The 229,177-nt window shown below is 43.9% G+C and overlaps 7 protein-coding genes and 1 long non-coding RNA gene across 23 annotated transcripts; 5 read left to right on the top strand and 3 right to left on the bottom strand.

The window, feature by feature from the left end:
- Window positions 1-4,770: 4,770 nt before the first annotated feature.
- On the bottom strand, window positions 4,771-100,537 carry LOC120830349 (transmembrane protein 132C). Its single transcript, XM_040194921.2, has 9 exons — window positions 99,773-100,537; window positions 81,647-82,535; window positions 52,294-52,440; window positions 32,092-32,278; window positions 19,565-19,708; window positions 14,712-14,920; window positions 10,220-10,493; window positions 8,420-8,611; window positions 4,771-6,303 (listed from the first exon to the last, which is right to left on the bottom strand). Exons 1-9 carry the CDS (start codon window positions 99,816-99,818, stop codon window positions 5,134-5,136), a joined length of 3,258 nt encoding a protein of 1,085 aa, XP_040050855.2. The 5' UTR covers window positions 99,819-100,537; the 3' UTR covers window positions 4,771-5,133.
- Window positions 100,538-108,143: 7,606 nt separating this feature from the next.
- Window positions 108,144-111,314, bottom strand: LOC120831082 (uncharacterized). The gene is made up of 2 exons (XR_005713996.2): window positions 108,343-111,314; window positions 108,144-108,238 (listed from the first exon to the last, which is right to left on the bottom strand). It is a non-coding gene; the product is annotated as an uncharacterized LOC120831082 (long non-coding RNA).
- A 4,170-nt stretch (window positions 111,315-115,484) lies between these two features.
- asb6 (ankyrin repeat and SOCS box containing 6) lies at window positions 115,485-120,631 on the top strand. Of its 2 annotated transcripts, none has more exons than XM_040196385.2 (7): window positions 115,485-115,937; window positions 116,594-116,746; window positions 116,953-117,125; window positions 118,160-118,266; window positions 118,373-118,481; window positions 118,570-118,656; window positions 119,476-120,631. In XM_040196385.2, the coding sequence occupies exons 2-7, from the start codon at window positions 116,631-116,633 to the stop codon at window positions 120,195-120,197; spliced, it is 1,314 nt and encodes a 437-aa protein (XP_040052319.2). In that variant the 5' UTR covers window positions 115,485-115,937; window positions 116,594-116,630; the 3' UTR covers window positions 120,198-120,631. The 2 variants fall into 2 exon arrangements, with proteins under 2 accessions (XP_040052319.2, XP_040052320.2); XM_040196386.2 differs by having other exon boundaries at window positions 115,818-116,014.
- A 21,567-nt stretch (window positions 120,632-142,198) lies between these two features.
- LOC120830831 (immediate early response gene 5-like protein) lies at window positions 142,199-143,680 on the top strand. Its single transcript, XM_040195759.2, has one exon. It carries the CDS (start codon window positions 142,340-142,342, stop codon window positions 143,216-143,218), a length of 879 nt encoding a protein of 292 aa, XP_040051693.2. The 5' UTR covers window positions 142,199-142,339; the 3' UTR covers window positions 143,219-143,680.
- A 320-nt stretch (window positions 143,681-144,000) lies between these two features.
- LOC120830830 (carnitine O-acetyltransferase) lies at window positions 144,001-149,776 on the top strand. The gene is made up of 14 exons (XM_040195757.2): window positions 144,001-144,269; window positions 145,383-145,652; window positions 145,787-145,905; window positions 146,398-146,451; window positions 146,540-146,705; window positions 146,817-146,991; window positions 147,147-147,325; window positions 147,419-147,519; window positions 147,596-147,715; window positions 147,807-147,929; window positions 148,400-148,535; window positions 148,615-148,677; window positions 148,765-148,902; window positions 148,996-149,776. Exons 1-14 carry the CDS (start codon window positions 144,243-144,245, stop codon window positions 149,209-149,211), a joined length of 1,887 nt encoding a protein of 628 aa, XP_040051691.1. The 5' UTR covers window positions 144,001-144,242; the 3' UTR covers window positions 149,212-149,776.
- Window positions 148,685-158,449, bottom strand: adamts13 (ADAM metallopeptidase with thrombospondin type 1 motif, 13). Its single transcript, XM_040195756.2, has 29 exons — window positions 158,263-158,449; window positions 157,900-157,954; window positions 157,653-157,786; window positions 157,228-157,311; window positions 156,917-157,041; window positions 156,682-156,828; window positions 156,185-156,319; window positions 155,856-156,006; window positions 155,650-155,754; window positions 155,398-155,549; window positions 155,246-155,309; window positions 154,918-155,044; window positions 154,676-154,824; window positions 154,447-154,567; window positions 154,246-154,326; window positions 153,977-154,158; window positions 153,643-153,799; window positions 153,080-153,209; window positions 152,816-152,995; window positions 152,532-152,730; window positions 152,350-152,452; window positions 152,144-152,273; window positions 151,806-151,985; window positions 151,512-151,716; window positions 150,806-151,067; window positions 150,591-150,734; window positions 150,315-150,494; window positions 149,981-150,156; window positions 148,685-149,886 (listed from the first exon to the last, which is right to left on the bottom strand). The coding sequence occupies exons 1-29, from the start codon at window positions 158,338-158,340 to the stop codon at window positions 149,731-149,733; spliced, it is 4,092 nt and encodes a 1,363-aa protein (XP_040051690.2). The 5' UTR covers window positions 158,341-158,449; the 3' UTR covers window positions 148,685-149,730.
- Window positions 158,450-162,069: 3,620 nt separating this feature from the next.
- On the top strand, window positions 162,070-176,176 carry ncs1b (neuronal calcium sensor 1b). Of its 15 annotated transcripts, none has more exons than XM_078086890.1 (11): window positions 162,070-162,386; window positions 163,193-163,403; window positions 163,956-164,067; window positions 164,973-165,107; window positions 167,799-167,823; window positions 171,131-171,269; window positions 173,114-173,192; window positions 173,443-173,531; window positions 173,616-173,693; window positions 174,408-174,515; window positions 174,982-176,176. In XM_078086890.1, exons 4-10 carry the CDS (start codon window positions 165,044-165,046, stop codon window positions 174,504-174,506), a joined length of 573 nt encoding a protein of 190 aa, XP_077943016.1. In that variant the 5' UTR covers window positions 162,070-162,386; window positions 163,193-163,403; window positions 163,956-164,067; window positions 164,973-165,043; the 3' UTR covers window positions 174,507-174,515; window positions 174,982-176,176. The 15 variants fall into 15 exon arrangements, with proteins under 15 accessions (XP_077943016.1, XP_077943018.1, XP_077943017.1 ...); XM_078086892.1 differs by having other exon boundaries at window positions 163,805-164,067; XM_078086891.1 differs by lacking the exon at window positions 162,070-162,386 and adding an exon at window positions 163,805-163,868 and having other exon boundaries at window positions 163,130-163,403.
- An 869-nt stretch (window positions 176,177-177,045) lies between these two features.
- Window positions 177,046-216,960, top strand: hmcn2 (hemicentin 2). Its single transcript, XM_040195063.2, has 81 exons — window positions 177,046-177,602; window positions 179,181-179,251; window positions 179,717-179,875; window positions 180,285-180,407; window positions 183,669-183,840; window positions 183,934-184,040; window positions 184,132-184,252; window positions 184,334-184,597; window positions 184,715-184,859; window positions 185,243-185,364; window positions 185,601-185,873; window positions 186,286-186,427; window positions 186,725-186,852; window positions 187,371-187,484; window positions 187,578-187,736; window positions 187,826-188,020; window positions 188,928-189,023; window positions 189,138-189,265; window positions 189,358-189,502; window positions 189,973-190,085; window positions 191,244-191,403; window positions 191,574-191,733; window positions 193,909-194,036; window positions 194,180-194,431; window positions 195,215-195,298; window positions 196,965-197,156; window positions 197,254-197,384; window positions 197,547-197,691; window positions 197,973-198,099; window positions 198,194-198,351; window positions 198,548-198,826; window positions 198,912-199,054; window positions 199,460-199,610; window positions 199,754-199,969; window positions 200,188-200,301; window positions 200,408-200,595; window positions 200,690-200,786; window positions 200,948-201,109; window positions 201,238-201,351; window positions 201,550-201,746; window positions 202,077-202,158; window positions 202,239-202,370; window positions 202,454-202,597; window positions 202,692-202,851; window positions 203,346-203,470; window positions 203,559-203,742; window positions 203,837-203,934; window positions 204,030-204,308; window positions 204,394-204,584; window positions 204,908-204,989; window positions 205,459-205,595; window positions 205,685-205,826; window positions 205,921-206,065; window positions 206,205-206,332; window positions 206,453-206,609; window positions 206,696-206,817; window positions 206,916-207,080; window positions 207,194-207,301; window positions 207,409-207,543; window positions 207,697-207,831; window positions 207,960-208,229; window positions 208,311-208,501; window positions 208,591-208,804; window positions 208,906-209,040; window positions 209,285-209,475; window positions 210,073-210,154; window positions 210,471-210,641; window positions 211,042-211,194; window positions 211,547-211,684; window positions 211,993-212,114; window positions 212,219-212,459; window positions 212,574-212,633; window positions 212,714-212,833; window positions 212,934-213,068; window positions 213,289-213,408; window positions 213,606-213,731; window positions 214,284-214,412; window positions 214,519-214,812; window positions 214,900-215,019; window positions 215,100-215,226; window positions 215,312-216,960. The coding sequence occupies exons 1-81, from the start codon at window positions 177,344-177,346 to the stop codon at window positions 215,688-215,690; spliced, it is 12,603 nt and encodes a 4,200-aa protein (XP_040050997.2). The 5' UTR covers window positions 177,046-177,343; the 3' UTR covers window positions 215,691-216,960.
- The last annotated feature ends 12,217 nt before the right edge of the window (window positions 216,961-229,177 follow it).

Genomic DNA, 229,177 nt, shown 5'->3' with positions numbered 1-229,177 from the left:
GAGGCGCGGAGAGAGGGCTGTTTCCCGTTTAATTTGGTCAGAGAGCCCACATCGCCTCGGCCGAGCAGACAGCTTGATGTCGGCAACCAGCACGATGCCTGCGGGTCGTCATTCCAGCGCGGCGGCTTGTTTCTCACGTTGAGAGGAATTTTTTGACACGTCAAAGTGTTTATGGGGGCAGCGTTGCGAGGAAGTAACAATGAGATGTGGGGTTTTGGAGCTGACCTCCAAATATCTTAAGATGATTTATTGGTCAGGATTTAAGCAAACAAACAGCATTTATTATGCTACCTGCTGCAGTTTCTCTTGTTTCCAGGATTTTCCTGGGCGCCGAGGTAATGCCTCAGAGATGCTGGAGTGAGATGTCTTTAAGGTTTACGTGTATTATCTAAAGTGGTAATAATAAATGAAGACGATGAGGGGGAAATTGTGTTTTTAGTGGCTTTTAATTCTCCAGATATCTGGTTTGTTGAAATGTATCAACATACTTTGTGATATTAAAAAAAATTAACTGACGTGTCCCGTAAAATGGTCTTAAGAATTGCAAAAGAAGCAAGCTGGTGTGTGTGTGTGTGTATTGGCGTGCTACTTACGTGACCTTTTTGAGGGCTCGTGGCAGTATAACATAATCTACCAAATACTAAGCGGATTCTAATTGCATTACTGCGCCTTACCTGTGTAATGAGCAACCAGCAGATGCTGCAGAAGATTAGGAAGTATCATCGCATGTTCATTAAGATAAGCTAATGCAGGCACAATGTTTAAGAAGAAGGACCGGGCGGACGAATCGGCCATCTTTAAGCACTAATCATCCGCATTTACACAGGCCTAATCATCTTATCCGAGCTCTCTTTGTTTGGCGTCATCCTGCGGCTTTCTGCACGATATTCCAAATGGGAAAGTCTCGGGCACGAGGACAGTCGTTTAACTCGGGGAAAACGAGCGACGAGGGAGAGAAAAGCGCTTTCTCGCAATCTCGTGTACCAGGAAGCGCGTTGGACTTGTCACCTGAAAGGCTGCGCCGAGCACGCCGCCGGTTTAAGGGTGTTCATTGAGACGGATTATCTGTGAAATAAGCAACCGTAAAATGCGTTTAACAGCGTACATCTATCTGGATTTACGACATCGACCTCGGTTATTATGTGCAGGTCCAGTGGTTCGGAGCGTCCCATTCCTACAGAATGGGGCTTGACTCCCATGAATAAAAGGACACGTATCAAGATCTATTTCCCCCCCAGCCACAATGAGGAGCATCATTTGAGTTTGCCGTATCTGCGTTGCCCTCTTGCCCTTCTGCGGTTTACCTGGCGGATGGTGAAATGGCCCGACCTGCGTCAGGGTGCCGCCTGATGGGTCGCTCCTCCTGGGTGGATGTATCTAAATGACATGGTTGGATGCTCGCCCCATGCTGCGGCCGCAGGGCCTCGCTTGCTGCTGCTGCTCTTATTTATTGCCTTTTTCTTGCGGCTACAGATTCAGGGCTCATACTGTCACGTAGTGCACATGCCTTTACTGTTTGTGTTCACATCACATTGTAAGAATCAAAAGCTGGTTGATGGATCATCATCTGAGAGTTTATATATAGGTTCAATTGAGATAAGATATTGCTGGTGGTATTCTATGTTTTTTCTTTACAAACAAATCTGAAACCATCAAAAGCAACACAAGGGGCTTATTCATCTGCTATAAACTTCCAGTCATGTCTAAAAACTATTAAAACAACATGTGACACTGAAGTGAAGTTTTTCTTTATTATGATGAACATTAACATCGTCTCGGTTTTATAAATCCGGAGCACAAAATATGTATCCGTCTAAAGCTAAAAATAGTCCCCAACAGCTGCTTTATTATCTCCTGTATGAGCCCAGCTGTTTAAATGACATTACAGTTGTTTTTCATTAATTCTGTTGATTTAGATCTTAATCTGCCACTGACGGCCCTAAAGCATCGAGCGACAAACCAGCCAACGACAAACATACCGTAGGGTTTTTAATCTTTTTGTGCCCTTTGTTGAGAGAACTAAAGAAAGCTACAAAATGAGTATCAACCTTTTCTTGAAAAGTTCTAATCAAGCTTTTGGTCGGGTGTGAGGTGAGGAGACCAGGCAGTGATTGAAGAGCATTTACAAGGTAAGTGAGACAAGTTTCTGTGTACTTGTGTGTGTGTGTGTGTGGTGGTCTTCCCCCTGTGGTGCACCGGTCAGGTGGGAGATGGTGTGTTTACATAAACACAGATTGGGCACCGGGGTGTTGTTTGCGTACGCTGTTGTCTTTGGTTCCCTACGGCTCCGTCTGTGAAAAACATCGGTCAGACAGGAAGGTCGAGATGACCTCGCCGTTCCTCTGTCACTGCTTGTCTGCGCGCGTTTAGTCGCTGCGAAAAATACTACCAAGCGATTGCAAAAAAAAAAAAAATAATAATATTCACAGCAAGCAACATGAATCAAGCCGCGAATAATCATTTGGAAATTGCAAATAGAGACCTGGCACATTAGGACCACGGGGAGCACTGCGAACCATTAGTGTGAGTTTGTTGGTCTCACATCATCAATTTAATTAAAAATCCATTTAAGACGGAGGCCCGGGGAAGGCTTTTCTTCTCCTCTCAAGGAAGTCAAGACATCAAGGCCAGCTCAGATGAGTCGGAGTCACCAGGCTCGGAGAACGGAGGCGAGCGAAAAATTGTTACGCCGCCTTGTGCCGCATCTCAGCAGGTTGTGAACACAAAGTCTTCAGCCGGAGCCCCGGAGGTTGGAGGCGGTCGGTCTTTAATGGGCTGCGCTGCTCTTCTCCCACCTGAAGACGCCGAAGCCACCGACGACGGTCAAGGACAGAGAGTCGCAGTTTTTTTTTGTTGTTTTTTGGTTTTTTTTTTTTTAATTACACGGGGCCCTCCATCAATCATGGCCCTTGTGGCTGACAGTTAAATCCCTCCTAGACCTGCACCGGCTCGCCCTTCACAGTCCACCAGGCTGAGCAACGCGGACTCGCTTCAGTCCCCTGCAGTCCCCCGCAGGGCCGCAGGAGCATCACGCAGCAAAAACAGACAACAGGACAGCAGAAACGTCTGTGTGTGTGTGTCTGTGTGTGTTTCACCTCAACTAAACTCAGTATATGAAATGGTATCACCATTTATTATATTAGTTTGCTAAACAGGAAGCTCACTTAGCAAACAGTTGTGTAAAAGGTAACAAATGTGTCGATCCTCAAGAGGATCGGTAGTCAACACACTTGAATTACGCATTTGGCTTGCAGTTTATGTCAAATGGTTCTCTGAGAATTCTTTTGCTCTTCGGTGTTTATACAGTTTGAATGAAACATGTTGCAGAGAATGAATTAGTGAGCTTTGGAAGTGTAGCAGAGCAGAGCCATGCAAGCTGTTCCTCCTTGTTTCCAGTCTTCGTGCTCATCTCAGCTAGAGGGAATTTCCTGCTCCACATTTAACTCAAATAGAAGAGGAAGGTTCACATCTTTAACAAAAAGAAAATGGTAAAAATGAGCACATTTCCCGTTACTCCCCCAGCTATTTACTTACCTTTCATTGCTTGTTTTAAATAAATAGGTTTCATGTCGTGGGAAGTCAGTTGTGCGGCATGCGGTGGATCGATAGCAGCTTCACGGAAGAAGAAAAGAGAATAGTTCGACCGGCTGCTTAAACAAATTAAATAAAAGTAGAAAAGCCACTGAACTTTCTTAACAGGTGTCTGGAGGCGCTGCATGCAGTGCTGACATAACTCACCTAATCTAAACGACATCCCATAATTACACTCAAGGTAGTGCTGGCATTTCCATGACTATCTCACCTCGCTTCTCTCAGGCAGACCGCTGATTAACAATCCGACCCAAACCGCAGCAACAGTTAACATAATGTGAACATTTCCCTGCTTGATGGAAAATAATAACAAAAAAAATGCAATCAGCCAACAGCAGTGTGCCGATAATAACATTCACTGAGCAAAATGCAATTTTTCAGTCGACTGCCCTTGTTTAGGAGTTTTTTTGGGGGAAATGATTATTATTTGACCAATTATCTAAATACTTGAATATCCATTTCCTACATTGCATGTAATTATCCCTCTTCCTCTCACCACTGTACCTGAGAGATGGAGAGCACATTTCATCCCAGTTTGTCCTTCAGCGAGCTACAGGACTGAGGTTAACGGGACCTTAATTGGTATTTTACTCAACGGCCACTTTGCTTTAAACTTGGGGGGGGAGTGGGGCACCGGTCCACACACATTTAGTCTCTGGCTGTCGTGTTAGGGTACCGACTGAGCATGAATGGGTGCTGCCTTCCTCCACCGACCAGCATTATAGAGGTATAGAGGAGCAGATTGTTTTGTGGCTTGTGGGTAAATTCTACTTATAAAGCTCTGCGGATGCAAAGAATGAAGGTGTAATTGGCTGCTCTTCCTCAACAACATTCCTCAGCTGACCTTAGGGCTCGAGAGTTGATAAGGCCTAATGATGCTGCGGTCAATAAAAGCTGATACACGCTTTTGACATCGTTGTGTATTTCTTAAATGTTATGAAAAATACAATATACAGAGCAACAATACAATGCTGTGGAGACTGTTCTATATATATAAATTGTATATATATATATTTTGTTTTCTGCCACGTTAAGGAAGATGATCAAGAACCAGAGAGCAATGCCTTTTTTTTTTTCTTCTTTACCATCGACATGCAGACATTTCCGGTTGCTTGCTTTGGTCTCTCCAGAACTCTTCCACACACTATCCATCTGGCGTGAGAAATTAATATCCAAATGTTACAAAACTTCCAAAACCATTTAATGTGCACTCACATTCTTAACATCTATCTAGACATGTTACTGGTTGTTTTAAAATCTACATGTTTAATTATTACATAGTCCTGGGATTATTCTAATCTAAACCCTGTAATAATCAAATGAAGATAAAAAGGTAATCATTTGATAAACAAACGAAGAAAAAAAAGAACCACCTGACTTACTAATTCATTGTCATTTTCTTCATTAGTGATTATCAGTCACTTGTGGAACAATCTTCTAATATTAAACGACCCTTTGGCAGTTTGCGGGTCCGGTTCCTGTTCAGACCCACTTTCCTCTGAAAGGCATAAGGGTGAGTTCGTTACAAGTGCACACTGTACATTATGCCACCTCATTTAAAGCGCTCTCATTTAACCTTTCCATGTAATTGCGCAATTCCTTTGAGTCTCCAAGCACGGCGTCTTGGCAAACCCACTTGATGTCCTGGCCGCGGTTCCCGGTCAGCGTGTTAACGGCGGCGTAGCTGCTGTCCGAGGGGATGGTGGTGAACGTGGTGAACTTGACTCGCTTCCTCTTGGTGGTGGGCGATTCTCCTTTGCCGTCCTTGGCGACGCACCCGGTGTCGGCGCCGCGGTGCACTTGGCCCTGCACGTTCTTCTGGGCCGAGCTGCCGTTCAGCAAGTGGCTGCCCTCCTCCAGGCCGCCGCTCGAGTCCATCATGGAGGTCTGCTCCTCCTGCTGGGGCGACAGGCTGACCTGGCTCTCCAGCAGCTCGGCCTCGTTCCCCAGCCACACCCAATCGTGGGCGTGGTTCATGTTCTCCTGGCCCTCGATCGAGAGCTCCTTGTGCCGGTACTTCAGCGTGTATGAAATGCAGTTGATGAGAAAGACCAGGATGGCGAGGCAAAAGACCCCCAGCAGGGCGTACATCCCGATCTCCAGGTCCGTGAGCCCGCGAGCGGTCTGAATGAGGTCGTCGTCCATGTTGCGGCCGCGGGGAAGGTCCACTTGCGCAGGGAAGTCGGCGAAGTCAATCGGCATTTTCTGCCCACCGTCATCCGAAAGTTTACCCCCATTGGGTCTGCGCATTATTGCGCTTCTGGCGGTGGTGGCTCTCCTCAACACCCCGTCCTCCATTTCGGAGACGGAGCTGCCGTAGTAGTGAGCGTCGGGGCCGGTTCGGTCCTGGGACGGCGAGAGCCGGCCTCTGTTCTCGAGGTCGTCTCCATCGGGGCCGTAGTCGCTGCTCCCTCCCCTTGAGGTGTCACCGTGCCCGAACCTCACCCGGACGTTGCAGTTCCCCGCCGCCAGGATGCTGCGGCGCTTGAACTTCTGGCAGACCTCGCAAACTGTCATTTCGACCCTGACGAGCAGGCCTTGGCCCTCCGCTTCCGTCACGATGACAGGCCACTTCCACGAGGGGTTCTGCTGCACCGTCACTATCTCCTCATCTAGGGAGGTGGCCGTCAGGACAAAGAAGTCGGCATCGTACAGGTCTAGAGGAGCCACGGAGCCGTCGCTGAACTGCAGCCAGGCGCTGATCAAGGCTTCCTGTGAGACAAAACAACGACGTGCAAAGAGAGAGAAAACAGTCAGCGGCACAGACGACGCGTGGTGCCTGGACTATTATGTGAGATACACTAGAACACATCAGATTCCTTTCAATGCAGTGCTGCTGCGTGTTGCCCATTGACTTCTACTGTACCGCTTGCATGTAGTCCTCCTTATACTTGCTATAAACATGGAGTGTTTTACATTGTAAGACCAACGCAAGCTCACCAATCTGCACGGTTCCGATATCTCAGTGGCTATTCTCTCTGAACTACAGTGGGGGGGTGCAGATTAACGATAGGCAGAGATCAAACAGTAACATTAAACGGGTGAGGATTTGCCACGCTCAGGCCCTCTGCTGCTGCAATTTCACAATTTGCCTTTTAATGTTGGCAAAGGACAAATCCCCTAAGGCGCAAAAGTAGATCCCCACGGTGGTCTGTCAACGCTCCCTAATTACGGACACCGGGGGACTTACAGTGCAGCGCTGCCTGCTTATCTTCACAGTTTGCGCCTGGAGATAAGGGAGATAAATGGCCTTCCCATCCTTCGTTGCTCGGAGGACGAGGAAGGGAAGGGGAGTGTAAAAGAGCAGGCCAGGGTACTTGTGAGAGGGCTTGAAGGGCAGATCAAAGAGGCCACAATAAGAGCCGCCGGGGAAAATGAGAGAGGGGAGCGAAATATGAAAGTTTTGGCCGCGAGTCGCATTTTGGTACAGAAGCTGTGGTGTAACTTTTGCATGGTCTGAGATTAATCTCCCGTTTCTATTAGCTGCTCAAGGGAACACATTCTGTCACACCCTGGCTTTCAGGCCTTGAGTTAAGAGGGTTAGGGACAGTGTAGAATAGACAAATAGACACTTGTTAACGAGAACATGCACTCTCGCAGCTTTCCTTGATTGTAAAATTGCTCGTTCAAGGACCGTGGTACTGTGAAATGGAACAAGGAAGTAAGGCTTTTGTTTTGAAAAGCACAGTGACCAAGGCTGTGGGATGCACATTTGTAGGGCTTCTGTAGATATAGAGTCAATAACATGAATGCTGGGAGATAATAACTACTCGTGTAAAACCAATTGATCTTTTTTAATCGGACCTGGCTGGATTGTGTTTGCAAATAATTAATAGTTCAGTTTTAAATTAGGCTTTGTAATCAACCAAGGTGGCTAAGAGCGACAAGCAAAAGATCAATTCACCGTTACTTTGTTTCAAACTTCACACCAGGTCTCTTAATTAATTTGATTATCGATTATTTTCTCCCAAATTAATCAACTCCAAAAAAATTGGAAAAATGCAGTGATGAGGTGATGATATATTAGGCCAAAATACCAAAACCTAGAGATTCAGTTTACTATCAGGTACAACAAAGAAAATAAGTTTGCTTCATTAACGTGAGGATCTTATTAAGGCCGAGGTCTTCAACAGGGGGTCCGCGACCCCCAAGGGGTCTGCGAAGGTATTGCAGGGGGGTCGCGAAATTTTCGATTGATAAGACAATTTATTTAAACCATTTTTTTCCCCACAAATGTAAATGTCTTCAGAATCAGAATCAGAATTTTATTTATGGTCTTTAAATACACATTAACATGAATCCAACATAATTGCTCAAAATCTCAAAAAGATTTTCCGCCTTTGTTTGCGTGAGAAGCGTTTGGTGTGATTTGATTTTGCACGATTCCCTCTCACTGCTCACTTGGCCGTGATGTGCAAATCAACATTCCTCCCACTGTCCCGTGCGATCTGCCTGCCAATCACTCCAGGTGCTGTTCTCCACTAAAGCCCCGCTTCCCACCGCTCTCTGCGCGGCTGTCGCGTCACTCGCCGGTTTGTCAGCGTGCCAGTTTGACTCTTCTGTCGTTTGGTTTGTTTGTCCGCCCGCCTGCTTTGCAAAGCCGCATCCTCCGCCTGGCCCCCTTCCCTGCCAGAGAACTTACCCGCCGTGTCCGTTTCGTAGAGCCGACCAGCTCCGAATTCACTTTGTCGAGCTTTTTGCCCCCTCACCATAACCAGCCTCCCTCTGGCCCTCTTGCTAATAAAGAGACTTGTTTTTCACCCACCGAGCCCGTTCCGGTTTCTGCATTTGGGTTCAGCCTCGCTATCAGTGACCCCGGAATTCTGACCTGTTTGGGGCTCTGCAGGATCTCCTGTGTGGTTGTGGTGGCCAGGATGGCTCTGTTGCTTCCCGCACTGAGCTGAAGGCTCAGAGAAAGGCCCGTCACCAGCTGGACCCCCAGCTCTGTGATGGTCACTTTGTCATCCACCACAGTGATGGTCTTCTCTGCCAAGATGGAGTCCGACAGAGGAGACAACACCTGGGGAGGTAGAAGAGAAGAAGCAGGGAATGTTTGACTGTGACATTAAAAACAACTCAAAAGGAAAACATGAATGATTTGATTTTATTCCGTTCCCTCAAATACGTGATTGCAAATGACCTGCGACGTTCTGGTAGGATCCATTACAGCTTTACAACTACAATATTGAATCAACCTATTGTATGCCGCGTGGTAATTTCCTGCTCTAAACACCGAGGTCTGAGGCGATCTTTCCCAGGAGAAATCAGCAGCGACAGCAACTGTAGCTGCACATGAAGAAAGAGCACTTAGAGAAACTTCATCAACAGAAACTCAAAGCTGAAATAAGTCAACACTGGACGCGTTGCTTGACTGACAGGAGATTCCTGGCAAGTGGAATGCAAAAACATCCCACCAATAAGCACCTGGCAGAGAAGATGTCCCAGACATGAAAAAAGCAGATTACCACGAGTTACATGTGATTTAAGAATCTGTCTTTCCAAGTGTTTCATCTCACATAACAAGCCTGCAAACCCATGCACACAACATGTGAAACCTACTTTGAACAAATATTATCTCTTTACTCCGGCTCTGTAGATCAAACAACAACAACAACTGGACTTGGCTGCCATCCAACCACCACGCCTCCTGCAGGTAAGAATCCATTCGCTTTGATTAATACTGGTAATTTGGAGGAAAGGCTCCCATTAACCTCCGTCCAGAGACAGGAAGAATTTACGATGGATGCCGCGTGTGCTACGCGCGCCTCCTTTGTGAACACAAATATGGCGTGACTTTAGAAGTCTTGGTTTGAGCGTTGATATATTTTTTTCTACGCCGATGTCTGATAGACAGATGAGTCCTGGATTCCGGGGAGCAAAGCCCACTCGCGGAGATGCCACGAGGAGGCCGATAATCATCCGGTTGGCCCGATGAGCGTGACAACCCGGAAGGGCCGGAGGAGCCGCTCGCTGCGGAGAGCCGGCAGGAGCCTGACAGGCTGCGACACCCCAGCAAAAGGAGGTCCTGGTCGGCGACGCTGGCAGCGAACGATTGTCCCTGGAATGTCCGGCATTATATTCCAACGTGCGTTTGTGCTCACAGAACACAAATACACCCTCATCATTTATATGTGCAGTACGGAGGAGTTTTACAGTCCTAACATCATAACTGTACCAAATTTGCATTATAAGAATAATTCCAGCATGGCATTCTATAATCACCAAGTAAGACCTTTGCCAAACTCATTGAGAGCCTACAGTGGCCTCTGCATTGCCTTTTATATCATCAGATTTAGGGAGGGACAAATCTGTGGAAGGAGGACAAGTGGCTTCACCTTCTTTGCGACAGGATGTGATTTTGGGAAGCACTGGCGCAAGTAGAGCATTACAATAGCTAGCGCTCCCTCTAGCATTAACATGCCACAGACGTGAGGCCAAGGTTAACCTGATCTTCTTATTAAGGCCTAAACTATTTAAAACACTCTGCTAGTCAGGTTTAATTCAATTCTAATTGTCATCGTGTTGCACATCATTTCCATTATTATCATGTTATACTCACCAAAGTGTGCTTGGAAAAACTACGGCAAGTACGCTAGGTATGAAACTATAAAGCTAAAACATGGCCCACCTGGATTGTCGTCATCCCCGTGTCCAGTCCCACCAGTATCCTCCGGTCCAGCAGCTTTGCAATCTTCGGGTCCTCTACTTTCAGGAAGTCCCACACCAGCTCCGTGATGTCCAGCTGCCAATCAGTGCCCAGCATGAAGCTGGTTTGGCCTCGGGGGTCAGCTGACTCGGCTACAAAATGCGTTAGGACCCTGACCATGGCATGTTGGTACTGAAGAGTGCAGCTTCGCCCTCTTCTGTCTTCATCATCCTCATCCTCGCTGTCCCGTGTGGACCTTAGAAAATAGAATAGAAAAACAACAAATGGATGTGCAACTTTTTTAGCAATGTTGTTTGTTGACCCCACGTTTGCATGGACTGAAACTTCAGTAATTATTGGATGGATTGCCATGATATTTGGGACATCAGACATTTATAAATCAAAATGACATTCATCCTGACTTTTCATCCAGATGTCAGGTCAAAATATTGATTTGTCTTACAACTGCATAACAAATCACATCCTCATCTGGCTCAGCTGGACTTTGTTTTGAACATCCAGTCTGCTAATATGTCAAACATGGAAAGATTCAACCTGCAACACATTCGTATGAACGCATTATTTTTTTGAGCATATTAGTATTTAGAGCAACTTGCAGAGACTCTTACTCCATATAACCGACTCACCTCCAATCAAAAGGTATATCACATTAAATAAGTTGCACTTTTACAAAGGTGCAATCTAAAGTAGTTGTAGCACATGTGTATAGTGTATTTGGTAAATAAATACTAGAGAAAACCAAGCGAAGGTGAAGTAACGATCGGTCCTGGTTGATGATTTTTCTCCTTCTTTCTAACTATTGTGTAAAAGCACCTGGTCCGGGTTGTGAATGTGCTCACGCCTCCTTATGCATTGCTTAATTACTCATTACTTAATCGTTGCTCACCAGAAAATTTGCTTTGAGTGCGACAATCTGGGTTTAGATGGTTAGAATTCAGCTGTAATATCATTACAAATTTGGAAATCGCTGTTTTTTTTTGTTTGATCAAAACAGATGAAGACCAATGAGATATTGAGAGAACAACAGTTGATCTGAGAGAATTCATTGTATTGTAATTAGTTGGGACACTTTCAAACTGGATATTTGCTTGTTCAACTAGACATAAACTGCCTTCAGACGCACCCACCTTCTGTCACGCACACAAACGCACAAGGTCCATCGAGATAAAGTGGAGGAGAAAATAACTTAATACCTTAAACAGTTTTCCTCGCGATTATCCGCTCTGCTTGTCTTTTTTTTGTTTCAATCCCCTGAGAAATCTGACTGCTGGGGGAATAAAGATGTTAGCTGCACGCTCCAGAGAAAAGCCAGTGAGATTTGGAGTTAAGAGCTTAAAATCCATTTCACATGCAACTGAACGACGGCTATTCACAGAGGAAATGATTGTACTTTGGATATGTGGGATCACCAAGTTAAAACCTTTGGATTAAGTGTTCAACAAGAACACGTCAAAACATCCCGTAGATGTATTTTGGACACACTAATGTTAAGTGACTTACAGTTTTGCCTGTTGTGTTCAAAAACAGTAACAAATCAAAAACCCTGGTTATTTCTAAAAAGTGTCACATCTTATTTACATATAATGTCAAATATTCATGGATGAATGGGCAATAAACTAAATTATAAGAAAGAGTTCAACACTGAAATAGATAATCTGCTAATTGGATGTTGGCAGTGTGGTTTGATGGGATTACATTTAACAGTGACCAAACAACACACATTCATTTATCTCTGTCGTTGTACTGACAATTCCCCTTTATGAATAAGGGTCAAATTCACTGTGATTTTTAGAAGACTTCAGTAAGTGGAAATGAATGGTCAGTCTGAGGCCTTCAGTCTTATTAACAAAGTAGGATGCATGTCTGTGGATCTGTTTGTGGTATCTGATGTTAGTCCTCTGCATAGCATGAACATGTCTCCCAACAGTGTTTTTAATAAATGTCCTCTTTGTCCCTGTTTTAGAAACGCCTGTAACACTAGATTAACACAGCGGATCCGTTGTGTCTAAGCAGCTTTGACACATTTAATGCACATTCGTGGTGGCAAACTCCGCCGCCAATGATTTTGATGTCACGTCCCACACAGAAGTGGAATACTGTGTTAAATATTCAGGGGTTATTTGAGTCTTCCTGGTCTATGATAGTTTTAGTTGTATTAATGTACGGAGTTTCTGGGTGAGTCAAGTAACAAAGGCCCGCCTTCAAATCCACATGCAAACTATAATAACCACCTTCCACATGACATGTAGCACCAACTCAGATTCCTACTCAATATCCCCAATTATGATTCCTGAGTTTGTAACATTCATTTTAGATTGCATTTTTATCTTGTATAATTTCTCTTCTCCTTTAAGAGATTCCTGTTCACGACTGACTATCCAGTCATTTGCATATTATTTGCAGAGCAGAAAAACCTCTGGCAATGATTTTAGTCACTATCTTCCAATTATTCCAAAGGCAGTAATTGAAAGTTTCTCACCGCTGATTGCTTAAATTAAATCCTTTTGAATCATATTGTGTTTTGAGCGTAAACGGAAATTGTTATTTGACATTCACGGACGATGAGTTGACAAATGGCACTGAATCAACGTTTAAACAATGAATTTATAAGAGGGTTTATACACGCACACACACACACACACACACACACACACACACACACACACACACACACAGGTATTAGTCAGATGTCATGGTTTCAGGAGTAAACAAGCAGATAGTCTCTGGTATAAATCTTATATGCCAGTGCCTGGCAGCCATCTCAACATCTAATCTAAGGTCAATCTAATAAAAGGAAAAACTCACACTCGGTGCTGAGAACACCAAGCAAACTGTCTTTCTGCCTCATTTACTTTCAAGCTTAGTTGGGACTTCAGAGGAGATGCTGCATATTCATTTGTGCGTCATGCTTATTTTTGTTGTGCCCCGTGGATTGTCTGTTCCATTTCTTTTGGCATGTCTGGTATTCCTGCAACGTGTCAAAGGTCGCTGTAGCTCCGCTTTATTGTTTTGTTTTTTATTATTGAAATGTTGCAGTCCAGGTTTGTTTTACAGTAGAAAGAGAGCACTCTGAACACAGTTCATGCCAACACAGTTAAAACAAGGTCCCGGCAAGTTCTTTTTAGCACACACATTAAAAACAAGAGGCAAAAGGAATCCCAGCATACACATCTTGAAAGATGCGTAGAAGCAGTGGTGCATATCTGAGTGCTACGCCTCCACTTGGGTTTGCTGTCTGCAAAGGCTTATCTTGTCCCTGTTTTGACAGGGCTTAGGGACAGAAGAGGTGAGCCATACAGCGAGTGCCTGTCAAAACTTGTGTTGACGAGTACATTTAGCTACTATGCAGAGTCTCTATTCGCTCCCTCGCGCGCTGGCTCGGCTGAAAAGAAAAAGTTCCAGCCGTTGCTATTGTCCCTCCCGAGGCCTCGTTCCTGCCTACGGACGCTGGAGCAGTGCTACTTTGCAAGGTCACGCCTGCTTCCCCCCCCCCGATAAACAAAGATGGAGAGGAACAAAGCTCTCTGCTGCCCATCAGCAGTGATGCCCGCATCACCAATGACAACACAACTCAGCTGTCGACGCTGATAAAGGCCTACCAGCCCGCAGCATAAGGGGGGGGAAAAAAGTGAAAAAACATCCTCCACAAGCCCCCTGGAATCAGTCGAATGCTGCATCCTCTGTCACTCAAAATAAGAGGGAAGCAGGTACAATTAAAGCAGCCACACCGGTGCGTGGGATGGCTCCAAGGCCGGGACCGACCACAACACCTTTCAGGAGGTAATTACTGCGGGGAGGCTGATAGCGGCTGCATCAATTGATGGATTTCAACTGTTGCAGAGAAGCACTGCACAGCGGTGTTTGGCAGAGGTGCTGCTGGTGATGAGGTTTGCCGAGCGAGAGGCCCGACCTCAAGGCAACTCTAATAATGTTCTGTTCTGCCGACGACTAAGAGGCAAAAGGTCAGGCCACCTCAAGCCTGTTAAGTAAGTCGTAATGACAAGCTGTATTGCGCAGGTCAGCCATTTTGTTATCAGCCAACGACTGAAGTCAGGGAGGAGACGAGTCACAAGTCTCATCATCATCTTATGCTGCCTTGATTGGAATCTAATGAATCACGTGGATTGAAGGCTGCCTCGACACTCTTTAGGAGGCTCGTGCAGGACTAAGTGCTCCGATTGGGAACGTTTCTGTGATGCCAACAAGACCGTTCAGCAGCGCCATTAGTAGGTAATAAAAGAAAAGAAAGGTATAAATCCCACTTGGATCCATTAACATAAAATGTTTTGCCTTTCCTTTGATGCCGTCTAAGACTAAGTCAAATTGTAGTGCGTGTTAGGCAATATAATCTCATCCTGAATAATCTAGTACATACAATACGATTTCATCACTGTTGCAGATTGGATAAGAGATGCATTGCTCTCTAAGTGACAGAAGCATGCAGAAACTGTACCTCTGACTGGGGGTCAGGATGGGGACCCTCCACCCTCTGATTTGGCTCAGCTCCGTGTCCGATACCTCGATCTGGAGCGGCAGCCGAGGGATCCACACGTTGAGCTCCAGCTGAGCACTCAGGTGTCCGTAGGTGAAGTTCACCGTCATCTTCACCTTGCCCTTCATCTCCTTGCCATTCACAAACACATAGTCGCACCGGTCCGACACCTGCGTGAGAGGAGAGGGAAGGATTGTGGAGTTGAGTTCTTCTGACAGTTGGAGCAGATGACTACACGGGGAATTACACAGTGCAATATGCAGCAAAGGGCGCACTGTAGCGCGGACCCTCTGAGTTGATTATAAGGTTTACACTCCTCACTGATGCGGCATTCCTCCAACTACTTTGAACAAGATGAAAGGTCTTGTGCACCAGGGTGGGGGCAGCTCGGGCATCTTTGAACCTTGGGAAAAACAGGTCGTGGTCGGCTTTTGTTAATATATTTCCGCCTGCAGCTAAAAGAGGAACAAACAGATGGAAACTAGTAAGACGAGAGCACTTGATAGAATAAACAAACTCCATCTGTTTCAGAAATCGCCTTGAACGGGCCAAATTTGTTGCTACAGAAAGACAAAACGCCCTTGTTACGTTGTGCCCCCCCCCCCTATCTCCCCTCCCAAAGCGTCCTGCATTACTTGCACGAGCATTTGAATAATGTCCAGAATCCTCTCTCAAACACACAAAGGCCCACGAGGATCTCAAGACACATATTCACAGAATACAGATACTTTTGTGGGCACTTTATTCATCCCATTGGTCCCATCATATAGGGAGCTACCACGGCTGGGACCTGAAGGAAATAGTTGGTTTAGGGAAATATTTTTGCTTTCTGTTTTCTCAAGTTATTTCTCCACAGGGAGATAAAACCTTACGCAGCCATTAATCATGAAGCCGCGGCTGTTTGTGTGAGTTTCCTCCACGTCACCTTTATAGGGACGCCAGCACAATACTTCCCGTGGTTGGGTTACTGTACATGAAAGCAGATAGTCTAGCATAAAGCCGGTTTATGAAAACACTCCTGCTGATTCCCTTCAATGTAAATAAATGAAGATGATGCAAGTTTTTCAATTATTTGGATGGTAAAAACTCTTTCCTCTCCAATAAGCATACTGCTATGAACTTTATTATTTGATTTAGGAATTTAATCATTCTCCAAATTGTTTAATACAAAAAACCCACATATGTTCCTTTGGAAAGAATGATATTATATGTATATATAATTGGAAAACGATTCATCAGTCTCCACGGACTTTGCACTGTGTCCAGGTGCCTGTCACTTAAAATTTAAAGCAATTTAATTTAAATAAATAATTGCAAGCCCACAACTACATTTTTAGAATCGGTCAGACCTAAGAATTAAGTATTCAAGCATCAGATGGAAGAAGAGTAAAAAAAAGTTATCCTCACACTCAGGATGCCTAGTTTGGGGCTGAAAAAATGTATTTCGTTACGTTATCCAGCAGCCTTTTGACAGTATCCAACTGGTGTTGTAATGGAATGCTGTGGAAACATCAAACTATATGCAGTATCTCTGAAGTTTTGTTGTTTCCACAGACTGAATCTGAGGGCCAGTGTTGCTACAGGACAGCTTTTCATTTCCTGCCTTTCAACCAGCCCACGTAGTGTTAGTTATGTAGCATTCCAACATCTGTGACCTTTATGGCATGGGATATTTGGGAGGATATGGGTTTTTCGCAGCGTTCAAGTCAAAGATGTAACTAAAAGTGCCTCCGTGGCTGCTGGGAGGATATGATTAACTATGTCTAGTGCCTGCCAACAAATTAAATGCACCTTTCAAATAACCAGTAAAAAATGTTAAGGTTATCACAGGATAATAATTCCTAATACCTAAAGGACATTGTCGGGGGAGAATTTGTTGAGCTGCATATTGTGAGTGTCTCATTTCTATAAGAAATATAATTTCTGTTTACCTTTCTGTTTTTTATTAACCATTTTATCATGGTACAAAAAGATTTCCCACCCAACAGCAAGCTCACAAAAGTAGTGCACTAAAGACAATAATCCCTAGAAACCCCAGTGAGAGAAGCTGAAAAGCACGCTGCATGGGCATCCTTTAAGGCTGCAGCCAACCATCAGAGGACTTGTGCTGAGGACCGAAGGATCAGTGGACGGCTGCGCTGTTATAACAGCCAATAAGTAGCACAGAGCACACAGTCGTAGTACTATACTCGTGCACTAATGCAGCGCGGCACTGCAAAGCAACGGGGACTGACAGAGTCGCTTAATGAGGCTTTGAAACATTTCTGCAAGCGCGGCTGCAGTCAATCACGGATCAGATCAGGCTGCGTCGCAGCTTCCAGTGTGAGAGTGCGTTTGATCTGATTAAGATGTCAGAGGAGTCGCTGCTCCTTATCAGGCCTCATTGTTCGTCTCTCTGTGTCTCGCTCTGTCTCTCTCCCTGGACTCAGTCGGCTGATACTGAAGTGCCCTTAACAGCCCGTTTTCGTCTCCAGCTTCTCAAGTTGGGGCTCTGCAAGCTCAGAATCAGCTCAGAATCTGCACAGCAGACAACACCTGACTGGGCTGAATGTCAGTCTCAATGACTACATCTGTTACAGTTGAATCAATGGATAATCAATTAAAAGGATGGAAAATATGTGAAATATGGGACCCGTCCATATTTTTCTTGCCATATTCAGAAAAAGCTGAAAGAAGTCATTTTGCCCTTATTTGTTTTAGGAAAATAATGTGTAATGATTGTGGGAATTACTAGCATAGATGTTTGCTCATGAATGTCTCATGACAGCAAATGAATCTCCTGCTGGCATTTCACAACAATCCAAGCAGACACACGTATGGCAAACATGGCAGCTTTCATCCAGCCATACTGACAAATCTGCACCTTGCTCCAAATCAATATCTTAACACGGATCCCCCCCCCCCGAATTAATCAGCGGCGTCTTGAACCCCTCCTGTGCCGCGGCGGGCCGAGGGCGGCACCGTCTCTTGCGAATTACAAACTCTCCGTCATCCTGATTCACAAAGTATCATGAACGTCCAGGAGGATCCAGCGCCACATTAATCAGACGCATCAGGCAGCTAACGGGAGAATACTTGCAGAGGACATTAAGGCCGTCTCTGGATCTGGCCCAGGAAATTAACAACTCGGCAGACGGATGCAATCCATGACAGATATGAGCGATGGGAGCAGGGAGCATGAAGGTGGGGTGAGTCCGGGGTCTGGTTTGTACACACAGTTGGCTTGACAGAAGTAATTAAGCTGCTCCTCCGGAGAGAAACTACGACGGGGAGGTGTGTACGTATTCCGAGAGCCCCGCTCTGTGGAAGCCTCGGTTATAAGAGCACGAGGAAGAAGAGTTCATGGTCGACAAGCAGACAGAAGATTTGCTCTGGAAATTCACTAACACACAACAAATAACGTAACCGTGGAACGTGTTTGTGCGGTTTTAATAATCTATGTGTGTGTGTGTGTGTGTGAGACCAATTGAAGTACTTTTTTATGCAAAAGCAAACAAAGGAGCCATTGATAATAGCTGATCTTAGTAGTAGTATAATGTCATGTCCTAACTGTATAGTATTCATTGAAAAGTGGAACACCATTGTGTTGTCCCACTGAAACCACACAAACCCACAACCAGGCAACACGCATCGGCCCTGAAGTGAACTGACATAACTACAAATCCAGAAAGCACCAACATGCACAAATTCATTGCAATTCTAAGGGGAGTCGAAGCATCGTGTGTAGTTCACAGTGAGAGTGAACTAACTCCCAGGTTCAAAATGAGAACAAATGCTTCATGTTTGTGTACGTGTTCGCAGGCTGTGATTAGAACTTCCATGCGTGAGACCCGGTGAGAGAACGAATGCTCCGACCAGGAGATGCCAGACGCAGAGCTCAAAAAAACCTCCCTGACAACAATTTCATTTCCCCCCCTGGAACTCACTCAGCCGTCCCTCACTCACGCTACAGAAATGATGGAGTGGAACTAAAATACCCTCCTCTGTTTTACTTTATGATTTTGATTCACTGTTGTCCTCGTGTTTGATTCTCTGCATCGTGTCCATTGTAATTTCGACAGAAGCAGCCCTGCGTGGCCGCGGCGGCGGGGCTGTTTCCACATGCCGAGCAACATCTCAGCCACTTGTAATTGGAGACCGGACACAGACAGATTTGATTCACTTCTCCGTTTTGGTTTGTGTCTTTCTACACGTTATTAAGAAGTCATTGGAATTCTGTTGGAGAGCAACGTCCTTTTTTTGGGGGGGGAGATCAAATGCACTGATAGCGCGGCTCAGCGCTGTGAGGGACTATTTCGCTCTGTTGTGCCTCGTGGCTCAGGTTTGAAAGTTGCTCTAAAAATAAAAAAGACAAAAAAAAACAGTTGAGTAACCCGTAAACAGTCGCTGTATATCAAACACAAACTTTCAAGTTGTTTGTTTATGCTTTCTGGAGGATTTATACAGACCTGCTAAACATAGAAAATCTTGTTATCTGCTGCATTTTTTAGGATTCAGTAAAAATGCAGCGTCTGTCAAACAATCCCTGCGTTGTGTCATTAAATACTCGATGTTGCCGTAAACTGTTTCCACAAACCGCGTTCGCAGGTGTTTCACGACGTTACGTTGTACGTACGTTTCAGAACCGAAGAAATATTTCTTATTGTTAAAATAATAAGGTAAATAAACTTATGTATCAAGCATAAGAATGCCACAACCAGGAAGCTTGCTTTCTCCTGCGCGTTGATATTTATATTATTTCTCAGGGTTCCTGTTTTGCTCAAATTTTGTTTATTTCTAAAAAGTTTATTTCTCCAGCACTTCGTCTTACTGACCTTCACCACATCTTCGTCTGTGGTGCGACACTTGACTGCTTCGGACACATCTGTGACAGATGTGTCCACCCCGATGGTCACCACTTTCACAGGGACGGCCACCGTCTTGCCAGTCAGCACGGCGGTGTTCAGAATCTCTGAATCCTACGGACAGAAAAATAGGCCCAGAGATCAACACAGAAAAACAACAAAAAGAAGTAATTCTCACACGGCTCACTGTGAACCTTTGATCTCTTGGAAATCATTTCTTTACCGCTTTAAAAGTTCAAAACGCGCAGCGTTTTTTGTATTTTCGAGTAGCTACCTTTTGGGTTTCTGAGCTGTCGCTGAAAATTGAAACAAACCAAAACTGTCTCTGGGTTCTATTGCCACTGTGATTGCAATTGTCAAGATGAATACAAAATAATGTCCCTCACTGCCGTGCTCTTTAGTTGATTTAATTGATTAAAAGTAATTAGCATAACATTGTGCTTGGCTGGTCACAAAGATTACTGATCGTGAGAACATTTCGATTTTACTTGATTATCAGCAGGAGGCAAATGAAACGCTTTAAGAATTTAATTCCACCCGAGGAAATTATTCACGCTCGATTACATCCAAAATGCTCAGTCGCCGGCAGTGAGGCAGTGACAGGACGCCGCGGCTCGCTTCCGTTGCAGCTTTCCTTCACGGTGTCACGGATCCACAGAAATTTAAAGGCGCTCTCTGCAATAACTGCGTTTGTCGCCATGACTTTCCTGATTGCCATGGAGACGTCTCAAACGCGGCCTGGTTCGGAATACGTGGTGAATGTTATTCCTACCTCGGGTCACACACACCTGACCTCTATTCTCACAGTGAAAACAGTTGGCCTGAAGCCTTCATGTCCCAGACCACAGGGGGGGCGGACAGACAGGAGAGGACACACCGTGGAATCAGGCTCATAAATGAATGATGAGCGTTAAATTATATTGATGGGGGCTTTTCTGACAGCAATGCAAAGTGCAGGGAACACATAAAACACAAGTGACACTGGGAAACATATGGGAATAGAATGCAAGAACAATACTGCTCTAAAAAGTAAAGTTGAGATTTAAGGGTTTAAAGTGTTGAAGCTTGCTGGAAAACTGCGTATAGGAGATGATTTTGCAAACTGTTCTTTCAGCTTTGTTGTCCATTAGATCCCCTTATTCAAACATCTTAACCACAACAGACTGCATTAATACACTGTGCTCCTACGTAAATAATCATAATAATCTTCATATTTTTTATAAATCCTTTGCTATTCAGTCCTGTGTAAATGATTATTTGCTGGCCGATCCGCAATAAGAGTGACAGATGCTGGAATTTAACCCGCGGGCCGTATTAGAGGTACCTCAGTGGTGTGGACGGCCTTGGTTCTTTAAGTTTGATGGCACGGCTTCATCACTGGGAACATACTGTAAGTCTTAACCCTTCATTACAAAAGCCGTCTTTCACACAGGACCATTGTCTACAGAAGATAATTGTCACCAATTTGTATGAGTTTGGGGGTAAAGTCACATTGGATTGGAGAAATGGCTCTTTGGTTAGACAGATTGATAATGAGCCCGGGTCGCTCAGTAAATAGCTGCCTTGGGGGTCAAGTGGGGAAATGAAATGACTTTCTTAAGCTGATTGTGCAGCGTGGCAAAGAGATGTTTTCATGCTGCTACTGAAATGGTCTCAAACAAAAGCTCAGGTCTGATTTCTTTCTTTCAAAGCTTTGACTTTCCAGAAGGTAATTCCGTGCTTTTCTGTTGAAGAAGAATCATTATTCTTTTAAAAAAATTAAATCTTACTCAGGAGTGATGCCTGTTGAATGAAATGTCTCATTTGTAATATCGATAAATCTGGCAAATGCAGACAGGACCAAACCACAGGGCTCGACTTCCAGTCAGCACATTGTTACCAGGGAAGATAACACGACTTAACTGTGTTTGCAAACACTCTCCCTTGTGTTTGTGAGCGAGAAAAGAGGGATTAGGTTTGGTTGAAAGGAGCCTGGTCGTTTGTAAGCATCAATTACTGAGACCAGTCAGCTTTGGAGTGGAATGACTATTAGTTGAGCCGAGAGATAGCTATGAATCTCAAAAGAAGCACTTCATCTTTAAAATGGCTTTTCATTACAATTTTATAGACTATGACAGTGTTATATAGCAACTCCCCCCCCCCTTCTGACTTTTATTCAATTCCCGTTAAAATCAAGTGTTGCTATAAATGACTTCTGTGTCTGCTGGGATTCCTCAATGATGCACGATGGGGTAAATGTCTGGACCTGGTGGCAGGAGGCTGGTGTTGTATTACAGCAGCAGGACGGGCAGAGCTCGGCTCTCACACAGCGAGACAGCGATGGTCAAACACTCAGATAGGAGACGTGCAGTCGAGTATAAAAAAAGACATTCGCACAGCTGATTTTATAATATGGGTTAATACGAGTTACTTGCATTAGACGATAGATATCAAAATGGGGAAAATCTACAAAATACCTCTCAAACCTATTTATGCAGCTCCTTTATTTTTATGTTGCCCCTTTTTAATGAAATTAACGTGTATAAATGTGTATTTCTCAAGCGTGTGCCTCCAGAAGGAAGGTGGGATTAAATTACCTGGTCTTTTTTTTGTCCAGTATACATTTATTCCAAGAGCAAAAAGGATTAAAAAGTAATCCATTTCAACGTCAGGTATTCAGTATTCAGATGAGGTTCAGCATGAAGTTGAACATTCAAACGGCCATAATGTTGTCATGTCTTTAGTTTCCAAATTATCAAACTATAACAGTCAACACAAAGTTAGTTTTGGGACACCCAAGATTTCTAGGTGCTTTTTTGTCTGAGTCATCTGTGTCGTAGCTCCTATGGCCTCACGCTGGTGTTTTCAGTTTATTCCTTGTGGTTGGGTCTGATGGATAAAAATGGGTCTTAATTGAATGATTTAATTATTCCTGCTGCCTCCTCATCCTTTCCTGCACCTGAGCCCTAACCTGTATCGGATGCGAGGGTGAAAAGAAGAGTTGGGCTGTCATTTACTTATGTCCCCTCACTCTGATTCCTCATTGACAACACATACAGTAACAGTTGTTCTTACGAGCCAATCTATCCCCTTAAGATTGTATTGTATAATCTGTGGGGCGAACTGCCCTTCTGCCTTATCAAGGATCTCTCTCTCTCTGTTAGCATTCAGCACGCCGCTGTGGCTGGTAATGTGTTCTGGGCCGTAATTTCTGCTTGTGTGTCTCGGTTGGATCTAAAAATAAGTGAGATTTATGGTGTCAGCCTGAGTGACACGGGTAGCATGAGAAGTAGCAAAGCTGGTGCCCGTCCTGCTTTGCCATTGGCCTCTGCTTCTAACCCGCGCTAACACATCCGCGCGCTGGCCTCGCCGCCCATGAACAGGCCAGGCACAGCGTAGAGTCGGAGACCTGCATTATTCATGGCATGTTGTGGCTCACCAGATGAACCCAAAATCCAAAGTCGTAAAATCCCCAACTATACCCAATGCGTCTAATTTGATGCTTCTCCCCCCGCATTCAGTTTGTGATCTGTGTGATCCTTCATGTGATTTATTGAGCATTGAAAGGAAGTGTGCCACTCGTCAACTACTCTAAATTACATTTTCACAGATAAACACTTCCATCCCTTGGCAACAAGGCAAGCGTACACGCAGGGAAACTAAACTGGGAGTAGGGGCATAGAGAAGGATATCCTGTAGACACTGAACGCCAGTCAGACAATGTCCTGCAGCTATTAAGCAGAATAAAAGAAGCATGTCCTTTCATCGGCTCCTCTCTCCACATTGTGCAATGCTCAACGTGCCACTTCCTCCCTTCCTTCCTTTCCAGTGGGCGTTTAATTGGCTAGAAACGAGAAACATGGAGGAGAGTGGGAATAAAGGCCTTGGTAGCACCATGCAGAGCGATACATCACTGCATGACAGCGCATTGAAGTGGTGGGATGGTTGTGAAGCCAACACGCTGCCTTTTAATGAGGGTCTCTCTCTTGCGCCCTTCTTCTTCCTTCAGACTCTTTGTTCTTCCAACAATGAGCCACTTCCTCTCCTTCTCCCCCGATTTTACTCTCCTCTTCTTCCCGGCTCACTGATGAAGGCGGCTGCATTACGCGGCGCGCAAAGAGCCCATATGCAACGTGACTGGCAGGGCACGGTCTCGGGCACGTGCCCGTCAGCGATGTGATGGGCTCGTTACTGCCGGCTGGCGCTGGCAGGGAGAAGAATAACTCGATTGGTGCTTTGATAGTGGATTTGCTCCTCAAAGTGTCAGTTTGTGAGGAGGGGTAATGGAGATTATGGAGGGATCATTGGGTCCGGATAAATGGCCGCCTCGGCATGGGGCAGCTTCTGTAGGTCCCTAATTCTGAGGGAAGCCGAATATTGTTCATTTGCACAAAGACTCCACTTTGGTAACGATTTTTCACAGATTTTGTATGTATGTATGTATGTATGTATCAAGTCTCCAGAAAACAACAACTGAATGTTCCAAAAGCTCAATGTTTAAGTTTAAGGGGACTCATGTCTCCCACAGCATCCTTGTTGCTTCCCACATTCTCAGACGACTCTTAAGGAACAAACCTCTTTCTTCAACAACTTAACTTAGTGTAAGTCTATCCGACTGAAATAAAATAATAAAGCCTTCAGGCTTGTGAAAGTCTGATCCCTTTTGATGACCAGGCCACTGTGATAATGAAACAGAACGGTAGGAAAGAGGACACATAAAGACAAAGTAGTCTGCACTGAAAAAGAGCATCTTAGTGGTGTAATGATTTATGTTGTGTTGTTGCCCTGACCCACTTCAAAAGAACCGCTGAGGTTCGAGGAAATCCCTTCGCTTCATGGTTCAGCCTTCTCAGATTTGCGAGAAGATTCACTCAGCGGTTCACGGTATTGATGTTTCAGTCACACAGAAATGCTCTTAACTGTAAATTATTCATGAGTGCACATGATTTACGGATACACTTCGGTTGTGAGCAACTGTCACAATGACAACACGCCTGCAGGACGAATCCCCCCCCCACCCAAAATAATAATTGTACTTTCCTACAACGCAACGAGTCCGCCCAAGAATCCTCCTCGGATATATTTTCAAAAGAAACCCAGCAGGGACCGGACACATCCCCTGGAGGTCCGTGGCCATGAATTGCTCCTCGCGTTGAGAAAAAGGAGCTGGTGAATAAAACAGGAGTGGACGTGGAAGTACAATATTGTACGTTTATGACAAATCCCTTGCAATTACTGTACCTGCAATACATTTAGAATCAGAAGAGCGGCGCGGGTGTCCGTGGATAATTTCAGCGAATATCAGACTCTGCGCCAGCTGTGGGGACTCAGGGGACGGAACTGCTTTGACTGAAGCCTGCCTGGGCGCCATGGCGTTTCAGTGGCGCCCACGGAGGCCGCGCCCGGAGGGAACAGCCCGCGCCAGTCTGATCCATTACAGCCCAATATCTATCACATTGAGCCGATCGATGAAGAGTTCTTCACCAGCTGCCAAACCATGCCTGGGAGAGACGACCTCACGATCTCTGTTCAGACTTCTTCACCCGGCTCTGATCGAGATCCATACTGGCAGCTTAGCTTGGCTTAGCTTGGCTTAGCTGCCCTCTGGACACGGACCTCTTTCAGGAGGCACAAAAGGTCAGCCGCACTGTAGAGTCCATTACTGCAGAGAAACCCGACACGCATTCCTCCCAAACCTCAACGGGCAAAGATTAAAGTGAGAACGACAAGAACTTGGGCACAGGAGAGGGGTGGGGGGGTGGGGGGGTGTTATCAATTATGGAGAGATGTGAGCTATGGACGTGTGCTGACCCTATCACCGCGGGATCGATCCGTCAGTCTGGATCCCGCCCTTCACTTCGGTGCTGCATTTTCTGTCTTGCCTTACAAACTATTTTTCCCTGTGTTGCGGCCACAGAACGGCCTTCAGTGACGGATAGAGGTTCACGGCATTCGATTTGAAAGGTGAGAACACAAGGGCTTCAGCGTAAACGTCTTCACCTTTTCAGTTAGCAAAGCTAAATCCACTTCCACACAAATGCGCGAATCCCTCAATGCATTGTGGGTCGTCGTCTGAGAAGATCAATGCCACAGCAAACCAAAAGATCTGACCTCACTGCTTCCAAACGCAGATGGAAGCAGTGATGGTTAGCTTTCTTAAAACGAACTGACTGTTCTGTTCCAACTATAATGAGCTTTGCAGAAATATATTCTGCAGCATGCAGGGACTGATCATCTAAAGCTCCAATCACATAGCGTATAGGGAGGCTGTGCGGATGCAAAAAAGGGTGTTTCAAAAAGTAACAAACCAATCCCACTCACTGTCAATTACGAAAGCAGTTCGAGATATATTGTCTTCCTGAGTGACATTGGAGGAATTATATTAAACCTCATTATATGTATTCCTTCATATGAAAGTGCCTCCCAGTGTGCAGAAGTGGGATGAAAAGCTACTGAAGTTCACCTTTTCTATTTCTCGCTTGTCACCATACATGCATTTACATCAAAAATCACTGCCACTCATGCTGAGTACCTTTTACACCCTGCGATGACAAAGGTTAAGGAACATGGAAAATGTCAAAGGCATAAAAAGCCAAGCAGCTCGATCGTGTTCTGGAATAAGTGAATATTTTAAACAAAGTTGTCCTTATTAGCACTATTTGGATGACGTCATATGTGCATATTGTAATACGCGTAGATGAAATCCAGCATTCTGATTGAGAGTCACAGGGTGTACTTTAATAAGCCATAATGTGCTGTACCTGTTTACATTGACCTGAGTGTCCCATATGTGCATTGTGCACTCAAAATAACAGATTTTGCGCGACCAGTTGTCATTTAATTTTTCAGCTCGTTTGATGATCGCCGCAAATGACCAGTTTTGGGCAATGCAAGCTTTTGCCACCAATTTAGGACACCTTTTATTTAAAATCTTTTCGCTCCGCTACGAGTCGGGCCTAACAAGCCCCTTGAACTGTAACATTGTTGACGATAAAGTACAGCCTGTCGTACCTTATTACTTAATTATGGCAGCCTCAGAAAGAAGATGCTAATGGGTTGCTCGCTTTGGGATCCATCCATCAGCCCCTTATTGTGACCACATGATTCATGTCATGGGGAAGAAAAGCTATGTTTTATCCTGCAACAGAGACCTCAGCACAAGTGAAACTGAAGTTATTAGATGATGGAAATGAAGTACTTTCAAGCAGTGCGTATGCTCTTTGTTAACAAGAGCTTATATGGCGTTACATACGTCCATTATTTCTGCTAGATTAGCTGGCTCATAAGTGCTTGTGTCTGATTGCGTAACTATGTCTTTGACAAATGGCCCCCAAAATCTCACTTATGTGGCATAGAAGATGTGCATTGCAACAGAGAGAATGGAATCGAAAGGAGCGAAATGAAACATTCATTGGGAGCATCGTGATAAATGACTTTATCATGGGAGAGCAGAAGTGGCCAGAGAAGGCCGGAGTGATGATGTATTGTTTAACGATACATTGGAGCAGAACGTGAATACAAACGGCTGCTTTCATTTCTCCTCATCACCGTGGCCCCTCGGATGCTCGTGTGAGTGAGCACAGTTTGGTGTCTCGGCTGGAACAGGAAGACTGATGAGTCCAGATATGATGTATGCCCTGTCCTCCTGCTCCCTCTCCATCACCGGGCATCCGCAGCAGGGGTAATGATGATGAGGGCAGCCTGGACAGGAGCATATTACTTCACGATGGTAAAAGATAATGGGCCAGCCTCCTACTGTGATGAGGAATATGCTCAGGTATCCAATTCCTGCCGTTGAGATCCATCTCAAGATGACCCTCCAAAAAACCCACAGCTCTTGTGAAACATAGGATGCCAACGCAAGTAGGCGGAAGGCGACCGGGAGGCAATTATTCTACATTGCTAATGCATTAATGTATGTTTGTCTGGAGCAAGCAGACCTATGTAGGGAAAGAGAGGCGGGGAAAATAAAGTAAAAGATTGATACAAAGAAAGGACAAGAGAGGGAAGGCAGTTCTGAGGCGTCTCCTCGCTCCGAACTGACTAAAACCTTTTGAGTTCTTTTCATTTTCTGCTTTTGAAGTAATTGCTGTATTTGCAGAACTCCCGCTTGGCGGTTTGAAATTGGTGACAAAGTGGTTGATGGGTGCTGCGAGGCTTCCCAATGCAGGCGGGTCGGTGGCAACGCGCGGGACGAGCACCTCTTCAAAGGGGAGCGTTTTCCTCCATCAAAACTGTGTTTTCTCAGAGGTGACACCTGTGGCAGAGCCCCTCACTTGGATGGGAAAATGCAATGAAAATACCTTTTTATGGACAGAGGGATTACAGGAAGGGAGCAGTAATTCACAACATGACATAAATGGGCTGGGAAAAGGTCTAAGAAGCCATTAAAGTAATAGGCCATAAATATGATCAAATCCAAAACAAGCTTCCTTGTTTTAATCATCATTACCTGTATTACATTACAACCCGGTTGTGTGACATAGTCAGCTATGGTGCGTCGTTCAGAAAATTACATTCATTTTGGGTTAAAACACAAACAGCAGCTTTGCCATTTCAACAAAATACAGCTAGCTTTTGACAGTAATTTGTGCTAATTGGAGATTGAACTACCTCACAGAGCCAAAACAGAGAGCCGATGTGGCAACAGATGCCTTCAGCATGAAGTCACATGAAAAAAGAGTGGAGAATTCGGTGTTACTACAATGTACCTACAAGTTCAGCTAGACAAGACTAGAAGTTCTATTAAGCAATACTTTATATTAATAACGTTGATTGATTACTAATGCTGTTGATCCACAAAACATAAAGCTCCGGCCTTCAGCCATATTCTACTCATTCCTTTGACCTAGAGATCCAAATTAGGGTCAGGGTGGGGCACAAAGAGGATACGCCGGTGCTTCTGCCAGGTATGTGAGGATTAAAACCAGGCTTGCACGCTGGATTTCCATATGTATAAAGCATACACATCTCATTTTACCAAACCGCCCAGTGTCGCCGACTTCCAGTGAAAGCAGTACTAGCCACGACACACTAAATGATCATTATGAACTTCAATAATGATGATGACTGTAGTAAATTCTCACAGCTGTCAAGCCAGTAGCTTGTGAAACACTCACCAGAGTGGATGGAGCAATGCGCAGGTAGACGTCGCTCGCTCGTTTAACCATTATCTCCAGGCCATATTTAATGGCTGGACAGGTTTAGCACAATCCTGAGACGGCGAAATAAGATTACAAACCCTATATGTGATGCTTAAAGTTTGCCCTAAGTACCAGGTTGATACATTTCAGAAACGTTGCTCACATTACTTACTGTATATCAAGCATTTGCATCTACATCTTTAGTTTAGTATTCCGGTCTTTGTGCAGAAAGCATTTTTTCAATTGGCAAACCGGAGTTTGTTTTCCCGTTTGGTGGAGGCAACGTGGTGATGATGGAGGGTGATGTGTGTGTGTGTGTGTGTGTGTGTGTTTGTGTTTGTGCGTTGACGGCGCTGCTCTTACACTACCTTACTTACCTCTTTCCTATCAGCGAGGAGTGTAGCAGGGGGAAGGGAGAGGAACTTATCTGTGGGCCTTTCATGCCACAGTGATCCCGAGTAATCTAATTCAGCCTTCCTCCTTCTCGCTTGTATGCTTCTCATATTGGTGCATGCAGATTGCAAAAGCCTTATATTCTGTGTGTGTGTGTGTGTGTGTGTGTGTGTGTGTTTTTGCATAGGAGTGAGAAAAAGAGAAAAGGGGACATAGGGACCGGGACAGTGGTAATGAATTGTGAATGTTTCAGTATTTGTGCTGTGTATTAAGTGGGCTGGCTGGAGATCTCTCTGGTAGAAGTGTCACGGGGTGGACGATTGGAGACAATGGATGTTTTATTGATTGTGTATTTGTTGATTCATGGATTGCATATTTTATGTTTTTTGATGTTTTATGACTTATTGATTTATGATTGTTTGCATGTTCGATTTAACGATTTATTGTGTGCTTTGAGTGTTGGTTTGCATTGTATCCTCAATTAACAATCGTCCCCAGTGACAAGTTACGAATTAGTGGCATATGCCCAATGGGGAAAGGCCAGGGGCGGGACTACTTCTTTTTAAACTGACTGGCAGTCAGAGACGTCTGAACCGGTGGACTAAGGACGCGCAGGACTTCGCTCTACTGTGGTGATGAGTTTGGACGGACTATTTTAGCTTCCTTTTATATATTTTAATCATTGTATTAAAATAAATATTCTTTTATTAGTGTTTCCGCCCCTGTCTCCTCTTGGGTCATTGTTTCACTGCTTTCCCCCAAACAAACAAACCTTTTTAATTATTTTGAGTTCCTAGGGCTCTTAGCTTTTACCTAGGTGGCGTTGTTGGCAACACACTTTTTAGTTTTAAAAAACCTCGGCCGCTGACAGAAGCACTCAGAAGAAAAAAAGAAGTAGAAATGAAATGAAATGAAACAGAATTCATTCTTTTCAGTAAAGGTCTGATCATGAAACAGTTTAAAATGTTGGTGTATTCTATGACATCTAAAAAAAAGTTATTTCTCATTTTCAACTCGCATTGACTTTCTAAAATAAGCCTTGCGCTTCCACGGAAACAAGGTAATAAGGTTTAGGCAACAAAACTAAAAATAACTCGGAATAGTGACGGTTACGTACGGCAGTTAGGTGACAAATAAATGAACGTCCACTTCTTGTTTCCCCACACGGCATGAACTACGGTCTCCATCCACCTTCTAACGTGCTCGGTTCGTGGCGTCTATGCTCCCTGGTTCATGATTCAATGGATTACACACAAAATAGATGATTTTTGCGGGATATATAGAAAGTAAGTTCATTTTCACATGGAGAACGACAAAAACTGCACGAGAACAGCCTGTTGTGAAAGCAGCTGCTTCACTGACAGGTCCAGGAATAGCACATCAAGGCCCGGGGAGGGAAAAGTCCAGCATTTTCTCACACGTTCATGTAGCACACGCGCGCACACACACACACACACAATAGTTTTTGTTACTCGGGAAACACTGTTCATCTTCATCTCATGAGAAGCTCCTGCCTAAATTACCATGCCCTTAAATTGATTTAGTCTCGCAAATAACTGTAATATCAGGTTAATTGAGATGAATTTGTCACTGTGAGAAAAAAAGGAACATGATAAATGGCTAGACATTAAAATCCAGTCTTCTGTGTGAAAATGAGCAGATTATGAAAACAGACCGTTCTACGGTTGATTGAGGAGTGCAGGTTAGATTTTTGGCACTCAAAGAATTATTTTTACACAAACAATAGAAGATGAGTTTCCTCCTCTGTCTTGCGAGAAAGAGTCAGTCAATCGAGCAAATATTTTTATTTCAAATAGGATTTTCATTGAGCAGATAACGGCGCATTCTTAATTCGCTTTATGAGCAAAGCCTTTGCGAGATAATCATGCGTATCAACTTTCCAATTTTTTCCTCAGTGGAAGGCGTGGGAGCAGACGATGTATTCTTAGACAACAGCACGCTGCTGATACATCAGTGCCACGGAAAAGGATCCGAGAGAAGGAACTCGAACAATACTGCGGCATTAAACGCATCGCTTCAATTATCCGGAGAATGGATCAGTGGGTGAGGGAGCTCCACGTTCCTCTGAATCCAGGAACAGCCACCCACATGCAGCCATCATCTGCACAGCTACCGGCAATACTTAGAGAGAACAACACTGACACAACAGTTGGGCCCGTATCGTATAGATCACAGGAACTGAAATAGAAACGAAGGCAGATTTTGTTTTGGTAATGAGCGCTGATGTGGCAGCATGTCATTCTCTTAGGCCAACGCAAATTGATGTTGCTCATCTGCTCACGTGAATGCCCTTGATCTAAATCTGAAGCATTGCATTCTGGTTCGGGAAAAACAAAGCTCTCCATGTGAAGTTATAAGGGGGGGGAGTTTGGCTTAATCTACACAACAGAGTACCTGCTGACGGAGGCACGCAGGCTCCAGGTTTACCCGTGGGACAGAGACAGGCTCTGGACCCCATGTGAGGCCTGCTGGGAGCGACAGACGCTCTCCTCCTGCCGTGCTCCTAAACATAAACCCACATTATAGCTCTCTCTTCTCCAACCAAGCTGCAATGATCGGAGTTTGTGTTCCTCTACTCAAAAGCATAATAGTGCTCTGTTGCAAGTAAAAGTCCTGCCATCTGAAGTAAGGTGTAGTAAAGTCCGCAGGCAGAAAGCGTTTGTCGGATTGTCAAGGATGCATTAGCATGTGAAATAGTGTACTTATGAGTTCTGAATGTCTGGTTTCCTTTGATAACAATTGTTCAGGTTTGAGGAGCTGGGCAGGTGTTAGAACCAGCATGCTCCTACAGTAGGACCTTTTGGAATATAAACTCATCACATGTTTTTTTTAAGGTAAATCTTAATCTGAAAAAGTGCAACATTTCCCTCTCGTTTCCCGTTTCCACCCCCGCAAAGCACTAACTGACACGGTTCTTCATTGAAAAGCTGTTGGCATGGAGCTGGAAGTGGCGTGACTCACCATGGCCAGCGGCACGATGCCCGCCAGGTCCTCCTGCGCCAGTTGGATCTCCGTTTCCGCCTCCTGTGTGGCGGTGCGACTGGGAGGGTACTCCACCTGCCAGGCCATCCAGCGGCTGCCCAGCGGCTCGGGGAAGATTTCCATCTTCAGATCTACCTGGAGCACCCTCTGAACTCCTGTGTCATACCTGCCACAGAGCAGGAAACAAAAAGAGCGTCAGAGAACGATCAAACAAACGGACGGTGGGACGGAAAGTCGGAAAAAAATGGGATGCAGACGTGTGTGCGCGCGTTCCACCTACGGTCTGCTTAAATGACGAAAAAACGGTAAGAGCGGATGCATCTGGGGTGGAAATCTGACATTCTAAACACTGAGATGCTTTAAAATGTCAAGTCTCTTTGTGATCGCCTCTCTAGTAAATCCTCTGCTTCATGCAGTAATACCGCAGCGCTTTCGCCCTTATTTTTCTCACACTTTTCCTCATGCAGACTGAATCATCTCATGACTGGTTAAAGAAATGCCCCCCCCTTTACCCCCCTGCCCTCCCGCTAAGGTGTTGATGGTCCGGCTTTTCACCGATGCCCTTGTTTGCCGTAGCGGAGCTTAAATATACGACATACTTTGGCGCGATCTGCGGCACGCCTGAATTAAGTCAGACAAATGGAGAGCGTTGATAATAAAATTTCCCATGGCGCCATAAGTCTCTGGTGCTTAGACTTTAAATATAGCCCGTAGGCACGAAAGGTCAGCTTTACACAGCAGCCGGAGGAGATGGGAAATGGCACGAGATCTGTTAGCCATGTCTTGCGTGTCAAATGGCGGAACTCTGGGCCAATAAATTTCATGCATGGTCTCTGTGGCACAGCGGCACAAAACAGCATCTCGTAATGTCGAACACGGTGTGGGAGGGAGAGACGAAGGATGAATAAATTCACATGGTTCTCGTACGGTTTTGTAGACTAGGTTGCATAAAACATGTAGAAAATTTATTAAAGCATAACGGCCAAAAAAAACTAAGTAAGCCAAACTCAGTAAAGCAAACAAAACGTTGTGAGACAAAGATAATACGTATGACATCTTGGAAAGACAACACAGCAAATGTTTAACTAAATTATGAATAAAAAGGGACTAAAAACAGTAAAACAATAAATAATAGAAGTGTTTCATCAACTGCCCTCGTATTCACAGGTCTGAAACTATTTCCACATCATCCTCATGTTATTCAGTTTTATTCTGAGAGAATGAAAGATTTGTGATGCAGAAGAGCACAACAACCCAAATTTCACGTCCACCAGGAGGTTTTGTATGAATAATTGAGATGACAACCAAATAACTTGTGTCACAATTCATAACCGTGTACAAATCACAGCACCAAGCCACTGAAGGCGTAGTAGGACATCGCGGACTTACATAACCAACGCCGTGGGAAAAGACAGATTCTAATCTGCGACCGGTAACGCCGCGAGATTCATCAGGCAAACGGAGTTAACAGATGATGCGCTGAATATCCGGAAATAAACCTTTGAGAGCTCCGGAGTCAGCGAGCGTCACACAGGACCTGTGTCATCAGCCCGAATGGCCTACTTTCCACAGCACAGGCAGACTTCAGGTCGGGCAAACCGGGTGCACACTTTCAGGCATTCGACGAGACACGCGGGCAAAAGGAGGAAGGAGATTGCACAGAAGGTTTGATTACACCACCAAAAGGAGAGGAGCTAAATCCACATCTTCACAAAGTTAAAAGGCCTCCAGAAAAGACAGAAGTTACTTTTATTAGATTTTTCTTCTTGTTAGAGATGTCAATTATTTCTCCACTCGCGTGCTCCAGCTGGCAGAGCAGCTGCAAACCTTATGCATTTTATGAGTTTTAAAAAAATATTTCTTCATGCAATAAAAATCCCCAGCAAAATTGCCGACATGCCGTTAATTTAGTATCTTTGCGACAGAAATATCTATCTTCAAGCGAGGATCTGTGAAAAGATCACGGCAGTGTAAAAAACGGAGATGAGTGAAGGGAAGAAAATAAAAGTTAATGGAAACTGGAGATCAAGAACGAGAGCGACGTCATGCAAAGAAATGCAAACTATCAACTTTAAAACTAACATTCAGCAGTGTACGGATACGGCGTGCAGCTACGGCTGTAAAAAAAAAGACAAGCTTTATGGTGAAAGTGGTTTATTTATAGCATTCTTTATGACGACTCTTAAACGAAAGCTGCTGCAGGCCGTTTATCTCGCTAGCCTATAAGTTGAAGAGCAGACGGCAAAAACAAGGAACAATAAACAGACATGTTGGTCTCTTAACCTTACGCAGAAAGCGTTCCATCTTTGCTTGTCCACTGTACTCCGCCCCCATTGACATTAATTAATTGCCGGGCTTCATTAATTGAAACCCGACAGAATCCCCTGCGTCCGGGTGAATACAGGCCACATACACCAGCGTGCCATCGTGAGCCGACCTCCCCTCACCAGGTCTCAGGTCTGCTAATTGCACGGCTCACTGGGGGGGGGGGGGGAGCAGTTCGCTCCTCTGTTACTTCCAGCATGGGGTCTAATTCGATTAGCAACAAAGGGCCTGTGGATGTGTGCCACGCAGCTGGTCTCAACCGGATAATTATCCGTGAACTAGCTGTGGTTTGACTAAATCTGGAGGGCCAGACAGACGACCGGAGGGCAGCCAAAGGCAATGGCAGCGGGGGCTCAGTAGATAAGAGGCCCTCGAGTTGGACGCAGCTGGCCCTGCGGCTTCAGAGAGCGAAGTGGAGAGGAGATTGGACTGGACAAGGTGCTGCCTGATGACCGCTGACAATTGACTCACTCAGAATCGCAGAGCGGTGGCTGTGAGGAGGCTGTTTAGGCACATTAAGGGGGCTCATTCATTTTGACGGCAGTAGCGGATCTGTGTGAGATACAGTAGTGAGACATAATGTGTTACTTACTTGTCATGTAAAAGGTAATGCTTTACCAAAATACAAGTGCCACTTGTGATGACTGGAACTCTCACACTACTGTAGCTTTCAAAACATTACAATTAACATTGTTTGCTTTCGTTCACTAAAGGACTGTTGCACACTGTATATCGTCAAATATAGTGGATTTCCCAACAAATCCAAAGTGTAAAGTTGATTAGGCCCTTTTTTAGCATAATGTAGCATGTAAGATAGCAAGAAGGTAAAAGAAAGGTGGATTCAAAAAGTCTAAATGAATAAATAGAAACAAGACAGTTTTTGGAGGAGATTCCTTTTTAGGAGATTTCTCTAGAGAAAGAGCTTCTATTGTCCCGTTTTCAAAATCACTGTGTCACTATGACACTCCTTGTTTAAACTTCCCCTGATGTGACAGGACTGTGTGGCCACTTCCACCCCCAAAGGGGATCAGAGAAAGACACAGAGGCTTTATGGGACGGATAAAGTGAAGTTCTCAGGTCCCTTTCTTTTCATTTTCCAACTCGTACATCTAGTATTCTTGAGATGCATCTTGAATGAATTGTGAATGTTTTATGTATCCGATACATAGAGTAAGATGTAGAGTACCTGCCACAAAGGGCAACAACAAACCTCAGCAGAACGTTCAACGCTGCAGATTCACTGTAACAAGAGAAGTTGAACGGAACCACAATGGCAGATGATGATGCATAATGCAGGCTGCTGGACTCAGAGGAGATGCGGTGCACGGCAGTCTGTGGCTGCTGTGTATGTGTGCGTGAGATTGTGTGGCCGAGGGAGAGGAGGGAAGGGGGGGGAGGGAGGGGCCTCATGCAAACTCCAAACTACTTGTGGAGGGGAAAAAAAATAATCAAATTTGTGGCTTCAGTGGTGCCTGAAAGCAGCACCTTGAAGCTCTGCTGTTCTCATGCTCCGTCACCTGGAACAGCAATAAACCAGTCAGCACAATGGAGCCCGGACACACACACACACACACACACACACACACACACACACACACACACACACAGCTACGCACACACGTACAATATAAAGCTTGCAAAATGGATCTTTGCATGCAAACATTATGGATCTAATTGCTGCAGCCAGTTGAAGTTTACTCTATGTACTACAAACATAATTATATGCAATGTATTGACCATGAAATATGATGGATTAACGGCATCAACATTTGTTTGCATCTTATGGAAAACTTCTGCAAGCAACCAGCACAGTATGTCAAATGCTCAGAAGCAGCACATGAGTTTGTAAATTCAAATGTTTTATGCGGTTGTGTCAACGATTACAACAGCATCAATTACACCATGACCCTCCACTGATAAAAGTAAAAAGTCCCCTTCTTCAGGAGGCTGTATATGATGTATTTAAAGTAGTTATGCTTCCAGTTATCAGTGTTTTTCACCCCACTACCACTTTTCCAACACATCAAAGTTTTTTTCAAACAGCCTATTAAATATTTCTTATTTGGAAGCGCCATGAATCAAAAAGGTATTGGTTTAGTATCGTTATTAAACCTGGAAATGATTCCAGCATGAGGGACGGTCTAGTTTAGATCATCAGTGGTCTTTCCCCGCAGCCTATATTGAGCAAAGTGTTTAAGATGGATCCATACCCATTTTAATGCAAATACACTATACACAAACGCTTGCATTCAGAGGCGGTTTGGTGTTAAAGTTTAATCAAACTGCTGTCATTTGAATGTCATATTGACAAGTTCATGTTTGGCACCGTACACTTTATACAGAGGGATCTTTATCGCTTACATCCTGCAGGAGAATAGAACGAGCACACAGACTGCAATGTGTTACTGCTGCCAGAAGAAGGGAGAAAAAGATGCTTTGAAAATGAGGTTTTCCTTTGCGTGTCCAACATATAGAGAAAATCCATACTGACACTTTTTCAGGCCCTTTAATCAGAAACCCCCTATGAATGTGATTCTTGAACCATGTACTGCAAAAGGTGTCAGTTATTACACTTTGTGATCAGCACATTGAACACCAACAATAAGCACGTGTTTTTCACTCTCATCCGCCTGGACGCATCATTAAAATGATTCAAATGGGAATACGTGTCGTCTATATTGTTGTGTTGCACCCTTTTTATATATCATCACATGACTCCACTCCCTCTTTTTTTAATCTTAAATTGTCTGTATTCTTGTCTGATTTGTCTCCCTTATATCTGGCTTTAACTCTTGTGACCCCCCACATTTAATATATCTCTGCTGCATAAGCGTGAACCTGCGGAGCCACAGAGCCTCACTGACATTCAGCACTATTATTTGAAAGCGTTTCAGCAGGAGTTACACCTTTTCTTCCCCTCCTCCTGTCGCTATCTCTGTTCCTTTCTATTATGGACGTGGCCGAATTGAAAAGGTTGACTTTTCCTTCTACGCGCCCTCTAAACTTTGTAAGCCCCCCCACTTCCCACCCTTTGGCTTCTCTCCTTCCCTTGTCTCCTTTCCTGTACTTGAGTTTAAACGGGAAACGGATATTTGAAATAAAGATACTAATAATATACTTACCATACACCTGACTTTGTACTCCGGCCCAAGTAACATTTTTTTAACATGTTTTATGCTCTCCACACCGTAACTCATTATAATGTAATACAATACAGTGTTTCCCCGAGGTTTACAGTGTGACCCAAGGACTTTGGTTTCCGGTCAGAGCGTCGTCACCTTTCTTAATATATCGGGAACATAAAGATGTCAGAGTTCTGATGTGGTTGCTTGTTAGAAGTGGTCTGGGTATTTATTTTTATTAAAAAATTTTTTTTTAAGTTCTCGCTTCCTATTTATGTATTGTTACTATGCTATTTAAAACATATCTAAACTCACAAATTATGTGTTTCTTCATCAATCCTTCTACCTGACGACCATTCATTTTTATAGTCCATCAAATGTGCTTTATTTATTATTACATCCATATGTTTCTCAATAGAATTTGAATTTTACACTCATGCTGAGACTATTACAGTGATGATGCCTGAGCGCTGGTGCAGAGTAGAAAATAAAATGTAATTATTGCAACAACATTCATATCTTGCAAACTATTTGACATTGAGGCTTGTAATCCGCAGAGCTTAGTAAGTGGCCATTTAATACAGTTCTGTGCGCTGTTCCGGGACCTCGTCAACACTCTGAACTTGAAGGCCGGTATATTATCTTAAGTGGGGCCGCTGCTCTAATAAATGTAGATATAACAAGTTCATTAAGGAGTTGAAGATCCCTTACGCACACTACTTCTCTTTAAATATCCAGTTGCCATGTGTGTGATACGGTTTCACCAACAATATGTGTTTTACTTTGAGCTGCAGCCTCAGCTTCTTTATACTGCCCCTAAAAATGCTTCAGTCACATGGGCCATGTTTTGTCACATTTAGCATAAATAGCTGATAATACCTCTAAACTTTACTTTTCATGCCGGGAAAGGGCTTTGAGATGCATTTCAAAAAAGGTTATTTGGAAACTTCTGTCAGAACTGACAACAAACCAGGTAAAGGCAGTAAAATCCACATTTTTGTTCTACCATTGTACCAGTTTCAGAAAATGGAATCTCCGTTTAGTCTTGGGGCACATTGACCATAATGTTCTTGGTCCGTATCTAGTCGAGGAACAATCATGCATTTTGTGAACCTCTATCCCCTGCACCTTATCAAATCAAGACGGTACGTTCTATAGACGTAATAAAAGCAATGCCTTAATACAGTAAGCTTATAATATAAAAACGTTTTCTACATCACTGCTTTGTTCTTCCCAATAGAGAAGATTTACATTCTGGGAAGTTTAATTCTATTTATCTTATTCTGCAGGAGCTCATAAAAAAGATTCCACTGTTACATTTCAAATAACCTACAGTGCTTGAATTAAAACCCACTTTTAATAGGCGTCAGATTCCCTTTAATTTAATCATTTATTCGTTTCCCCTTTTCTAACGAGCACACAGAGAAAAGGGATGAGTACTATTAATTATACGATGATAATGAACCATGGGCGCAAAGCAAATGCTTCTGGCTTGCGTGTATCAAAGCCGGTTAGTGGATCGTATTTCCGATTAGCTTAACAGCGTTCTGCAGCCTCCATGAGATGAAATATTCAACTCCCACCGTACTCGCTGCTCAAGCTTTCTCCTCAGCCGGTCTCGCAAACTCAAACTGTCACGCATGTGATTGAACGTACATGACAAAAGGCAAACGCCAAATGTCGCCTTAAAAAAGGACACAGCAGAGCTTCTGTGTTGTTTTGATTTATTTCACTCCGTTCATAAACTGTCACTTCATAACAATGTTTTAGTTTTCAGTTTCTAAAAAGAATATATAAGAACACGTTTTAACAGAGCTGTAATAGGCTGCACCAAGAAAGAAGAGACACTGGATCTCCAGACACTGAGAGTAGTTAAAAGTCTATTTGTATTAAGGGGGATAAACAGGGAAAGACGCTCAAGCAAAAAACGGTAGAAGAGCGTAAAGAGAGTAATATTCCATTTGTTTCTTAACTTGCCTCGAGGGACACAGGGCGCAGTCTATGAGTCCGGCCTCAAACTGTGGCATTTCAGTTCCTAGACAACAAAATCCCATCTTGAAGCTAATGAAAATGCTCCATGCAGACAAGCGTCAAAACAAAAGTAAATGCTTTTCTGCAGCGCAACATCCTCAGAGTCCCATCAGCTGAAGTAGGCTCCAAGGTGTAATGGATCCCTAATGACGGCAAGCTTTCATCACCGGTGACCTCAGACCTTTGTGCATCAGACATCGCTTCCCAGTCAGTTCCACTCTATGGCTGTCTCTGTAGCAAAGCTATTTAAGAAGCAATTTGCGATATAATAAATTGCTACTTGTTCCGACAGTTACACTCAATTTTCCCCACATCAAAGCACTCATCTCAGGGCTGGATAACAGGCATTAACCACAGTGAACGGCCAGCAAAGCTGCTGACAACTCAGTCACACACACACACACACTAGGGGGCAGCAGACACTGAGCCCTGGGGCAGTGATGCAAATCCTGGGTGCAGATAAACTCTCCCTCCGCCATCATCCCCTCCACATGCTCCCCCTTGTTGATCTGTGGGTGACATCATGTGACCGTGTGGGCCTGCCCTCGCACCTGCAGGTGCTGTGAAACGGGTAGCGCCTGTCCTCCACGGAAAAGAATCCCTAAAGACCCACAAAACCTGGGGTCCTTTCAGCTCTGCCACCGTTGGCATGGCAACAGAACCCGGGGAGGACACACGACTCATTGACCAGACCACCAGATCAATGGTACTCTATTGCAACCTATGCTTTAGCCCCCTGCTTGTAGGATGTGTAAAGTTAAGCTCTGACTTTGTGAGATACAAAAGCGGGAGGGGAAGGATCAGCTCAATATTACAGCATGTGTTCTGCAAGCAGGTCGGTGGTAAACAAGGACAGCGTGGCCAGGTGTCAAAATTGCAGCGGCAGAGTGGGATCAGTGCTAGCACCTTCTGAAAACCTCGTGCAAAGACTGAAACATCATCACGTAAGTACCGCAGAGACCTTTTTAGTAAATGTCAGACAATAAATGCTAGTAGGCAAACATAAACGCACATGCATACACACTTAAAAATGCACATGGACACTTTCCCAATCACACGCTCACATGCTCACTTAAATTTACAAGTCACACTCCTGCCGCTTGTGTAAAGGGAGCTGCTTTGTTTGTGATAATTACAGTTGAGGAAGTGATGTGGAGGCTGTGTGGGCATGATTGCCTTGTTCCTTACTCTTAATGCAGTGCCAGGGATCAGAAGGGTAAGAGGCAACCAACTTTCCTACTGAGTCCTTATGAGATACATTTTAATTCAGAGACTCCATAAAAACTAAGTGACACCAAAGCACTAGCTATACTTCAACATTAAAAAGCATCTTCTCTCTAGTGTTCAGTTTTAAAAGCATACCTGAGACTAGCTTCCAAATGTGATGAGTTTCAAATATATTGTCTTTCCAAGAATTCTTTCATTTCCGCAGATTATTTATTGCAGATTATGCAAATTATTATATGTGTTATAGCTCTCAAGCTATAAAAGTGCCACGCATTAGAAGTCTGTTGAAAAGCTTATCGCAGCCAATTTGCATTCACTTTGAACAATGTAATAATCTCGCCACCTCATTACTTTGAAAACACAGTAATATATCAGATTCTTTGACTACCTATTTAACGGATCTCATTTTAAAAACGATACTGCAAAAGTATGGACACAAACCTCAATTAAGAGGGTGAATGACTGTAATACAGTCTGCAGATTGGTCTAAACTACTTTAACCGTGCCAGCTCTAGATTCTGAATGTGATGCCCAATTAATCTGTATCAGAAATTTAGAAGCTTTTCATTTAAAAATAAGAAAAAGAGGATTTCATTGATTTTCGAAACTCAAAGCACTATATAAGCACCTCTTCCCAGTACGTGCTCGACTCCCTTTCAGGAGTGCATTAAGGTGTTTAGGCCCCTCTTAATGAACTTAGCGTAAAATTACTACTAGAGCAAAAACACACAGGCACACACACACACACACACACACACACACACACACTTACTCACACAAATATCAGATGTACATTTCCTGACACACCGCATCCACCCTACACACCCATTCCTTTAATCAAACTGCGTATTTGTTGAAATACGGTACGGTAAATAAGGTACACGTAAGACAAATCCTCCAGATGCACATAGTATACACATATCAGCGGGCTTTCTGCGGCAGATTATTCATTGATCAGCAGTTAGGGAGTGTGATGTGAGTGGCTGTCTTGGCAATATCTTGACATTGATCCATAACTGGAAGCACTCGATCATGAAATCTAAAGACTAATTAAAAGACAGAGAGCTTTAATGGCACCAGTCTACATATCCAGCACAGTCATCGTATGCTGCTGGCCATATTGCAGGCAGTGGGGAGATGGAGGACGCTTCTGGAGATCACACTACGAGAGACTAATGACAAGTGTCTGGAAACGTCGGACTGCATCAGCTCCAGCTGCTAGACGAAGATGCTACAGCGGCTTCGCCGTCATCGACAGGCGCGTCAGCTTTGTAAAGCATGCAGATATGCATCGAGCACTGATGGTTAATCAGGAATATGGTCCTGGCATAAATGACAAGGAAGGCGGTGGAGTCATTGCTCAAGTGGGCAGCCTCTGTGGACGTCCTTCCCGCGTGACCTCCGCAAGCCAAAGACGCCTCCCGGTGCCTCACTATCACCTCAGTTTGAAACTCGAATCCGCCCCGCATGCATCGGTCCGTGCGTGAACATACATGTCTCCATGCTGAGTGTGCCTGTGTGCGCGCGCAGGTTCAAGGTGACATGTACAAAGCGCGGCATCTCATCTGGAGGCGGGAGCATGCCTGCTGGTTCTCCTGTGCGGAGGCGCTGAGGGTGCAGCTTCTGACGTCCCGGTGGCCCACTGAGGTGTACGCACCGCCTGATTATATGTCAGGGCTTGTAAGTCCTGCTAAACAGGGGAGAGGAGGGAGCGCCTCATGGTGACATCCTGGGCTTTCCAGCTGGACGTAGTAGCCCGTTAGGCCGGGGGAGCGATAACGGGGGACAGGAAGAGATTGCTTGTCAATGACGCCCCGCTCAAGTGCTGTAGAGGAGACGGGGATGTGACTTGTGCCTTCCCGGTTTGTCTTCTGGTTGATTGAATCTGCTTCTGACTGAAAGCAGAGCTGCCCATTTGTGTTCCAAGTACAGAGTACCACACCGTCAGTTACCTTTTTTTTCTTCCTTGTTCTAATACTGCCTCTACATCGTTCTCAACAGCCCTGGGCCTGTTTTAATAGGCTTATTTAAATATTTCCCCTGTGCAGGTTGGAGAAATGAGAAAGCTTGGTGCCAGACCGGGCATTTCTTTAAGTGGAATAGGCTCCTGTATGAAAGCCAATCATAGTGGAGGCCTAGCTAAGCTGAGGTTAATTGGAGGCAACTGCAGGCCACGTTTTTTTTCTTCCTTTTTCAGTTAGATGAATCTATGGGGAAGGAGCTTATGGGAGAAATCTGACTGGCAAAATGAAGGACCAGTAGAGCTTATCTCACTTTTCTGTGGTCCCTTATCACGAAGATGCATGAGGGAAACATACGATGCAATCCAAACTGAGTGCTTGTTCAATAGATATAATTAGAAGAAAAACTTTGTGGGCGTCAGAATTCGTAGACAATTGCATGTTTACATCTCGCCCCACTTTGCCTCCCTGGCAGAGTGCTACCTGCAGCGAGCACAACTGTGATCCAACCACAGGTATAAACGGTCTGCCGACTCAAGATACTTCTGCACAGGGTACTTCATACATTTAAGAACGGAAACAACGTATTTGTATCACACTGAACCATCACTAAACAATACCAAAAGCTCTCAAGAATGGATTTAAATACAGAGGAGAAGTCTGTTTGATCCAATTGGGTAATTAGCTATATGCCACTATTTACTAATGCTGCTATTGAGCCGCTACCTCCTTCCTGGATTAGCCTTTTGTTGTGCCCCCCTATAATAACGATACTGATTATCACGTTAACGTTTGACGATGTAATTTCCACAAAGCTATTTTTAAATGGATCATCATTTCAAAATATTTGAAACATAGTTTTAACGATCCTCGTGGAGAAGGAACTTTAGGTGTATTGTTGCGGTGCCTGTGGTAGTACTGGTGGTTCCAAATACCAGTACTGGTATTGTACTGAGTACTGTATATACATGTTCATATACGCGTTTGTATTGTATGCGGTGACTGTTTACCCTGTCATTATGTTACTGATTATCAAAATACCGCCGCCCCCCCCCCCTTGACGTTCAGGTTCCTCTTGTTTTGGTGTCCTCCCACCCCAAAAACATGTAAAACTAGGGGACACATAAACTTTTGACTTCACGATTTTTAAAAAGCAGTTTACTGTAAGTAACCACTCCAACAAAAAAAAGATAAGCTCTGGTAATGCAACACTCCAAACATTGGTGGCCTCCATCTAATCCTCTGGGGGATTAAGCTCTTAAGAGTGCAGGATATTCTCTCCTAAACCTTTATAAATCTGAAACACAGGGACTCTCTGGGACACATGCAAACCTCAATCTGTCTCTCCACTGCGCTTACATTATCTGCTACAGTACATGATGTCTTCCACAAACTAATGGACAGCATCCAGCCTGGCCTCATTTAAGTCAATCTGAGCTACCACATAATCAAACTCATATCACCGAAAATGGTTTGGGTCACCGCGTGAGGCCTTCGACAACTGTAACCATAGCAACTTTACGGTCACTTGGTGTAGATGCAAACAGTGCAGATCAGACCTTCCCCATTCGGTGTTACATTATCACGATCTTTTTGTTGAACCGGGGAACGAGCAAATAGCACTCGGTGATTCCTTCTGGATTAAAAAGTAGCGTTAAAAAAAAAAAAAAACGCAGCGACACGTCTGGGCTTCACACATAAGCATTGGGTGCACGTTATTGCTGTCATCAAGCAATGACCAACGAAAGAGCGCCACTGGGTGTATATTATGGAGATTCGGGGTGATTTATGATCAAAGGTGTTAGCATTAAGACAGTCAAGTTAATAATCCTCTTTGGCCCAAATTGGCCCATATAATTTCAGTCTTGATTCATGCAGTATTAAATCATAAGGCCTGTGGCTCATTATCAGGACTGCTGTAACTTTAAAACGCTGAGTAAACAAGGGTTATTTAGCAATGGATTTAGAATCGGGTTTAAAAAAAAAGGGATGCAGCTGGTGATAATTTCTGTAGATGAGTATTTTATTATTTATTTGATTAATCGAGTTAAACAAAGCCTTTGTACGTCATTTGCACCGAGGAAATCTAGTAATCAAGTAGTTTGTATCACGGTTCAAGGCTGGGTTAGGACTCAAGAGAAGAGACTCACATTGGAGATTAAGTTCAATAAAAATGGTTCTCTATTGGTCACCAAAAGTAACAATATCAACTCAAAGCGGCTCCAACCGGGAGCAAGCAAATATCTACAAACGGCAAAGTCGCAAGTCATTAAAGAAACAAGCGGGATTGGCACAGGAGACGTGATGTGCACAAGAGGAAGCACAATGACAGTCTTGCAACGCGAGCGGGGAACACGAGGGAGGATATATGAGTGGGTTGATGAGGCAATTGGAGGCATCTGGGTGGACGGTGCAGGTGAGAAGGAGGAGGGCAATCAGGGGAAAGATAGGAGGAGAGGAATGAGACTAACGAGACGTTACAATTTGAGTTTAGTCAACAAACAATCCACTTTACCAATTGGGAAAGAAAGGTCTCAACCATGTCATCATCTTACTGTGACTTTTCCATATAAGCACAAATATCAGAGAAAGAATTGTATTGATATAAAAAGTTCTGAGGCCTTCAGGGCTACACAGCTATCATGGGTTTCATTGCAGTATTGCAGTAATTGTCACAAACTATAAATAATTCCATTATTAAAGGTTCGCTAGACATTGAAATTTAGATAAATTCTAAGCCTCCTGCCAACTCTCACCCGCTATTATAGAGCTGTATGATTTCTTACCCTCTGGGATCCTAACCAGTCACACTGATGACATTTACAAGCTTCCTTGAGAAGAAAAGTCACGTATCTTTACATTCAAATTAATGTACGTTGAATTTAATTATATTAATTTGAACTCCATGCAGATTTGCTTTGATGTAAAACAGGCCACAATGAGGCCGTTTGAAAAAGAAAAGATATTTCAAATATATACATGTCCTCTGAGCCAACCCCATCCTCTTTCCTCTTGGACTGCCTCCCTTGTGTAGTGGCTGTGATGAGTGGACTGTCTGCTGTCCCGCTGCTCGTGTGGTTTGGAGGATTAATGAAGTGGTGGCTCTCAAGGGAGATCCATCTGCACCCAGACAGTCTTAATGAACTACAAAGGCCCAGACATGGCACTTTTATCGAGGCCTCTTCTAGTGGCTTAAAACATGCTGGGGAAGCAGGACTGCTTTTGTTTTGAATGGGCTTGCCATTAATGGTGACAAAGTGAACTTTTCAATCTAACAGAGTGCATTTCAGCCAGTGTTATGTGTACAACACAGAGGAAATTTGTCTCTTTCCATAAGGACTCATTTGGATTTCGGCTAAAATGTCCTCTTGTGAAATAAATCTCTCCACGTTTAAATAATGAAAATATGATTCAAGTTTCAAAATAATTTGCATCTCGATGTGACTGTAAAAGCAACCTTTCAAACCCAGACCGTCATCTCTGATCATGCCAGCTCCTGAATTCTTTTTTAAAAGGTAGACCCGCGCTGTCTTTAATTTTTTAACACACAAATTAATTATTTCTAAGATGGCATTAACACAAAAGTAGTAGTAGTAGTAGCAGCGTCGGAAATACACAAGGGAAAAAGGAAAGATTGCCCCTAAGAAATATAATTTCGCAAAAATGCCCTCAGAATTTCCTCTGAGAGAGAGATAACTAAGTATTAATTATTTTGAAATGATTTAGTTAGCTAGCTAACGTTAGCAAGCTTGTATTAGCTAGTTAACTATCAAGGCTTGCTAGCTAGCTAACGTTAGACAGGGTGCAGTCAGAGATGTCTCCCCTCTCCTCAGCTACTGCCATCTGTGTGAAGCGGCCAGGGATGAGGAATAGCACCTCGGTCAGTTCAAGTATCTCCCGGTCTTCATAAGTGAGGGTTATATGGGCCAGGAGATCCGTAGGCAGATCGGTGCGGCTCGTGCAGTAAAATAGGTGCTGCACAAGACCGTCTTGGTGAAGAGGGAGCAGATCCGGAAGATAAAACTCTCAATTTACCAGACGGATCGGGGTCATGACCGAAAGAACGAGGTTGCGGATACAGGCGGCCAAAGTTTCCTCCGTAGGGTGGTCGGCCTCAGCCTTGGATATGGGGTGAGGAGCTTGAGAATCAGAAGGGAAGGGAGTTGAGGAGCTGAAGGGCGATCGAAAAAGTTAGTCGAGGTAGTTTTGCCTCCTGAGCGCCTCCTAATGGGGGGGTTTCGTGCACGCTCAACTGGTAGGAAACCCTGGGAAAGACCCAGGACAAGCTGGAGTGATCATATCTCCCAGCTGGGTCAGCCGGCTGGGCCTGCTGCCACCTCGACCCGACCCCGAACAAGAGGGTGACAACGGATGGGTAATAGTTAGCCAGGCATGCCAACATTTGCAGCTTACATTACACAAACACCTTGTTTTATCAGTTTATCACCTTTTTTTAATTCAAGCTTCTGGTGCCGATAACAAGTGCCAATATTATATGTGCTAAGATTGGCCAACGACCTGGAGCTGAACAAGCTCAAAACTGTGGAGATGACAGTGGACTTTAGGAAGAGCCCCCCAACACCGCCCCCCCCCCCCACCTCACTATACTCAACAATACTGTGTCTGCTATCGAGATCTTCAGGTTTCTGGGATCCACAATCTCCCAGGACCTGAAGTGGGGCTCCAACATCGACTCTGCAGAGGTTGTACTTCCTGCGCCAGCTCAGAAAGTACAACCTGCCTCAGGAGCGGCTGATTCTGTTCTACTCTGCCATCATCCAGTCTGTTTCCATCACTGTGTGGTTTGGATCGGCCACCAAACAGGACAAAGCCAGACTACAACGGATTGTCAGGTCTCCTGAGAGAACTATTGGTTCCAGCTTGCCCTCCATCCTGGACCTATACACCTCCAGAGTCATGAAACGGGCCGGCAAGATCACTGCAGACCCCTCACACCCTGGACACAAGCTGTTCCAACTCCTCCCCTCTGGTGGGCGCTACAGAACACCGTACGCCAAAACACACCGGGCACAGGAACAGCTTCTTTCCACAGGCCGTCACTCTGATGAACAATTAACAAGACGCCTCTATCTGCACTACTTGCACTACACTATACATTAGACTACTGCCACCTCATATTTTTATTGTACATATCACTAATGTTTATGCTTAGTTTGTGTGTTCTATTTCGTTGTCCTTAATGTCTTTTTTTTTTATATGCTGTTGTTTATTTGATCTATGTATGACAGGGCAACGTGTAACCGGAGACAAACTCCATGTATGTGATCTGATTTGGCAATACACGACTTACTGTGTGACCAAATCTATCTTTTCATTAAAATGTTGCATGACTATATCCCAGACAGCTAATAACTCAAAATTGCAGGCTCAAAAGATTTCTTTATTTGCAGTTAAAAGAACAAAGAAACAGCTGTTTGCTGGCATGTCCTTCAGGGTGAAATCAGCTCTGTTATTTTCAGTCAAAAGCGCAACCTATCTGCAAACTGTAGCTTGATGAAAAACTGTCACCTCAGTATTGCTTTTATTTGGCTGGAGGCCGTCAGTCAGGAAAAGTGTTATGGTTTGCATCACAATAGGAAGATTCCCCCGTCTGTGGCGCTACAAAACAGATTTGAAGTATGACGCCACTCTGGAAATAATGTTTTGTTTGATGAATTTTTCAAAAATCCCTATTGCTTAATGAAAACTAACAAAAATGTAATCTATGTTTAGCTGTAATGCAGATGTAAATTTTAAACCTTCTTGTCACTAAGAAGGGGCGGCACGGTGGCGTGGTGGTTAGCACTGTCGCCTCACAGCAAGAAGGTCCTGGGTTCGATTCTGCCCAGTGGCCTTTCTGTGTGGAGTCTGCATGTTCTCCCCGTGTCTGCGTGGGTTCTCTCCGGGTTCTCCGGCTTCCTCCCACAGTCCAAAGACATGCTCTGGGGATCAGGTTAATTGGGGACTTTAAATTGCCCGTAGTTGTGTGAATGTGAGTGTGAATGGGTGTGTGTCTCTGTGTTGCCCTGCGATTGGCTGGCGACCAATCCAGGGTGTACCCTGTCTATCGCCCGAAGTTGGCTGGGATGGACTCCAGCCCCCCCGCGACCCTGTGTGCAGGATAAGCGGTTTGACAATGGATGGATGGATGGATGTCACTAAGAAGAAATAGGGCATCCGTTAGATTGTCATTTTTTTAAATGGGTGTTCACAGCCAGTAAGGCGTGGTTAGAGCATCAAATTCTTGGCTCAGCTGGCCAAGATGAGCAGCTTTGAGCGACTGAGTGAACCTGAAAATAAAGTACACCTGACCTATCAGTGTTGCCCTGCTCTCATGCTTGCAGTGGGGTCCAGCTCCCATCATGGCACACAAACACATGCTTCAATTAACTATCCCATACGAACCATTTAGCGACACTTGAGTCCATTCCAAAATCCAAGGTGCACTTTCATTGCCAATAATCGTTTTGAGCTCTGATTACAATTTTGAGTCAAAGTGTGTGTATCATTTGGTGCTTTTGGCTCGCTGTCACGTACTGCAGGGTAAAAGGAAAACTGGAAAATTATGAGAGCAGATGATTTCATACCGTTGCTTGACTTTGACCGTGCAGCAGAAGAGCAAACACTTTCAGACTTTTCAAAAGTGCAACTATCTTGCGAGTTCTGTAAACACATTTTTGACTGACAGTAATCTAGTAAGTCATTAAGTCTGCTCTACATATGCACAAGTTTGTTTTTAAGGATGAGGACTTTTCTTTAAAGGTGTGAATAGAGTGAAAGCCTTTCTGATTCATGTAGAATTATGGTGTTAAAAAAAAACACCAACAGGGGCCACAATTGTTTGACCTACAGCATTCACACACCTCATCAGTGCACCGAGGAAGGAGCAGAAAAGAAGAAAGCTGGCTGAGTGACAGCCCAAAATATGAGATAGCCTAATGTCTAATCCCCTTTTTAGAAGAGCTTCATTGAAATGACTGTGAGCGGGGAGGACAAGTCAAAAGAAAAATTGGAGCATTGCGTATTGTATAACCATCACAAGGCGTCCTGGGTCTTCTCTGTGAAGTGACTTTGACAGCTTTGGGGATTAAGGAGCAGTCCATCGTGCATGGCCCAAACAGCAGGGATTAGACTAAATATGCTCACTCTTGTCTCTGGCTCCTTCACTTAGTGAATCAATAAAGGATGATTTTTTTCCACGGTAATGGAGCGCATCTGTGTGTGTCCTGAGGCCAGGCAGGGAGAAAAACACCTGCAGAAAGGGGGGGCGGGAATGGCTTCTGAGGCAAGGAGGAGGCAGCTGATAAGTTCCCCCGCTTACTGCTGCGCGCAGTTTGCTTAAAAGCTCCTTTTCAATGTATGTTGTTGTGAGATGCTGCAGCTCCACTTACACACCGAGGTAAAATACATTACCTCCTCGGGAGAGGCCAAGAGTCAGACTCTGCTAGACATCTCACATGTTTGTGCTGGTATGTACATGGAGAAATCATATGGCAATAACAAATCCGATAACGATGCCAAAATGTATCATTTTTACAATGGAAGACCCCGTCGCTCGCCCATCTCTTCCCAAGCGCATAGCTCGCAGGGAGTGTAAAAATGCAAAAGGTCCAATGTTTGGTTTGTTCATTCTGAGCTTCTGGCGGTGCAGCATAGCTGAGTCCTTGAAGGGGACACACTCCCTGTGTAGATATGAAGGGCTGATTTTAAAGTAATTAAACACAACATTCCTTGTTTCAGGTGATGTTATTACATTTCTGTCAATAGATCCCCCTAAAACCTTAAAAATTGTCCGTTTTATGAGAGGATAGATATGGATCTATGTATGTATCTCTTGATGGATCTTGATGGGTCCACTATGTAGTATTATCATGGATTAACAACTGGTTATGAATATAAATTTGGATTTGTTGATTGGATATATTAGCTTAATATTGATCCGGGATAGAGATCAACTTCATTTTTCAGGAGGCATTCCACCTGCCTGAACCAGTGTATAATTGCCCAGAACTAATGGGAAAACTATGTTAAGCCCTGGCTAAGGCAAATAAGAGAAATATAGATGACCAATTTTGGATTCCTATATATTTTCTGCTAGCTATTACCTTTTGTGTTCATCAGTTGTCAAAATTAACTGACCGCCAGTGGAGGCAGACGTTCTGAGAAGTAAAACTATTAATCCAATGAAAAAAGCATACGACACAAATGAGCTGGTCTGATAATGCTATCTATAGTTGCTATATGAGGAGTCTATTGAAAAACAACGCAGTCCAAAGGCATGCACATGTATCTTTGTTTAACCTGCAGCATGCAATGCAGTTACACTATAATAATTTGGAGAAGAGATCCATTAATAGCACCATTAACAAATCGCTGGACCAACTGATTCAAATTACACACAGTATGTTTCATGGACCACTCTACACATAAATAACTCCTGCACAACTTTAATTAGAAAGTTGCCCCAATTTTCTTAAGGGAGTGGTTTAGAATTTGTTAAGTGGAACAGAAGCTAAAGAGAAAATAATTGGAGCTTTACCCAAACCCAAATCTGCCTCTAATCCATAAAATGACACCTGTCACTAGAAAGTTAGATCTATGTGAACTGCTTCCTGATCCGAGGGGGAAAAACCATGAAAACACACAAGCAGCACTTAATCAACACAGCAACCTTTTTGCCTGGTTCTGACATCCCCTGATCATCCCTATCCAAAACAACTTTGGGGATATGGGCAGCGAAGAAAATGAATCAAAAATAAAAAATGAAAATAAAAGAGGGAGGGAGGAATGGGAAGAGGATGTAGAGCGAGAAAGAGTGAGGGAGGGAAAAGTGGATAGCGCGATGGTCGGTTAACCGTTTCCTCCCCGCTGTGGTCTCATCAGACAAATCCCGCGTTTTTATGCCAAGTCAAGTCATTTCAGTAGAGGGAACATCACTTAGACACGCATCACTCTTCCTGTATATTTCTTGCAAAGTGTGGAGCATCTGGAAAAGCAATTTCTAAGAAAAATTTAAATGTTTTAGGTGACTGAACTGCTCCTTAGTCTAAGTGATGCAACTTAATGTGTGAGTATCATAGGAGCGAGAGGAGGAAAAAGTGTAGCGGCGCTATTCGTTCAAGCAATCACCAGATTACACTATAAAGTCAATTTCTTTCCCCAAAATTCTCTTTTCTTTAAATTCTGCAGAGATTGGTTGAGTCTTTCAGCTCATCATTGTGCCCAAGTGTTAAATGTCGCTGGTCCCTTGAGTTGTTTGCAGCAGCTGATTGTGACATGGAAGCTCTGCTAAACTCATTTTTGCTAGTTTCCAAGCACAAAATTGCACGTTGCAGTTTGCTCATTAGAAAATGTTGCTAGCTTGTCAAATTAATAACAATAATTTACTTTGTACACTCACAATAAAAATCTTTCTGTGGTCCAAGATATTTTGTTGTTCACATGAATAAAAAAATATAAACTCCTGGTGTACTTTTGGGGTGTTCCTTTAACAGCGATGCCATTTATGTGCTCACCTTTGCTGATCGTAGCCGGACTCCTTCCTGCGGCAGTGCAGAGTCACCACTCGGTGGCCTTCGCTCCTCACGTCCTGACTAACTATCCACTGGGTGGGATTGCTGGGACGAGCCCCAAGAAACGTCAGTCCTTCTTTTAATTTCACTCTGTGGAGAAAGAAAACGAATTTGTTAATGAAGATATTAGGCTGAAAGATTCTACTAAAGAATACGCTTATATCAGTAAGTCATTGATGAATCCAGCTGATCCTTAGATAGCAGCTGCGTCCAGATAGATATTTTTTTCCAGCCATTGTTCTGCCTAGCGATACATTCTCCAGATGGTTCACTGCATTGCATTGTCTGGTCTTCAAAAGACGCCCCAGCTGTTATCTTCTTTTGATCACTCCGCGTGCGCCTTTCTAGCATGTACGCCATCTCATGGGTTCCACATCAAACACCTGCTATTTTATTGAGAATACGTCATGAACACTTTGGGAAATGTTGTTGTACATCTGTATTAAAATCTATTTATTTGCTTAAATTAGCTTATTAGAAATGATCAGACACTTTGGGATCTGCTTCCCATTGGGAATGTGCTTTTTTTTGCCATAACATGAGGGTGCTGTTTAAGTGTGATGTCACAATCCCATTATGTAACTCCTCTTCCTCCCATATCTGCCTTTGTAATGGATTCACCCTCTTGCAATCTGGAAAAAGACATTATGAAAAGGTTTCCTCGACTGTGGCAGAATTACAGCATCAATGTCCTTGGCTCAGTCCTCTACAAAAATGGGAAAATATCCATTAGATAAAAAAAAACGAAATTAAAATCTCCTACAGATGAAACCCACTTTGTAAAGTATATCCACCAAGAATAATCTGGGTGAAAGTGTTGACAAAAACATTGATTCAGACTAATGTTCCATAACATGTGAACAGACTGACTGAGGGTGACAGCAAAGTCTCAGGGTTGAAGGGAAGACTAAATCATAAGAGAAGGCCCAATCCCTTTCCCTATCCAATCCATACCAGGCTGGCTGATGAGACCAAAGATTGGACTTTGCTTTCATCTTGAATTTGTTGCTCCACTTTACGGGGCACTTTGCGATTGCATTTCTATGTACCAGTGAACGTATCGGCCCTCTCCAGTCATCTTCTTCTCTTTGATGTGATATCATGTCGTGATGAGGGTTGTATGCGAAGTGACAACGTGTAATATGACAGGAAGAATGAAGATAAACACAACATCGAAGGGTCAATCTGAATGTGTTTGTGTAACTGCGGATGCAGTCTTTCAAATAAGATTTGATACGGTATTTGCCAGCTGCTTTCCTCTCTGTTGTGTGTCTATGAATGAAAGGCTACATTTACAGATTTTGCCACATCGGATATTTGATCTTAAGGTTACGTTACACCACTTTCTGAGCAGCGGAGAGGACCCCATGTGGTCTTTGCTTTCACTCATTGACCTAATAACACCAATATATATTGGGTTCATGGATGAAAGCAAAACTCGAATCATTCATCATCACTCAGCAGTGAAGCGTGAAGGTGGTGAAAGAGGGGGAATGTGTGGTGGGCAGCAGAATATGTGTGCAGGAAGTGATCGCACAGGTGTGATTACTTTGGTTTTATGCACCTGACCCGACTGACTGAGGGCGATAGCTGCTAAATATTGCTTTATTCACAGTGAAACTTCTCATTATCGTTGTGTACTGATGAGTAGGGCTGCACCGACTCATTGATTTATATCTGTACACTTATATTTATTAAATTATCAGTTATTTTTTTAACCATATTTTTATCATATATTTATATTATATAACTTTCTTCTTATTTCATTATTTTCTCTTGAAAACAAAAAACAATCAGCAAGATCATATACCTTATTTGTCAGAGGCCTGATCAGAACATCATGGACCTCAAATACAAAAGGACGCATACTTCTTGCTTTGACACATGAAATAATTTATTAATGTCAAAGCGACCCTTTGCCTGAACTGGAGAATCTTTTTTTTCTACTGAAGCACTAGACTGAAAATGGTTTTGACATGCTTTTATTTTATCTTTGGAGTAATATGCAGTGAAGACATTCGCTGGCAAATGTACTTTTTGCACCAGTGTGGGGGAAGGGAAATAATTAAAACAATATATGGACAGAAGCAAGCGACAGTAGCAGCAGTCTGACACGTTTCATTTTATCAAGATGACCAACGGTGGATGTGTCCTTGCCATTACAACGTATGAGGAGAAATTACCTTTACCATAATGGTGATGAAGAAACATTTAGAAAAATGTATCTAACTCAAACACACACAAATTACTGAAAAACAATTAATAAAAATGGTTATAAAATAATAATAAAATCTATAACTGAAAATACAAAGAAATAATCCCCAATTATCACAGTATTTGCTGAAATACTCTATACGGGGTCCCTAAACTAAAAAAATCTGAAAAAAAATCTGAAAATTACCTGAACTTCGTTGACTCACACTCAAATAGATTGATGAAAAGTGGCTACACTAAAAAGTGACTTTTAACACTCCATCCTAACCACCCCCTCAACTACTGAACTACACATAATACCTTCCACTGTCAGTCTCAGGGTGTATTTCTGTCCCACTGAAGCTCCTCTGTTCACGCCACAGTGAGAGGAAGTGCTGAGAAGGAACTTACTGGCAGTAAAAACAACTGCAGCCCAAAGAGCTCGTGCACAGTTCCACTCGGTTCCCAATGGGGGCAGCGGGGTCTTGTACCTGGTTTCTTCACACTCCAGTGATCACGATGTCTATCATTGGTTCCCAGAATGTGTTAAACACAGCTGAGTCTCAGAGGGTAGCCGTCATTACTCCACAGACCATATTCCAGCTTATTGAGTAGGCGTTAAGACTAAGTGTCTTTTATTGACTTAATGGTCAAATAGGCCTTGTAACCAGCCAGCAGTCTCCTGAAGGTTAAATACATTCATCCAATGGGCCTAATAAACTCCTGTTGTATCCTCCGTCAGGGAATATAGGACTTCAAATAGGTCAGCTCTTTAAAATAAAGCAATCCTGATGTTTCCCACAGGAAACATCAGGATTGGAGCGAATGAATATTGGACCCTGTAGGATGTTTGGGGAGAACTTTGCACTGTGACAGCAAAATAAAGAAGCAAGATCTTTGAACTTGTCAACAAATGCAACAACGAATTGTGAATTGTAAGAATTATTCCAGTTTGTTATAAAACTGTGGCATGAGATGCTGCTCAGCACAGTGGATATACAGTATAATAAATGCAACACTTGGAATGTTTTTTTCGCATAATAAGTACTTGTCATTTCTCAACTAAAAGCACATTTTGTTGATCATAAGTCTGCAGCACTTTTACTTAAAATGTGATTTTGAGGATTTTTCTTCTTTTTTTTTTTAAAGGCATTTAGCTACTTTGAACTAAATGCCGACACGAACATGCTCACAATTCAACATGTTCACAATGACAATGACAATATTATTAGTATTCATTGGCACCCTAGTAAGTCTGAGAGAAAATGAGATATGCAGGTGCAATCAGAGACCACATAGAAGCCAAATTCAGATTACCACACCATTTGGTGTCATTATAACCCTTTGTTGGATAATAAGTGAAGAAAATCATGCCGCACTGCATATTCTATCTTCTTATTTTTTTCTCTCTCAACCTTGTTTTTCTACCCTGCAGCCCATCTACCAGCACACCCCCATTGTGTGCTCGGACTCCTCAGGGGCTCCCTTGATAAATAGTGATGAGATAAGTGAGAGCTTCTCCTCAGCGGGGCAGTGAAAGGAATAAACATTTCCAGACAAATCCAATACGGTCACTGGCAAGACAACAATGGGTGTCCCCAACCGGCGTCTGTGTCCCGCCACCCTGGCTGCACTCCAGTTGCCTCTGTGGTCGGCTTTTCCAACTGACTCTTGTGGGTTGCTCCACGCTCACATGCACCACAGGGTTCGGTGACCTAATCTGACCACGTCTGTCCCGTCACTCCCCTGTGGACCGTGAGCATCAACGGGCCCCTAAATCCCAGCGTGGAAAGCACAGCTCAAGACTCATCGTCACGGACCGTAACTAGTGAGCAGAGGCAGGAAACAAACACGCACACCGAAAAATAATAATAACTAAATACATCAAGGCAGACGCCCACACTCGTATTCCACATCGAAACTGACTTATTTTATTCCTGCAATGTACATTAAGACATTGAAACTTTTGAAAAGGTGAGGAAAAAGGACAAAAAAAATGTCAATGCTTTTTTTACTGTTTTCATGTCTGTGTGTGCAGGTGGTCCTGAGTTAATGGATTGTGTAGTTATTCATAGTTTAAACCAAAAAAGCAGTTAAGACAGTATTGAGCTCGGGTGTGTGTCTGCTTGCTTATTTGCGAAGTTGATAACAACGTTAGCTGGCGGGAGTGAAATTCTAATAACGCTTTAATAGAATAACAACAGATTGATCTAAATACAAGGCATTGATATAACACAATGTCCCTTTATGAAAACTGACACAAGCAAGAGGAGAGACGATGCGTTCACTGTCTTTTGGCCATCAGCATTGTAAGATAAACATATTTTACCCAGTCTATCAGCATCACATAAACCATTTATCTTCGCGTTAATTATTCATTTTCTCTTTCTATTCATGGTACAGGATGTACACACAAGTGATACAAAATCCTCTGGAAACAATATCTTTTATGTGCAGATATTTTGTAAATACACAAAATATACAGTAAGGCAAATACGTGCCTTTTGCTGCGGTTGCAGTCATTTCCCCCACAGACACATTTTATTGGCTTTTCTTTTCTGAATCACACTGCAAAGATTACTGAGGTATCCATTGTTATGCCGAATGGCCATAAAAGACAGAGGAAACATATTTTGTGCGCAGATCTGTTTGCCAATCATCTGTGTAGACATGGTGCGAGCAACCAGAGGGGAACATTGAAAATCTCATCTGAAGAATTGACATGATTGCTATCATGGAGCGCAGATTTGTGGCGTTGCCACCGAATGTGTCCACCTAATTGGATTTTCAAGACATTCAAGAGCACAGTGAGAGGAAGAGAAAACAATAAACGCAGGACGGGGCCAAGGGGTAATAGAAACAGTCAATAATACTCTTAATAAAAATAATTTAAGACCTATGGAATATTTGCACTTCAACTGATATGTTCTTCAATCAATCAAGCCAGACTCTTATTTTACAAAAGGAATGTTGTATTAATGCAACAGGAATCATTGCAGTTAGCTAGTGTGAGGGCCTGTGGAATAGTTCCTGTGGCCTGTGGATCGCCGCGCCATCTAATAATAGGGTTAAAGTATTTTTTGAGCGGAGCTGATTTAGATGAGCAGGTAGGCCTACTGGGGATCAACAAAGGCTGCTTATCTCCACTCTTTCCTGCATTGGGGCAGCCGGGCACACAGTCCGCAGATGAACGTGGGTTTGTGTGTCAGTGTATTTAAACACACAGGATCATTTTGAGCACAAAAGCAAATGTTCTCAAAAATTGCACAAGCCGGGCACAGGGAAATCTGCTGGTACACACACACACACACACACACAAAAACAAGTATACAACTACCAATATGTGGATTGATGTACTCACGCATGTATGGCTTGCACATGTATTTACGTTCACCCTCAAACAAATGCTGAAACTCATAGGAGCAGCCCTCTGTTAAGCTGTGACAAAAAGATAATGTCACCATGTTGCCGTTGGCAACAGAGATTAGCCAGCACACTTGTTTTTCCTTCTGTTTTTCATTTCATTTCCAGTTTTGAGAAAATGGGGGAAATAAATGGTTGCATGCCCGGAGGAAATGGTTCGTAAATGGGGAACTACATTCAATGCTTTGGCTCTGCTGCTTACACATTGATGTCCGAAGCCAAAGTTTCAAAATGGATGAACCATATTGTTTAAAACTAGTGGCCTTCTGCCTATCAGTGCTGAGTGGAAGGTGGTAGCAATCTAAAAAAGTTTGTCTCGTCCAAACATGTCACAGAGTCATCTCAGTGTTTTCAGAGCTACCGCTCAATCGGTTTCCATCGTTAACTTATGACAAGAAACGTGCATGCATGTTCAGCATTTTGCACAATCCTATTGCTCTCTTCTGGCTTCCAATTGGAAGTTGTCTGAACTACATCAGCAAACTGGTACTCAGCAATGATGTTAATAAGAGTTGTAATTATTCCATTTCGACGCAGTGAAAATTGTTCCACACTAGAAATGAGCAGGAAACTGAGTGGTAAAATGATATATTTAAATAGTTAAGGAAAGAATTGATGGCTACCACGCTGTGTTAGCCCTGTTAAGTTAAGTCAAGTTAAGAGTTCCCTGTGCGCCCACCCAGTCCTCCCCTACCCAACACAGCCCCCCCCCCACCCCCCCGCCCTGATATCATCAGTGTGTCAGCACGGTCTCCGTTTGTCAGGTGTTGTCTTATTAAACTCTCCTCAACATGCCCGGGTTATTCACAACAGCCAAGAGCTTCCTGTCGTCTTTCACACATCCACTCGGGCCCCACGTCTCCCCTTAACGCGGGAGTTGGTAGAAGAGGAGCTTTGTGTTGTGGCAACTGACAGCGCTTCAGCAGCACGAGGACTTAGCCCGCGAACAGAGAACTAATGCCGCCACGCGCGTGCCGGGAATCCCTGATACACGCTCGCTCCCGTCTGCTCATTTACCCCCTTTAACATGAATGGAAAGCCACGCGTTTGCACACTCACGCTTACGCTCATGCACGTGAGGCACTTCCCGCGGCGACGAGCGGGTTCACGCACAACACGCTATGAGGTAATGAAGAGCCTGCAGCAGTACACTGCTCCCGGCAGACTTACTCTAATGCTGACAAAATAGTTTTTAATTGGTGAAAGAGAATAAATCAATGCAAACCGTGTTTCCAATCGGAGGTGAAAGAGGGCAAAACGTGAACGCGGAGGAACAGAGGCTGGTGCGGGCGGCCTTTGTTCATCGTCAGACGATGGTAAAAAATGAAAAATGTAATCGCACAATTGTTCCTGCAGTCCTCTCTGAATCCTTATAAACTGGTGTTGCATGTGATTGCAGTAGACTCGGGATCTGAGCAGACTGCAGGCTCCGATCTCCTTCCGCACTGTGTGTCAGTAGCTCGATAAGTGGCGAAGAATCCTCAGAGAGGCGAAGGGGCCTCTGGGCGTCCGGCGTCCCGACCCCCCCCCCTCCCTCCCTCGCCCGCAGTTGCTTTGATGAAAATTAGCTGTCAGTGTGTGGCACTCCTCTGATCGACACACCTTCATCCCTAGCTCACTGACCTTTACAGAGGGAGCAGAGGAAGGGCGGCCGTCCACCTCGCGCAGGGAGATCAACACACCCGGAGATAAAACAATAACAATCTCAGGCGCTCAATGAGTTGACGCAGCGAAGGGTCTGACTCCTCGCAGAAAGACCGGACTGCAGCCGAGTGGGCGTGAGGAGTACGGGTAGGGATTTTGGGATTGTGAATGTGGCGCATGGGAGTGCAAGAGAGTGTTTGAGTGTGAGTTCCAATAAGAAAAAGCAGTGAGTGGGAACATCAAATTGGCTTCAGGGAGATAAAAGCCCAAAAGGGAGACGGACGGACCCGTCCTTTATCCCGAAGACCAATCAAATTACACTCAACAAAGAGATTGTAATCTCCAGTGTGTCACCGTCTTGTTACCAAATGTCCGCAACATGAGAATTGCACCCTTTTCTCTTCAGTTACTCCGAAGGGCTTGAAATGCCTTAAAATATACAATTTGCAGGCCTGCCAGGTAAAATCCGTTAAAGCCAGCCAGTAACGTCAATTGAATTAGGACTGCTCCGTATAAAGCACGGATTCCCTGTGCCTTCCGCTGAGTGGCTCTGCTGGCACCTTGTTTGCGACCACAAGGAAAATGGGATTAGAAGGAGACACCGGCGGCTAATGTAATGACACAACTTTTCTAATCATGCAAAACCGCAGAGAGCCGCTAACGGATTAATATCGTACGGAGGGAAAGCGGTGCAGTTTATTAAAGGCTCAATTAGTAGCTGGAAAAATTTCTGAAAATATGTCATTCAACTGTTACTTGTTTAGGAAGTGAATTAAGTGAATATTATGAGGCTTGTTTGTATCTTCTGTACTTTTCCAACTGATTATTAGTTCATGATGTACTGTATAACAGCCCCATGGCACCTGTTCACCCTCGACTGCATCGTCATCAAAACTATTCACATCTGCAGATCGATGTTGTTTGTCTGTTTATGTTGTGATAAACTAGTAGTAGTTTCCTCCCTTATTTTCATTGGTTGTATTGCGCTTGATAGAAGAGTTTTCGGCCTAATGGAGCAAAACGCAGACACCCCTTTCAATCGTTTTGTTCTCTCTGCCATGATGTGTATCTCACGCTGTACTGAGCCGCAGTCGGTATGTGTGTGTGTGTGTGTGTGTGTGTGTGTGTGTGTGTGTCAGAGTACGGCCAGACCTGTAAAAAGACAGAGAGAGTGGAGGTTTGAGGCGGTGCTTGTTTCCGCAGCGATCTCCCTCCGTCACTTGTAAAGTACCGATAGCACCACCAATAACTCCAGATGTTATCGATCCTGCGGCTATTTAGTATTGTCTTCCCGGTGGCGGTGCAGCCTTGGGTATCGGGGAGCATCCCTATTAATGAAAGCCATGACTGACTGACAGAAAGTGGTTATTGTGGGCTGTAAATCCAAAACCGAAGCTATAAGACACCCACATTGTGGAGCAGTGGGAAACTGCGTTGTGCGATTATTATCGGTGGATTCGTCAATGCGAGTGACCACTTACACCAATTACTGACATTCATTTCTTCACTATCACGGAGATGGTGCTGTTGTCATGATGTGAATGTGTAAATTTTAAACTATAGAGTCAAGAAGGGTCTTATCAAAGTAATGATCATCAATTCCAGCTACTCACTTGGGGGAAAGTATCTTTTACTTACGGGCCAAAAAGACCAAAATCATGTTATCTTTGTTTGTTTTAGGACAGATTTAAGCCTTCTGCAGTAAACACAAACTTGATGTAATGTACTTACAACTTAATACTCGTGTAATACTGTCCTTTGTGGGCCATCAGAAAGACTGAGAAGTCACTGATTAGATGCCAGATGTGTATAAAATACTTTCACAGTCGCAATGATCCAATAACGAGGAGTTAATGGGGTTTCTGGTGTATGGCTCTGACTTTGCGGGTATCTCAAGCCAGATGCCATGAGGAAAAATGAGCACTGTCCCGTTCTCTCCAACAGGGCTGCCTCAAACGAGCAGTATGTCATTTTAATCGCGCTGGTCCTCATGGAGGACGATTCTTCACCATCGCCATCATTTAAGCACAGTGTGCTGACCGCTGTTATGACTCAAAAATATTCTGAAAAGTTATTCATCACCCCAGCTGATGCTGCCCTTGGCCTGTGCACTTGACAATACATGACTCAGCAGTGATTGACAGGTGACACAGCCTGTAACAGGCCAGGTGACACTGTATTGAAGTGGGCAGTGGCCGTCGTGTCCTTGTCCTGCACAATATGTGTGGTCAGAGAACTGAGGGGAGCTGATAGTCTCGCCTGTCAGAGCAGCACCCCTGGAGCTCGGGCACAAGGCTTTTTCTGATCCCACCAGGGACGAGTGTCCTTCAGGGTTCTCACTCTAACATACACACACAAAAACACAACATCTGATAATGCAGAAAACTACATTTGGACACACTCTGTTTTGAGTGTAAACTGTATGTGCATAACAATCTGACTTTTATATCCAAATCAGTTTTTTTTTATATACATGCTTCAACTTAGTTTTTACCAGCTGAAGCATGACGATGCAGATCTTGTAAATGCAGCGGATAGAAATGTAATCACAGCTACCAAGTTTGCAAATATTTCAATAAAAAAAGGAAAAAAAATTCTGGCCTCAAGCTTAGATCATAAAAGCTTTTTTTATAGGCCTACAAGATAATTCCACCATGAAGGAGACAACAGCAGCTGAATCATTAACTTTACAAACACAAAATTCTTTTTTTTTAAAGTCAGATTAAGATTGTTGTATCGATGTATCCAACTCTTGCATGGATTTCTCGACACGTATCAGCGTTACTGATCACTACAATATGCTTCACCAATAATTTTATGTATTTACTGATAAAACCATAATGCACCATGTGCATGCACAACATGATAGAGGACAGAGAGAGGTGGACCTAAACAATCCCATCAACATACCAACGCATAAACAAACAAACACGAGATATCCAGCGCCAAAGACACCAAACTCATCTGGCATTGTTATTACAGACGTCTCCTCTCAGCAGCCTACAGCACATCTCAGGGAATCGCTCTGACCTCTTCATCCGTCTCATGCCAAACCGCATGTAGCAGGAGCCGTTAATGCTGAACAGTGACAGTCGGCAATGCCTTTTACTGCGTGGGTGTCATGTTTTATGTGGATTAAGGATGTGCATTAACTGATGCTTATTTCACGGCTGGTTATTCCATTGACAGGAGTGTGATATTTAAGAGGCTGATTTATGATTATCTGTCTGTGATTACTCAGTGTCACGATGGGGCTGAGGATGTGAAGGATGAAGGACAGGAAAGTAACGGGACGAATGCTGTTTCTCTGATTGCTATTCATTCACTCTTAATTGTTCACTATTGAGCCAAAACTATTGTACACAACACCCACAAAGACACACACATTTGAACACACAGTCCTTTCACTCACTGCTAAGTGCACATTTGCGGTATGCTTCATTTAATCTTAGTTAAAGCTGTTTGCTCAGCATACACAGTGAGTTAATGAGCCTGCAGCAATTAATGCCACTCGTATACAAAGTGCCGATGTTGTTGCCGCTGAGTTGTCTTTAATGAAATTTCTTAAAGTGGAAACCTCAAACTGAGGAAAGTAAGAGAAGTGTTGTTAGAGCTTGTGTGTACTTATTTACAGTGGAAATGGCTGCAAATAACATTGTTCATGACAGTGAGGGAAAGGCCACAGAAGAACAGATGCGATCAGTACATTTGCAACGACCAAACACTTCACTGTTTACTGGACGTCGAATAAATTCTGCGAATCCACATTACAAACTGTGCAGTTACAAGCGAGCAATTTGTCCTTGTATGATAAGGAGGAAAGATAGGCCAGGATAATAATTCCCATTGCCACACAGTGTGACATGAATACACCATCAACCATTTACCAGACACTCACTTTGTTTGAATTTTATTTCAGGTTTAAACCGGGGCTTGAAATCACCTCCTCACAACGTTGAGGACAGGATATCTTAAGCTATCTCTGCGATCTGTGCCCCGAGGAAACAGCCCAGCTCAGAGCTTTACTTGAGCTGCCACAAGCTTAAGATACCTACGTCCTATGTAAAAACATTCAGTCAATATTGGGTTGTCGTCCTCCAGTCCGTTGCACTGAGAGGAGTGCTGCAGTTTGTGCAAAATATATTGTGGCATTCTACCAAGGCTCCGGAGGATGGATATAGCTGACACTCGCGTCCTCTGCTGTGCGTCACACAGTAAATTGCCGACAGAAGAGGAAAGCTGAATCCTGTGAAATTTGCATTTCAACAGCTTCAGTACACAAAAGTGTCAAGAGCCACTGCCATACAAGATGGTACATGGAAAATCAGGAAGAGGTGAGGGAGAGAATATGTGAAGTCTGACTGGCGAGAACCGATGTGCAGTAGATTTGAAATGAGAAAATGCATCAGCCTTTACTGTTTACAACAACAACGTTACACCCACTGTCCCCTCTTTTGTCTCATAAGGGACTAAGAGCACAGTAGAACCACTGGATTGGTACAAGTGGTTTAACGTGTCAACAAACGGTTTTGGAAATAACATTTAAATTGCGAATTTTGCCATTCTGGTTATTTTCCAAAATCCTGTCACTAACATAGTGTAGTGCTTGGAATACGTAGTATAATAAAGTAAGTCCTTTCACTCAAATTAAAAGGGGGAATGTTGCATTCAGGATTTTGAAGGAAGAATGCAATTTTGATTACGCTAATGAATCACCAGACCAATCTAGTCATCAGATCTAACATTATTCAAGTCGACAGGTGATGTTTTACAATGACAACATACAAAAATGGAGCCAGCTTGTCAGGATTTAAAGGTCTGGACGGAGGCTAAGGGTGTACACACAGACAACACCAAATCTGAGCCAATTTGAGCGAAAACAAAGTCAAACCTGATGACACTGGTAAAATCAGGAGATGGGTCTTAATGGAGAAATACAAGAAAAGACGCCACCTTTATTGACTTCCGTCATCTATTGTCTCATTAGTTCCTCTCATCTTTCCTTTCTGCTAGGCCAATCCATGCAGTATAAAATGCTACTGCCCCAACTTAGAGGTGAAGACCATGTTTTTGTAGATGAAAGTACACTTGCAATGCAGACGAAGGATCGATCCTAAGAAGTTTTGGTTTTGGTTAGGAATAAAAGGCTAGAATAAAAGACAAACGATAGCCTCAACGCTTTAAGCATTTAATCATCATATTAGCTTAATAATGGAAAATATTTTAGTTATCTTCTACGAATGTATATATGAAGATATGAGAAATTATGTTTCCAGACCAGCTTTCACATATGGATCCCCACAGTAATAGTTGATTAAATAGATTAATCCATATTTATAATTGCCTTAAAAGACATAATAGTGGGTTAGACCAGTATAGTGTGTTATAACAGCACTGCTTTTATTCATAATAAGAATATTCAATACTGTTCACTTCAAGACTATATATCCACAGACGTTGTGAGCTGTTTCGTGTAGGGATTATTTTCTTACTACCTATGGTTTCTAAGGTTGAAAGACAATAGTTCCTATCAAGTGCTTTGAGCACCACAAGCCAAGTGCCATATACTCCCATTGTGTTTGAAAGACATCTACCGCCATTATTGCCCGAAGTAGGCAACTCAGAACTCAACAATCTATTTTGATGAATAACAATAGCACGCTACAATGGTCAAAAGAAATACCACTAAGAATCAATAACGTTATATACCACGACACCCTCACTCACAAAATAAAACCAGTCGCTGAATGCAACAAAGCAAACTTTCAATCACGCTAGCGTTGGCTAGGACTGAAAATGGAGCACTTTCCACATGAGTATCCACACGTTAAGCTTAGAAGAGAAGATTACAAAATCATAGGTATAGCGAAGTAGATATTTTAATGTGACTGACGTTAAGTTAGCAACATCATCAATAACGTTGGCTAGTTCAACATCAAAACAACAGTGTCTAAAATACACACTTTCTAAAGTGATCTCTCATTACTTTTAGTCTTTAAACTAAAAACAAACATTCATTGAAGACAACATTGTAACAACATTAATCTCGATTAATGAATTTCAAAATGTGCGATTAATTAGTTAATTTTTTTTAATCTATTGACAGCCCTACTATTTGTGGACTCCGTTTGTGAATACATCGCCCTATTTTACTCCCACTTGTGCGATAAACACGAATCTTCAAGGGATGCCTTTTCCAATTAAGGTTTTCAATGTAAGGGTTATTTTGCCTGGAGAGTTCTGATGCTTTGCCTTTGTAAAGGACACCCAGTCAAGAGGTGGTCAAATAAGAAAAATCCATAATCTCTTTTCTTTGCCCTCAAAGTGACATCTGTTTTAAAAGAACTCTAATCTGACTTTATATAAAGGGACTTTCAAAAGCCAATTCACTAGCTTTTGTTGTTTGTGTGTGCGCGCGCGTGTGTGTGTGTGTGTGTGTGTGTGTGTTTTGAACTTTCCCTTGTGTCCTCTGTCTCACAGAGAAAAAGCACAGCCAATGATTATGTAAAAAGGTTCCTCTGAAGACTCCACACTGGAAGAAATAAAAGGCTGATCCGTCCCACTGTATTATGAACACCGCGTTGTCTTTTGTACCGACAGCGAGACCCAATGTTTAAATTACTTACTTAAGCTTCAACACATATAATGATGGTCCCAAAGCAATTTCCATCACATTTGGTATTGCCATTTTGACCTCTTAAAAACATTAATGTATAATGATTAAAGGGAAATTCTTATTAGCTCAAAAGATGATCAAGTTTAGGAACCTCCTCTAACATCCCTTCCGCCTCTCCGTGAATGAGAATAGCAGCGAACCACTGTATGCTCCTATGAAGCCATGCTGGTGCAACCCTTCACCCCTCCTGCCACCCTCCCACCAGTGTGGGACAGCTATCTCCCAGTATCAGCTGGAAAAGTGATGGATGGCAGGTGGAGGGAGAGAGAACAGGGCTCCTCAGAGGCCGTCAGGCTCGCTCCCACCGCCCATTAGTCTTCCATTTAGCCCAGCGTTGGGCCAGCCACCCTGCTCACACACATAGACTTGAATTATCTGGTCAATGATGAATCCCTAACCTTCCTGCTGCAGGATGCACCCGCGGGCTCCTTTCTTTGGGAGAGAAAGGGGCCTCCTCTTTCTCAGTCTTTAGCCACTCAGAGCAACCACTTTGCTCCGCTCCTCCAACCCCCCCCCCCCTGTCAGATGGTGCCTAATGCTACAGGGGGAGCTGTCATATTATCAATGTCTGTCTATGGTGGATATGTGCTGGAGGACACAACTGCTCTCTGCAAAAAGAAAAAGGCAAGCGGAACAAAAGAACAGTTTGGAATTTTCAAATTGTCATGGATGAATTCTTTTTGTTGCTCTGGTGCCAACAGGCTTCTCAAGGAGCCTTTCCTGTGCAACGGCAAACCTTAGGCTCACTGATTATGGCCTGGAGGAATAAGGGAGGGAGAGATCAGAGACGGCCGGCCGAGAATTGATTGTTGGTACCAATCAGCCCCCAGTGCAGACCTAACAAGGCCCAAACCTCTGACATTTGCCCCGTAAAAACTCATGTTGAACACCGACACATTGACATCGAAGACACCGAATGAACATGCAAAGGTTGTGGCCTTTGGAAATGCCAGACAGTGGAGTAACATAACCAAATTCAGAGGTGCATCTAAAATGCCAGAGCTCAGCATCCGAGCGGTCAAATCCCGAGGTGTTGGGTGAGGGAGAGAGGAGCTGAAATATATACAGCTAGTGCATCACAATACAGAACAACAATACTGTTCAATTTGTAGTCAGAGGGCATGTTATCGAGGCATGAGCCAATCATAAACCTCCATCAAATCGGTCATTGAAACAAGGATCCCAAGCCCCTTACTGTACATGCAAGCCAAATATTACATTATCCCACCGCAACTTCCTGGCACACAATCTAATCTTTAAGTCAATTCACTTTCCATATTCCTTTTATGAGAACAGGGTCTCTTCGGTTAATAGCCATTTCCTCCAAAGATTGAAGAAACTGTTCCTCCTCTTCTAGTGGAAAAGATTATTACAGAAGGTAGAGAATGAAATTTTAGTAAGGGAGCTTGCAATTTGATAATGCAGATCTCTGCTCCATTTTCTGCTTGGGGTCGACCAAATGTGGAAATGGTTGATCAATATAGTACAGTTGGCAAAAGAGAAATGGATATACGTGACAAACATATGCATGCATACGGAATTATGTTGACGTTGGAGACCGATGCTATCCGTTAGAACACTATCCACAGGTCTTTTCGCACTATTACTGTCATCTTAAACCAACATTAGCGACTTTGCTTGAAGTATTTGTGCTTTCCCTCCTCACAGGTTTCAGTGGATGGAGGTTCTGTATTGCGAGGTTACTACTTGCAGTATTTGAATAATTTCCTTTCATAGGAATTAAACGTATTGTACATCTTGTACGCTGTTCATTCTGTTTACATGGCATCCATTGCTGTCCCTGAGGTTTCTTCCCTTTCTTTCCCCATCAAAAGTTTTTTCATTTTGTGAGGGTTTCGGGACAGTTATGGGTACGGACTGTAAAGCCCTCTAAAGCTAATTTGTAAGTTGCGATTTTGGGCTATACAATATTAAATGAATTTATTTGAATTTAATTAAACGCAACAGAAAATACGGACCCTTAGACAAAAACAACCTGATAGGAAATATAAAGCCCAGCAGAAAGAAGGGCTTGTGTTTTCAGCTGCATCAACAGCACAGTACAGGGCAGGATGTTCTGTATTACAGTGTATGAGCATGTAAATCCATACTGTGCTGGAACACAAACGTACGTTAAAAGACACATGGTGTTTTCCTCACTCTTAACAATTGAGACACATGACATTTAGAACAGATGCAATAACTACGCTGGGGACGTATGCTGGGTAGTAAAACGATGGGTGCTGCTGGACGAAGGAAGCGAGAGCATCAGTGGGTGGGAAAGTGGGAGCAGCTGACGTCAAAAATGCAGGTGGCATCGTAATTATTGACTGTGCACGTGCGTGGCCTCAGAAAGGTGCAGTATACACAAATACTCGTCCCCTTGTTTTCACCCACACAAATATAATCACAGACTCACAACACGCCCACAAAGGAAAACTCAAATAGATGCAGCTTACATAAAGTAAAACATCCAGGTCTGAAGCTATGTGCTTATATTATTCTGTTATAGTTTTTCTTCCCTGTGGTACGCATCTTTATGTTTACTATGGTAGGATTATTCCCCACTCATCTGGTTTGTACTATTTCTCCCATGCAGGTTGACCTTGTGTCGTCTCATCGGTCGACTCAGTGGTTGATGCTGGTTCCGTCCTGAGAGTTCAGCTCAATGCCAGCATGTTAAATTCAAGAGCTTAGCATTTGATTGTACGTGAGCGCTGCTATTATTAATCCAGAGAAAAGCTGAAACAGAAGGACTTAAAAATGAAATGGATTACAACTCAGCAAAGATGGGTAACATGCAGATTTTCGGTTTGGTTGCTTAACAACACTGAATTGTAAACAAACAATGCTTCAGCAACAATTAGAAGTTCCAAAATCTCTAAAATACAAGTGATTCTTCCCATGTTGTTATTTTCTTTTTCCGTGATGTGTGGCTCACTACGTACTGATCCGGAGTCAGTGTGTGTGTGTCACTGTGCTTTTGGCAGACAGGCTATAGAGACGGCGACGGGGGGATTTGAGACGAGCTGATCTCACTTTGTGAGTTCTAAAGCACCTTCAGCTGAAACGTTGACCCCGGACCGCATCAACACCGAGGTGTTTACTGATTTAGAACCGGTTCCCGTTTAGAGCCAGATTTTAGGGGGGCTTCCTTACACCTAAGTTAAACATTCTTTTTACATTCTTTCTCACCTGTATGTTAAGAATGAAAAGAATATGACAGAATAAAGGGAATAAATGAACGGTCCAGAGGCCCAATGTGGTCCTTTGGATACTCACTGTCGGGAGAACCCCAGAGGCAGCTTTAACTGCTTTGCCAGGTGTTTTAATTTGCATGGACAGTTTTTGTGATGATGTAGCAACCGAGATGTAGTGAAACACCTTTAAAGGTGTTTAGTTGAGATCACAATGAAGGCCATGTTCATGAAAAAGTGTGGTCCGAGCAAAGGGTGCAGGAAGAGGGAGGGTAGGTCAGTTGGGATGGGGTCATTGGTTCCCAAACGTAACGTCCCCGTTCCGATAAGACGTGGCTGGTGTGATTGTAAGTCTCAAGTCTCTGGCATGACATGTGCCAATCAGAAGGTTGGACACACGTTCGCATTGATGTGAATGTTTGACAGGTACTGTTCTTTTACTAAAGTAACATTTCCCATTCAGCACTTTTACTTGTAGTGGAATGGTATTCCTACTTTTACATTAAAAGTCGATATTTAAAAAAATCTATTCCGACACCATTATACCATTTTACTTCTGCCTTTTCTGTTGTATAATCCAGTTTGTTTCAGTCATAAGTCTGTTTTAATGCTGGCCTGATTGATTCTGATTGATTCGTAGGGGAAAGACCATTTTCACCCGAGTCAGAAAGATGAGCTGGTAGCCATTAAAGTTGAGTGATTCCTGCATGCTGTTCAGCATTGTGGGTGCATTGTTTCATGGCCACCGCGTACTACATCTGTACTACATCTGTAGATGCAGACGTTGGTTTTAGTATCGGGCACTTATGCTTGATATGCTTGATACTGGCACTGCACAAAAGCAGGATGGGAAAAGAGAAGAACCTGCCTCGGGTATGGAGGTATAATGGCACTGTGCCTGGAACCATTGACTTGATGCGGTTCTGCTCCGGGGGGGCCGTCATCACTGGGCTCTGTCTGTCTCGGGTGAGCAGAGCTGTTGTTAGCTGTAGGTTTTACTGGCCTGATCCCTGGATGCAGACGGCCAAACTATAGTTGATACACAAGATGGGGATGAACCAAATTATTTCTACATCCAAAGTGGCCACCAACAGACTTTGGACTTGCGCCTGTCGTCAGAATCACATTATGTGCAAAACATCGGATTTGCAAGGCAACCCGTGAGCCAAGAAAAAGGATTGTGAATAGTCAGTTAATTAGTTTTTCTCGGCCCACCTGGTGCTGAGAGTGTAGCGTTTGTACTGATTGGCGTTTTCGGATCGTTACACTATAAATCGGTTCCCGTGGATTGGAAGGGTGTCAAGAATCAGATTCCATTTAAATGTCTGTTATTTCAAATATGGGACGCACATTTTTATCAATTGTAGATTATAGACCAAAGCATATATTACAGTATATAAAAGTGTAATGACAAAGAAGGATCATTTCAAAGCGCTCACAGCATGTTCTCTGTCTGACTTCAAACTCTATAAACTAGAGAGACGGAACCAGATGCCATCTGCGATGTTCAATGGGCACAAATTTCAAGAAACTATTCTTCAATAATTAAACCCTTTTGTTATTTTGGTTGATGTCTGTATTAGAGGGAATGGTCTAAATATTAAATTAGCTGTCAATGAATAGATTTACAGTTTGGGAAAATATGTCCCTTTGTATTCATTAAGATGATATTATTAATACCACACTCATGTGAGAGTGTGGATACGTTCCAACTCTTTGGCAGGAAACCAAATAAGACTATTTAAAAAAAGAGATAAACCAAACTGCCATGTGGTCTACGTGAAGATTAAGCATAAACAGGTAAAGAGGAAGAATGCATCCACATAAAAAATGTCCTGTCTAACAAATTGAATCTCCTAGGCATCTGATGAAAAGCTAATCCTTTATTTCTATTCTTATATCTGCATGTCAGAAGAATGTTGTATTGAAAGAGCCCTTAAGAATCACCACGTTAATAACCAGACTACTTTTTTATTTACTCCCCACAACAGCAACAATGCAGCTAACCAAGATAATCAGCCACTGTCAGTGAACACGTTGCTGCAAGTGCCAGTGGTGATATAATACATCCAGTTGAGGTGCCAATTACACAGTTTTAAAGGCACATTAAAGCCCTTGAAAATAAATAAGGAAACCATTCCATTTTTTTCTTGTTGTGTCTCCAACAAACGGCATTAAGTCATTTTTTTTCTTCTTCTCTACACTGTGAATATGCTGAGCATCATTCAAGGCCGGATGGACGGGACATTAAAAGCGAGTCAAGAAGTCGAGGTCTGAGTCTAGTCTGCGCGTCAAACTTTGCCTGCAGTTACATCATGCAGGTGCAGATGAATTCTCTTTAATGATGAATGGCAATGCTTTCCAATTGAAAACGCTCCATCAACATTTAAATGAGGAATTTGGCAACAACAACTATTAACACAAGCCAGAAAAAATCCATACAATACTTACTCTACATTAAACATGAAGCTGCCCTCTAACAGGCTTTAGCTTAGAGACTGTAATTAATTGCAAGAGAAAAGCTTTGATCATGTTTATGCTTGGAAAGGAACAAACGTAAGTGTAAGTGAAAGACTTGGGACTGAATAAGCTGACCTGCTACTTAGTGCTTAATAACAGAGGGAATTATTGTAATCAAATTCAGTCATTCTTCAAAGGCATGATTACTTTGCATGTAAATGATGAGAGCGGGAACGTATTGAGATCTTTGAAGCTCTGTTCTTATCAGTCGTGTGAGCTTGGCCTCTATTAGCCCTCATACAACATGCTATTAGCGCGTCGATTTTACCCGTAATGGTCGCTTACAAATGTAATCAGTGGATCTAACAGAAAGATAAATAATCTTTATGTAAACTATGGAGGGGTCGGGCGGAGAAGTGCTTGGACGACACTGACACTGCTGCCGAAAGCCAAGATGGAGTTGTTCATCTCTCACCATGAAGGTCATGGAGCGATATTTGTCTATAAATGCTAAACAGGAAATGGGATTTTTTGAACACAACAGCCTTAATTGTATTTTTTACAAAAAATATAAAAATACTAGAGGACAAGGTAACAGGCAACATGGTGCAACTGAAACAGAGAGGATATTACTGGTTATTTATGAGGAAAAGTAAATGTATTGAGCTCAAATGACTCTTTACGTAATATGTTTTTTTGCTGTTTTTGATGATAGTTATTCTTGGCTGATGGCTTCGGCTGTTAAACATGTTCCCTGATGTTGGACCTGTTTGCTCAGTTAGTTTGCTAAGCTTTACATTAGGAGAACACACCCACTACACTATTAGACATATTACTATTATTATATTTAAACATCAACCCTTACATGCACATGTGGAGGAGGAGATTGCTCTCAGAAGGAAACTGTCATATATGTTGGTGAAGTTTGTGTTTGTGTCCCATCTTACGTCTGATTTTGATACTTCCTGTTTTATTGTGGCGTCTAAACCCAATCTCGTTTCAGGTGCCTTGCCCTTCCTCAGGTGTCTCCTGTCGATTGTCTCCCCTGATTCCTAATTGTCTCCACCTGTTCCCTCACCTCCCTCATGGATACTTATTGTCTGCGTCTACCTTTGTCCTCTGCCAGTGTGTCTTGTAGTCGTACATGTCCACACCCGCGTTCGTATTAGTTTGGGAAAAGATCATTGCAATATTGTATCATTAGATATAGGAATAATTGGATTATTGAACTACTGTATTTAGGCAAGGCAAGGCAATTTTATTTGTATAGCGCTTTTCATACACAAGGCAGACTCAAAGTGCTTCACATCATAACATTTCATACAATAAAGTGAAATAAAATGCAGGAATTAAAAAACAATTAAAAACAGCAAATAAAATTATAAATTCAAATCTTATTTAAATTGTTTAATTAAAGGCAGAGGTTAAAAGTGCAATGTAGGTCAAGTTTAGCAGAAGGCGAAGCTGAACATAAAAGTTTTCAGTCTTGTTTTAAACGTGGTCAGAGTTGGGGCAAGTCTTAAATCTTCAGGAAGTTTATTCCAGCTGTTTGTTGCGTAGTAACTAAATGATGCTTTCCCATGATTTGTATTTACTCTGGGAATCACTAACAGATTGGTGTCAGAAGATCTTAGTGATCTTGAGGGCTTATGTGGTGGAAGCATATCAGTGATATACTTTGGCCCTAAACCATGTAGTGATTTATATGTGAGCAGTAGGATTTTGAAATTAATTCTCTGATATACTGGGAGCCAATGTAAGGATTTAAGAATTGGTGTAATGTGCTCACATTTTTTGGTCTTTGTTAGAACTCTAGCAGCAGCGTTCTGAACAAGCTGGAGCTGCCTGACAGTTTTTTTTGGAAGACCTGCAAGGAGACCATTACAATAGTCTAGCCTACTAGTTATAAAGGCATGTACAAGTGAGCTGACATGAGCCCTCTAAGTCGTGCTTCATTTTTGAGGTGGTAGTAGGCCGATTTTGTTACTGATTTGATGTGACTCTCCAAGTGTAAATCTGAATCCATAATAACCCCCAGATTTCTGGCTTTATTTGATGTTTTCAGGGACAGAGAGTGAATAAATAAATCTCTAGCAGTCAACCCTCTCTGCGTCCTTGTCCTCCGACTCCGGCCTGACTGACAGAAACATTCTGGAAACTTTGAGGTGTTCAAACATCATCCAGCAATATCTTAATAAAGCACCTAAAAATAATTATTTATCTTGGTTTTTCATGTATTTAATACTACTTTAAAGGTTTTTGTCTCCCTTATAGAGTTGCAAGTTGTAAAGGTTTATAATTATGTCAAAACTACTGAATGTCATGTCCAACCATACCGTACTAAGAGGTATATTCCTTTTCTGCACAAAAAACGCTTCATGGACATATATGAAAGCTGTTCCTGCATGTGCTGTGTATTCCTCGGCTCCTTCCAGGTGGAGAAAGCGGAGCGAGCCGAGGCGGATGACAGGACCCCCCGTGGAGCTGCGTGGGATCGATGGGGCCTGGATGTGGGAGCTGTGCACCAATCCCCTGCTCTATTACAGTGTTTCCACCTCTCCCTCCACCCGGATTTTGCCAGCGGTGCTTGTTAACAGGACCTCAGTGGCTGGCGAGGCCGCGTGCTCTAGCTGCTTATGGAAATGGGAGAAATTTTAAATAGGCAAGCTCAACATAAGAGACGTTGATGCTTGAGACCCCCCCGTGTTGCTGCCTTAATGAAAACATGAGGGGACTCCTCACTCTGCGAAAACAAAGTAGCTCCTAAAAATCCTGCTGCTGTGCGCTGTTGTTGTTGTTGTTGTTGTTTTTTAAGGAAAGCATATTATTGCATCCAAAACAGTTCAGAAACTCTCTGCTGTGTTATAATAAATGAAGAACTTAGTTGGGAATGCACAAGACATCCGCTGCAAGTTGCCAAATCCCTCACCAACTAAATATAAACAAACTAGCGAGAAATGATTCATTATAACTGGGAGACATCTGACGAGATTTAATGCACGTTTGAAGCCGCTTTCTTAGATACGTTTAGTCGTGACCGTCCATATTTTGTCCCCGAGTGGCTCTTTCCCCCTCACTTTCAAATGGAGATTTTTTTTATTTAGCAAAATGGCTCGTGGCTTCAATGCCTTCCGATAAAAAGACAAGGCATTTTCTTAGTCTTTCATCATGTATTCTCTGCAGAAGCACCCCAGTGGTTGTTGATTCAGACGCCGCTCACAGCCGGCGATGATGGCTTTCAGATGCGATTGCGCTGTGATGAATGGATTCGTGTGTCCAATGAGTTGATCTGTGTGTCGGGATCTTGCGTCTTCTAGGGAACCAGCTTCCATTTATGTTCTCGTTTTCATTGCGAGCAGTTATTCCTTTTATTTCCACAAATTAGTTTACTGAAACCTTCGTCTCGAGCCGTTCCTGGTCAGCTGATCATTCAAACAACAAGCTTTCCGCAAATTGGTGATTTGTAACGAAGTACATTTACTCACGGACTTCAAGTGCAAATTAAAAACAAGGTGCTCATGGCTGACCTCACTTAGCCTATAGGCAATCGTGTTATTGATTTAAAAGAATACATTATTCTGTTTAATGTGCTGTTTAATTAGACTCAAGGAGACAGATCTTTCTGACATATTTAGTACACATAATTAGAGTGTCATGAGAATTACAATTGGCACGTGTAAGCCTCCATAGTGAGAGGGAGGACAGTATGGGGAGTCCGTTCTTCAGCTGAAATGATTAGTTGATTAATACATTAATCATTAATAATTTAGTCAATCATTTTAGTCAATTATCAAGGAAAAATGTGAATGTAACTAAGCAAAAAATTCTTTCTCTCTGAACATTTTGAGACAATTCTTCACTATGTTTTAAAGTGTATAAGGTACCACTGAACTGGGACTGGAGCGTTTAACACTTTTCCTGTCTTCTATCTCTACTTTAGGCGCCTGCCTCTTGCATACATTAGTCTTTGTTGTCCATCAGTACACATAATGGAGCGTAATGGCAGATCACTTGTTCACTGGTGCACTTCCTTGTAAAGACGAGGCAAATTGATTCCATCACAGTCGCTGGTGCCGTACTTTTAGTATTCACGGGGCGGGCATGGCGCAGCGCTCAGACGTGTCAGCAAACCACCAAGAACACTTCTGAACGCACACAAATGCTCCCGCACCACCACAGACCCACATGCACGCACAATGAAACGGCTGCCGGTTTTATTGAAATTTGTTTGCAAACACGTGTTTTGGGAGAATGTTCTGCAAGGGAGGCCAACGATTAAATAAACCACAGCAGCGTGGAGCCAGTTGGCAAACAATCAGCTAAAAGACAACAGTCACGTACGTCTGCACACAACTCGCCTGCATCTGCCGTACATTATGCTTCACACACACAGACACACACAGTGCATTCAAGCATGTTAGCACAGCGTCCACATCCTTTTACTACGAACACAACGTAGATGTAAGTACAACCACAGTTATTAGTTCTGCACTGACTACAACACAGAATTCATTCAGTCATTGAAACCAATTTAATCCTTAATCTTTTTCGTTTTAGAGGCTCAAGGTCCACGCATATTTTTTTTTACTAGATTGAGACCTACATTATTAGAGCGATTGCATGAAGCACCAAAAAGGCTGATTTCTCTGTTGGCTGAAATGTTTAAGATTTTGTCATTATGGGCACAAATTTGGTGATTTTCTATATAGAAGTGCTGCGTGTGTGTTCCTATGCTCTTTTTATCCACACTCGGGTTAGTGGGGCCGTGGTCCCGATCTGGAACAGACAGTTATATCTTCATTCTTCCTGTGGAGAGTTTTAAACCAGTATGTTTTGTATGTCCAGAGTCCGTGTTTGTCAGTAAAAGGGGCGATTTGAGCTCTTTGAAGCAAACATTTACATCCAAAACGAAGAACGGAAAAATGAACAATCAAAGAGCATGATTTTGCTTTTCTAATATAATAGATAATATTTTTTCTTGATGACATCATCACAATGCATGTCACACTTGACATGCACTTCATGCATGACAATTTATAACTTTTCTAACATTAAGTACTTTATTTTAAGATTATCTTTTTAAGATTTCGGTTAAAGGCCTTTTTTTGATATTAAGGAACATTTCTTTAGGATTTGTAATTTAAAATGAATCAAAACTGGTCAATAATCAATTAATTTCAGGAATCAAATCGTAATTTGATTTCAGGTCAGCTGTTGACTACATACAGAAATAAATACAACTATTGGGCCGAACACGGACTAAATCGAGTCATAAGACATATTGTAACGTTCCGGACGTTTGCACGAGGAAGGAAAAGTAATCGAATACCCACTAATCTTCACCACCTACAATGGTTCATTTTCATGCCTCCTTTTTCAAACAAGTTGTCTCAAGGGTGTTGTTCTATATTGAGTTATTCAGGCGATAAGTGTTGCGTTTGTTCTATCAGCCATGGGGATGATTTAAAGTGGCAACGTCCAGCATTCAGAGCACACATTAAGCAGCTATGTCGTAATGTCGACCTGAGCCAGGGAGGAAGTCGCCCCCCCCCCGTGTGTGTTGTTCTACCAGCTTCTTCTTGCTTTGCTGCCATAGTCGGTCGCAAAACAAGGTGCATATGTACTTGCTGTAACACGCAGCCCCCCACCTCCAACCCCAATTGTTTTCAAACGGCCTCCAACAGCCTGTCACCCGCAGTGTGAGTGCTCCCTTACTTCAGCCGAGCAGGGGGAGAGCTTTCAGTCCGGTAAATAATAAACAACAAGGTTATTAATACAATATCCTCAGGAGACCGTGAAATGTTGTGTTACTTAAATCGACTAATCCCCTGTTGAAATAATGCTTGAGCCCGGCCGGGGAGGACAATGCACATGTAATGACCCTCACTGCACAGTGACTCATGCTGCACGGCAGCACTGCACCAAGACAGAAAATAAAGCCGTTTCCTTACTTGCAGGTTTTCTTCATTTTCTTTATAGAACTAGAGACTGCCGGAGGAGAGAAAAAAATCTTTAAAATAATTTTCTTCTCTGCATTTAATTTGCAGAGGAACTTCTATGGAGTGGTAATTATGAATTATCAATAACATAGAACAATCTACATCTTGTGCAGTGGTACCAGAAAACATATTATGGTAATGAGCTTATATATTAGTGCATTTTCAATTTTCATTCCTTTATTCGCCTCCACACCGCCGTGCAAAATGTGCTGGTGTGCAGAAATGTCTTTGAAGGAGTGACTCTTGCTCGTGATGAAACAGCTGTACTGTAGACTACGACGTGATACTGCGTCTCATTCAGCACAACAAAGCAGGGAGATATCAAAGAAGGAACACAGCAAAGGAAGACACTGCTGCCAAGGAGTTAATCCTGTCTAATCCAGCTTTGTTCACAGCAATTTATATTTAATGACATCCTTTGACATTGACAAGACATTTTAATGGCATCATAAGAGGTTATGTATAATAATTCCCTGTACTTTCAATTTTCACAAGATGTTTATTTATTAAAAGGATGTGTAAACTTGTAGACAACATCATAAACTATCTTAATGTAATTAACTGTAACTAAATTATGGTTTTAGTTCAACACTAATAATATACTGCTGATATTGATACAAATTTACAGAAATTTCTACTCCGAAACAAGTAGTAAGAAGTTAGTAAGATCCAAAAGGGTGTTTGCTCAGCAGTTTGCTCATAAAGCTTCCTGAAATCATTTGTGATACAGGAATATATAAATAATGTTGACAATCTGACATGGAAATTGGCTTGGCTTTGTTTAAACACCCATAATATTGTGAGGCGAATTAAAACCAAATGTTTTTGTCAATTTTGAAGAAAATGAGAAGTATGGCTTAAATTTTTGAACTAAACTAAGCATGAACATTTGGTGAACACTGCTGCTTAAGTACCTTTTACTATCAGGGGAATATTTTTGAACATGGTGGTTTCCTCCTCCCTTGACATTGGTGCCATGCTGATGATGATGATTTGTTTGTACCAATTAGTTTTTCTCCAGTAGACAATGGCTTTTCAAGGAAATTATAAAAAAACTCACATATCAGGAGGACTTATGATAGTGACTAAAAGCAGCAACTATTAGTCCCTCTAAAGCCGAGCAAAGTAAACCACAGTAAAATAAGTTTCTGAGTGACAGAGCCATTAACACAGAGGAGGTCGTATCAAATCAGAAGCCATCAAATTAAAAGCAACATGTCAAGACTGAAATACCCCAGTAAGTCACACCATGCTGGGAGTCTACAAAGCAATAAATTGGCCGAATGATTAGCTATTAAAAGTATGTGAAATTAACTTTTATTGCATATCGTCTATCACAGCATGAGCCTTTCAGCATAATGGATAAGACGAAGGTGAAATCTTAATTGGGGAAAGGGAAATAATTATTAAAGGGGTGGAGGGACATTTTACATTTTCTTTTGACTTTACCCTTTTGTGTTGTTTTCCTATGCCCACACTGGTGTGGGCAAAGTGTGACGGACTTTGATTTAATTATTAAATGCATTAAACCGGCACATGCAATAAACACGTAGAACTGAAGTGGCAGAAGGTCTGTTTGACAGATTTTACAGCATCGTAAGCTCATTTCGCATTTAGGGCTACGCGGCCAACAATGAGCTAACACAGAAGTGTGCGGCACAGAGATGATAATGATGTTGTGAATATAGAGATCAAAGTCTTCTCTCTGGTGATTACGTGTCATAACAAATGCACGTACGAGGACAGTCTTATCACCCAGGACCACACAGAGGATTTTCATATCTGCCCGCTCTCAGATGGCCAACCTGTGCCCGCCGCCGTGTGCGGCGCTGCCAAATAAAAGCACCGCAGGCGTCGCCCGTGTGGCCAGCCCGGCCTGCTTATTTCACTGATGAAAGGGGAGTTCCTCCATTTAGAAAATGGAGAAAAACAAAAAAAAAGTTTCCAAAGCCTTATCGGTCCAGAAAAGAACGCATTTGGTAATTCACTGAAACACAAGAAGCAGTCTGGAGAATTTTAACTTGTTCCAACTTCACAGCTCACAGCTTAAATTTTGTGTATTATGTAGACTGTATTTTTTGAGCTTGGTAAATTATATTCATGCTTTAACAACCGTGGGAGGAAAAGGAGTGTGGAGCAGCTTTTTATGAACCATAATCTTCATTTTAAAATGGCCTGTGTGCTTTTTACCTTGAACAAGCAGAAAACCCTCTTATTCAGCAGGCGGCCTGTTTCATTGACACAGGTTGACAAATGGACCATCGTTGCTGCCTCTTGGTAGGGTTTTATTTCTTCCAAAACCGGTGTGATTAATACCGGATTCAGTCATTACACTAATGGACTTGCGTTTTAATTAATTGCATTGCATGTTAATTATCTAAATCATTGTGTCTCAACTGTTCACTGTAATTAGTATCTCCACTCAATCAAGCCATGTCCGAGAGATAATCCTGCTTTTTTACTGTGGCAGGAATTCTTTGTTACCTCATAATATAAAACAACATCCAGATTGCAGTTACTATGAAGATTAACTTTTTTTTACTAAACCCATGAAGCTATTTTGGGGCAGAGACCAACGCATTAATCTGTGCTGAGAAGACGTTTTCCAAATTATCTTTATTGGTCTAACTGGGCTATAATAATAACAGTAAGACAATTCACAAGGACGATTTCATCATCATGTGCTCCATACACATAATGAGGGCCACTTCTGCCGAGAAAATATCAGCATTTTTTTTCCAGACAGTTATTCTCTACACTGTAGAAAAACGGAGACTAAAACTTCCCAGGGGAGCAGCAGATTTTACACTGGAGATATATAATATTGGGAAACGCAACAGAATTAACCTGAACACTAATAACACACAGAATAACATTACGCATTGTAAATGTATTCTTATATTTGTTTGGCCCAAAATCTGCTTTTTGTCAGGTTCATCAGCCGGAAATCAGGACTCACATGCAGATCAGCAGATTCAAGCAAAAATTTAGTCACAAAAGACACACGCAGGGAAACACAGGTTTTTGCACACAAACCAACAAGGAATAAAAAAAACGACAAGGAGACAAGGGACACGCATGGTCTAAATCCACTAGGGAGGTGCAGGTTATTGGAGCAGGAAACGAATCACACATGACGGCCAATCACAGAGGGAGGAGAAAACAAACCAGGGCAGGAAGGGGAGTTTACTCAAATTTGTCAATTATTATATGAAACACGAGAAGCTCAAATGTGCTGACTCTCAACACTCGTTTGGATTTCCAATAGAGCCGATCAGACGGTGGAGTTGCTGTCACCAGCTTGAGTTTGCATTCACGCTGTCAAACCACTTCACGATCAATACTGATTTGATCGAGGGACCACAGTGCGGCAGCACAGGAATTGCTGTTGACCTTGTTTAGCGGGTTGCGTTTATGAGCTGTGATCAAACCGTGATTTAATCTGATTCAGTTTTATGACTTCAGAAAAATGAAGAAACTACAACTAAGTTGTAATTGTGATGAAACACGATATGAGTGATCCACATAGGAGTGATCCATCTGTGATGCCCAGTCTTAGCGTTTGCTGATTTAATATATAAAAAGAGACAGGAAAGAATGAGTGGGCGAAAAATGAGTCAACAGGCACCGACTGCAGAGCCTGAGACGGAGAAAAGTCTGCAGCCAGAGACTTCACAGAAGAAGAGAAAGCAAAGGGCTCCTACCTGAGAGTAAACATCTCCACGGGAGAGTCGGCCGACGCGGTGATGAAGGCAGAGACGGTTTCCCTCTGTCTGACGGGCGCTGCCGGCACCATGACCATAAAGTTGTTGTCGAGCCTGTGCGCGGCGAGGGGCGGCGCGGGGGGATTCTGGTAGAGCCTCACGCCGCCAATCCTGCGCAGCGGCGTGGAGGTGTAGGAGCCGAACAACCCTTCCTGGCTCGAGCGGACAAAGGTGTCCTTCCTGGCCTCCTCCGAGTGGCACTCCCCTGCGTCCGTGGACTGCAGCGTGTAGTAGAGCTCCACCGCCGTGCCCTCGGACGCTTCGAGGTTCCTCTGGCGTCCCGGCACTACGCTGGGCGGGCTGAACCAGCTGGCCAGGGGCTCCAGCTCGGCCACGCACAGCCCCAGCCCGCCCTTGAGCTGGCACGTGCCGCGCACCTCCTGGGTTTCGTGGAAGGCAAACATGTGCACGCAGGGCAGCTTGTCGATGGCGCTGTAGTCGTCCCAGTCCCTGCCTGCGACGTAAAACAGCACCTGGACCCTGGGCTTGGCCAGGTGAATCCTGGTGTCCATGATGAAGGTCTGGACCTTCCAGTTGAAGGTGAAAACAGAAGAGGCGGGAAACGTCCCCGGGCTCTGTAGGAGCTCCAAGGGGACCTGCTGCTCCACGGAGAGAGGCCCGTAGCTGGTGTTCATTGAGGGCAAACTCCTGGCCTGGTAGATAAAGAAGGGCTCAGTCCGGGACATCAGGCTGGAGTTCCTCATGAAGTCCTGGTTGGCTTCCTTCAGGAAGAACGCCAAGTCCGCGTTCAGCACCTGGTAGTTGACAGGCAAGTACGTGGGGAGGGAGGAATATCTCTGCAGTCCCTCTAAGACTCGACAGTCGGCAACTAAAAGACAGAAAAGAACTCAAAATTCAGGGCGGGTTAGCAGAACTGGAGGATAGTGAGTGACAGTCTTTTGAAGCAGTACCAATCTGGTACAACACAACCATAATACGCATAATGTTCTTCTCCAGTAGGTCAAGTGGCCCCGCTTACACACCTTGACCAACACGAATAGTGCTTTTCCGTGATTGGCCAGTGGGAGATGACAGACTCTTATACTATGTTATTGGTCCAACACAATTAGATTATTACAAACAATTGTAATAGCTGTTTAGCAAATCATCTTTATTCCACATAATTGTAAAGCGGATTTGTGCCCTTTTGCCAAGTTTCCTTTCCTATTGCCACTCGTGGAGGAACAGCACAGCCTGCATAGAAAAAAAAGATTTCTAATCACAATAAGAACGTGCTTTGACCTTCCTCTCAAGAGCAATCTGCTCTGTGATTACACTCAGCGTTCCACAATCCTCCTGCTGGCTGCCGGAGGATTTCTTTCCTCTCATCATCTGTGTAAATCAATGTCCTCACAGTTTACAAATCAGACCGGGCTTTGTGATTCATGGTGACCCTCTTGACCTCAGGGCTGCTGTCCCACTGGCAGCACACGGGTGCAGGCCGGCTCTGACCCCTGACCAGCACCCAGGGAGCACCGGTCCTACCTGAGGCACCAGTTAGCTTCTCCAGAGTGAAACGCCCTGATCCTCGTCGGTACACCAGGGAACACACCTTTCTGAACAACTGGGCAATTTGTATTTTTCCTGAACCAGCAGGAGCCTCGTGTTATTTGTGTCCGTGGGTTTTGTGCTGCTGACAAATGAAAAGCTTGATAGTCCCGCAAGAACAGAACAGTCAGGAACAAAGTCGTACTCGGGTCCCTTGGTACTGTGGTAATGTTACTCTCACTCTCACGTAGATGCCAAAATGTCTGAAGTGAAAGAAAAGTGTTCTCCAAGATGCTCTCCATCACTGGACAGCGCACATTACTCTTATATTCAAATGACATGTTTCCCAGCTGACAAAAAGGAATAAAATGTGCTCAGACTTTTGCTTGTACTGAAAACACTGATCCGCTGCAAGGAATAATTAAAAGAATTGTATATTAAGTTGCTGATTTATAAGTGGATCTGTCATTGTATGTTTTACTTATAGATGTTACATTGTGCAGCAGACAGAGGCTGTTGTAATGTATTCATCTGCAGGGACCAAATTATCCATTATTTAGAATATTATGAATACATTACAAATAATGAACCTCTAAAAGAGTGCTCTGTTAATATTTGATGCCAGCAAATAGATCAAATCAAGAACCAGACTAAATAAATGAATCTCTAACTATTTAAAATTACATCTGCTGCAGCTAATGTGTACAATCAAAAAAGTAATTTGAATGCAACCTAAAGAAAAGCAGCAAGGAACATATTGTGTACAAAATAAATCTAAAGTAAGAAAATATGCTGGTGAAAAGGGGAAAATCCATCAATAATAAGGATCTTGATATGTCTGGATTTACGGTGGGGCTAATTATTTATTTTGGACTCTACCACTAACTACTACTAACAAAAAAGGTTTAACTTCAACCATACTTTTTTAATTGGTTCAATCCATGCTTCTGTTTTTATATTCTGTGTATTCCTGTGTACGTGTACGCGCCCCTAAACAATGGCCAGGTAGTTGGGTCTGAAAAACAAAACTGCAAAATAATCCTATTTTCGGACCAACAAAGCCTGGAAATATCCAAACCCAATTGCAGCATAATACAGAATTAGTATGCCTGTGTTAAATATTGGAATAAATTAATCATACAAAGCTTTCAAGATGTATAGTTCCCTTCTTTGTTTTGGGGAGGAGAAATCGAAAAACACATAAACTCTAGCAGTTCTTTGTTTTTGGGGCAGCGGGGGTTTAGCTCAGAGAACTGGACCCCCTGAGAGAATAATGATGTAGCCACTCCTGTTTAATAAAAGCTCTCGTCTCCTGCTGGGGCCCCTATTGGCTGGTTATGACGTCCCTTCGGCCACTTTACTTGGTTTTACTGGACACTGAGCGTCTGTTTGACAAGATTAATTGGACTTTTGGAAAAGAATGCTCAGTGTTTTCTTCCATTTGATACAACTTACTTAGTTAATACCATTCCAAATCCCAGTAACAATAGTTTGATTACTTACAGTTTAGCTTGTCTCCTGTCTTACCAGCAGGGTGAGACAAGGGTTGATGATTCTGCCCTCCGTTGACCCATCACAAAATAAATGACCAAATTACAGTAACTGTGTAAGAAGTAATGATAATAGTTGCTGTTACATTTCAAGAATTATTTGAGGTTTGGCAGTCGTATTTGCTGAAAAATATGGCGACTTGGAGCGATATACTGTAACTATTAGCTGGCAGAGAAATGCTAAGGCAGAGGACAATATACTGAGAAAAATGCATATTTCAGCATACAATTTATAATCCACATGTATAATTAAATCTCCCTATTGTGTGAAATTAAATTGTAAAACATTTTGCTGAGCCGGATAAACTCAAATGTTTGGGGCTCTTTCTTCATTTCCAGTCTTTTAACAAGATGGGTTTTTTTCTTTCTCTCTGCATGGAAAGGCTGTTGAGGATATATTTCCTCATAACACAGCTGCCACGACCAAAATACAGAGGAAGGTTGCAATCGTATCGAGTCTCAGAATCTGCAATCTCTGCCGTCACGGTTGCAGGTTGTGTGTAAGGTTGGTTGTGTACAAGCGTGCAGCGTGTGTGAGGCTCACCCAAAAATGTTACAATTAGTTCCGTCACTTTAAAACATCTGACGCCACTGCTACGCTCAATTTAAGCTCTCCAGTTGCTGATGTTAACAGCCAGAGGTTTTCCTGTCAGACATGGCTGTGTAGAGATGTGCAGGGGAGGGGGGGGGGCAGGTCTCAGGTGAGCGCAAACTAGCCAAGCAGCACTCCTCCTGTACCCAACCTCATACGGGGGCCCACGCATCCTGCCATCGGGGCTCCGCGCTAGGACATGTGGAGCTGGAATGGGACCAGCGGAGCGGAAGAGCAGCCTTCACACCCGCAGGAGTGGAGTAAATGAAAAGCCACAATAAAAAAAGGACACCGGGGAAGGAGAGGCAGCGTTCCCGCTGTCCACGCCTGGCCGTTGTAGTATGGGTGGACACAGAAGATGAAGGTTGCCTGTCCATATGCTCCATCACGCATGTCAGGACAGAGGAGAAAACAAGGCGCAAGGACAGAAGGCTCAATATAACGTAGCAGAAGTAGGTGGTGAGCAACGACGGGCAGAGTGATAGAGAAACGGTCCTGTGATGTCTGGATTCTCTTAAGATGTTCACTTTTGAATGATCACCTTCAGGGGGTCACAGACAATATGATTTTTAAGGGCATTATTGCAAAGCTGCTGTTTGTCGAGGTTTACAATTACAATGCCTTTGACCCGCATCGTGACCCTGAATCATTCTGAGCTTTGTCATGAATGCCAAACAGTACAGTCTTAAACATGAGGGATGACTGAAAGCGCTCTGGTCCCGTTGAATTACCCACATCATATTTCTCTCCATGTTCAATTAATAAGGGCTATTGAATTTGTGACCGTGCGTCAAGAATAATAATTACACTTCTTCCCTTCGAGGATCATTTGCTGATGATTTATGCTTTTCAGTCACCAGAAAATCCCAGAAAGAGGGACTGAAAAAAGAATCAATACATGACATAGTAGGGTTTTACTTCATGCCGGCATCCAAAGGAGAGAAATCATTTGGGCGCAGAGACGCCTGTGGAGTCTGCCAGCTCACAAGTGAGAGTCTGGAGGATCAAGGTAGGGCGACAATACAAAGTTTGGAAATCTTCCGAGGGAGTAGTGAACACAGATGACTCTTCATCTAGGAGATGAGCTGAATCCAATGCACAATGATTTCAGTCAGTTTAAATTAGTGTGCGTGTGTGTGTGTGTACTCGCAGACTACAGAGGGACCTGCTGGGGCTGTTTGTTGCCTCGCCGCTAATGGATGGCCACATTCAAGACACTAAGAGCTAATAAAGAGTAATGGCCGTGTGGCACCACAGGGGAGGAGGACGAGCTATTTTGAGTTCATGAGAGAAAGCATCATCTCGGGGATTAAAGAGTATCGACCGGTGAAGAGTAAACACTGCCATGCCCCGCTGCAAGAGACAACCCCAAATGGCCGCCGCTGTTAGTGGGATGTTCAGTGGAGGATTGGGGGGGGACGTCTTTAAAGGGGATGCTGAGAAGAGCCTCCCAGGTGCTGCGAGGAGGCCTGATACGTCTGGATCCGTGTCACCGCAAGAAGAAACTGCAAACTGGGTGGCGAGAACCCTGAGCATCCTGGGCGTCCTTGGGGCAGAGGACAACGCCTCCTTTGTGCCACCCGGTGCACATGGCTGGAGGGGAAAGGGGGTTGAGAGCTGTTGGCTTGGATGGGGAAAACGTGAGACAAGAACATATCTGTTTGCCAATCAGTATTCACACGGCCCCCTCCGGACTTCTCGAAAAAACATAAACTGAGCTTCCTAAATGAATCTCTTTCCCTCACACGGGCCGTTATTGCAAAGCGATATCGTAAATCAGGTTAAATAACGAGGCATTCGCCGGGCAGGGCTCAGTCGGCCTCTTTGTGAGCGCAGAGGGACAGTTAATGGTGATCGAGCTGTGTTAGCGCAGAGGGGTACAAACACCACCAGGACTTATTGGCCACCAACTGATTTGAGCCGGCTTGGAAATTAAACATTTTAAACGGCAAATAGGATTCTAGGGGCAGATTACCTGAGAATTGATTGCAATCAAATTAAATTCAGATCGGTTACAGTAATTCACTTTTCAATGTTCTCCAACTCAATCATAGCTGCCCTCCTTCAGTGTTATCAACAAGAAATGATGTGAACACTGCAACCAAATAAAATCAATCAGATTGAGCATCTTTTAAAATGCTGCTCAAAAATGAAGCAGTGTGATGTCATAATAACAATAGTTGGGAATCAAGCTATAATATTTCTCTGAAGACACATCATCACAAACTTTTACAAAACCAGCGAAAAACATAACTTCAAAGTTCACAATGAACAATGAAGCCCAAATCTTTGGAGGGTTTGCAGAGGGACCTTGGAATTATAGCTGTAAAATCCCTGAATAACTTAAATCAGTTCATATTGTCGGTACAAATATCTTTTCTTTCCAGCAAGGTGGGAAATGAAAGAGTCCTGTGCCAGAGTGTCTTTGTTTGCTTAAGTACTTTCTGATCCAGCCGTGCTCCTTTACTGGTAAACCTCTGTATAACGCCCACATGGAGGGTGATGCATTCTGCCTGCAGCCCTCCTGACACCGAGTCCCAATAAATGCAGCCGCATTGCGAGACGCTGTGTTAATGAATGTACAGTAGTCTTATCTTTGAGTTCTTAAGAATATTTCCCAAGTTTTACTGCGCCATACAATAGGTGCATCGCTGATGAATTGACAATTATAATAATCAATTATGAATCATAATTGACCCTGATTGGATCATACTTTGCTGTACTATTAGCTTGTAAATGTCTTTATTTTTAAACTTGATAGATTTTCTGAGCAGACTTGGAAGGCGTAGGCGTTACACGTATTCAAGTTTGGTACAAAGATGCTAATGGAGAGAAACAGATGTGGATTCGGGCCAGGTGGTGAAAACAGAGGCAAACATTTCATCTCAAGGAAGAAATGAAGGGTTGTGAATTTAGGATAATTTGCACAGAGCAAGCAGCTGAAAGTACTGGGATATTTGGAAGTTAGAAAACGATTTAAGAGGACGATTTAGGATAAAGGAGTTTGTAGTTGGTTGTGGAGTCTGTCTTTGTCAGCTGTCAGTAAAACCAATGCCTTTTTGGTGTGTGTAGGCTGTGGACTGTTGCTAATGGAAAAATTTCCCCTGTGCGTATGTATGAACCTTTAAAATGAACAAAAGACCATTAATAAACCTTGGCTCCAAAAAGAAAACCAGAAGAAGTTTTTTTTTCACTTGAACAAAGCTGCTGATGTTTACTTGAGTTAAGTCAAACGTCATTGCTTTGAAATGCGACATTAGGACTCCTCTGTCAGCAGCGGCATTGGTGTTTTGACACATTTCATTACCTCTCTATAATTCATTTGCACTACGCCGCTGCATCCATCATCCGTCAGAAGGAACGAGTCCAGATCACACCGCTCCGATCTGCTGTTTACGGCCGCTTGCTTGTGAGACAGCACGTTGGCCGGCAGGAGACGGCAATAGTTCAGCAACATCTGGCATCGCGGGAGTGTGGGATTTTAGTTTAACCCTCGTCATCAGCAGTCGGGTTACTTTTCCCTGAAGTCGATGTCGTCTTGTTTGCTGTACTTTGCTTGCAGCTCACGGGCTGTTTTCTGCACAGATAGAAACACTTAAGGTATCTTACACCTCGGAGTCTATAGGGACTTTTAACCTTCACACATGTACTCATTAAGAAGTATTGTCATTGCGGGTTGTTTTATGCATCAAAACATCCCTCGTTATATACTCTATATTAAGAATTTTCAAATCCATGGAAACATTAAAAAAGGATGTTTTTTCCCCCTCTACACTAGTTTCCATCTATTCAACGCTGTTTCGCTGTCTTTTGAAAAGAGCTTTTTTTTTTTTGCAGCTCCAGATGGTTTGACTTCAAAATCAGATTAGAAACTAACTCCATGAACAAGAACATGTATTTTGGGACAGCGGAAAGAAAGCTATTGAAGCATTTTGAGTGAAATGTTTCTATTTAAGACTTGATCAGATTGCTTTCACACTCATTGACTAAATGTCTTAAAGACATATTTAGCGATGTGACAGAGCACATTTTGTTTAGCCTTTGTCCAGCTGCCGAGGTGTATTATATTCCAATGACTGACAGCAACTCACTCTGAACTTCAAGAAACGAGTCTGTAGGAATCCTAGAAGAGACGATTCCCGTTGCCTGAACTTTAACACACGTGGCCTTTCCATTGTGTCAAAAAAAAAAATAATAGAAAAGGGAACAAAAGCTTATTAAAATTTACTGTTTGAGTTAATCCTCAATGGGCCAAGCCGAAGTACCACAGGTTTCCCTGGCTAACTAATGTCAGTGTGGAAAGCAGAGAAGAGAGAGGGGACACCAATTATTATGAAGCCTCGTGCTCCTGTAAATTCATCTTGGCATATTACATTAATCCTTTTAGCCATCAGACCTCGCTGCAGAATTTTAATGTATTTCACCCCAAAAAATAACATTCACAAGCTCTGTTTTCAATGTTTGGCTTCGGAAAAATATGTCAAAGAAGAAAACCTTTAATGCTGTTGTAGTAGAGACAAAATATAAATATAAATCATTAGTAAAAATGAATTAAAACCCCCAGAAAAACGTTACCATCAAACCCACTGCCAGTGTGGTCGAGAACACTGTGATAAGAGCTAGCTGGCACATCCTAAAGTAAATATGCTAAACATGCTTGCAATAATGTTACCGACGTGTCCCAGATGTCCCTTGAACAACATATAACCGAAAGTCCCAAAATTAGCTTTGGAGAACTGCGACGCACTATTCCTGCAGGTGATAATGAGCTCCGGCCTTTTGGGGTGTCTCCACTCACTTCTCTGACATTACTCTGAGTACCATTAAATACTCCAGTGAGAGTGTTTATCGCCCGTTCCTTATCCACCTCAGACTGCTGCAGAGGAGCTGCGCCGCCTCCATCAGACAGCTGAGGTCCTGGTGCTGCCAGGTGTAAAATATTACTAACTGTATAACTTTGACACAGCGGCCTGTGGTTGGCTGCCTTCGTAAATTAATTCATGCACTAAAAATTGTGCTATAAAAACATCACATTACATTACCAGTGTTGCCAGAAATCTGTATGCCACTCATGCCTAAGACAAGACAGTGATGTCTATGTAAATGTGATACTGAAAGGGCCGTTCATTTTTGAGAAGTGGAAGATTCATCACTATGAGCAACTTCTGCATTTACTAATAGAACATTTGCCACTTACATGCGATAGCATTTTTGGGGCTATTAGCAGTGGTGTAATTTGGTTTCCATTATCCACACTAAATGATTCAGCATTTCAGTTCCATGCACGCGGGGTCCCGAACTTCCTTACTCAGAAACGGACCCAAAAAAAAGTAAGCAGTCCTTTTTCAGAAGACTGACAGTAAGTTATTCTACACTTTATGCTCGAAGGCTGGATCTGTTTTTGAAAGTTGGTCTGAACCACAAAGCGCTAATAAAGGAAAAGTAGAACACAGTTGAAACTGCAGTCAAGGATACAGTGTGTCGGGTGAATCTGTTATGAAAAGCTTTCAAAGAAATGTCACGCATGTATATCCAAAATGTAAAAACCGGTCCATGTTGCTCATATTGGTGGTTTTTCCAGAAAATGGACCATTTTTTATGAGGGGGTTTGTGGCTTTTATTTTGGTCATAAAAGCCATGTAAGAAAATCTTCAACCAAGAGTGAGTGTAAAGACCACGAACTTTCATGGGATGTAATTCTTCTTCTACAGTGAGTCTTTTTCTTACAACATGAAGAGATACACCAAAAATAAGTTCACAAGTTCACTTCCCGGTTCTTTCTGGGAGATTGTGTGCAACTCCTGATCTCTTATGGAATAAATCATTCTCATATACGCTACACTTCCAGGTGTTATGTACTCTACATCCTGCTGTGTGAGAGGATCTGTATTTATGTGTTTGTGTTTCTTAGTGTTTGTCTCAGTATCAAGCTCTTGGTCCCTGTGACGCATCACGGAGTCTCTCATCTGTCCTCATTCGCAGCAGACTGTGTTGTCTCTGAGATCAACCGCCCTCTATCTGCTGGTCAGCTCACTTTACACTTCCAGACATCCTGCCGCAGGTCAGATCCTGAATATTTCTCTGGATGAACAACTCTGGCTTCCATTTCTGGAAAAGCAGAAAAGCGGCTACACGCTTTAGCTGTTTCAAAAAGGTCCTTTCTCCATGCGGTTCCTTTTTCTCTGCTTTTTCCCTTTGCTTGCTTCGAGAATGCAAGGTAGTGTGTTAGTCCCTCTAGACAAGCAATAAGAAATAGACGGAGAAATGCTGTACAGAATTTCTTTTTTTCCAATCAACTGTTTTGTGGTCTTGTGGTTTCTTCACTCTCGAGGGCCAAATTACCCATTCTACCCATGGCATGCGCAATTAACGATGGAACCCTGATTACATCGCTCAATTTCAGCAGCCGCCTTAGTCCCAAAACATCTAATTACCGGGCATTCACGCAACGATCTTCAAGATTCTCTGTGAAAACACAAAACAGCATGACACAAGACAAGCCAACGCAAGCCAACAGGGCGAGCACTTCCCAACTGCTTATTTGCGCTCATCTCTGGCTCCTACAGCGGGATAGTTAGAGGATTCTCTGAGCAAATCATAGAGGTCTCCATCACAATTCTGCACATCCTGCCAAGAGATATCACAGCACCAAAAAGATTCAAATTAGATCTCGATATTAGTTCAGCAACATGGTTCTATGCTACCAAAAGGCTTTTTTTCTTTAATGCTGCAAAGCTTTTAATGGATGCAAATTCCATATTAGCCTTCCTCCACTGGCTGCCAATAATGGCCAGAGTCAATTATGAGATTTTAATCAGCAGCTTCAACAAAGTCAATGATCTGCATCCAGCCAACATTACAGAACTTTAATAATTATTTAGTTAGTTCTTACTCGTGGGTAGCTTTTAGGTGATGCCCCCCATGTACGTAGGTAACAGGTAACTGGCAGGAAAGTTGTCTGTTAAGTCGAATGTGCAATAAATGTATTTGTGTCATAAAAATCAATCATTAGTTTTATAAAACTAAAATGTTAGATTCAAATAAAATGTTGGCCTTCTCAATAGTAGCGACATTTTGTATTTCCCAAATCAATTTAAACTAACATTTTTCGGGGCTAACCCTTCGTGATTATTGTCTCAGTGTGGTTTGACACTTTCCCAAAAAGCGTGAAATTGAAGGCCTCGCGGGTCAGGAGGAGAATCTGCCGCAGCAGATAGCGAAGCCTGTTGCGGCTCGTTCTGAACCGCTCACTGTCAGCGCCGCCGCTGCCTCGCCGCCGCACCACGGGGACAATGACTCGCTATTGCCATGGTATCCACGTTGTGACCGGACAAATCAAATCCTCCTTTATCATCAGCTTACTGCCCTCCGGGGTGAGAGAAACAAAGAAGCATCAACCCTCCAAGCTGCCCCCCCCCAAAAAAAAACAACAGAAGGCTGCTGCGGGACAGCGAGGGGAAAGACGAACGACAGCGTGGAATTGTTGCTGCGCTTTTTATATCCATAAAGTGCGTGAGAGGACTCTTGGGATGGTTGTCTATGGACGCAGTCGCGCTGACTCACTCGAGGGAGTTCATTAAGTCCGAGCAACTCTTGTCTAACTTGTACACTGATTGTACTCTGAGGTGGCCATTACTTTCTCCCTGATTAGATGCTGGTGATTGTGTCAAGACTGATTGGGAACACAGACCCACACTGCCATTCCAATTACAGAGAGTACCATCCAGCCAATGGTCAAAGAGCCTATTTTAGGTCATTTAAATTGAACTGAGTTGTAATGAATGAACAAATGATTGATCTCCTGGCAGTTTATGTTGGGTATTGGCTTTAAAAGTCATATCAGAAAAAATCATTCTTTTACCCCTCTCGGTCTAAATTAAAAGCATATTGATAAATGCTCACGTATAAATACTGAACACACTGAGCGTGTTGTATGTGTTGTATGTGTATATTGCAGTTTCTCATCAAGGATTTATTGTGAACGTTATTTGTACATAAACACAAAACATCAGTGAACATTTTGAATAGATATCCCTTAAATGTGGTTATTAAATCTGAACGCAATCAATATTTTTCTGTTAACAATGGAGCGTGACTATCGCTGAGAGCTCGCTAATGGCAACAAACGGAACCGACTCCGCTTCCCTCGGAACGTTTTCCACTTCATTGTTAATTCAATCTCATCAACTGCATTTGCAATTGAATTGCAGCTGTTTTCAACGTTAAAACCAGTACTTGCAACCTGCGAAGCACGAAAGAGCAGACAAACACAATTAGCAACTGGCTAATCAACACAATGGAGCATTTAGCGGGTAAAGAGCGAGGTATTTCCCCCGGGGGTTTGTGGAGACCAAAACAGTTTAAAAGAGTGTCCTGAAACACGTCTTCAGCTGAATGCTGATGTTGCTCTGTGACTGCTGGAAGTTAGGTTACGGTTTGCCAACGCGGTTAAGGCCCAATCACAAAGAGGCACAGCGCAACATCATCCACCAGCTCAGGTTTAGGTTTACACTCGTTATCCCTGTTTGTACCCTGTAGTACTTTTTTTAAGTCCATACCTTTGTCCTTATATACACATCCAAAAACCTAACATCAGCCATCATGTCGGCCCACACGACTCAGCAGATCTGAGCAATGCAACTGTAACACAACATTAGTGACAAGGCCTAATGCATGTGTGATGTTTATGATTGAAATTCAATTTCACATTAATACAAGGTTTAATTTCAGTAAATATTTTCATTAGTTAACCTGCAGAGGACATACGCACAGTAAAACACTCTCGTAGTAGTTGATTTGAAGGTATTTGTTTGGATGGTAGCTGACATTGTACCAGATTTACATTACCAGTGTTTCTGCTGTGTTGCTCTGTTTATTGGTCATCATTTGTTCCAATAAATGATAACAGAAATGTTAATAATAACTAGCTTTTAGGCACCACTGTTGATATTCATAATTACAAGCCAAGCATGTACTTGATCACTCAGATTATATTTTGAACACAATGGTGGAAAAGCTCAAATATGAATCTGTGACGCCACAGATGGACTGTACAAGAAGCCTGATCGCCTGTTCGTAAAAATGTATATGAAAATCTTGAACATACAAATTCGTAGTGATACATACTAAATAAATACGGACTGCAACTGATGACGTCACCCTATTCAAAGTGAATGGGGACCTGCACCCCGTAAACACACTTCGTGAAGTCTAACGATGTAAAATAAACGTGTTATGATTGCATTTTAACGAGAAATCAATGTTAAATTGTAAGAATCAAATACTAACCCAAACCCCCTCAAAAAATCCAACATGGCAGAGAGACGTTCACTCAAGAATCCAACATGGTCCGCCATGTTGTTCACTGAAGGGGCGGGGTTAACCACCGCCAGTTCGTATTACAAATATGTATGTTCTAGATTTTCGTATACATTTTTACGAACAGGTTTTGGAGATCACGTTGGTACAAGGGACTAAACAAACATCTACATATTCAAAACAAATCGTAGTTTTAAGGCCGATGTTTTGGAATTACTGCATGACTCTCAGTCACAAAGAGGTGCACGGCTCCCGTTTAACACAATCTCAACAATCAATCAGCCACCCGATGAAGAAGTCAATGGGCCTTGACAATATGTGCCTGTCATATCACTGCCTCTAATGCATTAAGCCCTGATGCTTCTGAGAGACAGCCAGGTGCTCCTCTCTCTCAGATGTAGTGACAGCCTATTGTCCTATTGTCCAGCACCCTGCCTGTGACAATTCAGATGGAAAATGCAAAACCAATCGCGTTATAGATGCAAATGCGAGGGAAGCGCGACTTTGCGAAGAAAGAAAAACAGGAAATATGCCTCAATATTTGTTATACAAAATGTGTTTAACAAACTGTGTGATTTTATATGTAATTATAATATCGGATAGTTTTATATTTAAACCGGCAAAAATGTTGATGTTATTGCATTTATTTATATTGTTTACTGTATACTTTAATGCAGAATATATCACATTAATATCTAATATTGTAGAAAGATGTCGTAGAAGTTGTTTATTTGTTCTCTTTCAAAGAAAGCTCCCAGGCTAAAAACATTTTATAAATGTATTGAAGTTATAAAACAATCATCTTATAACTCGTGTTTTTATTCTAATATCCTATGATTAAATAGCTTTCATATTACAATAAACAATGGATATGAATTTTCTCCTTTAATGCAGAGTAAAATATTTTGCTGTTATTAAAAGTAACACCAATATGGACAGTAAAGATACAGGTTACATTGCAGCAATTGCATGTGTGTTTTTTCAGGCATCATATCGCAACACACTGTTAAGCTGTCTGGGCATTTTGCATGGAGGAATTATCCCTTATAGTTTAACGAGTTTTGAGTTTGTATGAGTTTCTGCTAAGCAAACAAAATGAAAACGTAGTGACGTATGTTTATGAACTGAAGCCACTAATGACAAACGTCATACCAGGCTCTCTTAAACTAAGCTGTAGAGTATTAGGGAAACAAAATAACCATTTTAAACACACTCAATTTTCATCAGTATTTAATTCAGCCTCTTAATTCTGCAAAAAACAATCTTATGACCACTGCTAGTGGTCAAGCTATCGGGCTTTGGGAACGGTGCTTTGTTCAGTGAAATAATTGTGTACAGTCATAGTCCCCAGAGGATGAATACGAATGATTGGCTATTCCTCTAGCGCCACACTGAGGTTGACATTTTAGGTTTTAATTTGAATGTCTAGACAACTATTGAATGGATTACAAGGTTGTTTTCTTTGTGCAAACATTGGTGATGCTGAGAAGATGAATCTTCATCACATTTTATGATTTTCAAGGTCCAATGAAACCGATTGTTTGGTACACCGTTTTAAACAGGCATTCATGGTCCCCAGAGGCTCCTGCAGACTTTGTTAGTCCTCTGACCTTTCCTCTAGTCCAATCATCATGTGGAAATTGGGAAATTGGGACTTTGAGTCGACTGCCTTAGCCTTATTCTTACTAACCCATTGCATTAGCATTTCATTCCACTTTATTTTATTACCTGTGCACTGTTGTCTTGTCTGTCTACTGTCGCGCACTAACCGCCAAGACAAATTCCTTGTATGTTTGACATATTTTGGCTAATAAATGTTTCCTGATTCCTGATTCCTGATTCCTCAACACTTTTTTTGTGCACATTATTTGTGGGACCCGGACAATGTTAGAACAATTTTGGCAAACCCGTGTGGGGGTTTCATTGAGGTTGGAGTTTGAGTCTGCCTGCAGACACAAACGGATGTTCTCTAGTGTTTTGCAGCACATCTAGCCGACACAGCGCGACTGAAGCACACAGTCTGGCTGTGAACTCGCTCACAGATTTATGAGGGGGAAGTCCTCTGTTCAGACACAACTTTGCACTGATGAGAGAGAGCGCAGACACTGCAACATGCTGACGCAGTGCTTGTGCTCTCTCCCTCATTAGGGGATAGCTGTGTAAAGCTTTTACACAGATTTTCTCCATTCACCTTCCCTAATTATGAAACCTGATTAAATTGAATGTGAGATCATGGCAGTTATACTGAGCCAATAAACACGAGGCCGAAGTGCTTTGTGGGAATATCGTAGGACATTACACCGATGATAGATGAATTCATGGGGGATAAAAAAAGAAAACTTATTTTACTCCGTGATAGGAAAACTACAATCCTCCCACACACACTTTCAGTATTATAAGCGTAAAGGAACAATACACGAGAATTACTTGAGAGTCCACCCACTCAGTGTGTTTACGGTCATTAGCGAAGGACCTCAATCTGACACGCAAACCAGTGGCGTAAAACATTTGCAGTGGTTGTTAATCACACAGCAGACGAGTCCATACTCTGCTTACGTCCTGCTGCTGCTGTGATTGTCTTTTCTTTTCTCCCTTCCAGAAAAAAACCCACCCGAGCTACGCCAAAATTGGATTTTTTGCCAGGGGAAAAATCTGCCTCTTATTAACCGGGTCCTCCATCATGAATCAAAAAAGCACGCCACAACGTAGTCAAAGCGCAGCTGTAAAACAGCCTTGATAAAAATGACCGACAGGCATTACGTCTGTTCTTTTTTCATGTTCACTGATCCATATTCAAACATCATTACCAAGCTAATGCCAACAAACAAGAAAAAAGGATTCCAGGTTTTATCCAATGCAAGTTCCCTAAAGACAGAGACTCAGTTACAACTTAATATTCATATGCTTCTTATACATATATAACTAATGATCTGTTAAGGGTTTGAGATTAGTGGTTCTCAATGAGATTTTCTGAAATCATTGATTGCTATAAAACACCAAGTCAAGAAAAATACAGAATGAAAATATTCACAACAATGCAATTAATTAGCAATTCAATCCCAATTTGATAGAGTGCAACTAACAAAAGAAACATGCGTGACAGTAAAACAGACATACGTGCATTTTAAGTTGCAGAGCATCAACAGAAACAGTGCATAGACTGTTTCCGGGCTGAGAAAGCATGTTTCACATTTAAACTCATACAGATGACTTTTAGTCTATTGATTTGTGTCGTATTTTCTGTGCCTGCAGTAGGAAACCCTCTCTCTCATTTCTTGGTTCATTCTTGCTCAAGGACATTAGTAAAAGTCTGCCAGGGGCAAGAAAAGAGGAGCTGGATGTGTGCCACAGCGCTGGGGTGCAGGACCACAGCAGTGTGTCTTTCAGGGAAAATTACAGATAAACACTCACCGCTGAGAAAGAACCTAAGAACCTCTGCTGGGTTGGTCAAATGTTTTTGTTCCAAAAAATATAAATAACACTACAGGACAAGCCCAATCCTTTGTCGAGGATGTGGACGCGTGAGGACAGACACAGTGGGGACAAGAGGAGTCACGGTGCTGAGAACTTAAAGTTGTAGACTGAAGCCTATCCTTGCTTTATCCCCTTTTGGATCACGTTAAGCTCAAGGATAAGACGAAGAGAGGGAAGATTGGATATTCCACTCAGGAACCCCAGCGAGGTGTCTCCCTGGAACACACCTATAGCAGGTCTAATGAATAGAGAGGACTTTTTTTTTTCTAAATGAATAAAGTAAGGCCTGTTGTCTGATTTTTGGGGGTTTACATCTTCACTTTATTTCGGTGACATTTTACTCAAGAGATTTCTAGGCATTATGTCCTCTCTCTGGGCTGACAAAATGTGTGCTTTTCCAAACAACGGTCACAATCACAACAGAATACCAGACGGTTTCACTCCCTAATTATGGCTTCATTATGCTGTGTAGAGATTTTTCTTCCATGGATTTGATCCTCTCATTTCCTCTCATTGAGTGTGTTATCAATTACCATCACTATTCACAGTGAGACTATGTGCAGCTTTATGACACACCATTTTCAATTAGGAGGATCCTGTGTATGGTCACTGAGATGGCCTTTTGCACATTGCCAACATCATTACCGTGCACCGTCCAGCGGTGAGTCAGCACACATAATAGATGCACTGTCAAATAAGAGTCGTTCTCTGAGCGGTGAGAAAGAAGCATAAACAAGGTGTACGTGCACAACAGCGTGTGAAATGCAGTTTCACATGCAGAGACGGCTCGTTTTTCTAATTGTATATTGAAATCATGTCTAGGTGTTTCTATTATTTGGACTTTTGATTAGCTCTGGGCTGTTATATGAATTTAAGCAGGTGATTATTCTTGGCCTGCAGGCTTAACAGAAAGGCAGACATCTTGTGTTCGGAATAAGAAATATGTTCATTCATTGCAGTTTATCTTAAGTTGAATATTTTTACACCTGCCAAACTGAAAATATCTGAACATAAAGACACAGTGCTGACAAGTGAATTTTTTGGTTTAAACATTTTCCCACAAGACAGAGAAGGGAATCATTTGCTGGACCACCAATGGCCCCCAGATACATTCTGGCTGTTGAACCGAACCAGGTAGAAGCCGCTTTCCTGGACACATTTAAATGATCAGCGTTTTGGCAAGAAGCCGAAAGAAGTATTCCAAAATATATGTCCACAATACATGGTGATTATCACCGCTTATGTCATGTTGTGATTTGATGTCTCACCATTACAGTGCTCTGATTATTGGCGTTGATGTTATAATAAGCTTCAGTTATACTATTCATGAGATAAATGTTATTTAAGGCCAGAGCTGCTCTGCATATGTTGTGCAGGTGCAGTGGGTTCTCCAAAACACACGTCTGAACCAATATTCTAATTCTTGTCACACAGTATAACTTCACCACGCAAAATAGCACCACGTGGCTGATATATTCAGATATGAATTAGAGCAGATTAACTCACTCAGCTGTGGATCAGGAAGCATTTGTCCCAAATTGCTTGAACTATGTGTTGGCGACAGTTCAACTGAACTTATTCATACACACATACCCTCAGTTGTATCAATGGAACAAAAGGTTAATGTAATGATATTGTGCTTACCTGCAAAAAGTAACACCGCCGACTGGAGTGCAAGGATATGCAACATGTTTCTTTGAGTCTGTAGGCAAATATGAATTCCCCCCAAAAATAGATGGAAGTCGAAATGTCTTAATTAAAGTCCGTCTTGCAGTAGGAATTGAAAAATCCTTTTTTCAGGTAAAAATATCTTATGCCTCATCTGGTCATTTTCAAATGAAAGAAAAGCATAGTGCATGTGACCAATTGAAGCGAAAGCCTCTTCACCTGCGTCTTATCTAGTTGTTTCTTTCCGGAAAAAGAGAAGAAACTTGCGCGCCGCTTTGCATCACTCTTTGAAGCATTTCCAGAAGAGACACTCAGGCGCCCGATGGAATGAACCAGTGTTGCTTTACATCTTCACAACGGTTCTCCGAAAACAGTTTTCTCCCCAAACAGACGAATGGAAAACATCTCACTCCCTTGTCCTCACTTCGTCACTTTGTCTCCGCTTCACCAGCCACTTGGCTGCTCTGCAGTGCGTAAAGCGCGACACTTGGGCATGAACCGAAGCGGTCCCCCACCCCCACCCCCCGTTTCCCTCCGCCGCCCCCCGACACTACGTACGGTATAGTATATAAAAGTAAAGACGTTTAAATTCCCACACAGGTCAGCGTATCCACACCCGGGCCACTCCGGAGCGAAACTCCAGCGGCGCGCAGCAGAGCGCGCGGAGCTCTGGTTCCGGAGCCAAACGTGCCGGCGTCCACTTCTAATTCCACTTTGGCACCCGGTGCTTCAAAATGATGTGCGAAAGTCCGCTTTCAAGCTTTCGATGTTTAAATAGACAGGAAATAGGCGACAGTTTCACTGGAGCTTACGCACCGCAGCCGTCCAATGCGCGTCGAGAGAGAGAGAGAGAAAGACAGAGACAGAGAGAGAGCGAGAGAGAGAGAGAGAGAGCAGAAGGACGCCGAGAGCTGTGACAATAAGTGGCACCGACACACATGGAGAGGCTCGGGGCGCCTCAGCAACGCGCCGTTGTCCGAGGAAGGGGCGGGAATACTCATGCGTATGCGCGCCGTTGACCAATTTAATTCACCGTCAACCCAAAAGGCGTCTCAAGGACAGTTCTACCTCAGATAAGACGTGTTTTAACTCTCTTTTCATAGATATTCTTTCCTGGAGAAATGCCTTTCCCTTCCCCACCTTTACCGCTGCCCTCTGTGCACGAAAAAAAAACAACCCAGAATGACTTCAGAAGTTGTTGTTCGAACATGTCCAGTTGATTGCGTGATTACACCACCCGACATGCACCAGTGACCCCGTGTGGCCTGAACTGAACACTGATACCTGTGAAGCAGGAGGACAGAAAGCAAAGGACCCTGTCGGGCGCTGCAACGATCCAATAAGAAACCACGTGACGCATGCAAATCCCCAGTTTGTCGAGCTGTGGTGTCTTTTCTGTAATTGAGCTCCTCATTGTTCATTTATTTTAACACACATAGTCCTACGAGAGGCCATGAATGACATATTCTCAATCACAGCATGCGTCTCCAATGTCACCACCTGCACTTTAGATGCTCTTTTCATAAGGTAACATCGTGCCCTGAACATGAAATATGGAGCGGTACTGCCGCTGGCAGATGTGTCTCTACGGCCGTATCATCTCTGATGCAGCTTCATACGTTACTTTAAACAGCGATGTGGTCGTTTTTGAACAACTCCAAAACGCGACTGTTGCTTCAGAAGGACAAATGAAATGCAATATGGTTTAGTACTGTCATCTGGTAATTGATTACACCGGGAGCCAGGATTTTAGTTTTCTTGTGGGTAGTCCAGGTGGTCAGAGGGAAAAAACAAATAAAAATCCACGAATGCTAAATACAGAAACATTAGATGAGTCACCCACCAGTCTAATCATTATTTTCATGAGAGTTTGTTGCATAGCTTTGCCTGCCTGCCATGCTGTGATCACTGCAAGCGAGGATCTAACATTCTGTTGCTTTCTACTTTAATAGTGAGAAAGCGGCTCATGCTGTCCTGAGATGTAATTAATGTAAAGTATGATTCCACAATGGAAGATCATGTTTATCAATCCCACACTAAAGGCGACAAATACTAACCTCACCATTTTATTACAAAAATGATGTGTACAATAATACTTAATAAAGAGATATAATACATGTTCTGATTACAGCACAAACACAAATTGTACATACTTTAGTTACATGCAAATAGCTTGCAGCTCCTACTTTAAACTAATCTCACATGTCAGTCCACTTTCTCACAAGCCAAGCTTCAGTACATCGGCAAAAGGCCGGTGAAACAGGAATTAAATCACCCAGATCACTACTTACATTCACAGAAACAGTGTGAATACTACTCCCTTAAGCTCCGGTGAAGATGTTTTTGGAGGTAAGAGCAGGTTTCAAACCCTCTCAAACACTAAATCATAGTTACAGCCCAAGCATCTGTCCTTACTTAAGGCATCCTTTCTAGTTCACTTCGAATTCCATTTGCTCCTGAAGGAGCCGAGCTTTTGCTCCCCCCTAAATCTGTGCAATTTGATCGTGGAAACTATTCCACTCTTGTACAGCTGGAAGAAGCATTAGGAGTGTTGATGTAGAGCAGTCACTTCCCTAGCTGTAATGGTTGAGCTGGCACATCACTCACACAACGGCCGGTCGCTGTCCAAAAGCAGCCCGTCTGTAGTCTGACTCTCCAAGCAATCCCCCTAAAGCCCTCACCACACTGCAGGCCGTTCCACAGATGGAAATCAGAGCGAGCGCCAGGATGGCTCGGGTTACATCGCCTGTGTGGCGTCCAGTCATTAAAAAGAAGTAGCTGAAACCCTGTCAGTCCTGCACATGGTAAGTTCATTTCCTCGGCCTTGCTGTAAAAACTCACCATCCCTTTCCGTCCTGAATATGATGAGTCACATTGTATTAGGAACTCTTTGTCTTTGAAATAGGTAGAGCAGTTCTAAAAGAACTGTAGGTGTCTTGACTTGCGCAACGTTTAGATGCGCCGACCTTTTCTGCAGGCAGGTCGCGCGACTTTGATGTCTGAAGAAAGCGATCAGGTCTTTGATGTCTGAAAAAAGATCTGGAAGCTTACACACCTTGAAACCGGGCCGAAGACGTAAATGTCAGATGCACGCACATGCAACACATTGCATTTCCCCTGTCGGACATCGGGCTTCAGATTTTACCTCGGAATGTTTGCAAGTTTAGTTTCCTGCAAGAGAAACTTCCTGGTAGTCTGGGCTACATCTACATTGTGGTGTGTTCCTATATTAAGAGTAGCATACGGGTAGATAGATACACACTTAAAGGGGGTATTTTTGAACCACCCCACTGCCCCCCCACGACCTTCCGTCCTGTAAGCCCCTGTGGTACATACCATGCTCCCCTCTATGATGAATTGTCCCCTGTGTCTCCTTTTTGGGGTGGTATCCTTCATCTATGACCTTAACCGGCCTCGCTATGTTGTCCTGCAGTCGGATGGTAGACAGCAGACCTTAAATTCATCACCACCTTTCATTGTCCTCTCCCGGCCTATCTGATGTATGGCAGCATTAATAATAACCGCTGCCGAATGCCCGGTCGCCCTCTGTGCCGTTGCCCACTCGCCCGCCCGCGCAGATTACCACTAGCCATTCACAGCCCATTAAAACTGTATTTACTTATCAGCCTCTCCGGGAGCTGTTTTCAAGGCCGATGCCCAGAGGGATGGCAAAGAGTGACCTTCCTATAGTCCGCAGTGCTGTTAGTCACCAGTTTAGTTCCAAATAATTTGCCCTTTGACTCCACCAAAAGCAAAAATGAGCCCTTTTATTTTATTTTTATTTTTTAAGCGTACTGTAAAACATTTAGATTAATAAAAACATACAGCTGTAATATCTGTTTATTGAATATTAAGCTATAAACTTCAGCCAGTTAGCTTATCTAAGCACAAAAACAATTAATCCTCTGTGTCCAAACGCTTGCCCACTAAGTATCGAGTATAAAATGTGGCTTTTTACGGGGGGTTTTATGTGCCACACTAATTGTTGCCTGGGAGCAGAAACTTCCTGCAGTCATGGTGTCAAAAAATAAATGGAATCTAGAGGAGCATACGTAGCAACTAGCTGACTGAGCACTTAGAAGAGACCAAAAAATAGAGATAAAATAAGGATGAATAATTGAACACCTTTCCGCCAGTGGCCCGACACACAGGTCCAAATTAATGCTAATGTTACTGTGCGTCTGCTTGATGTGCAAAGGCAAAAATGTTAGCTGAATCACCTTCAAACCAGATAAGACCTGAGTGTTTTCTGCTGCCTCGGTTTCGCTGTGTGCCCAAAATGAACTTGTTTAACTGGTTTAATATGATTCAATTTATGATTGTTTCAACGCATTTCTCTTCTGAACCACTTAAAAGGTGAATATTTCAATGTAATCAGGGCACAGGGAATTGAATGCATTACTCTGCATCTGTCTCAAAGTATTTTAGCCAGAGCAAAGAGTTTCCTACAGATGTGGCTGACTGCATGTGAGCACACTATATTTGACAGACAGTTGAGCAATCATGATAGCGTGAATGGAATAAGGTTAACTCTCCTCATTCTTCCACAACCAGACGGTTCTTTCTTATCACTTATAATGTGTCATAGTCTACTTTTGGTGTGCTTATGACTTCCACTGACCTTTAAAATAGCTGATTTACTTCCATCCACAATCTTCACTTGGCAATGCACTGCCAGCACAAAAGGATATTAGGACCAGACTTGCTGGTCTGATAATTCCGGGTCTCTGTATGGAACTGAAGGAAACCAAACCACAATGCCCCGCCGCTCGATTATCATTTCTCTGCCTCCACTTTCACCTTCCCAGCTGCTATTCAATCACCTTTCACCTCAGAGTGTGCAGCTTTTTTCAGGCACTGAGCAGTTCTCTGTGTGGTCTCTTTTATTACATCTTAAAAGTACTCCGTATCCATGGTAATTAACTTCTCCTTTTATGCATCAGCCTCCCGGGACAAAGTAGACAGCTTTTGCGAAGCCCGGAATACTTTGTAGCTGTGTAAATCTCCCCAGCGTTGGGACAGCCACCGTGCCTCCAGCCCCGCTGGCAGCGCTGTGTGATAGAAATAGAGAGCATCTCAAAGGGTAACAGGTCTAAATGTTTAATAGATTCTTATTTTACTTGAGGTAATCTGGTGATCAGAGGTTTGGAGGGGTTACATCTATCACCCAGGGAACAAATAAAAGTCTTATTGTGTCCTCCTGCCTCTCACCTCGGGAGGAAATGTGAACCAGATAAATGATAGCCTTGTTTCAAGAGAGGCTCAATCTATTGCCCACGATTTGTGGCCAACAAAGTAATTTCGATGCCGTTCTTTCTATTGATAAATGGGGTCTGAATTTGATAAAGTGCCAATTTACTTGTAAGCGGTAAAGGAATGGAACTGCAGTTATCTTCCCTCTTGCTGTCCCCCCTTTGCCTCCAATCTACCAATCCGGCTCGAAATTAGATATATAAAACATGACAAAGCTACGATTTGCTTAGCACCATTATGCATCAATACCTGTCTATGAAATGTTAGTGACTAAGTACATATTTTGTTGAATTGAATTGAATATTTTCTGTGTACTTTTAAGCTTTAATAAAGGACCAAAAAACCCCACTACCCAGTAGTTTAGCTACTGTTAACTTGAGCATTTCCTCTTTCTACTTCATGGAGAATACAAATGAAACTGGCTTAGAGGATTTTTGAAGACGGTGTTTTAAACCTTTCATTTTGACGACTACAGACAAACGTGACGTTTTGGGAACAGAATTTGACAATTGCTTGTCCCATAGTGATTTTTCTGAACCTCCTCAAGACGCTGCATGAATGCTAAGCCTGAGAACTGGAAGCGGGGGCCCCTGCAGCTGAGGGTTCTCATGGTCGAACACCAGATGTGTGTTTCCACCTACTGTTTTGGTTGTCTGACAAGAAACAGTGTGCTCTTGCGACCACGTGGTGGCAAAGGGACAAATTAACCTCTGAGTGAAAAAAATTGAGATTGTGTGCTTCACCCGTGGAGACCCCGACAGGTGTGTGCACAAAGTCTTAAGCACTCATCACTGGCAGATTTGTTAAAGTAGATTATTCATGAGCACATGGCTCAAAAAATTTAGAGTAAATTGAGCGTGTTTGGACAATAGCAAAAGAGACTTTAGCAACATTTGAGGGATTTTGAGAAGCCTGCCATGTGTTCAGGGAACAATGCTTTATTGATCGGGTGACTGAATGTGAAAATAATAATTTTCTTGGAAGTGACAAAATTAGAATTCATCAAGCCTTGCTTAATCTGTTTCCCACTTCATAGGAGGAGCTCTCAGTATGGCAAACAGATTCTCCCAGGACTTTTTGTTGGCATTTATTCCCAGGTATACATTTACACAGGGGCTTGTGTTTGCCCCCATGCATGTGTAACACTGTGCACTCGTGCATGTGCCACACAAACCACTGATGCAAAACTCAGAGACCCGTGTCGGCCCGTGATGCACTGCTGCCACCTAAAGACTGGGTTTAAATCAACCCCTTTTTGGTCGGCAATAACCCAATGTATTGTACTTCACACAATATAATACAGACGGAACTACAGTAAAATTATTGTGATTATCATGTTATTTATTTGTCATTCAAAGGCATTTTACATAATATAATCTCTGGTTATTATTAGTGACCTAGCATTATTAATACAATGTAGGTGCAGTGTAACCTTCACATAAAGTGCTAACACTATGGTCGCAAAATACCTGAACACAACATTCCGATTTTTCTTTTTAATGAACCTCGCTTTTTAATTAAAGTCAGTTAAAAATGTGCAATTCCACCACCACACGGCATTTAAAATCAGACACACAGATGTGTTAAAATGGATATCTTCTGAAGAGAGGTCTGCTCAACTGCTTTCAAAGAAAGCCATCTGTCATCAAAAAACAGGTGTTTGTTTGTCAGATGCTTTCAGAATAATATATGTAAAGAGTATTTGTCAAAAGAATAGTAATTGAAATGCTGCTGTCTAACTAATGTGCCATATGGAAAAAGCGAAAGAAAATTGTTTGTATTGGTAAAATATCTTGTTGGACACATTTTGTCTATAAGAACATCAAACAAGAATACCGAATGGGAATCAATATCTTGATCTCTGGAAGAAATAGTCATAATAAAAAACATCTGTTATTGTGGTTTGTCAAACATTAACCCACCAAATTCAATGTAAAACCATTACATGCTCAATAGTCAAAACACATCTTAAGTATTCAAAGCTCAATTTCTGGTAAAAAAAAAAATCAATTTCCTTTGTTACATATGTATAATATATATAAACACAGACACCTTCGTATTCCTATATTTTACTTTATTATTTTCGAATGTCCCTTTTCTTTTGCCTATTTGACATTTATAATAGTTACGATATGGTAGTTATCATAATCTAAATATTGTTTTATATGAATATTAATTAATATACTGAATTGTTTGATTAAGATGTCCTTATTACGTTAAACTATTGGAATAAATGCAAAATAATGTGTGTTTGTTCCTATACCCTTCAAAGTTCCCTGATTGAAGATTGAAATTAATGATTTGGAGCCTCCTTTATATACGCTTATTGATTATTTGTTTATAGATTAAATCGTTACCCGTTTATTAATTTCTCTATAAAAAAGTAGCATTTCAACATTTCGTTACTAAATCACAGAAAACATTAAGTCTAATATGACTCTTACAAGTGTCTGATTCAGTTGTGATGATATTAACCAGTTTATGTTTATGGCTGAATCATTTAGTCACCAATTATTTGGTTCATTCATCACATAACTGGCTATATTTGTCCACCAGAGCCCCTGAAACATACCTTTAAAGTTTCATCAAACTAGCCACTACGGGGCGCTAGAAATACAAAATAAAATAGAAACATCAATAATTATCTGGCTAATATTGGCTTTTTGTTCAATCAATACAAAACTTGCAAATTTTTTATAGTTGTTGATTAATCAAGGACAGATTTTCGACACATCCACAAACCTGCTGGAAATCTCCAATGCATCCGTAGAAACGTGTCCCTAAACGTTGAGAAATATCAGTTTGAGTGTTATTAGACACAAGTGTGTGAATGTTCTCTGTGTTTGTTTAAACAGAAGAAGGGCTTGAATCTGATTATTTCTAGGCAATTTAATTTGTGTGTGGTTTTAGTTGTCGGTCTGAAAAATATTCATGTTTTAATCTAAATTTCCCATATAAGCAGCATGTTAATTTACTAATAAAACTTCTTCTTCCACCATTATTCTAGATAAGAGAAAATCTGACATAACATGTTGGATCACAAGCAATCAAACCTCCATGTGTCTTTTGTATACAAACACTCATTAACTTAATATAGTTTTTGTTTAAGTTTATTTAAGTATTTTGGGGCTCCTCCTGAGTGATTCGTCGGGTGGATCCTCAAACACGTCCCGATGAAGTCCTGGTAGTCTGGAGAGAGAAGTGTGAGATCATCTGAAAGTGAAATGAAAGGAGCAGCATGCATCTATTGTAGTGTGTCTATTGTGCGGATCTATGTTAGTGTGTCATCTTACCGTAGAAGCTCTTGAAAAATGCATCTCTCTCGTCAAAACTGCTCACACCAAAGTCGATAAGGCGAACTTGCGGCACATCAGAGCACGTCTCAAACAGGGCGACTACGTGTGCTGCTCTGAATGGAGTCCTGCATGGGGCTCTGGGTGTCTGTCGGTCAACTGCCCGTTGAGAGTGCGTTTGTTGCCGCCTCTTGCTCCTAATCCTTCAAGACGTCCTGGAGAGTGCGAGATGGTTCCTCTGCAGGGGCGCACTGGCTCCAGTGGTACCAGGTATCACCTTTCCCTCTCAGCCTCACTGCATGTGAGGTTCTCTCCTCCACCTGGTATGGTCCGGTACACCGCGGCTCCTCGCACCTGGTCCGCAAAATCTGAAACGAGAGCTCGTAGTTCGTTATAATGAGTTGCATACTCACCTGGCGGAGCTTCCGGGTTGGGCCTGAGCTTCAGGCCAACACTACGTCCAGGGAACTGTCTCCCGGTGGTCAGTTCGTACGGGGTGAAACCTGTACCCTGATTTACTGAGCTTCTAATGGCCATTCTCCTCTAACAACTTTCTCACCGCGTGTCCCGTGTGCTCCACAACATCATGTTTCCTTTTCTCAGTGGTATCTCCACTCACCTCCACCAACAACAGCCTCAATTGGTCATTTATTATTTTCCATCGATACCCCGGCGCTGGCTCCCAGCCGCCGTCCTCCTCTTCTCTCTCGAATTCACCTTCCATTTTACAGCAGTCAACCAGTTCGTATGTATTTAACCCGCGCAGACAGCTATGTTCTGAAAGTTTATACTAACCTTTCAGAGAAAATGTTTGTGTCCACGAGCTTATGTTAGCCTCGCAGAATTAATTTATGCCGAAAGTTTATACTAACCTTCCGGAGTTAATGCGTCTGTGAGTTTATGTTAACCTCTCAGACTAAATTATTATAGCCACAAGTTTATGTTTTAACCTTGTGGTCTGTCTGCCCTGCTTAGAACATACTTCCAAAACGTATTTCTTAAAGTGCATTTCTCAACACATTTCATTTATTTATTTAATCACTCCTCTCTCTCCCTCTCCACACTCAGAAAGCGCGCTGTTTAATTTTACTGTATCCCAGCACCTCTCCAAGGGCTGCATCTATGTCTGAGTAAATCAAACACAGTTTTTAAAGAACTCTAACCTCGGGTCACCGACCCGCAGCCTTTCAGTGGTCCTCAAATCCCCAGGACGCCACACCTATCAGCCCCCTCAGGGTCTGAGGGGGTTGCCAAACCAAAGACCAGGATATTGAGCGCCCTTCGATTCCTTTGATTTATGCCGCATACTCAATCCCTTGATACTCGCAGGTACCCACTAAACAACAGTCATTATTTCTTATTCCAGAAATTAAGTACTGCAGAACTTTTCCCGTACTCTGCGGTGTTCAATCAGTTTCCCATCGATGCTATTTTAGAGAATTGCTCAAGTATCAATTTGGCTCTTACACCACCAATCCACAATGTACTCCTGACTCTAGCTTATTCAATATGCAGAATTAGACGTTTACGTGGGGGCGACTACGTGAGGGCGACTACGTGAGGGCGTCTACGTGAGGGCGTCTACGTGAGGGCGACTACGTAAGGGCGACTACGTCAGGGCGTTTACGTGAGGGCGACTATGTTGGGGCGACTACGTATGGGCGACTAAGTGAGGGCGTTTAAGTGAGGGCGACTACGTTAGGGCGACTACGTGAGGGCGACTACGTGAGAGTGTTTACGTGAGGGCGTTTACGTGAGGGCGACTACGTAAGCGCAGCTATGTGAGACTGTTTACGTGAGGGCGACTACGTGAGGGCAATTACGTGAGGGCGTTTACGCGAGGGCGCTTACGTGAGGGCGACTACGTGAGGGCGACTACGTGAGGGCGTTTACGTGAGGGCGGCTACGTGAGGGTGTTTACGTGAGGGCGTTTACGTGAGGGCGTTTACGTGAGGGCGACTACGTGAGCGCGACTACGTGAGGGCGACTACGTGAGGGTGTTTACGTGAGCGTGACTACGTGAGGGTGTTTACGTGAGGGTGTTTACGTGAGGGTGTTTACGTGAGGGAGGCTACGTGAGCGCAGCTACGTGAGGGTGTTTACGTGAGGGCGTTTACGTGAGGCCGTTTACGTCAGGGCGACTACGTGAAGGCTTTTACGTGAGGGAGGCTACGTGAGCGCGACTACGTGAGGGCGTTTACGTGAAGGCGACTACGTGAGGGCGTTTACGTGAGGGAGGCTACGTGAGGGTGACTACGTGAGGGTGACTACGTGAGCGCGACTACGTGAGGGTGTTTACGTGAGGGCGTTTACGTGAGGGCGTTTACGTGAGGGCGTTTACGTGAGGGCGACTACGTGAGGGCGACTACGTGAGGGCGACTACGTGAGGGCGGCTACGCGAGCGCAGCTACGTGAGGGTGTTTACGTGAGGGCGTTTACGTGAGGGCGACTACGTGAGGCCGACTACGTGAGGGCGACTACGTGAGGGTGACTACGTGAGGGTGACTACGTGAGCGCGACTACGTGAGGGTGTTTACGTGAGGGCGTTTACGTGAGGGCGTTTACGTGAGGGCGTTTACGTGAGGGCGACTACGTGAGGGCGACTACGTGAGGGCGACTACGTGAGGGCGGCTACGCGAGCGCAGCTACGTGAGGGCGTTTACGTGAGGGCGTTTACGTGAGGGCGTTTACGTGAGGGCGACTACGTGAGCGCGACTACGTGAGGGCGACTACGTGAGGGCGACTACGTGAGGGTGACTACGTGAGGGTGTTTACGTGAGCGCGACGACGTGAGGGTGTTTACGTGATGGCGTTTACGTAAGGGCGTTTACGTGAGGGCGTTTACGTGAGGGCGACTACGTGAGGGAATTTACGTGAGGGAATTTAAGTGAGGGCGACTACATGAGGGCGACTACGTGAGGGCGACTACGTGAGGGCGGCTACGCGAGCGCAGCTACGTGAGGGTGTTTACGTGAGGGCGTTAACGTGAGGGCGTTTACGTGAGGGCGACTACGTGAGGCCGACTACGTGAGGCCGACTACGTGAGGGCGACTACGTGAGGGTGACTACGTGAGGGTGTTTACGTGAGCGCAGCTACGTGAGGGCGTTTACGTGAGGGCGTTTACGTGAGGGCGGCTACGTGAGCGCAGCTACGTGAGGGCGTTTACGTGAGCGCGTCTACATGAGGGCGTTTACGTGAGGCCGTTTACGTGAGGGCGTTTACTTGAGGGCGTTTACGTGAGGGCGTTTACGTGAGGGCGTTTACGTGAGGGCGTTTACGTGAGGGCGACTACGTGAGCGCAGCTACGTGAGGGCGACTACGTGAGCGCGACTACGTGAGGGCGTTTACGTGAGGGCGTTTACGTGAGGGCGACTACGTGAGGGTGTTTACCTGAGGGCGGCTACGTGAGCGCAGCTACGTGAGGGCGTTTACGTGAGGGCGACTACGTGAGGGAGGCTACGTGAGCGCGACTACGTGAGGGCGTTTACGTGAGGGCGACTACGTGAGGGCGTTTACGTGAGGGATGCTACGTGAGGGCGACTACGTGAGGGCGTTTACGTGAGGGAGGCTACGTGAGCGCGACTACGTCAGGGCGTTCACGTGAGGGCGACTACGTGAGGGAATTTACGTGAGGGAATTTACGTGAGGGCGACTACGTTAGGGCGACTACGTGAGGGCGACTACGTGAGGGCGACTACGTGAGCGCAGCTACGTGAGGGCGTTTACGTGAGGGCGTTTACGTGAGGGCGGCTATGTTGGGGCGACTACGTATGGGCGACTAAGTGAGGGCGTTTACGTGAGGGCGACTACGTTAGGGCGACTACGTGAGGGCGACTACGTGAGAGTGTTTACGTGAGGGCGTTTACGTGAGGGCGACTACGTAAGCGCAGCTATGTGAGGGTGTTTACGTGAGGGCGACTACGTGAGGGCAATTACGTGAGGGCGTTTACGTGAGGGCGTTTACGTGAGGGCGTTTACGTGAGGGCGACTACGTGAGGGCGACTACGTGAGGGCGTTTACGTGAGGGCGACTACGTGAGGGTGTTTACGTGAGCGTGACTACGTGAGGGTGTTTACGTGAGGGTGTTTACGTGAGGGAGGCTACGTGAGCGCAGCTACGTGAGGGTGTTTACGTGAGGGCGTTTACGTGAGGGCGACTACGTGAAGGCTTTTACGTGAGGGAGGCTACGTGAGCGCGACTACGTGAGCGCGACTACGTGAGCGCGACTACGTGAGGGCGTTTACGTGAGGGCGACTACTTGAGGGCGACTACGTGAGGGCGTTTACGTGAGGGCGTTTACGTGAGGGAGGCTACTTGAGCGCGACTACGTCAGGGCGTTACGTGAGGGCGACTACGTGAGGGCGACTACGTGAAGGCGTTTACATGAGGGCGACTACGTGAGGGCGACTACGTGAGGGCGACTACGTGAGCGCGACTACGTGAGGGCGTTTACGTGAGGGCGACTACGTGAGGGTGTTTACGTGAGGGCGTTTACGTGAGGGCGTTTACGTGAGGGCGTTTACGTGAGGGCGACTACGTGAGCGCAGCTACGTGAGGGTGTTTACGTGAGGGAGGCTACGTGAGCGCGACTACGTGAGGGCGACTACTTGAGGGCGACTACGTGAGGGTGTTTACGTGAGGGCGTTTAAGTGAGGGCGTTTACGTGAGGGCGACTACGTGAGCGCAGCTACGTGAGGGTGTTTACGTGAGGGAGGTTACGTGAGCGTGTTTACGTGAGGGAGGCTACGTGAGCGCAGCTACGTGAGGGTGTTTACGTGAGGGCGTTTACGTGAGGGCGACTACGTGAAGGCTTTTAGGTGAGGGAGGCTACGTGAGCGCGACTACGTGAGGGCGTTTACGTGAGGGCGACTACGTGAGGGCGTTTACGTGAGGGCGTTTACGTGAGGGCGTTTACGTGAGGGAGGCTACGTGAGCGCGACTACGTCAGGGCGTTACGTGAGGGCGACTACGTGAGGGCGACTACGTGAGGGCGACTACGTGAAGGCGTTTACATGAGGGCGACTACGTGAGGGCGACTACGTGAGGGCGACTACGTGAGCGCGACTACGTGAGGGCGTTTACGTGAGGGCGACTACGTGAGGGTGTTTACGTGAGGGCGTTTACGTGAGGGCGTTTACGTGAGGGCGACTACGTGAGCGCAGCTACGTGAGGGTGTTTACGTGAGGGAGGCTACGTGAGCGCGACTACGTGAGGGCGATTACGTGAGGGCGATTACGTGAGGGCGTTTACGTTAGGGCGACTACGTGAGGGTGTTTACGTGAGGGCGTTTACGTGAGGGCGACTACGTGAGCGCAGCTACGTGAGGGTGTTTACGTGAGGGAGGTTACGTGAGCGTGACTACGTGAGGGCGATTACGTGAGGGCGTTTACGTGAGGGCGACTACGTGAGGGCGACTACGTGAGGGCGACTACGTGAGGGCGGCTACGCGAGCGCAGCTACGTGAGGGTGTTTACGTGAGGGCGTTTACGTGAGGGCGTTTACGTGAGGGCGACTACGTGAGCGTGACTACGTGAGGCCGACTACGTGAGGGCGACTACGTGAGGGTGACTACGTGAGGGTGTTTACGTGAGCGCGACTACGTGAGGGTGTTTACGTGATGGCGTTTACGTGATGGCGTTTACGTGAGGGCGTTTACGTGAGGGAGGCTACGTGAGGGCGACTACGTGAGGGCATTTACGTGAGGGAGGCTACGTGAGCGCGACTACGTCAGGGCGTTTACGTGAGGGCGACTACGTGAGGGAATTTACGTGAGGGAATTTACGTGAGGGCGACTACATGAGGGCGTCTACGTGAGGGCGACTACGTGAGGGCGTTTACGTGAGGGCGACTACGTTAGGGCGACTACGTGAGAGCGACTACGTGAGGGCGACTACGTGAGCGCAGCTACGTGAGGGCGTTTACGTGAGGGCGTTTACGTGAGGGCGGCTACGTGAGCGCAGCTACGTGAGGGTGTTTACGTGAGCGTGTCTACATGAGGGCGTTTACGTGAGGGCGTTTACGTGAGGGCGTTTACGTGAGGGCGTTTACGTGAGGGCGTTTACGTGAGGGCGACTACGTGAGCGCAGCTACGTGAGGGCGGCTACGTGAGCGCAGCTACGTGAGGGCGTTTACGTGAGGGCGACTACGTGAGGGAGGCTACGTGAGCGCGACTACGTGAGGGCGACTACGTGAGAGCGACTACGTGAGAGCGACTACGTGAGAGCGTTTACGTGAGAGCGTCTGTGTGCGCAGTTGACTTATCTGAGCTATGGGTGGATCTCGAGCTGCTCCAGCGTGGGACGGTCGTCGGGGTCGACTTGAACAAATCCGGATAAAGTCCTTGCAGGCTGGAGAGAGACAGAAAAGAAACGTGAGAAACATCATCAGAATGTGAAACGAAAGTAGCAGATTTGTGACTTGTGTTTGCGTATGTTTCTAATATTAATCTTACTTTTGGTGATCAATTTGGGCGTTTTCTGCTGCTCCTTCCTCAGTGTGTGAAGTTCGCTGGCTTGAAATTAACTGACTGAATTTGCCACACAGTGTGTTCTTATACTGTGGGGAATGGAACCTGGAACAAGGAAGCTAGAACACGGAACACGGTGAAACGTTCTATCCTGAGGTCACGTCTCTGAAGTCACAGTGAAGTGTTCTACAATATGCAAATGAGCACTTAGAGTAAATGTGTGTGTGCACCCTGTATTTGTATTCACGGACCTGGTCTATTGAATATATTCAAACAGTGCATAAAATACTATGCTATACTTGTTTTGTTATGAACCGTCCATCCTGATCTTGAAGGGAAACACTTTAAACAATAAATAAGAAATGTCTTTTGTCTTTTGGAAGTCAGATATATCTCAATAACTTTTGAATCGTGATTTTAAAAAATCCCCTGACTTTTCCTCAATTACCACCATAAGGTTTCATTTTGTTTGGTTAAATGTCTCAACTGTTGGATGGATTGCCATTTAATTTGGTGTAGATATCCAAAGTAATATTATCCGTCCAAATCCTAGGCGTCCAGCAGAGTCCATTAAAAAATAACCGGTATTTGTGTGTGTATAATATTTGATCAGTATTTTGTATTTAAAATATAGGAAATACTTTTCCATTTACTCACAAATTGGCGCAGCAGAGCATTCAGATTTGGGTTATTTAGTGTACACAAAGCTCTGGTGAACCCCACAAAAAGGAATAACGGTCACAGAATGTTGGTGTCACTAAGTACTTATAATAGTTAGTAGTTAATAGTTACGATATGGTAGTTATATCATATTCTGAATATTGTTTTTTTTATATAAGATAGAATAGTATTCCTGTTGTTGTAATGTGCTAAGAAATATGCCTTGCCTTGCTGATACGTCAGATGCCTGTTTGCTTAATTTATTCGCGGATCCCTTTTTAAGTTCTAATCATGAAACATCTGATTTCATGTGGGAAATGTTAGCGACCGTTAAGGGACAGAGCGTGAAGAGGAACCATCGTTGCCCTTTTTGTGTTTAAGGGGGAATGAAAACACCGTCGGAGTCAAAGACGTCGCGTACAGGAAGCTTCCTGTTTTGAACGATTACAACTGGCGTTAATTATCTGAGTGAGTTTATAACAACATGCCTTCTTAAAATAATTTATCTTCAAACTGTTAACGTTAATCCATAATTTAGGAATCAAGTGAGTGATGCATTTAAGACACTGCCGTCGAATGGAACGTTTTACACTTAACCGCTGAATTAACGTTATGTCGCTAGCGGTAAAATATGACGAATACCTTTTTTCTTATAACATTAAGTTGCCTTGCCAAATATTCATTTACGTTAAATAACGTCAAGTGCAACGTCGCTTGAGCAAATATAAATTCCTTAAAATAATAATATAAAATTATTTGCAGAGTTGCAAAGCGCAGGTTGGCGTGAAGTGTCTTGTAAATTACAGCTTTACTTATTAAGATTATACGAAAGGATCACTTTGTAAGTCATTTAGAAGGAGACGCACCCAGGTTATATCGTGCTGTTTTCATTTCCCCCCAAATGACCTGCCATTTGACACCAGTAATAATCAGTTTATTCCTTCATATTACATAAATAATGTTCTTTAAAAAAGCATTGGCCATGATCGTTTTTGTTGCTGTTGTTCTTGACCTCCCGGACAGGTGCTTTATGTTAATTAGCCTGGCAGGATGAGGTTCAAGTAAGTTGATCTGAAGACAAGTCCTTCATACAAATTGTGTTCTCTCGTTAATTTGTTCTCCAGGTATTGGCTTACAAGAGTTGTTAAGAGTGGAAGAGCCATGCCTTTCCTCCATGGGTTTCGTAGGATCATATACGAGTATCAGCCGCTGGTAGACGCTGTGATGTGTGTTGTTGGACTGGAGGAAGGAGACGACAGTCTCCCCCCCAAGGACCGGTAAAGCAAAGCTACAATGTATTTGAATGTTGTGTACAGACATTTAAATATTTCTATCATTGAGTAATGTAAAAAAAAAAAAAAACCTTTGTTCATTTTGTGATTGTTTAACTTTGTTTAATTGATTTTCCATTTTTAACTGGTATATGTTTTGTTTCAAAAAACAGTTTGAGGCAAACAGAACATCTTTCTCTTCTTGTGTCCAGAGTCCTCAGCCCTGAGGAGGTTTGTGGTTCTCTAGCGGAGCTCCTGGAGCGGGAGTCCCAGTCAGACATGTTTGTGGAAGGCATTAGCTATGCTCTGTTTAAGGTGGCAGAGCGAGGACTGGTAACTGCAGCGGAAATCCTTCTACGCTATGGAGCTGATCTGAATTTTGAGGGTGAGAAATTATTTTTAGGTGCGCTGTAAATACATGACACAAACTTTTAGCAAAAATAATTAACCACCTAAAATGGGAGGAGCCAGCTAGAGAAACCTGTACACTAATATTTGGTATTGTACTCAATCCCACTTGATCTGCAGTGCTTTGCACTCTGCACAAGGAAGCATTTATGTTACAAGGATTTGTTTTCTTCTTTTACCGATCAGACTATTTTAAAACTAAGGTATCTTCTATACCGCTTATCCTTAAGAATGCCGCGGGGAGGCTGGTCCAAGTCAATCCCAGTTAACATGGGGAGATTAACGGGGTCCACCAATTGAATGAGAAAGTGTGTCCACACCTTTTGACTAGCACTGTATATCAAGGACTTGTTTCTGTAGCAGCATGTGTATACTTTCTTATTTAACAAGGCCCAAGCACAACATGGAAGAGACATTAAAATGTCTTCAGATACATTGTAAATTGTCTAGTTGTCTTCTATATACACTTGAGAGAACAAGTCTCCCTTATAGCAAATTGCAACTGAAAGTGTTGCAGCGGTGATGAAAACCTGCCAGTGCTCAGCCAGACTTTTTCCATGGTGACCTCTAGTAGGAGTAAAAATGTCTTTCCCCAGGGACATAATTAGGGAAACCTGGCAGAGGCTGCTTTATTCATCTTTTGCAATTCTCGTATACCTATTTCCAGAAAGTTAACACTGACAAATTGTCCCTTGTACTGTGCAAAAATATTCAGGTGTGTCTTCCTTTTTGAAGTATTTGTCATCCTTTTCCTTTCCTGTATAAGAATAGCTCGTGCCGTTTATCTGACAGAAGCTGAAGTGAGTGGTTACTAGTCACATATTTGACACTCATTATGACCTATACATAGTACAAAGTCCAGATTTGCACAGTTGGCAACAATCAGTCTTCAGAGAAACCTCAGTCCGGTGCGGCTCTGTTGCATGTACAACTGAATTACCTGATTTGTCTGCATTTATGCTCTTCGATAAATAATCATTTTGTTGATGTTAACGCATGTCTACCCTGCAGACCCAGTCTCCTACTACAATCCTCTACATGTGGCAGTTTTGAGGAACAGGCCAAGCATAGTGAGGCTGCTGGTCGAGCACGGAGCAAGTGTGGAAAAGAGAGACCGGGTGAGACATCTGTCAAACTTGGATGCGTGTCTTCTCTTTATTCTTGTGGTCCCTACTCGGTTTTCCTTTGCATTTCATTTAATGAATTATACCTTTGGTTTGGTAGATCCATGAGAGCAGTCCATTGGATCTTGCCAGTGAGGAGTCGGAGAGGCTCACCTGCCTGCTCACCCTGCTGGACTTGGGCGCTGATGTGAATGCGATGGATAAACATGGTAAATATACATTGGCCGGGCTGATTGGTGTTTCTGCTACTGATTTCTTTATTCTGAGAATTGATTGGTTTGCTCTTTGTTTCAACAGGAAAAACTCCTTTGCTCCATGCGTTCGCGAGCAGCGACGGACTCACTGTGCATAACACAGAGAACATCCGGCTTCTACTTCAGCGAGGTACTGGCTGTAAAACCCTTGATCATCACTTTGTCTTCTTGTCCACTGTCAAATACGCTCTCCACCAGGATCAGTGTGAAGCCACTTCATTCTGAAACTTATGTTATCATGCCTGCCAGTATGTATATTGAAAAATATATATTTGGACATGGAGTTTTAAACCCAAGTGAAGAAAAAACATGCAGAATCAAATGTTTTTGATTGTTGAGGCATTTCCAGTTCTCAAGATAAGTCTCCTAAATGCGAACATTAGACTTCATCATACAAAGTCTCTGGCAGTGATATTGTTTAAATATCAGAATAAACTTCAGAGCATCAGGAAGTGTATTGTCATCTGTCAAACAGGTACAAATATTTTATGGGTTTTTTTTGTTTTTTTTAGTTAAACAATGATTTTTACTCATGAGCCTAGTATGCCAGTTAAAGAAGGTCAATAGTGAGAATGGAATATTCTGAGAAGAGCGATGCACTGGCTTCCTGATAATATATATATTTACAATCAAAACGTCATTAACATTTATTATTTGTAGACTTGGAACGTAAGGACCTTCGATTTCTTTCCACCAACTTCATGTAAGTTGCTGAAAGTACCCCTTAAATGTAAGCAGCAAAGGCTCATTTTCAAGCTCTAAATGGTAATAGTATTTTTTGTCAGTCCCATAAAGGACCTAAACAACTGTCAAGCCAGTTATTGAGAAATAGTCTCTGATTTAAATCCCACTATCCAAGCTACGAGTGCTCTCATGTACATGTAACAGTTGTAAATGGTTTCAGGTCAGATCCAAAATGTGGTTCTGAGTGAATCTTTCTTCACCACAGGTGCCGATGTTAATGCCTCTACTGTGGAAGGGGAAACAGTTGAGTCCGCCTTGGTGTTTCTGATTAAGGAGGCCCTGGAAGCCAACACGGAGGATGCTGCTGAGATCGGTAACTTCTGCTTGAAAACCACCGAGCTGCTGCTGGCTCACGGCGTGGACCCCAGCTGCTGTCTGAATGCGGATGGCGAGCCCTCCCTGACACAGACGAGCCTGGAGCACTTCGACCTGCTCTTCCCTCTGGCCGTGCTGTTGATTCAAAGCGGAGCGTCTTTGGTTTGTTCCCATCACGGCGAGTCCTGTTGGTCCGGTTACAGCCTCCTTTTGCGGCGGCTGCAAACAGCGCTGCGGCACTGCTCTGATGGAAGTCGCAGTTCTGAGCTTCTGGAGCAAGCTGAGGCGCTGCTCGACTTGGCGAGGGTAGACGCCCCCATGCTGCACCTGCCTCACAGGCTGGAGCTCCCTGTGCCCGGCCGGGACCCTCACCCTCATGCCCAGGCGCTGGCAGACCTGCACGACCGCGTAGTGCAGTATGAAGCCAGCCCTCCGTCCCTGCGATGCCTTTGCAGGTCATTCATACGGAGCCGCCTACAGCCTTGGCCCCTGGTGGACAGATTCAAAGCCTTGCCCTTACCCGACAGACTGAAAGACTTTATTCTTCCTGAACGTACGTATACCCCGAAATCTGGCTGGGACCGCTTCAAGCCCCAACATAGCCAGCGCTGACAATATAAGCTACTGACTACTAAAATCCAAATGTAAAGACAGAACAGGCTTGTAGTCATCTGTGTGCCATAAATGAACCACGACAAACCATCAAGGCTATTGTTTGATTCTCACTGTTTCTCACTGTTTCTCACTGTTTTCTGTGCCAAAATCACCAGACACATGTGGGAATGTTTACTTGTTTAGTAAACATTTACCTACAGATCGAGGCCACCAGATGGCAGTGTTGCTCTTGCGTCTCAACAGCGCCTCAGATGTCAGGGTCAAAGATTTAGTTATTCACAGCGCAGCCTACTTAAGTGTTTCCGGTGCAGTGGGCTCCATCTATATTTCATCTCCTCGACGTGATGATGGTGGTGTGTTTTGAAATTTGTGTGTTTCCCGTGCCCAATATGAAGGTGGACCAATAAAACGCGCGTCCGTCTCACCGATAATTGTCTAGATGGCCTCATTCTCTCCATGATTTCATGTTGGTCAACATGTTACAGCTCGACACACCGACCAGATAGCGGCAGTGCAGCGCTGAATGTGACTCCGACTCTCTGGCTACTTGTTTATAGGGAAATAATTGTTTCTATATTTACCTCATGTTTGTGTTCATACCAAAGCATCAATTGAGTAAATGCTAACATGAAGAAGCAGGAATGGACCGCTGCAGCGCGGCAGGAAGCACGTAGCTGTTTTGACGCGGTTTCACTGTGACATCGGGGAGCTGCAGTGGCTGCTGGTGTGGAAAGTTTTGCCAAGCATTCTTAATGCTTATGTTTAAATTCAAATGAATTTAGGGACCCGGTTCCCTTTTTCCTTCTTTTTTCTTCTTTTCGCAGTTAATGCACAAAACCTATTCTGCACATCTCACATTTACAAAGACTTAAGTGAACATACTAGGAACTCCATAGAGAACATGCGTGTTTGCGTCCGTGTGTGCGAGAGAGACGAGCAAACTAAATAGGACATTGTGTTACACAACTAACCCCTTCCTGACATTGCTGAAGCTGGAGTGGCTCCAAGGCTTGCAAGCGCTCCAGCTCCTCTTGGTTATCTAGGTCACAGCCTCTGAGGAGAAGAGCAGCAGCAGCAGCCCTGCACGACACACGCTTCACTCTCCTGTCCGTCTCAATCTCTTGACAAAACCTCAACGCTGGCCTTGGTCGAATGAGGGAGAGAGAAAGAGAGAGCAGGAAGGAGCAGGGGGGGGGGGGTTTAGAGGAGGCACAGCAGTGAAGAAGTTAGAGACGTCATGTGTGGAAGTGCTCGTGTAGGACGCGTGGAAATGAAAATGGCAACGTTAGATGAGGTTTATACAATGGACTATGTGGAGGGACATCATCCACCCAGCCAACAAACACAAGAGTGGGGACCGAACGGCCTCCTCCTGTAGAGTCCAATGTCTGCTCGTATACGGTGATGGAATAGAGATAGTGGGGGAGGGCGAAGGCAGTTCCCTCCATCCTGCATTTATTGGAAAACAGTGCGAGTGAAGCTTGGTACTGAAATTAGTTATTGATCCGTTCTCTCCCTGAAGCCCATGGGTCTTTCCCACCACACCTGCTCATTCTCTCACAGCCTTTTCTTTCACTGCAACCCATTGTGTCTTTCAGCCGACTCCTGGAGCTCCCGCACCTCTTTCTGCTGCTGTTGTAGATCTTTTATTTTCTTACTGTCACCTCGTCACACGAAGAAGGCGTTCTCCCAATATGCTTCCGATAATAGTCGACCTAAAGGTTGATGTTTATAAGTGAAATAATGAAGGAGGGCGGCATGCAGCCTACAAAGTAACGCATTTCAATGCTCTGAAGTCAACAAAGTATACACAATTATTCCAAAAGGTTGAAATGAAAGCCTCATGTAACATGCTCGTGGAGGTCACCTCCCAAAGTCCCACCAATCAATTCTTATCATGACTCAAATAACTAATTATTCCCAGCAGATCTTCAGTTCAGAAGTTCAGTCATGCTTGTTAAAACTAACTTGTTTACACAAATAAAATAAAAAGCATTCTTTTTTTTTGCTTTATGTTTTGTTGTGTTTACACATTATGACTTTTTTTAGAATTTAAATCTGAAAGTTTAGGGCTTGGACTTGAGTGAAAAGACTGAACACATTGACCTGGTCCCATTTTTGTATGCTGGTGTTTTGCCTTCTGTATTTGAGCTTCTCTTCAAGTTTTCATTTCTTCAGACTGTTTTCTATGTGAGACAACCAAGTAAAGGTTGTTCATTTTCAATCAAAATCCTTGGTCTTAGTCCCTGACAGCATCATCACCTCCAGCTGTACCGACTATGAAAGCTTCACAGACAAATGAACAAAACAACACCACACAAGGACGTTTCAAACCACGTCCAGAACTAGTTTTATGCATATATTATCCATCAGACACAAGGCTACTACTGCTAAGCAGCTATGAGCATGAGACCTGCAGAGTAAATCCATTTGTTTTTCTTTATTTCATTCACTTGATTTAAAATTCGCTGGAAATTGTCCCCAAATGATGGCGTCTCTTTTTTCCTTCGTGGTGTTGGCTGGCTTCCTGCTCTGGCCTTAACCTTTTCATTAACTGCTGCGTCTACGGGCTGAATGACATTGTGGTCTGTCCCGGGCCTTTTCTTCTATTGAGCGCAGCCTGCAGAGCATCTCCTTGTCTTCCAGCAGACATTGTCTAGACACGGGATGATTGCAGACATCACTGAACACTCAGCTGCTGCCTGGAACCTCATGGGAGTTGTGGTGGACTTTGGAGGGAAATGGCTAGCGTCAGAAGGAGGGGGGCAGTAGGGGCCCGGGGGAGGGGTGGGAGGGGGAGAAGCAGAAGGGTGGGAGTGGGGGGGGTCTACATACATCTACTTGCCTGCGTGCGTTTTGTTGGTGCGAAAGAGGCAAGCGTGGATGCAGATGTGAGTAGGAGAGGACAAGAAAGAGCGAAAGCAAGCGCAGACATTGAGACACAGTGTTCGTAGCCGCGCATGTGGTGACTTCATCCCCCAAAAATGTACCCCGTCCTACTGCTCAGGCTCGCTCTGCTGGGAGCTCACCAAAATGAATGGCCGTTTTAGGAGAAATAAAAGTAAAATCCTGCTGGATATCATTTGCACACTTTGCACGCGGCATGTTTCATCTTCTGTAGCGTTATAGTTGTTTGTCTCAGGCACTGTTAAATGTGAGGCTTTGGCTGGGTGTTGTCGGGGGGGGGTTGGTCTATGAGAGATGGGCTCAGGTCGCCGGCTCCACTACGGACTATTCTCAGAGAGTCGGGACTGGATGCAGGATAAGTGAATCCTGCAGGCCACCTTCTCACTCCGTGTTGGTTGCTCCGCCAGCCTTTAAAGTTCTCATTTAAAGCTTGAGGGTTTTCCTTTACATGTTTTTCTATTCGTCCTTAAGGGGAAATATGTCAAGATTCAATTTAGCTACTTGTTTAGAAATAGTGAGATATTGTCTTTTCCACAATGAATCTACCTTTTCATGTCACACTGATTCATACAACTCCTCTACAATGTGGTTTTGCAGTTCTTTGTTAAACTTCTTTAGAGAACTGCTCCAACAAGGCAAAGCGACCATACTGTGCACTGCTATTAACACAAAGCTGTTCTTGCTCTTTGAAGGGGAACGTGCGGCACACCAAAAAGTTACGGTTCCATACTTTGACTCCTATTTTAGAAGCACACAGATCCACCACCCTCTACATTTCTACAACTGACGCCATTTCACAGAAATTCCAGACAACTGGCGCCTGAGCTCTGCCTCAAGAAGGACATGATGAGTAGGACACACCCTTGGTATGCTAGTGAATGGTAGAATATACGGCGCGCTGCAGCGTTAAGGCCTGGATTCTTTACGGATTCCCGTTCCCCTCTCTTCAGACTCCCTTTCTCTGCTTTTTCTCTCCCTGCGCCTATTTTTAAAAGCTTGGATTTGAGTGAAATGCACTGAGGCACCAGTAAGGCGAGCTACAGCTCTTTCCAGCGCTGGTTCCCGATCCACCTCTTTGTTGTGGTCTATGCATGCCTGCTCTAGTCACATGACTGCGTTTCTATGGCAACTCGGGTTTGAGTAATCATTTGCGTTACGACCTTTATTCCCTTGAGGAAAGGGGAGGGGGAGGTTAGACTGAGCCTGTAGAAAGAGGGAGCAGGAGGAAAGAGAAAAGACGAGCAGAAGGGGAGCGGCGGAGAGGCACAGGGAGAAAGAAAATAGGCAAAAGCAGCCGCTGCGGAGGGAAAATGTTGCTGTTTCTTGCCTTTATATGTCTTGTTTTTTTTAAATCCTTTTTCTCCTTATACAACAAGCAGCTTCTACCTAAATCAGTAGTCGAGAGGGGGGAGAAAATCCGCCAAGAAACACTGGGTTGTGTGATTCAGTTTCACCATAAAATCCTTTGTGTTGTTGTGACTCACTCGGTGACTAGGACGGGCCAGTGAGCTTGGTTGGAGAAGCAGCAGGCATGTATGTTTCATAAGGGCGCGCACACACACACACACACACACACACGCACACACGCACACACACACACCTCCCCTTCACTTCTTCTCAGAGGAAAAGCAGTACTGTGCCACATGTGCAAGTCTCAGCAGAAACAGATTCTGTATGTTCCTGTTTCTAGCTCTCCCGGCTGCGTTGTCATGGTTACCGAGCAAGTCCACCAAGGCACACGGCTCCTCTTTCCCTCTCGCTCTCGCTCTCCCTCTGCCACCGTTGGGTGATTTAACCCATCAGTTGGGTTGTATCATCTCAGAGATGGAGTTTCTAGCTCCCACATCTCCTAAAGGGAGTATTTTAGCTTGGACTTGGTGTTCCAATTGGATTGTAGTTTGGGAAAATGGAACAAGCGTGTGTGTGTGTGTGTGTGTGTGTGTGTGCGTGCGAGGAAGGGTAAATGGGTGTATTTCACCAGCGGTGAGGGGGCTCACGCATTGACAGCAGATGATAGACACTATGGGGGTTGTGTAGTGGTTGTGAAGGTGGTGCTGGCTGCTTCCAGGTGCCTGCAACTGGGGTTGAATATGAATGAGGGGCCCCGGTTCTCCAGAGATGGCGGTTAGGGAGAGACTGGTGGAGCCTGCCTGGTTGAGAGGCCCCCACAAGCTGCTGACAGGAGCTGCAGCTAGCCATCACCTTAATTAGCGTTTTTTACTCCAGCAGCGGAAAATAGGGGGAGTGGGTTAGAGAGGGATGTGGGGGTGGTATATGACTCATAGACACAGTATGGTTTATTCATGATGGAGGAAGGGGATGTGTGTGTGTGTGTGTGTTTAAAAGAGAGAGAAAGAGGGAGGGAGAGAGATAGAGAGAGAGGAAACAGACTTTTGATTTGCACACAGTTTTCTCTCTCTTTCTGTGTGTGTGTGTGTGTGTGTGTGTGTGTGTGTGGATCATTGATTGGCACCTAGCCAAGATATTATTAAGTCTTGAACATGATACCAGCCACTTCATTGTTATTTTTCCTCTTTAATTTGACATACATCAACATTAGATGAGACTATTTGTGGGGTTTTGTAAAACACATACATGTACCAGAGACTTCTTACATACTAAGATAAAGACGACGCGAGCTACAGATGTATCGGTGATTTATTTCAGTTTCCACTCTTAAGAGACGTTATTGATCACGTGCGTTGGAGGCCTGTCTGGGTAGCATCAGCCTGATGAAATGGGTCAAAGGGGCCTCTCTCATAGGTGACCCAACCGCCTCAGCCCCTGACTGTGATCCTCACCCCCCCCCGGAGGGATGCCCGGGATCGATGGATTGGTCTTTTACCCACACCAATCACCCACGACTCCCGATCCAGGTCGAGGAGAGCTGGGGGGGGGGGGCGCTGCTGCAGCAGTATAAAGAACATTCCAGAAGAAGCATCTCCTCCTCGGTCTGTTAGCTCACTCCATGCCAGAGCAGGGATGCAAGAGGCTCGTCTGTTTGTTTGTGAGTGTGTGTATAAGCATATAAGAGGGCGTAAAGGGGTGTGTGTGGGGGGGGCGGTTGCATTACAGCTATGGTATTGTCTAATTGTCTCCTCTTATCATTAGTGACAACCATGACCTCTGTTATTGGCATATCTGCATTCTGCCTGCACTGCAGAGCCTCCACCACACCACTCGCAGCGTTTTCTCTCACAAGAGCGGCGGGGCCCATGCCTCATAAATACAAACACAATCTCTCCTACACCTCCCGACTGCAGGACAGGACTCCACACATATCTGCCCGTGGAGCGCAGCCCATTTGCATACATATTAAAGTGACGCCTCAGAAAAAAGGAAGAGAGAGAAAGATGGGGTGGTGCGGGGAGGGGAGGGGTGGAGAGAGAGAGAGCGGGTATATGCAAACAAGGCTTTCATCTAATATGCAAGAACCGGCATTGCTCTGGCATAAATCTGCATCTGAGCTCAGGCAGAGGGAGAGGAGCCTATCTGACAGTAAATGGGCTGGGGATGGCTGTCAGAAGCACAGGGGAACACTGTGTTACCCCACTGAGTACTGGGGCGATTGATCAGTATGGCATGACACATATAGCAGGAACTACAAAGTAACAATAACACGTGTTAAATAAAGCCTCTGGATGGTGTTCGTGGAAAGAAATGAAAGATAGACGATAGAGTACGTCAGGAGAATACAGAGTGTTTCCAGGTAATGTTTAATATTTGCTGCAAAATGCTTGTTGGTTGCTAAAGAGCATTCATTTTTTAACTTAGAAGTCGCCAGTAGTCACATTGTGTTACCTTTGGACAGAGTTACCTACTGTTTCCAATTTTGACTTCACGCTAAGGTAAGCTAACTGGCAGCTAACGGGCAGCTAGCTCCAGCAGCATATTTACCAGATTTGAGAGGGGAATTGATCAGATCAGATCACAGCAAAAAAAATATATTTAACTGTGTTATTATTAGAAAATAATAGCATGTTATATGGCAAACTAATCTAATTCCCTTCTAAACCTTATGCATTTTAGCATGCTAAGCAGCAGTAAAAATGCATTGATTGGCCTAATATTAATTTAACGGTAATACATTGAGTACCAAGAATGGAGACCGTAAGGCACGTAAAGCATTCATCCTTTTTATTTCTTTTTTCACCTATGAGTACAAATGCACGGAACTGCTAACACTGCTCTCTGTCCTGTTTTACCGTTGAACACAGCAAACATTAATTAACCTTGTTTCTAGTTGTTATGCCATGCTAAGCTAAGCTAACTGGCTGTTGTCACAGCAACATATTTAACATGAAGAATTTAGAAACGAAAGCGTCAAAAACTGTTGCCCCGTTTCTTGAAAAAGGTTTTGTTGCAGAAGTATGCTGAAGGTGGATGTACGCTGCATGATGTGTCCCACAAAAGGCATTTTTCAAGCACTTTTAGAAAAATGTGCTCAAAAGCAGCAAAAGTAGAGCACATGATGGCAGCGCGGTCGCAAAAAAACAAAAACAAAAGTGCACTTGTGAAACTTTACTTACTTTCTTCAGAAAGTGCAGCGCTGCCGTAAGCTCCGGGTTTTCCCCTAACTGTGAGTATTTCTTGTTGGACACCCTTGAACTCCCTTTCCTGTTTTCCTGCCTGAGCCTGTCGCATTGAAGCCCGCCGTTCTGTCTGTACAGGTGATCTTACGCACAGGAAATGGAAACTCTGAATGTGCATGCATATAGTATATGAGTGTGTGTGTGTGCAGTGTTAGTGCGTGCATGTTTAAGAGCGTTGGAATGGGGGTGGATGGAGGGGGGGAGGGGGGTGAAACAGGATATGTTGGGAATAACACAAAGCTCAAAAAGTGTCACATGATCTGAAGCAGAGGGTTGATTTATTTGGCTTCAGAAAGAATCTGTTGCATGTGGTTTGGAAGAGGGAATGTTTTCCCTCTTTGCTCTCGGTGTGCTCAGACACAACACATGGAAACATTTTCGGGGAGGCCATGGGTCTGTGAATAAAAAAGCTCCAGACATTTTATTTTTTCCCTCTCTTTTCTTAGCTTTTTTTTTCTTTTTCTTTACTGATTGAATTACATACATCTGCTTGCCACATGTCGAAATATCCCCCTGATGAATATGTGTAATGCACTCAGGGGTTGTGACGTGAAAATACTAGATACGTTAATGGTTTGTTTTGGTGAGAATCAACTGTCAGAGTGATGTACCAAGTGGTGGGCTCTCCAGTGTGGTTGCAATGTATCAATGAGCTTCCTATTTACAGCCTCTGTTTCAGTCTGTGATAAATACTCTTCCACTCACACGAGACAGTTGCTGGTCTCCTCTATTGTCTGCCATAAATATGCTGGAAGGGTTGGTTAAATATTGATAACACCAATTTTCTGCACCCCCCCCCCCCCCCTTTTCCCCTCCCCCCTCCCTTTCCACTCCCCCGCCCGCCCCTCTCCATCATCACCACACACACAAACACGTACACACACACACATCACACACGCCAAGAACACCAAACCCCTCCTTCTTTCTCTCCTTCTATCTCGCGGTTATTTCACCCTCACAGTAACCTTGCTTATGCATATTGCATATGTAAATAAAGCAGCCTGCCTCTGAAGTAATTGTGTGCATCTTCTACAGAGTTGCATATCTCAGCTCTGTTTATGAGAAGACGTTTCATGGAAAGACTAAATTTCTGTTGTTTAACAACTGATTCTTTTCTGTTTAGACTCATCAAGCAACTTGAAAACAAGAGATTTATTGACAAAATAAAGGTCAATTTATAGAACTCTTGGCATTTTTTGGACTTAAGAAAGAGTTGGTTATGGGCGGGGCTCAGTTTCTCGTAACACTTCAAATCTTTTTTTAAAGGGTGTAACTCCTAAAATTCGGTTGAATACTAATGAAAAAGCACAGCCCACTTATTTTGATATGAGAATATTAGGCACATTAGGCATATTAGGTTGGGAGGTATTAAATTGGTATCATTTATCATACATCATTTTTTGTTTTAGCTAATAACAATAGTTTATCAGATGTTCATTTAAAAGCCTCAGTTTTATTTTGACTGTTTTTACAAAACTCTTTAACTCTTTTCCTTTAATAGGAGACAGAGAGAAATCTTTAGAGGCCATACTGGTAAAGATCATTGTCCTAACAAAGACTTACTTACGCTTAAACATTATTCAATATGATACCAGTTAATGCATTATTAGTTGTATCTGTGGTTAAAAGAACATCTCTTCTCTTTTAAAATGAAACATGTTCAAAAATAGAAACAACGGTACAATGTCATTCTGATGTAGACAAATGCTGGTCTAGGTCCCAGTTTTTGGTGGAAATATACATAATACACATAATACATACACAATGTTCATAATTACACATTAGTCTTAGTCTTAGTTTGTGATTGGAATGCAGCGAGGGGTACGGGGAGAAAATAAATAAATAATAATATATGTTTAATCTTCAGTTAACATCAACTTGTGCTTGTCCCCCAGCAGTGAGACTGTAGAAATGTACTAAACAAAACACATAAAGGGCATTACTTCATTTAGGACTTCATAGAGTTACCATGCCCATATTGGTTTCATAGATTAAGACTCATACTAATATTATTCTATTTTATTATCACTCAGACTTTTGTGGGTTGCCCGTTCATGAACAAAAGCTACGTTTCAGTTAATGCTTTATATGTTGAGTTTATTAAATTGGTCCAAAAGGCATAATGATTTCAGATAAAACACTTCTTTTCATTAAAATAACACGCTCACAACATAAAATGAATACTCCTATTCTTTCCAGTAGTGCTGAATGGATTTTTATATTTAACAAGCCTACCCTATCCAATGAGCTGGGTGATAAGTGTTATAATACAGAATACAGAAAAATACAGCAGTGTCTTCAAATTTGAAAGTTTGTCTGTTTGACATTAGGCCTGACCTTTGCCTCCGTCTCTCAGAGAATTGTACGTTGTGGTTCCTTTCCAGTGATGCTCAATCGGATGCTCGTTACGGTTGTGTATTTATTATTTTCAGTGTGACATTTAGGCTCCTACTTTCTTTTTGTCACACTGACATTGTGGTGGTTTTCCCGGTTAACCCCCCCACAATGCCACACGTACCGCAGGACATTATAAGAAAGCCTATCAAAGGCATGTGCATTCGTTTTAGTCTCAGTCTCTTGTTCCCACCGTAGCCTTTTCTTATATTTCATTTTTTATAATAATTAACCCTTTTTTATAATAATTACAAATGTGCTTTTCCTCATTGGAAAAAAAAAAGCAGAGCATGTTGATACATTTTGCACTAAATGTTACTCTCTCGCTGTTGTACTTTGTTGTAATATACTAGTTATAGTATACATTAGCTTTCTTTTTTTATATCTCGCAATATTACCATTCAAGGTGCAAGGTCCGAGATTGTAAACATTTTGATTTCCGCTCAACGGCTCACAGCATGGCACCAGCGCTAACCTGGAAAACTACAGCGCTAACCTGGAAAACTACAGCGCTCACGGGGAAAACTACAGCGAAAGAACCGGCAGCGCTCACGTTGTTTCCCTGGGGTCGAACTGTGGATGGGCCCTCTACTTTTCCTGAACAATACTTCCGATCAGGACGTTATCATCAGCTGCAACCTCTGTATGAGCTCACTGACAGGTGGCCAAAGTGACCTAACCAGTGGGGCATGCTCACGTGCACAAACGTGCACTAAAAGCACCAGCTGCCGGCCTGTGTCAACAAAGCAAGGAGGAGCTTGCATGCACACATAGGTAGGTCGTTCTCTGCTCAGGTAGACATTGCTCCACTTCGTCTTCACATAGCTGTGTGTTGCTATATTAATGGTCTGAAGGTACCCATTCATACAGCAACTTTGAAGGTACCTGAAATGAACGTAAACAAATCTATCCAGGACTACTATACTACAAAGTGCTAAACCGTACCGGGGCATGCAATGCTCTGCCATATCATCTCAAACTGTAGCATAAAATATGTCAATCTGCTCTCTGCCATTTAAACTATCCCAGGGAGAGCACACATGTCAGACCCCAATTTACACCATTATCAGAGCATGATAACCATAATAGTGGCTGTACTCCCGATTCACGTATTTGGCAGGAAATCAAAGTCACATCCAGGTGTTCAGGATGATGTCAGCCATCTGTGTGTGTACACACAAACAGATGTGGGGCAGGGATGACAGATAATCTTTCTACAAAAAGCTTTTACCCCACACATGTGAAAGCAGGGACAATATTTCTATTATCAGAGGCAGTCCTAAGGACATCATTGTCATGTCCAAACAGCACATTCATAATCTTCCCTCTATGAGTGCGGGTGTGTGTCCGTGTGAACCTAACCTATATGCACAACGTACAATGTCATTTGGCGTTAAGCAAACATGTGTTTTGTAAACAGCTACATCACAGTACAGCATAGCACAGTAGGCGATACATAATTGTATAGTATTGTGTTTAAGTGGATACTGTTTTTTTAACAGTTATTCTCTATCTGTTCCGCTCTATTTTGGGCTCGTTGTTTAGATTGTATACTTCTTTGTGTGCAATTCAAGCCTAACATTTTTAGTTTGCCTTCACGATGGCTTCTTCATTCTCTGTGGTTTATGCTCTTGCATGCTACGATTTTAAAGATTATGTCCTCTCAACTATTTGATTCATGGCTTTTAGAAGCTTATTTGCTTGTACAAAAATCGAAACTCAAAACTCTATTGATAAGTTTGATATTCAATCAACTGTAAAGCGGTATGTTATATTCTACCCATCTGCTATTATTTATACTGTATTCTATTATTTCACTCTCTATTGTATTATAATCTATAGTCATAACTAACTATAATATTCTATCTCTATGTTATTAACCCTTACTCAGTGCCTTTGTAATTACTAACTACCATATTCTCTTCAATTCTCTTTATATTTTATTCCACTCTGTTACTCTCAAATATTCATTCAAATGTCTTCCATTCTATTACCCTGGTGGTGTAAATTCAATTCTGCTCCACTGGCTACTCTTTAGTATATTATTTTTTTGCATCACTCTCTATTATGTTGCATTCTATTTCATTAGCTTCTTGTTTACGTGGTTTTATTCTACTATATTACTCTCTATTATATTCTCTCCCATATTACTCATTAATGTCATACTGTATTTTTTATTACTTTGTTTGATGTTAATATATGATATATCATGTTTTTATTAGTCTTTATATGATTATTTACTCCCTATACCATGATGTTATATTCTATTACTCCCTTTGTTATATTATATTACTATCTAGTGTTGTATTCTATTACTCTCTACTACATGTAGTATATTTATTATCAAACTATTTTGTATTGTACTGTGTTACACTGCCACTCTATAGCTTTTTCAATTCTTTACTTTCTTTCTTCTCAGATCCATTCTTTATCCCTTACTCTATACTATTTGCGGTTATGTTCTATTCCTCTGTAGCATTTTCTGTCATATTACCATCTATTCTGTTGTATGTTACATTCATTTATACAATAACACTTTCTAGTTTGTTTATTATATCACTCATACTGTGATTCTATTCTATTCTGTAACTATATATGCTATGTGGCGATTACAATTATACATCTCTCTCTACTTTCACCACTCTGGTGTCATTTTTTTGTTCTGTTATATCCGACTCTGTTATAATGATTCCTCTCCATTCTGTTTTGTTATACATCAGTCATATCTATTATGATTTTGTGTTTCTAATCTAGTACATAACCCTCTTTATTACATTCAATCCCATTCCATTACTCTCTAATGTGACAAGTTTCTTTATCTATGGTTACTCTTCACCAGATTATAGTTACCTCTGATATGTTTTTACAGGCTACTATAATGGTACTATTGTTATTTTATATTATATTGCTCATGATCCGCTGATTTTGTATTTGCTCTATTCTGATCTTGTATATTTTGTCACTCACTACTGTATTTTATCCTATAACTTGCTAGAATATTATGTTGTATTACTCCCTACACAATTATAGCCTTTTTCTACTACTCTCTTTAATGTTCCACTGAAGTGCCCTGTCATTTTCTATTACTCTTAATTATGTTCTATTCTAGTCCACCAGTCTCAAAGATAAACTACGAATTTGTTTTCTATGTTCAACCCTAACCAACTCTTATTATATTACCACTAGCACTGTAGCATTTCATATATATTTGTTGGAATGCATTGAGATGCATTCCAAGTATTGTTCTTCGAATCTTTATTCCGACTTATTGTTGGAATGCATTAACGATGCATTCCAAGTATTGTTCTTCGAATCTTTATTTCTTCATCTTCATCTTCTTCTTCTATTTCTTCCGCGCCACCTTTCAACTCCTTCACACTTTCAGCTATTAAAACCGTTCAAATATTAAAATGTTCAGCTCCTTTCTGGCTTGAGGGCTATGACTTTTCAGCTTTCTACCTCTTATGCTTGAATTTATATAAATCAATAATCGTTAATATTTTAACATGGTTTTCAAATGGAGTTTGCTTTTCAAATCCTCTTCAACTTCTTCAACTTTCAGATTTTTCAGCTTCGCCAATCTTTCAGCTACAGACACCATTTCAACTCTCAAATGTTCACACAAGTCTCAACTATTTTATGAAAAAAACTGCTTCTTGATATCTATTCTACTTTTTTCATAATCACTGATTATGTTTCACTAGTTTTTCGCTCCGTTTCTGACTTTTACATGAGTGTGTGTTGCGTCTGCTAGAGTGGAGAGCTCGAGGCTAGAGTGTGGGGCAGCGCAGAAATCTGGTTAAAAAAGTATGGAACTTCTGTCCTTGCAGCCAAAGTATACACTCTAGAGGCTTCATTTCTTCAGATTAATGAGGGTATGGTTGTGCTGATTGGATTAATGTGTTCATGGAATCCCAGAGTTCTTTAGTTTTGGCGCAAGGTGTGTTTGAGTGACACAACCTCTGCCAAAAGCCCCATAGGCTCCAATACAAATCTGCCGACATATTTCTCACAAAAATCCACAAGGTACACGTTTTGTAAACGGCCATAGGAGCCGTATTTATTACCGGACAGACATAAAAACACATCCACGCGTTCGGTAGAGTCTTGGGTCTCATACAAACGCCGTATTTTTTAGATAGCTGTTATAGTTTTGCGCTGGTTCCCATTTGTTTGAGGTGTGGATTCTGTGTAACTTGCTGCCATGTCTCTGTCTTTTGCAGTAGATCGTTAATGAGCACAGGTGCGCCGTTGTCGTGGTTACGAGCACTCACATGCTGCAGGATCTGTCTGTGACTCTCAGCTGCTCCTTGTGACCTGATTAGTGGAGTCACATGACGCAGCTATGCTTTCTGTCAACAGACCAATATGATAAAGACACTCGCCCCCCCTCCCCCCTCCACCCTGACCTCTACTTACTGTTAATCACTCTCAGTCAGTCAGTCAGTCTAATTCTCCTCCCCTCTCCCTCTCTATCTCTTCCTCACCACCATTCCCTTCCTCACCCTCTCACCCTCCCTCCCTCTATCTACACCCCCCACCCCACCCAATCCAATAATTTCAAAATAAAAGCCCCATGGAGGGAATTTTTACTGTAATGTCTGTGATGAGGCCTATTAATTAAAAACTTTTAACTGTGAATAACAAACATTCTGTCTCCCACTACGAATATTACTCGTACTTCTAAGTACTACAACTGATACTTCTACTACCATACTACTAGTATTTCTACTGCTATTAATACTACAACTACTACTAATGTTATTACAAATACTACTATGGCTAATAGTATTCCAGCTGTTTCTACTGCTATTGATACTAAACCTACCATTACTGCTTATACTGCTAGTACTACTAACACCACAATTATAACTAATACTACTACTAATATTACTACAAACAATTTTAAACAAATTTAAGCTCCTGCAACTTCTGTTTTTAGAAAATCTATTGAAATTCAGCTTCCCCACTTCCTGTATTTTCAGCAGTTCTTTAAAATAATTTCAGCTATTCTTATGCCTCTATCAACAGCAATTTTTTAATATTCATTTCTGTATTTTTTTGCAATATTTCAAATGTATTTCAGCTGTTTTCATTTCTGCTTTTTCAGCAAATCTATTGAAATTCCTTTCAGCTTCTCCCATTTCTGTATTTTCAGCAATTTCAAATTCATTTCAGCTTTTCAGCAAATGTATTCAAATTCCCTTCAACTTTCTGTATTTTCAGCTATTTTCAAATATTCAGTGCAGCTTTCAGCTTTTTGCATTCCAACGCATTTTCAGCAGGAAATGCCTTTTCTAGTTATTGTTGGAATGCATTAACGATGCATTCCAAGTATTGTTCTTCGAATCTTTATTTCTTCATCTTCAACTTCTTCTATTTCTTCCGCGCCACCTTTCAACTCCTTCACACTTTCAGCTATTAAAACCGTTCAAATATTAAAATGTTCAGCTCCTTTCTGGCTTGAGGGCTATGACTTTTCAGCTTTCTACCTCTTATGCTTGAATTTATATAAATCAATAATCATTAATATTTTAACATGGTTTTCAAATGGAGTTTGCTTTCAAATCCTCCTAAACTTCTTCAACTTTCAGATTTTTCAGCTTTGCAAATCTTTCAGCTACAGACACCCTTTCAACTCTCAAATGTTCACACAAGTCTCAACTATTTTATGAAAAAAACTGCTTCTTGATATCTATTGTACTTTTTTCATAATCACTGATTATGTTTCACTAGTTCTTCGCTCCGTTTCTGACTTTTACATGAGTGTGTATTGCGTCTGCTAGAGTGGAGAGCTCGAGGCTAGAGTGTGGGGCAGCGCAGAAATCTGGTTAAAAAAGTATGGAACTTCTGTCCTTGCAGCCAAAGTATACACTCTAGAGGCTTAATTTCTTCAGATTAATGAGGGTATGGTTGTGCTGATTGGATTAATGTGTTCATGGAATCCCAGAGTTTTTTAGTTTTGGCGCAAGGAGTGTTTGAGTGACACAACCTCTGGCAAAAGCCCCATAGGCTCCAATACAAATCTGCCGACATATTTCTCACAAAAATCCACAAGGTACACGTTTTGTCAACGGCCATAGGAGCCGTATTTATTACCGGACAGACATAAAAACACATCCACGCGTTCGGTAGAGTCTTGGGTCTCATACAAACGCCGTATTTTTTAGATAGCTGTTATAGTTTTGCGCTGGTTCCCATTTGTTTGAGGTGTGGATTCTGTGTAACTTGCTGCCATGTCTCTGTCTTTTGCAGCCGCTCGTTAATGATCACAGGTGCGCCGTTGTCGTGGTTACGAGCACTCACACGCTGCAGGATCTGTCTGTGACTCACAGCTGCTCCTATGACCTGATTAGTGGAGTCACATGACGCAGCTATGCTTTCTGTCAACAGACCAATATGATAAAGACACTGGCCCCCCCTCCCCCCTCCACCCTGACCTCTGCTCACTGTTAATCACTCTCAGTCAGTATGTCTGTCTATTTCTCCTCTCTCTCTCTCTCCCTCTATCTCTTCCTCACCACCCCTCCCTTCCTCACCCTCTCACCCTCCCTCCCTCTATCTACTCCCCCCCACCCCACCCAATCCAATAATTTCAAAATAAAAGCCCCATGGAGGGAATTTTTACTGTAATGTCTGTGATGAGGCCTATTAATTAAAAACTTTTAAGTGTGAATAACAAACATTCTGTCTCCCACTACGAATATTACTCGTACTTCTAGTACTACAACTGATACTTCTACTACCATACTACTAGTATTTCTACTGCTATTAATACTACAACTACTACTAATGTTATTACAAATACTACTATGGCTAATAGTATTCCAGCTGTTTCTACTGCTATTGATACTAAACCTACTATTACTGCTTATACTGCTAGTACTACTAATACCACAATTTTAACTAATACTACTACTAATATTACTACAAACAATTTTAAACAAATTTAAGCTCCTGCAACTTCTGTTTTTAGAAAATCTATTGAAATTCAGCTTCCCCACTTCCTGTATTTTCAGCAGTTCTTTAAAATAATTTCAGCTATTCTTATGCCTCTATCAACAGCAATTTTTTAATATTCATTTCTGTATTTTTTTGCAATATTTCAAATTTATTTCAGCTGTTTTCATTTCTGCTTTTTCAGCAAATCTATTGAAATTCCTTTCAGCTTCTCCCATTTCTGTATTTTCAGCAATTTCAAATTAATTTCAGCTTTTCTAATATCTGTAATTTCAGATGTATTCAAATTCCCTTCAACTTTCTGTATTTTCAGCTTTTTTTAAATATTCATTTCAGCTTTCAGCTTTTTGCATTCCAACGCATTTTCAGCAGGAAATGCATTTTCTAGTTTTTCTTCTATTTCTTCCGCGCCGCCTTTCAACTCCTTCACACTTTCAGCTATTAAAACCATTCAAATATTAAATTATTCAGCTCCTTCAGGAGAGGGGTGCTATGACTTTTCAGCTTTTTAGCTCTTAAGCTTGAATTTATATAAATCTATAATCATTAATATTTTAACATGGTTTTCCAATGGAGATCGTTTTTCAAATCCTCTTAAACTTCTTCAACTTTCAGATTCTTCAGCTTCGCCAATCTTTCAGCTACAGACATCATTTCAACTTTCAAATGTTGACACAAGTCTCAACTATTTTATGAAAAAAACTGCTTCTTGATATCTATTGTACCTTTTTCATAATCACTGATTATGTTTCACTAGTTCTTCGCTCCGTTTCTGACTTTTACATGAGTGTGTATTGCGTCTGCTAGAGTGGAGAGCTCCAGGCTAGAGTGTGGGGCATCGCAGGAATCTGGTTAAAAAAATATGGAACTTCTGTCCTTGTAGCCAAAGTATACACTCTAGAGGCTTCATTTCTTCAGATTAATGAGGGTATGGTTGTGCTGATTGGATTAATGTGTTCATGGAATCCCAGAGTTTTTTAGTTTTGGCGCAAGGAGTGTTTGAGTGACACAACCTCTGCCAAAAGCCCCATAGGCTCCAATACAAATCTGCCGACATATTTCTCACAAAAATCCACAAGGTACACGTTTTGTAAACGGCCATAGGAGCCGTATTTATTACGGGACAGACATAAAAAGCTCATCCACGCGTTCGGTAGAGTCTTGGGTCTCATACAAACGTAGTATTTTTTAGATAGCTGTTATAGTTTTGCGCTGGTTCTCATTTGTTTGAGGTGTGGATTCTGTGTAACTCGCTGCCATGTCTCTGCCTTTTGCAGCCGCTCGTTAATGATCACAGGTGCGTCGTTGTCGTGGTTACTCGCTCACACGCTGCAGGATCTGTCTGTGGCTCACAGCTGCTTATATGACCTGATTAGTGGAGTCACATGACGCAGCTATGCTTTCTGTCAACAGACCAATATGATAAAGACACTCGCCCCCCCTCCCCCCTCCACCCTGACCTCTTCTCACTGTTTATCACTCAGTCAGTCAGTATGTCTGTCTATTTCTCCTCCTCTCTCTCTCCCTCTATCTCTTCCTCACCACCCCTCCCTTCCTCACCCTCTCACCCTCCCTCCCTCTATCTACACCCCCCCACCCCACCCAATCCAATAATTTCAAAATAAAAGCCCCATGGAGGGAATTTTTACTGTAATGTTTGTGATGAGGCCTATTAATTAAAAACTTCTTAGTTTGAATAACAAACATTCTGTCTTCCAACCCCCCCTCACCCAATTCCATCATTACAAACTAAAAGCCTCAATGATTATCTGTACCTTAACCATGAAGCGGTTTCGTTGAAATACGTATTGCTCTTTCAAATACTACTACAACCACTACGAATATTACTAGTACTTCTACACTAAAACTGATACTTCTACTACCATACTACTAGTATTTCTACTGCTATTAATACTACAACTACTACTAATGTTATTACAAATACTACTATGGCTAATAGTATTCCAGCTGTTTCTACTGCTATTGATACTAAACCTACTATTACTGCTTATACTGCTAGTACTACTAATACCACAATTATAACTAATACTACTACTAATATTACTACAAACAATTTTAAACAAATTTAAGCTCCTGCAACTTCTGTTTTTAGAAAATCTATTGAAATTCAGCTTCCCCACTTCCTGTATTTTCAGCAGTTCTTTAAAATAATTTCAGCTATTCTTATGCCTCTATCAACAGCAATTTTTTAATATTCATTTCTGTATTTTTTTGCAATATTTCAAATTTATTTCAGCTGTTTTCATTTCTGCTTTTTCAGCAAATCTATTGAAATTCCTTTCAGCTTCTCCCATTTCTGTATTTTCAGCAATTTCAAATTAATTTCAGCTTTTCTAATATCTGTAATTTCAGATGTATTCAAATTCCCTTCAACTTTCTGTATTTTCAGCTTTTTTTAAATATTCATTTCAGCTTTCAGCTTTTTGCATTCCAACGCATTTTCAGCAGGAAATGCATTTTCTAGTTTTTCTTCTATTTCTTCCGCGCCGCCTTTCAACTCCTTCACACTTTCAGCTATTAAAACCATTCAAATATTAAATTATTCAGCTCCTTCAGGAGAGGGGTGCTATGACTTTTCAGCTTTTTAGCTCTTAAGCTTGAATTTATATAAATCTATAATCATTAATATTTTAACATGGTTTTCCAATGGAGATCGTTTTTCAAATCCTCTTAAACTTCTTCAACTTTCAGATTCTTCAGCTTCGCCAATCTTTCAGCTACAGACATCATTTCAACTTTCAAATGTTGACACAAGTCTCAACTATTTTATGAAAAAAACTGCTTCTTGATATCTATTGTACCTTTTTCATAATCACTGATTATGTTTCACTAGTTCTTCGCTCCGTTTCTGACTTTTACATGAGTGTGTATTGCGTCTGCTAGAGTGGAGAGCTCCAGGCTAGAGTGTGGGGCATCGCAGGAATCTGGTTAAAAAAATATGGAACTTCTGTCCTTGTAGCCAAAGTATACACTCTAGAGGCTTCATTTCTTCAGATTAATGAGGGTATGGTTGTGCTGATTGGATTAATGTGTTCATGGAATCCCAGAGTTTTTTAGTTTTGGCGCAAGGAGTGTTTGAGTGACACAACCTCTGCCAAAAGCCCCATAGGCTCCAATACAAATCTGCCGACATATTTCTCACAAAAATCCACAAGGTACACGTTTTGTAAACGGCCATAGGAGCCGTATTTATTACGGGACAGACATAAAAAGCTCATCCACGCGTTCGGTAGAGTCTTGGGTCTCATACAAACGTAGTATTTTTTAGATAGCTGTTATAGTTTTGCGCTGGTTCTCATTTGTTTGAGGTGTGGATTCTGTGTAACTCGCTGCCATGTCTCTGCCTTTTGCAGCCGCTCGTTAATGATCACAGGTGCGTCGTTGTCGTGGTTACTCGCTCACACGCTGCAGGATCTGTCTGTGGCTCACAGCTGCTTATATGACCTGATTAGTGGAGTCACATGACGCAGCTATGCTTTCTGTCAACAGACCAATATGATAAAGACACTCGCCCCCCCTCCCCCCTCCACCCTGACCTCTTCTCACTGTTTATCACTCAGTCAGTCAGTATGTCTGTCTATTTCTCCTCCTCTCTCTCTCCCTCTATCTCTTCCTCACCACCCCTCCCTTCCTCACCCTCTCACCCTCCCTCCCTCTATCTACACCCCCCCACCCCACCCAATCCAATAATTTCAAAATAAAAGCCCCATGGAGGGAATTTTTACTGTAATGTTTGTGATGAGGCCTATTAATTAAAAACTTCTTAGTTTGAATAACAAACATTCTGTCTTCCAACCCCCCCTCACCCAATTCCATCATTACAAACTAAAAGCCTCAATGATTATCTGTACCTTAACCATGAAGCGGTTTCGTTGAAATACGTATTGCTCTTTCAAATACTACTACAACCACTACGAATATTACTAGTACTTCTACACTAAAACTGATACTTCTACTACCATACTACTAGTATTTCTACTGCTATTAATACTACAACTACTACTAATGTTATTACAAATACTACTATGGCTAATAGTATTCCAGCTGTTTCTACTGCTATTGATACTAAACCTACTATTACTGCTTATACTGCTAGTACTACTAATACCACAATTATAACTAATACTACTACTAATATTACTACAAACAATTTTAAACAAATTTAAGCTCCTGCAACTTCTGTTTTTAGAAAATCTATTGAAATTCAGCTTCCCCACTTCCTGTATTTTCAGCAGTTCTTTAAAATAATTTCAGCTATTCTTATGCCTCTATCAACAGCAATTTTTTAATATTCATTTCTGTATTTTTTTGCAATATTTCAAATTTATTTCAGCTGTTTTCATTTCTGCTTTTTCAGCAAATCTATTGAAATTCCTTTCAGCTTCTCCCATTTCTGTATTTTCAGCAATTTCAAATTCATTTCAGCTTTTCAAATATCTGTCATTTCAGCAAATGTATTCAAATTCCCTTCAACTTTCTGTATTTTCAGCTATTTTCAAATATTCAGTGCAGCTTTCAGCTTTTTGCATTCCAACGCATTTTCAGCAGGAAATGCCTTTTCTAGTATTTAATGATATCTCATTATACGCTAGTATGTTCTTCTGTTGTATAACTCCCAATGGTATTTCATTATATTTTGTTATTCTGTTCAAACTACTTTATTCTACGTCTTTGCTTTCCCTCTTACATTATATTACCACTTCGAACAGCTTTGTTCATCTCGGTCTGACTCCTCTGTTTGTAATATGTTGGATTCTATAGTGTACTATAACTCTTTACTATTGTATATTCAGGTCCTATTTGTTCTATTACTCCGTATGTTCTTTTTGTTAGTTCATTACCCATTTCTTTCTATTCTATAATATTCTGCCATAGTTACCAATGTGTTCTTATTCTTTCCAATTGTATTCAACTATAGTCATCTACATGGACAATAATTGTGGAAATTTTCGTCTGCACTGAGAAGCCCAGAACGCGTTTAGTGAAATGCAGCATGCCTGCTCCTACGTGCATTCTCAATGAGGCTAGTAGTGATATTTGCGTATAACAGAAGCACCGCCTCCCTCCCATTGGACAATGTCGCTCCGAGGGCGTGGCAAGGAAAGATGAGAGTTGCAAATCCATGCCCTTACTGGGAAGACATGGAGCGCTATGGACACAGTCTACCCGAATCGAGTAGGAATCTCAACTAAAGGCATATTTCTTCAGTGAAGAAACAACCTCTTTGAGAGACCGAGAGAAAAAGAACGGCTGGCCCTGTTGAGGATGGAGTGTGCATTTGACGCACAGAATCTGATCTCCATTTCTTTGAGGAAAATCCAAAGCTCCAGGACGCAGAGAGGAGGCATCAAGCTCCACAAGAACTTACTGGTAACGTACGTACTGAGAAACGCCAGGCAGTTTTATATGAGCAAAAACTTGTCGCAAACGCAAAGGACGCACCAATACGAGGATGTGGCGACAGTCCGCCAAAGGCAAGACTATTTCGAATTGACCGGGAGCTTAACGGAGTTGGCCGATGACTTCTACTGCAACTTTACTGGGGTTGAGTCGGACACTTGGCAATGCGGAGCGCACCAGCCCAACGGCCACCCTGCAGAAGTGGCGCACCAAGACGCATCGGCCTGCGCAATGCTTTCGGCGAGCGACTCGGACCTCATGGTTTCGGAAGCCTGTTGGAGTTGTGCAGACAAGTCCTCCTGGGAGTTACCTATCCCAAACCTGCAAGCCAACCAAAAGACTGTCCTGGACTTGGACACGCATGTGGTGACTACTGTCACGAATGGGTACTTCCACTCAGACTGTTGCGCGCAGCCTAAACAGCCGCAGGGCGCGCAGTGCTACGCTAAAAAGCGAAAGATGGACACAAGTTATCATATTGTTGATCCAGAGTTTTATTTGCCAGACTTTGGGCCACTGCCTTGCAAAAGGATGAGGACGGAGGATGATTTATATTCGGACTCGGAACAGTTGGACAGCACAAACATCTCCAACCTGATCTCAGTGTTGGGTTCAGGTGGACTATCCGAGTTTGTGAGTTGGCAGCAAACGGACCTTGAGCAAATATTCGCCGCTCAAACAATTTGTTTAAAACACACACTGTTATCCGGCAGTGGATGGACCAGAGCAATTGAAGCATTTTGATTTGTATGATTGTTTGTCTTTGTATTGTTTCATGTTATTGCTTTCAAATAAACCATGACACGACTGTAATTCCCCATCTCCTCTGTTATTTTGATGAAATGTGATATTACAGAGCAAACGTGTTCATTTTGGATCACTTTTGAATAGTAACATCTGTCGTGCCTGTTGGTATGCTTCCTTCACACGGTAAACATTAATTGTACCTTTTCATTTAAACGTTATTTTCCTGTGTTTCGTTTGGGAGAACTGGGGCCCGTCTTTGGTTCGCAGCTCCTTTCCCAAAGAAATGACTTTAACTTGCTGTTTCTGTGCAAAGACGTTGGACGAGCTCCACCACGTGGCCATTAAAGATCTGTGCAGCCTCGTGCAGCATCTCAACGCAGAATATCATTCTGTAAATGTATTATTCATTTCAGGGCCTGCCTTTATTAATCAATAAAACTAACATCATTTAAAAAGAAACACTGATGTATTGCCTTTAAATCACAACCTCCACTCCTGATGCAACAAGCACTTATTTCGTGTGTGCAAGAGTGGGTTTATGATAGAGACACACATGCACGGGGCTTAGGGTTACAATGACCTTGGGTGTTTTTTTCCTCCATTGCGATCATTTCGCAGGTCTTGTGGGATATCAGAGAGCTATAAAACAAGGCATTGATAACTAGAATATTGATATGGATGATAATTAAGAAACGCTTGAATCCATTCGGCCGTTTTTCTTCTTCTAATGAAATAAAAACATTGATGAAAGAAGGCAGCTCGGATATTTTGAGTCCACTACTTGGAAACCGGCAGGCCCGCATGTCACCCAACTCCACCTGCAGATGGAAGCGCGGTGTTTTTAGTGGAGAGTTCGCAGTTGTCTCTCAGTTGTCTCTGCTCGGGGGGGCAGAGGGGGAGGGGGGGCGGGTCTCTGAGAGACACACACATACACGGGCTTGTCCTTGAGACATGACTGCCCGAGGGTCTCCCAGCTATATTCCCGGGACAGCCAAAGACTTTAACGCGTCCGGTTGAGCAGATGTTCGGTGTTTTTGTAAAGGCCGCGGTGAGTCCACTGCTTTTTTTAACGTGTATTTTAAAGTGCGCGTCAAGTGAACGCGGAGGCGTTATTACGGTTGTTGTTACGGCAGGAGACGGGGTGGCAGGAGGGGTGGGGCGCTGTCAACAACACAGCACTAACGTCAAAATAACACATGAAAGATAAGATATAAAACTCACGGCTCATGTATATTTGTGGTGGAATAGTGTCGATTTAGACCGTCAGTTAGTTCACGTTAGTTAGCAGCCGCGCAATGACACGTTAGCTCATATGCATAACGTTAGCCTAGCTCAACGTTAGCTGATAGCATAACGTTACCTGGACCTGTGGCGTATGCCGGCATGTGTTTTATTTGCGACAGAGGCAACCTCAGTATCCCCACTCTCTTGTTCTTCTCTACACAACAACACTGCAACACACGCTGTGCAGACCGTTTTTATTTTGAAAGCGTCCACCGGAAGCTCTGTATTACGTGCCCGGAGGTTTAGCACAGATTAAAACGACGCCACTAATTTATATTATTCATTTTCTGAATTCCTTGGTATTCCCACTGTTTTTTAGCGTTAATACATAAAAACCCTTCTATAAATTGTATCATCTTATCATTAATATATCAGAACGGGTAAGCAACATTGTTGCTCTTTTGATTTACTAACATTTCAAAAGGTTCAACTGTGTCAATATTCTATTTATAGACTGAGCTGACACCACTGAGTCCAAAGAAGAAGTTTGGCTGCTAACACGCCGATGTTTTGGTGTCAGCTTTCACTGTTGAAATCACCTCCCTGCGAACGATATGCCTTTTAAATTAGACGAGATGTTGTTCGCAACACTTAATCCTGTTCTAACCTGAAAGCATCGAGTCATTTACTATTTGCGGCTTACATTGCATGCACTTAATATTTTACAACATGTCGACACCTGGATTTGTGAGGCACGATCGGTCAACTATTCGGTCCAATTCTTGCCTGAGAGATGATCCCTGCACACTTCACATCAGGGCTGCAACTCTGCAGCATGGCCAAGTGGTCATGCAGACATATTCGAACAAAGAGCAGTTGTGACGATGGCGGAAGATGGAAGAGGAGCGTTTGTGCTAATCGATTCTGTGTCTTCCAGCTGCGGCCCGGCATGGTGAAGCCAAGTCGCCTGGTCAGACCCGTGACACAGATCCCCGAGAGGTCCCTGGTGCACCAGGAGGGATTACCAAAACTGCCGGTGCCACCCTTGAAGCAGACATGTGAGCGATACCTGGCTGCTCTGGAGCCTATCGTCAGCGAGGAGGAGCTGGAATACACCCGGAAGCTGGTGAAGGAGTTCCTCACAGGTGGTGTCGGGGAAAGGCTGCAGAAAGGCCTGGAGCGGCGGGCGCGCAAGACAGACAACTGGGTAGATATCCGGGAGTATATCCACTATATATCTTAGTGTATGAGACATCTTTATGTTTGTATGCAGCCTAAATAAGCAGTGGAGAGCCATACAGAAGCATTTTGTACCCTACTTTCTGGCTACTGCTTTTTCAGTTGTCAGAATGGTGGATGCAGACGGCCTATCTAGACTGCCGCATGCCGGTGGCGGTCTACACCAGCCCTGGGGTAGTCCTGCCTCGCATGCACTTCCATGATCGTCAAGGACAGATGAGGTGAGAAACCGGGATCCGCTGTAAAACCTCGGTAGCAAAGCGTTTTTTTTTTTACAACGAAACAAATAAAATGTTCTTATGCTTCGCACAATCGTGGTGTTGTTTTTCTGAAAATGATTTACATTGCGATGGAGTGCGGCGTAAAAGCCCACATGAAACTAGAGTTTCAAGCCGACCTTTGTGCAGGTTTCCCTCCACATGCGGGGCTATTAAAAGCCCGACAGCCACTCACAGCATTGGTCAGCTGTTTTTGTCTTCCGTGACCTATGGGATATGACATGGACATGGTGGGCCCAGAGAGAAATACTCGCGTGAAGCCAATGGCAGAGTTTAAGATAAGCCAGGTACTGTAGGCTCACAACTTGTCAGCCAGTGGCACTACGAGGTGAAATGGAATGACGTTTACTTTCCATTCAGAGCTATGAACTGTTCAGAATTGATGTTCAGACTCTCCACATGTTCGTCGTTGACACAACGACGTCTTCTGTGCAGGTTTGCTGCCAAGCTGATTGCAGGAGTTTTGGAGTTTAAAAAAATGATTGACACGTGAGTTTGCCTGAAAGTAACGTAAATATCAGACTGCTCCTCATCACTACAACGTTCAGTTGGTGTAATAAGAGGTGCTGTGTCCTAGTGATACCCTGCCTATAGAGTACCTGAGTGGGAAGCCGCTGTGTATGGACCAGTATTACCAGATCCTGTCGTCCTGTCGTGTCCCTGGTCCAAAGAGAGACACTGTGGTTAATCACACCATGGGGACAACACCCGTCACTCATATCACTGTGGTCCACAACTTCCAGGTATTGTAGATGATGCTGTTGTTCTTATCCTTTTGTAATGTCAGTATAACTGATCTTTGTCTGAATTAACGTAACCTGGTCCCCCCCCCCCCCCCCCGCCCCCTCCCACAGTTCTTTGTCTTGGATGTGTACCACAGCGATGGCACCCCGCTGACCGTAGACCAGATTTACATGCAGTTGGAGAAGATCTGGAACTCCTCCTTGCAGACCAACAAGGAGCCTATTGGCATCCTCACATCCCAGCACCGCAACACCTGGGGAAAAGCCTACAACAATTTGATAAAGGGTAAGCAGAGCACTACCCAAAAACTTCCAGATCCTGTGCCAAAACTAGGCGTATCAATAGGGTCATTATTTTTTTTTTAGAAGAAATCATGTCATGGAACATTTGAAAAAAAAAAAAAAACACGTTGTGGAAAAATGTTCATCATTCCTCCTCAGACAAGACGAATAAGGAGTCAGTCCGCGCCATCCAGAAAAGCATCTTCACAGTTTGTCTGGACGCCCCGATGCCGCGCACGTCAGACGAGCTGTATTGGAGCCGCGTGGCGGCACAGATGCTGCATGGAGGAGGAGCTCGCTGGAACAGCGGCAACCGCTGGTTCGACAAGACGTTGCAGGTTAGTGTGAGACGAATCGCTTCACATAGAAAACCATCAACCGCAGCGTGGTGACGGTGGAGGATCTCATCTGTGCTTGTCGATCCTCTTCAGTTCATTGTTGGTGAAGACGGCACGAGTGGACTAGTGTATGAACATGCGCCTGCTGAGGGTCCACCCATTGTGTTTCTCATCGATTTTGTGGTTGGGTGCATGTAAGTTTTGTTCAATTCCTAGATCAGCGTTACTTCTTACTCAAAAAAGACTAAATGTTTCATGTATTCGCAACAGGTCGAGAACTGAAATAGTTCGCACTCCTATGGTCCCCCTGCCCATGCCTATGAAACTGCGTTTTAACATCACACCTGAGGTCAAGAGAGACATTGAGAGAGCTAAACAAAATATGAACATGTATGTAAACAAAGTTATGATTGCTTGTTATTGTCTCATCGTTGATGTCATGCCATTTTGATTAACTCACTCCTTTTCCTTGTTTCATCAGAATGGTTCATGACTTAGATGTGAAGGTGCTTATGTTTTCTGATTTTGGAAGAAAATTGCCACAACAACATAACCTTAGTCCAGACGGCTTTGTGCAAATGGCTCTTCAACTGGCCTACTTCAGGTAAGTCCTTTTTCATAGTTGCTGAATCCTTTTTTAAATGATGCCAGACATGGACATTAAAGGGACATAGCGTGAAAAATGCACTTCAGGCCTTGTGCTCACGCTTATATCCGTGAAATAGATACTGGGTTTTTATTAATATAATAACTGGGTTGTTTTAATACAATATAAAACAGCCCGTTGTTTGTGGGCTAGTTCAGAAAAAACATGTGATTTCCATAAGCCATTCAGATTTTCCTTCCCATCTTATTCTCATTAGAAAACACAGAATAACACTCTTAATGAGTTTCTCCACCCTTTGCTTTAGAAATAACTGAAGAAAAATATTTTTCTCGCTAGTCTGTGAGGACAATTTAAGGCATGTAAACATGTTCTAGAAACCCAACATACAGGAATTGACCAGAAAACAAACACTATACGTCCCTTTTAACTGTATTGCATACATTGTGTGTCATGTTTTTGAATCCCAGGATGTATAATATTTGCTGCTCTACCTACGAGAGCGCATCGTTACGAATGTTTAAATACGGGCGAACAGATTCAATCCGTGCAACTACTACCGGCTCGTTTAAATTTGTCCAGGCAATGCAAGACCCAGCTAAACAGGTACTGTAGAACCACCAGAATTCAAAATAAATTCATTCAACAAAAAGCCGTCTGACTGAACAGAAAACTCTGTCCACAGAACACAGAGAGGCTGGCGCTCCTGCAGGCGGCTGTTCAGACACACAAGGAGAACACGTACAATGTGAGGGTTTGAGTTCACCAGCAAAATTGTACTTTATTGACACAACATCTGATGAATGACAGCGGCACACATTTAACTCTATTTCAGGCAATTCATGGACAAGCGATAGACAGACACCTCCTCGGACTGAAGATGCTGAGCATTGTCGAGCTGACCTCCATGCCCGAGATATTCATGGACACCTCCTTTGCTGTGGCTCAGCATTATAATCTGTCCACCAGCCAGGTACACCTGTGCCTCACAAAACCAACAGTCTATTATTACCATTGTTTGTCGTTGTGTGTTTGTTTACATCATCTCTCCCGTCTCCGAGTCCAGGTCGGCTCCAAGACAGACTGTGTGATGTCCTTCGGTCCGATGGTGCCAGATGGCTACGGAGTGTGTTACAATCCCATGGATGAGCACATCAACATAGCCATCACGGCCTTCAACAGCTGCGAGGAGACGAACGCGGCCAAGTTCTCCCGGGCTGTGGAGGACGCTCTGTTGGACATGAGAGCTCTCCTGGAAGACACAGCCATGGTGAAGCAGTGACGCCACACCGGAGCTCGGCATAGTGCTTTTGGTCCTGGTGGGCTGCGCGGGAGCTGCAGGGGAACCGGTCGCGGACGCACCGTGTGTGCTGGAGCCGAGGGGGGGGGGGGGGGGGGGGGACTTGTTATCAAAGGGTTGGGGGAAGTGCAATATGTGACCGTTTTTGGGATGAGATTCAATTGTTTTTTGGAAATTCTATATTTTGATACGTTGTGTGTTTTATCAAATTTTAAAATTACATAATTTCTTTATTATACTGTTATAATATATTAATACTCTAGAAGCCCCTGATGCAGTATTCAAAATAATACTGCCCTTGCTTGACTTAAATATTTTGAGAGATTTGGTTTGTTGGGTTATTTATTATTTATTTTGGTTCAAATAATCACCCCATAACCAAAGAAGAGAATGTCTGTCCATTAACAAAGTATATGTCAATGTTTGTTAAAGAAATGTGAGTATTGTAGACTAAAGACATGTTGAATGTAAATTTCCAAACTCAATGTAAAATATTGAGTATCAAATAAGAATAAAGGAATATTTGGCTCTGAAGCTCCCCTTCGAATGCAGGTGGCCTCCGTGAAATTCAATCTCAGCCATGTTTCCAGAGGACTGCCACTGGAACAGCTGTCGGCCCTTAAACACATTGGTCGTTAAGACATTCATGTCCCGGATCTGAGCGACACAAAGAACAATATTGCATTTGTTATTATACCATAACATAAAAACAAACAATTGTGAAACAATAGCAAACAAAACATGTCCGCACCATGATGTATGTTGCCTGGGCGATGGTGGCGTTGGATACTGAGCCGATGTGTAGAGCTTGGATTCTGATCTTGACTGACGGGGGGGCGTTGATGAGCACTCGGCAGGTGTGGTTAGTGTTGGGCGTTGTTGGATTCTCAAAGACACCATTTGGAGAGAACAACTGAATGTCACAATCTGTGGAGCAGAGGAACAGTGCATTTCATTTCAACAAAGCATTATGAACACTGTGAAGTCGAATGCAATGCAATTTCCATTAATTACAAAAAGCTGAATTGACTGGCGGCCTGACAAAAAGCCTCCCGTCTTCGTGCTGAACACACATGGGCTCCTACCCTGATGGTGGTTCTTCTTGGGGTTTTTCTGTGAGTTGTAGGTTAACACCACCCCGTTTCCAGGGGTGAGCAATTTTTGCCGCACCAGCAGGACGTTGGTTCTGGTTGTCAGTTCACTCCCCACTACCTGCTCGCACTTCCTCACAAACGCCAGTCGGTCAAAAAATACAACAAACTCCTCTGCAGGAACACATTTCAACAAAGAGACATGCATTCATTTGAGAGCAAAAGTCACACAATTGGCAATATCATCCTTTCCTATCAGATAAAACATACTTTTCATGCAGTTCAAAGAGCCAGATTCCACTCTGATGTGAATGACCTCATCGAGGGGTCGACCTATGGATACTGTGCAGCGGCCGATCACGTCTTTCAAATGCACCGTGCCCGATTCCTCTAGGAGCAGCTGTCCACATGCACCTGGTCAGATTCAAACAACAATGAGAATCCTGCAGTGCTGCCTTGAGAATGGCTTGTTTATGCGCACTGACTGGGTTTAGGTGTGGGGACGGTTGTAGTCGTGGCCTGTGGAGCGAGGACCGGATCCGTTGGAGAAAGACGATCCGAGGGGTGCTGTGATGTAACTTGCGGGGCGTCTGAGGTGGACAGAAGGCACCCGCCCAAATAGCATCCCTGGATGGTTATGGGTTTAGGCATGTGCATACAAAACAGAGGGCTGAGGGGCCCCGGCTTAGAGGGGCCCACGCAGGACACGGCTCTGGACTGGATCCCGTATCCACACGGTACTGAACACTGGATTAGAAAGATATCACAATTACCAATGAACATTAATGCGAACAATAGGAGCAGTAAGTGGATGTTGATGTTTTTTTGACAAATCCAGAGAGAAAATGATTTTGTTATTATGAGTTATTTCCATGCAATGTGAAAATAATTTTGTGTTTTTGCAATATCATTGCGTGGTTGTGTTCAGTTGAGGTGCAGACTAGTTTGAAAAGTCTGACCTGGTCCTTTAAAAAGGGACATTTATTTTTTTGATTAATGAGTCATGGTTAAAGATACATTGTATTCGGTATAAAATGTGTATATAAAACCAGTTGGGATTTCTGTTTGAAACATGATTTAGATTAATAAATTATCACCAAAGTTGTCCATCCATTTTCTTTCAACTGACTTGATGATTGATCAACTGATTTGAATTGTTTCCTCTGGGGTTTAATCTTCACAATCCGTTACCTGGCTCCATGGTTTCACGTCCCATCTGAAGGTGCAGACCTGCACCAGGCAGGGCCCTGCGTTGGCCGGCTTCACTGCTGCATGGCAGCTCTCCTCCGGCACCACACTCTCCTTGCCATGAAAAAATTGCACACAAGACACAGTCCTCTGAGCTACACCCAGATCACAGGACGCTGAGCAGGCCGACGAGCTGACTACCGTCCACCTGGATGAACGATGGTATTTAAATAATTTTGCCTTTTGCAACAAAACAAAAAAATGCACATCAGACGTGTGTGTTTGAGTGCGAATCACCTTGCTGGGCAGCTGTGGTTGTTACATGCAACCACTGGTGTGGGTCTGGGAAACTCATTGCACCCTGAATCCTCCACCACCACCTCCTCCTCTCCGTCTGTTTCCATAGCACAGTACAGCACCCTGTTGGCCACCCCTCCTCCACATGTTACGCTGCAGACTCCTTGCTTAGAGCGCCACCTGGTTGTTGCAAAAGATATTTTTTCTGCTGCCTCTGTTTTTAAACGACATCAACTTCTTCTTGCTCTCAAATGGATACGCAGCAGACTAGATATTGAAGACAAATATGAAATTCACTTCATGATCAAAATACTGCACGTGAATGTCCGGTGCTTTACGTGGGGGGGCAGGGAGTTGTGTTGCAGGTCTCAGTCCGAGGAAGAGGTCTGGTTGAAGTATCACAGAGGATGTCCGTCACCCTGAGTCTGGTCTGGTGGTCCAAACAGGAGAACCACACCTGAAGGGTTCCTACACAAGCATCAGGCTGTTGACCTTATCTGATGAGGTTGTTTCTGAGTGAAGGTGAGTCCATGTTTTAACTCACCATTGCCACACGCCTTTGAGCACTGGCTGATAACAGGACTCCAGACGTACACAGGAGCCTGTTTAGAGCGCGGGGACGCAGCAGACTTGAGCACCTGTTGTTCCTGGTAAAGGAAGACAATGTTTAGACACCCTTCACCTTTAGAAATAAGATAAAGAGATTTGAATCGTTTTCTACTTTACCTCTCCCTTAAATTGCCATCCAATGGGACAAACATCCACCACACAGGACACATAATCAGTCGGTTTGATCTCCAGGGAACAAAACATTTCATCCACTTCAACATCTCGGCCATCTTCTGGCCGGACACATGACACATTGCGTTTTGCTTCTCCTGGGCCGCACACTGCCACACACTCCCCAGGCTCTGACACTCGCCATCTGCAAACACACACAATTGTATATCTCCTTTTTTAAAAACACCTTTTTACCAGTGATGATCAACAGTACAGTGTAGCGTTGATACCTAGCAGGACAGCGTTGCAGGTTGCATTTTTCACCAGCATCCGGAGCCGTATCAGGCGGGCATTCAGTATCTGAGACCTTCATCACAGCGGCTCCATGTCTTTGAACACATCGTACAGGACGCACTCGCTCTCCTCCACCGCAGGAAGCGCTACAAGGCCCAAACGCCCCCGTGTCCCAGCTGCAAAGCAGTCAATTATTCATGTCTAACCGTTTTATTGCTGAGCAGCAAAGGAAATAAAATAGTGTTGAGTGCGAACCACACCTGGGGGGACAGCGGGACAGCTGACAGGTTGTGGGGAGCCGTTTGGGTGGAGGAGGCGTTTCACAATTGTGTTCGTCCAAATGCTTGTTGTTCTCTTCATCTACACAGACATAAACCTGCTTCTGCACACCTGTTAAGAAAGTGAGGTTGTGTAGAAAGGCAGGAATTTAATGACTTAAAAGTGTTTCACACTAATGCATTTGCTGTAGTGTATGTGACACTTTTGTTAATCAGCTCAGTTGACATTTTAATGGTATTTGCTCCTGAGAAAATGTACGATCAGAACAATGAAAAAAGAATTCAGCATATTAGACACTGCCTGTCCTTATAATAGACAGACACGCTAAGTGTGGCATGAAGCTTGCTCAAAAAGGTCAACTTTGCTGCATATTATCATTCAAATGTCTCATTTGTAAAACCCATTGGAACCTAAAACAAGAGAGCGACGACTATAGTGTGCAATCAGCCTGGGAATTTATAATTGCGTTATTCATGGAATGCATTATACTGCTAGGTTTTCTTTAGGTGCTTTTCAATGTGACTCGTGATTAGCTGTTCGTTACCTGGTCCACAGGAGACAGAGCAGGGTGTTGTGAAGACAGACCATTTTCCTTTGGGTGAGTTTTCTGTCAAGTTGCTGTTACTGAGCGGAACATAGAAGTGGTAGCTAATATTTGGATTCGTTTTCTCTCCATATTCTTTTCCATATTTGCGATAGACCTTTAAAAAGAAAACCTCAGACATTGAACAGGTTGTTTATTTGTGCAATGAGTAGTAAGTATTATTTCTTAGGTTTTTTTTGTAAAATATAACATTGGAAAGTAAAGTTTTTGAGTTTTCAAATGCTTTTTTTTAATGAATCAAATCATCTCAAATTGAATGTTTTCCTCTCCTGACCTGTACGTTTATCTCCTCTGCCAGCGGTCCCGGCAGAAAAAGCGTCTCCATGGCTGGTAAAAGGTCAGGGGTCAGGTGGAGGGAGTACTCAAGGCGGTTATCATCCAATGGGGAGGGATGGGTCGTTGTTAGTGCCATCTCGCCCATCCCAGACACAACGTACCGATCCCCAACTGTTACAGCTGGGGACAGAAATGCCAAAAACAACTCCAGCTTTTAGTACCAGTTAATCCTGACGTAAAAATCTCTTGTAGAGTGATGACGCTCACCCATGTGAGTGAAGAGAGGTGCCCTGTTGACAACATGAACCTGCGTGGCATTCACCGGCAGAGACAGGAAAGTGGTGTACTCTGAAACAGAGATCAATGACAAAAATGTAACCTAAGTGAGTAATTCATTACCAAAATACTAGTCAATTCATTTTCTCTCAGTGAATGGGTTCATAATAGCTATCCATTGTTGTTTGCTACCTCTGGCCTGACCGCCACCGTAGGAGTCGGAGGTCAAACTGCAGGATGACGCATCTCCACCACACACCCCGCACACATCCCTCACTTTCCCAGAGTGCAGCGTGCCATCGCAGCCAAACAGCTGGTCAGAGACGAGCAGTGCATTTAAAAAGCTGTTTGACTGACTGTGAAAATGAAGTCTGAATGAGTCAAATAACATCTGCTTTGTTGTGTATTAAGTCTTCTTTACCTGGCATTTCCCTCTCAGACAAGCAGCCGTGGAGCCAAAAAGAGGCGGCCTGTCGGACTCACAGCGAGTACCATCAACAAACTGGGAGCCACGGCTCACCATGAAGTTTTCTCCTTTTGACTGGCACAAATACCTGCACTGGTCATCCCCTGGCGATGGACGAGAGGAGTTCACAGAAAAACACATCTTAGACAGCAATACTTTGCTTTGTTACGTCTGGGACAAAATCTATTCAGGCCCACCATGTACAAAGCCTATCGCAGGGATCCAGGTGTAGAAGGAGGCAGTGTTTGGCAGCAGGTAGAGCGGGTGGAGGTCCGTTTGAGAACACTGCTCTGCTACAAAATCCAGCTGGGTGTTCTCACATGGCTGCAATAGAGAAAAGCATTATTTTTTTTTTATAGACTGTAGAGGCCTTTGTGGCTGAATCTGACCCATGCTCAATGACTTCTTTGTCTCTAATTCTCCAAGTGAACAATAAACAGTGGGACGATTCAGGGGACAGTGATCCACCGAGTAAATGGTATTGACCTCCTGTAAGGAGGCCCAATGTCAATAGTCAGAACGTACTTGCTGGTGACAAAGTTCAGCCTCAATATCGGATCCCTCACAATCATTCCCTCCAAAAGCAGGTCTGAAAAAAAATCAGTCATCTTTCAGCTGTTGAACGTCAATATAACACTCAGAGATATTCAGCTCTGACTGCGGCCGACGCTTGTCACCTTGGGTTGTTGCATTTACGCGTGCGCTGAGTGACCCCCCCGCCACACGTCCGTGAGCAAGGGGAGAACTCAGACCAGTTGGACCAGGAGCCGTGCACCACCACAGAGGAGCCGAGCTCATCTGAGGAAACGCAACGCCCCTTCAGACACCACTGGAACACAGGAACGCACCCCATGAGCAAACAGGCTCGGATGGTCGACGCAGTGGTTCAATGGCTGCACCAAAACGGCTCACCAGTAACAGAGCAGTACCTGGTCAGGTGCACACTCTGTCCCATCCAGCAGTGGGATGAGGAGGCGTTTGCAGGAGCTGTTATCATCAGGGTTAATGTGACAGGACAGCACTCGACAAGCCGGCTGATGGAAAAGAAAGGAGGAATAAATATTGGGTGATGGTCTGTATTTTTGGATGCAAAGTGCCACCTTCTGGTATCAAAGCGGTAGTACGGGTGACTGACCAGGTCAGGGTTGGTGAAAGAGCAGGCTCTCGCAGTGCTACCAAAAGCTATACGGCATTGGTCATCGACTCCGTAGTATAGACCCGGCTTCCAGTGTTGTAGGGAGCCGCCCAGTGCAGGCAGGTCCTTTACACACTCAGCTTTACCTTCACTGGCAACAGGAGTGACATCTCATTATCATGTCCTAACTATTGCAGATACAGAGAGTTACTATGCTTAAAATGGACAGGTTTTAATCATTTAACATCAGAAGCAAATATAAACTTTACAAAAGTGGTGACGATGCAAACAGTTAAAACAACCTCATGACTTATAACTGGTTGACTCACGTGAAGAATGTGAGCAGCTGCTGTCTGCTGCAGGGAGACCAGGTCAGATCCACACTGTTGTAGCCGCCATCAGAGGCCATCATGAAGCCACTCTTGCTGCAGGTGTTTCCTACACCGTCATGGTTGATTCCAAAACTGGGTGAAAATGAATCAGGTTCCAGTACTGTTACTGACCTTACGGTGGAGGACTCGAAGCGATCCTACATACTTTCAACAAAGCTGGATTCAATTGCACGATGCAGTGACATTTTTTTGCGGCTCTGTAATTTGCTGATTAAAAACACACCTATATAAAATAAAAGGAAATAGAAATTGCCTCTAAGGGGAAACTCAATTGATACATTGCAGTATGTTTTTCTGATTGAAAACATACATCTCTCTATGAAACATCTTAGAAATCCCATGTCTAGTGTTATTTGCTTTATTAGCTGTGATGTAACCACATATTTTTACATGTTTCAGATTCCCTGATGGTCATGTGTGTGACTCTGCTTCACCTGTGGCCAATCTCATGAGTGATGGTGATGCCCAGGTCAAAGCCTGTGTCCTCCGTGATCACACAGCTCCATTCACTGGAGCAAGCCCCACCCAGCTGCGCTACACCCCTGACCTGGTTATTCCCATCAGGCAACAACAGGTCATACCTATTAGTGACAGGAGACAACACACAAATATTACATCAAATATCAAGAGAACACATTTGCAATGCCGCCAGCTAAAGGGAACACACACCGTGTAATGTACAACAGCAGATCGGCGTGTAGTGGGTCTGTGTCGTTGGAGGGGTTTATCCTTCGGCCCCAGTCGCACACACTTCTGAGAGAGGAGGTGATGTTGGGGGACATTTGGATCTCTGGCTGGAAGCGTGACCACAAAAACAAAAGAAAGATGGTGATGATAAAACATAAAGAATCTGAATTTAAGGCCATTTGGTCATTGGTCACGCTTGATGTCACACGTGTTGTAGTTATATGTAGCTACTAATCCAAAATGGATCCACTTATGAACTTGATTCATTGAACTTATAAGGGCCAGCCGGTTACCTCTGGCTCCGACAGGATGATCATGCGGACCAGGTGCACCCTCATATTGGCCCCCAGGGCCATGTCCCTCAAAAGCTCTGAGGCCTGGGTGGAGGTTGGAAAATAAGTCAGATGAAAACGATACCCATTGTTCAATTCTGGTCTGCTCTGATGACGTTTTCTTCTTCTTTTAATAGAAATCGCTTTGATAGAAAATGAAAATAATGTTGGTTTGGACAGAAGACCTCTGGTCAACCACTTCCTTTTGTTGGTTAAATACATTCTTTGATTTAATAGCGATGTTTCTTTCCCTTTCGACATAAGAAATGTTCAAAACAAGTCACTTCAGTAAAGCATTCCAGTTCTCTTCCCCGCTGCGGTTCCTCGACATTCCCTCATACTTCTATTTCAGATACACAGAAACGGCTATCGACTGAAAGCCTCACAATGTTGAGGTTGGTGAGGACGTATCGTTCTGTGTCCTGCTTGTGGAACTGCTGGACATCGGGTCCGACCACCACCAGCAGCTCCAGGTGTGTTATGTCGGGCATCAGGGCCCAGCGACGCAGACGCCGATTCACTGTGAACGCGGAGAAGGGAAACCCCCAGTGGTCACAGTACAAAGAGAACACAACCATTGCATGATGTATTAGTCTCACAATTGTTGTACAATCCGGCCGTAGAGAGACATACCTGAGGCATCAGGAGATGAAACTACGTCCCTTTGACTGGGGGAGTGATGAAAATGCTTTAAGTGGACACAAACGTTTGTTTTAGCCTCTTTTAAAACAACATTTAAGGGTTATTTTTGAAACTACAGTTTGAAAACCTGTGTAACTAAATTTAGATGATTGTTGCCCAAAAAACGAAAGGCTATTTTAGAGCTTTAGTCTTTTGGGTCGAATGCCATGTAAATCCAGCTGTGACAGCGGCTGGCGAGTTTTGACAGGATGATAAACAGTTTAAAGTTGAAGAGTTCAATGTACTTTGCAGAAGTCCCGAGCAGTGCAATCACCAGCCGCCGTGCTTCACCCTCAGCTCTCCACCCTCACCTACCTCTTCCAATGGAGGAGTCGTCAGAGCGGCGAGGCCAGGCCGCAGTAGCAGCAGGCAGAGCAGGCCCGTTAAAAACATGTTTCCCGTCTCCCTGTGCGTCCACCTGCTTCAACGGCAGACTGATCTGTGGTCTTCCTCTATGAGCAGCAGTTTATGTAAACAGTGGGGACAAAGTTGGTGGGTGGCGTATGTCAAGTTCTTCTCCCCCAGCTTTGGGACCGAGAGGACCGATCTCATTGGTTGAGTTGTTGTTTTTGAAAATGACTAATGTGTATATTCTGGAGTTTCGTAACCGGACAATGAAAAGGTACCTTTTGACGACAAGAGAAAGATCGTCAGCGGTGGCTGCTGCTTGCTTTATTTAGTAATCAAAATCAACATTTGGATACAAGCCCTACTTATATTTGGTCTTTTAGTAGCTGCAATCGCAACTGAATCAATCCACGTTTCATAAACTATGGCGTGTGTGTTGTTTCCTGTGTCATCCACTAGAGGACAGACATGCTCCTGCGGTTTGAGGAACTGAGAGGGAGCAGAAGCGCACGCACTCCTCCACAAGAGTGTAAATAACATCCTGTATGTACGTGGCAGATGCAAAACCTAAAGCTCATTTGTTTTATTCAAAAGGCATTTAAAGATTCATGATGGTAACAATAAAAAAACAAAAACAATAAAGCTTAAACTGGCAGGCTTTATCTTCTGGGTCACGGGTGAAACCATTTTCCTATATTCCGTAATCTGACAATGGCTTGTTCACTCTAGATTATAACATTTGTGGAGATTTATGTTAATAACTTGTCGGCAGTGAAGTTATTTAAATATATCATTGTAATATAATTGACTTCTTTATTTGCTTTGACAAATACTGTAAAAATGGGTGCGGCAGTTATCTTTTTTTACTTCTAACGCAGCTTGAAAACATTCTTCCCCGGCTATATTTATAAATGCCCAAGAATAACCAGCATGTTTCCACCTTTAAAGAAAAACAATTCCAACGTTGCTTCACCAGAAAAAGAGTAGTTGACCCCCCGCTCCTTTCTACTTCTGCTCCTCTACATCCCCTTCGTTCCTCGGCAGGGATGGTTTATCTGCATAAAGCTTGGATTCCAGCCCCATCTGCCAGATATCTGCCTGTTGTCAGTCTGAACCAACAGCTGGGTGTCCAATGCATTAGAACGACCTCCACGTCCTGCTGGATTTATGAGCACGGCCGAGAATGCAAGTGTTGTTTGATCCTCATCAGCAGGCTTGTTCAGAGGAGGGTAGGGATTGTATATTCATGGTCCTAAATAATATATATCTAGCCATATGGGATACTCAAGTGGGTACAGTGCGCCTCAGGGAAGTGTTGTTTAGTTGTGTTTATCGAGGAAGGAAGTTACCCGTTAATTGGAGAAAATGTGTATGAAAATGTCTGTTACTCTGTTGGGTGGGGCCACGTTTTGGCATCCTTTCCGTCGATACTTTCTATATGGTTGAAATATATCATGGTCTTTTAAACATTCCAAGTTGTATGAAACTTTTTTCAGGCAGACCAATCTTCCTTTCGTGAAGCCCGTTGTCTTGGGGTTTCATTTTGAGATGCATTAAAGTAGAGCGGCTGGGGATTAAACATGAAAGGACTCATATTTTGGGGAGCTCTTCCTGTGCCGATCTGAGGGTTTTGGGACAGGGGAATGGTGCATGTGTACGGACTGTAAAACCCTCAGAGGGAAATTTGTCATTTGTGACTATGGGCTAAACAAATGTTCATCTGAGGCTCTTTGTCGTCCCTCCATCTTTCACACTGTTGTAAATTATTCATAATTGCAAAAAACTATAAATGTTGACCTGCCTCTTTATGGCAGCCCATCACTTAAACTCTCATTGTTTGTATTGTACAGAGCAACAGCATCCTGCTAGAATGTTTCTGGTTTGAAAGAGAAGTATTCAAATTGATGATTCCAGTAGCTGGCATAGAAATCTTGCTTTCTAAGCACAGTGACAGAATGATTTTTCTTATCTTGCAAAATGTCAATTGTCTTGGTTAAAACTAGCTCGCCTTTCATGTCTGACTCATTGAAGCTGCTTTTCTGCTTGGCATGGGACTATTTATAAACCTGCCAGTGATGGATCAGGTGTTGAATAAAAGTTCTAACCACACAGAAAACATCAACACCAAATGATCAGAACATCCATTTTTAAAACTTATGGATGGTCCTCTCATTATCTTGCTTTGTTTGTGTATGAGAGGTTCAGGAAACGCCAGAATACTTCCTCCTGATGGAGTCTTCACTAACTTTGAGCTCTTGCCTCTAATGAAGACGAATGTGGCGTTGATGGTATATCGTTAGCCCCGAGGAGTTGACTTTCCAGCCTGTCACGCAATACTGGAGGTGCTAAAACTCAGCGGTACAATGAAATACACAGATCTTTTCCAGAGTGTTTTTCTCCAAGTAGTCCCTCAGCTGCTTCACCACATTTTAGCATATAATGGCGATGCAAGATGCTGCAGACTTTGGTGATAATGGTTTAATGACCATGCCCAAGTATCTTCAAGTAATTCATCTAGTATATTGTTAAAGGGGGATATGGTTTTTGTAATACGCATTTGAATGAAAGAAAACACGTTTTAGATACTGCGCAAGTTTGGACTGGAGCACAACTAACATGAGTTACAAGCACGAGCAACCAATGAGACTCGAGGGAAAATGGCTTGTCCACACGTTATTCATGAAGCCTAATGAGTAATGAATAGCTGTGAAGGCTGGAGAACATCCAGCTTCTACATCAAACTAATCTAAATTACTTTCCTTTTCCTTTAGCAGATGCAGTATATCTAAAATAATGTTTCATCATTCCCATGCTGCGATGCTTCTCATCTGGCCTTGTGCTCTGCATTCAGTAATTGTAGCAGGTTCAGTTTAGATAAACACGGAATGAATTTTCCCTGCTATGCAAGACTTGCAAGATACCTGATTGGTTTAATGGCCGCCAAAATCATTTAGCATAAACCTTAAATTACCTAACACTCTTCATTCCTAGACATCGTTTTAATTGTGCTGCAGAGTAAAACTTCGCCTACAAAGAGGGATGAAGAATGTCCGTTTACTCTCTGATGGGAACATTTTAAGGTCTGAGAAAATGACCCTGATGAGTGAATGATGTCATCAGGGTTATCTTAAGGAAACTTCACATTCCAAAGAACTTAACATTTACAAATGTTTTAAGTTGCAATTTGTACCCCAAATTACCAGATGTACTCTATTGGCAAGCATTTTGAGAGTGAGACACATTAGTAGAATTCAAGACAAAAATGTTGAATACTTTAAATCTGCCTCACATTAATACCAGAAGTGGCCATTTAAATGTACTATTGTGATAAACATCTTTTATTGAACGGCAGCTCGTTGTGAGGATAAAGTAATGTGATGTAATGGAGACGTATTGCTTGTGTGTGCTTCTGTGTGAACAGCCTTATGGCTAATTCATTATTGATTTACTATGCAGAATGCAGTATGTGCTTGGAATTTTGAACACAGTCAGGATCTAACTGAAGATAATTGTGTTGAATTGTGGGAATTGTAGCGTTCTTGCAGCTTGGCTATTACTAAATACTACAGCTCAGGACATCTTGGCTTCTGCTGCGTTAGTTGAACCTTTTTCTTTCAAATATCTCATCTCTTGCAAGAGTCCCCCAATGCTACATTGACAAATGATCCCTGCTTCTAATAAAAAAGACAGAAAATATGTAAAGACAACAGTCACTGTACCTTCTGCCCTATGAGGATAACAATGAACTATGTTTAGTTTTGACATTAATAATGACTGTCCTCCACCTACTAACACTCATCTGACTCATTGAGCTAATCACTTGTGATTGAATCACAGTGGATTCCATCGACAGATCTCTGCAGGTTTTGTTGTGTTCAAAATGAAGAAACGGCGAACGGACAAAGGACATCGCGGATCGAAAAGTTAAAATCAAAGGTATTTAATAAAAGAAAGGGTGTTGTGGGGAAAAGAACATCTCAGCTGAGGAGCCGCTGGTCTCTGCAATCCAACAAGCCACAGGGCCCTTTGACCCCCCATAGTGCCTGTCTGCTGCCTCCACCAGCGAACTCCACAACAATGGTTGCCTACAGGTATTTATACCGATCCGTAAAGGTGTGAAAGTTAATGTAACTTGAATTTTGAATGTCTCTCAATATATCATATAAGTTGTGGGGCTATCAAGTATTACATGCATGCATTCCAGTTGATTACATTACATCAAATACAATCATAGCTGTACATCGGTATTATTCTATTGATTACGGTTTCAACATCACAGTGGTTTTACAATATTCTCATTACTTTTTTGATTACATAGCTCCAGAATCGTGGCTGTATTCTGGTATTCCCTCAATGTATTTTATTCATTTATGAACCGGGTCGTCAGTTTATTTCTAATATCCTACAGTTTCTTCACTAAGAACCACACACCACTTTAAATATGACGTGTACAGGAAATGTGTTTCTAGGTTTCTTTGAAATGAGTCATCCGGATCGGAAAAAAACCATCAGAAAATGAATCATCAAAGGCTAAAAAGCCCAATTAGTTGACTAATCTCCAGAGAAGGGGCACTAGACATTAGGCCATTTATATCCATACAGAACCTGTCACATTCCTCATAATCCAGGCCAATTTGTTAAATCGGACAATAGCTGGTTCAGACACCTATAGACACATACGGGGGTGATTTGCAGTGTAGAATAACCAAGCCTTGCAAAAAAATATAAATAAAAACGTGAAAACTCCCATCAAAAGATCCAATAACTTCCTAATAACACATCAATGTTGCCCAGAGAGCAACAGATACCCAGAGAGGATCCCGAAAACGAGCCTGTGCCTACAAAACAAATTAAAAAAGAAAGTGAGTTAGGATGCATTACTGCTCTGTATTACCAGAAGACACGTGTAGGGGCTCTCAAAGCACACAAAGAGTCCCTTGTGTGACCACCGGCGCGGTGTCGCCGTCAGACGCGTCTCTCCCGCACGGAGCGGATCGTGCTCGTGGCCAGAGAGCGACGTCACTCGCGTCGAAGCAGCACGGCCCGCCATCCGCCCCGGAGCTCCGCGCAGCAAGAAGACGGCGCCGGTCAACGGCTCCGCGGCTCAGGTAATAACCCCCCCCCCAAGTCGCTCCACGCGGACGCCGTTTTATTTCACGTCGAAGGAGAGTTTTGTGCGCGCGTGTGTGCGTGTGTGTTTTTCTTTTCTTTTCTCCGTCACGAGGAGCAGCGTGTGCTCCCCGCACGGCGTGTGTTTGTGCCGTCGCCGTACACCGTGTGTTGCCATGACACCGCCAGGCGACGTCCCACCTGCTGCTGCTGCGACTCTTTGTTTTCTCCTCTCGTGTCAGACCAAAAAATGATATGGAAACGCAGCGCGCTTTCTTACGTGTTCATTTAGTCTTCCGCGTACGTGTGTGTGTGTGTGTGTTTGTGTGTGTTTTCACCAGACTCGAGTGGAATCCAGGACTTAGTCCAGAGTCGTTGACATGTTGCTCATTCCCCACAGTTTACTGGGATTAGAGCCCCCCCGCGCTTCCATTACCCCCCCGTTGGTGTTTCTGTGGCTCCAGGTGACAACGCAAAACACACAGTAAAAAGCCTGTCATCCCCTTTGTGACTGCTGTCTGTCTGTCTGTCTGTCTGTCTGTTTTTCATAGTGTCTAAGTAACAGCCGGAACAAAGCAAACACGGGATGCTGATGACCAGTGTGGCATCCCTCAGGAGGACATCGCTGGCCGTGGACACAGAGAACAGATGTTTGCAGTGAAGGTGGCGAGTGCATAGTTTTCCTTTTTTTGGGGGGCCTAGACGGTGATTCAGAGAAATCCCATTATCATCCCTCATTCTCCTGTGTGCTGTGGCGGAGATGAGGAAATCACCACAGCGTGCTGTTGTAAGGCCGAAGGAAGAAAGAGGGGGGGGGGGGGGGGGGGGATTATGAGTCAGAATAGAGAAGAAAAGAAAACTGTCACTCTTCAAATTCCGCCTCTGAGCTCGCACACTTATTTTAAGACCACCGGTTACGTTTTAAACTGGCAGAGCTGCATGGAGACCTTGCTTACTGAAAGAGTTTACCTTTCCTTAAACTCTTATGTCTTTACACATTCCAGGGATTAGACACTTGCAGCGGGGGTGTGTGTGGGGGAGGGAGGGAGGGGTGGCTCTGTTCATTGTATTCCAGTTAACACACCTCTTTATCTCTGGTTGTCAAGAGGGAGGCTTCTTTTCTCCAGTAACTTACTCTGAGCAGTAGAGATAGCGGTGGGAAGACTGAGAAGAACGCGGCCTGGCTGTGAGGGAGGGGGCGGGGGGGGGGGGGGGGGGGGGGACGCGCTCTACCCAGCCCCGCCGAGTGACTCTCGTATCCAAGGACGAAGGTAGCAACGCGTCCAAACGCCACTGCGCCCACGGACCGAACGCACACACAGGCACTCAGACTCCCACAACCTGCCCGACCCTTCTTCACAGCCCCCCCACCCCCACCCCCATCCTCCCCCCCTGATGACTGAGCGGATCATGACGGCAGCTCGAGCGGGCTACACGCGACGCTTGACTCGTTTAGCTTGAAGGCTTCCAAAAAAACAAAAAAAGAAAGAAGAAGCTTCTCCTGTTCCATCGGCGTCTTTGCACCTAAACCAGCTGACTTTTGTGTATGTTTTTTGGCTGCGGAGCAGACGGGAGAGGAGGTGGTGACAGGTGCTGCGTGCCCAGGTGGACTTGCAGGTGTGGAGGAGAGCTGAGGATCATGGGTAAATCAAACAGCAAGCTTAAACCAGAGGTGGTGGAGGAGTTGACAAGGAAAACCTACTGTGAGTACCATCCCTTTTTCTTTTCTTTCTGCGTTGTCTTTAGCAAAGACAAACTCTCTTCAGTACGAGAATAAAAGCCAGTTCCGGCCAAAGACAAAACGCTTTAAATTGCGTGAGGAATCCCTGCGATGAATAATCCCGCCCGCTCTGTTCCACGCAGGCTGTGCAGTATAGAGCGCTGCCTGCTGAGATATAACGGGATTCTAAAACCGGTTTGTCACTGTCAAAACAAATACGTGTCAGCTGGGAATAAACCCCCTATTTTAGTTCAATTTACAACAGAAACGTTGCGTCGCAAATTATGACGGGTTAATGTCTGCTGAAGGGATCTATGAATATTGACTATCGGGGCTGCAGGGGTTTGAGACGAGGATGTGTTTTCACATGCGGCTCATGGCTCCTCTGGTGTGAACACAGAGGCGGAGGTAGATGGATGGAGGGCGAAGGAGCAGTGTGAAATGGAAGGGTGGGATCAGATCTGCGACATTCTTTTGTTTTGCCGTCATGTCAGGACAAGTTGCTAGCACTAATTTACTCGTCTTGTTAAAAAAACAAAAAAACATTTTGAACACCCTCACTGCCAAATTTGAGCAGAGATCACATTTTTAAATGCCACCATGACGTCCGCCGTAAAGACACTGTATTAATCAAGTTATTTCTGCTGTACAGGGTTATTATTGTTATTATTTGGGCCGTGCAGTGTGCAGGTGTGGGTGGGAGTTGACGTCCATGGGCTGTCTAATGACAGTGTTATTTGCGTGTGCTGGGTCTTTCCACAGCAGAACTATGCTCGGCTGTCGTGGCAGGAAATTGCTGTGGAGGAAGATTGGGCTTCGTGCTGGGCTGGGCTGTGTGCTACTGTCCTCTACTCCCCCTCTCTCTCTCTCTCTCTCCCTCTCTTCCACTCTTTTTCGCCCTGTCTTCTTTGCTTTATCCCCTAATTGCCCTCTTTGAGCTGGGAAGGGAATAGTGTAATTAGTATCTTATCTGGTTAGCATCTCTGAGAGGGGCACTCAGCTTCTCTCCCAGCATGATCATTTCCCTTTCTCTGTTGTTGCCTGACGTGAGACTATCATTTCTGCTTTCCTTCATTCTGATGCCTCACTTTTGCTTTTCCCTCCCACAAGGCGCTTTTTTTTCCGTCTACGCTCATCTACTCTTCCTGACAGATTGGGGACTACGTCAATTTTCTCTGTGCCTACGTGTCCTTTTTTCTTTCTTTCAGGAGGTAGAAGAGTTAAGGTTGTTTCCTTCCCAGAGAATTATGCCGTATGTGTTGGCAGGTCCTTAAGAAGGTCAGGCACCAAATAAGACCTGCTCCATTCAAAAGATGTCTGCCTTCCACTTTGTTGTAGGTTTAAAAAGCCATCATGCTCAGAAGAACGATTGTCTAGATACCAAGGCTCAGGCTGGCTTGTTCTTTGAGGAAACTATGAAGATGGTTGTAGCTTCACACTTGCACAGCCTCACTTATGTTTAATTCAAACCAGAAAAGCTTTCTGCTTTGGCATCGCACGGAAACGCCGGTATTTACTTTTGAACCGTGGGCAGGATGTAGGCTAAGTCCGTGTAAGTCCGCGATGATTTGGTAAGTTGTCGAGGCCACGGAGAGGCTCGCAGGGGGCTGTGCTGTGGAGCGCATGCCGGATGTGTTCTCGCAGACGCCGCAGGGTCAACCGGCCAACTCTGAATGCATTATTGCCCATTGCTTCCAACCGACTTATATAATCAAATATTTTATTAAACCGTAGCCATGGAAAATCGGCCTCAACTTTGGACTCTGTTGACTTTTAAAGGGAAATTTATTGGTGGCTTGACCCCCGACATTCGCCGCCCGGTAAAAAGGCCACATGGTGGGTTTGTCGGTGACATGATGAGCAGAACAAAAAGAGGCCGAGACGTATGCAGGCAAGCGTGACCTGACCCGGCCTTCTCAACCATCGCCTCTGTGTGATTCTGCTGCCGTGGTGACATTATGGAATACACATGTAGATTGCAATTGTTGGATGTATTTTTCGTTACTATAAATTTTCCCTTCGCTGATTGGCTGGCCCCTTTTTGTTTCCTCCCTCTATACTTGTGCAGTAACCATGACTATGAGCTGCTCAAGGTTAAACATTACATTAGAAGAGGTTATTGATTAACTATGGAGCTGTTTGTTGTCTAAATAAGGCCACTGCTTTGTCCCAGGCTTACAGTAGACTGCATCTTTCCTTAGACTTTCGGTGGCATTGATTCAGAGAGTCTCTCTCAACCTGGTTAAGCTAATGCTATTGATTTGCAGCCGTTGTTTTCATTAAGGGGCAGAGAGGCTGAAAAACTGCTGTGGTTACTTGAGAGAAAATAAAGAGTCAGGTGAAAGACATGAAGGATTGTTCGATTCGATACGGGCAGACAGAGATGTTTGTGTGGGAATAAAAACACATCCCGCCTCCTAATCGGTTCCACAAATCTGTGGCCGACCTTCATCCCCTTATTCTGGTTTTATCCTTTTGCGGCTCCCCGGGAGTTTGCTCCTACTTGTCCTCTGTCACCCTGGCTAGCAGATAATATTATGGATCTCATCTGACAGTATGCTAGAATCGATTTAATCAAATCAAGGCAATTTTCCAAACATTACATGTTGCCACTGTCTGATGTCAAGCCAAAGTGTTCCTTTTCAGCTAATGTCTCCCTTTGCTTCTGTTGCAGTTACAGAGAAAGAGGTGCAGCAGTGGTAAGTGTGCACATTCATTTTTAACGAGATGTGTTTTCCGTCGTTGATGTGAAGCCAGTTGCGCGTCATCCGTTGTGTCATTTAGAGGTGGGGGGTCTTGTTCTGAACCCATGTTGACTTATCTCCTCCCCGCCCGCTCCGTCGAGTCCACGGATATTGTGTTTAACATTTGGTTTGACAGTTGATCTGAAGCCGTCTCCCTCTCTCTCTCTGCAGTCTGTAAATAGAGTTATTTGGAAGCATTACTGCGACTGAATGAGACTGAACTCTGAAGGCTGATAACACCGATGCAAACATATCTGTGATGCATTCATCGGCCCCGCGTCATCTAAATGCAACAGGGAGTGTTATGACAAAAGAACGGCCAGATGCATGAGGCCGTTTCACTTTCAGCCTCTTAATCACTATTTGCGCCTCCATGAGGTCGCCCACTAGTCCTTCCCGTTGGATTCTGTACTTGTAATTATGTGTGACCTGCACCAGGCGCTCAAACACATACTCACATATATATATATATAAATATAAATGAAATGTATTCATGAACCAGAGACGCCTCAGACGCAGAACTGAGGTCAGCGAGATCGTTGGCTGCTTACGCTTGAATTTTGGAACGTTTCCTTGATGGCAGAGCTTTACAGTCGCTGGCACACCGAAAAGAGACGATGCATCTGTGTTTGCAGAGACGATTCAAGCACGAGTGCAGCCGTCGCCTCTGGTTGCTGCGCGCTGCTCACGGACTACTGTTTCTTTTGAAATTAAGAGCAAAGAGTGGCGCATATCAGAGGAGGGAGCGCTGAAATAAAGCGATTGCTCTTCCATGAGCGCACCGCAGTTCCCCTACTCTGGTTTTGCATTTCATCGCCTAATTCTGCATGCATGAAAAGAGCCAGTGTCTCCGCAGGCTAGTCGCTGTCTTTGTCCCTTCTAAGGGGCTGTACGGCGGGGAAGGAGCCTGATTCACAGCGATTCAGCAACAGCAGCAGCAGAGTTAGATATTACTGAGCATCAGCAGGCCAAGAGCCTCCTAGGTGGCCTGTCTGCGGGGCTGACTGAGTGCAGTGGGGCGGAATACCCCCCCCCCCCCCCCCCCCATAAACCTCCACCCCTCCGGCTGTGCAGCCAGCTCACCATCGCTCTCGCTGTCTTTCACAGCAAAGTTTGCATGAGTCCTCCTCACTTGAGGATCAGCGGCAATCAACACGGGCCGAGTGTGGCGGATGAAAGGGAATTCGAACAGGGGTAGAGCCAGATGGCGCGTAATTAGAGCACACACACAGAAGAATTAGCGGGGTTAGATAAATGCCTGTGTTGTGCATTAAATTTGTCCCCCATCCCAATTCCTCCTCCATGGGAACATGGGGAAGATCATTAGTGTGGCTCGAGGCTCACCTGAAATCAATGACAAAATGCCGTAGCTCAGTGGTGTCCCTGCCAGCAAGGCAGCAGCAAGAGATACATTTAGCGCAACTGTCATGGCAGATGCCAATGAGTAGGTGCCAGTACCAGTAATACAAAAGTAATCTTCATGCTGCCCCCCCCCCCAGGGGGTCCTGATGCACGATATCACTTCTGCCATGTTCCTGCAGGCACAGCGTGTAGTTGATCCGTTGCACTAGTTCAATGTGTGTTTGTGTCTTAGCACCAGTGTCACCGAGTCAGATTGGTTGAACACGATGCGTCCTTGGCAAGTGAAGGTGATTCTGATTATGACTCTGACACATAGCTGACATTGGGCAGCTTTCTAATGTAGATGTGTCTTCTTCTGCTGGAGTAAACGTGGCCCTCAACTTGATGTTTATTACTGTATGCCCAACAAACAACATTATTATGAGGGAAAATAAGTATGTGAGTCAAAGCCTGTACAGCACATTGAATTTGAATAAAACTCTACTTATACTGATATTTAGAGTTGGATATCAAAAATACCACACCTAAATCTCTGACTCAACTGTCGATGGACTTGATGCATTGTGGGTAATGTATGGACCAGGTTTTGAGAAGTAAGAATGTCCTTAATAATGTCTTTAAAAAATACAGTTGTGAGTCTGACAGTTATAGACGCGTGATGGGAAAATGATAAGCAGTCTTTCATAATTTCCATCAAATACAGCGTTTTGTTCACTCCGACTGCCCCTGTGGAACCAAATATATGTCTTGAATACTATATTTAGTTACACTATTCTGGTTTAGCAGTAAACTATTCCCACTCCAGATAGCTATGCGGCATGTTAGAATAGCCTCTTGTTGTGGTTACTGGATACAATGTCCCACACTCACTCATTGAAATGACTGAAGAATTGAGGTGAGATGTGTCTGCATTGGATTAAGATAAGGTTCATTGGATTGTAATATGAATTATAGTGGCCGACTCTTTTTGTTTTGGCTGCAAATTTTCAGATAAGTAAGATGTGACAGTCACATGGTTTTTCTTTCTTCTTGCTGAACCTTTTCTCTGCTTCTCCCCAAAGAGTCTCCCCATGTCTTTCACTCTCTGGATCTGGCTTCATTATCGCTAAGGCACATTAAAAGTAAAGAGTTTAAGAGGAGTGAGGAGCCGAAGTGAGTGGAAAAGATCTATTCTAGCCTTCATTCCTCCTCAGAGCTGTCTTGCTTCCTCTCCCTGGACATAATTACAGCCCAGTCTTATTCTGACTTAAGATGACGAACATGCAGTGCTCCTTTGTGTGAACACGCGTCATTTTTTGCCGTTGATCAAGTTGATTTTTTTTCTTACCAGTGTTATTATTCCTCTGCTATTTCCTCCTTCTTCTCACGGATCATTTATTTTTATAAAGCCTCACTTCCTTGCTCCCTGACCTGTTATTGTCAAGTTAGATTCCGTGGCTCTTGTGCTCCTTTCATGAAGACGTACAAGGGAGCCTCTCCTTCCTCTGAGTGACTGCGCTTGAAATTGCTTATGAGATGCTTCTAAATATAGGCTAATAGAGATATAAGGTCGCTCTCTAGATGTGTCATTTCTCGGGGCAAGAGGGGGGCTCTCAGACTTATCCATCAGTCGAGCATATTATCAAACGTGGAGCAGAGGGTAATTTGATTAGAGGTAACCCCTCTCGGCTTGCTATTGGATTAGGGCCATCGTCTTATCTGGGAATGAGGCAAATAGCTTTGCCCTTTACCTTTTTTTTATCTCGCACACTCTTTCTAATCAGTAACGCTGTCTGTCATTCAACGTCTGTCATTACTGTTATCCAGTCTTCAGTATGCTTTCTCATCACATTATCAATTTTTTTCCTCTTTTTTTTTTTTTTAGCTGTTTAAACACTCCATCTGTTCTTCATTTGTTTAGGTACAAAGGCTTCATCAAAGATTGCCCCAGTGGGCAGCTGGATGCTGTGGGCTTCCAGAAGATTTACAAGCAGTTTTTTCCATTTGGAGATCCTACAAAGTTCGCCTCCTTTGTCTTCAATGTCTTTGATGAAAATAAGGTTTGTAATCATTTTTTTTTTCCATCAGTTTTATTGTCCCACAACAAGGCGAGAGAGAATGTAAAGATAATAATATTCATGAAAATAGTCAACTGACTTTTGTACTTGGTTTTTCGGCTTTGTTAAATAGTTTGACAGTTGTTCTTCTAGATAAGAAATTCGATGTTAAATTAGTTCATATCACTGCATGCGGCGCTAATCTCTAGCTCCTCCTTGCACAGAATAAAAGAGCAACACTGTGTGTGGGGGCCTATTATTCCTTGCTTTTATTATTCCGTAGCCCTTTTTGCTTTTATTGAGGGAAAAAATGGCATTCTCTCAGGTAATCAATAAACAATTATTTATTCTTTCATCTCTCTTTGAATGAAAGCTATAAACGACATCTAAATTGCATTTTGATTTCTTGGTGTTGGTTTGCGGCTTCTGCGGCTGCTAAACCTGAACTTGTTAGATAGAAAGAAGTTGTGTAATTCTCAAAGAAGCCACAAAGGTGAAACACACACCAAGCAAACAGAGTCTCTTTCTATGCAAATGAAGACAATTCACAAAGATCCTTAATTCATGACGCTGTCAGTCTGTTCTTTGTAAATCTGTACGTCAATGTGAAGCTAAATCGTTTTCATATTTTGTATCAATTGTAAGGTTATTAGCCAAAAACCTACACAATATCACAAGTGTGAAGGATCTTTACATCAAAACACTTCATAGACCTTTTGAAATAATCCTCTGCTCACAAATTGTCAGTCAGTATTTCAACAGCTCTAATGGTTCAGTCTGGTTAAAAGAGATGAGCCATCACATCAATAGTAACACAGAATTGTGATTCGTAGTTTTGTGCCAGAAATCAGTCTTCATGAGGGTTTGCCTCTTTGTTTCGAAAAGGTATATTTGCACGTGGCATGTGGGCACATCTTCTACGGATTTGAAGTTGGGACGAGAGCGCAGGTTTGAATGAGGCCTGTAAACCTGTTCAAGGCAACATTTGTATGGATTAATCCACCCTGTTGTAGCTGTTCGAGATTATTTAAATTGTGTTTAGAAAGACAAACTGGGGGTGAACAGCTCCTCGGATGCTGGTGAGCCCCTCGAGGTTTATTGACTCCGTTAAGAGGCTTTGTGTCAGGAAGCTCCGACAGCCCCTCCATCTGATGCTTATCTGGGACCTTCATTAGCGTCAAGCAGAATGCATCAATCGTAACGGTGTTCATGAAATAGAATCAGGAATGCATGTCTTCAGCTTCGGCCGGACTGTTCAGATCTCTTGCAGAGATCTGTTTGGTTACAGGTAGGAAGCTGCTGCAGCAGAATGTTTTTTTTTTTGATCCTTTGGTATCTGAAGACTAAATGAATTAACCAAAGCCCGACTGCTCCGCTAGCAGGACGTCCATTTAGAGACGTTGCTTGTTGACACAAACTGTTGTTACCACTGTGTTCACCTCCTGCAGAGCCTTCTAAACATTTCATTTGAGGAAGTCTCATGCAGATGGCGGCGGGCAGAATTGGCAGCAGTTGAGCCAAGTTGAGCTTTTTGTTTAATCCATAGCAGCACAGAGTGTGGCCTTACAAATACACAGTGGTCGTTAGTGCGCTGTAACTTTTGGACGCATTCAGGGGCATCCGTCTTACTAACGACCAGAGTCGACATGCGTCTGCCTCCGGAGAGAGAGCCAGGTGGAGGGCTGAAATAGCAGCTGACGGGGAGCAAACGTCTGGCCCAGTTTTTCACAAGAATACAGCAAGGACATCATGAAAGAACAGCAAGGGAATCACGAAGAAACGACTACAGCAAGTGTGAAGCAGCATCCTCATCGTGTCTCTCTCTCCCTCCCTTTTTCTTACTGTAGGATGGACGCATCGAGTTCTCTGAGTTCATCCAGGCCTTGTCAGTGACTTCCCGAGGGACCCTTGATGAAAAGCTGAGATGTAAGAAAGTGCACTCTGTTTTTGAAATTTAAATGACAGGATTGAGGACTGACTGCCATGTGTTGTAGATGAAATAGCGCTGATGGAATCTCAGAGAACTGCACATTTAGAGATTAAGATACAGTAGGCGTGCAACCTGCAGGGTCAATATGTTGCAAACTCCAGCCATGACCATGAGTTTAGTTAAACGTTGAATCGGTGAAAAATGTACCAACTACCAGAACATATTTTAACATCTTTCTCTGTTCAGGGGCTTTTAAACTATATGACCTTGATAATGATGGCTACATCACCCGAGATGAGATGCTGAACATTGTTGATGCCATATATCAGATGGTGGTAAGTTCTTACCAGACATCGGACGCACTGTATCTGAATCTGAAGTGTTTGAAGTGTACAAAGTGTAATTACTTAATGCCGTAGGGAAACAGTGTGGAGCTGCCGGAAGAAGAAAACACACCAGAGAAGCGAGTGGACCGTATATTTGCAATGATGGACAAGGTTAGTATTTGGGCCTTCTTTTAATGATGGTTTTTAAGGCTTTCGCAAGAGCAGCTGGAGAATGACATGACGTGACACGCAGTGTGGTGTCAGAATTTGAACTGGGTCAAGGACTCTGCTCACTCTCTACCAGGTGAGTTAGAGGTCACCCTAACATTAGCGTTTATATATTCAAATACACCAAAAGGCTATTGTGGCAATGCGCTAGTTTCTGTTCCATTTGCTGTTGCTTTAGTACAACATCAAACTTTGACTGACACTGAAACAAAGCGGAGGAAAAGTTTATCTGTAAGAGGATCTGCCTTTGTTGCCACCCAGAGTGCTTTGAAATGGACACTGTTAAGTTTAGAGCGGCTCGCTGCGACCAACGGAGCGTCACTAACACGGCCTGCGGTCTATAAACATCATATATAGTCTCCTCCACCACGAGCCCTCGGCGCTAATGTCCATTCCCTCAGCTTTAGTGAAAGATGAGATGCAGCCTGAATGGGTGTGTCTGGTCAGCCAAGGCCAGCCCATCGCTCTAGTCCGCGCAGCACTTAGTGATTTGTGTCGGCAGAGATTGGCTCCCGTGCTCGTGTGCTGAACCAAAGATCAGTGTGGAGAAGGAAGGAACATTGTTTAGCTTCAAAGCCTGTTTGGCCCCCTGCTGCTGACTCTGTGCTAAGGCATTAAGGGGCTTCTGTTTCATCTTGTCTCGTGTTCCTCTTCCAGAACGCAGATGGGAAGCTGACTCTGCAGGAGTTTCAGGAGGGTTCAAAGGCAGACCCTTCTATTGTTCAGGCATTGTCTCTCTATGATGGACTTGTGTAGCAATGTAAGGTGAGTTGAGATTAATGAGCTACAACATGTATGCTTCTCTGCTTTTTAATCCTTCAATTCCACATAATACTCTACGCTTCTTTCATTTTGTTTCATCAAAGGCAAGAATAACAAGAAACTAAATTCAGTCCGTGGGCTAAAACCAAAGTCAAGAAACCGTTTTTCTTCTCACAGTTTGTTTCTATGAATTATTCAAATGGCCCACTTGTTTGCTGGCAATCAAACGGTCCTTGAGTGAAGAGCGACGCAGGCTTCTCTGCTCCCACCGCTCAACGTAATGCACCGGCCGCTGCCAATTGTTGCTGACATCCTGCTCAGCGTTTTGTCAACTGTGAAGTGAGCTCATGAAGACATATTTCAGCGATGCCGTAGCTCTGTTTTGGTGGACGTATCTTGCATGAACCCACCTACAGCCGTGGCACCACTTACTATCATCTGTTCATGCATCGTTCTTACGACTTACCAGATGGATTCATCTCACGCGCCAATCCAACGCCATCGCACCTGCCAGGGGAGGAAGCCACGCTCAATGCGCTTCACCCGGATTTTGGACCGCAAACTTTTCGTTGCACGGCCCTTTGGGCATTCGAGTCAAGTAGCTGTTGATCTACGTTTTCAGTGCGGATTATGAACAAATGTGTCGTCCGACGTGACGGAGAAGTCAAACATGTTAGCATGTCATTTATCCGCGCTTCACTGTGCGCCGCCTACACCTCGTGTGTTGTGGACTGTGTGCGAGGGTTCAGGCGAAAGCACAGTTTAAGGAGCTGAATCCCCCCTGAGATGTTAAGTGTTTGCGTCTTGTTCACATACTGTAAACCAGGAGGGGGGGGGGGGTGCACATGAACCGCTCAGAGGAACTGGGCTGCTGCCTCGACCCCCCCCCCCCCAGATAGAGAGACTCTAATAAAAATGTGAGAATTGGTGAAAATGTGAACGCTGACTTAAAGTTACAAAGCAGTATGTACATTGTATAATGTAAATAGAATGCTAATTTATTTTCTGCTTTGCTGCGTTTATGGGAATTTCCTCATAAGAATGGAGTTTAATTTTTTAATCAAAAAGGTGTTGAAATGTATTATTGCACTGTATTTTTCCTTATTGTTGGAATGTTCTCGCACACTGGAGGTTTCCTTTCCCTGAGAGAACAGGTCTTTATTTGAAGAAGAGTGTTGAAGGAGCGCGGAGGTTTTCTGTGGGTCATTTTACTATGTTTGCGGTCTCTGCATGCCATTGTGTTTTCCCTTCCTCGTTAGCACCAGCGTCTGGTGTCTGCCGCCTTGCACAGGCGCATCCCCAACGACATGACCGAGCAGCGCAGCGAGAACCCACAGCTCGCATCCAAACCGACGGCCATTAATTCTTTTGAGAGCATCGAACTCCACCCTCGGTCAGCACACACCAGACAACTGGTCGCTGACGGGCACAAACAGACAAACATTCTGGTTGTAAAGCTTCTTCGCGAGCTCTGTGGTTTTTATTTGTCCTGAGCATGTAATAATGCCCTTTTTTCTGTCTTTATTTTTTGTTTCAGCATTAAGATGTTTTATCAGCTTCACTAGTTTTTCGCCTTATGCAAATGATAATTTACTGAATGATTAATGTCATTAACCTGTTGATTAACAGTATAAGAGCACAGAATAAAATGCATTTAAGTGGCACACTTTTTCCATTACTGCATTCTTGGTCTTTGTATTTGAAACTGGTTCAAATGAATTATTTGGTTTAATTATTAGTAATAGGGTTTGTGTTGAACGGGCGTGGCATACTTTGCAAAACAGAATGTTAAGCCCTCTCTTTGTACAAAGAAGAGCATAAAACATGATTTCTTGTCTTTGATTGCTGGATTAACTACACGCCGTGGCCTTTGTGTAGAAGCCGCTGGGTCTGTCTGCTCGCCGGGCCTGCTCAGACCTGCTCTCTGTTTTCTTCCCAAGGACACATTTAAATGATATCAAGAGGAGGAGGTCAGGACGGCCCAGAGCTTTGATCCCAGACTGCCATGTCTTTTGCATCACTTTGTATTCGGTAGAAGTTTTAAATGTAGTACTTAACGTCTCAAAGATTCTGGCTCACTTCACCAAACTTTTAACACTGAATTAATGAGATTATTCCTGTGTGAAGTCTGATCTCATAGACCTCGAGTGAATGTTAATGTATAATCAATAACTCAGTCCTATCTAAATCAGCAGGTCAAGCTATTCCATTTCCTATTTCTCAGAGTGGGCTATGTATAAAATTAGATTGGTGTCAGCTGAATATAAACGATGGCTATTTATAAGAACGGGGCTGTTGCTGAGACAATGTTCTCTCCGGACTGCGCTGGTAAATGTGCACAAAGCTGTTAAAAACTGCGTCTCTAAGGGCCTGCGTCGATTACGGAGAAATGTAGGGTGCAGGCTGGATGGGTTAAAGTCACAGTGGGGTCGAGGGAGAGTCCCACAAGCACGCGGTCTCACAGAAGAAGAAAAAAAAATCACGTTGAGTCTCGGGAACCTTTTAATACCCATCTCCGCCCCCCGATTGAAGCGTCACAGCGCCCGCTCTCCAGGGGCTCTCCAACACGGAGCCATTCCACACGCTGCTCCAAACTTTACGCACGGAGTTCCTCCCGTGGAAGTATTTTACTCCGGATTTCCATGTGTTCAAGCTGAGCCGTGCTGGTCCACATATCTTTTCTAACAATTGGAATCAGTCCCAAAGTTTGAACAACGTTAAAGTCTAAACTTTTACTAAACTTTGCTAAACTTTTTTATTCTTTTTTTTTTTTTTTTTGAATGCGATTCGCCATATTCCAGCAGACAGATGCAGTAAATCTATAAGAGAAAATGACCGGTGTCTTATTAAAGTGCCTAGTCTTGGCGCTGTGTATCGGCGCGCACAGGCTCTTGGCAATCCCCCGGGCTGAGGAGGAGGATGGATCCGGTGACAGTGCCTCCACCCTGGCCTTTGTGTTCGATGTTACCGGCTCAATGTACGACGATCTGAAACAGGTGATAGACGGCGCCTCGCGGATCCTGGAGAAGACCCTCAACCGGAGGACCAGACCCATCAAAAACTTTGTCCTGGTCCCCTTCCATGACCCAGGTACCTTTTTGACCAAACACACTTAACCAGTCACACCAAAGCTGGCTGTTAAATCTCGAACCTGAATATGATTGTAATAGGATGCATGTAATTAAAAGTTGGTCAACCAACTTTGTCTTGCCAGGTCCAGTCAACACAGTAGCCTTTAGCCTTCTGTTTGCATTATGACAAACTCCGAATTTTGGGTAAATTTTCATGGATTTTGTGTAACTATCATTTATATAGTTTGACTTGAAAAGACCAAAGCAAACAGCAACACATCTCAGGACCTGTTACCCGAGTTGTTGCTTTGAGCTGTTTCAGAAGAAGTCCACTTTGACACAGAGCAACACATTGAACTCAGATACACCAAGCAGGAATATATATATACACACACATATATGAGCTTCCAGAACGAGGAGTGTGTGGGACAGGTAAGTCTCTTCATTCACCCCTGGCATCGACCCTCATACGAGAAAGCTGCAGCTTGAAAATAAAAGTGCTCTAATGGGGGAGGGTGTTTGAGCGCTGATGAGAAGCATATGCTGTCTACTCGTGTGTAATTACCCCTCTCACCCCACCCCTCCCTCAATTCCATCCAAGCCTCCGGAAAACCCTCGTTGCCCCCCAGTTTAGCCAGTCGTCTGGGGGTGTTGGGGTGCTGGAGGGGGGGGGCTGTACTTACACCAAAACATGTTGTCTGTGTTTAATGCGGCCTGCCCCTGGGGGAGCTTGTAAACCTCCAAGATGACAAAGATGCATGACAGTGCTGTCAGTGTTTTACACTCATGAAGAGCAGAGACGGACATAAAAGCCTCCGAGCTGGAAAATAGATGGATGACCTTTGTCTGGAAGCTCAGTGTCATTAGCCGCAGAAAGATACTTCGCAATGGTATTTGACAGTTGCAATAACAAGTGGAGAGACGCACAGAAATCAGGACGCTCCACCCTACCTGATAAGGGGTCTGTAATAACTCAAATGGAAGGCGTGTGTTTATAGACAACAGTCTTCTATAACTAAATCAATGCGTCCTCTGTTTGTTGGTTGATGATTATTGGCCCCAGAAGGCATCCAAGTGTCGGGCCCTGGCAGGTTCTTATCCATCATACTGGAGTCTGCTTCTGCTTGAAAAACACTGGAACATGCTGACAACAGCTGCAGAAAAGCGTTATCTGAACTCTAGCCAGATTGTAGCGATTTTGTGTGAAACAAAAGCTGAACATTGTGATTTTTTTTGGGGCACCGATGCAGCCACTCTTGTGCTATGTGTGATTGATATTCGTGTTTCGATTGATGTTCATGTCACGCACAAACGCTACATTCTGGTCACTCTGGTCCTGATCAAGTAGAATGTGGCTTGTTTGGGCTTTTTGATGCCGTTGATGCGTTGGCTCTGTTCACAGAGCCAGAACAACTACGTCCTTTGTTCTCATAGTTGATTTATTTGAAGAATTTTTTTTTTGAAGAGTTACCCCTCTGCACTCTGTTGGGATGAATATTTTCTTGTATATTGTATTACAACCAGAACATATCTCTCAAGCTCACCAGATTCAATGTTCTTTAAGTCTCTTTTATGATATACATTCCTAAACTCGCAGATATTGGCCCCGTGTCCATCACCACCGACCCAAAGAAGTTCCAACAGGATCTGCAAGAGCTGTTTGTCCAGGTGGGAACCAGAAGACAGGACGTGATTGTCATATTGGACCTGGGATCATTGCATTGTTCCCTACTAATCCAAGCTACGTCTGTGTGAACTGATGTTGTTTAAAGCCAACTATGTAACTTCTGCCAAACAGCAGCCGTGGCCACAAGTGAAAAATATGTAATAATGGCATAAAGGGAATGTATAAAGTCAGAAAACTGGCCCAGGCTTATCAGTTACACAGCAATGTGGATCCTAAGTTTGGAACATTAGCCAGCATTCCAATATTTTATTTGTTAAGGCACATTGTCATATTTCCTCTTACTGACGTTGCTTAAGATTACTAACAATTTGTTAGCCTTCACCAAAATCGGACACTATTCCCAAAGCTGAAATTTGACAGGATTGTTTGAGTATCTGTACAGATGCATTTAACAATTAGGATGTTCAGAGTTGGAGACGTTGATCGTGTGTAATGCCATCACACAGGGTGGAGGTGACTGCCCCGAGATGAGCATAGGAGCCATAAAGAAAGCCTTGGAGGTTTCCCTGCCTGGATCCTTCATCTACGTGTTTACTGACGCCAGAGCCAAAGACTACCGCCTAAAGAGAGATGTCCTGCAACTCGTGCAGCTCCGGCAATCCCAGGTGAAGTTGTAGAAAAACGCACCACTCAGATCGGGGCTGTAGAGGAGTTTGTCTTTTTGGCAGTACAGTCACTACTGTATCAACAAAAGCTGCTGTTAGCAGGAAAATGGTTCAATCTGAAAGTTTTTCAAACAACACCCGGTCCACAGCGTTTTGAGTACTTTTGCATTCATCCCACGCTGTAACAAAAGAAAATACAGCGGCATGCTGGGATGGATCTACATTCCAATGAAGCTCCCCAATACCAGGCTGAGGAGGGAAGAGTCGCTTCAAAGTTACTTCAGCCTCCACGTGAAGCAGGACAATGAGCATTAGCGTCACTTTGGAGTCAACCCAAAAGCACGATCGTAAAAAGACCAACACTGAACAGTAGTAATCCTCTTAACTCTTCCTGCCCCTCTGTTCCCAGGTGGTGTTTGTGTTGACTGGGGACTGTGGAGACCGCTCTCAGCCTGGCTACAGGGCCTATGAAGAGATCGCTGCCACTTCCTCGGGACAGATCTTTCACCTGGACAAGCAGCAGGTCAACGAGGTGAGACGTATGGGCGACATGGCAGCGCTATTACAATTACTTTCACCAAACCTTTATTCAATCTCTGACCCTAATACATGTATTAGTATTAAATAAATGCTATTGATGCTTTTATGAATGAAGTTTATATCTCCTACTAATGGAGAACTGCAGAAGCAGAAGAGGAACAACCAACATTTTGACCCACTGATGTAATAATAGCAATTTAATTGAATGTAATCAAAAGGTTACAACGCTGATATTAAACTTCCCGTTCATATGATACGGTTGAGTGAGTATTTTACGTTGGGAGCAGCATGTAACAGAAGCCCTGTCTAAGGAGCCAAATACAGCAGGGCTCACTTCCCAAGCAGATGTGAAAGAAGCCAGAGTTTCCTCTGGAAGAGACACTGGTATCCTGCATGTCAACACAGGAGATGGCCGGGCAGCAGCGTCGAGCCGGAGCCAACAGCTCTGCGCACTGGTGGCCCACTGAACCCCTGAACTCCGATGTGTTTAAGTGTGTTTGTGTGTGTGTGTGTGTGTGTGTGTGTGTGTGTGTGTGTGTGTGTGTGTGTGTGTGTGTGTGTGGCGGGGCAGTTTCCTGTAAAGTCATGCAGGCACGTACCTATACAATGCTGGTGTGTGGGGCCGCTGGGCTCATTATCACGCCATAATCTTTCCAGCTGTTTAAGGAGTGTTTGAATGTGATATTTGTGTTGCTGTATAAAGGGAATAGGAGACCAAACTCCCCTTTGCCCTCCCACATCAGCTGTCGACAGGTTCTTAGTGCGCTGTTGCATGTCAACATGTGCCTACTTACGAATGCATTTATACTTCATCCACGCTGAGTTACTGATTGCCAGTTGGTTTTCTTGTTTTTTGTCTAGCTCTTCTGTGTTTTTACCAAATTATTGCAAATCCTCAACACCTCAGAAGTATTATAAATCCATGCAAAATATTCCCGCTTAATAGAAGTTTACTAAAGTGCCGTAAAAATGAAAAATACAGACAATCTTTTTGGAAAGAAAACCGACTGCTTATTTGACGCATTAATCCCAGGATACGATCTGTCACGGCTTCCCTCCCTCTAACACAGCTGCCCAGTGGAGTGGGCTCCTAGTCCTTAAACAAAAAGCCATTGTCAGTTCTAAATCACTTCATGCCCTTTTAAATTGGACAGATTAGGATCAACCAAAGGCTCGACAAAGCCTTTTTTTTAATGTGAGATCAAATTTGGACCATGCACGATTTGTGCTCTGGTGCTGATGCTGTTTGGAAGATGTAATTTTTAAGCTTCATGATAATGTCTCCTGTGATGTCAGCCAACGGATAAACAGGGTGCTATATAGTATATGGCCAGTTGTGTTTTTTTGACCTGACACATGGAAGAGTCATTTACAACACTGCCCTCGTGGTTTTCTCATTACCTGCACGCAGTAGTAGGTCTAGGGGCCGGTAGTTGTTGTCAGAAGATAAAATGCAGCAATCCAGGTAGCATTTATCTGCCTTTTTTTTCCTGGGTGCGCTAATCAAAGCACCATTTATTGTCCTTTAATATTAAGGGGACACTTGTGACTTGCAAAGCCTCGGCAGGTGTGTCGAAACTCTCCCTGAGAAAAGAGCAGGAGGTCCTGATTTACACTAAAATCCCTGATTTGTAGAGATACATCTTCCAGCAAAAGTCAGCTTTTGAGGTGTAAAGATTGAACTGACCCCTCACAACTGGGAGGTGTTGGGTCAACATTGTGCTTAACTACTACATGGCCACGTTTTTCTCTAAAGCAACTGGACTAGTGAGGGGAACTCATACAGCATCACCCGAGCCTCAGCTAACCCTTCTTTGGTCCATCTGTAATGCTTCTATGGGTAGCAGAGGGGGGGGGGGGTCGTTCCTGTTACAGCCCAGTGAGCCGAGACGCGCTGTATGAGGTTTCACAGGACTTAAGATCCTCTGCATTCCCGTTGGTTGGGTCAGGGAGTGGCTACAGAACTCAGCGTGCTCCTCCAGACCCACCACGGTCCAGACAGCAGGTCGTCCCACCTCTGCCCTCCGCTCCCTTTTATCTGACTGGTGCCTACTCCTCCGCTCTCTTGCATAAGAAAATGGACTATTCCGAGGCAGATGTAGGTCACCTCTTCACAGTTTCCTGCTCTGCTGGTGATGGCTGCACATGTGGCAGAAATTACAGCTGTTTCCAGTTGTAAAACGACGAGAGGAACCAGCTGCTGTCGGCACCCGGTCGACCCGACGGACAAAAAGTGGAGGGCTGATAATTAAGGCTTTGCTTGTCTCTCTTTTTACCTGTTTTCGTGAATGTCTTAAAGTGTGTTGCCGTTGGCTCCGTCTCCAAGGGCCCGCTAAAGAAATGTTCCAGTTTGTTTCATTACAGACACGGTTCGGCCATAATGCCTCTCCATATGAGCTCAAACCAAACATTAGACAGCAGTTGCTTGTTAAGCGTTTGGAAGACTTTCGGTCTGCTGCAGCTTCTGAAATGAAACTCTGCAAAATGTCAGTGGGATTTTCTGCTTCTGTTTTCATTCTAGAGAAAACAGAAGAAAAACTGTAGTCTACCTGAAACCATGGTTATGATTATACCTAGAAGGTCAAGCACCTGTCAAAACGGATATGGTGTGATATTTCTCTGGAGATCGTCTTAGAGACAGTATGGTCTAGTAGTATAGTAGGATTTCTTTTCCCATACAATCAAACTGTCAGAGTGGAATGAATCCTTTACGGAGTCTCTGTCTGGCCTCATCTGGCTTCTCAAGTTTTGTTCGATTCAGCTAAAGAGTGGACGGACGTTTCTATCCGTAAATTATACACATTGGGCAGATTGGTCAGGTGTGGAATATACAGTTTGAGTGTATTTCTAAAACAAAAGGCACCACTGCTTTCTATTCTGAGGGACAGGCCTCACGATTCATGAAAGCTGTGATGTGGGAGGGCGATTTCTGCCTGACAGACTTCCACAATGAGACACTCTCCTTTCTGAATACATGTTTGAGAGCTGTGTCTTATCAGTTTGACAGTTGAGCCTTTATAGTTTCCCTTTGTTTAGGCAAATTCCCTCAGAGGAATACTTTTTGCGGTGAAAGAATAGTCTGAAGACAAAGAGCAGTCCCCCCCCCCACCAAATTTGTCCTTCCTGTCCTTGTCCTATCTTTAAGTTGAGAGACGATCCGTGTCAGTTTGCATTTGATAAGTCCCAGCCTCGCCCTCCGATGAATGCGTTTCCTCCAGCGTGACACTTTCCTCTGTGTTTCTCCTCCCGTCAGGTTCTAAAGTGGGTGGAGGAGACAGTTCAGGCCATGAAAGTCCACCTGCTTTCCTCCAACCATGACAGCGCCCAGGAGAACAAGTGGGAAGTGCCCTTCGACCCCAGCCTTCGAGAGGTCACCGTGTCACTCAGTGGACCAACACCGCAAATCGAACTCAGCGATCCCTTCGGTTCGGCAGCCCATTGTTGCAGTTAATTTTCTTGCCATATTGATTAACCCAATAGCATTCTTACTCTGTAGAGCTCTCGTTCTTGTGTTCCAGGCCGTGTGGTTGGCGAGGAGCAGGGTCTGAAAGAGCTGCTGAACATCCCCAATTCTGCCCGTGTCGTCAACCTGAAGTTTCCCAAACCGGGGGCTTGGAAGCTGAAGGTTTGCTGCTGAACAATCTGCTGAATAACCAATGAAAATGTTTCTTCAGATATTTCCAGACAATGTTTTCACATTACTTCCTTTCAAAAAGGTGAGCTGCAGTGGGCGCCACACTCTGAGGGTCACAGGAGTCAGCAATCTAGACTTCCGGGCCGGCTTTTCAAGCATACCTGTTACAGAGTTCAACCACACCAGAGAAAGGCCAATAAAAGGTGCGCGATAAAAAAAAAGTTATTTAACTGATTTCACATGAAGACAAAGACTTTACGATATGATCTGTCTTTGTCTCTCAGGACTTCCAGCCCACGTTCTGCTGAAATTGACAGGCCTGAAGCCTCCTGGTCGGCTAAGCCTCGTGGAGCTCATGTCGGGCTCAAGCCGCTCCTTACGCACGATCCCCGTGCCTTTGCCCCCTGACCTCGGCCAACAAGGACTGTGGAGTCTTCCGGAGTTTCGCACCCCCTCGCAGAGCTTCTTCATCAAGGTAACGGGCAAAGACGAGGAGGGCTACCGCTTCCAGAGGCTGTCCAGTGTCTCCTACACCAACATCATTCCAGGCAAGACATCCCCCTGCCTGCAGACACATCGCGCCAAAGCCACTCAGTAGTGCAGCGTCCCGTACACCTCATCAATCTTCCTGGTGACCTTTAGTCTTTGTTTCCTCCGTTGTGTAGATCCCCCAGCTGTGAGCATGCCGGATGTGGTGAAGGGCTTCTACATGCAGCCCGCTGTGATCGTCTGCCGGGTGGAGAGTGACATTCCCTACAGGCTGAGATTCACCAGAAGTGGGATTACACTGGGAGAGGAGAAGTTATTCCAGTGAGTGTCTCTATAACACTTGGGCAAACCTTCGGTATTCCGATTCCTACAGATGCTTTAGCTTAATTTGCCACTTAACCTGCTGTAATGCAAAGACACTGCTCCTGCCGATGAGGGTGTCTGTAAAGCATTAAGGCTACTTCTTGAGTTTTATTGGCAGGAAACATGTATACAGTAAATTTAGCGAACGATACATAAATGACTGCGTCATTCAAACAATGCGTCTATTCTTTCTCTCTGTTGACGCACTGCTTTGAACATTTATGGAGTGAAGGTGACTGTTGTGCATGTGTGCCAGTGATGTTAATTGAACGTCACGTAAAATGGGATCTTGTTGCTGATGTCATTCCCCAGTCAACGAACCAGGCGTGTCTTTGTTTCAGGGTCCCTGCCAGTGCATCATGGGAGGTTCCCCATGCGTCGGCTGAGGACGAAGGCCTGTATGAGTGCATAGTGCGGAGCAGCGCAGGAGAGGGACGTGCCTTAACCCAGTTGACTGTCCGTGGTATGTCACACGCATACATTGATGCAAGCACACACACGCAGTCTCACCCGCCCGCATCACAGTCACAGCAAGGCTTTGAAATAGGCTCCAGACATTCTTTATCTCAGATCTATGGTTAAAACACTGCCGCGATACTAAGCATGCCAGCGCAAACATTTGCATTCACGGGTAAACTATTGGTTCACTGCTGATAACACCAGTTTGGTGATTTTGGTTTTGTGTCCAAACTAAAACAGAGCCCCCTCCGGCCCTGAAGCCTGCAGTGAATGTGACGTCGCCCGTGGGAGGCGTGGCTGTGCTGTCCTGCCAGGTGGAAGGCTCCATGCGCCACAACTTGACTTGGCACAGGGCAGGTCGTCCCATCCAAGCCCGCGCGGGGAGGGTGAGGTTGCTGTCCGACGCGTCCCTTCAGATCAGCGGGGTGCACACTCAGGATTCCGGGGAGTACCACTGTGTGGCTACCAATGCCCACGGAGAGAGCAGAATCACCATATGGCTTCTTGTCCCAGGTACGGCGGGAACAATACCCTGCAGGTCATCTGCTTAAACGCTTAAAACCCCGAGGGCCTCATGTCTCTTTCCTGACTCCCGTCATCTGTTTTCCATTTTTGGCTCAACTTCCTCGCGGTCTGATTGAGCCACTTTCTCTAGTCGAAAAAAATGTTTATCATCATCCAGAATGAATGCTTGTTTAACTGTGTGGCTTCAACTGTGAGGACACACTCAGATGTTTGTAATAAAGAGTTCTGTTCCAATGATGTCAGAAATAGTAAGTGATGGTAATTTTATTGAAGCCCACATCAGACGCGTGCTGTTGTGAAACGGGGATGACAGGGCAGTTATAAATTACATCACGCAGCGCTGACAAGGCCCCCCCGAGTCATCGACAGCCCTTTGCCTCTTTTTGCCTCCCAATCGTAGAGGCTCCTTCTGTGGTGGTTCACCCCCAGGGCCGGGCTTTCTCCCGAGGGGACGAGATCCGCCTCGTCTGCTTGGCTTCCGGCTCCCCTCCTCCCCGGCTCCTCTGGAGCCACGGAAACATGTTCCTTACTAATCGGCCGAGGTAAGGGAACCCTCAGGCCACTCAACACCTCTGGCTCTACATTCCACTTTAAATGCATGCCTAATTGCCACATCTTGTTTGCATCACTTCCGAGATTTACATCAACTGAAACCAATTTTCTTTTTTTTTCAAGACCACAAGTACTTCTTGCGCCTGTGTAAAGTACATATTAAAAGATCTATTTCTCTCAAGATACCCAAGAATAGCAGAAAGGGTTAGAGATGAATCGCCGTTTCACATCTGCGCATGTGATCACGATGAGTCAACAAACATAACTTTCTGGCTTGCTCGATGCAGGTTGAGTCAAAATCAAAATGGAGTTCTGACCATTAAAGCGGCCCTCCCAGAGGATGCTGGGGACTACACGTGTATGGCCACCAATGAGGCCGGAACGGCCTCTCAGACGATGTCACTTACTTTTGCAGGTAAGTCCATATATTGTTGTCGAAATGATCCTGGTCTGATTTCTTTTTAAATCCATCCTAAAGAATCCTTTCCGGTAAAATTAATTTTTTTGGCCTGTGTTGTTGATTAGTCTTCAGGAGCGTTCCTTTTGTGTAAATGATGTACAGTGTGATTTGGGCTCACACAACGGGACACTTTTCCTCTTGTTTTGTGTGCGCTGGCAGTAGGTCTGGAGTTTCAGTCATGGCGTGTCAGTTATTGGTTGACAGAAACCTCAATATTGATGGACTGTGGCACCTTCTCCCTGGGTCTCACACACACTTTTGTCTCTGCATGTCATTTTTAACAACATTGATCTGTTACGGCAGCGAGAGCCTTGTTCTTTCGGTCTACCTGTTCCGTCGAGCCTTTCCGCCGCTCTGTAAATCTAAGCTTGGTTTCTAAATTCCCATCCGGTTAAATCGGCAGCCTTACTTTTTTTTTTGAAGACTTAACGCACAATCGAGTCGCTTTGTAAGCCTATTTTTCTGTTCCCCAGAGACGCCGAGAATAACCGTGGCCCAGCGGGTGGTACGTGTGTCTGTTGGTGGAGATGTGACTCTGGAGTGCCAAGCCACAGGCATTCCCCCTCCCCTTGTCCACTGGTTTAAAGGTAAGCTAAGGTTAAAAAAACATGTGCAAATCCGAGCAAATGAGGACATTTCTACCAGGAGAACACTTGGCTTGTTTTTTGTGTGTGTTCCAGGTGAGCTGGAAGTTGGCTCTGCTCCTTTTGTTGAGCAGGATGAGCATCGCGGGACCCTGCACATCAGAGGGGTGCAGGAGGTGGACGCTGGTCAGTACAGCTGTGTGGCCAGAAGCTCTGCTGGAACCTCCGCTGGCAACGTCAGTCTGGAGGTTGGAGGTGAGACGGCACGCTGGTGTTCCACCGAGAGCTTATTTTTTGTCTCAATATGTAAAGAAAAAAAGGGAAAATTCACTCTGCCTCCACAGCGGGTCCATTGTTCTCCGAGGAACCGGTTGACGTTACAGCCAGCGTAGGGGAGAATATCACCCTCCCCTGCACGGTTCGAGGTTTCCCGCAACCGACGGTGACCTGGCGCAGACAGGACGGCAGACAGATTCTTACGAGGGCAGACAGCCGCAGTAGAACAGTTCAGCTGGAGAGTGGACACCTTCTAATCCAGAGTGAGTTGTCCATTATACACCATAAAAAAGGCACTGATCTGTGTTCTGTGCCGACTAGAGCTCGCTGTCTGATTGCCTTTCCCTAAACCGGCATGGCTGACATTTTTTTAAGTGAATATATGTTAAAAGAAGTGGGGCATTCATGTTAAATTCAGCTTTTCTTAAGCGGGGGTCAGCAGGATGTCATTGCCATCAGTAAAGGTACGGTATTTGGCCAGTATATATCTCAAAATATTACGCTTCGCTCCTGCTAAAAGTATTTCTTCAGGTCGATGAAAGATTAAGAGAAAAGCGGCCACCTTAATACTGTTGATAATTCAGCTCGAGGAGGTGTCACTTTGTTCAAGTAATTCTACTTGAAGAGAATTTAAAGTTGTGAACTCTTGAGGCCTTTCAGACTGAAATACGACTAATCCTGGCCACTGAAGGTAATCCTTTGTGCTCCTTGTCTGCAGTGTTTCCATTTCTGGTGGCTTTCGACTTAATTACCTCAATCTGTGGCAGAATTCCTCTTTTTTACCAGCCATTGTTTTAAAAAAATTCTGTATTCATATTGTGTCACTTAAAAACTATCACTATCCCTCACACTTCCGCCCTTCACTTTTTCTGTACTGCTTAATGTCTTTTCATCAGCTGTTTAAACATTGGCCTGACAATCCAAAAACATGTGAATCAAATGTTGATATGTGATCTCGAGGGAATTTAAAGAATGGGGCATGTGTATCAGCAGACTGGCAGCTCAGGCAAACACATTAATCCCATTATTTCCTATTTTTAACTCCTAATTACAGCACGGCCTTACTGTTATTAACATCAACTTGAGTAGAGGTGCTATTATCTCTGATGTAAAGATTGTGCTTGTTTCTAAATAATTTGCTCAGCGTTGGTTTACTGTGTTTGAATGCAGGTGTCTGGTTAGATGATGGCGGTCTGTACACCTGCGAGGCCAAGAACCAATTCGGAACTATCAAAGCGCAGGCCCGAGTTGGTGTCACTGGACTGGGTAGGCTTGTCTAAGCTATCTTATCTTCAATCCCAAACAGACTGTGGCCTTTAAATACATACTTTTTCCTGCTCTTGTTTAGCAATTATGTCCTGACACTTCCTTTTCCTGCAGAGCCCCCGCTCTTGGCCCAAGGTGCCCCAATCCTCACCACCAGCAGTGGCCAGTCCCTCAGCATTCCTTGCATGCTGTTGGATGGAATACCTCTTCCAGAAAGACACTGGTCCCAAAATGGAAAACCTGTAAGACTTACTAGTGTTTAACTTTCAAATTCATACGTCCAGTAGATTACCTCCATGTTCTGTCCAACAGCTGTTGCCTTCCTCTCGCACAGGTACAGCTGAGTAGAAGGATTTTCCTGAGGAGTGATGGCAGTTTGTACATTGAAAGAGTAGTGCCAGGGGATTCAGGGACATATGTCTGCACCGCGGTGAATGTAGCCGGCTCGATGAACATCACAGTCAGCCTGGAGGTCCACGGTAGGAGCACATCTTAAAAGGATCCGTGGGACATTGTTGACATTTTATTTAATATTCTCATCTAACTCTCAGCTAGGAAGTGAACAATCTTATACCCCAAAACGTCAAACTATTCTTGATTTCAGTTCCTAAACGCTGGAGACACCGGTAAGGTTTGGACTAGAGATTACAGTTTGGACAGTCAGGTCCAACTATGTGCTGACTCAGCATGGAAAACAAAAGGATGGCAATAACTTAACCACCTGCTGTCATCATAGTGAGAGGGTTCATTGATTGCATGCTTTGATGAAAGGGTCATTTTGTTCATAGGCCCGTAATGACAGGCCAGATTACGGCTCATCATCAGTCTGTAATGAAGAAATGCCTTGAGCGCTGACACTGCTGTCTGGATAAGCCCGGTGATAATTCTGCGAGTACATTTCTTCATGGCCACTCAAACAGCTGTGTTTCGTGACCTACTTCATCCGCAGTGCCCCCTGAGATCATCTCTGGTCCGTACCACTATATAGCCAATGAGGGCGTAGCCGTCACACTATCATGCGAAGCCAGCGGCGTTCCCAAACCAAAAGTGCTCTGGTCTAAGGTAGGATTTCACACTTGTCAAAACGTGCTTTCCTTGATGACTGCTCTGCTGATGGGATTTACAGTTTTGAGCCAAACCTGCTTTTAATCAGCTCTAGCATACACAGACATTTAATAATGCTTTCTCTTTAGATTTACTTCCTAATCTGTTCTTCCTCTGCATGTTTTTGGGGATCTTGGGAGGGGGGGGGCTATCTACTGTATGAAGCCACTATCTAGGACGTTTAAAGAATGGCACCCTGGGCCTTGTATTTGTGGTATTACAAACTGCTTGTCTGGAAAAAAATCACCAGCAGCGAACTTTGGGAAAAATCCTAAAACATACATGCATGAAGGGTGCCGCAAAAGCTCCTGAAACCTCAAAATAAATTAGATTTAGCAAAAACATGATCATCTTACAAAGACGTTGATATATTATAGAAATTCTTCCATTGGCATATTAATACCATAACATGTTTTCTCCCTCTGGCCTGATTTTTCTTTTTAAATAGCACTTTGCATGTCAATCAAGATTGGATTTAACTTGACTAGAAAGTATGTAACCATGGCAACTTTATTATATTGCTGCTTTACTTAGAAATCACTCAGGATTGCATTGTACCATAAGACTCTATTTAAAACCTTTCTTGCAGCACCTTTCCAGTACAACACTTAAGAAAAAAGCGGCTGGTAAAAAAGACAGGGGAGAACTGGTGCAAAGTCGACATGATTGATCCACACAGAATGGAAAGGGAATGAAGCCAATCCTCAGATTTATTGACAACAATATGATCTTTAATGACATTTCTTCTTCGTTGTCACTGTAATCTTTAAAAACAGTGTGACTGAGTGAGATCAATATACATATTGTTGGACTGAGCACGATTTTACTTACTTTCTTTCTCTCACATATTTTTACTTTCTATTTAAAATAACTTTTTTCCTGTCAGATAGAAGTGAATCTGCATTTTATGTTCAAAGCAGGTGCATATGTAAGCTTTCATGTACGCGTGCATAAAGAGGGACAGAGACAGAGTTAAAGACTTGCCCTGTAATTACATTAGACATCACAGGTTGGGCTGTAAACCTAAAACAAAGCTTAGTGTTCCTGCACCACTGTGTTGACAGCTTTTATCTACAGTATATTCTTTCCGCTCTCTCGTGCCTGCTGTTCCTCCAGGGGAGGCAGCGTCTGCCCAGGGACAACTCGTCTCTTTTGTCTGACCCCGATGGACACCTCCACATCCCCCACCCTTCCAATGACGACGCAGGCGTTTACATCTGCACTGCCACCAGTCCCGTGGGCTACTCCAGCCGAGAGATCCAGCTCAGTGTCAACAGTGAGGCAAAGGAATTGTTACACCACAGTCACCCAAACATAACAGTGTTTGGTTCAACAGAGGCTTACGTCTGTCCAGACCGCTTGATGTTTGACTGTGGGAAATCCTGTTTGTGGACACACAGCAGGGTTACACCTGGTGTTCTCACAATTTCTTTCCCTCTTTTCCAGCTGTGCCTAAGATAGTGGGCGTCAGTGGCCATGACAACACAGTGAAGATGGCTGCAGAGGTGGGGACCGAGATTGTTCTCCCATGTGAGGCACAGGGAAGTCCCTCTCCACTTATCACATGGAGCAGAAATGGACATCCAATCCCGCCAGTCACAGCTGGGTAAGGGAAGTCTTTCTCCTTCTGCAGACAAATAAAAACAGTTAAACATTATTCAAGAAGATCTCTCACCATGCCTTACCTCTGACTTACCTGATATCTTGACTCGGGGACTGAAGCTGGCTGCCGTTCGGCTGTTTGGAATTAATTTGGTGATGAGTTTTGAAGGGCAGCCTGGCCGAGACAGCAACAGCGTGCCAGAGAGAGAGATTTGCGCCGGCTTCACTGGTTGGATAAACTGAGCAGGAACATCTGGTCTAACATGGTTCGCTAATTCCCGGCTTTCATGTGTGGTCACTCCGGGTGCAGACAGTCTGGGGACAGATGACAGACAGACTCTCTGGGCAATGCACCAGGCCGAATGGGTTCGGGGGAAGATAGTAGAATGACGGAGTGGGTTTAAAGCTGCGGTGACTCAGACGCAGTGGGACTTACGTGGGGGCCAGGAAGGAGGAAAAGGGTGGGGGTGGAGTTGGGGGATGCCAGGAAGAGGGTAGGAAAACTAACTGACGGAGGAAAAAGATACAAGCCCTGTCTGCCTGATGTTAGGATTCCCCGGGGTGCTTCAGCAGTAAAACAACATGCTGACGCTTTACTGGTCCTGTCTGATGAGAATAACACATCTCTGTGAACATCCCCCACATAAGCCCTTGCTTTGCATATGCAAGGCCTGCAGAAACAAGCCCTTAGTGAAGTAGGGTGATTCACTTCCTCCAGCCACACTCTGTAGGGGTCAGGAAATGACACGGGGTGCTGATAGTTGAGGTAACTGAAATCAGTATGCGGTAAGATTCCTGCCACATCTTGGAAACAGGCTTGCTCTAAATTAAGGGACAGGTCAAGACACAAAGCTATGCAGAGCTCTGGGTTCATTACCTCGACGTGAGCCTGATGAGGCCACTTTGTCCCAGGTAGTTTTTGTGTCATACTGTGTTCACAGATGACTTGACACCACCGTGAGGTGTGATAAATTGTCGAGAAAGGCGGTTTTCACGGCTTGTGTGTTCGAGCTTGTGTCAGACTTCATTCGAGCGCTGCGGCGCTGCAGTCTGAGCAGCACAGTGTGACCACATTTGGTTCCAATGCAAGCTGCCTCTCCTAAGGCTGTTTGAGGAGGTGGGGGGGAGCAACATTACACCATATGTGCAGCTGACATATAGAGCTCTTTGTGCTTCAAACTCTTTTCCACGTACGAAAACATGTTATTGTTATAACTCAGTTGCTGAGCAGACAAACTTATCTAGGAGAAATTGCAGAAGTGTGTTTACATTTGTTCATATCAAGCATTTATACAGCTGGACGGCTTCTGCTGCAATTCAGCTTTGTTTATGACCTACATTTACGTTCTTCTAACCTACATGCTGCTTTTGTTTTTGCTACAAATCATGTACTCTGTGTCATGACGAACATCTGTAACACACATCTGTAACTGGAGTGGATGGTTTGGCGTGCACTTGGCTTTCCACATGGTGGTTTTCAGTAGGACGGACCATGTTGGTAGCGGAGTTCCACGGAACCTTCCATGTGGCTCCACCATCAGGACGCCTCCTTGATTTTCAAAGCATCTGTATTTTCTGGCCCCCTGCTGAAAAACAGACAATAGCTACATGTGTACATTCCTGTTCCCAACAGGAAGGAATGCATTGAATTCTTTTTTTAACAATGACCTTTTCTATGTTGATATCACCACTTGAAACTTTGGGTAGCCTTTCACGCTGTAATTACCCAAAACAATCGTAATTGTAACAGTATGATTCTCAAGGGAGATTACAAAGCTCGGCTAAATTCCACACTCCACAAAGGGGTTTCTTGTTCACAACTTTAATCCATCATTAGATACAGTTTTCTTTCAAACATCACAAATACAAAGATGTAATCAACGGCCTCGAAATGGACTGTTCAAGTCTGTAGCTCTGTCACTTCTTCTCATGCTTTGTCGTGTATTTGGACCATTTCGGCAAGCTGTTTTAAAAAGAAACAGTTTTCATTTACTCATCGTCTCTTAAAAATAGAAAGAAAAATGCATTGTGAAAAAAGCCGCACAGGCAATCAAGGTTCCACCATTTGTACATAATTATTAGTTCATGTAGATGTATTAATGCTCCACAATGTAGATTTGTAGATTCAAAGTGTTGCATTTCCTCCATCCCTTTGCCCTTGACCCCAACCACTCCCCAGGTTCACTGTCCTGCCTTCAGGCTCTTTGAGGATCATCGACGTGCGCCTGATCGACGGTAAACTGTACACCTGCACTGCGGAAAATCCAGCAGGCAACGTGTCCCTGAGCTACAATTTACACATTCATGGTAACTCTTAAACTCATTAAAAGATTCTTCGAAACTATAAAATGCTGTCAAATTGATCGATTCCATGAGAACCTTGTACAAGAAAAAAGACAACGTGTTTAAGAGATGTGGTTAGACATTGATTTACAATCTTTCTTTTTCAGCCAAGCCCAGAATCCAGCCAGCACCTTCCCTCCTGAAAGCCCTGATTGGCCAAAGCGTGACTCTGCCATGTGTGGTCCAAGGACAGCCGAGCCCTGAGCTCAGCTGGTTTCACAATGGACTTCCTGTCGGGGTCGAGAACTCTACGCCCCTCAGGATCCAGCAAGTCACCCTGGCCGACCAGGGCACTTACCGGTGTGTTGCCAGGAACAGCGCTGGACAGGAGACCTTGGAGATCAAGCTGGATATTCTTGGTGAATACCTGCAGTTCGTCTCTTAAAACGCTTTTCATTGTGAGAACGATGCAGTATAAACAGCGTATTTTGAGCCATTTACAACCCATTTAAACCATTTCCTAGTACTAGTGAAATGATGATTTATAAATACTGACAGTGTCCCAGTTTTAGGCTCATGCTGTCTTTTGAGGTACTTGCTCATGACGCAGAGCAGCTCCATTCTGCGAGAGGATAAGTGCTCAGTTGTACCAGAAAATATATATATATATATATTCTTCTGAAGAGTGCGACGGAGTGTACATACTTACCCCTGATCAGTCCTACAAGCTTCCATCATCTCCGGCTATCACTTATTGGGTGCCCAGAGATCTGTCCAGCTTTGTACACAGACAACATTATTCTTTTTAATCAGTACTTCAACATCCACTTCTAAGAAAATGGTAGATTTATATGCCCCTGGTTCCATAGCAACCCAGGCTCCTAACGATCAGTCTGTTTGTTGCCTGCCGTGTATCAAAAATCCTGAAATACATACGTATGCGCATACTAACGCTAATAAGAGGTAATAAGAGATATATGTATTATTTATTTCCCTTTGTAGCTGTTAAAGCTGTATCTTCTTAGGTTGTTGTAATTATTTTATTAAATTCTCTTTTTCTCCGTGATTGAACAGAGAACACAAATGTCTCAAATCCAGCACACACAACAGTGCTGAAGATGCTCTTAAAGGCTTCTCACTTCAAAACTTCAACAATTAATCTGACTTAATGGTGCCTGTACATGTTTTTCTTCCCCCCACAGAGGCGCCGTTCTTTGCAGAACCCGGAGATGCCATAATGGAGAAAGTAGCCAACAGCAAGGTCATCATCCCTTGCCCTGCTGAAGGTATGAAATGATTTAGTCTCAGACAGACTTAAAGGAAAAGAGCAATCAAAGACCTGGAGTTAAAAAGAGACACAATTTACAGTATGTGAATAGAGTTTTTAAGAGAGTGGGGTTGGTGGGGTAAGCTCCTGACCATTTTATATAGCGCATCATCTTTCTTATCGCAGCACCCAAACGGTTCGCCGTCTCTATACTTTAAAATCTCTGTCTTTCTGAAACAAGATAACATCCTGGAGGGATTTATAAAGCCTCCTATTTTTTCAAAACCCAGTGAATGTACGCGAAAGTCTGCGGATGCACTGAATAATTAATGCTGTGGCAGGCCTGTGCAAACAGGTATTGTTTTGTGTGTAGCCGTGTCATGGTTAGCATCGCGGACGCGAGGGGGTTTGAGGGCCGGAGTCCAATGCGCAGCAACAGCTGGAACATCAGTCTGCATGCTGCCTCAGTGAGCTACATCTGCTTTCCTCTGGATCGGGGGCCTGCTGGGAGAGGAATCCTAATTACAGGCTGCTGCTTGCAGATGAAGGACAGAGATGTCTGAGGCGCACCTTGAAGCACAGGAACCGGAAGATGAAGCTGCACTTCAGCCTTCCTCCCGTTGCAAGTGGTACAGGCGCGCTTGGCAGACTGTACCCGGCCACAGAGGGCTCACGCGGAAATGCTTGAGGCTCTTGGCATCCCAGAGAGGCATCCACAAGCCGTAAACAAGGATCCCATGCTTGATCTCTCGAGATCCATCTGTATGAGGGAGATAAATCACAGTCCCTGCCAAAGGATATTATTAATTCACCCGACAAGCACATAACATTTGACAGAGGTAATTATTTAAGAAACACATGGAAGAGATAATCTACGACTTCAACAGCCCCAAGTAAACTCAAAGTCTACTAACGAGATGTGTTAAAATCTAAAACATAACATCTGTAGGCATTTCCTCCCAGCAATGAGGTAATGAATATGCTTTGAGCTCCTTAACAGTAAACATGTGCTCAGAGGCAACGGAGGATAACATCACCTTTTGCTGGTGCTGCGTCTCCTTTGGTTAGTTATTTTCTTCGATTGAGGAAGGACGTGAAGGAGTGTTTCATTTCACTTTGTTGTCTGTGGTGTTGGTATATGTGTAACCAGTCTGCAAATAGACATTTGAATCACTCCACTGCACTCATCTTTCTTTGCGACATGTTCAATTGTTCCCCTTTACCTCAATCCCCACCTTTCTTCTCTTGAGCATTTGCGCCTCGTTTCGCACCCAGTAATCCACAGAACATGGCTTAAGGCTCCTGAGTGTACGCACCCAGTGCCCTTTGAGCTGCTCGTTCCACCACCCATATCCCTCCTGCTCAAGACTCTGTGTCCGGCAATACGTCTTGATGCTGGTGTTTCAAACCGTGCATCTTGCATCTCTCCAGGATGCTGTGCCTTTCTTTTTAATATGACCTTGAAATCTTTAACTCTACAAAGAAGCCATTTTGGCAATGTGCGCCCTTCTGTCCTGCAGATAAATGTAGAGCGGCCTTTTTTCCCCCCACTCTGGGCCGCTTGCCCATTATGTCCCCCTGTAGCGAAGCAGAGAAATATAAGTATCTTTTCTGTCTGTCTGACGTGATCAATGAAGCTCAGTTCGTACTCCCTCACAATACTTTTCTTGTCTCTGCACCTGCAGGTTCCCCACATCCCAAGCTGCGCTGGTTCAAGAATGGCCTGGAGATACAGCCCGAACAATCAGAGCTTTCTGTGGCGAGAGACGGAGCGCTCGTAATTAGAACAGCGTCTGCCAGCCACAGCGGGGACTTCAAGTGTGTGGCGACCAATGAGGCCGGCTCTGTGGAGAGGAAGACTAGGCTGAAAGTAAACGGTGGGCATTTAGTTAACCTTGTTTTTTCTTCACAAACAAAATGCCTTTAACGGCACTCAAACGTATGTTTTCCTTTTATCCATTCGTACCTCTGTAGTTCCCCCAGAGATCCAGGACGATGGGCAGCCACTGAACCTCACCGTCACCTTGAAGCAGCCTCTCACTCTGGGCTGCGATGCCTTTGGGATCCCCTCCCCTACAATCACCTGGACTAAAGATGGTCATCCAGTGAGTTGTTTCACCCAGAATTGCCATTTTCAGTTAATGTAAAATTTGGGCTGCATATTAATATACCTTGTTGATAACTAGCTATATAATGCCGCCAAGTGGCCATTGTTATAATTACAAATAGACACAAAGGATGCACTAAACTGATTTGGGTATGTCCAGGTGGGCAGTCCCGGGGTTTATCTGCAGAATGGAAACCGGTTGCTGAGAATGTACAGAGTTCAGCCGGAACACGCGGGCAGATTTGCGTGCACAGCTGAAAACTCAGCTGGAGAGGCCCGGAGAGAATATCACATTGTGGTGCAAGGTGAGCTCATAAACCAGCTGTGAGACTGGTATTCAGCATACAATAGAATAGAGGGGTGTGGGAGGCTGACAGATGACATATATAAGGATGCCTACTGCATCAAGTACAGAGTTAAAAGGGATGTTTGTCTCTTTTTCTAAAATATTTTAGAAGAGCGCTCCAAAAGCTACCAAATTACTACCAAAGTCCTATTTGTTTGATTTTGAAGTGATCATTTTCTTATTCAAATTACATAAATATTGACTGGTTAATTTCTGGTGTGTGTGTGTACACTCTTACAGCTCCGCCGGTGATCTCAGGAGCATCCCGACTGCAGGAACTATCTGTGGTTCTGGGCCAGGAGGTCGAGTTCCAGTGTCGAGTGAGCGGTCGACCAGCACCCAGAGTGGAATGGAGCCGTGACGGAGAGTAAGCGTCACTCTCGGCCATTTATTAATGTGACATTCAGCTCCACGCACACCCATGGTATTCCATTTGATTAACCACCGCTTCCTCCCGACAGAGTCCTGTCTCGTGACGGAGATCCCCATGTGGAGTTTGTAGAAGATGGCCAGGTGTTAAAGGTGAAGTCAGTACGACTGAGGGACCAGGGGCTTTACCAGTGTCTGGCCATCAACAACGCAGGAACTCAGATGCGCCAGTTCAGACTCGCAGTGCAAGGTCTCTGCCTCATCTGTGACCGGCACACTTACAACCACACAGAATTTCCTTCATGCAAGGCTCTGGGGGATTTCTGAGAAACTTAAAGCTTTCAGTTTCAAAACCGTCCGTTTCCCCCGATCAACCCATCCTGTGCTGAGGGGCCGCTGAAGATCTTACTGGGGGTTAAACATTAACGTGTCTTCTTTCTCCCCAGCTCCACCCACCATCAAAGGGCCGAGCGAGACCTCGGCGGTGTCGGTGGTCCTGGGTTTCCCCACAGTCCTCCCCTGTGATGTCGAGGGCTCACCCACTCCCAGCATCACGTGGTTGAAGGACAACCAGCCAATCGTGTCCAGTCCTCAGTCCACATACACCCGCGGAGGACAGGCTTTGCGGCTGGGCTCAGCCCGGGGAGACAGCACCGGTCTCTACACCTGCCGAGCCACAAATCCAGCCGGAACCGCAATCAAACATTATTCTCTGAGTGTTCTGGGTAAGAGACATCTGCATCACTTACCCATCAAAGTGCATGAGGAAGAAATATGAATTAAAGACCAGTTTTGTTTTTTTCTGATCAGTCCCACCACAGATAGAAGGCGACACTGTATCTTTAAAGTTTGGTGGTCAGGGAGAGAAAGTACGGATCAACGGGAGTTTGACTCTCTCCTGCCTGGCTAAAGGTTTTCCGGAGCCCAAGGTTAATTGGTTCAAAGATGGACAGGTTGGTGTTTCATCCTTTACAACCTCTGCATTTCTTGATATGATTAAAGATGTAATCTTCATCAGCCTCTACTGGCAACCATTGAGAATTGCAACAGCCTCAATAGAATTGACATTCACTTGCAGAAGCCACCGTTACCCTCGAGGTTTTTGTGCCACAAGGGAGCCTGTTCATTCTGACAAAGATATAGAAGAAGAATCCAGTGGTTTGAATATCACGACGTAAAATCCTGTCATGAAGCTGCTTTTCCCTGTGTGTTGTCTAAACACAATACAGATTGGACATTGTTATGAAAGCCAGTAATTTTATCCCTCTCCTAATGTTTCATTGAGTTAATATTACTTGTTATCTAGCCTCTGCAAACCACATCTGATACAGACTGACTGTGTTTCCTTTTGTCTTTAGTTGCTGACTGGGAACGTCCATGCCGGCCTTCAGGAGAGTGGCTTCATCCTCCACATAGAGAACGCCATGCTGTCTCATGAGGGCCAGTACACCTGTGTGGTCACCAACTCTGCAGGAGAGGACAAGAGAGACTTTCATGTCACCATTCAGGGTGTGTTGGGTAAAACTCTTATGATTTAACAAAATCAGTATCATGATTGGGTTGTTGTATAATTAGAACATTTTGGAACAATTTAAGTCCAATCTTCATTACACAGGAAGTGAACTGACCCAAAGATGCTCTCGTCTTGCTAGTTCCCCCAGTCTTTCAGCGGATAACTAACAGAGAAGCCGCCTGGGGTCTCGGACACGAGGGTGACGATAATGAGGACATGGTGGAGAAGAGGGAAGTGGTCCTGGGCCATTCAATCAGCCTGTCCTGTGATAGTAATGCCATCCCCCCTCCCAAGCTCAGCTGGTACAAGGATGGACGAAAACTCACTTCTGCCGACGGAGTGGTGCTGCTTCCAGGTCAGAGGGAGCGCCTTCCTGTGTGATCGAACTTTAAAGCAGTGGTGTGGTTCATTTTCATGGATACATCCGGGGGAGGGTTGTATTATTTTTATTCTTGTGTCTGTTGTGTGTATTGCTGGCAGTTGTGTGCCGTTGTTTGTGATGAAGGCTTGCAGCGTGCATGCATGTAAAATGAAAATAAAATGTTTGAAAGATAAATCTGTTTGTCCATTCAGGTGGACAGGTGCTGCAAATCGCCAGAGTGCAGAAAGATGATGGTGGAAAGTTTACATGTCAGGCTGTTAATGAGGCCGGAGAGGATCGCATGCACTTTGAGCTGGATATCTTAGGTAAGCAAGCACACATACGGGTTCACGGTGTAGTTGTGAATAAAACACATGCGTCTATTTGGACATTTAACAAAATGCTTTCTAATGGGGATGTCTGTGGTCTTAGTCCCTCCTGTGATCATGGGGGCATCCGAGAACTTCATGGAGGAAGTGGGAGCCGTGGTCAACAGCTCTGTGGTCCTTCATTGCGATGTGACCGGACACCCAGCTCCAGTCATCTCCTGGCTCAGAGACAGGCAGCCGGTGCACACCCACTCACAGCATATAATCAGTGAGGATGGGAGTCGGCTCCAGGTTAATTAAATAGACTTTTATACAAATACCAGTTTGTAAACAGATCCACCGGGGACATGTTTTATTGAGGAATAACACAATCCCATTTTCTCAGCTCCTAAGTGTGCAGGTTTCAGACATGGCTGGTTATTTATGCGTGGCTGAGAACAAAGCTGGAACAGTTGAGAAGCTCTTCAGTCTGACAGTGCAAGGTAAGACAAGTTCGTAAGGGCATTGCCACTGAATATATATTCAATCTCACATCTAATCAGGGTTTCTAATGTTTTGGGGGTTATTTTTGATATATGTTATCAAATCTTCTTTTATGACTCAAGTCCTTTGAGTGTACAAAGCACTGCTTTATTTCTTTCAGTGCCTCCAAGAATAATGGGCCATAAGGAAGAGGACGTTAGCGTGATCGAGGGCCACATGGTGTCGATGCTGTGTGACGTCCAAGCGTACCCTCCTGCAGAGATCACCTGGACCAGAGATGGCCAGCTGCTCCACTTCAACACCAACATCCACATTCTGCCAGGTCAGATCACGGCCAAGCGCAATACCTGAACAATTGTTACAACAGCAGCTTTTCCTTAGTTTCTAATTTCTAGAATCTAATAATGGCCCTTTGTTTCTCTAATCTAATCTAATAATATATGTTATTAGGGGGCCAAATGCTTCAGCTACCCCGGGCAAGACTGGAAGATGCCGGACAATACGTATGCACGGCCACCAACTCGGCAGGCCAGGAGCAGAAGAGCATTCTCCTCAGTGTTTATGGTGAGCATACACATGGTGACCCATCTGCACAATTCAGCTACGTATACAGATGATCAAATCTGAAAACCTTGTCTTGGCTAATAAAAGTCTGTTTACCGTGAGCCAGCTGTGGCCGAGGACCGTTCGAGGACTGAATCATAGCAATTCTGAATGAATAAAGCTCAGATCGTGACCTTGTCTTTTTGTGCAAACCATCAGTCCTGCCCACCCTGCAGCCCCGTCTAGATGCCGAGTCAGACTTGGTCACCCCACAGGTTGGCTCTTCAGTCATTCTGCGATGTGAAGCACACGGTGTTCCTGAGCCTGAGGTCACATGGTACAAGAATGGGCAGCAACTAGCCGCAGGGAACGGGCTGCAGATGGATCCTCACCAGCTGGAGATCATAGGAGTTCAGGTCAGGAGAAAATGCTTTTACGTCATCCGTTTGAGGACACAGACAAAGCCTTTTAAGGGTTGAGGGGGGCATTTGAAAGGAAAAACGTATTTTTGGACTTTTCAAACAAGATATTACACAAAAAGGCTTATGCGTTGGACTTTCACACATTCAAAGTGCACAGATTTGAAAAGACTGGCAAAAGTGGAGACCTAACTGCATACATGACACAATGTAGCACTGGCTTTTTCTCTGAGGTGTCTATTCTAAAATGGGTTAATGCATGCGCCAGTTAGCATAGAAGGACTCAAAATGCCCCCTGTTACCAAATCGACCTTCTTTGGTTCCTAGATGGCAGATGGTGGCACCTACACGTGCAGAGTGTCTAATGTGGCTGGACAAGTGGATAGGACATTTAGACTGACCATTCATGGTGAGAATACCTCTTCCATTACACACTATTAAAAAAAACATTTGAAAAGAGAGGGCTTTTATTCTTCTTTATGTCCACAGTTCCACCGGTCCTGGACAGTCCTCTGCAGGAGTCCCTAAACTACACCCTTGGCTCTCATGCAGCTCTGCTGTGCGAGGCCTCTGGGGTCCCTGTGCCCAGCATCACCTGGCTGAAGGATGGAGCTCCTATTGGTAGGAGGAGGTTAATCATAGGGGGGGGATTGAAATACTATCTGCCATGTGTGACAGCTAGTGAGAGTGTGTTTACTGTGCAGAGAGCAGTCTGCCGTGGCATTGGTCTGTTCGAGGGAACAGGCTGGAGCTGGGGCCTCTCACTCAGTCCCATGCTGGAACATACACCTGTGTGGTTGAAAACAGAGAGGGACACACACAGAAAGACTTCACACTCACAGTGCAGGGTAAGGAGGAGGAGTTTTTAGCAACACAACATGAAAATGATGCATTCTACCTATAAAAGGAGGGATTTTTGTTGGCATTTGGCTGTGATCATAGTATCGCCTACCATCTTGGACTCTAAACACCCATCTGATGTGAGTGCACCCGCGGGCGAGGAGCTCACCCTGGAGTGCAGAGCAACTGGAATCCCCACACCACGTCTCAGCTGGCTGAAGGACGGAGTCACTTTAGAGGGATCAGATACCCGTCACATCGCGTAAGTCATTCACGTCGCCCGTCCAGTGCCAGAGCTTTAAACATGTACACAGAATGATAAGCAACCGTGAGGGTGAAATATATTTTTTTTTTAGTAGTGCCTTGCTGGAATAGTTTCACAAGCAGCACAAAAATGGATCAATGCCATTCCCTACAGATTTGGAAAATAACTCATTGTGAAAATAGTATCTATGACCGAGGGATGTGTGGACAGACAAAGTCGTTTAGTCTCTTGGCTAATTTCATCATGAGGAACGGTGAGACCAGCTGTTTCTACAGCTGTTCAGCAGCTTCTGTGGTCAGCACAGCTGAATCAGCCAGAGAAAGAGTGTGTGTGTGTGTGAGAGAGAGACAATCGTGGGAAGATAATGAGAATGATGAGAATAATGATGATGATGATGATGATGATAGGAAAACAATAATGTTCAGAAGATGGATTAACAAATCAAGTAACATGGTGTTAATGTGAAAACATCTGTATTTGTAACCTTGCAGTGTGACCCCTGATGGCAGCATTCTAACATTACCGAGGCTGACACCCGAGGACTCTGGGACATACACCTGTTTGGCTGTCAGCCCGGCTGGGCAGGAGAGCAAAATCTACACTCTCTTAGTACTAGGTCAGTTTGAACAATTCCAATCGATCCGTGTGAGTGTAAATGTTTTGTTTTTTGACTTGAAGATTTGATTTGATTTGACTTGCCGCAGTCCCACCGTCCATCTCTGGTGAGACAACTGTCCCCAGAGAGCTCCAGGTCACGCAGGACAGTGTGGTGACCCTGGAGTGCCAGGCAGCAGGAAACCCGCCCCCTCAGGTCAGCTGGCTGAAGAACGGACGCCCTCTGCTTCTGTCTCCTCGCACACGCCTCCTATCTGCCGACTCGGTGCTGAGGTCAGTTCAGAGAAAGACAGAGAGAGACAAATGCAAGCAGATTACATTCACAGAGGCGGTAATGCTGTGTGTTCCCTCTATCTTTATGAAAAAGGATTTCCCCCGTGCAGCTGTCTGACTCTGGGCTCTACACATGCGTGGCACGCAGTCGAGCCGGTCTCGCCGAGCACAGTTATGATCTCCAGGTCCAGGGTACAGTGACAACACACCGCCTCCTGCTGTCCCTAGAACTGATTTTCAGGACCTGAGGATTTTATACAGATGTTGCGTGTGTGTGTTGTCGGCAGTGCCCCCAGGTGTGGATCATGTTGAACCAGTGGAACCAGTCACAGTCGTCCAGGGCTCCTTGGTGACATTAACCTGCGAAGCGCGCGGCATTCCCCCTCCGACACTAAACTGGCTGAAGGACGGCCAGCCGCTTTCTCTTCACCGCAACTTGCTGCTGGATGGACAGGAGACGCGGCTGCAGCTGCCTGACGTGGCGCCGTCAGATGCGGGCCTCTACAGCTGCGTGGCCAGCAACCAGGCTGGGAGCAGCACAAAGAGCTTCAACCTCACTGTTCTCGGTAATCCCGATCACAATCTGTGAATAAAATGCAAAAGGGTTAAAGAGCGTAAACCTCTTTGACCAATGTGATCTTTCCAATCCAGAGCCTCCAAAGATATCCAGCTCCGGTTCTCCAGAAGAGCTGAACGTCGCAGTAAATAGTCCTCTGGAGCTGGAGTGCTTGGCGGTGGGAGCCCCACCTCCCACCCTCAGCTGGCTCAAAGACGGTCGCCCCTTGGAAGGAACTGACATCGTTCAGCAGGATGGACACTTTGTCAGAATAAGTAAAGTTCAGGTAAACCTCAAATGGGAGTTTTATTAAGTTAAAGGAGTGGTAGATAATCCTTACGCAGTAGCCGTGAGCATGTTCATGTACGTTGCAACCTTCTGCAACGGTATTTTTGGGAAACGTTTTTTAAAATGTGGTGGATCTTTGAAATAGCACTTAATGTGCCTGTTGCCCAAATATGTGTGAAATGAAGCTGAATGATTATGTTTACTCGTCATTGAACGTGCATTCTTTTGTATATCTAAAATCTGATTTAAAGCATCTGCAGGACTGAAGGTTTAACAGGACATGCAAGAACCACTCAAGCTGATTATTTGATCCTTTCAAAGATTGAGGACGCAGGTCTGTACACTTGCTTGGCCAGCAGCCCAGCTGGAGAGGATGGAAGGAACCACTGGGTCAGAGTCCAAGGTGAGACAAGATGGTATTTTGTGTTGTTCAACTGGGGAGGAATATATCATGCTCTCTATTAACTTCTTGTTTCACTCACACTTGGTTCTTGATGGATAAAGCTCAGTTTCCACCCTAAAGTAATAATTAGTGTTTACACAAAAGTTAAAACAGGCAGGCGTTAACATTTTTTGGCTTTGGTGATATGAGTTGTATCCAGTAAAAAGGCCGTAAAAATGTGTGTTGATTTATGACACATACAGCTTTGATTTAAGATATATTGAGATTACATTTCCCCTGTTGTTACAAGAACAACACGGTGCCTCTAGAAATATAATAACAAAACCCATTTATTACTGCACAGTCTTGGTTATTTTGCTCTGTGTAGAAAGCTAAACATACATTTTGACAATGGTTGCCATTAGAAAGGTTTTGCCAGTTGTCTCAGCAATATCCACTGCTTTTTAACCATTGATGGGGTTTTTTTTAGTCCCACCAACCCTCCTCGGCTCTGGGAATGTCAGGACATTGACGGTGCCAGTTAATGAACACCTGACCCTGGAGTGCCTGGCTGACAGCAACCCCCCTCCCGACATCGAGTGGTACAAAGATGAGACCAAGCTGCAGGTACGGAGTCAAAATCCCAAACATGCACTGAAATAGAAACTTTTTCTTCCAACTGTCACATTTCCTCCTCCCTCCTCCTTTGACATCAGCTCGGTAGTCGCATCCAGCGACTGGCAGGAGGTCAGTACCTGGAAATACAAGACGTCAGGCCTGAGGACAGCGGCCAGTACAGCTGTGTGGTCACCAACATAGCTGGAAGCAACAGTCTGTTTTTCACAGTGGAGATTCTCTGTAAGTCTGTGTGGGTCAATGATGATCTGCTTGAAATAGTTCTATGTGCTAAACCGAAGCCACAACTTGGATGTGGGACTTTTTATTCCTCCAGCACCACCGATCATAAAGGAGAGCAGCTCGCTGGTGACTGCACATGTCGGCCAGCATGCAGTTTTACCTTGTGAAGTTGAAGACGACACTTCAATTACGATCATGTGGAGGAAAGATGGCTTCCCCATAACTCAAGATAACCATAAGTAGGTCCTCACTGTTTCTTTTGTATCATCAAAGCTCCTGCTTGAGTCTCTTGAATCTCTCCTTGATATATATTCACTTTTTCACATCAATGCTCACAGCTTGTCTAGTTATTCGTTTAAAATTGCGTACCTGTTTCAGGTACACAATGTTGCCAGAGGGCTCCCTGCGTGTGCACGCCGTTCAGTTGAGTGATGCTGGTCGCTACTACTGCACTGTGTCCAACCAGGCGGGCTCAGATCACCGCAGAGTGGATCTACGAGTGTTTGGTAAATATAGCAAAGAAAAAACTAAAAAGCTGCTCTATAACTCTGGGATGTTGGTTCTGGTCAGGATTTTAATGCAGCTTCCTTAAAATAAACACGTGAGTTTGTATTCTGTCCAATCAGTGGGTCCTTCAATCAGTCCCGGTCCATTCAATGTGACCGTAACCACGGGGATGAGAGCTGTGCTGAGCTGTGAGACGACAGGTATACCTCCGCCTGAAGTAAGCTGGAAGAGGAACGGCACTCCGCTCGATACCAGCCAGCAGCCTGCTGCATACAGGTAAGCACGACGCCATGGCTGGACCAGCTGTGCACGCATTGAGGGTCCAACAGCCAACGCTGTCCCCGCTGTGCTGTTCTATCCAGGTTACTGTCCTCTGGGTCCTTGGTTCTTTTGACACCGTCCAATGAGGATGAAGGTTACTTTGAGTGCACGGCGGTCAATGACGTCGGAGAGGAGCGCAGGGTCATTGAGGTCATCCTGCAAGGTATTGATTTTTTTGTCTTTGTATATTGAGCAAACAGCGGTGAGTCATTTTAGATGATTGTAAAGATGAATTGGCTATTTCCCCCCCCCCCTTTTTAGTCCCACCATCTATTGAAGACGATGTCACAACAGTCACGGCTGTGAAAATGTCTCCTGTGGTTTTGCCTTGTCACGTGCAAGGACGCCCTCAGCCCGCGGTCACCTGGACCAAGGGCGGTGCCAGGCTGGGTGCCAGAGGAGGAAGTTATCGTGTCCTTCCCACTGGTAAGACAACATATCCAAAGGCTTTTAAAATGATTATGCATTCGGGTCAATCAGAACAAAATGCCACAGAGCATTTGGATTAAATTAAACTGTGCACACTTTTTGCAATGCAGGGATGTTGGAGATAACTGCCGCTGTTCCAAGCCATGCTGGCAGGTATACATGCTCGGCCCGCAACCCAGCTGGAGTTGCTCATAAACACCTTTCTCTCTCTGTGCAAGGTGGGCTTTAGTAGATAGCTTCATGTTAATGTGCCTTAACACATACAGTATGACAAAGCATGTAAGTAAATGTATATAACATGGGATTTATTCTTCTATGTCTTTAGAACCCCCAGAGATCCAGCCAATGGCAGAGGAAGTACAAGCAGTGTTGCATCATGGGACCGTTCTGCCCTGTGAGGTTCGGGGCTTCCCAAGACCTTCCATCACCTGGCAAAGAGAGGGAGTTCCCATAGCAACAGGTGATGACATAAAACTCAAAACCAACACTGATTTCATAAACACATTGTTAGGTTAAGTTACATTCTGGCCTTTGATGTCAGTCTCATTCTGGGAAAACTACACATCAAACCTGATTTTGTCTGATACTCACACTCACACTCACTTAACTGCAGGTCACAGGCTTGCTGTGCTCTCAAATGGAGCCCTGAAGTTTTCTCGCGTGACACTTGGTGATGCGGGAAGCTATCAGTGCCTCGCAAAGAATGAAGCTGGTGTAGCTGTTGGCAGGACCAAACTCATCCTTCACGGTAATGTTGGACTTAAGCTCAAAGATGGAACAAATATCTATTTACTTCTTAAGCTATCGCTTATTCTCAAAAGGAAGTATTTTGGATATCTATGGACTGATCTACATACTTTTTCTCATGTTTCCCAGTGCCCCCCGTGCTGAGCGTGCCTCGGGTGGAGTACGCCGCAGTACTGGGCCAGCCGGTCGGTCTGGAGTGCGTGGCCGACGGGCAGCCCCAACCTCAAGTCACTTGGCACAAGGAGAGGAGGCCTGTGGTAGACGGCGCTCACACGCACATCTTTGCCAACGGAACCTTGGCCATCTCGTCTGCCCAGCGGAGTGACGCGGGCCTTTACACGTGTACTGCCAAAAACCTCGCCGGCAGAGCCAGCCATGACGTGAGGCTGGTTGTTCAAGGTAAGGCCATTTTCATGTCATATAAGGAGCATGGCAGGCTAATGTTGTCTCAATGAAAACCTACTTTCGTTTGCATTTCAGTCCCGCCCATGATTCCTCCCGCGCAGACGCACCTGTCCGTCGTGCAAGGATTCCAGGCGCTGCTGCCTTGCGCCGCTCAGGGTTCACCGGAGCCCCGAGTCACCTGGGAGAAGAACGGTGCCACCGTGCCCAACCTTCCGGGCAAATTCACCGTCCTGCGATCCGGAGAGCTGATCGTCGAGAGGGCTGAGGTTAGCCTTCAATGAAGCTTCACAAACTTCCCTTTACTTTCTACTTCCGGGGGCATACCGATCACTTCGGATTTCTTTCCTCCCAATAGCCAGGGGATGCCGGCCTGTTTACTTGCGTGGCCACCAATGCAGCCGGCTCCGCGAGACAAGACATGCGCCTGTCCATCAACATGAGGCCTGCGTTCAAAGAGCTGCCGGGCGATGTGACCCTGAACAAAGGACAGCGTCTGGCCTTGTCCTGCCACGCTCAGGGAACCCCGTCCCCTGTCATCTCCTGGACTGTCAACAACAGCCCTTACTCAGGTATTCCCTTTCTTAAAAATATTATCAACTGTAGATCCCAGGAGGAGGAAGTAGCATCCAATCCTGTTTGATCTAATGCCGTCTCTGCCTAAATATTTCAGGCGCCGCTGTAGACGAGGCTGGCAGGAGCGTTGTGACCGTTGAGAATGTGACCATGGCCGACGCCGGGACCTACGTGTGCGTCGCAGATAACACCGTTGGCTCCATCCGAGCGCTCTCATTTGTCCGTATCAGAGGTGGGATTATTAATGGCTGTCCATAGGTAGGGGGATTAATTGGCCAACAATGTAATATTAGCTTCATAACAATGTTTTAAAATCATCTTTAACTCTAAATCGTAGTGTTTCTGAAGGCCAGGTAAGTCTGAGCTGAGGGATTTAATCTGCAACACACCCAAACGGATGACGCCTTTAACCTTGTAAAGACTCTGTACTCTACTTGCCTCCACGATGTTGTAAATGGTGTGCCGTGTGTCTCCAGAGCCTCCGGTGTTGAAGGGTGAAGCTCACACGACTCAGGCGGTCATCCAGGGCGGCTCCGCTGTGCTGGACTGTCCGGTCCGCGGAGACCCCATCCCCGTGCTGCGCTGGCTTCGGGATGGAAAACCGTTGCTCCGTTCGATCAGAATGCAAGCGCTTCGCAACGGATCCTTGGTCATTTACAGCATCACTGTAAATACAGAGCTCCCTTTTATGTTTTGTTGTGTATTTCCTGGATTTTAACTCAGCTTTCTCCAGAAGTTTGAATGATCAAGTCCACCTTTAGCGGACTACTTGTGTGAAATGTTTAGTGTGTTGTTGTCAGTGCATGACTGTCCTGCAGCGTCCTGTTCCCACCTAAATCAGATTGGGTTCCATCAGAAAGGCTAACAGGATTAGCAACGGAGGGAGGAGGTGAACAGAGAGCTGCGTGTTCCCAGACTCTCTCCCTTTTTCCTTTAACCTCGTTAGGTCTCTTTGTGTCGCTGTAATTGCACAGCCTGAAGATGAGGCTTTCTCACAGACAGATGACCGTCCTTCCCACGAAGCACTCCAATGTGAAATGTTCCTTCTCTGGCCCAGTTGTATCTATGATGACTAAGAGCACAATGGAGTGAAGTCTCAACTGCCAAGTAGAGAAGGCTAGCTTTTTGTTGGCCTTAATGTCTGCTTTCTGTCAACATGTGATCCAACACAGTTTTGTTCTGGAGCTTTGTGATCCCATCACTGGAAAATTGTTCCTCATGGTGCCAATTAAGCCAAACTCTTCTCTACCGGTTTGATCTACAGGCTGCAGATGAAGGGGAGTATCAGTGTGTGGCTGAGAGCGAAGCTGGAACAGCCGAGAGGACTTTTACTCTAACGGTTCAGAGTGAGTGATTCTGTGGTTATAATAGCACACATTTGTGACAGGATATGAAATGAAGTAGAACATATACACAGCTACACAAGCTAGAAGCCTCACTGTGGTTGGCTGGCTTCTCTTTTCAATTCATTTCAAATTATATATACAAATATTTCAAATAACTACTTTTAAAACATCTCCATATGTTGATGCATCCTGTCTTCTTTTCCCAGCCCCAAAAAAATTGAAACATTTTATTTATTGAACACAATATTGAACACATTGTTTATTTTTTGAAAATAATCTAGACTCAAAACCCTTCTGTCGTCGCTCCCTCTAACAGTCAGTGGAGGCTACTCCAACTGGGAGGAATGGGGTCCATGTAGCAGCACCTGTGGACAAGGCCTCCAAAAACGAATAAGGTTGTGCAACAACCCAGAACCGACCAATGGCGGCCGACCATGCAGCGGCCCCAGTATCGACTCTAGGAAATGTCAAACTGGTCTCTGTCCAGGTATGAATTTATTTGTGTTATGCGTCCATCTGGGAAACTGCCGTAGCCAGAAGCATTTTTTTTATTTTGAATCGTCCTTTCATCCATCTGGTGCATTTTTCCTAAACCTGATATTATTGAAGAAGCCTGGATGGATTTGCTTTAAATTTACCATAAACTTCCACTTGGATTAGAATCAACTGAATAGATTTAGGTGGTCTCCAGTCACTGTAACAGTCACACATTTTTGATCAAAATTCAAGAATTTATAAGGTTATTTAACAATTTCACAAAAATAAGTTTTTTTTATTTAATTATAAAATGGGGACCAAGAATGTTTATGGACATCTTTATGAAATACAAAATGTATGTTATGAATAATCATAAATTATTCAAGTGCCTGTCTGTTTGGTGATGAAAGGAGAGACTCCTCGCAGGACCAGAGGCAGCCTGATAGGAATGGTGAACGACAGAGAGTTCGGTGTGTCCTTCCTGGAGGTCAACGTTACAGACGACCCCAAAGAGGGGAGCAGCACTCTGCATGCACACATGGACAACATCCCTCCCAGTGTGGGTGAGTGGTGGCAGCGTGCAGCTCGTGGCTCGATGTCACGTGTCCAGAGAGATGTTATTGTTTGTTGTGAGAGTCAAATCTATAAACAAAAGAATAGTTAGTCACCTTTTTAAATCACACAGTATGTATTCGATAGAGACGATTAGGCTGCAAAATAATAAACTCTACCGATAAACTCTAATAAAAGGTTTCTTTTCAAAACAAAAAGTATAGAATCATTCATTTTTAGAGAAGAAATGTAATTTTTCAGGGCATATATGGAGGTTTCTTCTGTCTTGTAATGATTTTCTAATTAGGATGTGAAAACATGAGCTCATTTTGGGGATTTGGTCCTAATCCTGTTTCGTTGCAGGTCCCTTGCTGCGGGTGCTGGTGTCTGTATTTGCTCCGATCTACTGGAGCACTGTGTTGCAGAGCGGAGCAGCCAGAAACGGCTACTCTTTCACCGAGGGCCAGTTTAGACAGGAGTCCCAGCTGGAGTTTGAAACTGGTAAGTTCTGCCATGAATCCGTTTCAGTCCATTACAAGTTTGTATATTTAAGCCTAATGATTTTTCATGGTAACTTAATCTTCCAAAGAAAGTTCTTTGGAGCTTGGCAAGTTGTTCAACTGATCTGCTACGTGATGAAAATATTGCAGTCAGATTAGTTTGTACTTGTAGTTTGCTAAATAACCAGCAGATGGCACTACTGATATTACCGACTTCACACATCCAGTGTATGAATTGCAAATAGTTCACATCACGCTCCTCTGTGATCATAAATAATGCAACCATTCTTTTTCAATCTCTTTAAACAGGGGAGATCCTTCGTTTGACCCACGTGGCCAGAGGTCTGGATTCTGAGGGAGTTCTATTAATTGACATCGTAATTAACGGATTTGTGCCTCCTTTGTTGTCATCATCTCATCTGAGCCTACAGGTGCGTTCGCTGCCCTCATGTCATTGTAAAATGAAAGACCCAAACCGCCTCTCAAGGGTTCGACAACGTCCTTACAATGCCCTTTCACCCCCCCACCCCATCAGGCGTTTGATGAGTCGTACGTGCAGACGGGCCCGGGGCAGTTGTACTCGTGGTCATCGCAGACCCACCAGAGAGGAGGAAACCCCATGGTGCTGCGCTGCAATCACACCATCATTTATGAGGGCCAGGAGGAGCGCCAGGGCCCCCTGCTGCAGCTGCTCAAGGTCTCCGGGATGAACAGCGTCTACAACATGTTCACGCTCACGCTGGACTTCCACATAACTTCCAGCCTCCTCATACCAGGTCTGGGGAGAATTGCAGTCACTGAAAGCTTATTTGAAAGTGTCTTACTTCATCCCATTAACATTTTGGATCTCAATATTGAAACCGCTCTGAACAAAACTTGTCTGTTTACAGATGGTTACGGAGACACTTGCCCTAAGGGTTTCCTTCTCGACAAAGCCGCCTACTGTGCCGGTATGCTCCTTTCCTTTTCCTTTGAACTGTGGTCGCTGTAGCAGTTTTAGTGTAATAATTAAATGTGTGTGTCTTAATAGATGAAGATGAGTGTGCGCTGCAGTCTCCCTGCTCTCACTCATGTAACAACATCATGGGGGGCTTTTCCTGTGCCTGTCCCTCTGGCTTCACCATCTCCACCGAGACCAACAAATGCCAAGGTGGGGCAAAAAACATGTTTGAGATCAATATGCAATGGTAATGGCACAAATGATCCCTGTCGTCTTCATCTAATCCACTTGTCGTTTCACTTTAAACCAGATATTGACGAGTGTTCCCAGGGATCACACATGTGCCACTACAATCAGCAGTGTGTCAACACAGTGGGCACATATCGCTGCCAGGCCAAGTGTGGACAAGGATTTAAACCCAGTGTTACAGGAACCAGCTGTGAAGGCAAGTCCCTCTAAATCACTGTTAAAACTGTCATATGTCCATTCATTTCATATGGAGGGTTAAGAACTTATCATCATCAACCGCAGTTGAGTTTTTCTTCTATCCAACTATATTTATTCCTGCAAAAATCTATCTAGACGAATCTAATTTCCATGCATACACTACCCTGTACTCTCCACAGTACATTGATGAAGCCAGATGTGTGAATTGTGTGTTTCAGATGTGGATGAGTGCCAGGAGTCTGCCCTCTCCCCATGCCAGCATCAGTGTCTCAACACTCTGGGCTCCTTCCGCTGCATCTGTCACCCTGGATACCAGCTGTCAGGACATCGCTGCATCGGTCAGTCACCTCAACTTAGTGGGACTCCCACTAAGGGTCCCCACTAAGTCAAAATATAAACATGGTTCCCCTTTACCTGTAGTGCTATTCGTCAAGATGGGTTTTGATTTGAGTTGTGTATTTTCGGATTGCTCACAAAAAGGTCTGTGGATTATCTTGAGTTACATGGTGACTAACTGCTCCGTCGACTTTCACAGACGTCAATGAGTGTACGAGAAATGTCTGCCCGGCTCACAAGGAGTGCCGCAATACAGAGGGAGGATACCAGTGTTTTGACAGCTGCCCAGCTGGCATGACCAAATCAGAGAATGGCGCCTGCATGGGTTGGTGCCTGATTCCACTTTCTATAGATGCTAAATAGCATTGAGTCATGATTTTATTCATTTAGAGAAACAACTTCAAGTCATCTGTGTGTTGAATGCTTATAGAGAGGACATCTCATGTGAGTTTACCGATTTATTTATCCTTGGATATTAAACACAGTTGGTAAAATAAGCAGGTGTCGTCCGTATTAGAAGTAGTAGAAGTCAACAGGACGAAAAGACGTCTACATTGCATTTTGGATGGCAGCAGGTCAGATTTGACAGGATCACTTAAAGGTACAAAACTAAATAAATGCTGCTTCTTTTCAGCAAAAGATAAAGATTTTCTATAAAAGTCCAATAATTATGAATCAGAAAGACCCTTTAAGATAGAGATGCACTTCATAATTAGGAAGCAACACAGTTAATGATAGTGTGGACACCGGAATGGTACCACAACCCGTAGTTTCATGGTAATATAACAAAATAATTATTTCAGCATTTTAAATGTTGGAAACACAAATGCGATCCTGGCTGTTGTTGATATATTGTTTTAAACCGCTCGTTTTTCAGATGTCGACGAGTGCCAGGATGGAAGTCACATGTGTCGCTACTCTCAGATCTGTCAGAACACAATCGGCGGCTACGGATGTGTGTGTCCCAGAGGTTACAGGTCGCAGGGAGTAGGCCTGCCATGTCTGGGTAAAACGTCTTCCTCTGTGTGGTTGTAAAACTCACCAACGGCACTCGTGCGCGAGAATTTACTTGATCCCTTTTCTGCTGTCTTTCTTCTTCTTCTTTTTTTTAGATGTAGACGAGTGCCAGCAGACACCCAACCCTTGTGCCTACCAGTGCCGCAACATGCCTGGCAGCTTCAGGTGCCTGTGCCCTCCCGGTACCGTGCTGCTCGGAGACGGGCGCTCCTGTGCCGGGCTGGAGCGAGCGCGCACCTTCACCAACGGCACCAGAGTGGCAGCAAGGCTCCGCCCACAGCTGGTGTCTTCTGTCGGCAGGCCGACACTCTCCCGAGCTCACGGAGCGTCTCGCATCACCAGGCAGAGCTGCCCTGTGGGCTACGCCAACCGGGACGGAACGTGTGTCGGTGAGTGTGCATCAAAGCAAACGGCACGAACCTCCGAGTCCACATTCTACCCGCATCGACTCTCACACCTTTATTCCCCCCGTGCAGATGTAGACGAGTGTCTGCTGAGGAAGCCGTGTCAGCACGAGTGCCGAAACACCGTCGGCAGTTTCCAGTGCGTGTGTCCCCCTGGTTACCAGCTCTTACCAAATGGCCGGAGCTGTAAAGGTGAGACTTTTCATTAAACCGGAACCTTTTTACTTTAGATTATCGTAACTAACATCTTGTCCAATTTCTCTACCATCTAGACATTGATGAATGTGCAGATCAAGGCATCCAATGTGGACACAATCAGATGTGTTTTAATACCCGAGGGGGGTACCAGTGCCTGGATACTCCCTGCCCTGCATCCTATCAGAGCGGACGAAGCCCAGGGTAAAGCCAATGACCAAAGAGAAATGTTGTACATGCTGCACTTTGTACTGACGCGTCAGTTGCACTTCCCTGTTGGCCTTTACAGGACGTGCTACAGGCCCTGCTCTCTGGACTGCGCCGCGGGGGGCTCTCCTCTGCTCCTGCAGTACAAGCTGCTGACCCTCCCCTCTGGCATTCCGGCCAATCACAACGTGGTGCGACTTTCGGCCTTCTCAGAGTCGGGCGTCCTTCAGCAGCGCACGTCTTTTACCGTGCTCGAGCAAGAGCCGGTGACGGGCGAATCGGGTCCGGTGTTCGGCATCCGAGACGAGGCGGGCAGGGGGATCATCTTCACTCTGAGGGCTCTGAACCGAGCCGGACTAGTGCGCCTCAAGGTGCAGGCGACCACCATCTCCCTGCAGGGGCGCATCACCTACCAGAGCATCTTCATCATCTACGTCTCCATTTCAACATACCCATACTGAGCCCCTGCGCAGCTTTACGGATGACTCTGCCTCCCGGTGGCCTTTGGACGCCTCCCACCCGACGAGGCATTTCACCCCCCCCCCCCCCCAGCCCTCTACCCTGTGCCTCGGACACATTAGGCCACGCAAAGAAGCTTAAAGATACAAGAGAAGGTGGACGTGGATGGACACGGATAGCCTTCATGGATCTGTGACTGAAATGTCACGGTGGAAAACGTCCTGTTAAATGTTCACTAGGTTCTGTTGAATAAATCACAAAGCAGAACCTCACCTGACAAACATGCTGGATGAACAAAATATTTAGTTTTTTCAATAAATGCCCTGTTTGGGGAAGAAATCGTTCTAATCGTGATCTGAAAAATGCCGAACGTCAAAAAATGTCAAGCAAGCACTGAAGTAATTTAGTATTCAACAGGAAGTAGCATTTTTTATGGTCAGTATGTTTTTACTTAAAAATGTTATTTTATTCTGTGACAGATTAATTCTTATATGAACAAAATGTTGCAATATAAGTCATTCAACAGTTATGAAACTGTACAATGTTTCTCCCAATATTTTTATTTATTTAAGTAATTTGTACACAGTCTATTAAAAAAACAACAACACTAGTCTCAGAAGTTTTGAATTAACAAAGATCTACGAGCACTGCGATGAACCTTCAGAGGCACAGTGGCTTGTAGCTTTTGAGCTAGCAAGATTGTTTCATCCGTTGTTTTGTACTATTTTTATAACATTTATTCACATGTGAAAGTGCTGATCTGAAGTGTTTTAAATAATATCCATAGAGTTGGACTACAATTACAGTTTCTGCAGTTTGGCATTAGCTAAAAAACAGCACATCATACGGTCATAACACAATACATTAGACCAACTGGATGGTTAATCGAAAGAAAAGCAATCGGTAATTATTATTTTGCATAAGAAAATTAATTTCTTATGCAAAATTGCAGAAAATGTCTTACTTTCTGTTGTTTATCTTATCATTTTGGACTGATCAAAAAGAGACATTTAAATACTTACCTTTGACATCTCAGTTTTTAATATTATATACATTTTATAGACCAACGGACATTAATTAACCTAGACAATAATCTACATTTGGAATATTTGGTATTCAGTAAAAACCTACCAATGTACAAATCAAAATAATCGCACTCACACTACACAATTGCTGTGTAAATGTTTTCCCAACTCTGCAGATTGATTAAATATTTCCCTGTTACTATTAATGAGTTTCAAATATGTAAAAATAAACTGGACAACAATTTGATATTTTTGTGAACAGTATTTTGCGGCTGACAGACAATATTACTCCAAAAAGTTTACAACGTACGCACACAAAATGTGTTTGTCCTCAAACCCGGAGACATCCTTTGAGATCATTTCCCCCCTGGTCGACTCGGACCCGAGCCTTTAGTAAACTTAACATATTGTTGTTAATCTAAGGACTTAGTTTGGATTTGTGATCTCGCTCTCTCCGACTTGCGTCCTTTCAATCTGTGATCTTTTCAAGCAAATTCGTATCCACGGTAAATGATACATGTTTAAAACCCAAAGCTTATTTGTACTTGACAGAGAGGTTGAAAGACAAATCTGTACAAAATAAACGAAGTTTGACAGATTCTTCTCATTTTGTGAGAGCCTAATATTTCCCATCCCTGCTTAGCATTCCTTTCAACAATCTACAATCTCATTGTATAATCAGCTTTAAATAAACAATATTTCACTTGGAAACTGGAAGCCAGCAACGACCTATAAACATGTGAAGTGGACGGTCTTCGCTGCAGGTAATACCTCATGTCCTCAGTAGATGGAGACATTAGGATCATGTGTTGGGCCCCGAGTGCTCTGCGTGTATCTTAGCCGTCATCGCTGCCATACGTTGAGCTGCTGGCTGTAACAACCTTGAGTGGATGCATCTCTGAAAGGGGGTCATTTCAACTGACCCCCGCTCATGGATGCAGTGCTGGTTACCCGACAGGGACGTTCACCTACGCAGACTCCGCTCCATCCATTTAGGTTTGCAACAATTTAACTGACGGGTTTGTTTGTCGTCCGTAATGCACACAACTCATTTCATGTTGTTCATTTCCATGAAATTTCCATGAAATGACTAACAGAGGAGGTCATGGAAAGTCGACCTGAGGCCAGTGAGTGGGTGTGTTTGTTGATGCCTCAGTGATTGTGTATAGTGGGGTGGGGGGGGGGTTGTTTTGATTTTTGCTGCTTCTGTGATGTGATCATTGGCTTAGCCTGGATGTTAGGAATTACAAGTGGGGGAAACATTGTGTGTGGATTTAGATACTTGTTAGTACTTAAGGTTTTCATACAAGGTAAACTCAGCTGTCACTCAGTGACAGCATAAAAAAAATAACAACAAAGTTGTTATAATTTTGTTGCTCTTGCAGTTTAGCTTCATTTTCAATTAATGTAAACAGACATGGTTATAGGCTCCTTTCTGACAACAAACCAACAGCTATCAAACATTATTGTCAAGCTAATTCACACTGTATGTGCTTTAATGTCTTTAATGAACCATTGGCAATAATTGAAGCAGCAGTTTCTGTGTAACCTTCAGAAAAAAATGTGAATAGAACAAGCAATGATGGGAAATAATTGGAAAATTTAAAAAAATAATCTGATAAAAACAGCAGGACTGTTCATCAAGCTGGAAGCAAGTCATTCATTAAGGTTTTATAAATCCCTGGTAACACATGTAAATGCATTGGAGGCCTTTTCCTCCTTTCTATAAAACAATTATTAGTGGAAATGAATGCTTGAGGCTGAGAGATGGCTTCCTGTACCATCTCCCCTACTGCTTTACAGTCCGCATGCCAGGAGATGCGAGACACTCATGTGCTCCACTCACTAATCAGCACAACACTGCTGGCGATTAGCAGGTAAAAGCAACGGCGCTCAGAGCACGGCACAAAGACAAAGTTTACTGGTGAACGTGCACAGCATCAAGCTGCTAAAGAGCCTTGCATTTCCAACAGGAGTTGGTGAAAAACAAGTTAAAAGCAGAGTAAATATTGATATTGAAGCATATTGAATTACATTTGGTTGTGTGATGCATGTTGCAGCTCACTATTTTGAATGTGGGCTTAAATACTTTTCCTGCTTTTCCGATTTACACTCGTGTTTGTTCACTGCAGCAGTTGGATTCAATTTCTCTGACACTGCCCAAAAGGACGGTCACTGAAAAACACCGTCAATCTCTTTTCTTTCCGTCTGGGATCCGAACCAGCAGAGAACAAGCGAAATGCTGCCTCAGCTCTGAGCTGTCCCGACTCTACTGTCTGTGACTAAGTGTGCGGCGATGAAGTCATACTATGATGTGGTGACTGAGAACCAACGCTGTAAGTGTGATGGAGGATGTGGAGAGCTTCACGAGACGGTCAAAACGATGGCTTCGTGCCAAATAGTTAAGTGTACCAGCGCTTGCATCTTTCGGTCTGTCCGATGTGTCGGGTTTGCAACTGGTTCTTTGAAGTTAAAGGTAGGATTTGAGTTCTCGTTGGGAGGGTTTGATTGAAGAACCATCACGGCTCCGCCTGCGTCACCCGTCCTGTGTTCCCTCTCCAGTTTGCGTGCATGTGTAAGTTCTTCGTCCTCATTAACTCACCCGGGATGTCAAACATGTAAATGTAATCAGGCTGCACACTTGTTTCCAAACATAAAACAACTTGGGCCACATGTTTCCAACCCGTTAATGGAATTCGCTAGCACACACGCTCATGCGTCTACATTGGACTCAACGTTAGAGGCACATTTATGAAAATGAAGTATATTTTCCAGATGACATATTGCTTTTCTCGCTTCATATGGCGGCGCTGCCAATAAACGAGATAATCAACGCGCGTGTGCACCGCGTTCTTCTCACCCAGAGTGCTGCCCTGTGCCCTACTGGAAATAACTTGTGCACAGATGAAAAGGATGCCATTCTAATATTTACTCGTTACCATGGCAACAGTGTTATATACAATATATAAAAATCTTTCAAAATCCGGCCAGTGTGGAATAACGCAGACAAACGATCATTTGAGGTCATTTGTGCCTTCAAACGCTGTACGCTTACGTATGGCGGCGTGCGTACTGACATGTCCCCTTTGTGTTCTGTGTTAATCTCTGTTTTTAAGCCTTCAGTTGAAGGAGACGTGGTTGCTAAAATGCAGAAGAGTTACAGTCTACACGAGCTCATGGAGATATGCATTACAGCAAACAAATTAAACTGCTTAAATTAGGCTCTGCCCTCGATGCAGCACTCGAGGTGGAGCAATAAAATAAAACAAGCACACTGTGTGGTATCCTACTTGACATAATTATTTTCAGCCAGCTTGACGATATTTTCCACACGTAAGGCAACAGCTTTCCAAGAATCAGTGAGTTTTTGGACCACTGTTTACCTTTAACAGCTTTGTGTCTGTAGAATATACAGACGATGATGTCATCTCTAACTGTTGCAGCCTCAGAAACATAAACCACCCACAACGCTTCCTCGTCCTAATAATTTCCTGCAGACATGCAGATATCTGAGAGGACACCTCCATTGGTTGTAAACACGTTGACAGGCATCTAGCTGTGGCGTGATTGCATGCTCTCACTTCACTTTGAACGTGGGCCAGACGGTGACTTCAGCGCCACATTGCTTGCCGCAGTAGTTCCATCCATCCTGCTTCGCAATCTGCCCGTCAAGCTCTGCTTCCTACAATTACTCCCCACCAATGCCAATGGGGCTCAAAAAAACAAAAACATTTTGTAGCAATGGATTCAAAGAGGTAAAAAGACCAGCACATGCATAAGAAAAGAGAGGCCGCAAAGTGCTTTAGTTCCATACAAAGTCTCAAAGCTAGTGGATTTCTTCCAGGCTCATGGTTGCATGGTTGCATATGAACATGAAGGGAATATTCCAGTGTTATCTTTATTTCTATCTGTGGCCCAAGACATCTCTTAATGCAGGTCTAAATAATTCACATATACGAGTAAAGTACTATTGCATCAGCAACTGTTCAATTTGCCCCTGCTTCTCCGTGCCTAACATTTTACAGACAAGCAGGTTTGCTGCCCCCTTAAGATATGAGGTGTCAGCTCCATTAGTGAGGCCAAAGCCTCCGTTTTCCAGACCTGCAGTTGTTCACGAATAACTCTGCTGAGATTTATTGCTGTGTTGGACAGGTAATTGTCAATCCTGCTCCAGTGATTACTGTCAGACACAACCGTGTCGCACCGGTGCTCAAGGAGTACTTTTTCTCACGGCGAAAGCACCTTAGGACATCTATAAAAATACCACCGTGGCAAAAAGTCTCATGAATACAACGCAAGGTGAAATAATCTTCGGTAGCACGTAAAAAGTTGCCTCTGTTTACCATTTTCCAAATGAAATGATGAGGGGTGGTTTCGCTCTAACAAAATATATTAAGTGCATATCCAGTACCTCTAAATCTAAAATATATTTCTCAGTCATACGCTATTTAAAAACAATCAAACGAGCCGTATTGATAAAACGGGGGCAAGATGTAAACCATCCTCAAAACTTGAAAAACAGGGAGACCAAACCACACTTGTTTCCTGTTTGCAACCAGATGGCCCGGCAGCCCCGGCCTGTAATCACACGCTTGTAAAATGACTTTTTCAGTTCAAGTTGTACGTTTTTCAGTGTTTTCGACAGCTGTTCTCTTATCTGCAGACCTTTGCAGGACTAGGGTGTTTCTCTACTGCAAGATTTAATTTAGTACCTTCAGAACATCTAAACCGGCACGTCACGACGGGCTTGAGTGCAACGCACTTCCTTCACAAGCCAGGAACGGGATGAGATGGAAATATCATGGTCATAAATAGTTTATAAAAATAAACCCGAGGTAAAGGGAAAGGCCAAAAACAGCCCTGCAACTGTCTTGATCCTCCCACACAGCGGCCTCGGAGTAACTGGGGTTCACGGCATCGAGTGACCTGTCATGACTCCCACCGCTGGGACGATACATTTTGGACTATTTCAACAATGCTTTACTCCAAAATAAGAAACGTATTAAAATGTTGCACTTATTGTAGCAAAGCCAATACATTTTTGATGATGTAGTTTTCTTCCTCTGATAAGAAGTCCGGTTGCATCGGTGCAGTGGATACGGAGTTGACTGCTCGGTGATCGCAAACACAGAATGAGCTCACAAGGAAAGAATGGGCCGTTAAAAGGCGTGTTCTACCGCTCCGAAGAGACACTCAGTGAAGGATAGTCTGTAGCGGAAGACTTTTGGTTTTGCTAATAGACATCATTTAACGCTGTGAGCTCACTGTTTGCTTTGGCAGAGTCATCAGTTTAGCGCCTGTCCAACATCCACTTTTTCTACTCCGGCTCCATTGGACAGTTTATGACTGTCTACAAATGTATTGGATCGGAGTTTTTTCCTCTCGGAACTCAACGCGCTGGTGGCTGACTCTCAGATGGACGTGACCTGCGGCGGTGTTTGACCCCAGGAAGTGTGTGTGTGTGGGGGGGCGACAGCCATCCATCAGCCAGTGTCGTGGGACACACAGTGGCTCTCTCTCTCTGACCAGTTCGCGCTCCTTGAAATATAAACACACTTATATTTAGCTTGCGCTCTTCGCATTTTCTCTTTGCTCTTCGCCAACGAAATGCCCTCGACTGACTCCACTGGAGATCTAAGAGTTTGTTGGTGAAACACTGTAGTCCATAGCAACAAACTGGAACTGATTTGCCGTTTCTACGATGGTGGAAATCACGCGTACTCAGGGAACACAGCTGTTGAACTACTAAAAAAAAGGATGATTGATGAAAGTCAGCTGTAGATAATATATCAATACATCGGGGTAGTGTTGGAATTTTATACTAGTTAATATAGCTTGGTCCTTTCATCAGCTCTATCATATATCAAGGTCAGCTCACCAGCTGTAAGCACCAAAATACCTTTTGAAACCAAGAAGCTCATCGTACGATGTGTGTCTTCGTTCTTTTTTTAGTAACGCACTATGCTTTTATCCCGTTTCATATATCAAGACGTTGCATGTTGCCCAGTTTAAGCCCCTTTTGCTCATTGGAATCAAGCAACGAGGCGAATCACACAGACAATTGGGGACCATTTTGAATCACCAGTGTTTGATCTACTAGTGAGAATACTGATAGAATATTGTAACGAATGCCTGCTGCCCGTTGGGTTCTCTTGGCGTGAAAGGTTTTTTGTTTCTTTGCTCAGACCATAAAGGCCGTGTGTCTCGTCTGGCGGCGTCTTCCCCCCACTGGCCGCCGGCCGCCAGTCCGCCGCATATATTGCGGGGAGAACACGATTAGTTCAAACGGATCACACCTGAGGCCACTTAGGCCCCGTTGCCACAACCGCTCCCCCCACTCTGTCGCCTCTGCAGCTGCGCCCGACCACGCCCGCCCCCCCACCACCAATACAAACATGTCCCGTTTTAGATCAGCGGCATTCCTCCAGAGCAGCAGAAATCATCACTAAATGAGCTGCAGTGTGCGTTAATGCCACACGGTGAATATTTAGGGTGATACATTGGTTGGTTAGAGGAACCTTGTGATGGATAACAGACGTTCTAATGAGTTTAATTGACTTAAGTTTCATAGGTAAAAATTGAAAATGCCTGGTCAACATTTCTCTTGTTCAAATTCCAATATTAACTTCACGATTGCTAAAGACAAAATAAAGCAGCTACACTTCCCATTTTAAGAGAGTTACAGAGACGAATATTCATTGACCAATCAATCTATCTTATTGCTTCACCTTGAGTGCCCTCCGAAAACCTCACCTGAGCTCAATCAAGTCAGTAAAAGCTCCTCACCTTGAGGACGTGTGTAAGAACAATCTGTAAACGCTGATCCGTTATATCCAGGAATGACTGCACACTCCAGTGACTCAATTTCACTACTCAAATTGCCTAAAGCTGGTTCCTCTACAGTCATTTAATACACACTGTGGCTGCTGACACACACACTGTTCCTTTACAAGCTGCATGCCTGTAAGTCCCGCTGCCCTAAGTGTGGAAATTCAAACCTCTTTTCAGTTTGTTTAAAGAAATGGAAAGTATTGGGTGTAAGACAAGTCAAGTGCTCTGACCTGACTTTTACTTTACTCTCAGGCACATTCCTCCAAAACGACCTCGTAGGGGGAAGCATCCTTGGAAAGCAGTAAAATCAGCTCTGATGGGATCACTGTTCGGGGGCCGTCGTTCAAACCTGCGGTCTGGAACCCCGAAGTGGCAGCTTCAATTATTGGGGGATTAGGTTGTAACAGCTCAGGTATGAAGTCTCACGTCCTTAACTTATAGCCACTACGGGCTAACGTTAAAGAGAGCTTTAATCATTTTTATGAACGCATTATGATCACACATTTCCACTCTAAATCAAAACATAGATCTTTTTCATCCGAACAGATGTTGGAGATGGAACGGTGAGTATTATTCCGCCGCATGCGGTGTTTTTCTTCTGGGCCGAGTGTGTCTACGATGCTTCCTCACCGAGGCTCGCTCCGCTCCGGTGGCGTCAGCACATGGCGGTTTGCTTGTGGAAGAAGGGAAGAAAGCTGTGCACGCTATAATTAAGGAAACTTTCAACTACATCAGTGACTTCCTCTGACACAGACTCGTCGCGCATGAACTGGTTAAACAGCCACTAATAGCGGCCCGTCTAATGCCAAGTGGGCCGGTTCGTACTTGAAAAACTCAAAGTGACGGTTGGAAAAAGTGGGCCCGACTGTCCGCTTGGTGCGCCTGGGCTACCGTTATGGGCAAACAGGGGAACTGGGTTACTGCCGTTATTTAAGTGCCTGTAAATACACAGGCGGTGGTTTTGTGAGGGGGCTGTAACACATACAGTTGGTAATAATTCATTTATATCACAATGGAGATATTCAGAGAAAATATAAGGCCTGGCTGTCGGGTTTAATGGCACACGGCCAAAGTTACTCGCGTAATATATAGACGTCATCAGAGAGGATGCAGACTTTGGAAGTCATCCATAGTGAGAAATAGCCACGAGCCTCATCGCACTCATGATAAACACTCAGGGTTATATGCTGACATAGCAGTCGCACTGTTAGAGTGGGGTAATAATGTCTGTCTGGAGCTCGGGCCCCTTAATGGCAGTCCTTTGTCTGGCTAGTGGAAATAGCTGAGTAAATATTGGCCAAATCGTCAAGACTAAATATTGTCGGAAAGCACATGGAAGCTATTACAAAAAACATTAGGTAACGGTTCTTCTCTTTCAATGTAATGCATTTCGGCTGCGAGGTAACACAATACAAAATTAACACTCTGCTTTTGAAATGATCCTTAAGGCAACAGTTACCCTGCTTATTTTTGTTTGATTAATTATCCGACTAGAGCCAACCTGAACCGATAGAGAAACAACACTTATTTTTGAGTGAATACTTTTGCAACTTTTGCAAATTGCTACCACAATTTCATCCAGGCAAAGGCACAATAAGAGAAAGATCTCATACATTGTTTTGGAGCAAAAGCCTCTGCCATACAGTCTGAGCTGCTATACAATTTAGCAGACAGACACACTATTGTTCCAGAGAGAAACTGCCAATTTTGCCAAAGGAAACTAATAAAATGTTTCATTGGATCGCTGTTGCCTGATGACTGTAACCTTTTGGGTCGTTTTTAGCCGGCGTTTTATGTCTCCGCGTTACGTCCTCTGCAATGACATGTGACATTTACAACACTCCGTCGAATGCACAATAGTTTAGGACTATTCGCTCTGCCACTTGGAGGAAACTTAACACTTGACACTCCATCGGCAGGGAGCCGGTTGCACAGCGGCAGCACTTCGATAGTGGACAGTGACCCCTGTTTAACTTTCTGTCTCACTATGATGAATGTGCATCGGCCCCGGGCTGCGTTAGGGAGGCTGGGGGGAAATCAGGATAGGTTTTTGAAGGCCTTGATTCAAGTGCGGCGCGACGATGAGTTATTGTTGTGGTGAATTAAATCAATTACACATTTTTCTCCATGCATTTTGTCGGTTTGGTTTAAATGCTCTGATGAAAAATGATCTGAGGCTCATCTTGTTCGCAAAGAACAAGAAGAACTAAGAGCCTGAGCTTACGTATTCAGAGGACTTTCCAAACTAAACACACACAATCTCTGGCGGTGTCCAAACTACGAGTGCAGGACTGGTTGTGTGTTGCAGTCTGACCCTACCGAGAGCCTGAAGACAGTCGGCCAAATCATGAGCTCAGCAGCAGCCCCCAGGAGCAGCCTGCACACTAAGTGTACACATGTGCTGGTTACGAAGTGCGGGCTTTTAAAGTGTCTTGTTCTCTGATGTGGTTCAGGAAATGGCTCACTGCTCCGCTTGATGCATGTTTAGGTAGTAAACTTTTTGGAGCCAGATTTCTCCATGCTATACGACTCGTGGTAAAGACCCGTATAAAGGTTCTAAAGGCATGTAGCCCTCTCACTATTAACTGTAAAACTTTCACATTACGTCACTGCAAGCTGTTTAATCCAATAAACTATAGGAGGACATTACCAGATCCACCAGAAATATCTAACTTCTGGGAGCTTCATGATATGAAACTATCAGGTAAAAATGGACCCTCTTAATGCCTAATAATATAAATAAACCTCTAGTTTAGCAGCTGAAACCAGGAACAACACGATTCGCAGAAATTATCTCATGTGCAGTGGAAAAAGCAATTCCCGTTCTGTGGTTCCTTTGGTTTCCTCCTGTGGAATTGGGATCTGTCTCTGAGGGCACAGGGGATGATTCGATCTGGAAAATGTTACTGGGGTGGAAGAACATGGGAAACAATAACAATAGAGGGATTCCTCTTCCATCCTCTGGGCTCTTTGATTTAGAGATGTTTTAGTCTGCAATTTAAGCTCACCACAACTAGCCGCTTGGCCTCCTTGCTTCGCTACTCTTTTCCACCTCCTTCTGAAGAGGGATTTAGTCTTGGCTGGTGCATGGAAGTAGAATGAAGAACTCCTCAGGTAACCGTTTGTTTAGCGTTAGCCAGCGCTACCGCAGCTTTAACAGCAGGGTTGTAACAGACGACGCTACCGCGTCCCTGCGTGCGGAGCGTCCCCGTGTCGAGGCCTTCGCACATGGAGAAGTAATCAAAACACGGAGGCAAAAAGAAGCACGTAGCATCTTCCTTCAAAGCAGAGTGTTCCCTTCTGTTTTTGACATAGAGAAAGCCGAATCCTTCCGGCAACCGATCAGCTACTGTTTTCACAGGGGAAACCATAGCACGGGATTTGTATTCTGAAAAACTCACCACAGGGACGGAAAAAGGAAAATCTAGTCTACATTTTCTTCCTGCTGTGATGAGTTGTGGAAAATACCCCATAAAAATGATGTCACACAAAGAAGCTGAAAACAGCAGCAACAACAACTGCCTTCTATGGGATGTTAATTGAAGGTGTGTATTAGTGTATAAAATATAAAATGTTCTCATTTAAAAGTAGTTTTATTTTACTTTTATTTGTACAAAGACTAAACAGAAAATGTGCTTTTTAACAGCAGTATCCCCAGTTAGAATTCTGTTGTAAATCTCAACGTGAAAATGAATCTTCATCCAACCTACTGGGATCTGTCACTGGGAAAGCGATGGACCAAATGGGACACGCGACTCGTTCGATACGAACAACCTTTGAATACACAAGCAAAAGCAGATGTGATCTTCAGGGGAATCCGGACCGCGGAGGCCGCTCATCTGCCACCGCACTGGTTTTCTACTTGATTCCTAACACTTACCCAATAGCTTGAAAGTGGTATTATTTGTCATCAGACAGAATTCAGAAAAGGCCCAAGACTTCACTTAAGGAATAAAGACTGATTTTCCCATGTTCCCATTAATGTACACTAATTCCATTATTACAGTCTATTTATGATTTCTTCCACATAATGGTTCTGTAATGCCACTGAGGGCCGTGTCAGGCCGTATAGTTAGGTGTTTAATGTCAGAGTGAGCTGGGGTTTAAGGCAGGGCGGCTGTCAGTAATTCCGTAAACAGAAGGGAAATGAGCTACGGTCTCCCTTGAGCCAGGGTGCCGTTCCAATCATTCCCCCGATGTCACTCGTTAAATCTAGCAGACCTAAACCTAAATACACAGCTACAGAACAAACTGCATGCTCCACCATCCGGGGGCTCGAACCAGAGAGAAAAAAGCTGCAACTCCCGTGTTAACATGGTTTGAGCCCACGTCACACCTGGCTGGGAGGCCGACTTGCCAAATGAACGATGCTGTTACCAAATAAATGTCCAATAGGATCTGGCAGGGGCGAAGGAGCTGACACGTAAGTAGTCATCACTACTGCTATTCAAAATAATTCTGTTAGCCTCTTCAAGTCACACTTAAAGCAAACTGTCATTAGTATTATTGTACGTTGCTGTAACAATTGTGAAACGTAAACACAAAGTGTGCTGGTTTTTCAACACTACGACAGTTTTGTGGGGAATTATCTGTATTTACACAAGCAGTGATCGTTGGGCTGAGAGAGTTGGATAGTTAAGCTGCTGAAATAATCCAAACAGAGACATAAACCTCAGTGACAGCTGAGCTTTCTGAAACCTAAAACTTTACAGCTGACCGGCTCCCTTATGAAATAACTCTGTTTACCGAGAAAAACTTTAGGACTGGCCTCTATTACAACTCAGACCTCTTACGGCAGGTCATTAGACCGCTCCCCGAGACTCACTCACATAGTGCCCGTACAGACCAACAGCCATTGCTTTTCACCAACACATTAGGTCACACGTCATTACATTTTCAAGTTGCCCTCGTACGGCACAGGGCGTTATTTGTTGCTCTGTCCTGCTTCCCTGGATGCCAAATCACAACACCTGTTCACAGGCCTTTACCCACTCGGTAGGTTCCTCAGGATTCTTTCCAGATGATGCAGAGAAGGCCCTCTTGTAAAACATGTCTGGAAACCATACGCTAAAGCTTTATTGTGACCCTGATCTTTAAATTTCATCCAAATAGAAATGAACACAAATAAAAGAGTTTGTTAATTTGCTGCGTTCGCGGTCGGCTCCCCCAATGTTATTTGCAGCTTCGCCCTTGTTAGCGATATGTCGTTATGTCCCTGAATGAGCTACGTTGAGTAGATATCATACGAGGCCTCAGAGGCTGCTCGTGCTTTTAAAAAATCAGACTAACAACGTCTGGATGAAACCCTGTTCTCACACGTTCCATATTTACTGGTTTCATTTGGTGGTTCCTGCAGCAGTTGGTGAGTACTTGACAAAATCCTGAGCTATTCCCATTCTTTCCACTCAGATCATAAAACTCTGAATTTTCCAACAGAACAGCCCCTGTAGGCACAGCGAGTCCCCCAGGGCCATGGGATAATTAAGCAAACTCTTTCCACGCCACATCACAGAGGAACATTTGAATATTTCCATTTCGATAAATGCGGTGCATTGCCATCCGATTTATAATATAGCCACACAGATTAAACCTGGCTAAAAAAAGGCCCATTACAACAACAATTTACTGTGTAT

The sequence above is a fragment of the Gasterosteus aculeatus genome, chromosome 13 (genome assembly GCF_964276395.1).
Source record: "Gasterosteus aculeatus chromosome 13, fGasAcu3.hap1.1, whole genome shotgun sequence".
Lineage (NCBI taxonomy): Eukaryota > Metazoa > Chordata > Actinopteri > Perciformes > Gasterosteidae > Gasterosteus > Gasterosteus aculeatus.
This window is presented reverse-complemented; position numbering and strand designations above follow the sequence as displayed.

What these genes read in the sequence shown, in the direction of transcription:
- adamts13 (XM_040195756.2), bottom strand. Translation starts at nt 158,340, where the DNA reads ATGTTTTTAACGGGCCTGCTCTGCCTGCTGCTACTGCGGCCTGGCCTC. An exon ending in CGACTCCTCCATTGGAAGAG is followed by an intron (nt 157,955 to 158,262) that starts GTAGGTGAGGGT and finishes GTCCACTTAAAG; the next exon opens with CATTTTCATCACTCCCCCAG. An exon ending in CGGTGGCGGTCAGGCCAGAG is followed by an intron (nt 154,327 to 154,446) that starts GTAGCAAACAAC and finishes TCTCTGTTTCAG; the next exon opens with AGTACACCACTTTCCTGTCT.
- LOC120830349 (XM_040194921.2), bottom strand. Translation starts at nt 99,818, where the DNA reads ATGTTGCATATCCTTGCACTCCAGTCGGCGGTGTTACTTTTTGCAG. An exon ending in GGCGGTGTTACTTTTTGCAG is followed by an intron (nt 82,536 to 99,772) that starts GTAAGCACAATA and finishes TCTGTCTTTTAG; the next exon opens with TTGCCGACTGTCGAGTCTTA. An exon ending in CAGACGAAGATGTGGTGAAG is followed by an intron (nt 14,921 to 19,564) that starts GTCAGTAAGACG and finishes CCTCTCACGCAG; the next exon opens with GTGTCGGACCGGTGCGACTA.
- asb6 (XM_040196385.2), top strand. Translation starts at nt 116,631, where the DNA reads ATGCCTTTCCTCCATGGGTTTCGTAGGATCATATACGAGTATCAGCCG. An exon ending in AGTCTCCCCCCCAAGGACCG is followed by an intron (nt 116,747 to 116,952) that starts GTAAAGCAAAGC and finishes TCTTGTGTCCAG; the next exon opens with AGTCCTCAGCCCTGAGGAGG. An exon ending in CCGGCTTCTACTTCAGCGAG is followed by an intron (nt 118,657 to 119,475) that starts GTACTGGCTGTA and finishes TCTTCACCACAG; the next exon opens with GTGCCGATGTTAATGCCTCT.
- ncs1b (XM_040195937.2), top strand. Translation starts at nt 164,951, where the DNA reads ATGTTTTTTGGCTGCGGAGCAGACGGGAGAGGAGGTGGTGACAGGTGC. An exon ending in ATGTCTTTGATGAAAATAAG is followed by an intron (nt 171,270 to 173,113) that starts GTTTGTAATCAT and finishes TTCTTACTGTAG; the next exon opens with GATGGACGCATCGAGTTCTC. An exon ending in ATGCCATATATCAGATGGTG is followed by an intron (nt 173,532 to 173,615) that starts GTAAGTTCTTAC and finishes TTAATGCCGTAG; the next exon opens with GGAAACAGTGTGGAGCTGCC.
- hmcn2 (XM_040195063.2), top strand. Translation starts at nt 177,344, where the DNA reads ATGACCGGTGTCTTATTAAAGTGCCTAGTCTTGGCGCTGTGTATCGGC. An exon ending in GGACTAAAGATGGTCATCCA is followed by an intron (nt 197,385 to 197,546) that starts GTGAGTTGTTTC and finishes GGGTATGTCCAG; the next exon opens with GTGGGCAGTCCCGGGGTTTA. An exon ending in CATTCTCCTCAGTGTTTATG is followed by an intron (nt 201,352 to 201,549) that starts GTGAGCATACAC and finishes GCAAACCATCAG; the next exon opens with TCCTGCCCACCCTGCAGCCC.
- LOC120830831 (XM_040195759.2), top strand. Translation starts at nt 142,340, where the DNA reads ATGGAGTGTGCATTTGACGCACAGAATCTGATCTCCATTTCTTTGAGG.
- LOC120830830 (XM_040195757.2), top strand. Translation starts at nt 144,243, where the DNA reads ATGTTCGGTGTTTTTGTAAAGGCCGCG. An exon ending in GATTTTGTGGTTGGGTGCAT is followed by an intron (nt 147,520 to 147,595) that starts GTAAGTTTTGTT and finishes TATTCGCAACAG; the next exon opens with GTCGAGAACTGAAATAGTTC. An exon ending in GCTAAACAAAATATGAACAT is followed by an intron (nt 147,716 to 147,806) that starts GTATGTAAACAA and finishes TTGTTTCATCAG; the next exon opens with AATGGTTCATGACTTAGATG.